The 288358-nt window shown below is 44.3% G+C and overlaps 3 protein-coding genes and 1 pseudogene across 10 annotated transcripts in view; 3 read left to right on the top strand and 1 right to left on the bottom strand.

The window, feature by feature from the left end:
- Positions 1-1548: 1548 nt before the first annotated feature.
- MAP4 (microtubule associated protein 4) lies at positions 1549-192087 on the top strand. Its single transcript, XM_080829190.1, has 20 exons — positions 1549-1660; positions 66286-66527; positions 83686-83751; positions 127919-128041; positions 135321-135434; positions 137426-137560; positions 138121-139236; positions 139907-140029; positions 142251-145619; positions 172136-172242; positions 173023-173238; positions 176133-176319; positions 176915-176974; positions 177096-177388; positions 178842-178955; positions 180913-181005; positions 186745-186826; positions 188307-188419; positions 190249-190438; positions 190565-192087. The coding sequence occupies exons 2-20, from the start codon at positions 66305-66307 to the stop codon at positions 190570-190572; spliced, it is 6732 nt and encodes a 2243-aa protein (XP_080685316.1). The 5' UTR covers positions 1549-1660; positions 66286-66304; the 3' UTR covers positions 190573-192087.
- Positions 192088-193210: 1123 nt separating this feature from the next.
- DHX30 (DExH-box helicase 30) lies at positions 193211-222683 on the bottom strand. Of its 4 annotated transcripts, XM_080829206.1 has the most exons (22): positions 222570-222683; positions 220611-220705; positions 218876-218930; positions 213288-213383; positions 205974-206104; positions 205244-205354; positions 201118-201419; positions 200513-200633; positions 199641-199790; positions 197611-197763; positions 196461-197297; positions 196120-196195; positions 195930-196034; positions 195489-195664; positions 195037-195243; positions 194860-194941; positions 194595-194788; positions 194341-194500; positions 194081-194238; positions 193867-193970; positions 193648-193787; positions 193211-193535 (listed from the first exon to the last, which is right to left on the bottom strand). In XM_080829206.1, exons 3-22 carry the CDS (start codon positions 218901-218903, stop codon positions 193282-193284), a joined length of 3585 nt encoding a protein of 1194 aa, XP_080685332.1. In that variant the 5' UTR covers positions 218904-218930; positions 220611-220705; positions 222570-222683; the 3' UTR covers positions 193211-193281. The 4 variants fall into 4 exon arrangements, with proteins under 4 accessions (XP_080685332.1, XP_080685333.1, XP_080685334.1 ...); XM_080829207.1 differs by lacking the exons at positions 218876-218930; positions 220611-220705; positions 222570-222683 and adding an exon at positions 216845-216872; XM_080829208.1 differs by lacking the exons at positions 218876-218930; positions 220611-220705; positions 222570-222683 and adding an exon at positions 212138-212166 and having other exon boundaries at positions 213288-213351.
- Positions 222684-226532: 3849 nt separating this feature from the next.
- Positions 226533-242269, top strand: LOC308349708 (large ribosomal subunit protein eL13-like; annotated as a pseudogene). Its single transcript has 2 exons — positions 226533-226664; positions 241586-242269. The product of its transcript is annotated as a large ribosomal subunit protein eL13-like (transcript).
- Positions 242270-277246: 34977 nt separating this feature from the next.
- Positions 277247-288358, top strand: part of SMARCC1 (SWI/SNF related BAF chromatin remodeling complex subunit C1) — a gene marked incomplete at its 5' end in the record, with an annotated part of 173183 nt that continues 162071 nt past the window's right edge. For all 4 annotated transcript variants that reach the window (XM_080801830.1, XM_080801831.1, XM_080801832.1 and 1 more), the window contains 2 exons: positions 277247-277441; positions 286031-286150. In XM_080801830.1, coding sequence (XP_080657956.1) covers positions 277247-277441; positions 286031-286150 — 315 coding nt within the window. The remainder of the gene's footprint in view (positions 277442-286030; positions 286151-288358) is intronic.

The raw sequence follows: 288358 nt of genomic DNA on the forward strand, positions 1-288358 counted from the left end.
AGCATGTACATAGCCTGTATTCCTTCATGAGCAGTACTCTAAATGCTAGGCACCAATCTAAGCACTTTAGATATATCAACACATATGACCCACCTAACAACCCTAATAAACTAGGTGCCACTACTATCTACAGTTGAGGAAAATGAGGAGCAGAGAGATGAAATATTTCCCGCAAGCTCACATAACTTGTAAGTAGCAGTCCCTAGATTTGTACACAGGGACTCAGGGTCCAGAGTCCAAGTTTAACCACCTCACTCTGCTACTTCCAGGTCACCCTAATGGGGACTATGACAGAGGCCAGTGACTGCATTATCTCACTTTTACTAAGGCAGCTGAAGCTGAACTTCCCCACGGTGACACACAAAGTAGCAGCGCTGACCTCCAACCAGGGCTTTCGAACAAGTCCAGTGTTCTTTCTAGAAAAGGTAACCAGCCAGCTCTAGGGGTTGACCACATGGCCCCAAGGCCTGGTTGCCTGAGTTAAAGTACCACTCTGCTGATTGCTGGCTTGCCGGTCATTAGGTAAATTACCAAACTTCTGTGTTTGTTTCTCATCTGTAAAATGAGAATGGGAACATTAACACCAATTGTAGAGCATCCTTGTGACAGCGAAAGGAGTTATTAGGTGTCACACACTTAAACGACAGTGCCTGGAATATAATAAGTACTCAGTAGGCGTGAGCCATCACTTTTCCTTCTGGACCACTGCTAGCTAGCAGATGTATAACGTGACCCAAACAGTAATTTTAAGTTTCCTAGTGACTACATTTTAAAAAGCAAACAACAAAACAAAACAAACAAAAAAACACCATGAAACTATTTTAAATGTGTTTTCTTTAATCAAATAGATCTAAAACGGTAATAACCAATTTTGTTAACAACTGTCCAGTTTATAATCAATATAAAATTGTGAATGAGATCTATTTTTTGGTGCAAAGTCTCGGAAATCCGATGTGTATTCTACACCTACAGCACATTTCAACTTGAAACAGCCACGTCACTTGTGACTAGTGGCAGCGCAGCCCTGGAGTGGCCCCACACCCGTGTCCCCGTCCCCGTCCCCCCACAACTCCTTCCCGCGACCAGCTGGCCCGCGCCCTAGGCCCCGCCCCGCGCCCCGCCCAGGTTACATCACAGAGCCCGCAGGCCCCACGGGCGGGGAGACTCGGGCCCCGGCCGCGTGTACCCGGCCGCTCGCATCCTCCCGGCTCCAGGCACCCAAGTTCTGAAAGGAAGCAACGTCCACTACAAAGCCCCGGCGGCGGTCGCTCTACCCGCCGGCCGCCCGGGCGCTAGCCGGCGGGAGGCGGGAGTCTGAAGCCCCCATCCGTACCTCGCCCCCAACGGCCCTCCGCTCGCGCCGCTACCACAGCGAGGTCGAGGCGGCGGGGCCGACGCCCATTGGCTTGCCTCAGCCCTCCGCCCGCCCCCTCGCCGCGTTTATTGGTCGGAGCAGCGGCGCCCGCGGGATAGGCGGTGGCGGCGCCCCTCCCTCGCGCCTGCCCTCAAGAGGGCGACGAGGAAGCGGCCGCCTCCCTGCGCCCCGCCCCACGGGCTTGCTCGGTGGCTCCGGCTCCTCCCGACTTCTCCCGGCTCCTCCCGGCTCCTCCCGGCCGTCTCCCGGCTCCCTCCGGCTTCGGCTCCGGCGCAGCGGCGGCGGGTAGGTGCGGCGACAGGCGGGGCTCGATCTGAGGGGCGGCCTCCCCACTGTCCCGGGGGCTGCCCGAGCCGCGCCCCGGGGCCGCCCGGGACCCCGCAGGGCCCGCCCGAGGCTGGGAAGGGCGGTGGCCGCGGGCCTGCGGGACGCGGGGGCGGTCGGGCTGGGGGCCTGCGGGCGTGATCTTCCGAGGCTTTGAGGAGCGATCCGGGGGCGCCTCGGGGCGGACCGGGCTGAGAGGACCGGGTTTCGGGCGTCTGGAGCGTGGGGCCGAGCAGCACGCTTTGGGCTCAGGATGGGGTTGCGCTCGCGGAGCGAGGGTCGGCTGCGGTCTGGGGCCCTGGGTGGGGTTCGGGGGCGTAGAAAAACTCAAAAGGTCCGTGATACTTCGGGGGTCAGTTGAGGTGGGGTTGATGTGAGCTAGAGAGAGTGGCCAGTCTGGGGTTACGGGCGGGGCTGAGGGGCGGTCTGGAGAACCGGGCCCCAGCCTGGACTCTATGCGCGCGTCCCCTCCCGCACTGTTGGGGGACTAGCGTGTGTCTGGCTGCGGGAGGGCAAAGCCGTCGCAGCAAGGGTGAGAATGGGAGGATTGGGACTGGGACCGGGAGGGGGCAGTTGGAAACGTTACCCAGAACCGAGATTGTGATTTAGCACTTGGACCAGGTTCTCCGCTGGTGTTGCCTGAGCCCTTTTTTGGTGAAATTACCCCGTGGGGGGGGACGTTGGTTTTTGTTTTTTGTTTTTGTTTTTGTTTTTTTTTTGGTTCCACCCAGGAACGTGTAAATTAAATGCTTTTGCTACTTTAGGGAGGAGGCAGTCATTACGCTTAGGTTTGTGTTTTAGCACCCAGACCCGGTGTGAAAGGTGCTTCTCGGGAAGGTTAGTGTTACCCAGCTCTCTCCTGGAAACTCCCTTTCTCCTTTCCCTCCTCTGGTTCGGTTACACTATTGCTCCCCAGGGCCTCTCGATTCGCTCTCCCGGGCTGCATAGCATTGCAGTGTTTCTTGCTCTGTGTGTGTGTGTGTGTGTGTGTGTGTGTGTGTCTCCCGCCCGTTTCCCTGCTGCTGCACTTTTGGCAACTGCCTCTGCTCTTTCCCAGGGATGGTTGTGGCATTGCATCAGGGGATATTTGTGCTTGTAATTTGCTCACTCAGCCCAGGAAGAGGGAGAATAGTATGCTGCAGAGATGGGAGGGGGGTATCGTCAGCTCCGCTGGGTAGGCAGAGAAATGGGTGTGGTGAGGGAATACAGCTGCTCTAGGCCTATAGGGTAACACTGCCCAGTCATCAGCTCAAAGAGATTCAAAGAGCAGCAGCAACAGCTATTTTTATAAATCAGTCCTGAATCCAAGCTGAGCACATGGATTTAGAGTGAACAGTTGTCATGCTCTAACTATTACCGGCTGGGTGTTTGGTAGACAACATTGGAGTTGCTAAGGGAGAGCTGTGCAGTGCAGCAGGTACTTACTTTACTTGCAACTTTTAAATTTTGCTCCTCTCACCTCTCTGAGACTGGATCTCTCTCTTCAGGGGGTGTCTTTCCAGTGCAGTGGTTTGATGGTCTAGACTACTCCTTTTCAAGTGAGATGTTCCTGTATCAGTGGTAGTCTTCCTCTCCAGTTTGGTTAAAAATAATAAAACTATCACCTTGTGAACATTTGCCATCTTCTAGGCACTAGCCGTAGGTATTTGTTTACAGATGGGGAAATTGAGACTGATAGGAATAAGGGGTCACACAGATAGTTATGTGGCAGAACTGGCATCCATGTCAAGGTCTCTCTGGCTTTCCCCCCAACCTCCCACTAGTTAGATACGTGAAATTTTTGGTTTATGCAAGGGTGACTCAAGCGCTTGAGAATTTATTCATGCAAAGTAATCTCACCAGAGACTGATAAACCAGGTACGAGTTTATTTACACCGAAAGTGTAAAGTGCCATGTACACAATTGGAATTAATTATCCACTGGCTAGGACACCTCCTTTGTTTCTGGGCAGCCAAATCAGTAATAAAAAGGCAATTGATTATAGAATGGGAACTAAGGACCCTGGATGTTCTTAGGGGATGTTTTAATCAAGTTACTGAATCCTAGTGAGTTTCCCTTCTTTTCCCATTGTATGAATAAATACATTAATGTGTGACAGTGCTGGGAAGCTTCTAAAAACATTTTCCCACCCTGTCTCAGTGTCTTTGTTGTTTTTTTAAGTCATCTCTTCCAATACTTATCATTTCAGCCTATTTAACCTGTGTTAAATTTCTCAAATTTACAAATAAGTTTACGTTACATATTAAAAAGTCATTTTCCATTGTTTGCTGACAATGAAGGAAGCACCTGGATTCTTAGGTCTAGGTGGCTTAGCTCTATTTTTTATTTTTCTTGAGGATATGAAAACTTTTTAGTAATTGCTTACTCTGGCGTTCAGCGGAAAGTAGGACAGGTTTCCCAAGCTTGCTTGAAATGGATTGAGATCTGGGAAAGATACTGCCTTGTGGTTTTAATTTTGGTTATAGGGTGGGGGTGTTTGTGGAAGCGAGTGTCCCCTCGTGCAAAGGGGAGTGTTTGTGTGATTTGAACCTCTCATCCCCGTCAAGATAGGTGACTTAGCTTTAGTCAGTTTGTTCTTCCTGATTTCAATGTCTTGTTCGTTTTCCCGATTGATCCATCTTTGTCTCTTGAAATTTTTGCTGTTGACCCTTTGAATTTAGGCCATCTTCCTCCTCTTTCTTTTCCTTCTTTTCCTCCTCTTCCTTTTTTTTCTTCTTTTTAAAATTACGGTTACTACTGTTTTTAAGTAATCTGTACCCCCAACATGGGGCTCAAACTCAGGACCCTGAGATCAAGATTTGCTGTTCGGTCCACCAAATGAACCAGCCATGTGGCCCCTTTTTCTTTTTTTAAATATTAAGCATGGTTAGTTGATGTGTAGATTTTATTTTTCCTTAAAAAGCAAGAAAATCTGAGGAACATTTTGACCTAATGGAAGTCATCTGGTGGTTCATTTGATTTGGTCAATTTGAAAAGGAAACTGAGTAAATATCACTGATTTCACTTTGTTCTTTTAAATGGCACTTTTAGAACCAGGTTTCTGTAGACTTACTGCTAGGAATGTGTTGAGGACAATTATGGTCAAGAAAGGGGTTAAAGCAAACTGATATATATGAGGGATCATATTCACTACCTTTTTAGAGCTTGCTGGGCTAATCTCTCGACACAGACCTAATGGGAATTGCTTTGTATGTCATTATATTTTTGATTAATTAATTTATTTTTGAGAGAGAGAGCACGTGCAAGTGCGGTCATTGCGGGGGAGGTGCAGAGCGAGAGGGAGAGAGAGTTTAAGCAGACTCCAAGCTGAGTGCCAAGGGATCCAGGTCTCAGCCTCACCACCCTGAGGTCACAGCCTGAGCCGAAACTAAGAGTCCGAGGCTTAACTGAGGGGACCACCCAGGCGCCCCTGTATGTCATTAAATTTTTGAGTTTGAAAGTCAATCCAGTTTACTTTGGTGTTTGTTTGTACAGTAGAAAAGTTAGTCTTCCTTTTCTTTTTAATATATGTATATATTTTTAAGATTTTATCCATTTATTTGGCGGAGAGTGATGCAGTGAGAGGGAACACAAGCAGGGGGAGTGGGAAAGGGAGAAGCAGGTTTCCTGCCAAGCAGGGATCCTGACTGTGGGCTCGATCCCAGGACCCCAGGATCATGACCGGAGCAGAAGGCAGACACCCAATAACTGAGCCAGCCACCCAGGTGCCCCTGGGGGAAACAATTAATTAATTAATTAATTATTTGAGAGAGAGAGCATGTGCCTGTAGGGGTGAGGGCGGGAGGGGGAGCAAGAGAGAGAATCCCAAGTGGGACTCTGTGCAGCTCCGTCTCACCACCCTGAGATCACAACCTGAGCCGAAACCAGGAGTCTTGACACTTAACAAACCTATTATACCTCCCAGGCACTTGAAAATGTTAATCTTCTCACCATAAAACCTATCTTACTGGTTTGCATGTATTTAAATTTCTTTTAAAATGTATTACTTTCCCTCTTTCTGACTTTACAATAAGGCAGTTTAAAAAATAATTTATTTTGAAATAATTTTAGATTTACAGAAGACTGTCAAGATAGTACAGAACGTCCATGTAATCTTTATCTAGCTTTCCTTAAATTTAACATCTTCTGTAGTGAGACATTTATTAAAATTAAGACATCAATATTAGTTTAATATTATTTTAACTAAAATATAGGCTCTCCTCTCATTTCCCTAGTTTTTCCCCAGTGATACCCTTTTTCTATTACAGGATCTGATCCAGGATACCACATTACATTTAGGTGTCCTGTTTCCCTAGTTTCTGACAATCTGTGACAGTTTCTGAGTCTCTCCTTGCCTTTCTCTCCTTGACACCTTTGAAAAGTATCAGTCAGTTATTTGTAGAATGTTCCTGAATTGGGTTTTCTGGTATTTTGTCTTGATTAGCCTGAAGTAAGGCATTTCGGGGAGGAGTACCACAGAGATGGTATATCCTTCTTGTCACGTCATACTGCATTTCAGGGGATACCTGATAGCAGTGTGACTTATTACTGATGTTAACTTTGATAACTTGATTAAGGTAGTATCTGCCTGGTTTCACTAAAGTGACTGTTTTTCCATTTCCTTACTTCATTTGTTAGAAGCTAGAAATGAGTCGCCAGGTCAAGCCCATTTCTGGAGGAAGGGAAGTAAGCTCTACCTCCTGAAGGGATGAGTATCAGAGAATTTGTGAACCTGTGTTAGAATCACCCACAGTAATGAATAAATATTTTGGGGAGGTTCTGTGAGGCTACCCAAAGATCTGAGTTTCATCCACAAATTTTAGCATTCGTTGGTGAAATTTGCCTCCAGTGGCATTTACCGTGTAATTGTAGTGGCGATTTTCTGTTTCCCTCATTCCTTCTACATTGTTTGGAATTCTTCTGAAGGGAAGATTTGTACACGGCCCTCCCCCCCGCGGTTTATTTACTTATTCATTTGTATCAGTATGGATTCATGAATACATATTTTTTCTTTCGGGATGTAATCCAGATACCATGCTTTGTTGCTTACATTCTTCTGGCTTTGGCCATTTGGTACTTAAGTTCTTTTTTTTTTTTTTTTTAAGATTTTATTTATTTATTTGACAGAGATAGAGATCACAAGTAGGCAGAGAGGCAGGCAGAGAGAGAGGGGGGAAGCAGGCTCCCTGCAGAGCAGAGAGCCTGATGCGGGGCTCGATCCCAGGACCCTGAGACCATGACCTGAGCTGAAGGCAGAGGCTTTAACCCACTGAGCCACACAGGCGCCCCTGGTACTTAAGTTCTTTCTGTATGTCCTCCTTTTCTTTGTTTTTGGTGCTGCATGACGCTCCAGTCTCATCTTGGATTTTCCCTGCCCCAGCCTGCACAAAAATCAGCCATTTTCCCAAGGAGCCCTGGTTTCTTTTATTGGAGAAAAATATTTAGAAACTCAGATCTGGTTTCTAAATGAACTGGATGTACTCACTGCTGCTGGGCTATCACTGCTTCTAGATGTCTTAGAGGGCAGACCTAGGAACTACATATATGTATACTGCTTACAGTATCCACATACATACATGTATACTGACCCAGGTACACACACATATGTTTATTTCCGTATCTATCAGTATATAAATATGATGCGGTCGTACTGGTCTCTCTGACTCTAGTCCAGTACCACAAGTTCATTCTAGGGTTCCTCTCCTTGCTTATTTGTAAACCCCCCCCCCCCCACAGAAACTTGGCTCTAGTTATTTATAATAGATTTATTTAACTGTTCAACCTCAGTGTATGTGTAAGGTAGGAAAATGGAGTTTTCATTATCAAAATAAAGTCCATTTCCAAAGCAGTTTGCAGTTGTTACCTAATTTAAATTATACTCCTATAATATTGGTATTTTAAATGACTGTTTTTCAGCCTCAGTGGAGAGGTGATATCATTTGCCCTTGGCCAAACAGGAAGTGAGTGACTGCAGCTGGAATCGATGACCTGTTCTCACTCCCAGGGCTAGCTTGATCCCAAGCAAAGCAGTCTCTCTGAAGTATCTTGACTAATAAGTCAGCCTTTGTCCCTTCTTGGTGGGTTTGCTCCTTTTATTTAAAGAAGTTCCTGGATTTTAGAATTTTTTTTTTTAAACTTTGACAGTGTTGACAGCAGGAGTAATTTCTTTTCTGGAATTATTTTGTCCCACATAAGTTTTTTCCAGACTAAACAGTTTTTTCCCCCAACCATCTCTTAGGAAATGTGCTTTCTAAACCTTTTACTATGTTGGGCATCGCTTGTGGACATGCTACAGTTTGTCATTCTGTCAGATGTGGTCTGATCCAGATATGTATTACACCCTGGAAAGGAAGTGATTAAGGAATTCAGAATGACCCCTTTCCACTTAGTTTCCACCCCTGCTGCTTTGAAATAATTTTTTTTCTTTCTTTCCATATCCACTTTTCAGTGTTGGTTTATACTTGTCTGGTAGTAAGCTCCCTTCTAGGTATTTTTCCTTAGAGTTGCTGTTAACCCACGTCTTTATTCTTGATTGGTTGATTTTCTGATTCTATGTGTTGAACTGGTTTACGCTCCTGTTTTCTTTCTGTAAGTCCAGTTTCTGTCCATTGTTCCAAAGGAGGCTTTTTGAATCCTGATTCTGTTATCCCGTGCCTTTGGTACCCTTCCTGTGTCTATAATTTAGATATGTTCTTCCTCTATTTTGACTTGAGTTGATTAAGAAAACATTTGCCGAGAGAGTGCCAAGATCAGATCTTATATGTAATTAGAGATAAATTAGAGGTAAAACTTAATACTTTATTTTCTCCTTACTTTTGACTTTTATTACCTTAGTATTTCCAAAGATTTTGGTTCTGGTTTTCTGCTATAGTTTATGTACAAAATTATAATTAAATATTTTACATCATTTTTAAAAAAGATTTTGTTTTAATCTCTATGCCCAACATGGGACCGGAACTCACCACCCCAAGATCAAGAATCGCATGCTCTCGGGTGCCTACATTGCTCAGTCATTTAAGCATTGGATTCTTGATTTCAGCTCAGGTCATGATCTCAGGGTGGTGAGAATGACCCCAGCATTGGGCTGAGCTCAGCAGGGAGTCTGCTTGGGATTCTCTCCCTCTCCCTCTGCCCTTTCCCTGCACTCGAGAGAGCTCATGCACCCTCTCTCTCAAATAAATAAATGAAATCTTGAAAAAGTCGCATGCTCTACTGACTGAGCCAGCTAGGTGCCCCTAAAATATTTTACATCTCGAACTCTGAAGGCACAGCTAGTTTTTTTTTTTTTTTAAGATTTATTTGTTAATTTATAGAATGAAAAATTTAGGGGAGATTGTGGATAGTGCTGAGTGGGAATAGAAGTTAGAGACCCTTAAGAAAAATGTTGCTTCCTAAAGTAACTCCTCTCTGAGCTCTTTTTTTGTTAAACTGCCTCAGATTCTTTTTTTTTTTTTTAGACTGTCTGAAATTCTTGATCAGATGTTCATTTGGGTTAATCCATGTTCTGTGTGAGGAATAGAAATACACTGGGAAGATTCAAGAGAGCTCTTACTCATCTTCTTATAGGTAGATCATATTTTCATCTGAATAGTTTGTACTGGGGTATAAATGTTTCTTTGGGTGACAGGTGATTATTTCTTCTTCCCTTCTTTCCTCCCTCTCTCCCTTTTCCATCCTTCCCTCTCTCTCTGTTTTTGACAGGTAAGTGATTTCTGAGTTTAGGGAGGAGTGGGAAAAGGGAGAGGGTGGGCAATAAAACAGACTTAGATATTTTCCCGTTAGTATCAGCTTTAGAAAGCCTTTCTGATCATTTTCTTAGCCTGGTCATGTATTCCTCTGGTGTTTTCACCAGTACATATCTTTGGGTGTATGTTATTCCATATTTAAAAAAAAAATAAACGTATAATTCACATACAATAAAATTTGCCATTTTAGAGTATACAATTCATTCTGGGTTTTGGTGTATTCACAGTGTTGTGTATCTATCACCACTATAAAATTCCAGAACATTTGCATCATCCCCCAAAGAAATCTCAAACCTATTAGCAGTCACTCCCATCCCCCACCCCTCCAATCTCTGGCAATGAGGAATCTAATTTCTGTTGATGGATTTGCCCATTCTGGACTATCCCATAAATGCAATCATATAATATATAGCCTTTTGTAGCTGGCTTTTTTCATTAGCATATTTTTATTATTTATTTATTATTATTTTTAAAAGATTTTATTTATTTGATAGAGAGGAGAGAGACAGTAGGAGAGGGAACACAAGCAGGGGAAGTGGGGAGGGAGAGGCGGGCCTCCCGCTGAGCAGAGAGGCGGATGCGGGGCTGGATCCCAGGATCCTGGGATCATGACCTGAGGCGAAGGCAGATGCTTAATGACCTCTCCCTCTAATGGGGCCACCCAGGTGCCCAATTAACATATTTTAAAAGTTTGTCCGTGTGGTAGTGTATATCAGTACTTCATTCCTTTTTCTTTTTTTGTTTTTTTTAAAGATTTATTTGAGAGAGAGTGCGTGTATGAGTGTGCAGGTGGGGAGGAGCAGAGGGAGAGAATCTTAAGCAGATTCCCTGGTGAACACAGAGCTCGACATGGGACTTGATCTTACAATCCTGAGATTATAACCTGAGCCAAAATCAAGAATCAGATGCTTAACCAACTGAGCCACCCAGGCGCCTCTTCCTTTGGATTTCTTTTCCTTTTTTTTTTTTTTTTTAAGATTTTATTTATTTATTTGACAGAGAGAGAGAGATCACAAGTAGGCAGAGAGGCAGGCAGAGAGAGAGGGGGAAGCAGGCTCCCCGGTGAACAGAGAGCCTGATGTGTGCTCTAATGAGCAGAGAGCCAGGGTCGATCCCAGGACCCTGAGATTATGACCTGAGCCAAAGGCACACACTTAACCCACTGAGCCACCCAGGTGCCTCTTTTTAGTCTCCTTTAATAGTATCTTCATATCTGTTTTTCTCTTTGTAATTTTTATATAGAAAAAACTGAGTCATTTGTCCTGTAGAACTTTTCATATGCTGAATTTTACTACTTGCATGTTGGTGATGGTATTTAACGTTTTTCAGTTGCCCATGTATTTCTTGTAAACTTTAAATCTCCAAGAGGTCTGATTTGTTCCTGCAGGATACCTTTCTTATTCTTAATTTCCATTCTAAGAAAAATCATTAAATGTGGTTTAGTTGGTTAGGCATCTGCCTTCAGCTGGGGTCGTGATCCCAGAGTACCAGGATCAAGACCCACGTCTGGCTCCCTGCTTAGTGGAGAGCCTACTTCTCCCTCTGCCCCTCACCTTGCTTGTTGATCTCTCTTACTCTCTCTCAAATAAATAAATAATTTAAAAAAATATATTACAGCATTTTGGTTCTGAAGGAGACTGGGTTCTACCAGTTTCAGGTTTTTCTTGACAAGATAAGGATGAAGAACATTGCTGAACCCTCCTATTTAGCAGTTTGTGTTACTCAGATTGAGGGCTGGGGGGAGCAGGTGAACTAGTTCAGCTCATCAGAGAATGCTGATCTGTATAAAGCGATCCCTAGACATACTAAAAGTCTGAAAAAAGTAATAGTGAACATGAGATTAGAAGTTTTTCATGTGTTTTCTTAAAGACCACACATTGGTCTTTTTCTAAATGATCTTTTTTTTTTTTTTTTAAAGATTTTATTTATTTATTTGACAGACAGAAATCACAAGTAGGCAGAGAGGCAGGCAGAGAGAGAGAGGAGGAAGCAGGCTCCCTGCTGAGCAGAGAGCCCGATGCGGGGCTCGATCCCAGGACCCTGGGATCATGACCTGAACCGAAGGCAGAGGCTTTAACCCACTGAGCCATCCAGGCGCCCCTCTAAATGATCTTTTATTGTTAATTGTTCTCTGAGGAAAATGGGAAATTTGGAAAATACAGAAAAATATCAAGGCAAAAGTAATCATTTGAACACTGTCTCCCAGAGATAACCACTTTAACAACTGGGCATATTGCCTTGCAGTCTTTTTTTCTAGGTGTACACATTTTTTACTTAGATATTTCTGCTAATAAATAATTATCTCTGTTACTTTTTAAAAACTTTAGGTCATGTGATTTCCTGTGTTAGTAAAAGCTGTTTACTCTTTTTTAAAAAGATTTACTTATTTTTGAGAGAGAGCAAGAGAGCGAGCACATTTGAGTGAACAAGCGCTTGGGGAGGAGCAGAGAGAGGGAGAGAGAATCCCAAGTAGACTCCCCGCTTTGCGCAGAGTCCAGTGCAGGTCTAGATCTCACAACCCTGAGATCATGACCTGAGCCGAAATCAAGAGTTGGAGGCTTAGCTGCCTTAAAAGCTGTTTAATCTTTAATGACTGCATAATGTTGCATCATAAGGATGGGGTTTGATTTACTTAGTTTTCCTTTGTTATTTCATATAGACATTTTTTTCATTTTGGGTTATTTTTATACATAAGAATCTTGTTTATATTTCAGGTATTTATTATGATAGATTCTTTTTTTTTAAGATTTTATTTATTTATTTGACATACAGAGATAAGTAGGCAGAGAGGCAGGCAGGGGCTCCATCCCAGGACCCTGGGATCATGACCTGAGCCAAAGGCAGAGGCTTTAACCCACTGAGCCACCCCGGCGCCCCCCGATAGGTTCTTTTTTATTTTTATTTTTTATTTTTTAAAGATTTTAGTTATTTATTTGACAGAGAGAGATTACAAGTAGGCAGAGAGGCAGGCAGAGAGAGGAAGGGAAACAGGCTCCCTGCTGAGCAGAGAGCCCAATGCAGGGCTCGATCCCAGGACCCTGGGACCCTGGGATCATGACCTGAGCCGAAGGCGGAGGCTTTAACCCACTGAGCCACCCAGGTGCCCTGATAGATTCTTTTAAAAAAAATTTTTTTTTTAATTTATTTATTTGTTAGAGAGAGAGAGAGCGAGCACAGGCAGACAGAGTGGCAGGCAGAGGCAGAGGGAGAAGCAGGCTCCCCGCGGAGCAAGGAGCCCAATGTGGGACTCGATCCCAGGACGCTGGGATCATGACCCGAGCCGAAGGCCGCCGCTTAACCAACTGAGCCACCCGGGCGTCCTGCGATAGATTCTTTTTTAAAAAGCAGATGTATTGAGATATACTTTACACAATGTAAATTCACAATTTCATTGGTTTTTAGTATATTTACTAAGTCATCACATCATCACTGCTACCTGATTTTTTAAAAAAAGATTGATTTATTTATTTTGGGGCAAAGGAGGAGAGGGAGAGGGAGAAACTCAAGCAGACTCTGTGCTGAGTGTGGAGCCTGACACAGGGCTCTATCTCACAACCCTTAAATCACAATCTGTGCCAAAACCAAGAGTCTTGACACTTAATTGCAACACCCAGGCGCCCCTTGGATTTGAACTTTAATTTCAAGTATTCTTTTTACTATATTCAGTTTAATACCACAGATATTTATGTATCTTCTAGGTGTATAGCGGATAAGTGCTGCGGATTTTTTTTTTTTTTTTAAGATTTTATTTATTTATTTGTCAGAGAGAGAGAGGGAGAGAGCGAGAGCGAGCACAGGCAGAGGCAGAGGGAGAAGCAGACTCCCCGCCAAGCAAGGAGCCCGATGTGGGACTCGACCCCAGGATGCTGGGATCATGACCTGAGCGGAAGGCAGCTGCTTAACCAACTGAGCCACCCAGGTGTCCCGCGGGTGATTTTTTTTAAAGTTGTAAAATGGAAGAGAGGAAACACACTGACTATTTTAATAGTGTTATCATGATACAGACTGTAAATGCTCTACAAATTTGACTCTACCTTTTACATAGTTTAAAGGTGCTTTGTTAGATTGACTCATACCCAAGGATTCAGGTCTTTTTATTAATTTTAATTAGAGCTGGATAGTTACCATTTATTCTTTTTTTAAAAATATTTTATTTGTTTGAGAGAGAGCAGGGGGAGTGGTGGGTGGGGTGGGGTGGAAGGTGGGGAGCAGCAGTTGGAGAGAGGAAGCCGACTGCCTGCTGTGCAGGGAGTCTGATGCAGGGCACCATCTGGGACTTTGGGATCGTGACCCAAGCCGAAGGCAGCTGCTTAACTGACTGAGAGCCACTCAGGAGCCCTTAACTATTCTTTAAAACAGTTCTCTGCATGCTTCTTTATGCCTTTGAGACAGTAATGGGGAGATGGTGTTATCAGTCAGAAGCGTAAAGATGATAGATTCTTAGGATTGAAAATAGAAGCACTCTTAGAGTGGAACATAATAACTTTGTATTTTCAGTATTGTGTTGTGTTTTCAAAACTGCATTTTCAGAGACATGCACAATTGAGAGCCTTTCCAGAGGAAAACAGTCTAGACTGTGATGAAAGTAGAAATTAGATGAGTTGAGGGACACCTGGGTGACTCAGTCATTAACCATCTGCCTTTGGCTCAGGTCATGATCCCAGAGTCCAGGGATCCCATGTTGGGCTCCCTGCACTGCAAGAAGCCTGCTTCTCCCTCTCTCTGTCCCCCTGCTTGTGTTCCCTTTCTTCCTGTCTCTCTCTCTCTGTCAAATAAGTAACTAAAATATTTTAAAAAAAAATTAGGTGACTTAAGTCACTGTTTAAGGAATTAGAGATGTTTCACTTGGTGAAGAAACAGGTGGGGCCAACTTTTGTCAAATACATCAAGATCTGGCAAGTGAAAGAGAGATTAGTTTTAGTATTTTGTTGCTTTGGCATAGCTAGTAACATCAAGTGGAAGTTAAAGAGAAAAATGGAGTGGAACTTTCTTAGATGACAGTGAGTTTCCTATGACATTCATGTTAAAGTAGAGCCTGAGCGGTGTTCTAGAGATACTGAGAAGGTGGTTAGGTTGAGTGATCCTCAAGATTTTGATAAGTTGTTCTTGGTATTGGGTAGAGATCCCTTTAAAGAATTTAGCCCACAGGGATGCCTGGCTGGCTCAGAGGATAGAACATGTGACTCTTGATCTTGGGGTTGTGAGTTGGAATCCCCACATTGAGTGTGGAGATTACTTGAAAAAAATAAAGAATCTAACTGACAGCAAAGACCCTGTCCCTAGAAAAAGCTTCTGGGCTTGTGTATGTGTATTTTGCTCTCATCCTTGAAGAACACTTTTTCTGGGTATAGAATCGTATGTTTTCTTTCAGCACATTGACGTTATCATTCCACTATCTTCTGGCTTACATTGTTGCTGTTGTGCCCTTAGCCTCGGTGTTCATTTCCCTCACGTATTCTGTAGCATTACTAGTTGTTGATTATCCCAAACTATGTTTATAATTTGAGGGTCCTTGGTTTATCCAGATTAGGAGAACTTTGGGTGCCAGTGCACAGGAGGGGTATTCCGTGGCCATAATTTCTTAGGAATTTTTGGTCCTTTTGCCACTAAGGCAGGCTTTTGTATCCTCTCCTGTGGTTGCGGGAAATTTGGGCTTTGGTTTAGAGCTGGTTCACCTTGAGAGGTATAGTGGGGTGTCTCCATATAAGAAAGACAACCTTGGGAGGGCCCTGATTTCTGTCCTGCTTGTCCTGTGTGGCCCTTGAACTGAAGCTCTAGATTAGGGGTTCTCAGATTTTAGTGTATGTATAAATCATGGGGATGGAGATTCATAATGGAGATTCTGAAGGTTCAGAGTGCATTAGTTCGTTTTCCACTCCTTTGGGTAAATACCGAGGAGCACAGTTGCTGGACTGGATGATAATGGTATGTTTGGTTTTGTAAGAAGCTGCCAGGCTGTCTTCCAGCTGTGCCATTTAGCATTCTCACCAGCCCTGAGCGAGAGTTCTTGGTGTGTCACATCCTTGTCTGCATTTGGTGTTGTCAGTATTCTGGATTTTGGCCATTCTAGTAGATGAATAGTGGTATCTCATTTTAATTTGCAGTTCCCCAATGACATGTGATGTGGAGCATCTTTTCATACTCTTATTTGCCACTATATATCTTCTTAGGTGAGGTGTTTTGTTCACATCTTTTGCCAGTCTCCTTTTTTATTTTTTTTTAAGATTTTATTCATTTATTTGAGAGAGAGAGAGAAACAAATACAGAGCAAGAGCAGGGAGCGATGAGGGGCTTGATCCCAGGACTCTGGGAACAGGACCTGAGCCAAAGGCAGATGTTTAACCCACTGAACCACCCAGGTGCCCCCAGTCTCTTTTTCTTACTGTTGACTTTTAAGAGTTCTTTGTACATTTTGGATACCAGTCCTTTATCAGACATGGGTTTTGCAAATACTTTTTTCCAGTCTGTGGCTTGTCCTTTCATTCTCTTAACAAGTATATTCTGCATCTGTGGCTTGTCTTTTCATTCTCTTAACAAGTATATTCTGCAAATCAGTAGTTTTAATTTTAGTAAAGTCCCAACTTACAAATTTTTTTTTTAAAATGTATCATGTTGGGACGCCTGGGTGGCTCAGTTGGTTAAGCGGCTGCCTTCGGCTCGGGTCATGATCCCAGGGTCCTGGGATCGAGTCCCACATTGGGCTCCTTGCTCAGCAGGGAGCCTGCTTCTCCCTCTGCCTCTGCCTGCCTCTCTGTCTGCCTGTGCTCACTCTCTCTGACAAATAAATAAATAAAATCTTTAAAAAAAAAAAAAAGGATAAAGAACCAAGAGGTTCAAAACTTAAAAAAAAAAATGTGTCATGTTTTTGGTGTTCTTCCTTAAGAAGTCATTGTCAAGGGGCACCTGGGTGGCTCAGCGGGTTAAGCCTCTGCCTTCAGCTCAGGTCATGATCCCAGGGTTCTGGGATGGAGCCCCACATCGGGCTCTCTGCTCCGCAGGGAGCCTGCTTCCTCCTCTTTCTCTCTGCCTGCCTGCTTCTCTGCCTACTTGTGATCTCTGTCTGTCAAGTAAATAAATAAAATCTTTAAAAAAAAAAAAAGAAGTCATTGTCAAACTCAAGGTCACCTACCTTTTCTCCTAAGTTATCTTTCAGGAGTATTATTAATTTTGTGTTTTGTATTTAGTTCTATGGTCCATTATTCTTATAATCTTTTAATTTCTGTAGTTTCTTTTAATCTTCTGTAGTTTGGTTGGTTCTCTGGGTTTTATTCTGTAGCAGTTTTATCACTCATGACCACAAATGATAAGACTTTTTAGTAGGCAAGAAAGGTCAGCATAATACATTGCCTTCTGTTATAGTGGTCCAAAGGAAATGTATTGGTAAATGTATGAGTGACTGATCCACGTACTTTTTGATGATGGCACTATGTATTGTTTGCAGAGTTCGACTGCAGACTGACAATTGCTGAACCTGTGTATATTAAAAGCTATATGATTGGAATTTTTTTTAAGATTTTTATATTTAGGTAATCTCTACACCTCATGTGGGTCTTGAACTTACGACCCCGAGATCAAGAGTTGCATGCTCCTCCAGTTGAGCCGGTGTCCCTTTATTATTGGAATTTTAAAGACCAGAGATTTAAGAGAAGAGTATTTTGATTTTGAAGTAATTAACACTTCATATGTCCATAGACTTTATGGACTATAAAGGATCAAAATAAGCATGGCTTGCTGTTATACTAAAGTTGATATCCTGTGGGGTTTTTATCATTATCTAGTTAGTTCATGTAGTTTTGGCTCATAGCTCTGTACTTTTACTTTTATAATTCAGTCATGAAGTCTGTTGATTGGCTGTTAAGTTAACTTTCACTTCCATTACTAATCATGAAGGCTGCTTAAAATAAGCTCCTAGATTTTCAGATCAGGTTCCATGCAGGGGAACTTAAGTAAAAAAACACAGCTGTTTTGTTGGTTTTAAATAGAGTGAACACAGGTCCTTGTATACATTTTTTTCTTTTTCTTTTTTTTTTAAGATTTTATTTTATTTTGCAATATTTATTTATTTCTTAGAGAGAGAGAGAGAGAGAGATGGGTGAGGGGCAGAGGGAGAGGGAAAGAATCTTGAGCAGACTCCCTGCTGAGTGGGATCCTGATGCAGGGCTCGATCTTAGGATCCAGAGATCATGACCTGAGCCAAAGTCAAGAGGCAGATGCTCAATAAGCTGAGCCACTCAGGCACCTCTAAAGATTTTATTTTTTTAGGTAATCTCTGCACCCAATGTGGGAATTGAACCTACAACTCTGAGATCAAGAGTTGCATGTACTGACTGAGCCAGCAGGTACCCCCATTTTTTTCTTTTTTTCTCGTAAAATAAGAGACTGGTTATTGAATGACAGTTTTGTCAGATAAAAGGGTTATATGGTGGAGATGGTAACCAATTGTGACAGTTAATTATTTAAAAAATTTTTTTAAAAGATTTTATTTATTCATTTGACAGAGCATAAGCAGGCAGAGTGGCAGGGAGAGGGAAAAGTAGACTCCCCTCTGAGCAGAGGCAGGACCCTGGGATCATGACCTGAGATGAAGACAGACCCTTAACCAGCTGAGCCACCCAGGTGCCCTGTGACAGCTAGTCTTTAGGAAATTCTGTTGAAGACACATCATCCCATTCAGCCAGACTCTTAAAATCAGATATACTGATCAAAGTTAGGCAAGTTGAATAAGATTTTTGGCCTAAAAAACATTTGGAAGTGGGTGGGTATACATTTTATTTATGTGTGCTTCTTGGTTTCTAAAGAATCTGTTTTATGCAGATTTTCACATTATATACGTAGCACTTGTACCTCTACAAGCTTGCTTGCTTGCATGTTTGCTTGCTTGCTTTTTAACAAGACAGCAATAAACTAGCTGAAATGATGAGATAATACCTTTCTAGCTCATTATAGTCTAAGAATGAGTCATTGTTCTCTTTGTGAAAAAACTCCAGGATACCTTATTTTCTTGAAGGCAACTTTTTTGTACTTGAGTTTTAAGATGTTGCTTGGTTTAAAGCCAGTGAAATTGAACTGCTAGGTTTTTGGTTTTGTTTTTAAGATTTATTTAATTATTTGTGTGTGAGAGAGAGGAAGCTGGTGGGATTGGAGTAGGAGAGAGGGAAAGTCCCAAGCAGATGCTGCGCTGAGCATGGAGTGCGATACAGGGCTTGATCTTACGACCTTGAGATCATGACCTTAGCCAGAATCAAGAGTCCAGTGCTTAACAGACTATGCCACTCAGGTGCCCTGGAACTGCTGGGTTTTTAAGCACCTTAAAATTTTGAAATGCTGATTATATTATTTAATCTAATTTATTAAGTATTCATTGACTTTTTAATATGTCCTAGGTTTTGGCTAAGATACTAAGTATATAAGGATAAGTAATTTATAGTCCTGCTTTAAGTTCAAATATTTAATATATTGATCAGTTTTTAATATAATTTCTCTATTCTGGCTTTTTAAGATTTTATTTTTAAGTAATCTCTATACCCAATGCGGGACTTGAACTCATAACCTTGAGATCAAGAGTCACATGCTCTACTGAGCCAGCCAGATGCCCCTCAATTCTGTTTTTTTATTCTTTTTTTTTTTACATTAAGAAATAATTACAGATTCACATGCAGTTGTAAGAAAACAATACAGAGAGATCTTTTGTACCCTTTACCCAGCCCCGCCCCTTGTAATAGTTTGCAAAACAGTATTATAACCAGGGTATTGACTTTGAAACCATTAATAGTAAATGGTACAGTCATTCTGGAAAAGTTTGGCACTTTGCCTAGAAGTGCAGTTGCTGGCTCATATGGCAGTTGTATGTTTAGTTTTTAAAGAGATGCCATTTATATTGACACAATATGGTAGAAATCCATGCTCTTTACTGACAACGCAGTTGCCTTATTTTATAGGTCTGCAGGGATTAAAGTCCTGGCTCCCTCCTTGGCCATCTCTGACTCCATTCTGAAGGGGATGTTAAGTGCCTTATTCTAGCCTGGAGAGAGTGAATGCCTGGTTTTGAGCTATAATATTTTCTATGATGTTTGGCTGCTGTAGAGTGGCTATTGTCTAAAAGTTTTGTCTGCTAGGCTGGCCGTTTACTGGTTCTTTGGTTAAAAGAGAACAGGATTTTATTGGAGTTTATCTTGCCTGCATTCTGTTTTCTGGGTTGCCAGCTTCGTCAGTCCTAATTCCGAGATATATAAGGAAAAAGAAAACCCAAAAAAGAAAACTTGTCACTGTATTATTCCTTGGTTCCTGAGTTCCCTAGCTGTTTTGCTTTCTTCTCTCCACCTTTCAGAATCTATTTGTTTTATATATAATGTTAGGTATACCTAATGGGAGGAATAGGGAAAATTAAATCTTTTCTATCTTCACAAAAGCAGAAGAGTTTTTATGTAGTTGGTTTTTTTCTTTTCTTTTTCTTTTTTTTAAATATTTTATTTTTAAGTAATCTCTGTGCCCAATGTAGGGCTCAAACTCAAATCCTGAGATGAAGAGTTGTACCCTCCACGGACTGAGCCTGCCAGGTACCCCATATTTGTTTTAAAGTGACATTTATTTTTCTATTTATAAGTTAATATTCAATGTAGAATATACAAAAAGTACAGAAGAGAATAGCACTTTGATAAACATTTTTTCCTAGCTATTTTCTGTGGATATGTATACATACACATTTTTCTTATTAAAAGAAGAACTGTAGGGATGCCTGGGTGGCTCAGTTGGTTATGTGTCTGCCTTCCATTCAGGTCATGTTCCCCGGGTCCTGGTATTAAGTTCCTCATCAGGCTCCTTGCTTGGCAATCTCTCTCTGACAAATAAATAAAATCTTTAAAATAAGAACTGTTTATACTATTTAAGAAATTTCCCAAAAAAAGAAAGAAATTTCCACTTAAGTATATTACAAGCATCATTTCTTGTTAATAAATACTTTTGTATAATGCCAGTTTTTGTGGTATAAATTAGGTTGTAATGTGTATATTCACGAGATAATTAGCGTCTATTACTTTCCTAAGGTAAGTGCTTGAGAGTTCCTGTACAAATAAAGGATGTACTGTTTCATGTGAATCTCAGTGTTGAGGCATTGCTTTTTTACTGAAGAAGTCTGAAGTAGACCAGATTTAGCCATTACTTTCAGAAATTCTGGGTGTTTGGGTAGGTGTTTAGATTTTAAAGTTTAAAATTAAAAGTATCCACATGTCTTTACAAATGCTATTTTCATGAAAATTCTTGTTCATGTTTTCCATAATATCATGAAGGATCATTATACTTTGTAGGAGAAAATCAGAGATAATAATGGCTTTCTTGTTTGTTCTTGGAGGAAATAGGAGATACTGGCAGTGTTTGTTTCAGTGAACCCTAGCATTAGTTTTTTGCTGGAACTGCAAAACATAAGCCAGGATGACTTAAATCTTTTTCCGTAGTACAGCTTATTCTAATTGCTGTGCAGTATATTTCCACATGTTCAGATTTATTGGGGAGCTTAGATTTCATAGATTGGGATTTTAGTATTAGCTATCCAGATTCATGTAACAGGTCTACTAAAAAATTATTACCCAATTTCATTTTTTTCTTACTTTGTATAATTTTTTCTTAGCGCGATGTCAGTACCTTTGGTTGTAAGTCAAATCAAAACTAATAGTTATTAAATCACTTTACCGATGAACATAGATCAGGAGCGCCTAGGTGGCTCAGATAGTTAAGGGTCTGCCTTCAGCTCAGGTCATGATCCCGGGGTCCTGGGATTGAGCCCCAAGTTGGGCTTTGTGCTCAGCAGATAGTCTGCTTCTCCCTCTGCTTCTGTCCCCTCCCCCTGCATGTACTGTCTCCCTCTCAAATGAATAAATAAAATCTTAAAAAAAAATTAACATAGATCTAAAAGTTCTGTGTATAGTATTTAGAGTTATTTTTAGTTTGTATTTCTTGAAACAGGAATGTACGTGTGTCATTTGCTTAGGTAGCTATTCTTTCAACTTAACATGGAATGATTAATTAAACATGAATTATGTTATTGATTATATTTTTAAAACTTAATTATAACTATATTTACTATTTTCTTTGCAAAAGTGATAAGTAATGCTATAAAAAATTTATTGTGGTGAACATAGCAGAATATATAAACTTGTCAAATCATTAAGTTGTACATCCGAAGCTAATGTAACTTTGTATATCAATTGTACTAAAAAAAAAATTAATTTAGAAAAAGCAGAGAAAAATAACAAATTTCTAGTTTTCATATTCTTTTACTAGAGTTAACAATTGAGGGGTGCCTGGCTGGCCCAGTAGGAAGAGCATGAGACTCTTGATCTTGGGGTTATTATGAATTTAAGCCCCACGTTGGGTATAGGGATTACTTAAAAATAAATTAATTAAGGAAAAAAAGTTAGCCATTGAGACGTGCTGAGCAAGCCTTCTTTCTTTCCTCTGCCGGTCTCTGCAGCTTGTGGTTTGGGATGTTCATCACTGTCTGGCAATGGACCCTGAGTGTCCCAGACCAGCTTCATTGGGATAACCTGGAGGGTCTTTTTATTTATTTTTTATTTTTTTAAAGATTTTACTTATTTATTTGACAGACAGAGATCACAAGTAGAGAGACAGGCAGAGGGGGGGGGGGGGAAGCAGGCTCTCCGCTAAGCAGAGAGCCCAATGCAGGGCTCAATCCCAGGACCCTGGGATCATGACCTGAGCTGAAGGCAGAGGCTTTAACCCACTGAGCCACCCAGGCGCCCCTGGAGGGTCTTTTTAAATAATTTTGGCATTCTAAAAAAAACTGTAAAGAAAAAAGAGGGACACCTGGCTAGCTCAGTTGGAAGAGCATGTGATTCTTGGTCTCAGGGTGATGAGTTTGAGTCCCACATTGGGTATAGAGATTACTTTTAAATAAACTTAAAAAAAATTTTTTTTTTTTTACTTTCTTCCTTTGATTCTGACTCATTATATCTGAAGGGGAGTCCAGAATCTGAGTTTTTAAAAACAGATTTATTGAAATATAATTCACATACTGTACAATTAATTCACCCATTTAAAAAATATATTCTAGGGGCACCTGGCTGGCTCAGTTGGTAGAGCATGTGACTCTTTATCTTGGGGTTGTGAGTTCAAGCCCACATTGAGGGCAGAGTTTGCTTTAAAAAAATTTTTTTTCAGGGTACCTGGGTGGTGCAGTTGGTGAAGCATCTGACTCTTGGTTTCTCAAGAAAGGTTGTGATTTCAGGGTTGTGAGATTGAGACTGTGTTAAGTTTTGAGGAGTCCACTTAGAATTTCTCTCTCGCTGCCCCTCTCCCTCTGCTCCTCCTCCCCACTTTCTCTTGCTCTCCCGCGCGGATAAAACAATCTTAAAAAGTTTTTTTTTTTTTTTAAGAGTATACATTTTATTGGGGTTTAGTATTTTCACAGGATAAAGCATCCATCACCACAATTTAAGAGCTAAACTAGGACCTCCCCTCCCCCAAAACTCTGCCCTCTTGCTAGTCCTTTTCTCCCCCCCCCCCCTTAGCCCTAAGGAACTTTATATCTCTATAGATTTGCCTGTTCCTGGACATTTCATATAAATGAAATCATACAATATGTGGTCTTTGTGACTGGCTTCTTTCACTTAGCATGTTTTCACATTTCATCTGTGTTGTAGGATGTATCAGTACTTCATTACTTTTATGGATACATCATATTCTGTTGTATAGATAGATCTGTATTTGTTTATCCATTTGTAGGTTGATGGACATTTGGGTTGTTTCCACTTTTTGGCTGTTATGAATAATGTTGTTATGAACATTCTAGTATATGTTTTTATGTGGACATTTGTTTTCATTTATCTTGGATAGAATTTCTGGATCATATGATAACTATGTAATTTTTTGAGGAACTGCCATATTATTTTTTGAAGTAGCTGTACCATTTTTCAGTCCCCTTTGGCTGTTTTTTAGGGTTCCAGTTTCTCTACATTTTGCCAACACTTGTTATCTGTTTTTTTGACTGTATTCATCCTAGCAGGTGTGAAGTGCAGAATCAGAATAAAAAAAAGTTTGTCAAATGATGGTTTATAGTAGTAGTTCTCAGTGGGGCTTGGGTAGAGATATGATCTTGCCCTCCTAGGGGACTTTTGACATTGTCTGGAGATATTTTTCATTTTCCCAGCTGGGAGAGTGCTCTTGGCATCTATGGATAGAGTCCAGGGATGCTGCTAAACATCTTACGATGCACAGGACAGGCCCTACCTCAAAGAGTTACCTGGCTTAGCATGTCAATAATACAGGAATTGAGAAACTCTGGTTTGGAAGAGAGTTCGATTTAACAATTGCAAGATCAGATTTTTAGCCCTCACATTGGCAGTAGGATATTATTTCACATGACAGATTTAAATTTATATCTAATCTTTGAATTTATTGAGCATTCACAGATAAATAGAGAAGTGAACCTTAGGCACCTAAGAGACTTAGTTTAGTGTAGTATAATTCAGTGAGAGAAGTGGATACTGGCCCAGAGTCTCATTTGGTACATATTTGTTCAATGAGCAAGATGTGTGGTGATGGTTTGAACTACAATGATTTATTCTTTTTTTTTTGTTTTGTTTTATTTATTTTTTTGACAGAGAGAGACACAGTGAGAGAGGGAACACAAGCAGGGGAGTGGGAGAGGGAGAACCAGGCTTCCCACTGAGCAGGGAGCCCAATGTGGGGCGTGATCCCAAAGGCAGACGGTTAATAACTGAGCGCCCCAGGCGCCCCAGTTTAGTTATTCATGATTGATGAATGTCTGACTCCACAGACTCCACATAACTATGTTGACTCCACATAACTATGTTGGTAGACTCCACATAACTATGTTGACTGTTCTTCTTCCCTTAATTCCTCTACCTCACCAAAATTAATGATCACATAAAAGAATGTGCATGAGAATCTGATTTTATTATTTATTATTTATTTATTATTTCAGAGAAATTGTTTTAATGGAAATCACTTTAAAAGTCTTAACAGGGATGCCTGGGTGGCTCATTCGTTAAGTGTCTGCCTTCGGCCCAGGTCATGTTCCCAAGGTCCTGGGATTGAGTCCTGCATCAGGCTCCCTGCTCAGCGGGAAGCCTGCTTCCCCTCTCCCACTCCCCTACTTGTGCACTCTCTCTCTCGCTCTCTCTGACTAAATAAATAAAATCTTAAAAAAAAAAAGTCTTAACAGCCCTTTAAGTGAAATTGGAGACTGGCTGTGGTATGGTTCACTGGCAGAGGATATGTGCATGTGTTTGAAATCTTGTGGTTTTCAGAGGTGATGCTATTCAGTAAGACTAACTGTGGCTCCAGTATCTGTTTTTTTTCCCCTTCCCTCATTCCTCCATTCTTTTCTCCATGTTTGTCAACTTTTGTATTGTATTATATTTGGCAATATGAGGGATTAAAGAAAATGTAAAAGTTACCTCTTTTAAATTTTATAGCATTATTGAGAAAAATTAGATGTGTAATTGGTGAATACTGTAACTTTTTTCTTACAGGGAAAAGAGTGATTTATTGAAGTGAATTTTGCAGTTAAGCCCACATTTATATATGTATGTATGAAAGCTGTATGCCTAATGTGGGGCTTGAGCTCATGACTTTGAGATCAATACTCACATGAGTGCCAGTCAGGCACCCCTAAACCTATGTTTTTTTAAGATTTTATTAATTTATTTATTTGAGAGAGAGGAAGAGAGAGCATGATAGGGGAGATGGTCCAAGGGAGAAACAGACTCCCTGCTGAGCAGGGAGCCTGATGCGGAACTCGATCCCAGGACTCCAGGATCATGACCTGACCTGAAAGCAGTTGCCCAACCAACTGAGGCACCCAGGCACCCCACCGCTAAACCTGTTTTTAAAAACAGTTATAGGGGCACCTGGATGGTGCAGTTGGTTAAGCATTGGATTTTTAATTTCTGCTCAGGTGGTGATCTCAGGGTCATGGGATCGAGGGATCAAGCAATGTCCAGTTCAGTGCTCAGCAGGGAGTGTTCTTAAGATTCCGCCCCCCCCCCCCCGCCCAAAAAAAAATTATCTCTCCCTCTCTTGCCCCTCCCTCGCTAAAATAATAAATCTTTAACAAAAACAAAACACAGGTTACAAATGTGGGGTGCCTGGGTGGCTCAGTTGGTTAAGTGTCTGACTCTTGATTTTGGCTCAGGTCATGATCTCAGGGTTGTGGGATTGAGCCTGTATATCAGGCTCCGTGCTGGGCATGGAGCCTGCTTGAGATTCTTTCCTTTCCTCTCTGCATCACCCGCAAAAAAGTTACACATGTGGAGTTTTCTAACTTTCAAAAATTTTTCTAGAATTTGACATGTGTGACTATTTTTTTAAAAGTTTGTGGTAAATTAAGACAGTAAAACGGTGGGCAGCCTGACGTGGGGCTTGCCCAGGACCCTGAGATCATGACCTGAGCTGAAGTCAGATGCTTAGCCAGCACCCCTGTTTTTTTCCTTTATTCTTATTTGTTATTTGTGAGAGCTCTTAGTATATTATACAAATTAGCCCTTTGAGGGTTTTTTTTTTTTTTTTTGGACAGATCACAAGTAGGCAGAGAGGCAGGCAGAGAGAGAAGAAGGGAATCAGGCTCTCCACCAAGCAGAAAGCCCAATGCAGGACTCAGTCCCAGGACCCTGGGATCATGACCTGAGCTGAAGGCAGAGGCTTTAACCCACTGAGCTACCCAGGCGCCCCTTTGAGTCTTATTTGTAATAAAACTATTTTCCTCTCCGCCCCCCGTCCCCCCCAGCCTGCCTCTCTGCCTACTTGTGATCTCTGTCAAATAAGTAAATAAAATCTTTTTAAAAATTTTTATTTTTTTTAAAGGTAGGCTCCACACCCAGTGTGGGGCACAAACTCATGACCCCAAGATCAAGAGTTGCATGCTTTACTGACTTCGCCAACCAGGCACCCCTCACCTCTTTCAAAGCTTGTTGATGACTGGTCAGTGCACATCTGTTATTCACTGTGTGCACAGACAGCCAAGTGTGTGGTTGTGGTGTCTCCTCATCTCTCAGTGATAAACCCACGTTAGCATTTTACAAAAATGGAGAGTTGAAGAAGGGACTGGCCAACAAAGATGAAAGTGCAAAAAACAACTAAAAAGTAATAACACTGGAAGTCCAAATTGATCATAAACGGAGTTATAGAAAAAATAGCTCACTGTGGGAATGATGCTGCTGCTGTTCAAAGATTCTGGATAGGCAGCTGGGGGAAGTGAAGGTGAACTTCTCAGAGTAAATGAAGAAGTGATTTGACGAAACAGATGAAGATGTCCCAGAGGAAGTGATGCTGGCATTTCACCTTAAAAGAACTCTGAAGATACTTTGTGGCATTAAAAGCACAAAGGATAAAATGCTGGAAGCTGATCTAAATTTAGAAAGGAGTAGGACAATTTGCCAAGGTGTAGAAAAGATGCCCATTCTGTATCTTAGTTATATGATGAGAAAAAGGCATCTAACACTGTAGAAATCAGTGGTTTTTATTTTTTATTTATTTTCAAAAACGTTATATTTATTTATTTATTTAAATTAAAAATTTTTTTCCTTTTTTCTTCGACAACATGTGTGAATGGGGTTGACTGATGGCAGAGGGAGAGGGAGAATATTAAGCAGGTTCCATGCCCACCGTGGATCCCTGTAGATCTCACGACCTGAGCTGAAATCAAGAGTTGGTTGCTTAACCAGCTGAGCCATCCAGGAGCCTCAAGATTTTATTTTATTTTTCTTGAGTAATTTCTGCATCCAACGTGGGGCTCGAACTCACAACCTCAAGATCAAGAGTCACATTAAGTGTAGAATTAAGTGTTTTTTTGGATATTCAAATATATGTGTAACCATTACAACAGTCAAATTTAGAACATTTTCATCACTCCCAAAAGCGAACCTCACACCCATCATCCCCTAATTCTTTCACAAACTCTCCCACCCCCCAAACCTTTGGCAACAACCAGTCTTTCTTTCACTATAGATTTACCTATTCTGGACATTTCATATAAATGGAATGGTAGTGTATGTGGTGTTTTGTGACTCACTTAACACTGTTTCTAAGTAAACCTTGTAGTTTATATTAGTATTCCATTTCTTTTTATGTATACTTAATATTCTGTTGTATAGATATACCACATTTTGCTTTTTCATTTATCCGTTGACGGACGTTTGGGTCGTTTCCGCATTTTGTTTTAAGCTTTTTAAGTAATCTAAGTAATTTCACCTAGTGTGGGGCTGGAATTCGTAATTCTGAGTTCAAGAGCATGCTCTACTGACAGGTGAGCCCTCCATGTGCCTCATGGTGACTTTCGAATTTTTAGCTATTGTGAATAGTTGTGCTGTGAAAATTTGTGTTCAAGTTTTTGTGTGGACCTATGTTTTTTTTTTTCTCTTGGGTTTATACTTTGGAGTGGAATTCCTGGGGCATATGGTAACTCTGTAACCATAGAGTTGTTGTTTTTTTTATCCTCATTTTTACTGTCATTCTGGTACCCCCTTCCGCGACTTTGCTTATATATGTCTCTCCCCCCATGTTTTATTTCCTGTTTTTTTCTGCTTTGCTTTTTCCCCTGCCAGCCACTCTTCTCCCCCTCAGCCCACCATTCCTGTCGTTTGTGTCCACTTAGCTGCCGAGCTGCTCCTTGAGCTTTTTCTAAGCTGCTTTCCATATCTTTAAAACCTACAGATGCGGGGATAGCCATCAATCTAGAAGTGACAGGCAGCCATGTGATGCCTGATTCTCCAGATGGGGTTTCAGGGTGACCCTGTCTGATCACCAGGATCGACTTATGAAATACAGCCACTGATGAAATTCATGGCAGGCAAACTCCCCACACGATGTGGGGCAACAGCATGATGGATGGGCCTGTGATGATGGATAGCTCCTCTTTTACCCTCAGTCCATGAATTTTGGTTCATGAATTTCCTCCAGCAGGGACTGAGTTGTCCCAGAGATAAGATAACACTCAGCCCGGAGCTGGGCTCTGGGCTTATTACTTGCTTAGGGATATCACCTTCATTACTCAGTAAAGCAAATTATTACTGATAACAAAAGGTTTCAGTCCCTTTTAGTGGGATATTGGTGTCCATACTGTTTTCCAGAATGGCTGCACCATTTTACATTTCCATTAGCAGTATATGAGGGTTCCAATTTCTCCAAATCCTTGTAAATATCATTATTAGTGTCTGTCCTTTTGATTATAATCATTCTAAGATATGAAGTAGCAACTCACTGTGGTTTTGAGTTTCATTTTCCTGATGACTAATGTGCTTATTGGCTATTTGTGTGATATTCAGATCATTTGCCCATTTTATTTATTTTTATTTTTATTTGTTTATTTATGGGAGGGGGAGCATGAACTGGGGGGCAGGTAAGGAGTAGAGGGAGAGGAAGAAGCAGATTCCCTGCTGAGCAGGGAGCCTGAGCTGCATCCCAGCACCCTGGGATCATGACCTGAGCCGAAGGCAGACGCTTAACCAACTGAGCCATCCAGGTGCCCCCATTTCCCCATTTTAAAGTTAGATTATTTTGTCTTTTTATTATTGAATTGTAAGAGGTTTTTACATATTCTGTGTACAAGTGCCTTATCAGATATATGACTTATAAATACAATTGACCCTTGAACAGTGCAGGGGTCAAAGGTGCTGAGGAAGATTCACATATAACTTTTTACTCCCCTAACTTTTAACTATTAATAGCCTACTGCTGACTGGAAGCCTTACTGATAACATAAACAAGATAAACACATATTTTGTATGCTACATGTGTCATTGTATTCTTAAAGTAAGCTAGAGTAAAGAATATATTAAAATCATAAGAGAAAAGATATTACAGTACTGTATAGTATAAAAAAATTCATGTATAGTGGACCTATACAGCTCAGACTTCTGTTTTTAAGTGTCGACTATATTTTCTCCCATTCTGTATGTTGTCTTTTCATTTTCTTGATGGTGTCCTTTGACACAAAGGCTTAAAATTTTTTATTTTTATTTAAGATTTTATTTATTTGACAGAGCTGAGCTCAAGCAAGGGGAGCAGCAGGTAGAGGGAAGGGAGAAGCAGGCTCCCCACTGAGCAAGGAGCTGGATGCAGGATTCGATTCCAGGACCCCGGGATCATGACCTGACCTGAAGGCAGATGCTTAACCAACTGAGCCACCCTGGCACCCCAGAGAAGTTTTAAATTTTGATGAAGTTTAATTTATCTGCATTTGTTGCATGCATTCTTGGTGTCATATTTAAGAAACCATAGTCAAAGGTACCTGGGTGGCTCAGTGGGTTAGGCCTCTGCCTTCGGCTCAGGTCATGATCTCAGGGTCCTAGAATTGAGTCCTGCATCGGGCTCTCTGCTTGGCGGGGAGCCTGCTTCCTCCTCTCTCTGCCTGCCTGCCTCTCTGCCTACTTGTGATCTCTCTCTCTCTGTCAAATAAATAAATAAATAAAAACTTAAAAAAATTTTTTTTTCAAATCCAAGATCATGAAGATTTGTATCTATATTTTTCTCTAAGTTTTAGCTTGTAGCATTCCTTGTTTTGAGTTAATTTTTGTATATGAAGTGAGTTAGGAGGTCCAACTTTACTTTTTTGCATGTGAATATCCAGCTGTCCCAGCAGTTTGTTGAAAAGATTGTTCTTTCCCTATTGAGTTATATTGGCATTTGTTAGAAATTAATTGGCTGTAAAAGTGAAGATTTACTTTTGAACTTTCTATTCTCTTCTGTTGATCTTTATGTCGGTGCTTACACTAGTACCACATTGTCTTGATCATTGCAACTTTGTAGTAAATTTCAAAATGAGACCTGTGAGTCCTCCAGATGTATCCTTCTGATTTCAAGATTGTTTTGGCTATCCTGAGTCCTTTGAATTTCAGTATAAATTTTAGCATTAGCTTGTCAGTTTTTATAAAGAAGCCAGCTGGGATTTTGAAAGGGATTGAGTTGAATCTGTAGATGAGTTTGGGTAATATTTGCCATAAGTCTTCTTACCCATGAACTTGGGATGTCTTTCCATTTGTTTAGATCTTTAATTTCTTTCACCAGTGTTTTTTTTTTTTTTTCAGAGTATAAGCTTTACACTTCTCTTGTTAAATTATTTGTAAGTTATTTTTGATGCTGTTGTAAGTGGAGTTGTTTTCTTAATTTTGTGTTTGGATTGTTGATTCCAAGTGTTTTGTGCTCTTCGAATACTGACTTTGTTGAATTTAAAACTTTTAGGAATCAAAGGTCTTCTTACTGGCTTGTAGTTACAAGAAGTGGAGGCTTGTATAGTAGGGTGCTCTTACGAAAGCTTTATTTCATCCTTGGCTTTCAAACAGTTTGTGGTCAGACTTTGAGCTATTAGTTGATCGCCTTTGAGCTATAGGCCAATTGTACTTAGGAGTTCCAAACTGATGACTACATATGCCAGTTGTATGGCAAATGTGACTGATTTTCAAAAGCCCTTTCAGTTAAAAGCAAATGACTTGGCAACAAAAATGCCTTTCATTCATATCATTCTTTTGTTTCCATGGTGTCAAGAGCTGTAGTTAAGAGAAACAGTTTTAGATTTTAGTGGTTTACCAAGTTGTATTAGAGGAAGTCTATAAAAGCATTGTTGAGCCAGACAGCTTTCAGATTAAAAACCTACCTATTAGCAAAGTAGGAGCCCCATACTCATACCCTGGTTAACCTGTAGTTTAGTGTAGGCGTGTTTCTGATAAGTTACAGTTTTATGATCTTCATCAGAACCATTGAGGGTCATTTGAAATGCAGATTCTGGGGCTTCTACCCAGACCTAACAAATCAGATTCTGGGAATAGGATTCTAATTTATTGTAAACCAGCTTCCCATGATAACCCCACTACAGTTTGAAAACTGCTTTTAATTGTCTGCCTCCACATTTTTTTTTTTTTTTTGCCAGAGTTGAAATTCTCAAATTGTGGATCATAGGCAGCTCTTAAAAAAGCAAACAAACAAGATATCAGTACATTTTACATAGTAAAGATTAATATTGATTCATGAAACTTGTTTCATTTGTATGTATATGTGTATGAATATGGGTCATCATAGAAAGTGAATTTTTTACCTAGGGGTATTGATCAAAACAGAAAAATTGAAGACCTCAGAATGTGAAAAATGTACAACGTAGGGGCATGTGGGTGGCTCAGTTGGTTGAGCCTCTGACTCTTGGTTTCAGCTCAGGTTGTGATCTCAGGGTCAGGGGCTACATCCGGTACCAAGCTCAACGTGGAGTCTGCTGGAGAGTCTCTCTCCTTCTCCCTCTGTCTCTCCTGCTCATGCTTGCTCTCTCTCTGTCTCTCAAATAAATAAATCTTTTTTAAAAAAATGTACAAGCTATTTTACTTTACATTGTTTGATATCTACCATGCTCCTGGAACTGATGCTGGTGTCCAGAGATCATTGAAAACCCTTGCTCTTGAGTCACAGTTTATAAAGGGTAGTAGGCATATAAGCAATAGTTTTTCAGTGGTGTGCTGGAAGCAGGTAACAGATGGAGGGCTCTGGAAGTCAGGAGGTTTTCACAGAGGTGGAGGTAGTGAGGTTGGTCTTGAAAAGGTAAAAAAATTGATGTTTTAGTTTTATGCAAGAGAGCATTACTTTAGAATTGAAGAGGAAGATTCGATGTAAATACGTGATTTGGTGTACGGATATACTTACCCATTTTTACTCATATGTTACTCACACTCATCCTGGTGGAGCTCCTGCACCAGGAGTTGAAAAGGAGGTTCTATAACTCTTTTAACAGCCTTTCCTCTTCCTGAAGGCAGTCTTTCTTTCCTTTCCTCAGAACTTTGTTTAGTGAACTTTACCTATTTCCTTTTCAGATTTTTTTTTTTAATTTAAAGAATGTGGTTTAAGTTATTTGGCCATTGCATTTTTTTCTTTTTCTTTTTCTTTTCTTTCTTTCTCTTTCTTTCTTTTTTTTTTTTAAGTAGGCTCCTTGTCCAAAGTGGGGCCTAAACTCAGAACGCTGAGATCAAGAGTTGTACACTCTACCAACTGAGCCAGCCAGGTGCCCCTCCTTTTCAGATATTTTATTTCATGTTGGTGGTTGTATTACTATCTTCACTGAATGTATTTGGAACCACTAAGAGTCCAAGACAGGGTGGGAGGTATACTTGAGAAGGGGGCAGGCAGGGAAGGCTTTATGCAAACTCCACATCTACTTTTGTTTTCAGAATACTTTTCAGGCTACAGGCCAGTAATCTCATTTAGTCTTTACCTCTGTAGGCGGTAGAGTCATCTTTCTGTTTTATCTTACTGCAGGACAAGCATTCACCTTTAGATGTCAGATAGCTGGTGCACGAACTAGAAGAGATTACCTTAGTGTTTGTTCTTTATCATCCTCTGCTCTAGTTTCCTTTGTTTACATCAGCCATCTTTAGTCTTTGGGTTCTCCCGGTTAGACCAACACAAGCAAGTTTAGGAAGCTCTCACTCTAAACAGTGCTCTTGATCAATTTTGTGTTTCCTGTGTGTTTTAGAGCAGAGACTGATTATTGACCACCTAAGCAGAAGGCACTGCTTGGGCAGGGGTCTGAGGTGTGAACCCTGTTGTTAAAGCATTCAGCCATAGCTCCATACGGGGCGGGATGCTTGCTTGGAGCCAAGCAGAGAGGAGGCACATCTGTATTTTTTAGAGCACCAGTAATACAGGAAATGATCAATGACAACTGGTTTTAAGAATTTAAAAAATAGGGAGAATTGGGGTGCCTGGCTGGCTCAGTCAGTTAAGTGTCCGATTCTTGATTTTGGCTCAGGTCTTGATCTCAGGGTCATGGGATTGGGCCCTGCTGTAGGGCACTGTGTAGGGCTTCCAACTCAGCAGGGAGTCTGCTGGGGAGTCCCTCTCTCTCCCTCTACTCCTCCCCCTGCTCACATGCTCTCTCTCTCTCTCTCTGAAATAAGTAAATCTTAAAAAAATAGGAATAAAATTAATAGGCAGTGAATGCTAATGCAAAAAGCAGTTGTAATTTTTTGGTAGACATCGAAAGAAATTACATTTTGGGGATCAGGTCAGTAGCAGTCTTGGTGGGAGAAGCTGACTGGTTACCAGCCTTCAGGATCTAGGTTGCAGTTTTTAACTTTAGGTACTGACTTTTCAAATGAGACTGACTTTGAGTGATTAGAATGCTACATTTTCCTGTTGCTTTTCTCCTCCTTCCCCAGCCCCCATCTTGAGTTTTTTTTTTTTTTAAGATTTTATTTATTTATTTGACAGAGATCACAAGCAGGCAGAGAAGCCGGCAGAGAGAGAGGTGGAAGCAGGTTCCCCACTGAGCAGAGAGCCCCATGTGGGGCTCGATCCCAGGACCCTGAGATCAGGACCTGAGCCAGAAGCAGAGGCTTAACCCACTGAACCACCCAGGTGCCCCTTGGCTTGTTTTATTTTATTTTATTTTTTTTTAAAGGATATCTTTTTTTTTTTTTTTTTTTTTAAGATTTTATTTATTTATTTGACAGACAGATCACAAGTAGGCAGAGAGGCAGGCAGAGAGAGAAGGGAGGAAGCAGGCTCCCTGCTGAGCAGAGAGCCGACGCGGGGCTCGATCCCAGGACGCTGGGATCATGACTTGAGCCGAAGGCAGCGGCTTTAACCCACTGAGCCACCCAGGCGCCCCACCCCTTGGCTTGTTTTAAATGAGGAGGATGCTGGGTGAGCATGGATTTAGAGCAAGGGTAATTTGGACTCTTTGAACTAAACTCTAGGAGAGTTTAGTTTCCCCCCAGCAGAGAATACTGTAAGTGACTAGATAGCTTATGCTCTCCAGATCCTTGGAAAACAGTACAGCAGTAGTAAGATTTTGCTTTTCTAAGTACCTCCTTTCCCCCATATCTTTTTTTGTGCCAACATTCCCTATCTAGAACATCTAGATAGGCCTTGTCAAAGGCCAAGAAGTCCTTATATTTGCCTATATACTAGCCTGCTCATTTTCCCATTCCTACTCTCTGATTATACTTCTCAGTTTGGGAGATGTCTTTTTATCTGTTGTAGGGACTGGGAGTGGGGGTGGGTGCTGGCAAGTGGAGGTGGTGGGAGACAGTACTTAAATTGCCTCTGCATTTTCAGGATCTTTTAGCTCTGCCTACAGCTTATTATGAAAATTACTGTGAGGGGTGCCTGGGTGGCTCAGTTGGTTAAGCAGGCTGCCTTCAACTCAGGTCATGATCCCGTGGTTCTGGGATGGAGCCCTACATCGGGCTCCCTACCCTGCAGGGAGCCTGCTTCTCCTTCTCCCACTGCCTGCCTCTGCCCTTGCTTGTGTTCACACACTCACTCTCTCTGTCAAATAAATAAATAAAATCTTAAAAAATAATAATAAAAATTGCTGTGAGAGGCACTAATTAAGAGTTGGGGTCTACCACTTTACTGAGTAACCTCAGGCAGGTTACTTACCATTTAAGTTTCTTGGTGTCCTCATTTTTTATTTATTATTTTATTTATTTTTATTTAATTACTGTTTTTTTAGGTGGGAGAGAAAGCATGCACCATGCAAGTGCAGGGAGGGGCAGAGGGAAAGGGACAGAGAATCTTTAGCAGTCTTCATGCCCAGAGCAGAGCCGAGCCTGGGGCTTGATCCCACAACCCTGTAATCATGACCTGAACCCAAACCAAGATTTGGATGCTTAACTGACTGAGCCACCCAGGTGCATCATTTTAAATAGAGATAATAATGTACTTATGTACTAGGAACATTTGACATAGTAATTGAATTAATATAAATGAAGTGATTAGAATAGTATCTAGAATATAAGTGGAGAAAGAAACTTTATTTTTTATATAAATTGGACCCAAGGTAGGTTCATTATTTGGAGCAGAATATGAAGTTTACTTTTTGATTGCCATAATAATGACTTTTTCCCTGGCATTAAACAATTCTGAAAGTCTTTCTCTTTGTTCACTTGTGGTCAGACACCAAAGAAAGGGGAAAATTCTGTAGAATAAGTGATTTTTTTTTAATGGTCAGTATGTGAGCTGTTTTTTCCCTATGATTTCTTTCCCTTTTCCTTGCTCTAACAAAAATAGATCTGGTTTCCTGGGTTATCACAGCTTGTAACAAAAAGCTTTTTGATAAAGTTGGCTGTTGGGTCAGTAGGATGAGATCATTCCTTCCTAAGTAGTTTGCAATGTTTGAAGTATTTGTTGGAACAAAAGCTGGCTGGGTAGGCTAAGCTCACAATAGGCCTGACTTTGTGGTTATGTTCAGGACAGGAGCGTGGGTTTTCTGATAGAATACTACTGATAGGTAGAAGGTGAAAGGTACTTGGCAGAATACCTACTCACTCTGGCTTGCCACGTGTAGAAAGAGATAAGAATGATAAAGAGGCTCAGGATACACTTAGGTTTGGAACGTGAGTTTAGGCCTTTCTTGAGATGTGATGAATTAATTGAAAACACAGTGGCTCTTCTACGTTTGGTGTAGTGCATCTCTAATTAAAAATATGAAAGACATTTTGAAACTAGAGAGAGGTGGATGCCCCAGAATGGCACACTTTAAAATGGTTAATTGTGGGACACCTGGGTGGCTCAGTTGGTTAAGCAGCTGCCTTCGGCTCAGGTCATGATCCCAGGGTCCTGGGATCGAGTCCCACATCGGGCTCCTTGCTCAGCAGGGAGCCTGCTTCTCCCTCTGCCTCTGCCTGCCTCTCTGTCTGCCTGTGCTCACTCTCTCTGACAAATAAATAAATAAAATCTTTAAAAAAAAATGGTTAATTGTGTGTTCTGTAGATTTTACCTTGATAAAGAAAAAGAGGGGCACCTGAGTGGCTTAGTTGAGTGGTTGAGCCTTTGGCTTAGGTCATGATCCTGGCTTTGGCTCAGATTGAGCCCTGTGTCTGTGTCAGGCTCCCTGCTCAGCAGGGAGTCTGCTTCTCCCTCTCCCTCTGCCCATCCCCAGCTGGTGCTGGCTCTGTCTTGCTCCCACTCTGTCTCAGATAAATAAATAAAATCTTAAAAAAGAAAGAAATTGGGGCACCTGGGTGGCTCAATGGTTTAAAGCCTCTGCCTTTGGCTTAGGTCATGATCTTAGGGTCCTGGGATCAAGCCCTGCATCAGGCTCTCTGCTCAGCAGGGAGTCTGCTTCCCTTCCTCTCTGTCTGCCTGCCTCTCTGCCTACTTGGTGACCTCTGTCTGTCAAGTAAATAAATTTAAAAAATCTTTAAAAAAATTATTAAGGGCAACTGGGAGGAGAAAGCTAATAGAGTTGACCCTTGAACAACACAGGTCTGAACTGTCCTGGTCCACTTAACCGCAATTTTTATTGGATAAATACAGGACAATACTGTGAATGTATTTTCTCTTCCTTATGATTTTTCTTAACGTTTTCTTTTCTCTAGTTTATTGTAAGAATATATAATATATATAGCATACAAAATATGAGTTAATCAACTATGTTAAAGTAAGGTTTCTGGGCAACAGTAGGTAATTAATAAGTAATTTTGGGGGAGTCGGGAGTTATATATGGATTTTTTACTATGTGTGGGTTGGTCCCCCTAACCACCAAGTTATTTAAGGGGCAACTGTGGTAGTAAATCTTAAAATATCATGTAAAGTGGCATTATACTAGTGGTTTATAGCTGTAATATATAGGATTTTAAACCATTGAAATGACTGTTTTAGGAAATAGGAGTATGGATTTTAAAAAAAATATTTATTTATTTGAGAGAGCAGAGCTTAGAGAGAGAGCACAAGTGGAGGGGAGGGCCAGCGGGGAAATGAAGAGGGAGAAGCAGGCTTCCCGCTGAGCAGGGTCCTGGGATCATGACCCAAACCAAAGGCAGATGCTTCACCAACTGAGCCACCCAGGCACCCATGAGTATGCATTCTTGCTCTTTCCTTAAAGCAGACGTGTCAGAATGGAGCTTTTCATATCATTGACTACAACTTGAAAGAGGAGTTAGTGGTTATTTTTTCTTAGGAAAGTAAGACCTTTTAGGTATATGAATAGAGTTCTGCTTGTGCTCATAGTGTGGGTTTGTTTGTTGTTGTTGTGTTTTTTTTTTTTTCAGTTTTCTCTCCCTCTCCCATCTCCTATCTAGTGACTTTGTGATTTAGTTACACCCAGCCACTGAAACGTAGCAAAAATCCTACCACCATTAGGAACTGTTTAGAATTGATGATGACTTAAATAGCTCTAGTTCAGGAGTCTCTGACTTAAACTCCTACAGCATCCTGGCAGTGAAGGTGAATGAAACTGGCGTGGAAGAAGATCATGCTGAACACACTGAGTAGCGGATGTTTACAGAAGGCATTTTATTTCTCAGCTCCAGTATATTATTGCTGAGTGCGAACGCATGTTGGTTGTCTAATCGTATGATTTTTTTTTTTTTAGAAGCTGTAAGTGTGTACTTCATGCAAAAATTCCTGATTTTTGGGATGTTGGCACAGATTTTCCAAAGCAATCTGTAGGCCAACACATGGAAGGCCTTGTTAGACCTCCTGTTGCTACTTTATGAACTCTGAGTGCCTCTCGCAGGCTTAGCGAGTACTCACCCTGGGGAGGGAACTTTGGGATGGGTGGGAGTTGGAAGACTTTGTTTCTGACCTTAGCTTTGCCACTAATTAGCCGGATGCCTTTAGGCAGGGGAGACCTCTTTGGATCTCACTTTCCTAGTTGTAAAAGTCTGAGAGTAAACTGGATAGTTTAAGGTTCCCTCCCTTACTCTTTATTGTTTTATATATTATGCATGTATTTCACTTGAACTGTGAAACTGACCATTCATAATTCCAGGATATCAGGAAATTTTATTAGACTAAGTGCCTTAGTAATAGAGGAGATATTACACTTTCTCCAAAGGTAGCCTCCTGTAGGCAACAGAGGAGTCTTCCCTGCTTACCTGAATTTTTGGCATACTTGCTGCCTCCAATCTGTATTTGCTGGATTCGTACATATTAATTGATGGTGCATTTTTATATTTCAGTTTTTTCCAAGTAAATGGTAAATTGATTATAATACAGTGAAAGCTATATTGATTAGTGGGGCTTTGGGTTAGTCGTGATGAGAGGAAACAGTAAAGCTGACAGTGGACAGTATTTTCATAGTTATGGTAGACATATAATTTTTATAGTTTGATTCATTTCCTTTTTAGTTAAAGCTAATTAATCAGTGGCACTAGTGTATGGAAATAATGATGTATGTATTTGCATAAGATCGCAGGATGACTAACACCACTTACTCTAACAGCAGAACTGAAATCTGAAAAACTGTGTTTTAGCATTTAGTCTACAGAGATAAGACGGTTATCTCCTACTTTGACTTCAGACTGCATTTTACCCAGAAGGTGGTTTTATTTGGAAGATTTAAGATTCTTCTAGAAAAATAAGACAGGGAATTAATTTTTGCATACTGTTCTAAGTTTTGTGTGTTTTTTTTTTAAAGATTTTATTTATTTATGGGGCGCCTGGGTGGCTCAGTGAGTGAAGCCTCTGCCTTTGGCTGGAGCCTCAGGGTTTTGGGATCGAGCCCTGCATGGGGCTCTCTGCCTACTTGTGATCTCTCTCTGTCAAATAAATAAAATCTTTTTTTAAAAGATTTTATTTATTTATTTGTGTGTGAGAGAGAGAAAGCACAAGCAGGGGGAGGGGCAGGCAGAGGGAGAAGCAGACTCCCAGCTGAGCAAGGAGACCAATGTGGGACTCGATCCCAGGACTCTGGGATCATGACCTGAGCCAAGGGCAGATGCTTAACTAACTGAGCCACCCAGGTGCCCGCCCCCCTGCTTTTAAATTCCAGTGAGTTAACATACAGTGTTAAATTAGTTTCAGGTATACGGTATAGTAGTAATTCAGCACTTTCATATATCACCCTAATTTTTCATATACTCTTAAGAATACAAGTTAATGGTATTCATTAGATATACTTAGATGAACTTAAGTGATTGTATAAAAGTATGTTGGTTGGGTTCTGGGCATTGTCTTTGGAATAGTGTGTTAGTGTAAGGGATTTAGTAAGAAACAGACCTATATCTTGAGGTCTGATCTAAATTCTTGTTTTGTATGCATGGTGAAAATTTTTACTTGATTTTAGCCAAAAGGCCAAGAAGCGATGGTGAAAATTTTTACTTGATTTTAGCCAAAAGGCCAAGAAGCGATGGTGAAAATTTTTAGAGAAAACTTTGTGTTTGGGACATTCTAAGAGGGTTCACAGTTAGGCTTTCATGGGAATGGCTGACTATAAGTAATGTAATGAATGCTCTGGAAGCCAAGTAAACTTAATCCTAAATCTTTTTATTTTATTTATTTATTTATTTGACAGAGAGAGACATAGCGAGAGAGGGAACACAAGCAGGGGGAGTGGGGGTGAGGGAGAAACAGTCTTCCCGTGGAGCAGGTAGCCCGATGCGGGGCCCAGTCCCAGGACCCTAGGATCACGACCTGAGCCAAAGGTAGATGCTTAACGACTGAGCCACCCAGGTGCCCCCTTAATCCTAAATATTTTTTTTTTTCAATTTTATTTATTTATTTGACAGACAGAGATCACTAGTAGGCAGAGAAGCAGGCAGAGAGAGAGGAGGAAGCAGGCTCCCTGCTGAGCAGAGAGCCCGATGTGGGGCTCGATCCCAGGACCCTGGGATCATGACCTGAGCCAAAGGCAGAGGCTTTAACCCACTGAGCCACCCAGGCACCCCTTAATCCTAAATCTTTAAGCAGAAGTCAAAACTGATAGAATAAGTAGGATTTATGTTTACACAGTAACTGCAGCAATTTTGGCCAAAACATCTGAATTAGTATTCTGATCCAATATATTAATTAACTGAATTTGTGTAGTTTCTTTGTAAATAGCACAGAGCTGCAAGTACTCAGGAGAAGAGAATGTGTAAAATGTGTAAAATGTCTCTCTAATGACAGCAGTTTAGGAACCCCTAAATCAGCATACAAGTTTTTCTTCTAAAAAAGTGTCTACCTAAAAAAAACTAGTACTTTTTAAAATGACAGCATGTGGCACTTAGATTAGTATTAGTATTAGATCGAGTATTAGATTAGTACTTCGTATTAGATTAAGCTACACGAAAATGTGGATTTTATTGGTGGAGTCAAATGCCAACAATTTTTTTTGGTTCCACCTAATAAATATTCAGTACATTTTGTTTACCTGACCAGAGTCAAATCATAATGAAAATGAAAGGCTTCAAAGGACTTCCTGGATAATTCTTTTTATAAATAAAGTGAGGTGACTTGCCAGAGACCTTAAAATATTTAGGTCATGGCTGAGATAGAGAGAGGTCAGGTGATCTCTCAGTGATGAATTTAAATCTGACTTGAGTTTTTTGTTTTGTTTTGTTTTTGAAGATTTTACTTATTTATGTGACACAGAGAGAGCGAGCATAAGCAGAGGGAGTGGGAGAGGGAGAAGCAGGCTCCCCGCTGGGCAGGGAACCCAATATGGGGATCCCAGGATCCTGGGATCATGACCGGAGCCGAAGGCAGACCCTTTACCAACTGAGCCATCCAGGTGCCCCATTGACTTGAGTTGTTAAAAGCTTGGTGGGTTTTTTTTTTTTCTTCTTCTTCTCCTGTATTAGTAAAGGCATAGTCAGAAGCTATGTATTTGACCATGGGGCCTAATGCCCAGTGCTTTCCATAGAAATGGCAACAGATACAATTTTCACATGATATGCTTAGATAGATAGTATAATACTTTTCAAATAAATACTCCTTACAAAATGAGGGTAGTAGGATAACAAATTATTTATATCTAGTTTTATATAATTTATTACTCTTTTGTGCTATATAAAGTTTTAAATAACCTCAGCCAAATTTTGCTGATACAAGTCAGAATGTGAGAGAATGTCAATCACAGTATTTGGGATGGATACCTCTGAGATTTTCATAAGCATTTTTGTAGAAATTTAAGGTCCCTCATCTTTATATGAGAAACTGTCTGTTTTGCTGCCTTTTTGTAGTCTTGTAGCAAATATTTGTATAATAATATTCAGAATTTAGCATGGAAATCTTTTACTGGGTAAAAGTTCCTGATGGAATGTCAGGAGGCATTGTATTCTACCAACCAGTATAATTTTTAGAAAGTTACTTTGTTCATCAGTTTGCTTATTTGTAAAATGAGGAGGTTAGATGTATTGGGGTAATTAATGCTATCTACTTTAACCTATGTAGCATTTTAGTGGCTTAATACAGTAAAGGTTTATTTCTTGCTTCATTTGATGATTGAAGAATTCCTTCTTTTTCCATTTGGTGTCTTGGAATCTTCCGATGGACCCTCTGTATTCGTCTGGTTGATAACAAAGAGCACCAGCAAGGGGGATCTCCTTAATGTTTTGGGGGTAGCATATTACTTAAGGTGTCATTTCATTGACTAGAACCCAGTCTTTGGTCTCAACTTGGAACTGTAAGCGTGGTAGGAAATGTCTTTGTGAGTAGCCAGGAAGAAGGAACAGTACCCAGGAAGAAGAAACAGGACTGATGAACACTGAACATATCTCTGCCACACTTAACTTAGCTTGTACTGTCTTTAATTCTGTCTTCTGTATTCCCTATTGCATGTCACTTTTTTTTTTTTTTTAAAGCAAGGGGGGTGGCGGGCTGGCAGAGAGAGAGAATCTGCTTAAGATTCTCTTGCTCCATCCATGCCCAGCACGGAGTCTGACCCGAGACTCAATCTCACAACCCTGAGATCAAGACCTGAGCTGAAATCAAGAGCAGGACACTTAACTGACTGAGCCACGAAGGTGCCCCTAACATGTTACTTTTTGTACCTTTGATTACTCAGAATTTACTTCCAGATTTCTTAGAAGTATAGTTTGAAAGTCTTTGCAATTTTTTTCATTTATTTTTTATTATTTTTAAAAGTTTTAAAAGATTTTTGTTTATTTATTTGACAGAGAGATAAATCACAAGTAGGCAGAGAGGCAGGCAGAGAGAGAGGGGGAAGCATGCTCCCTGGCTGAGCAGAGAGCCCCATTCGGGGCTCGATCCTAGGACCCTGGGATCATGACCTGAGCCAAAGGCAGAGGCTCAACGCACTGAGCCACGCAGGTGCCCCAGTCTTTGCAATTTTGGTTTGTAAACTCTTTGGTGGTTGTTATGTTTAAAAGAGCTCCCCCTGCCCCAAGATGGTACTATCATGTTGTTTCTTTTTTAATTTCATTTTTGGTTTAAACTCTCTTATCTCATTATGCCTTTTTTTTTAAGGATTAAAAATGCATTTATGGCAAAAATCTCCCAGTGTACAAGAAACACAGTAGAATATTGAATACAGCCAACATCAGAGCAACCAAGTCATTGTCCTCCCATTTTCAGTCTATCAACCCACTAGCAGGAGGGAGAACAGACAAACCTTACACTGTCTTTTAAAGGTCAGCACATGCAGACTTGCAGGCCAATAGAGAAGCACATTCCAGTGAGGAGGCAAAGTTCTTTTTCTCTTCTGCCCACTTAAGGTTAAATTTGGAGAGTCAGCAAAAGTCTTTCAGTTGATTTCAGCTGCTGCTTGAGAGTTATCCCTGTCTACTCTCCCTCCCTTTTTCTTTCTCTGATAGTATTATATATACCTTTTGTACCTAAGTATAAAACATATCATTCTTCATAGATCCATCCTGTGTCAGCAAATCTGATGAGAATATTCTAAACCTAAATAATAAATTCATTCTTTTCTTAAAATAATTAGCTCAAAATAATGCCACAGGTCTGTTTGCATTATATTTGACTCAGTACTTTTTGTGTAGTCCCCCTGCAGTAATAGCCCCCGCCTAATTTTTAAACACATGGTGGTTTTAGTTTTTTTATTATTTTTAAAAGATATTATTTATTTATTTGAGAGAGAGAGAGCGCATGAGCAAGGGGGTGAGAGAAGCAGACTCCCCACTAAGCAGGGGTCCCGAAGCAGGGCTTGATCCCAGGACTGTGGGATCATGACCCGAGCTGAAGGCAGATGCTTAAAGACTAAGCCACCCAGGTGCGCCCCACCCCCTCACCTACTTTTTTAAAAAAAGATTTTATTTTATTTTAAAAAAATTTTTATTAACATATAACGTATTATTAGCCCCAGGGGTACAGGTCTGTGAATCGTCAGGCTTACACACTTCACAGCACTCACCATAGCACACACCCTCCCCAATGTCCATAACCCAGCCACCCTCTCCCTATTCCCCCTCCCCTGGCAGCCCTCAGTTTGTTTTGTGAGATTAAGAGTCTCTTGTGATTTGTCTCCCTCCCAATCCCATCTTGTTTCATTCCCCTGCCCCCACAAACCCACCACATTGCCTCTCAAATTCCTCATATCAGGGAGATCATATGATAATTGTCTTTCTCTGATTGACTTATTTCGCTAAGCATAATACCCTCTAGTTCCATCCATGTCATTGCAAATGGCAAGATTTCATTTCTTTTGATGGCTGCATAGTATTCCATTGTATGTTTATACCACATCTTCTTTATCCATTCATCTGTTGATGGACATCTAGGTTCTTTCCATAGTTTGGCTATTGTGGACATTGCTGCTGTAAAATTCCGGTGTATGTGCCCCTTCAGATCACACATTTGTATCTTTAGGGTAAATACCCAGTAGTACGATTGCTGGATCGTAGGGTAGCTCTATTTTCAACTTTTTTGAGGAACCTCCATGCTGTTTTCCAGACTGGCTGCACCAGCTTGCATTCCTACCAATGGTGTAGGAGGGTTCCCCCTTCTCCGCATCCTTGCCAGCATCTGTTGTTTCCTGACTTGTTAATTTTAGCCATTTTGACTGATGTGAGGTGGTATCTCATTGTGGTTTTGATTTGTATTTCCCTGATACTGAGTGATGTGGAGCACTTTTTCATGTGTCTATTGGCCATCTGGATGTCTTCTTTGCAGAAATATCTGTTCATGTCCTCTGCCCATTTCTTGATTGGATTATTTGTTTGGGTGTTGAGTTTGATAAGTTCTTTATAGATTTTGGATACTAGCCCTTTATCTGATGTGTCGTTTGCAAATACCTTCTCCCATTCTGTCAGTTGTCTTTTGATTTTGTTCATTGTTTCTTTTGCTGTGCAAAAGCTTTTGATCCTGATGAAGTCCCATTTTTGCCCTTGCTTCCCTTGCCTTTGGTGATGTTTCTAGGAAGAGGTTGCTGCAGCTGAGGTTGAAGAGGTTGCTGCCTGTGTTCTCCTCAAGGATTTTGATGGATTCCTTTCTCACATTGAGGTCTTTCATCCATTTGGAGTCTATTTTTGTGTGTGGTGTAAGGAAATGGTCCAGTTTCAGTTTTCTGCATGTGGCTGTCCAGTTTTCCCAATACCATTTGTTGAAGAGACTATCTTTTTTCCATTGGACATTCTTTCCTGCTTTGTCAAAGATTAGTTGACCATAGAGTTGAGGGTCTATTTCTGGGCTCTCTGTTCTGTGCCATTGATCTATATGTTTGTTTTTGTGTCAGTACAATACTGTCTTGATGATGACAGCTTTGTAATAGAGCTTGAAGTCTGGAATTGTGATGCCACCAACTTTGGCTTTCTTTTTCAACATTCTTCTGGCTATTGGAGGTCTTTTCTGGCTCCATATAAATTTTGGGATTATTTGTTTCATTTCTTTGAAAAAAATTGATGGTATTTTGACAGGGATTTCATTAAACATGTAGATTGCTTTAGGTAGCATAGACATTTTCACAATATTTGTTCTTCCAATCCATGAGCATGGAATGTTTTTCCATTTCTTTGTGTCTTCCTCAATTCCTTTCATGAGTGCTTTATAGTTTTCTGCCTACAGATTCTTTGCGTCTTTGGTTAGGTTTATTCCTAGGTATCTTATGGTTTTGGGTACAGTTGTAAATGGGATTGACTCCTTAACTTCTCTTTCTTCTGTCTTGTCGTTGGGGTATAGAAATGCAACTGATTTTCTGTGCATTGATTTTATATCCTGACACTTTACTGAATTCCTGTACAAGTTCTAGCAGATTTGGAGTAGACTTTTGGGTTTTCCACATAAAGTATCATATCATTTGCAAAGAGTGATAGTTTGACTTCTTTGCCGATTTGGATGCCTTTAATTTCATTTTGTTGTCTGATTGCTGAGGCTGGGACTTCTAGTACTATGTTGAATAGCAGTGATGATAATGGACACCCCTTCTGTCTTCCTGACCTTAGTGGAAAAGCTCTCTGTTTTTCTCCATTGAGAATGATATTCACTGTGGGTTTTTCATAGATGGCTTTGATGATATTGAGGTATGTACCTTCTGTCCCTACACTTTGAAGAGTTTTGATCAAGAATGGATCCTATACTTTGTCAAATGCTTTTTCAGCAACTATTGAGAGTATCATATGGTTCTTGTTCTTTCTTTTATTAATGTATTGTATCACATTGATTGATTTGCAGATGTTGAACCAAATTTGCAGCCCTGGAATAAATCCCACTTGGTCATGGTGAATAATCCTTTTAATGTACTGTTGGATCCTATTGGCTAGTATTTTGGTGAGAATTTTCACTTCTGTGTTCATCAAGGATATTGGTCTGTAATTCTCTTTTTTGATGGGGTCTTTGGTTTTGGGATCAAGGTAATGCTGGCCTCATAAAATGAGTTTGGAAGTTTTCCTTCCATTTCTATTTTTTGGAACAGTTTCAGGAGAATAGGTATTAATTCTTCTTTAAATGTTTGGTAGAATTCCCCTGGGAAGCCATCTGGCCCTGGGCTCGTGTTTGTTGGGAGATTTTTGATGACTGCTTTAATCTCCTTACTGGTTATGGGTCTGTTCGGATTTTGTTTCTTCCTGGTTCAGTTTTGGTTGTTTATACATCTCTAGGAATGCATCCATTTCTTCCAGATTGTCAAATTTACTGGTGTATAGTTGCTCATAATATGTTCTTATAATTGCTTGTATTTTTTTGGTGTTTGTTGTGATCTCTCCTCTTTGATTCATGATTCTATTTATTTGGGTCTTTTCTCTTTTCTTTTTGCCTGGCCAGGGGTTCATCGATCTTAACTAATTCTTTCAAAGAACCAGCTCCTAGTTTCATTGATTTGTTCTACTGTTTTTTTGGTTTCTATTTCATTGATGTCTGCTCTGATCTTTATTATTTCTCTTCTCCTGCTGGGTTTAGGCTTTCTTTGCTGTTCTTTCTCCAGCTCCTTTAGGTGTAGGGTTAGATTGTGTACTTGAGACCTTTCTTGTTTCTTGAGAAAGGCTTATATCGCTATATATTTTCGTCTGAGGACTGCCTTTGCTGTGTCCCACAGATTTTGAACAGTTGTGTTTAAAAGATTTCATCTTTATGTAATCTCTGTGTGCAGTGTGGGGCTTGAACCACAACCCTGAGATCAAGGGCCGAATGCTCTTCTGACTGAGCCAGCCAGGTGCCTCATCCCTGCCTTTTTATTGCCTTTTTTTTCCTTGATGGCAGAAAAATATATGCCAAAACACATATTTAAGGTTGTTCAGCTTTTAGAATTATACTATTTGTGTAAAGATTAATTTTGTACAGAGTTGTCTCTAGATATAGTGTGTTAACCATCATCCTGGAATTTCTTTTCATTTCTCTTACAGGTTAATTGTACTATTACTTGGATACTGTGGTCTTCCTGTGATGATGTGTTCATTTATCATTTTCTTGCTGTCTGCATTGGAATTTAATTTTCAGCAAGAGTATTTAAAAAATAAACTTTTTAGATTTATTGCATGTTTGAATTTCCCATTTTGGTCCTCACTTGATAAATGGGTTGGGTATAAAACTAGGTTCAAAGTAATTTCTCTCCATTTTAGAGGCATCTTTCCATTTCTTTCCAGTGTCTAGTGTTACTATTAGAAATCATAAGCCAATCTATTTCTTATGATTTGATAGGTACTGTTTGGGGAATTTTCTTTATGTTTTTCTCTTTTTTCCCCTCCTATCCTTGTCTCCCTGCTCTTTCCATTATCCCTGTCTCCCCCATCCTCACCCTTTTTTTGTTCCGATACTTTTTATGTATCTTTATGTATGTAAAACAATGTATATGTGAAATTTAAAGAGTAAAAAGAATAAAAAATAAAGAATAAAAAGATAAATATCCATGAATCTACCAGCCACCTTACAAAATTGGACTTTCCTAAGCCCCTATTTGTCCCTTCCCTATTGAGTTTTTCTTCCCCGCAGAGTATCACTGACCTTACGTTTGTGCCTTTTCTTGTGTTTTTTTTTTTTTAAGATTTATTTATTTATTTTGGAGGGAGAGAGCGTATGAGCGGGAGGGCAGAGGGAGAGGGAGAGGGCATCTTAAGCAGACTCCACGCTAAGCATGGAGGCCCATGTAGGGCTCAGTTTCACAACCCTGAGATCATGACCTGAGCTGAAATTAAGAGTCTTGATGCTTAACCAGTTGCGCCACCCAGGCAACCCTTGTGTTATTTTTAATAGTTTGAGTATAAATGTATGATTTTTTAAGCCCTGTGTTATTGAAATTCATCCATGTCTGTGTGTATATCTATAGTAAATTCATTTTCAATGCTGTATTTATTTCATTAGTATAAAATCTAATCCATTCTCTGTTGATGTATCTTTGGGTTGTTATAGATCCTTCTTATGAATAATGCTGCTCTGATGTTTTTATAAAGGGATGTAAGGATTTATCAGAGATAACTAGAAGTGGAAGGCCTGGGTCTGAGGATTTGTATAAATTCTACCTTATAAACAACATACTGTTGTCTGCAGTGAGTATATCAATTTATACCAGTATATGAGAGGTCCAGTTGCTGCTCATCCTTCCTAACATTTGATATTGTCTTTTTTATTTTAGCAGTTCTGTTATTGAAATATCTATTTATTGGATCTCAGTGTAGTTTTAATATACCTTTCCTTGTGATTAAAGTAAGCACTTTTCCATATGTTTATTGGTTATTTGGATAGTCTCCTGTAAGAGGTGACTTTTTTTTTCTCTTTTAAGATTTTATCTGTTAGAGAGAGAGGGTGAAAGCAGGGGGAAGGGCAAAGGGAGATGGTGAGAGAATCTCAAGTGGACTCCACGCTGATCCCAGAGTCCTATATGGGGCTTGATCTCATGACCCCTAGATCATGACCTGAGCTGAAATCAAGAGTTGGATGCTCAACTGACTGAGCATCTAGGCACCCCTGCCTTTTCTTTTTTTTTTTATTTGTAGGATTTCTTTATATAATCTTTATATATGAGTTCTTTTTATGTATTGCAAGTATCTTCTTCAACCCATGGGTTGCCTTTCATTCTTTTAATGGGATATTTGGTTGAACACAAATTTTCTTACCTTTAATGTAGTCTAATTAATAATTTTAATTAATAATTTTTAATACCTTATGGTTAGTGATTTGTGTGACCTGTTTAGGAAATCTTGACTTACTCCCACGGTCACGAAGATATTTTCCCTATTATCTTCTAGAAGCTTCATTGTTTTATTTTTCACATTTAGGCCTATTATCTACCTGGAATTGATATTTGTGCATTGTGTGTGTTAGAACTCAAGAATATATCTTCTCCTATAATTAGATATCCAGTTGACCCAGCACCATTTATTGAAAAAAACGGTTCTTTACCTACTGCCCTGCAAGTGTCACATTTGTGATAAATTAACGATGTATAGTGGTTCTGCTTTGAAACTGTTCACTTGTATTGGCTTCTTTCTTGGTGGTTGTGCCAGTACCTTAATGTCTTCAATTTTATATTTATAAATATTAGTTGAGACATATGAAGTTTTCATATTTGTAGGTTATCACTTTTTGGCAATCTCATATGGTTTAATCCAGCAGTGCGTTTTGATATCTGGTAGCTTAGGTCTTCTAAGTTCTCTAAGACTGTCTTAGGTGTTTGCATTTTTGTACAGAATTTAGAATCAATTTTTCAGTTTGAATTAAAAAGAGAAAACCCATTGAGATTTTACTTGTAAAGGTTCAATCTGTAGATCAGTTTGGGGATAATTGACATCTTTGAAATATTGAGTCTTCCAGTCCATAGTACATGATCATGATATATCCTCCATTTATTTAAATGTTTATTTTTCTCTATTTGTTGTTTTCTGTGTAGTAGTCAGGATATCTTTTTTAATTTTAATTTTTTAGTTTTAAAAAGATTTTATTCATTTGAGAGAGAAAGAGAGATCAGAAGCAGGTGGAAAAGATAGAAGGAGAAGCAGACTCCCCACTAAGCAGGGAGCCCAATGTGGGGCTCAGATGATCTCAGCCTGAGGCAGCTGCTTAACTAACTGAGCCACCCAGGCACCCTCAGGATATCTTTTATTAAAGTTATTCTTAGAAGTTTTGAAGAAAATGCCACTGTATGTGATATTTAAAAAAAAAAATCTTCCAACTGTTTTTGCTAGCATGTGGAAATACAGTTGTGTTTTAATAATTTGCCTGGAGTTCAACAATCTTGCTAATTAAATTCATTTAATAATTTTTTAAAAAGATTTATTTATTTGACAGAGAAAGAGAGAGAGATATCAGAAGTAGGCTGAGTGGCAGACAGAGAGAGGGGGAAGCAGGCTCCTTGCTGAGCAGTGAGCCTGATGAGGGGCTCAATCCTAAGACCCTGAGATCATGACCTGAGTGGAAGGCAAAGGCTTAACCTACTGAGCCACCCAGGAGCCCCTCATTTACTAATTTTAATAGTTTATTTCCTCTGTGTATAGTTGTTTCCTGCAATGACTGTTATTATTATTTCTTTATAATCCTTATGCTCTCAATTTTTTTTTTCTTGACTCATTGTACAATACTGGCTAGTAGTAGCAATAGCAGGCATTCTTATTTCTGCCCTATCTCAAGAGAGTTATGTTTGTGGCAGGTTTGGTTTTGTTTTGTAGATAACCTTTGTGGATAAAGGATCCTCCCATCCTATTTTGTTAGGATGTCACCCCCTCCACCCAGGCCTTTTTGATTCTATTGAGAGATGAGCTTTTAGTTTCCCTACTTAATCTGTTGATGTAGTGAATATATTGATAGATTGTTCTAAGGTGTTATTAGCCAGCCAGGTTCAAGATGTATCTTTTCTGCATTGCTTGATTTGATTTGCTAATGTTTATTTTAGGATTTTTTTCATCTAAGTTAGGAGTCAGGAAATTATGGCTCAAGGTCAAATTCAGCCTACCGTCTATTTTTGTATAATTTATGAGCCAGGGGGGCGCCTGGGTGGCTCAGTCGATTAAGCCTGTGTCTTCGGCTCAAGTTGTGATGTCAGGATCCTTGAGGTCAAGCTCCGAATTGGGCTCCTCCTCAGCCGGGAGTCTCCTTGTCCCTGTCCCTTTGCTCCTCCCCCCTGCTTGTGTTCTCTCTGTCTCTCTCTCTAATGGATAAATAAATCTTTTAAAAAAATTTATGAACTAAGAATGTTTTCCACATTTTAAAATAATTGACAAAATCAAAAGGAGAAAAACATTTCATGACAGGTGATGCACACTATTGAAATTTCAGTGTCTATAAATAAAGTTTATTGTAACCCAGACACACTCATTCATTTTTGTGTTGTCTGTGGGAACTTTCATACTATAATGGCAGGGTTGAGTCCAGGCAGTTTTTGCTTTGCACAGTAGTTCAGGACCGTAAAAATGGCCATGCAGGCAAAGCAAAGTTAATAATCAGTTGGAAAAATTATGATTGTTTTGTGATCTTTAAAAACTTTAAAAGATCTCTTAGGGTAAAGTTAATATTTAGTACACTGTTATTCAAAACATTAAAAACATGGAGAATTGAAATGTTTTATTTCTTTGGAAAAAACCTACCAGGAATAATTTGAACAGTATCAGCCTTCTTCTTACCATATAACTTGTGATGTGGAGTGGGCATCTTTTCTGTGTCTTTTCTAGTCCTTTCTAAGTTTAGATCAGCTTCCAACATTTTATCCTTTGTGTTTTCATTGCCACAGAGTATCGTCAGAGTTCTTCTTCTTCTTTTTTTAAGATTTTATTTATTTATTTGACAGAGAGAGATCACAAGTAGGCAGAGAGGCAGGCAGAGAGAGAGAGAGGAGGAAGCAGGCCCCCTGCCGAGGGGAGAGCCTGATGTGGGACTCAATTCCAGGATCCTGAGATCATCACCTGAGCCAAAGGCAGAGGCTTAACCCACTGAGCCACCCGGGTGCCCCGTCAGAGTTCTTCCAATGTGCGACTTCTTGCCAGCATCACCTCCTCTAAGGCATTTTCATTTTTTTCACCAAACCATTGTCCTCATTTGTGGAGATAAGCTTACCCTCACAGTTCCTCTGGCAGCATATCCAGACACTCTTTTGAATGGTGGTAGTGTCAGCATTCCCCCAGTGAGCTGTTTTTTCTGTGACTACATTTATGTTTGATTTGAATTTCACTTTGAATTACTACTTTTTGATTCTTTGCTGCACATTCATTTTTGTAGGCCAGTTCCCTCTTTCAATTACTCATTTTTGTTTTTTGTAAAATACCACATGGGTTTATCATTGGGAGATGAGGAGGCAACACCACCATTTATGTAGGAACTGAATAACAGATGCCCAGTGACCAGTCACCAACAGGCTTTGAAGAAGTGATGTGAAGGGCACCTGGGTTAAGCCTCTGACTCTTGATCTTGGTCATGATCTCAGGGTTGTGAGATTGAGCCCTGCCTAGGGGGCTCCTCGCTCAGCGGGGAGTCTGCTTGGAATTGTCTCTCTCCCTCTCCCACTTCCCCTCCTTCCCCTCTAAAATAAATAAACAAAATCTTAAAAAAGAAAAAAAAAGAAGTGATGTGATAGGTAATTGATCTCCATGTGCACCTGTTATTTATATAGTGATTTGTAGACTGAAGAGCTAACAGCAGATTTTGTACTTTATGCGATTACTCGTGGTTAATATACCATGGTGACTGAAACTTGAACCATGTTATTGGGGAGTGGTGTTATTTAACTAAATCATGGTAACTGAAATTTGTGCATGTTAGAACCATGCAAAGCAAGGACTGCCTGTATTTGTGACAAAGTGTATGGACCACAGAATTTAAATAGTTTACTCTCTGTCTCTGTACAGAAAATGTTTGCTGACCCCTGAAATAAGTTTGTAAGTTTATTTTGGCTTATAATTTTCCATTATTGGGTTCTTCTTGTCTGGTTTTGTAGCAGGTACATATTGTCAATAATCATATAAACAATACCAAATATGTAAAACACATACAATGTTCCACGCCCTATTTTCTATATTAACAGATCCAGAAAGTAGTTAACACTGTTACCCCAACTAACATTTGAGGAAACTGAAGTAAAAAGGTGAAGAAACTTGCTCAGGGTCACATAGATACTAAGTGGTAGGAACCAACTTTGAAACTCTGGCAAGTCTGGCTGGAATGTGGGCCTCTAATCAGTGCATTATATTTCTGTTAACCTCATAAAATGATTTGGTGAGAATTCTTCTATTTTCTAGAGTTTGTGTTAGATTGGAGTTACCTGCACCTTGAATATCGGTAAGAACTCCTATAAAACCTGGGGTGTGTGTGTGTGTGTGTAAGACTTAAAAATAATTGTTTCAATTCTTTAATTGATTGGGACTATTTAGGTTTTCTGTTTATTATAAAATTTTGCATCAGTTATCATAATATATTCTCTTTTAGAAATTGGTCATTTTTTTTAAGCTTTTTTTTTTTTTTTTTAAGTAATCTTTCACCCACGGTGGGGGGCTCAAACTCACAATCCCAAGATCAAGAGTTCTAAGCTCCACCAACTGAGGCAGCCAGGCGCCCTGGAACTGGTCTTTTTCATCTGATTTTTCGTATTTGTTGGCATAGTTGTTGATAATCTCTTTTTCCTCTGCCACATTTGTAGCATTATTCTTTTCCTTCCTAAAATTGTTCATTTATGCCCTCTCTTCTTTTTTGGTCAGTCTTACAAAGGTTTGTTAACTTTATTACTCCTCAAAGAGGACTTTTACTTTGTTGATCTTCTCTTTTCTTTCTTTGTGCCTTTTTTTGGTTCAGGATTTTATTTCCTTCCTTTGGTTTTCTTCAGGTTTATTTTTACCTAACTCTTTAAGATGGATCTTAACTAACTTACTTATATCCTTCTTTTTCTAATAAAGGCACTTAAGGCTGGAGACTTCCTCAAATTCTCTCTTTAAGTATATTCCACAAGCTTGGTATGTAGTATTTTTGCTATTATTCAGTTCTAAGTGTTTTTTCATTTCTATTTTGATGAGTTATTTGCCATGTGTTTTAAAAATTCCCAATAAATTTTTGAAAAATTCAGGTTTTTATCTCTAACTTATTTATGATGTTTCCTAAATGTATATTGTACAATAATGATTTTTTAAATAAAGTTTTTTTTTAAAAGATTTTATTTATTTATTTGTCAGAGAGAGAGAGAGAGTGAGCACAGGCAGACAGAGTGTCAGAGGGAGAAGCAGGCTCCCTGCGGAGCAAGGAGCCCGATGTGGGACTCCATCCCAGGACGCCGGGATCATGACCCGAGCCGAAGGCAGCCGCCCAACCACCTGAGCCACCCAGGCGTCCCTTTTAAATAAAGTTTTTATTTAAATCCCAGTTAGTTGACCCAGTGTGATATTAGTTTCAAGTGTGCAGTAGAGTGATTTAACACTTACACGCAACACCTGGTGCTCATCACAACAGGTGTACTCCTTCATCCCCATCACCTATCTCACCCATCCCTCCACTCAGCTCCTCTCTGGTAACCACCAGTTTGTTCTCTACAATAATGATTTTTAAAATTTGAGACTTGTCTTATGTTCTAGCATACATTTATTTTACAAATGAACTGTCCTGTGTGCCAGAAAAGTGTCTTTTCCAGTGTACTCTCTAGTCCCAATAGCTGAAACTTGTATATTGAGTTGTTCAGACATTATATGTCTTTACTGATTTTTTTCCTACACGATGTGTCAGTTACTGAGGGAGGTGTATTGCAGTATCCCCCTATGAAGGAAGACCCATCTGTTTATCCTCATTAACGGCAGTTTTATGTTTGTGTTTAATTTTTAGTGAAGTATAGTTAATACACAATGTCACATTAGTTTTGGCTGTACAACTAGTGATTGGAGCAGTTTTTACGTTACGCTGTGCTCACCACAAGTGTAGTTACCATCTGGCCCCATACGGTGCTGTTACAACATTATTGACTATGTTCCCTGTGCTGTGCCTTTTACTCCCATGACTTACTCGTATCATATCTGGAAGCCTGTATTCCAGCCTGGAAGCATGGAAACCCGCTCCCCTTCACCCATTTTGCCCATTTACCAGTATTAAATATTAATCTTGTATGTTCCTGACAGAGTCTCTCTATCCCTTGTATCTCCCTCTCCACTGGCGAGCATGAGTTTGTTCTCTGAATTTATAGGTCTCTTTCTGCGTTTTTTTTTGTTGTTGTTGTTTTGTTTTGTTTTTGGATTCCACATAAAAGTGAAATCATATGGTATTTGTCTTTCTCTGTCTGGCTTATTTCATTTAACCTAATGCCCTGTAGGTCCATCCATGTTGTTGCAGATGGCAAGAGCTCATCCTTTTTTATGGCTGAGTAATAAGAAATTTTGTGTGTGTGCATGCATGTGTATATGTGTACGTGTCACATCTTCTTTATCAGTTCAGCTGTTGTTGGCCTCTTGGAATGCTTCCATATCTTGGCTGTTAGAAATAATGCTGCAGTAAACATAGGGATGTATATGCCTTTTTGAATTAGTATTTTTGTTTTGGTTGAAATGTTATGTTTTTAAAATAGCCATGTAGCTAGGTTCACACAAGGTTAGTATTTAATATTGGTCAATAAAAAAATACTGGTAAGTCATAGCAAATTGAACTTGTCACTTTATTTCTAGTAATGGATTTTTTGCTTAGAGTCTCTCTCTTTCTCTCTCTCTCTCTCACACACACACACTCACACACACACATACTAACCCCCAACTGCTATGAGTGTTAGCAAGGGAGTGTAGCATGTCGGAGCCACCTCTCCTAGGGATGTCTGGGATTACGTCCCCTTCCCTTCACGTGGCTCTCAGCCAGTGATTGCCTGGTGAGGGTTACAAAAACCTGGCTCCCTTACCTCATGGTGGGATTGGCTCTGTGGTGTGATTGTGCTTTATAGCTTCCCAGACAGGAGGTGTAGGCTAACCTTTAGCTGAAACCATAGTTTTGCTGCTCTTCCCTCCCTTACAGATTTCTCCTGAAGGCACTCCCTCCGTAAATCACTTGTATAGAATCCCTGTCAGGCTCTACTTCTAAAAAACTCTATCTAACAAACATCCACCTTCTCAAAAAGGGAGAATTTGATGTCTTTCTAGTGTTAAGTGTTACAAATTCTGTCTTATGTTTCATCTCAATGAACTTTGTCTTCAAGTAGGTTGTTGATTAATTCAGTAGCTCTCAATCGTGGGTGCCCTTCAGAATCAACACTTAAAAACTGAAATTGCCCCCCTCAGTCTCTGAATGATTCTGATCCAGTGGCATTTCACTTTGACTCAGATCTTTACTTCTGTTTCAGGTAAAATGTTAAAAGTGATGTTAATTATTAACATGGAAGATTCCTTCGATTTTTTACTTTGCTTGTTCAGTTTTCACTTAGTGTTATTATTTTTACTTCTAGGCCTTTTTTTTTTTTTTACACCCCCTTCCCCCATTTGAAAGCATCCATAAGGCACTTTTATGTTAAAGGCAAGTAATTTACTACCACCACTAAGGTCTTTCTACAAAATGCCTGCTAACTACCCCTGTAGAGTTTGTGCTTTCTTCTCTCTTGCTCAGAAGAGCAGGGCTGCTCTACCCCAAAGCTGATTCTGTGCCCAGGACCCACAGTGGAAGAGCCAGAAGGGTCGTTCAGCTAGGCAGGTGTCAAGTCCAGCAAGAGAAAGCTGTGTCATGATATGGAACAGAGCACACTCAGCAGGATAAATGTGCAGCTGAGATCCGACCAGGTGTCACTACTGTACTAGATGCCCAGGATAAAAGGTGAAAAAGATGTGTCCCTGCCATCTAGGAGCCCCCGAGTCCAGTGGGACTCTGGAGGAGACACAACGTTGTGTGTGTCTGTGATAAATAATCACAGAATTATCAGCACAGATCCTCATTCTCCTCTTAATTCAGTTTTTCATTTTCCTTTATGTTCACTGACATCTTACACAATAAAATAGAGCACGCTCTGGCTCTGAGCTTAAGAGAGACACTTCACTTGGCTCGATGGAGAGATTGTTTTTCTTAAACAGTTCTCAAGAGCTGGGTGCTGATGAAGTGTGAATACTTTTTCCCTTCACCCAATTTCCCCGACACCAGGTAATCTTAAAATTACACAGTATATTTACTACTTGACAGACATATGTGAGCTGGTACGATGGAGATTTCACATTTTAATAACTACAAAATATGTTTTATACACTGATGCTAACATGATAGTGGTAGCTTATCTCTTCAACAAAATGCTATTTGTTTCGGCCATATTGCATCATGTTGTTGTGCTTTTCTAAAAGCAGAGGGCTATTTTTACTGCCTGCCTAATAATGATAAGATGACCAGCATGGAGAGCTGGCATGTATGGTTACTCCTTGTTGGCTTTCTTTTCATGATTGTGGACAACTTGATTGCTCCGGCATAAAGCTATGTTTGGAAAGAAGAAAGGAGGTGAATATGCTAGTTAATGGTGACCCTTCAGCCTTGAATATATTTATTCTTTTTCCAGTTCTGAAGAATTTTTTGTAGTTTTAGCACCTCTGATTAATTTCAAATTGGACCTACTTGTTTTTTGTTGATTGGTTGGTTTGTTTTTAAAGCAGGCTTCATGCCCAGTGTGGAGCCCACTGTGGGGCTTGAACTCATGACCCTGGGATGTAGACCTGAGCTGAGATCAAGAGTCGACACTTAACCCACTGGGCCACTCAGGCGCCCCAGACCTACTTTTTTTTTTAAGATTTTAAAAAATTTATTGGTGAGAAAGAGAGAGCTAGAGCGTGTGCATAAGCAGGGGAAGTGGCAAGCAGAGGGAGAATCAGGCTCCCCTCTGAGCAAGGAGCCCAACTTGGGACTTGATCCTCGGACTCTGGTATCACAACCTGAGGTTAAGGCAGATAACCTACGGAGCCACAAAGGTGTTCCTACTTTCTATTAACTTTGGTCATACCATCTTAGAATTCTGTTCAGCTAGCCCCTTTGTTTTGTTGGTTTTTGTTGTTTTAGCCATCTTCTGTGTAAAGTAATTGACTAAGAGAAGATACACACATTGCTTAGACATGGTCCTTCCCCTTAGGGATCTAGCAGTTATGGGAGCCACTGGTACCTACAACTTACTACAGTTACAGATCAGACTGTACTGTTACTATAGAAATACAGGTGAGCTGTTAGTTCTCAATGGTGCCGGGAGCACAGATCTCAGAATGGAATCACAGAAAAGCTGATGGTTGATGATAGTTGATTTCAAGACTCTGACAAGTGAGGAAGGAGTGAAGAGGATGTGTAGTGTGGAGAGCAATATGAGCAAGGCCGTGTGGTGATAATGTCAGTGATGGGCTCCTAAGATGGCAGCTGGTCCTGTGTTCACTAAAGTACAGGGAGAGCCTCCAGGGCAAACTGCTGATGGCTGTGGTAGGTCCTAGGTCTGGGTCCTATAGGGTTATGTGACCTGGATATCACACAAAAGGGTTTGGAGTGTTTTTTCCTAACAGGGATTGGGGTCCTTTTAAATCAGCTGAGATTTTCTTTCCCCCTGATCTTCAGGACTCCTTCCAATTGCTGTTATACTTTAAGAAGAAAAGGTAAGGCAAAAAAATAGATTTGGAAGTATAGTGATGTCATTGTGTCAGATAAAACAGAAACTATAAAATTGCAAGATTTTGTCAATTCTTTTACACCCTGCTTGTGTTTCTGGTGTTTGCTGGGTCTCCCCTTAGCCTAATCCTCAGTCTAGCTTTATATATAAATGACTTGTTTCTTCTGGTTCCTTTTTTTGGTCAGCTGTTAAAGTGAGGGAATTGGAATCTAGATTATTTGAACTGGTGTTTTTAGAAAAGCCTTTAGAGATCTTAAGTGTTTAGAAATAATTTTTGGGTAGATGTAGGGAAACTGAATGTGTTTGGTTCTTAATTAGACTGAGGAAGAATAACTGGGATGAATAGTAACTTTTTTTTTTTTTCTTAAAGATTTATTTATTTGTTGGGAGAGAGGGGAGAGAGCGAGAGTGAGCAGGAACATGGGGGGTGGCAGGCAGAGGGAGAAACAGGCTCCATGCTGGGCAAGGAGCCTGATGTGGGACTCGATCCCAGGACCCTGGGATCATGATCTGAGCTGAAGGCAGATGCTTAATTGAGCCACCCAGGTGTCCCTGAATAGTAACATTTAAAAAAAAACTATTTTTTCCCCTACATTTCGGGGGCAATAGGTATTGAGAATCATCCTAAGATTAACTCATGTTTTTTGTTTGTTTGTTTTTTAATTGAAATAAAATTGAAGAGTCGCTCTTAAGGATGGTTAGAGCAGAAACTTAAGTGCTGTGTCATTGTCGCCTCTTGTTTGGCGCACATTACCAGACTTCAGCAGACATCATGCTGAGTGGATCACATGGCTAACAGTGGGAGGTATCTGGTGTAGATGATTCTTCTTGGAGAAATAGGTTTAAATTCACTGGGACAGAAATGTGGCAGGCAGGTGCCTGTTTAGAGGTCCAAAATGCATTCGGTCAGGACTGAACACAGATTGCCTGCATAGTTCCTGTAAGTATGCAAGCTAGGCATTGAGGCTTGGGCTGCAAGGTTTTATGTATGTGAATATGTGTGTGCATGTGTGTGCAGTGTTTGTATGTTTCGAGGACAGAGTTCCCTAAAATCGCATAGGGAAAAGGAACTCTTTGTTCTGGGGACTACATGGAAGTAAAATCCACGCGCTCTTCCATACAGGAATGTCACTGGGCAATGGCCTCAGCTATTCTAGTAATCAAGAGCTTTCTCCTGTTGCAGTCCTGTGATGAACAGGACAAGTGGTGGTTCTGAACGGAACCCTGTGGAGCCTGCAAATACCATCCGTTCATAATAGTACAGCTGTTGTCCTTGAAGTGTGTAGGGAGGTACCTGGTGGAAACTTAATATATTCTGCAGGGGCTTGGGGCTTATTGCTAGGATAGTCAAGACATTGCTGAGCTGTGCCTTTGCCATTCAGGTTCTGGGGAGGAGCAGGAGAAATTCCGATTAGCCTCAGGGATCACATGTGCCTGTGAGCTCTGTAAGATGGTAGCTGATTCCCATATAGAAATCAGCTGTATGGGAATAAAAATTGGTTTTTTACAAGTAGAAATTGGTTTTACTTTGAATGAAATACCTTTCTGATTGAAAGTATAAATCAAACTAGTTTTCTAGTTAAATAAATTGAAAGCAGAACACAGACACTAGACAAATAAGGGCCAGCTTGCTATGTAATAGACCTCTGAAAGGACTCCATTAAAACCAATCTGAGGGGGCGCCTGGGTGGCTCAGTTGGTTAAGCATCTGCCTTCACCTCGGGTCATGATCCCAGGATCCTGGGATCGAGTCCCGAGTCCGCCTCCCTGCTCAGCAGGGAGCCTGGCTTCTCCCTCTGACTTCTCCCCTCTCATGCTCTCTCCCATTCTCGATCTCTTTCTCAAATAAATAAATAAAATCTTAAAAAGAACAACAACAACAAAAACCCAAAAAACAGATCTGAGGAATAGAATCCCCATTTGCAATCTTTATGATGCAGGCTATACCACCAACATGTCAGATTATAAATGGTCTCTGGAACTGGCTGGGATGCTGGGTTTCTTCCAAGCCTGAGGAACAAGCACTTCATTTTGGTCCCAGCACTTTCACTAATGTCCTGGGATAGCAGCTTAGTGTTGGCCTTAGAATTCTCTGCCTTTTACATCAGTCATGCCCCCCCCCCCAAAAAGGAAGAAAATATGAGCCCCGTGGATCTTTTTAGTTCTATATCTTGTCCATAATTCCCCCCTACCCCCGCTCCCCACCAAAACTGATAGAATATTAATCATGGAGAAAATTTAAGTGAACATTATGAGCAGTCTTCTGCCCTTTTTTTTTTTTAATTTTATTTATTTATTTGACAGAGAGAGAGAGAGATCACAAGTAGACAGAGAGGCAGGCAGAGAGAGGGGGGAAGCAGGCTCCCTGCTGAGCAGAGAGCCCAACGCGGGGCTCCATCCTAGTCATGAGATCATGACAAGCCGAAGGCAGAGGCTTCACCCACTGAGCCACCCAGGCGCCCCAGTTTTCTGCCATTTTCAGAATTATTATTAAATGTTTATTTACTAAGTTGTTTATTTGGAATTCAGAAGCATTTCCCTTAGATACAATGTTATAAACAATAATTTTGTTTCTCAACTAGTTAGGTGACTGTGAAGAAAATTTTTTTCTTCTAAAACTAACAGGAGGTAGTATTTTAAAAGAGGTTGCCTTTGACATTGTATTACTTTCCTTTCTTTGACATCCTAGGACCTCTGGGACCACATATCCTCTCGCTACTTTGATACCTTATCCAGATCTGCTTTGTTCCCTGAAATGTTCCGTGTTGCTAAATTAGTATTCTCCCTTTTCACACTAAAACCAAAAACTAAGATACTTTCCATGGAATTGATCTCTGGGATTAAGAGGAAAGTTAACTTGATAAGAACTGAACTCACACTAAGGTGGAATGATGGGCCTTCTGGGATGTAAGTCCCTTTAGCCCTTTGAAATTGTGAAACAGGATTCTACACTTCTAAAGAGAATGCTGACCACCACAAATAATCTTGATACAGATTTGGCGAATGTGACAGAGTGAAATGAAAATGTGATAGTGGCTGTGAAAAGTGTCTCACTATGTTGGTGGGAATTAGGCTTCCATTTCTTTTTCATCATGAGTTTTCTTGCTCCACTTTAGCTTCAAAGGAGCACCTTTGGGAGAGCAGAGGGGCCAGGGCAAAGGAAGTAGATTCCGGAGGACAAAGGCAGCAACAGGCCATTTGCAGACTATATTGCTAATGGTAATTTCTCATCAGACACAATGAACACAGATCTGGAGTGAGTGACTGACTGACTGTAGGTAAGATTGACCTAACATTTTCTTTTCTTTCTTTTTTTTTTTTTTAAAAGATTTTATTTATTTATTTGACAGAGGGAGACACAGCAAGAGAGGGAACACAAGCAAGGGAAGTGGGAGAGGGAGAAACAGGCTTCCCATGGAGCAGGGAGCCCGATGCGGGGCTTGATCCTAGTACCCCAGGATCATGACCTGAGCCAAAGGCAGATGCCTAACGGCTGAGCCATCGAGGCGCCCCTGACTTAATATTTTCAAGAGGAATTTTGGGACCTTGAGAAGTTGCCCATACTTCTGTGTATTTAAATTAATTGCGAACACCAGTCTCTATAGACGTAGAAAATCGTTCAGTAACTAATTCCAGAGTGTGTAATCTAAAGTAAACCATACAACAGAGGAGATGCTTTGTGAGCTCATCATATCTTATTTACTCCGCGTGAGTACATGGCTATTAATAGTCAGAGGCTAGTCAAGAGCCCAAAATTCTGTTCTGTGCTTCATCATCTTGTCATGTCATTTCTTCTTGTCTTCGTTTACATATTTTTAAAAACTCTTCTCAACAGATAGTTTCACTTCAGGCATGTAGTCAGAATGAAAGATCAGATGTCCAAAGCGATACGCTTGAAAACTGTGTGTTCTCTTGGTGCCTGGTTAAATAATATGGGGCTTATTTTTTGGCAGAGTGGTGTCAAGTCTCCTTTGATGTTAGCCAGAACTGGGTGGAGTTTCTTAAGCTCCAGTCAGATTTGCTCAAGCAGGGCACTGTGCAGTGATGAGTTTGTTTTTAGTCTTTCCCTTTGCCAAAAAGCTTTTGCCTTTTAATAAATCTGCACCCAGTTATAATTGGGAGTACTTGACATATAAAAGTCAGGCATGCACATTGAGGATCTGTGTGCAATTTATTTCTAATTTAAGTGATGAATCTAAATTATAAGCAGCTTATAGAATAATCAGCCTCAGGAATCATTTAACATACTCTCATTTTACAGATTAGGGAACTCAGCCCCTGAACGTGACTCACTGGAGGCTTTAGATTAAACTGGTGCCTCAGTGAGGCATAGAAACTTCTGTACCTAGCTCTTTTTTTTTTTTTCCTCCCAGAAACAAAGCCTTTTAAAGGTAAAACTTTATACAGATAAGAAAGGTACACTATATGCGGCGACGTGGATGGAACTAGAGGGTATTATGCTTAGCGAAATAAGTCAATCAGAGAAAGACAACTATCATATGTTCTCCCTGATATGAGGAAGTGGAGATAGCAACGTGGGGGGTTTGAGGGGTAGGAAAAGAATAAATGAAACAAGATAGGGTGGGGAGGGAGACAAACCAGAAGAGACTCTTAGTCTCACAAAACAAACTGAGGGTTGCAGGGGGGAGGGGGGAGGGAAAGGGTTGTGCGGTTATGGCCATTGGGGAGGGTAAGTGCTATGGTGAGTGCTGTGAAGTGTGTAAACCTGGCAATTCACAGACCTGTACCCCTGGGGCTAATAATACATTATATGTTAATAAAAAATTTAAAAATTAAAAAAAATAAAAAAGAAGAAGATGAAAAGAACCTGGGTCCTTGAAAGTCATTGAGTTACTGAATTGATCAGCCATGATACTGCCTTCTTCTGGGACTCCTGTAATGGAGGATAATAAATGCTTATTTTTATTGGGAAAAAAAAAAAAGAAAGATGGTGTATAAATAGTCAAGAAGAGATCATTTCTTTTTAGTAGGTAGTCCTTATTCACAAGGGTACATTTTTGGATCTTCCTGAATATCCAAATTTGAGAGTAACATTGTGCCATTCCCTTCTGTCCATAAGTTACGTAACTCAACCTTTTAAGGCATAACTGAATATTAAGTGACCTTAAATGGTTCCGTAAGTGTGGGATGAAATTCACCCATGAATTCATTAAAATCAATTCCCAAACACTGGCAAAACCGGTTTAACAAACCTGTGGAACACTTACTTAATTTATTATACTTGTATATATTTTAGAATAGAATAACTATAAAATTGAATTATCTGTTTAATTTATTGAAAACTGGGGCTTCCTGGATAAAAGCCAGTACTTTCATTTTCCATAAGTAAATTGTGTGTGTTTGTGTGTGTGTGTGTGTGTGTGTGTGTGTGTATAAATCATATTTCTATTTATATGTAGTGACAAGAAAGGAATATCTAAGCTGTGTTGAGATACAGTTGCTGGGTCATTGGCTAGATGCACTCAGAGCCAAATGACCTTCCTGCTTTCCAGCTGTCTAATTTTCTATCAGTTTTACCTTCTTAGGCTGAATTTAATTAAGCCACTATTCATAGTCCATGAACCGCATGTTGGCAGAGGAAGTGGTTTGGGAAGTTGGGGTGGGGGTGAAGAGGGAAAGATTACAGTGGATAAAGAGCTGCCCTTTGAGAATATGCACTCAGGTAAATGAGATTGGAAAGATATTGTTGGTTCTGTCTGTATTTTTACCTGTGTCCTAAATTAGGGAGTTTGAGTGGATTACATGGAAAAGGTGTCCTGGGTATGTATTATGGAAAAAAGTAGAGCTACTGTTAGGGATGGTACAAATGTACAAAAATGTTCTTTGACCTTGAAACTGTTTAATTATAGACATCCTTTATTATTTTTGGTTCATAATAGGTTTCAAATGCTAACTGGTAATAATAGTTATCATAAAAAAGGGAAAAGCAGTTACTTTTTATGGAACTTACTGACATTAAATTTGTCAGGCTTTTAAAAAGTTCTTTAATGAGTCATTTTCAGCATTTTTCCTGGCAGGATCTGGAGAGACAATCATACTTTACATGTAAAGTAGCCTGGGTGGCATATAGAGTAGGAGTGCCCATCCATATTCATGTGTTGTAAATGGGTTGTATGTGTGCTGCTCCGTACTGATGACTATGATAGGAACTCGTGTGTGGAGACAAAGTTGAAGATAGAATCGCTGTACTCCTTGGTGTGTATTTCTTTTTCCTTAATAAATTTAGCTGGAGAGAGGTAGACAGTGGAGGACAGTTTTAAAGGAGAGCCTTTAAACATGGCTCGAATCATAGTAGATTCTGGCTTTTAAAAATTTGGGTTGAGGAAAGACTGTGTATTAGTTGAGATTCTTTGCTTGCAAGCAGTAGATTGACTAAATTAGGAGAAAGAAAGATGGAAGGTTGCTCACTTAGACTCGAGAAAGAAGACAACCAGGGCAACTGAACAGTTGCCGCTTGGTGGGTCTTCCATTATGAGATACTCCTTTTCCAACCATCTTCTTCCCGGTCATGTGTCCATCACCACTGGGGTGGCTGTTAGTGAATATCGGGGGAGATAAGGAAGAATACAATTCTAGGCAGACAGAAGCAGTAGCTGTCATACTATGCATACTTTCGTTCTTTTTAGGTTAGTTTTTTTTTTTTTTAGATTGATTTAGGGGCGCCTGGGTGGCTCAGTGGGTTAAGCCTCTGCCTTCGGCTCAGGTCATGTTCTCAGGGTCCTGGAATCGAGCCCCACATCGGGCTCCCTGCTCAGCAGGGTGCCTGCTTCACCTCCTCTTCCCCCTCACCTCCTTTTCCCCCTCGCCTGCCTCTCTGCTTACATGTGATCTCTGTCAAATAAATAAATAAAAATAAATCAAATCTTTTTTTTTGAAGATCGATTTATTCATGAGAGAGAGAGAGCGTCCATGTGCCCGCTGCTGTACATGCGGGGTGGGGGGGAGCAGCAGAGAGAGTGAGAGAACCCCCAAGCCGACCCAACTCGGGGCTCCATCCCAGGACCCCAAGATCACAAGCTGAAGCAAAATCAAGAGTGGGACGGAGACTCACTGATTGAGCCACGCATGTGCCCCTATGCAGCTAAGGATTTCTGTTTGATTTACCTTTGCCTGCTTAAGAAAGCTCCTATGTTCATTTATCTTTCTGAGTCTCTTGGAGTCTCTATTAAGTTAGACCTTTTGAAAGCAGACACAGTACCCGGAATACTTTTTTTTATTGCCCACTGTGCTATATATGTATCGGGAGCTCAATTTATTGCAGGCCCTTTGGCATTTTTACTATACTATTTCTGTATTTCTGGGCTAGTCACCTGCAGTTTTGCCTCTAGTAGGCTATACTTCTTTTTTTTTTTTTTTTAATTTGTTTATTTGATAGAGAGAGATCACAAGGAGGCAGAGAGGCAGGCGGGGGTGCAGAAGCAGGCTCCCTGCTGAGCAGAGAACCCGATATGGGGCTCGATCCCAGGACCCTGAGACCATGACCTGAGCTGAAGGCAGAGGCTTAACCCACTGAGCCACCCAGGCGCCCCGGCTATACTTCTTAACTTCAGGTTGTGTTTAAAATTTGAGAGCCTCATGTTCTGAAAAGATGGTGATGTACATGACCACACAGAGGGCCTGCCACCCCTAGCTAATCAGGGAACATGTCTGTATTTTTCATGCCAACAAGGCTAGGTATAGTTTGGTTAACGGAGCTATCCACAAGAAATTCATGAAGAAGCATTATTTAACCTCAACAAAATAAGTCTTTTGTCGAGAAAGTTGACTTCGTTCTCCTGATAGTAATGTAACCTTTTTTTAAATGGGAATATAATGTAATCTGACCTCCTTTTGTATATTCTTTTAAGAAATATTCTGGTATGTGATTTGGAAATGAAGATGGATGAGATAGTTGCTAAGTTTATAAGACCTGAAATCAAAAGACCTGATTTGAGTCTTACTGGCTGTAACTTTGGATAAATTGATTTTTTTTCTTTATAATTTTTTTTATTAATGGGAAGGACAAAATGGCTCTTGCTCTGTTTTCTTCTGAGAGATGTGAGATAGTGTTTACTTCGGGTAAGACTGTCAATTGAGCTTTACTTTTCTAATCTGTGAAATGAGGGAGCCTCTTCTAGATTTAGATTTTATTTCCTTTTTTGTTTAGAACAACTGAAAAGCGTTTTTAGGAATGTGTTTCCCTTTGCACAGTGCTCATCTTATGAAATATTTCTTTCCCCCTTAACCAGGCAGTTGCAGTGGTGCAAGATGGCTGACCTCAGTCTTGCAGATGCATTAACAGAGCCACCTCCAGAAATTGAGGAAGAGATAAAACGGGACTTTATTGCCACGCTGGAGGCAGAGGCCTTTGATGATGTTGTGGGAGAAACTGTTGGAAAAACCGACTATATTCCTCTCCTGGATGTTGATGAGAAAACCGGGAATTCAGAGTCAAAGAAGAAACCATGCTCAGATACTAGCCAGGTTGAAGGTAAGTAGTTAAACCAGGCTGGTGAGGAAGCAGATTAGGGATTATGCTTTGGGTCATAATCTTAAAAACTTTGAGTAAACTGAATTGAGTTCTTTAGCATAAGCTAGTCACTTTCTCTTTGGTTTCTAATAGAAATTCAAAAAAAGATGTAGGTTCATTACCCTTTAGTTGAGTGTGTGTTCATGAAACTGTAGATAACTTTTAATCTAAAGGTTCTTCTATAAAGTCTCAACTATTATATAATCTGCCTAATTTCCTAAATTAAACTATCTGCTCTGCGTTTACTTTGACAGTGGCTTTGTAACAAGTCAGATACGTAAAATTCTATGTTTACATCAAGACTGAATTTGGAATGGAATCAGGTATCACTTTTTGTCTTTGGGAGTAATTCTAGGTCAGGATTAAACCGTGGATTAAATCTTTTAAAAGAGGTTTGCTGCTTTTATATGTTGCTGGACCAGATTTGCTACTATTTGGTTGAGGATTTTTGCATTTATGTTTATGTGGGATATTGGTCTGTAGTTTTCTTGTGATGCCTTTGATTTTAGAATTGAGGTCATGTAGCATCATAAAATGAATTGGGAAATGTTCCCTCCTGTTCTGTTTTCTGGCATAGTTTGTGTAGAATTGATGTTTCTGTCTTTAATGTTGGATAGACTTGGTCCCTGAACCCATCTGGGCCTGGAGTTTTCTTGGTCAGGTTTTTTATTAGGAATTCAATTTCTTTAAGAGATGTAGAACTATTCAGGTTATCTATTTCGTCTTAAGTAAGCTTTGGTAGTTTGTATCTTTTAGGAATTGGCACATTTCCTCTAAGTTGTCAAATGGATGGAGATAAAATTTTACTCTTACCTGATACTTTTAATGTCAGTAGGATCTGTTTTATGCCCCCTCTTTCATTATTATATTGGTAATTTGTGTCTCTCTCTTCTTGATAAGTCTGGATAGAGGTTTATTGATTACTGATGTTTTTAAAGATCCAGCTTTTGGTTTCATAGATTTTTTTCCCCCTATTTTTCTGTTTTCAATTTCTGCTCATATTTAATATTTCCTTCCTGCTGCCTGCTTTGAGTTGGTTTGCTTTTTCTGGTTTTTATAAGGTGGCAGCTTAGATCATTGATTTGAAACATTTCTTCTTTTCATAATTGACACAAAATATTATATTAGTTTAAGGCATACAACATAATGACTTCCTATTTTGTGTCTTGTTAGATAACCACCACAACATGTCTATTTAACATTTTCATCACAGATAATTACAAATTTTTTTATTTTTTTATTTATTTGACAGAGAGATCACAAGTAGGCAGAGAGGCAGGCAGAGAGAGGGGGGAAGCAGACTCCCTGCCAAGCAGAGAGCCTAATGCGGGGCTCGATCCCAGGACCCTGAGATCATGACCTGAGCTGAAAGCAGAAGCCTAACCCACTGAGCCACCCAGGTGCTCCATAATTACAAATTTTTGTTCCTTGTGATGAGAATTTTTAAGATCTACTCTCCAACAACTTTCAAGTATATAATGCAGTGTTATTAACTGTAGTTGCCATGCCGTACATTTCATCCCCAGGACTGACTTATTTTACAACTGGAAATTTGTACCTTTTGTCTGCCTTCATGCATTTTGCCCACCCTCTGTCTCCTACCTCTGGCAACCACTTAAAATGTTAACAAATTTCCCTCTAATCGTGGTTTTATATGTGCCCCACAGATTTTGGAGTGTTACAATTCTTACTCAGTTCAAAAATATTTTCTAGTTTCCCTTCTGAATTCCTTTTGAGCTATGGTTATTTTATTTTATTTTATTTTTTAAGATTTTTATTTATTTATTTGACAGAGAGATCACAAGTAGGCAGAGAGAGAGGGGGAAGCAGGCTCCCTGCTGAGCAGAGAGCTTGATGTGGGGCTCGATTCCAGGACCCTGAGATCATGACCTGAGCTGAAGGCAGAGGCTTAACCCACTGAGCCACCCAAGCACCCCTGAGCCATGGTTGTTGTTGTTGTTGTTTTTTAAAGATTTTATTTATTTATTCGACAGAGAGAGAGATCACGAGTAGGCAGAGAGGCAGGCAGAGAGAGAAGAGAGAGAGGAGGAAGCAGGCTCCCTGCGGAGCAGAGAGCCCAATGTAGGGCTCGACCCCAGGACCCCGAGATCACGACCCGAGCTGAAGGCAGAGGCTTTAACCCACTGAGCCACCCAGGCGCTCCATGAGCCATGGTTATTGAGAAATATGTTAGTTTTTCAATATTTGGAGATTTTCCAGGTATCTTTCTATAATTGATTTTTAGTTGAATTCTTTTGTGGTCAGAAGACATCCTTTGAAATTTCAGTTCATTTTAGCTTGTCATGTTTTGTTTTATGGTCTAGAATATGGCCTGTCATGGGCAGTGTTCTTTTTTTTTTTTTTTTAAGATTTTATTTTATTTATTTGACAGAGATCACAAGTAGGCAGAGAGGCTGGCAGAGAGAGAGGGGGAAGCAGACTTCCCGCTGAGCAGAGAGCCCGATGCGGGGCTCCATCTCAGGACGCAGAGATCATGACCTGAACCGAAGGCAGAGGCTTCACCCTCTGAGCCACCTAGGCGCCCCCATGGGCAGTGTTCTGTGCGTACTGGAAGTAACATGACGCTGTTACTGTATGGAGTGCTCCTTCTGTGTCAATTGAGTCTAGTTGGCTGATAGTGGTGTTTAGATTTTCTTTATCCTTACTGACTTTATATCTACTTGTAATGATTTCTCAGAGGGAGAGACATTGAGGTCTCCATAGAATTTTGTGGATTTGTTTCTTTCTCCTTTCTATTCTGCCAATTATAATTTCCTGTATTTTGAAGATCTGTTCTCAGGTGCACAGAACAGTGTAGTTGACATAGAGGGTCATATTAGTTTCAGGTGTACGATACAGTGATTCAGCACTTCCATGTATTACTCAGTGCCCATCAGGGTAAGTGTACTCTTAATCCCCTTCACCTATGATTGTTACGTCTTCTTCATGAATCAGCCCTGTTACTGTTATGTAGTAGCTCATAATTTTTGGTAATATTGTTTGTTCTGAAGTCTCGTTTTCATCCTATTAATACAGGGGCCGGAGCTTCCTTTTGTTTAGTGTTGACATGGTGTATCTGTCCATATCCTTTTACTTTCAGTGCATTTCTTTATTAATATTTAATAAAGTGGGTTTCTTATAGACACAATATAGATGGGTCTTGCTTTTCTGACCAGTCTGAAGACCTGTCTTTTCACTGATATTTTAGACTATAATTAATATGATTATTCATATGATTGGATTTAAATCTGTCATTTTGCTAGTTGCTTTCTATTTGTTCCCTCTGTTCTTTATTGTCTTTCTCTATCTGCTTTTGATTAATTCAGTTTTTTTATGTTTTTGTTTTTAACTTCAGTATTGGCTTATTATGTATATTTCTTTTAAAATTTGTTTTATATTTGGGACACCTGGGTGGCTCAGTCAATTGGGCATCTGACTCTTGGTTTCCACTTGGGTCTTGATCTCAGGGTCATGGGATCAGGCCCTCATGGGGCTCCACACTTTGCATGGAGTTTGCTTGGGATTCTCTCCCTCCCCAACTGCCTCCCTCTTTGCCCATTCTCTTGCTCCCCTTGCTCTCTCTCTCTAAATAAATGAATAAAATCTTTAAATTAAAAAATTATTTTATATTTGACTTTTTGTTTACAGTGTGTATCATTTATTTTTTCCACTTTGCCTTCCAGTAATATTTTACAACTTCATGTATAGTGTAAGAGCCCATGCAAAACAGTAAATGTCCAATTCCTCTCATTTCTTGTCTTACTGTTATATACCTAATTTTATATATGTTAATAACCTACATTTTTATCTTTTCACTTTAGATTATCAGTTACCTTTTAGTTTAAAAATTTGGGAAATAATGTTTTACAGTCACTCTAATTTTTACCATCTCGGGCATTATTTCTTTGTGTAGACTGAGATTTCTGTCTAGTACCATACTCCTAATGTCTGAAAGAATTCTTTTAACATTTCTTTTTTCTTTTTTTAAGATTTAATTTATTTGTGAGAGAGAGAGTGAGTGAGAGAGCAAGCACAGGCAGGCAGAATGGCAGGCAGAGGCAGAGGGAGAAGCAGGCTTCCCCACCAAGCGAGGAGCCAAACGTCGGACTCTATCCCAAGATGCTGGGATCATAACCTGAGCCAAAGGCAGCCGCTAGCCGAAGGCAGCCGCTTAACCAACTGAGCCACCCAGGCGTCCCTCTTCTAACATTTCTTATAGCACAGGTGTTTTAGCAGTGAATTATTTCAGCTTTGGTTTATGAAAAACTAGTATTCAGGTTTGAAAGATACCTTTCCAAGGTGTATATTCTTTGTGACTTTTTTCTTTCATTTAGGAAAGTTAGTCTTCCCATGTGGATAGTTTGTGATGAGAAGTCTGTTATAATCTTTTTTTTTTTTTAAGATTTTATTTAATAATTTGAGAGAGGGAGAGAGCATGAGAAGGATGAGGGGCAAAAGGAGAAGCAGACTCTCCCCTGAGCAGGGAGTCCAACATGGGGCTTGGTCCCAGGACCCCGAGATCATGAACTGAGCCGAAGGCAGACGCTCAACTGACTGAGCCACCCAAGTGCCCCGAGTCTGTTGTAATCTTGATCTTTGTTCCTCTTCCCCACTCTGGCCGCCTTCAGAATTTTATCCTTATCTTAGTTTTTTGGCAGTTGGAATATGGAATATGGTATGTTTAGGTAGAATCTTGGTATTTGTCCTGCTTGGGGCTCTCTGAGCTTGATCTGTGCTTTGATGTGGTTTGTGAAGTTTGGAAATTTTTGGATTGTTATCTTTAAAAGTATTTCTTTGCCTTATTCTTTCTCTTTCCTCTTGGGATTCCATGACAGTTTCATTAGATTTTTGGGTATTGCCTCATAGCTCTTGGATGCTCTTTTTTTTTTCCCCCTCCTCCTTTGTTCTCTCTGTTTCATTTGGGTTCTTTCTTTTGACCTGTTTTCAAGTTCTCTGATTTTTCTTCCCCCCTGTTTCTGTTGAATCTAATGTGGAGCCCTCAGTGGCACTCTTGAGTATCTTTTCTGGTTTTAATCTCTAGCATTTCTGTTTGACTCTTTCTTACAGTCTCTTCCGTTTCTCTGCTAAAGTTCCCCATCTGTTCATGCATATTTTGATCTTTTCCACTATAGACTTTAACAGTATTCATAATTACTTTAAAACTCTTGTCTGCTAAATTTGAGTATCTGGGTTATTTTCTCACTTTGATCGTTTTGTCTCTTGATGGTGGGTTTTTTTGTTTTTGTTTTTTGGCACTTTTTATGTGTCTCTTAATTTTTGAGTGAATGCTGGAATTAACATGTAAAACAATAGTGACTGAGATAAAATATGCCTGGAAGTGGGCATGTCTTTTTTTTTTTTTTTTTCACTAGATAGTTAATATCAAGGGTTGAGTCCATTTAGGCTAGGGCTGAGTTTGGTTTGAGTTTTGTTGTTACCGTGATTGTCCTCAGTGCAGTACTGGCTTCGGATTCCTCTCTTCCTTGTGCTTAGAGTGGGGAATGTGGTGCTGAAAGGTTTCTCTGAATGTTCTTGTGCCACTCTTAGCTTTTGGTCTCCCTGTGCACCTGTGCCCTTGAAGGGTGTTTCTCCACGTGCTAGCCCCTCCCTTATCAGGAAGTGCTAGCCTGGAAGTATACAGGAGTTTTGTTATCTGTGGTTTTTGGTCCTGGTTTAGGCTTAATCCTGTGCATGGTTGGAGTCTGTCTCAGTAATACCCCTCTTACAATGGGAGGGTCTTCTAATGGTATCCTGCAGGATCCTGGGTTGGATTTACCGCTCCTCCCCTAGGGTAAGAGGATATTTTCTTAACTCTTTCCCCAGCTGCAGTGGGTGTTTCCCCATGCCCTGGGGCTGATGGTTTGACACCCCTTCCCCTGGCAGCTCAGCTTATATTTGTGTAGGGTAGAAGGGCTGCACACCTTTCCTCTAGTGGTGGCTCTCTCCCAAGTCTGTAACTCTGCTTGTGGTCTTGTGAGCGTCTGGTAAATCTATGCAGTGGGTATGAATTCCCCTTACATCTGTGGATGCCAGGGACCCTATACTGTCATGCAACCCTTCACTTAGCCTTTAGCCTATCATTAAACTTTTTAGTTGAATTCTTCTTACCTGCTGGTGTTACACCCCGTGTCTCTCCCTCACATGCTCTGACACAGGACAGCCGGTGCTTACCTCCCTGTCTCCTGGAGGGTGTGTCTTGCTTTGGATTTCAGTTTTCTGTTTTCCTTTAGCAATGCTTCTACCACCTGGGACTCAGCTTAAGTGGGTGAGGATAATGATGTGGCAGCAGATTTTCTTATGCTTCATCTTGGGTGACTTGACCTGTGTACCATTAACTTAACCCCAGAGGAGGGAAGTGTTTTTAGAAACTATTTTGCTTACAAGAAATACTAAATTTCTCCTAATATTTTTAATATGTGAACAACATATAATTAAATACTATAATTAAAAGTTCATTAACTTAGGGAGATTACTCTTGAATTGCTAACAGTGGTTACTCCAGGAAGTAGCAGCTGGCTGGAGTGTAGGGGTGAGAGGGAGCCTTATTTTTACCGTATTTCCTTTTGGATCAGTTGGGTTTTGTACACATGCATTTACTAATTGACCTGTTCAAAAAGAACAATATAAAATTTATAATTAGATTAGAACTAAATTATAAGTTTCTGATTTTGTTCATACAACCTTGTTTGTAGGTTTGTTTAAGAATAAATGGGGGAAGGAGAGGCGTCTGGAGACATTGAAGAAGAAAGGAAAAAGATTTCTTTGGTCTTGCAGAGATCTGGGGCAGTGAGTGAGCTCTCAGTGAATGGGGGCTTCGCTACTGTGAGTCTGATTTTTATAGATTATCAGAATGATGGGTTTTGCCCAAATGATAGGTTTCATGTTTGTGTTTTGCTTGGAGAATATTCTAAATAAGATGTTTTTTCTTCTGAATACTTCTTCGGAAGTGATGGAAGGGCCCTAGACTTCATTATTTTCATGTTTTACTGTATGTCCAGCTTTAAGTTTGATTTTGTTATTGGATGAGATTCAGTAAATTATTAGTGAATGTGATTAGTGGATGTGATTTTGCAGCAGACTCACGTAGGCCGGCCAGTGGAAATGGATCAACCACTTCCCTGCATCTAGCATATAAAGGGCAGTTGTATGGGTTACATGTAACAGAACTCTTAGGATAGTGGTATTTCTCTTTGAATTCTCACATGCCCACCCTAATTGCCCTCAACTTAAAAATGAGGGGTAAGCAAGCAGGCTGCCTTTAAGGACACTTAACACAGAGTTGAAAAAGTTGCTCCCTACTTTTCCTGTACAATTCCTGCTCCAGACCTGGAAATAGTGATTTCTCAAAGCCTTGTTGCTACTGGGTTTGTCATTGTTTTTAGGCCTTTTTGGTGGGGTATGCTATACTCTTTTCCATTTTACCCCTTTTTGTTTCCATGAATATTTTTATCTTATTGTCCCCATAAAACATCTAAATAGCCAAATACCTGGAAATAAAACTGGTTTCATACTACAGAAATGCCTGTCACCTTGGGAAACAGTTCTCAAAATACTTTTTCGTATGTATGTATTGATTTTTTTTTTCTTCTTCGGAAATGTTATCTACCTAATCATTTTTCATGGTTAGCTCTATATGACTTTATTTTCTAGTCCAGGGAGACAAAAGACAGCTTTTTTTTATATGTAAATAACAAAACAATAATACTTTTGTGACTTCTGTTCATTCAAAACATCGTCATAGATGTTTGAATGAGCATCTAGCATTTTGTTGATGCTTAGACGTAAATAGTTGGCAAATCTGTGAACAAGTCACTTAATTTTTCTGAACCCCTTGCTTAGATAGTTCTCCTTGTGGGAGTGGGAGAATACCCTCTCCCCAGCATTCCAGGAGGTTCACGGCTAACAACTTGTTTCTGTAAAATGTATTAATATAGGACAGTGGTTCTCTCAGTGTGGTCCTTGGACCAGCAGTATCCTTTTACTTGGGCCCACATGGACTCAGAAATTCTGGGTATGGAGCTCAGCAGTCTCTGTTTTAACAAGCTCTTGCAGGTGACTTTGATGCACCCAAGATGAGAAACATTGATCCAGGAGAAAGGGCTGAAATAAGTGCTAGAAAGGTTGATAACTAGATACTGCAGTTTCCTCTTGCTCCGCTGCTGCGCCTTCTATCACAGATCATCGCAGCCAACTTTATTGGCCACCAGAGGGCAGTGTTGGAACAGGCCTGACTTCCGCACTGGAAGGTGCCCTTGCGCTGAGATCATGCTGAATTCCCCCCCATTTTGCCCAAAGTGACTCACTGTGGCTGTTTTCCTCACAGCATACATGCCCTCTCAGCTTCTTGCTACTAACCTCTGCCAGACTGGTTTGCTAGCTGTGGGACTCGGAAATCACCTGTGAAAGAAGAGATTAAACAAAACAGTGAATTCTAATATCTTTATCTCTCAGAGCATGATTAATTGTGGTTTTTTCCAGTGCTATAGGTGTTTAGCTGAGAAAGTTTTCATTTCATGAAATGGGTGTCCCTCTAGGGGAATTAGAGAAAGAAGGGAGGGAGTGTAGTATCCTTTGAATTAGGACTTACCCAGTAATGTACCATAAGCCTCTTTCCTACTTTACAGCCCAATTATTGGGGCCCCTGGGTGGTGCAGTCGGTTGAGCATTTGAGTTTTGGTTTCAGCTCAGGTCGTGATGTCAGGGTGGTGAGCCTGGGCTCCGTGCTCAGCACAGTCTGCTCGAGATTGTCTCTCCCTCTGCCTGTCCTGCTCTTTTTTCTCTCCCCCTCTCTAAAATAAATAAATGTTTAAAAAAAAAAAAAAAGAACTTAAAAATAAAACTTGTTGTTTTTATGTTATAATGTTTTATTTGTTTTGGATTTTTTGTTTGTTTTAATTCTCTCCTGGGCTTGGATTTTTTTTTTTTTTTTTTTTTTAAAGATTGTTAGGTGTCATATGTATGGTAGAATCTCAGTCTCTCTTTTATTTTTATTCTGACCTCCTTGTTTGGCTTTTATTTTATTCTGGTGAGTTGCTTATTTCTTAGACTCATAATTATTACTTAGTCTAGTAATGTCACTTAAGCTAGATTTTTTTATAGAAGGCAAAAGTAAATCAATTTCATTATTCTCCCGAGTTTACTTTAAAGATTTTTTTTTTTTTTTTGGACAGACAGTGATCACAAGTAGGCAGAGAGGCAGGCAGGCAGAGAGAGAGAGAGAGAGAGGAGAATGCAGGCTCCCCGCTGAGCAGAGAGCCTGATGCGGGGCTTGATCCCAGAACCCTGGGATCATGACCTGAGCTGAAGACAAAGGCTTTAACCCACTGAGCCACCCAGGCGCCCCCCAAGTTTACTTTAAAGTCTAGTGATCAGTCTCCTGTTAATCTATAGTTGGTCTGCAGATTGATCAGGCTCGAGCTGATGTATCTGTAGTTAATAACAACAAGAGTAAGAATAATTGTTAACAAACATAACACTACGATTGGCACGGTACTGCCTGCAGTATTATTAGTCCTCATGATAACCATGGGAGATAGATATTATCCCATTTTCCAGGGGAGGCTGTTAAGGATTAGAAAGCACAAGGGAGTTGCATTTGATCATTTGGTCAATAGTGACAGACCACAACTGTACCCAGGTCTCTCGATTTTATTATTTATTTATTTTTAAAGATTTTATTTATTTATTTGACAGAGACAGAGATCACAAGTAGGCAGACAGAGCGAGAGAGGGGAGGAAGCAGGCTCCCTGCTGAGCAGAGAGCCTGATGCAGGACTCTATCCCAGGACCCTGGGATCATGACCTGAGCTGAACGAAGGCAGAGGCTTTAACCCACTGAGCCACCCAGGCACCCCAAGATTTTTATTTATTTGACAGAGAAAGAAATTACAAGTAGGCAGAGAGGGAGGCAGAGAGAGAGGAGGAAGCAGGCTCCCCGCTGAGCAGAGAGCCCGATGCAGGACTCTATCCCAGGACCCTGAGATCATGACCTGAGCCGAAGGCAGAGGCTTAACCCACTGGGCCACCCAGGCGCCCCTTTTTTTTATTTTAAAGATTTTATTTATTTATTTATTTGACAGAGAGAGAGAGAGAGAGAGAGATCACAAGTAGGCAGAGAGGCAGGCAGAGAGGGAGGGGGAAGCAGGCCCCCTGCTCAGCAGGGAGCCCAATGTGGGGCTGGATCCCAGGACCCTGAGATCATGGCCTGAGCCGAAGCAGAGGCTTAACCCACTGAGCCACCCAGGGGCCCCATTGTCTCCTGATTTTAAACCCGGAGTTCTTTTGTGAAACTATCTTCGTGGATGCATACTTTCTGCTTAATTTAATGTCTTACAGATTCTATTTTTCAGAACTAAAGATTCACTTACTTAACTCAAGGCAAAATTATTAGACATGCAAGTACTATCTTTAGGAAATGGAAATGAGAGCATTATTTCATTCGTATAAAGAACTTGAACTTTGAACCTGAGCACTCTGCTACAAATTCATACGAATTTGTAGTTTTCCACTTTCCTAGACAACTCTCACATCTTCTTTCTGTTCCAACCTCCAGCACTTGCTCTCCTGTTTATATTCTCAGCCAATGACTTTTACAACAGAGAATCAATAGACTCAGAAGAGAACTTCTGCATCCCCCCCCCCCCCCCCCCCCGCTGCGTGTCCTCTGCTGCATCTCCTCCTAACCCGCAGTCCCCTTGCCCTTTACTCTGCTCTTGCTCTTGTTCGGGTGAGCTGTGCTCTCACTCCAGGAGCTGCTACAGTTGTCTCTTCTGTCTCCTGCATCAGCAGTTCCTCTGTTTCATCTGGATCATTCAGCAGCATCAAACATACCGTAATTTTTCCCTTCAGTAAGAAAATCAGATCTCAACTGGCTGCCCATCTCATTTACTTCTTTTTTTCCTTGCTCCTTTGAAAAAGATGGATTTAGTACATGTCTAGTTCTGCCTGGAGCCCCCTCCTGTCCTGCAGTAGCCCATGCCATACCACCCTGACTGCTGCCTCGCATGGCTACGGATGAGTCCTGGATGGCTGCAGGGGTTTTAGCATGAGCAGCTGAAAGGAAGGAATGGCCATCATTTGAGATTGGGAAGGCTCCAGAAGGAGTAGATTTTGAGGGTAATGTAAGAAATTCAGGGAATTTTGGGAATTATCAAGTGTGAGTTACTTGACAGCAGAGAAGATACTGGAGTGGAGAAGAGCAGTAGGCAGCTAGATAAAGAGTCTGGAGTTCAGAGGAGAGTTCTGGGCTGGAGATACCAATCTGGAGGTTGATGGTATTTAAAGCTTTGGCTAGAGGTGGTAGTTGTAAAGCTGTCATTTTCAGAATGTTTTACTTTTGCCACATAAAAATAAGCTACACCACTCTGTTCAGTGTATCCAAATGCTTCTAAATATATAGCATTTTGATTCTCCTCATCATCTATTTAAAAAAAATGCATGAGCAAGCTGTTCTTTATCATTGGAAATGTAAATCCTTCTTTTGATTCCTTGAACTCTTACTTCTCTTCTGTGTCTATCGTAGACTTTTATCTTAGTATAATACATTTTTATACTTGAAAGGTCTTTCCTGATTGTTACTGTTTTTTTTAATTAAGATTTTTATTTATTTACTTATTTGTTTGTTTGACAGAGAGAGAGAGAGAGAGAGAGAGAGAGACGCGCACACACACAGCGAGAGAGGGAACACAGGCAGGGAGAGTGGAAGAGGGAGAAACAGGCTTCCGAGCGGGGAGCCTGATGTGGGGCTAGATCCCAGGACCTTGGGATCATGACTGACCCAAAGGCAGACGCTTAACAACTGAGCCACCCAGGTGCCCCTGTTACTGTGTTTTTGTAACAAAATATGTATATAAGCTTAAATTTTAATTTTAAAAACTTGCTATAACCATAAGGCTTTAGGTATTTACTTGTTCTGGAAGATGACTTATGATCACAGTTACTAGTAGCACCCAGTTGGTCACATATATTATAATTTTTGGTAAATCATAACTAACCATAAAAGTTGAATTTGATTGGAAATGTTTTTCTTAATGATGGGAACTAATATTTTTCTCAGCTCATGAATCTGTAGAACATTATTTTTTGCTAGGGTGAGAGAGAATTTAACAATTTCTATTCCTATTTTTTTTTCAAGATTGATTGATTGATTGATTGATTTTAGAAAGTGTGCATGCAGACAGGGAAGGGGGCAGAAGGTGACAGAGAATCTCAAGCAGACTCTCTCTGAGCACGGAGCCTGACATGGGGTTCAAACCCGTGACCCTGAGATCATGACCTAAGCTGAAATCAAGAGTCAGATGCTCAACCAGCTGAGCCACCCAGGCACTCCTCTTGCTATTATTTTGTTTTTGTTTTTGTTTTTTTTTAAAGATTTTATTTATTTGACAGAGACACAGCGAGAGAGGGAACAGAAGCAGGGGGGCAGTGGGAGAGGGAGAAGCAGGCTTCCCACTGAGCAGGGTGCCGGATATGGGGCTAGAAGCCAGGACCTTGGGATCATGACCTGAGCCGAAGGCAGACACTTAACCACTGAGCCACCCAGGCGCCCTCCTCTTCCTATTGTTTTAATAGGCGTAATAGCCAGAAAATTTTATTCACATAGCTAAGTATGTGGGAATGGAAGTCTTCTAATGGCAATAACTTCCATTCTTTGAGTTATATGTTAAGAATTCCATAAGTCAGGGGCGCCTAGGTGGCTCAGTTGTTAAATGTCTGCCTTCAGCTCAGGTCCTGATTGCAGGGTCCTGGGATTGAGCCCTGCATCAGGCTCTCTGCTCAGCAGGAGGCCTGCTGCTGCTTCTCCCACTCCCCCTGTTTGTGTTCCCTCTCTCGCTGTGTCTCTCTCTGTCAAATAAATAAAATCTTAAAAAAAAAAAAAAGAATTCTATAAGTCAATATTATTAGAATTTATTTTCAATTAGAGGGGCGCCTGGGTGGCTCAGTGGGTTAAAGCCTCTGCTTTAACCAGGGTCCTGGGATCGAACCCTGCATTGGGCTCTCTGCTCAGCAGGGAGCCTGCTTCCCCCTCTCTCTCTGCCTGCATGGGATCTCTTCTGTCAAATAATAAAATAAAAAGTCTTTAGAAAAAAATTATTTTCAGTGTCCTATCAGAAGGCACCTACATTATGACCTCTTTCAGTTTTGATGAAAGCAAAGAATTGGAAACTGTTTAACTTGGAAGAGGACTTGTTAGTCAGTAGGCAATTCACTTTGTTCGGGGGCTTGCTTTCGTTTCATGAATCTGTTTCTTTTATCCTTCTGAGGGAAATCAGGTAGCTTTTTTAAAAAAAGTCTCCTACTTGCTGTATCAACATTGTTTCCCCGAGTCATATTTATTTTCTTTGAATGTGATGTCTTACTTTTTTGGTAATAGTTTCCCTCTGTTACTTGGCAATACTGTCTGTTTGGGATCTCCCACCTGCCTCTGACAGGGATATAACTGTGCTGCCAGGTGGGGTGTGAGGGCTCACCATTCCATCTGGGGTCGGCACGAGGCAGGCTTGAGGGTTGAGAGAAGGAAAGTGGGGGGGATGGGGGCTGATAGCTTTTAATGGAGCCCCCATCATCCCTGCTGTCTATAAGCATAGAGCACCTTGCCGTCCTGCTTTCCTGTACCTTCTTTGGGCTGTGGTTTCTTCTTCGTTATGATCCCATTCACTTCATTTTCTAGGATATTCCTTGTAATTTCTGGTGCATTGGATTTCTAGGTCTTTTATTACTTTATTCTTTTAAGCCATCTTTCCTGCTTTTTTTTTTTTTAAGATTTTATTTATTTACTTATTTGAGAGAGAGAGAGAAGGAGCCGCAAGTGCATGAGCTGGGGAGAAGCAGAGGGAGAGGGACAAGCTGACTCCACACTGAGCATGGAGCCCGACTTGGGGCTCAGTCCCACCACCCATGAGATCATGACCTGAGCAAAACCCAAGAGTTGGACACCTAACTGACTGAGCCACCCAGACACCCTTACTATTTTTATTAAGTAAGCTCTACACCCATTGTGGGGCTTAAACTCAGACCGAGTCACATGCTTTACTGACTGAGCCAGTCAGGCATCCCTGCTCTTAAGGAATTCTTTAAGGTGCTCAATTAAAATAGGACCTTATGTCTGTGAAAGTTTTCCTTGTTATCCCTATCTCTGGTTCTCCATCAGTGGCATTTGGTACATATTCTTTCCCCCTTTTTTTTTAATTTTTCCTGATTATTTGTGTGTGCATGTGCATGTGTTGTGTTTGTGTGTTTTATAATGCTGTTATGCCATGTTTGCTTTTCTTTTTTCTTTTTCTTTTTTTTTTTTAAGATTTTATTTATTTATTTGACAGACAGAGATCACAAGTAGGCAGAGAGGCGGGCAGAGAGAGAGGAAGGGAAGCAGGCTCCCCAATGAGCAGAGAGCCCGAAGCAGGGCTTGATCCCAGGACTCTGGGATCATGACATGAGCCGAAGGCAGAGGCTTTAACCCACTGAGCCACCCAGGTGCCCCATGCTTTTATTTTTTTCTTAATCTTCCCGTTTCAGCACATGAAAAGCTACCTTTTTCTTTTAAAATTACATATTATTTCACAATTTAGCGAATCTGTCAATGGGCATTTAAACAGTGCTATAATAAACATCTCATTAACTTTCATTTTTGTGTACTTTTATGTCTTTCTCTGAACTACACACCTAAAATGGATTGTCAAGTTAAGTATTTCAGAATTTGATAGACTGCCAAATTGTCTCATAAAATGGATGTTCTGGTTTATATTCCTCCAGTGGTATAATGAGATTACCTGTTTTCTTACACGGTTGCCAACAGTGGCTATTATTAAATTTTGAAAAGATTTTTTCACTCTCATGATTAGAAGATGGTATTTTTTATGATTTGCATTTTCCTGTAATCTGCATTTTATTTTTTTACAATCTGCATTTTAAAATGAGGCAGATTTTTAAAATACGTATTCTTTCTTGAGCTAGGAGGAAAAAATTTTATAAGCTTACTTTGTGGGAGTAAAAGCAAATTTATGCCAAACATGTTCTGTCCCATATTTGGCATAAATATGGGATAGAACTGTTGGCATCTCTCTGGGGAAGTAAAACACAATATGTGAAGCCCTAGCATGGTGCCTTGTGCATAGTGGGTATTTAATAAAAGTCTATTCTCTTTCAGTCCTTTATTCCTTTTTCTTGGAGGTAATTCATATTCTCCTTTAAGTCTGCCTTGTTCTGTAGGTTGCTCTCTGTAGCCGTTCCTTTGTTATCTGAGATAACGGAATCAAAGATCTTTTGTGAGTTTAAATGAAATATTTCTGCCTTGGATTTGTAGGAGTCAGTAGGTTGGACAGTGTAGTTTCTTGTCTTCCAAAGTAAAATCTTGCATTTTATATTTTTGTAGCATACATTTATCTCTGTTAGGTTCTTAACAGTGACTATTGGGAAACTTGGGTTGGCAAGCTGATGGCAGGGCTAGACCAGTTGCTGAAATGTTATAGCCAGAGCCTTTAAGAAAAGGTTGTATATCCTAGAACCAAAGGTTGTATATCCTAGAACAACCAAAGCAATTTTGGAAAACACCCGATTAAGAGGACTGTCAAGACCTCTGTTAAAGACTATACAAATTCAGTAATCAAGGTGGTATAGTACTGGAAAAATGAAGAGACTTACAGGCTGGTGGAATAGAAGAGAGAGAGTCCAGGGACGCCTGGGTGGCTCAGTTAGTTAAGCAGCTGCCTTCGGCTCAGGTCATGATCCCAGCGTCCTAGGATCGAGTCCCACATCGGGCTCCTTGCTCCGCGGGGAGCCTGCTTCTCCCTCTGCCTCTGCCTACCACTCTGTCTGCCTGTGCTCGCTCGCTCTCTCTATAACAAATAAATAAATTAAAAAAAAAAAAAAACAGAAGAGAGAGAGTCCAGAAATAGATCCACACATGGTATGGTAAATTGATTTTTCAGCAAAGGTACAAAGGCAGTTAGGTGGAATAAGGATAGTCTTTTCAACAAATGATACAGGAATGACTAGATGTCCATATGCAGAAATACAAATCATATTTTCTGTCATATACGAAATTTATCATGTATCATAGGCCTCAATAGGAAACCTAAATTTGAAAACTTATAGAGTTCTAGAGGAAAACATAGGAGAAAATCCTGTGACCTTGGGTTAGACAAAGATTTTTTTTAAAGTTTTTAAATTTCTAAGTAGGCTCCACTCTCAGCACAGAGCCAGTGTGGGGCTTGAACTTAAAACCCTGAGATCAAGACCTGAGCTGAAATCAAGAGTCAGTCACACAACTGATTGGGCCACCCAGGTGGCCCTAGACAGGAATTTCTTAGATACTTCACTGAAAACATAAAAAAAGCATGAGGGGAAAAGTGAAAAATTAGTGTTCATCAGAATTTAAACTTTTGCTCTGCAAAGACACAGCTAAGAGAATGAAAATGTAAGTCATGGGCTGGGAGGAAATATTTGCAGAATTCATCTGATGAAGGGTTGGTATTCAGAATATGTAAGGAGTCTTCAGAACTAAATAATAAGAAAAAACCCAACCCAAATAAAAATGATGAAAAAATTTGACCAATTCGCTAGAGAAGGGGATGGTAAATAAACATGCAAAGATGCTCAACATCTTTAGTCATTAGGGAATGAGACACAACTGTATTAGAACAACTAAGATTAAAAGAAAACCAAAAACAATTCTCTGCTTCCAGAGGTGATTCTGGTGACCAGGTAATTCTCACCCTCAGGAGGAGTGAGGATGAAGCTCTGGACTTTTGATGTGGGAATTGTTTTAATGGCCCTGTGCCCTTGTAGCTTTGGATTTGACTCACAGATACAAAACCTATGGTGCTTTGAAATGGTTTTGGGTGGAATATAATGGTGATCTTTGACAATTTACGTAACAGAAAAGATTTCAGCTTGCTTATTAAGAAGGGTTCTTCTGTAGTGTTTGGGTATCGCAAAATTGAATGACTCAGTTCTGTTCTGTTTCTTGATTTCCTTTTATTGACTCTTTACATTTCGGACAGATTTTTACCTACTTTAAGCTCATGCCGTGAAGAGGGACAAATTCCACCTGGTTACAGAGCGTTGAAGCTGTTTCTCCTGTTGCTGTCACCGTGGTAATTACTCTTTGTGGTTGTTGCAGGTACTCCCTCCAAGCCAACAGGGCTAGCCAATGGTGACCATGGAATAGAAGGGAATGAAACTACGGGTAAGTGGTTCCCAGGATTCCCCAGATACGGTTCTGAAACAGTCACAGGAAACACCTTGATGAGGTCCTTTAAGGAACATGGCAGTGAATCACTTGAACTATTTCTAAGGGTATTGTTGTTCTTGTTGAATGTGTTCAAGTCCAGGGCCCTCTGCCACGTAACATCTCCAACAACAGAAAGAATGAATGAATTTCCTTTGCTGTTTCTTGAGTATTTGTTGTAATTATACCACACAAGAGCTGGATCAAACTTAAAAATATGCTTATAGATGCAGACTAATCATCATCAGACTATGTTACATTGGAGGCCTTTGGCCACTATGGCTCTTTATACGGGCTCTTCTCTCCTGCACTTATCTTGCTTTCCATGCATGGCTCATTGTTAGGGACCCTACAAATTAAAAGTTCTTCCCGTTTGATTTTGCCCTCAGTCTTTTATTCTTTTCCCCCATTAACTGTTACTTCTGAAATCTGTCTCTAACTTCAATGCCTAGCCCATTAACTAGGGCTTTGATACTCCCATCAGCTAGCCCTGAGCCCCTGTGGCTTCCCACCTCATAACTGGCACCTCATTACCCCTGACCCCCAGTGTATTTGTCTTGAGCAGAGTTCTTGAAGCAGTAGTGAGGTCCACAGGAATGTTGTACTATGCAAATCTTCTGTTAGGTAGCAGGGGAGTCAGCATGTATTTCTGTAAATAACTGCACTTATTTTGCAGTTGTGATTAGGCTGACACTGTTGACCCAAATGAACAGACATCTAACAGCCAAGTAAATTGTTCTCTGCTGCAGAGCGTGCTCTTAACTGGGGCATTACATTGATTCACACTACTGCACAGGAGGCAAGCACTAGATACGATTGTGTCTGTGTTTCTCGTGTAAGCGTGCCTCAGCCTGGAGAAGACTTTCTTTGAGCCACCGTATGATTGCTCAGTTTTTAAGGCTCCCAGAAAGCCTTCTGTTAGCAACAGCAATTACTCCAGGATTTATTCTTTATTCTGTGACCTTTGGAAATGTTTTATATATCTTTGGACCTCTGATTGACTGATGGCTGGTTTCCATTTGTTGTGAATGTTAGTTTTGCCCAGTGACATTAACTCCTTGTTAGCAGCTCATAACTCAGAGACTCTTTAAGGTAAAAGCAGCCAGAAGTGCCACCTCATCTTCCAGTTTTGTGAACTGAATTTTTTGTATTTCTTTGATAATCTTTGTTGTATTATTGACTGTTACTGTGCCTGCTTTGAAAGCAAAGTCATCTATATAGTATAGTTTTAAGGATACATTTATGGAAATATCCCTGTGATTAAAGGAGAAGCTTGAACATAAACTTTTAAAAAATGAGTAAGTTCAGCTTTCTTTAACAAGGAGGCAGTGCCAGGGAAAGGAAAGGCTTGGAGGGGACTGACTTGATTAGCCAGTTGGAAGAGGAGATGCCATTTTCATCCAGAAAGGAAATAGCTATCAAAACTAGGGTAGATTTCTCCAGCAAGATGTCAGGTATGACCAGAAGAGACTTTGTGTAGTATTTGCTTCCCACCGCCAACTCTTAGAGCACAGGAAAAAAAAAAGAACTGAAAAACATATAGCCTGGCCCTTACTGTTTCAAGACTATTAGTTCCTGGTGGCAAAAAAGAACCCAGATATTTATGAACTACCCAATGACATTATGGCAACAGGTAGAATATAGTTTGCATATGGCAAGATGTTCACATTCTGAATTTGACCACTTGAAAATATGCATGTTTCACTGGGGATGGGAAGGAGTGGGGAGGGGACAGAGAATGCATGTTTCTGGAGCATGTTGTGACCTCATTCTAATTTGGCCATTACTAAACTAGAGCACGTAGCTCATTGCCATTTTGAAAATTCCCATTTCTGTTTCGTTCAGGATGTCTCTAGTCCTAATCGCAGACCAGCTCCACTGATAGCTTATAAAGGGTTTATGAGCATCTTGCTATGTTGAACTTGCTGTTTACTAATGACCTGTGCCTTTCCTTCCCCTTCCTACTTCTTCCTCCCTTTCTATTTTTCTCCTCCTAGAAGCCTAACGTGTCTCTCCACACTGGGGCTGCTGCAACACCAGACCAGTGATCTTTCCTAAGCACCGTTACACTTCTAAAACCTTCAGCATTTTGCAGAGCTTTGCTTTTCCTTCCTGGACACGGTGTAGAAGAGGCGGAGGGTAGTTCTTCGGGGCCTTTCTGCTGATGCCTGAGCAAACCACCTGCTTCCTTTTGTGCTCTGCAGGGCTTGATGGAACCTCCTTTCCCTTTGTGAGCACAAAGTACAAGATGAATTATTTTTAATTTTTAGTATTTTATAAAGGTCATCCAAGGTCTTTTATTTCTTGTTCTCTTTTAAAACCCATTTTATCATTTAATTCAATCTCGCGTTTTTTCTTTTCTTTAAACATTTTGAGTTGGCCTTTTCCATTTGGTTTTCAGATCTTCATAATGAATCAGGATCTCGTAACACCAAATGAAAATGTGTGCTTTCATAAAGGGATAGAGTCCACCAGTACTGCAGTCGACCCTCCCTTTTCCTCCCCCTCCTCTCTTCCTCTCTGAGCTTGCTTTTAGGGAAGGGTAATCTTTCAGGCTACCTATGTATCTCTCCAGCTTACTAAAATCTGAATGACGATAGAAGTTTTAATTTAAAGTTTTCTCATTTAGAGTAGCTCTGATTAAACTTTGAAAAGCATTTCCTCAAATTAAACCATGTTTTGTTTTTTGCAAGTTGGGCTGAAATGGTTTCTTTGACGAAATTGTGGTTTATTTGTCTAGAGTCTTAGATTCTCTTGAAAATCTGACAAGCTTTTATTGTCTATGAAATTTTATAAGCAAAGTTACTTTCATAACATGATCACGACCTATCAAAACAAGAACTGAGAAGTTAAAATGCAACCCTGTATTGTCAGACTACTGGGATATTGATACAGATAGAAAACAACCTCTTGTATAAAAACATGAGAATGAAAGTACATTGCAGTGCACTGAAGAACCACAACCAGCTTATCTGTTTTCTAATGAAATGGTTATCAGATTGGACTCACACTCAGTTCAGGTAGTGTCCAGGATCCCTTTGATCTCTGGAGCAGCATACCAGTGGGATTGGTGGACCACATGTGAAGACCTTTACCATGAACATTAGCATTTATACTCCGTGTATTCTGAGGGTTGTCCCATTGGAACTTTTTCATTCTCACTCCTCATTTTCCCACACTAAGAGCTAAAAAACCTGGAGGAACCATTTGGAAGAAGTACTGCAGAAATTTTCAGATAATAAGCTTTGATTGGATTTTGAGAATTAGAATATAAAACCTGGACCATGTTTTGAAATCTTAAAGGAGTTCTGGTTTAAGATCCAGAATGTGAAGTACTCTTTAATTTTCTATCCTCTTACTGATTGTGGAAGTTATCACAATCACCAAGTTAGTGATTGTTTCAAATTAAATAATTGGCAGTATATTCTGAGGGAGATTTTGAGATGTACATTATTTTGGATTCTCTGACATAAGACTGCTTTTGAGATGGAAAAATCAAAATATTATGGAAGTTTAAACTGAGTCCCTGTGAATTTAGGAAGCATTCATTCCCTCTACTGATCATAAACAGGGGTCATGCTGCCAAGAATTCCTCCTGTGAGTTCTTGGAGAGAAGATTCCCAGAGGAGGCACATTTTAGAGGGAAATGCTGATGTTTCCCTTCTAAGCAGTTGATAAAATATGAAAACTCTTACCACGGGAGAGCACCCATCAAATAGAACATAGCATTTTCCCTTTGGTGTGCAGTTGTTCGGTATGTTTCTTGGTTCTTTGTGTGTGGTTGGTTGGTTTGGCTTTAGTTTTTTGGCTAGGAAAATTTTCAAACTGGTAGTGCTAACTTTTTAAGGATCACGGTTGACATTTTTTCTATCACCTCTAATCGGTCTCTACAGCTTGTCTAAGTGACAGGTGTTTGGAGAAGCCTGGGTGCAGCTCTGCTCTGGCAGTGGTCAAAGGGACACACACTCCATTATTACATTGAATTATTTCACTTTTATTTCCATTTTGCTGTGTTTTTGCTTGACTTTTGTTTAATTTTTTTAATGGAATTGAAATTTTCTACTACTACCTAGCTAAAATGTGGTATATATTGTTAGCTCTGTCTGTTTCACTAGGATGTTTCATTTTATTTTGCATATAGCTTTGTATAATAAAGCAGCCAGGGCTGTAAGGAAATGCTGTGTTGCCATCATGGTCACACCCAAGTGTGAGGTTACCAGACTGGTCAGGGTTGCTCTGTTGAAATATGATATTTATTATATATAATCTTTCTCTCTCTCTCTCTCTCTCTCTTTTTTTCCTTTTTCGGCCCAATGTTGAAGATGTAGAATATTGTTTACAAATAATATTTTATATAACTTCGTTCATGCACCTGAGTTTATATTTTTTGTGACTTTAGACTTTAACAGTTTGTATATTGGGACATTTTAATGTGATCATTGTGCTGAATAAATTACACTAATAAACATCTTACATTAACACCTTATAGACTGGATTTTGGTTGGAGTCTTAATTATTGAAGTATAATGTGACTAAGACATAAGTTTGGCAAATAAAGACTCTTGAGGAATGAGTTCTTGGTCTAACTAAACTTCCGATCCTACCCATAATAATTTCATAATTGTGTGGACTTTTTAGTTTTTGCCAGGCATTTTCGTTATCACTTACAGTGTCGTTTTTTATTCTCAGAGTAACTCCTTTTTATCCACAAGCCCAAATGACTGATATTTTATAGCATCCGGTGAGAAAAACAGTTGGCAGAGTGGCAATATGCAGTTAACCCAAAAGAGTTTCATGGCGTATCAATTATTGTTAGATGCCTTCTAATATTACATGTATGTTTAGTTCAAATTCATGTTCAGGATCTTCCTAAAGTACTTCCTGAATTATCAATTGAAACTGTTAACATTCAATGACATTTTATTTTGTAACTTTGTTATGCTGCAGCTGGGAAGAATTCAACCAAATGCCCAATTCCCTACCCACTCTGGTTTAGTGTTTCTTTACAGTACGTAGATTTGAAATGCAATATATTGACCGAATTGAGACATTGAAAAGGTTCTATGCCTAAGGTAATTTGCATGGCATAAATAACTTTTTTAGCTTGGCAAGACATTTCTTTTTATTAAGAAAACTCACTTTAATGTTCTGAGGTTTCTTTTTAAAAATTTTGTTTGTAAGTAATCTCTACACCCAATGTGGGACTTGAGCTCACAACCCCACCATCAAGTCACAGGCTCTACCAGCTGAGCCAGCCAAGGCACCCTCTTAGGTTTTCTTTTATTAAGAGGGCTTAACACAATCTCTTCTTAGGTTTAAAGCACCAAAATTTCAAAATATAAATAATAATTCAGAAACCTCACTAACTTTCTTATAAGTACACTAGTATTAAGGCTTTTGGTGAGATGGAGACAATTCTCAGATTTTAGTATATTCATTTTGATGAAAGTGAGATGAGGGGTGCCTGGCTGGCTCAGTTGGTTAATAACATGTCTGAGTCTTGGTTGCAGCTTAGGTCATGGTCTCATGGGTTGTGAGACAGAGCTCCGCATCTGACTCTGGGCTCAGTTGGGAATCTGCTTGAGGTTTCTCTCCCTCTGTCCTTCCTCCTGCTTGCCCCGCCCCCCACCCTTTCTCAAAATAAATAAATGAAATCTTAAGAAAAAAAAGAGGGGGGGAGAAAGAGATGAAACCTGGGTACCATTGGATTCTTACCCCTTGTCGACCTGATAATAAGGTAAATGGAGACGGGAGGCTAGAGAGGGATTTGAACAAAGACACAGGCACAGAATATCAACTTCATTTCTAAGTAATGTGTAAGAGTGCATTATCCTCAATTTGATATTGATGCTGTTTCCATTACAGTGAAGGCTTAACAAGACTTAACCACAAATTATTGGTGGTATAAACATCTGTGCTACCATGGAGGCTAAGCTGGATGCAGTATACTAAGTGCCTCAAGTGTTACTGGTGGTTTCCATTATGAACAGACAAGGTGGCTTTTTATTGTGACAACAGTTCTGAATGTGATGTGCTATCAATCCCTCAGGTCATACCTGCAGGGAAACGGTAAAACTGCCTTGTCACAATGTCATGACACAGATGAGATCCTATGTGTTTGATCACTGTCTCCTGTAGCATCAGATAGGGTACAAGGAATTTAGCATTAGAAAAATTCCAAGAGACATACCTGGGTGCCTCAGTTGGTTAAGTGTCTGCCTTTAGCTCAGGTCAGGATCCCAGGGTCCTGGGATTGAGCCCTGCATCAGGCTCCTTACTCAAAGGGGAGCCTACTTCTCCCTTTTCTACTCCCCCTGCTTGTGCTCTCTCTGTCAAATAAACAAAATCTCAAAAAAAAAATCTGAGAAACAAAAAATGTGAAATCTTAGCAGGAAAATAATAGAGTTTCTGAGCAGCTGTTATAACCAACGTCTAAGTTGGCATTTAACTTATAAATGAAGCCTGAACATAAAGCTGCACACCGTGTTCCTAGGTGTGGACACAGCAAGACATCCTTTCCTCTGTTCTCCCCCCCTCCAAATCCTGAAAACAAAGGTTTGGTTTCTTTCTTTCTTTCTCCAGATAGGAGTTGCATATTGGAGACACATGAATAAAATATGAACACCTTATGTTTCTTGAAGTTTTTTGTTGTTGTTTTTCATGGTTTTCTGGTAAAAATGTAGAAGTAATCAGAAAATTTCACATATACCCATTAACACAACATGTTACATTCCCTTCTAGAATATATAGGACTCCCTTGAAAACCTGCTCACGCACTGAGCATTTAATTGTACAGTGAGACATTTGATTCCAGTTTATACTGGAGCTTGGTATTGAATAAGATAAGACAGCTTCTTCTGAGCTTTGAGTGAATCCATTATTCTGATAACGCTTTTTATTTTTACTTATTTTTAAATTTAAGAAATATTTTATTTATTCATTTAAGACAGAGAGAGAACATGAGCAGGGATGAGAGAGGGAGAGGGAGAGGGAGAAGCAGACTCCCTGCTGAGCAGAGAGCCCAATGCAAGACTCGATCCCAGGACCCTGGGATCACAACCTGAGCTGAAGGTGGATGCTTAACTGACTGAGTACCCCCAGGTGCTTAAACCCTAAGATTTTAAATCATAACTTAGTATGATTTGCTTTTTTTTTATGGAATGAAACTCCACCTATGCCAAAAGGCGTATGTAGATACAGAATATTTTTCCTTTTTATTTGTGATTTCTTAAGTAATATATGAATTCATTCTCCTTTCTAAAAGAAATTAAGCATTATAGATATAGCCATCTCTGTCAGAAACCAGAGGAATTTTACCGAAAGAACTAATATTCACACACAGCTTCTGTAACTCCATCTTGTATTTTCACTTGAATGCAGAGTTGAACAGGTTTTTCTGATACATCTTAAGAATAATAAGGATAACTGTTATTTGTATAACACATTAGAGTTTGTAAACTCTTTTGGAATGTGTAATAGTATATCCATTTTTCATTTGAAGAATTTGAAGTTAGGTTAATAATAGAGCTCAAAACTGAACCTAGGCTTTTGAGCCTTGTGCCCTCTCTATCACAGTATGTCATATCACAGTGGGTCTTCTGAGTGCTAACCACGTGTCACAAAGGCAGTTGGAAGGACCAGACCTTTAAAGGCCTGTTCCTGTTTTCAAGCCTTTTTTAGGCACTAACTCTCTGGGAGAAAATCCAGGCCGAGGCAAGAGCTTTGTATGTAGGTAGGTAGTTCAGTTTGAGAAGTGATCCCATGAAATAAAGAGCAGGGGACCAGGAAGAGTGAAATTGGAAAAGAGGAAAAGCCAGTACGATGAGGTATTACTTAGTCACTTCTGTGGACAAAGTGGCCTTAATCCTGTGCAATCTCTTGGTTGATGGTTGTGCTTCTGGGTTTGCACTTTGGCCATGCCAGACTGCAGATGCCTCATCTCTAGGACCAGGGATGACATGAGGCAGCCAACAGTCAGATCATACTGACATACAGCTTAATGCCGCTGTTGCAGGTGGAGTGAAAGGTGGACTTTTACGGAGGATTGGGCACAAGAGGTGTCCAACTAACCGAGAGGTTAATTCAACCAAAAATTCATCTGCTTTTGCCTTATTGTATTCTATAGAAAGAAATTTGAAAGAATTCCACCTATCATGGAACTAATTTCCCAAAGCCTAATTGTTAGAAACTATAGAACTAATCACAAAAGTTAGTTCTGGAATTTCCCATTCCTAATGTTTTCCTTTTTGAATGAGTTTTAGTAGTTCCTGCCTTTTTAGGAATTTGCCCATTTTATCTTTTAATTTGTTGACATACCATTGTTTGTAATTCTCTCTCATAAACCCTTGTATTTCTGTAAGGTTTGGTGTTGACATCTCCTCTTGCATTTTTTAGTTTATTTGTAATTTGAGTCCTAGCTCTTTTTCCTGATAAGTCCAATTAAATATTTATCAATTTTGTTGGTATTTGGTTTTATTGAGTTTACTCTATTTTTCTCTTTTCTACTTCATTTATTTTCACTCTCATTATTCCCTTTCTTCTGCTTGCTTTGGGTTTAGTTTGCTCTTCTTCTGGTTTCTTAAAGTGGAAAGTTATTTTATTGACTTGTGATTTTTTTTTTTACCCCTCCTTTAATGTAGGGATTTACAGATACAAATTTCCTTCTAAGCACGGTGTTAGCAGCATCTCCTAAGTTTGGGTGGGTTATGTTTTCATTTTCATTCTTTTTTTTTTTTTAAGATTTTATTTATTTATTTGACAGAGAGAGTGATCACAAGTAGGCGGAGAGGCAGGCGGCGGGGGTGGGGGGGGCGGGCTCCATGCTGAGCAGAGAGCCTGATGCGGGGCTTGATCCCGGCACCCTGAGATCATGACCTGAGCCGAAGGCAGAGGCTTAACCCACTGAGCCACCCAGGCGCCCCCATTTTCATTCATCTTAAAGTATTTTCTAATTTCTTTGTAATTTTTTTTGATCTATTGATAATTTAAGTGTGTTGTTAATTTCCACGTTTATGAATTTTACAAACTGTCTTCTGTTGCCATTTCCTAATTTCATTCCATTGTTGTTGTAGAACATACTTCATATGATTTCAGTCCTTTTAAATATATTCAGGCTTGTTTTATGGCCTAACATATGGTCTGTCCTAGAAAATGTTCTGTGTGTACTTGAGAAGAATGTATATTCTGCTGTTGTTGCATGGAATGTGCTATAAAATGTCTTTTAGGTCTGGTTGGTTGATAATGTCGTTCAGGCCCTCTATTCCTTATTGGTATTCTGTCTAGTCCTATTAATTATTGAAAGTGGGGTATTGAAGCCTCTAATAATCATTGTTGAACTGTCTTATTTCTCAGTTTGATTAGTTTTTTTTTATTCATGTATTTTAGGGCTCTAATGTTTTAAAGGAGAAATTTGAATAATATAATTAACTCTTACATGGTTTTTATATTGCTCACAGATGCACTCCTTTTGAAAAATTCCAGGGTTTGGATAAAAGGATGTAAACAAATGATTACTACAACTATGAGCTTCTAGAAGCTTCCAAAGCAGTAGCAAAATGTCAATCACTGGCAGGAAGATTAAAATGCTTTTTCAAAAGGTGATTTTTTTCTTTCAAAATCCAACCACCTTCTTTGTGTTTTTTTTTTTTCATAGAAATAGGAAAAATCTATCCTAAAATTCATATGGAATCTCAAAGGACCCTAAGTAGCCAGAACAATCTTAAAAAAGAATAAAGTTGGAGGTTTCACACTTCCTGATTTCAGAACTTAATTACAGTGCTACTACAGAAATCAAAATGGTGTGGTTCTAGGATAAAGATAGACCTATAGACCAAGGAATAGAATAGAGAGCCCAGAAATTAATCCTTGCAAATATGGTCAAATGATTTTAGACCCTTGCAAATTTGGTCAAATGATTATAGACAAAGAGTGCTAAGACCAGTCAGTGGGGGAAAAGATAGTCTTTTCAACAAATGGTGTTAGGACAGCTGCATATCCACACACAAAAGAATGACATTGGATCCTTCCTTTACACCATATGCAAAAAATAACTCAAAAGGGATCAAAGACCTAAACATAAGAGCCAAAATTATAAAACTCTTAGAAGAAAACATAGGGCAAAAGCTTCATGACATTGGATTTGGCAGTAATTTCTTGGATATGACCCCAAAACACAGGCCACAAGTTAAAATAGATAAACTCAACCACATAAAAATCAGAAACTTGTGTGTATCAGAGGACACTAGTAGAAGGCAACCCATAGAATGGGAGAAAATATTCACAAAACATGTCTGAATAAGGGATTAATTTCCAGAATAAATAAAACATTCCTACAGCTCAACAACATAAAAACAAATAACTAGATTAAAAATATGCCAGGGACTTGAATCGACAGTTCCCCACAGAAGATCTGCAAATAGCAATAGGCACGTGAGAAGATGCTCAGCATCAGTGCTCATTAGGGAAATGTCAATCAGAACTGTAGTGAGATACCACTGCACGTCCACGAGGATGGCTGTTCTCCAAACACTGCAAACGAACAGAAAATAACAAGTGTTGGTAGGGATGTGGAGAAACTGGAATCATTGTGCATGATTGGTGGGAATGTAAAATAGTGCAACCACCATAGGATGTGGATTGGTAGTTTTACACGAAATTAGGAACAGAATTACTGAATGATCCAGCAATCCCACTTCTGAGTATATACCCCAAAGAATTGAAAGCGGAGACTTGAACTTGTTTATACACCTGTGTTCACAGTAGTATTCCTCACAGTAGCCAGAAGGTAGAAGCAACCCATATGCCTACTCATGGATGGATGGATAAATAAGATGTGGTATATACATACAGAGGAGTGATGTTCAGCCTTTAAAAAGGAAGAAAATTCTAATACATGCTCCATCGTGGATGCACCTTGAAGACATTATACTAAAAGAAAGAAGCCAGTTTCAAAAGAACAAATACTGATTCACTTACATGATTACCCTTAGATGAGGTTCCATATATAGTCAGATTCATAGACACAGAAAGCTGGGACAGAGTTTTAAGTTTTGCAAGACAAGAAAAGTTCTGGAGATGGATGGCAGTGCCATTTGCACAACGTTGTGAATGTCCTTAATGCTACTGAACTGTATACCTAAAAATGGTAAAAATTCTTAAAAATGGTAAAAATAAGCTAGCTCAATAAAAAGGTGATTTTCAAATTAACCGTCGTGTACACGACAGACCTATTTAAAGTAATGCTTTATATATTAGCTGTCTTGTGGATTTGTTCTAGTTTGTCCAGTTGTAGAGAGAAGTACGCAGATATGTAAACAGTTAAATGCCGAAGAGTTATAGGGAACATTTGGTAAGAACAGATGTGTAGTAATAGTTAAATTCCATGAGGAGGTTTGGATGAGAACTAGGGAAATTTGAAATTAGAATTTGAAATCTCCGGGGCGCCTGGTTGGCTCAGTGGGTTAAGCCGCTGCCTTCGGCTCAGGTCATGATCTCAGGGTCCTGGGATCGAGTCCCGCATCGGGCTCTCTGCTCAGCGGGGAGCCTGCTTCCCTCTCTCTCTCTCTGCCTGCCTCTCTGCCTACTTGTGATCTCTCTCTGTCAAATAAATAAATAAAATCTTTAAAAAAAAAAAAAAAAAAAGAATTTGAAATCTCCATTTGGATATAAAGTTGACATCTCAAGCTGAGGTGTCCTAAACTGAACTGGTTCCGCCCCCCTCCCTGCCCCAGATCAAAACAACAAACAAAAACCAAAACCTGCTTCTCCATTCATTAAATGGAAAAAGAATGTTCTTCCAGTTGCTCAGCCTAAACATTTGGCTTCCCTTAACTCTTTATTTTGGGCCCCACACGTAATTTGTCAGAAAAATCGACCTGGAACCTGACCACTTCTCACCACCCCCCACTGCTCTTTCCCTGATTGGACCCACCTCCTCTCACCTGACTATTGTAATAACCTACCATTAGTCTCCCACCTGCATTTGTTTGCTCCTTCCAATATGTTCTCAACAGCATCCAGAGGGGTCCTGTACATAGATCATGTTATTCTTTTGCTTAAAACCTTGCCAGTGAGTTCCCATCTTAAAGTAAAAGCCAAAGTCCTTACCAGTGGCCACAAGGCTGTGTAATACTCCTGTCAGCCCTCCCCTTTGCTAGCTTTGTTTCCTTGGTATTCTTGCTGCTGTTACTGAACAAGCCAGGTGGGCCCTTATCTTTGAGCTCTCAGCCCTGGCTGTTTTTTCTGGATTGTTCTTCCCTCAGATAGACTCATAGTTCACTCTCTAGCAGCGAGGCCTTCTCTAGTCTGTCTAAAATTACACCCCTTCTATTTTTCTCTCTCAACTTCTCTGCTTTCTGTTTCCCCACGGTACTTGTCACTTTATAATTTATACAGTTTAATGATTTGTCTTGCTTATTGTCTGACTTTCCCCACTAGAGGATAAATATTATGACAGGGATAGGGTTTCTGTTTTGGTCACTGCCATGGCCCAGCACCTAGAACAGCGTTTGGCACCATAGTATGTGCTCAGTAGCTATTGAATGAATCATCTTGTTGAATGTGTAATTAAAAAAAAAAAAAAAAGTCCTGAAGGAAAGAAATGTGGTGCTGAGAAAGTCTGTACCAAGTTGTCAATGATATTTCTACTAAGATGGAGGGGTTGGAAGGATGTAAAGTAGGTGACGGGGACACGGGGAAGGTGTACCCACCGAGGCACTGACTAAAGCAGAGAGCAGAGCTCTCTCTGGAGCAGAGGGGTATTTCTGTCATTGCATATTTCCTGCTCATTCTAAAGGATATCAGGCCTCCCCTCTGTAGCATCCCTTGCTGTGTTTCTGTAGCATGTAAGAGATGTAGTAGGCAATTTTTTAATTTATCCAGGATACAGATGTAGCCTCTCCTGTCTTTTGCATATGTGTTACTTAGCCCATTTGCTCTGGCATTACTCCCATATCCCTAACAATGTTAGTTTTACAATGACTTTCCACCTTCCTCTTTACCTAATTCATTTTCATGGCTAAAACACTGTCACCAACGTTGAGAAAAATACTTGTAATAATAAAGCCTTGTGCTGTGATCTCTCTCTCTCTGCTGTTGAAAAAAATCACAAGCTTCTGTCTAGACTGTAATGGCTGTTGTGTTTAATGTTGAGAAGAGCAGTGGGCCACCTTGCTCTTTTGTGTATAAAGAGAACGAGGACCCGACTTAAATTTTGTATATTGTGATGTGCCGCCAGCATTTTGATCATGCTTCCTTCTTTTCTCTTAACCAGTGTCTTTCTCTGAGCAGGTGGTTCTTTCTGTTTGATTCAGGTTTCACGTGGGAAAAGACATCGAAGAGCAAGGGCACATACAATTATAGTAATTTTTGTCAGGTATCAGTACATGTCTTTCTGGGGACAAGTCCCTCTTCGTGATTTGTTTAGATTTGAGGAGGCTGTGGGAAGAGCAGGCATAGATCTACCCCCATAAGCTTGGGTCTCTTGGGCAAGTTATTTGCCCTCCTCGAGCTGAAGTTTCCTCCTCTGTAAAAGGCGAACTAGTAATAAAAGAATTGTTTGGGTTAACAAAGAGAAAATAATTTCGGTACTTTGTAACACGGTCGAAGGGGTTAATAAATGTAAGAGGATATGAGGATGATGATCACCACATCAAAAGCCCTTACAGGTCCAACCCAGGAAGTGGTTCGGCCAGTAAATCACTCTCTGGCCATCAGCGCCCTTTCCTATTTAAATGATTATATAACAATATTTTAATTGGTTGTAACTAGAACATGTCTGGTGTCCATTGTGTCTTTGGAGATGCTCTTTTTCTAGAGAACAAAACTGAAGGTGACTCTTTAAACCAATTCCAGGCAAACTGAAGGAAGGGCTTTTGTTTTGTTTCTTGTGAGAAAATTAACTTAGGACTTAGTCACTGCAAAAACCTGGCATGACTGGATCTCTGGTAGGTTTTTAGAAATTTGAAATCAGATGAGAAGACACAAAGCTGTGCAAATTGGAAATGTAAGTATTGATGTCCGATCCCTTACAGGTCTTCATGAAAGAGTTCTGCTTTCTGGTTAATAACAGTTAATATTTCTAGTCTTCAGTTTTTCTGTGGAAAATAAAGAGGTGTTCTGTTGTTGAAACAGCTGCTGCTGTTAGTAGTGCTGAACAGAAAGATACAGTATGTTCTTTCATGCACACGATAGTGTTTTAATTAGAAGTTAACATGTGCCTTCTGATTTATTTTCTTTGGTTTAAATATCGTTCGTTTCCCCATTTTTTTCCTAGGCATCTCACAGTTTTTAACTCCTTCAATATCTGTGATCAGTGTGGGTCTAATCAGGAGACAGACCACACAGTAATTTAAACAGGGAATTAACTTCTAAAGGGTAATAAGAATACATGAATAGCAGATAACAGGGAACAGTTACTACCTCCAGGACCCAGGCAGAGTACACAAGGAAAGATTTGGAATAGTGATCTTCTCCCCTAAAGCTAGTTTCCTACCTTAGATGTCTTCGGTGGATGGTAAAGATGTTTTGTCGAGTTGATGTAAGCCAAGGTTGGGAAACTATACATGGAGGTGAATTCATGCTGAATCACCAGATGGCCAGCTTTGGGTCATGGGTGAAACTTGCTTGCGAAGATGCCCACGTGAGTGCCCACTAAAACACCAGGAGAGCACCATAGGAGTAAGAGATGGAAAAGCAACAGGAAACAGGAAGAGAAGCCACTTCCTCTAGGACCCTCTGCTAAGCTAATATGCCAACTGATAGAGGAGAAGCATTTACAGGGTCCAGCTCCATTATCACAAGCAAGGCAGTAAAGGGAAGACTGAGTCTAAGAGGCAGTAGGTTGGTTAACTGGGACAGTATACCCCTTTGGCCACTTAGCTTCCACATGTACTTTCCTACAAACATTTGAGCTCTCGTATATTAACAGGACAACTCTTACATTTCCACATAACAAGATAGAACTCTCTCTCATATGATGGAGAAGCTCTCATCCTTTTCCCAAGTAAGAGTATGCTTAGTTGCTGGGGCGCCTGGGTGGCTCAGTGGGTTAAAGCCTCTGCCTTCAGCTCAGGTCATGATCCCAGGGTCCTGGGATCGAGCCCCGCGTCGGGCTCTCTGCTCGGCAGGGAGCCTGCTTCTCTCTCTCTCTTTCTCTGCCTGCCTCTCTGCCTACTTGTGATCTCTCTCTCTGTGTCAAATAAATAAATAATTAAAAAAAAAAAGAGTATGCTTAGTTGCTATAGTCACTGTCTCCATTGCTGGACATATTATTCACCCCTCAAATCACGGTTCACTGAATATTTCTGTTGTCAGGAGACTGATTGCAAAGTTAACCTTTGGCAGCTTATCATGGGAAGAAGGAAGAAGAGTAGAAGAAAAATGGTTAGGCTATACAAATAAACACAAAATAGAACAAAGAGAAAATATGCAAAGCCATCACAGTTCTCATTTCTGTAATTAGTCATGAGAACCATAATTGATATCTGTGTCTTTTAAATTTTTTTTTAAAGATTTTAATTATTTATTTGTCAGAGAGAGACAGAGAGTGAGCACAGGCAGACAGAGTGGCAGAGGGAGAAGCAGGCTCCCTGCGGAGCAAGGAGCCTGATGTGGGACTCGATCCCAGGACGCTGGGATCATGACCTGAGCTGAAGGCAGCTGCTTAACCAACTGAGCCACCCAGGCGTCCCTATCTGTGTCTTTTAAAAAAAATTTTCAGTTATTTGAGTGGGAGAGAGAGTGTGGCGGGGAGAGGTAGAGAGAGAATCGCAAAGAGTCCCCTCGGAGCTTGGGAGTCCGACACGGGGCTCTATCCCACAACTCTGAGATCATGACCTGAGCTGAAACCAAAAGTCGGACACTTAACTGACCACCCAGGCACCTGATATCTATGTCTTCTGTTCTGTTTCCTTTGCAGCAACCTTGAATCTCAGCTGGTTGAAGTTCTTTACCTTATGAAATGAACCAGACTTTGATTTTCTTAGTAGTTCGGCCTTTTTTTGGAGGAGCTCTAGTTTTCTGTTAATTTCATTATGAGCATAGAAGTATTAGAGGTACCTCAGTGAATCCTCTGGGTTCCAGACATAGTCTTCCTTCCTTTCATTGTGTAGCAGCAATCCAATTTCCCTTGGATAATCAGGCTCAGTTTTCCCAGCCAATAGAGTAACCCCCCTTTTCTGCCTTTGGTTCAGTGGAATAAGGAGTCCCAAATGGCCAGGTGGGAATCTTAATTTTCTAATTCAATTGAACTGTTAGTGTGTATGCTGGTAGCTACATTTCCTTCTATGGGATTAAGAACTTCAGGTTAGGACATCTCAAAGTTGTCAGGAGTGGAAGCAAAAATTTTATGAGTGGGTTATTGGATATAATAGTGATTCCCCTTGATTCCCAGACCCACATATTACCTGGCCTATAACGGTCTTCGATCCAAAGCATTCAAAGTAATACCCCATTTTTTTAAAGGATGTCTTTGATCTAAAAGTGTAACTGAGTCTTCAGTAAGCAATTCCATCTTGTAATTAGGCCAGCCATTCTAGGTGATGGAGTGTAATAATACCAGTTAATTCCACGGGCATGAACCCATTTTTTTATTTTGCTATGAAATGGGATTCTTTTTTTTTTTTTTAAAGATTTTATTTATTTATTTGACAGACAGAGATCACAATAGGCAGAGAGGCAGGTAGAAAGAGAGGGGGAAGCAGGCTCCCCGCTGAGCAGAGAGCCCGATGCGGGGCTCAATCCCAGGACCCTGGGATCATGACCTGAGCTGAAGGCAGAGGCTTTAACCCACTGAGCCACCCAGGCGCCCCTGAAAAGCATTCTTGACCAGAGGCAATCTTTATGGAATGTCATGTTAGTGGATCAGGCATATTGTGAGTCCACAGGTGGTGGTGCTGGCAGAAGCATTGTAGGCAGAGAAGGCAAATCTTTATCCAGAATACATGTTTATTCCGGTAAGGACAAATCTCTTCCCCTTCTCCATGATGGAAGGTGTTTGGTATAATCAGCTTGGCTACAGGTAGCAAGTCTCCCCGGGAATGGTGCCATATTGGGAGGCTTAGTGTTGGCTATACCACTGCCAGATTACACACTTGGCAGTAGTTTTAACCAGGTCAGCCTTGTTTAAGGGAAGTCCATGGTGTTAAGCCCATGCATAACTTCTATCCCTGCCACCATGGCCCGTTTTTCATGGGTCCAGTGAGGAAGTACTTCCATGGCTGGGGAAAGAGGTTGACTGATAGACAAAGGTATGTCATTTTGTTGACTGGGGTTATGAACAGCTTCCTCCACAGTGCCTGCTTTTTATTAATTTAATAATTCACATGGGGCACAAATATTTTAGTCTGTGCTCATTGTGAGAGTTTTGTCCACATGTATTTTCCCCAGATTTCCTTGTCACCATGTCCCTCTTAAGTCATTACACAATCAACAAAAGCCTTAATAAGTGTTTATAATCAGTGTAAATCTGTGCTCTGATCGTCTTGCTCCAGGCAGAGGGGACAGTCAATGTACTGCTCAGAGTTCTGCCGCTGTCTTTAAGGGTTACCTTTAATGAGTCTGTGTGCTCTACCTGCACCAGCATATTTTGTAGACCCATGTATCAACCAGATTTTGGTTTCTCTTTATTTAGCGAATCTGAATGAAACTCTTAGGAGGCTGTTGGCTTAGGTTTGGGGAGAAGAGGCAATGTGACCGGAGTCAGTGTTGCATCGGGTCTCTGAGCTACCTGCTCATGTAGCTTACTCATATCTTCAGACCTGCTTGAATTTAGTCTCTGACATATCATTTCCTCTTGATGATAGATTGGTAGTGCATATGCCCAGCTTTATGGCTAGGTGGGTTAGACAACATCTGGTTCATGGTGAGAAGCTTGGTTACTTGGTTACATGCCCATGCTTAGGCATGTATTCTATACCAACACCCAGTAGCAAGCCGGAAGCCATTTCTGAAAAGGTGACTAGTTGTCTGCAAAAGAGAGTATAGCTTTTCTCAAAAATTCTAGAAGTTTGGGCTGTGAGTCAGCAACCCCGTTGGCCGTGGACACTTCAAATATCTTTGGGTCTCCCGGCTCATAAGGCGCAAATGGCAAACCAGCTTTGCAGCCCAGACTTGCTGCAGAGCCTTCTCTTGTTCTGGCCCTCACCTGGACTGTTAGCCTTTTAGGTACTTTGTAGGTGGATTAAGGAAGGACACTCAGATGTGGTTATTTGTTGACTATAAAATCCAAAAAGGCCTCCTGCAGAGTGTATCTCTTTTTTTCATTGTTGGTGAATATGAGTTTTTGTAACTCATCGTTTACTTTGGAAGGGAAATCTTATGAAGGGCCCTTGAATTTTTGTGGTTTATCTCGTGTCCTCTTAGTTTGCATATGTCTTACTAAAGCACCTGTATTTGCTTCTTCCTACACATCAGACCCATTTAGCATAATGTCAGTATGGTGGGCTAGCGTGATATTTTTGGAATGCCTTGAGGTTCAGCGTCTCTGGGCTGTTTTAAGGTAGAATTGGTGTAGCTCTATGGCAAAGCTCACAGGCATGTAAAAGGCAGGTAAAAGCCAAGTGCTTCTGGTGGTCCTTGCAAGTTGGTATTGGGAAAAAGACATTAGCCAGGTCAGTAGCCATGTACCAAGTACCAGGCCCATGTTGATTTGCTCCACTAAAGATGCTACATCAGGGGCATCAGCTGCCAGATGGAATAACCTCCTAATTAAGTTTAGGATAGAGTTCAGTCATTTTCCAAGGTCCTTCTGACCTCTGTCCAGGCTGGACTGGTGAGTTAACCGTGGATGTGATAGATATCACTGCCTTTGTTTTTTCCAAGTCTTTGATTGTGGCATTATTGTCTTTAATTTTCTTGGTGGGTGGGGGTGTTGCTTCTGTTTTAGTATCGTGTTAGGGAAGGGAAGTTCTAGGGGATTCCCACTTAGCCGTCCTCCCTGTTATGACTTTTGTCATTTAAGTTAGCCAGTTGGTACTGTGTGTGTGAAGGAAGCCAGTGTGGGAGTTCTGCCAGTTGCCAAGTATGTCTGTTCCCAGTTACTTTTCCAGGAGCTAAGGAAATAGCCACAAAATGGGCCCATGGAACAACTGGGTCCATTGTGAGTTGGACTTGAGCTAAGCGCTCCACTGTAGCCTGACTACCAGAAGCTCTCCCTTTGACTGGTAAGTGGCATTTTGGGTCCCCAGGAATTAGTAATCCCTGAAAAGTCTGGTATTTCCTTTTCTCTTATCCATTCACTCTAGTAAATGGCTTTTGAGGAAGCTTGGAGAAAGATTCACAATTTGAACTTGTGGGAACTGCAGGATTCGCCCTTAAGGGTTTCTGAGAGGTTATGACTTTTCAGAAGTGGTTTTTTACCACCTGAGGTAGAGTTTTTTTCCAATTATATAGATCAATCCATGTTTTAGTAGGCTGCCTGTGGAACGCTGTGATCAGTTTAGTACCACTAAAGATCCTGGTGGGCCGAGGCATTCTGATTGCCAGTATAACCCGACTGCTTTTTATGGTAGGTGTAGCCACTTTGACTCTGACTGGTAAGTACTGCTAGTTGGCTTCTGCTAGTCTAAGATCTCATGCTCCTTATTGGAATCAGGAAATCCTCTTCAGTGAGACGTCCTTCATGGTCATACCTAGGGGTTGTGACAGAGAGTGTATGGCTTGCAAAGCATAGAATATTTACACCTGGCCCTTTACAGATAAAGTTTGCCAACACAGGTCTAGGGGGACAGGTACATACTACAAAGGAGAATAACCACAGAGCTTCTCAAGGATGCGGGTGCTCCTTCACTAGTGTTTTGGGTTTTTCTTGTTTGACAGAGTGCATGCACATGAGCGGGGAGGAGGAGAATCTTCTTTTTTAAAATTTTATTTGAGAGAGTGAGCGAGCGAGCATGGAGGAAGAGGGGCAGAGGGAGAGGAAGAAGGAGATTTCCTGCTGAGCAGGGAGCCCCATGTGGGGCTCGATCCCAGGACAGCCTCCCAACCCACATTTTGACCTGACCTGAAGGCAGACATTTAACTGACTGATCCACCAAGGCACCCCCACTAGTACATATATATATTTTAACACTTTTTAAAAAAAGATTTTATTTATTTATTTGACAGATCACAAGTAAGCAGAGAGGCAGGTCGGGGGGGGAGGGGAGCAGGCTCCCTGCTGAGCAGAGAGCCCGATGTTAGGTCTCAATCCCAGGACCCTGAGATCATGACCTGAGCCGAAGGCAGAGACTTTAATCCACTGAGCCACCCAGGCGCCCCAATATATTTCTTAATTCCCTTAGTTAAAGGAGTTTCTTCTGGGCCTTCTTGTGTGGCTTAGGTCATGCATGAAAAATCTGTTCTAACACTTTTATCTCCCTAAGCGTTTGGATTCTCTCTTTTACATCTTGATGGGGAAGCTTTGGCATCTCTACCTCATTAAATGTAGTTCACTTTTGAGTCCACATTTCAGTCAGCCAACTGAATGAGCTGCTTAGAGCTACTTTGAGCTGCATAAGCTAACACATTAAATTTGGAATCTCTAGTGAGTGAACCCATAGCAATATATTAGGCCCAACATAGAACTATATCCTACTTCTGTGGTCAGACATCCTTAGAATCTATTCTTATACATGTTCCCCTGGTTTTATTACCAGAATCTTACTTTTTTTTTTCTTTTTTGGTACACAGACTGTTTTCTTCAGGATCATAGTGTATACCTGTCCTCCTCGATCTGGGTTGGTGCACACTTATCTGCAAAGATCCATATTTAAATATTTTAGGTTTTGCAATCCATACAGTCTCTGTCACAGATACTGAGCTCTGCCACTATAGCACAAAAACAGCCATAGATAATACATAAACAAGTGAACAGGCTATGTTCCAGTAAAACTTTATTTATGGACATTGAAATGTGAATTTCAAATAATTTTCACATGTCAGAAAATTTTCCTTTTATATTTTTAAACCATTTAAAAAATGTAAAAGCCCTGTGGACTTTGGGTGATAATGATGTGTCAATGTAGGTACATGGATTGTAACAAATGTACCCAGGTTCTGGGGGATGTTGATGGTGGTAGGGGGTGCTATATATGGGAGGGGTTTATAGGAAATCTCAGTGTTTTCTGTTCAGTTTTGCTTGGAGCCTAAAACTACTCTTAAAAATGAGGTTTTGTTTTTTAAAAATGTAAAAATTATTCACAGGCCATGTATGAAAACAGATGGTAGGGCAGATTTGGCCCATGGACTATAGCTTGCCAAGCCCTATCTGAGAGCATGTTGAGATTTGACCATAGTTACGGGCCCAGAGGCAACAGAGGGTAGTTATGGTAGGCCGTGAGGAAGATGAGCATCCCTTTTCAAGGCCTCTGCCCCAGCTCAACTTTTCTTGGAGTTTTGAATCAGGAAGAGCAGCACCCTCAAACACCAGAGGGCAGGCTCCTTCACTGGAAGGCTAGGCTCCAAGTGACATGGGTTTCAGGATGGTCACTCTTACCTGGATATAACCAGATGTCTCCATTCCAAGTGTCATTATTCTCTTCTTTTCCAGTCTGTGTCCTGACTGCACACGAGACACTAGGTGAGACTGTGAGTTCCACAGTTTTTGTATTGAACTTTTTTGTTTGATTTTCCTTAACAATAGTAGCCTTGGCTAATAGGAAATAAGAGATTCTTTGAGTCTGTGATGTAAACTCGCTGGTTCTCAAGAGTGACTCTCAGAGCTTGAGAGACCTGAGTTTGTCACCATGTTTCAGTAAGCACTGCGTGTGTTCTGTGGAGAGAATTCACTTGTACTGCAGCTGTTGTAGGCCGCATCATTCCCTGAACGTGCTTGGGCTCCCCGGCTACGTGCTTCACTTTGTACTTCAGCTGTCACAGAGAGCTCAGTTAGTTGTGTCGCTGCAGCAGGCCCTGGGTCCCTAGCGTGCTGTTCCCCCTCTCCATACTGTTCCCCATCGACAAGGTTCTTACTAGCGCTGCACGTAAAACTCAAAGGCCTGACTAAACCAGCTACCGTATTCCATGTTTGGAAGTGTATGTTCTGGGATTGCCTGACTCTTGGTACCAGTTCGGTGTCAGGGTCCAGTCAAGAAACAGAAACATAGTAGTTTGGAAAAGGGAAAGTTAAAATAAAGAATTAGTAACTAGTAAGAAATTTAAGGGGCAGAAAGAGCTCTGAAGAATATAGAAATAGCAGATACAGGGTAATAGTTAAACTACGTCTTGTGCCTGACAGAGAGTATGTAAGAAAGGGATGAGTTTGGAAGAGAGCCTACCCAAGCTTGAGATTCGGACCTCTTTGAAGAAGGTACAGCTGTCTGTACTCCACTGGAGTGTGGAGAAGGTCCTGAGATGCCACAGGCTGAGGCTGGCAAGGAGGAATGCCACTTTCTGGGCAACCAACAGAACTCTCTAGAAAGCTGCCCTGGCTGGATGTACTAGGAAGCTACCTGGGGTGACAGTGGAACTCACATAAAGCCATGTGTGGGGTGCCACTGAAACGTGTGGGGGTGAGCACCATCGAGTGTCTCACATACCACTTGAGCACCACAGGATCAAGAAGAGAGAAAATAACTGGAATTTGGCACATAGTATAGGTATTTAACTTTTTATTTTAAGGAATGAGAAAGTCCAGCTCAAGAGAGCGTAAAATTATCGGTATCTTTGTTATATTTGAATCATTCATCTTAGTTAAAAAAAAAAAAAAATACCTGCAGTTTGACTTGGTCAGCCAACTGAAATGGATAAACACGAAATTCTGAATGATTGAGTTAAAAGGATACCTTACTTCATTTGGTTTAAAGAAAATTGATCACCTTTTAGGGCACCAGTGGACCCCTCTTCTGAAGACTTGGTGTGTGTTCACGTGCACTGTTAACACACTTTTCTAAATAGTGGGCCATGGTTATGCCCAGTGACTGCAAAGAACAACACTTGTGTTTTTATTGCATTTGTGGAGTAAAGAGAAGGCTATGGCAATAGGTGCTTGCAGTGATACCCTTTAATTAACCGTTAGTAAACCAAGGAATTAAGAGATTTGTCAGTTCTGGGAGGATCCTGGAAGATCATCTCATCTGGTATCCCTTGTTGTTTGGTAATAGGATGTGAGGCAGTGTAGGAAGGAAAGTTGCCTGTGGTTGTATTTTGAGTGAGAGGACCAGGGTTTGAAACCTAAACTTCTGCCTGAGTGAATGCCTTTCTGTGCTGCCTCAGGGTGAAGGATCTCACCACATGTCCAGCTGTGTGCCAGGAGAAGGAAGGGGTGTGAAAGCAATGGGAGACCAGACCCTCCCACAGACCTTTTCTCCTGACAAAGTTCATCAGAGTGAAAAAATCCTTCAGTATCTGAGGGAACGAGAAACAGGAAGAGAATATGTTTGGACATTGACTTCCTCTTTGATTCGTGTTTCAGTGTTCCAAATAATATTCTGTAATGAGAAGAGTAAGTACCCATGAATAATTTGCCCTACTTGGGAAAGTGGTTTTTCATCTTCAGTTTAGAACTGGAATGTCAGTTATCCATAGTCGTCTGGAAGAAATTGGCCAAATGAGTAGAAGTCATTTAAATATGGGTGTGGATATGAATGCAGTTTAATGTTCACATGTGATGTCTCTCACAGTCGAATTTTGAATACGGATACTTGTAAATCTTTTTTTTTTCCTTTAAACCAAAATCTTTTTAACATCTGCCATAATTTAAATACAGAAATATAACTGGTTTAAGAGAATGTAAAATAGAGATGGAATTCATTGTGAGTTATTGACATTTTTTTTAAAGATTTTATTTATTTATGACAGAGAGAGCTCACAAGTAGAGAGAGAGAGAGAGAGAGGAGGGAAGCAGGCCCCCTGCCGAGCAGAGAGCCCGATGTGGGGCTCGATCCCAGGACCCTGGGATCATGACCCAAGCCGAAAGCAGAGGCTTCAACCCACTGAGCCACCCAGGCACCCCAGTTATTGACATTTTAAGCAAATATTTTAATTCTTGTTCTGTCTGAAGAGCCTCGTTTTTATATTCCTTTAATTAGGGTTGCTATATATCATGTCCTAGGTATATGACAGTCATGGTTAATTATGCCTGTTGGCTGTGACCTAATTATTACTATTTGCTCCTTTTACTCTCAAGTGTCTTGGCCTACTCTGACCAGGCAGATTTAAGTCTTTGAATGAGCCAATTTAGTTTAATGTTATTTCTGTTGTTTAGTGGCCTGAACATTTAGAAAAAGAAAATTATCCACTGATTATAATGTTTTAACATTCAGCAAAAATATAATAAAGTGGAACAAAGTGGTGCAAAAAGTAGAATATTAATTTGTAGGTTGTATCTTTAAGAAAAAACCCAGCAGAGTACCAGTATTTTTATCTCCAGATAAATTTTTTCCCCCTGCAAATTGCTGTCATTTGTTCATTCAACAAAACCATTTTTGTGCACGGTCTTGCCGTCAAAGCATAGTATATGGTGCTGGGAATACTGAGTGGGGAGACACAGTTCTTATCCTCCTGTGGCTAACCGTGGACCAAGTTTGTATTGGTGCTTAAGTGTACACACAGGTTGCCATGGGAGAGGTCCTTGAGTTTATAAGAGGGGTGGTACATGGGGTTACTTCCTAGACCGTGACCCTGAAAGAATGGATGAGTAAGCCCTGGGCAGGCAGACTGGGGTGGGGGGGAGCTAAGGAAAGTGTTCTAGATGAGTGGAGTAGCTTACATAAAATGGTAGAAGGATGTGAGGAAGGACTAGTATGGTTAGCTGGGAGGTGGGCTGCGTGAGGTGGACTGGACGATTAATGATATTGAAACATTATTTGAGACTGGCTTGTGCAGAATCTTGTGTAAGACAGATCTCTAGGCTACAAGGAAACATTGAAGAGTTTTCAACCAGAGAATAATAGAAACAAGTTTCATGTTAAGAGAGAAACTAGAGGGGCGCCTGGGTGGCTCAGTCTCTTAAGTGCCTGCCTTCGGCCTAGGTCATGATCCCAGGGTCCTGGGATAGAGCTCTGTAATCAGTCTCCTTGCTCAGGAGGGAGCCTGCTTCTCCCTCTTCCCTCTGACTGCTATTCCTCCTGCTTGTTCTCTCTCTGTCAAATAAATAAATAAATCTGGGGGGTGGGGAAGAGGAAGAAGAAGAGAGCCTTTTCATTGGATTTTTCCCTCAGCAGTCTTATTTCATCTGTTCTGTACTCATTCCCTCCACCAACCCTAGACATTTTTTGAAGCAAATCTCTGACACCGTATCATTCTATCTTTAAATCAGTCTTTCTCTCTAAATAATGATTCCTTTTTTTTTTTCTTTTAAGATTGTATTTGCTTAAGAGAGGGAAAGAGAGACAGAGAGAGCACAAGCAGGGGGAGAGGCAGAGGGAGAGGGAGAAGCAGACTCCATGCTGAGCAGAGAGCCTGACACAGGGCGTGATCCCAGGAGATCATGACCCGAGCCAAAGGCAGACACTTAACTAGCTGAGCCACCCAAAATTGATTCCTTTTAAAAACATAATTGTAGTACCATTCACACACACACCAGTTGCTGATATCAGATGTCCATTCACCACTATATCCCCCACTTGTCTCATTTGTTTTTTAATAACTGGTTGTTGGTTTTTTTTTTTTTTAAGATTTTATTTATTTGAGAGAGAGAGAGAAAGAATGAGACAGATCACAGAGGGAGGAGGAGAAGAAGATTTGATACAGAGCGGAGAGCCTGATGAGGGGCTTGATTCCCAGGACCCTGGGGTCATGATCTGAGCCAAGGTTGGCAGACACTAAATTAACTGAGCCACCCAGGCGCCCTGTAATAACTGGTTTTTTGAAATTAGAATGTAAATTTCTTTTAATGCATAGATTCATCTATGGGAGATTTTTTTTTCTTTAATACAATTTGGGTTTTGTTTGTCATTTAAAGATGCTAGAGATTTAGGGCCTCCTGGGTGGCTCAGTCAGTTAAGCCTCCAACTCGATCTCAACTCAGGTCTTGATCGTGGGTCATGAGTTCAAATCCCACATTGGGCTCTGTGCTGGGCATGGAGCTAGAGATTTAATTGTGCTTAAAACCAGAGGAGAAGAAATAAAGAGGGAAGGGATAAGCAAGTCATGGTGGTTGGAGGACTTGATGATAAGGGAGATGGGAAAGGACATATTGCATAAGTGGTATCCTTGGAAAAGAGAGTGGCCTGTACTTCTCATATTCTCTCTCTGGTTTAGAATTTTTTTTTCCAAATTAAAGAAAGAAAGGTAGAGGATTATACTTCCCATTAATAGGAAGGAAAGAGGTAATGATGGACTCATGTAGGTAAGTTTACAGTAGAGGAAAGGGCAGTTGAAGAATATTATTTTCCATAAGTAAGAGCTTATGTGGTGGGATGGAGGATGCTAGAGAGGAAAGTATATGTGTAATAAACTCTTTGAAGAATGAGAAATCAAGTGTAGAGACACATGTTTTTATAGGAACAATGTACATTCAGTATGATAGTAAACTGAGTGTGACAGGAGGTAAAAGGAACAACTGAAAACAGTGTAGCATTTATAGCTAAATCACTCCTCCCCTAGGATGTGCTCTGGCCTCACAGCGGAGTCCTTCACTTCTGCCCCCTCCGGGAAGCATCCTGCAGGATTTATGGTTGAAGCAAAACAAGCATATTGTGTGGTCCCTTAGGACATTTCTAAGACAAGTGTGCTGGTTTGTTTTACAGTGAACCGAAAAGAAACACATTAACACATCATCTCCTTCCCACTCAAGACCTTCAATACTTCAGTGTTTTCAAATATTATTAGAACTGTGAACTCTTAAAAAAAAAAAGTCTGTCAGCCATCTTAGGATGTCAAAGATTGTTTAATTTTCAGATCAGGAAGGTTTGTGGGTTTTATTGTTGTTGTTTGCCTATTTAGTACAGAAAAAGACATCCTCATATAGTTGGATATGAATATTTAAATCTATTTTATTATAAAAATTGGAGTTGGCTGAAAATATGAGGAGTTAGATTTTTCATCACTTTCTATTTGGAGAAAATAGAAATACTGAAAAATTTTAAAATTTTTAAATTTAAATTCTGTTTAGTTAGCACATAGTATATTAGTTTCAGGGTAGAATTTGGTGATTCATCAGTTGCATATCACACCCAGTGCTCATTTCACCAGGTGCCCTCCTTAATGCCTGTCACCCCGTTAACCCATCCTCCTAAACTCTCCCCCTTCCAGCAGTCCTCAGTTTGTTTCCTATAGTTAAGAATCTTTTACGGTTCGCCTCCCTCTCTGTTTTTATCTTATTTTGGTTTTCCTTCCCTTCCGCTACGTTTATCTGTTTTGTTTCTTAATTTCCAGGTATGAGTGAAGTCGTATGGTATTTGTCTTTCTCTGACTAACTTCTGTCACTTAACATAATAATACCCTCTAGTTCCATCCATGTCATTGCAACTGGCAAGATTTCATTCTTTTTGATGGCTGAGTCATATTCCACTGTCTGTATATATCACATTTTCTTTATGCATTCATTTGTCGATGAACATCTGGGTTATTTCCATATTTTGGCTATTGCAGACATTGCTGCTATAAACATTGGGGCGCATGTGCTCCTTCAAATTAAAAAACTGGGATTTTATTTTGAATTTCAAAGATAGAAAAATGTTGAGAGAAGAGAACAAATAAAACAAAGAACTTTTGTCTATGTTTTTCCTGATTCACCAACAATTAATGTTTTGCCACAGTTGCTTTATCATTCTGAGACATATATATGGGTATATACATGCTATTTGCAGTTTTATCTTTGTAATAATAATCTTAGTCTCAAATGTGTTATTTACATTGTTGATGGTAATTGAAAATACCGTATTCAGAGATTGCCCCCTGTCTTTTCTGTGAAACCCTCTTGCCAGCATTAATTTTCTTACTTAGCTTTTCATGTAATTTAAACACCTTCATCATACAGTTTAGCCCTTAGTGAGATATTGTATTATGTGTTTCCTCATTTCTCAGATGACTAAGTTTGTATCACAGAAGCATAAACTTAAAAGTACCAACTAATCAAGCAGTAATATCTGTATATATATCAAAGCCAGAACAGTTCTGTCAAATAAGATCCATTCTAAATGTAAGAGAGATCAACAGATTTTAATATAACAGCATACAAAATGTTCACTGATAAGGTTTCAGATTCTACATTGTGAAAACCTTTAAGAAACTGCCACTTGTTGGGACACCTGGTGGCTCAGATGGTTAAGGCTCTGCCTTCAGCTTAGGTCATGATCTCAGGGTCCTGGGATTGAGTCCCACATGGGGTCCCGTGCTCGGCGGGGAGCCTGCTTGTCCCTTTGCCTGCTGCTCCCCCTACTTGTGGTCTGTCTCTTTCTCTGACAAATAAATAATCTTAAAGAAAGAAAAGGAAGGAAGAAAGAGAGGAAAGGAGGAAGGAAGGAAGGAAGAGACGAAGGGAGGGAAGGAGGAAAGGATGGAGGAAGGGAAAGAAAGAAAAGGAAGGGAAAAAGAAAGGAAAGAAGGGAGAGTGAAAGAGGGAAGGAAGAGGGGGAGAGGGAGAAAGAAAAGATAAGCAAAGGAAAGGAGAAAGGAAAGGAACCGCCACTTGTCAAGTTTTAATGTTAAGTTAAAGCCTGAATTTGTGTTGGATTTCTTGGTGATTGGTGGTGGGGGTGTTGGGAAAGGAGCTAGAAGGGCGATCCTTACTCATGAGTCTACAGTATGTATGTAGAGATGTGGACTAATATAATTTTAGAACTGGAAGGAAGCTAAAAGACCAGATACTGGTATAATCCTTTCATGATATAGGTGAGATATTGAGGTTCATGGGCATTAAATGAGCTAACAACTAAGGTCTCACCAAAGCTGAGTCTTTCTGCCCAGTGTTCTTGTTTCTCCTTCTTTATCCTTTTAGTTTTCTCTCCAAATAAATAGCAATATTCTCAGGATGCCTGGGTGGCTCAGTCAGTTAAGCATCTGTCTCTTGGTTTCAGCTCAGGTCATGGTCCTGGGGTCCTTGGATCAAGCCCTATGTGGGGCTCCACGTTCAGTGTGGAGTCTGCTTGTCCTCACTCTGCCCCTCCCCAACTCTTGCATGCATGCGCGTGCTCTCTCTTTTTCTCAAATAAGTAAATAAAATCTTTTTTTAAAAATAGTAATATTCTCTAGAGGGAGACTGTCTCTAAGTACTCTGAAGTCATCAGTCCTCAAACCTATTGATATCAAGACGACCTAATGCATAAATATTAGGAAACTTTTCAGGGTGGTGGATGTGTTCACTCTCTTGTGATGGCATGCATACCTCGAAATTTATCAGACTATACACTTTAAATATGTGCAGCTCATGGTTTGTCAGTTGTACCTCAGTAAAGCTGGTTACAAAATTATTAAGGACCCCAAAGAGCTTTTGCTTATATGGGTTACATCTCCCAGTATTTATCAAATTGGATATTAAAGCTGATTTTTAAAAAATATTTATTAGTTTAAAATATAATCATCAACTTTTTAATAAGTACAGTTTCAAAAAAAGGTTGGTAGGAAGGACTGTGTATTACATTTTTCTAAATGTCTTGACTATCGGGTTGAATAGAAGGTGGCTGGATACTCAGATCTGCCTCTGCATTCAGTCTGTCACAACATGTTGGAGTTGAAGATGAAGAAAATCTGTCTCCCATATATGTAGTTAAGAAGAGGAGTATTTTGACAGCTCCTTTTCAGGTAACTGGATATTCTTTGATTTGACATTAAAACTTGACAAGTGGTAGTTTCTTGGTTTTCACAATGTAGAATTTAAAGCCTTATCAGTAAACGTTTTATATTCTGTTATATTAAAATCTGTTGGTCTGTCTTCACAGTTGGAATGGGTCTTATTTGATAGAGTTGTTCTGGCTTTGATATATAGATATACAGATAGTACTGCTTGATTAGTTGGTACTTTTAATATTTAACCAGTTGCCTTCACTGTTAAGTGCTCCAATTTCACAGTAGAAACTGGCCCCTATTTTTTCCCATTCTAAAATCTTTTAGGAGAACCGAGGTATCTAGGGTTGTTGCCATTGCATTATGTAAATTGCTTCTTGTTTAGAATTTCATTTCTTTCTTTTTTTTTTTTTAACTGAAATAGATTCTCTGAGTAGATTGTAGTTATGCTGGAAAAAAAAAAAATTGTTCTGAAGGCTGTTGTTCCTGCAAGGGAGTTTGCCTGCTTTTGCTGTGGAGTTTTAAGGAGGAAATCTAGGTCAGTAGCATTGAATGAAGATGTGGGAGTGAGCCTCTGTCAGATTTGTTCATTAATAATACTGTTGGCTGGGCTGGCTCTTCTCAGCATTGCTCCTGAGAGAGCTGCTCTGGGCGATGCTGCAGCACTACTGTGGAGGGAAGATAACCAGTACCTTCTGCATCTAAACCAGAGATGCAGGTTTCTTCCCCAGAATGTATAAGGAAAATGCATTCACTTCTCTGATTAAAAACTGGATTTGGGGGCACCTGGCTGGCCCAGTCAGGAGAGCATGCAGCTCTTGATCTCAGGGTTGTAGGTTTAGGCCCCATGTTGGGTGTAGAAATTACTTAAAACTAAATCTTTAAAAAAAAAAAAGGTAGGTTTTTTGTTCTTGTTTTTGTTTCTCTACCACAATGAAGTATCACTTCACCCCAGTTAGAATGACTAGTATCAGAAATGTGGGATGCTCCGATCGTATGGGAAGGGCACCAAATGTGGGGCATACCAGTTGGGTGGGGGCCGGCAGCCTGGGTGGTGAAAGAGTTCATCCAATGCAGACCAAAAGAGATAGAAGTTTATTGACCACACCCCAAGGGAGCCAGGGGGCCTGTCAGCAAAGGAGAGACTGTCTGTCTTGAGGCAGTGGTGAGGGTGGAGTGAGGGAGTAGGGAGGAGGATAGGATTTTCCATTTTTTAGGAATCTTGGGAATCTTGTGCCTGGTTGTAATTGGTCCGTTAGGGCCTATGGCTGTTTTAAGGTGGGTTCCTTCATGAGTCTGTTTGCATTCTGCTCCGTGGTCCTTGTGTCCCTTTTTGCCTTACTCAAGTTTCCTTTGCTCAGGCCTGTTGCCTAAAAGTGGCCTCTACAGAAAAGACAAGAAATAACAAATGCTGGCTAGGATGTGGGGGAAAAAAGGAACCCTTCCTCGTACGACCACTGTGGAACATAGTATGAAGTTTCCTCAGAAGATTAAAAAGTAGAAATAACATACAATCCAGTTATTCCACTACTGAGTATTTATCTAAAGAAAACAAAAACACTAATTTGAAAAGATACATGCATCCCTGTGGGGGTCAGCCCTAAACAAAATCTTACACTTTTTCATACTAAATGTAAATCACTTTCCAATCTTATGTATGGTGTGAATTTATTAGCACAGTAGCATCATTTACAATAGCCAAGATACGTAAGTAACCCAAGTGTCCATTGATAGATGAATGGGTAAAGAAGACGTGGGCCGTGCGCATGTGTATGTAAGAGTTTTACTCAACCATAAAAAGAACGAAATCTTGCCATTTGTGACAACATTGGTGGACCTAGAGGGTATTATGCTAAATGAAATAAATCAGACAGAGAAAGAGAAATTACCATATGATTCCACTTACATGTAGAATCTAAAAAGCAAAACAAAGGAACAAGCAGACTCTAAAATGCAGAGAACAGACTAGTTGTCAGAGGGGAGCTGGGAGGGGGGATGGGCAAAACAGGTGAATGGGATTAAGGGGTTCAGTCTTCCAGTTATAAATAAGTCACAGAGATGAAAAGTAGAGCATAGGGAATATAGTCAGTAATAATTATAATAACGGGGGTGCCTGGGTGGCGCAGTTGGTTACCCTTCTGACTCTTGGATTTGGCTCAGGTCATGATCTCAGCAGGGTCCTGAGACTGAGCCTCAAGTTGGGCTTCATGCTCAGCTCCGAGTCCGCTTGACATGCTGTCTCCTTCTCCCTCTGCCCTCCGGTTTGTGCTCACTCTCTCAAATAAATGAATCTTCAAAAAAAATAGTAATTAGAATAACATTGTATGGTGATAGATGGTAACTATACTTTTTTTTTTTAAGATTTTATTCATTTATTTGACAGACAGAGATCACGGGTAGGCAGAGAGGCAGGTGGGGGTGGGGGTGGGGGGAAGCAGGCTTCCTGCTGAGCGGAGAGCCTGATGAGGGGCTCGATCCCAGGACTCTGGGATTGTGACCTGAGCCAAAGGCAGAGGCTTTAACCCACTGAGCCACCCAGGTACCCCAGATGGTAACTATACTTAACTGTGGTGAGCAGAGAGTAGTGGATGTAATTGTCAGATCAGTATGTTACCTGAAACTGATAAACATTGCATATCAACTTTACCTCAATGATTTTTTTTCTTGTTCTTTTTGCTTTTATTTGGGAATTTTCTTGGCTTGTTTCTTACAGTTAGTTTTTTAATAGGTGACGTTAGTTTAAATGATCAGGTTCCAATAAAGGATTTGTTGTTTTTTATTTGATAGCATGAAATTTACACAGTTAATTAGGGGGCTATTCTCTATATGGTTAAAGATGCCTTCCTTTTTGGTTTCCCTCTTCTTCTTCTTCTTCTTCTTTTTTATTAACGTATGATGTATTATTTGCTTCAGGGGTACAAGTCTGTGAATCATCTGTCTTAAACAATTCATAGCACTCACCATAGCACATACCCTCCCCGTTGTCGATAACCCAGCCACCCTATCCCTCCCACCCTCTCCCCCCTCCAGCAACCTTCAGCTTGCTTCCTGAGTATACCTTAATAATTTTTAAAAAGTCGAGTCTTTTTTTTTTTCACCAAAGGGTAAGCAGACTCACTAGCCTTTTAAAATTTATTTTAAACATGATAGGCTATTTAAAATCACCTGATGTTTCTTATGCTTTTTCATACTAAATGTAAATCACTTTCCAATCTTATGTATGGTGTGAATTTATTAACTTAAATAATCCAGTCCAAAAAAAAAAAATGACCTTGTGGTAATTTCAATGGCAGCTTATGTATTGAATGCCATTCTGTGCCATGCAGTGAGCTAGGATTTTTGAAGAAATAAAGTAGTAGCACAGTCTTTACTTTTTAAAGAAACATAATGAACTGGAGAAACAAGATTAATACATATTAAATAATGTATTTGTTTAAAATGATGAACATAGAATACTTAAAGATTTAAGTATTTATGGGACGCCTGGGTGGCTCAGTTGGTTAAGTGTCTGCCTTCAGCTCAGGTCATGATCCTGGAGTCCTCCAATGGAGTCCCACATTGAGCTCCTTGCTCAGCAGGGAGCCTGCTTCTCCTTCTGTCTGCCACTCCCTCTGCTTGTGCTCCACCTCTCTTTCTGAGAAGTAAATAGATAAAACCTTAAAAAAAAAGATTTAAGTATTTAAAAAATAAAAAACATTTTGCCAGACTAATAAGGAAATTAGTGTTCAGTGACTAAATGGTTTTCTAGTAACAAACAATGAATGTTGAAAGGGCTAAGAGGAGAAGGACGGGCACTAAAAGTCATGAGAGAGGCTGTGTAAAGCCTGAGACTTGAGTCACGGCTGTGGGATGTGGGGCCAACAGCGGGGAGAGGTTGATCTCGTGAGCAAAGGCACTGGGGTAGCAGAAGCGTGGACTTCAGCAGTTGCAATGAGGAGACTGGCCTGCCCAGAGGAGTGGGGAATAATCCTGCTATGGGTTCGTTTCAGTGGATAAAGAAGAGTATTAGATTCGTATCCAACATTTGCATTAATTATTCTGTGAGAAACATCTGTCATATTGGAGCCCTAAACAAGTTGCCTTTATTAGCTATGCAGTAGTAGGTGGTAGGTACACCTCCTCTAAACAGAAAGCAATTCAAAGATGGAAGTTCTAGGGGCACCTGGGTGGCTCAGTGGGTTAAAGCCTCTGCCTTCGGCTCAGGTCATGATCCCAGGGTCCTGGGAGCCCTGCATCAGGCTCTCTGCTCAGCAGCGAGCCTGCTTCCTCTCTCTCTCTCTGCCTGCCTCTCTGCCTACTTGTGATCTCTGCCTGTCAAATAAATATATAAAATCTTTAAAAAAAAAAAAAAAGATTGAAGTTCTAGTACTTTTCTGTGGAATATTAAATTATTGATAACATTTTTTTTTTATTACTCTAATTCTAGAACTGAACAAGTATCCTTAGAGGTCATTCCTTAAACCAAGAGAGACATACATTTGTTTTTGGGGTTTTTTTTAAGATTTTATTTTTTTAAAGATTTTTAAAAGATTTTATTATTTATTATTATTTATTTGAGAGAGAGACAGATCACAAGTAGGCAGAGAGGCAGGCAGAGGGGGAGGAGGAAACAGGCTCCCTGCTGAGCCCGATGTGGGGCTCCATCCAAGGACCCTGAGATCATGACCTGAGCCGAAGGCAGAGGCTTTAACCCACTGAGCCACCCAGGCGCCCCGAGAGACATACATTTAAGCTTTCGGTCAGAGTGGGCAGGAATTCAAATATTCCTGGTTGGTGCCAGGTTGGTGCCCAGCCCTTGTTTGCTTGCTTACTTGTTTGTTCTGTCTCCCTCTCTCTGTCCTTCCCTTTCTGTGGTTTAATCACTGCTATAGATTGATTAAAATATTTAATAATAAGGGGGGAAGAAAAGTGATTCCGGAATGTAGCCAAGGACCAGGTTTTGAGACTGCTGCTATAGTACTGTTGAGTCAGTTACAGATCGATTCTCAGCATCAACCTCAGAACATCAGAAAACTGTTTTCTCCTACCATTCTCTGGTTAATTTCTCTTTAATAATCCAGAATGTGTTGTTACATTTGTGTTTTATGACTTGGGAAGTAAGATAAGTCAATCCATAAAAATTTATTATTTATATTTTTATTAATTTTAAGAAGTGTTTATCCAAATGTTTTCCACCTTTTCCCCTTCCCTCCTTCGTATGCCACTTGTGAACCTTCCCGAGGACACTTGGTGTGTTTTTTGATTTATATAATAATTTATAATAGGGTCACCTGGGTGGCTCAGTGGGTTAAAGCCTCTGCCTTCAGCTCAGGTCATGATTCCAGGGTCCTGGGATCGGGCCCCGCATCGGGCTCTCTGCTCAGTGGGGAGCCTGCTTCCTCCTCTCTCTCTGCCTACTTGTGATCTCTGTCTGTCAAATAAATAAATAAAATCTTTAAAAAAAATAATTTATAATAATCTTTCTGGCCTAACAAGTATCCCAGTACTTCCATTTATTCAATAGCATCTGAGTACTTATACGTAAGTTATATTTTACTAGGTTTTTTTTGAGAGATATAGAGATGATTGGGTAAGTCAGAGGTCTCAGAATTTATTTTAGAATTAAAATGTATTTAAAATGTATTTAAAAAATTGTGTATCACACCTCACAACTTTTTTTTTTTTTTTTTTTGAACTCGAGGTTAGTGGTCTGTGGCTCTAAAAGTCTTGAGGTCACACCCAGAGTTAAGTGGCAGAGACAAGGTTAGAACTCTTTAAAACCTAGGGACTCTACATTTATATATTTGTTGGCTGCCCCCCCCCTTTAACATATAAGGCTTTTAGAATCATACTTGGCTCATAAGTCTCTTGCTTTTCTCTCCTCTCCTTGTTTCTTTCTTCCTCTGCTTAACTCACTCACTCACTCACCCTCTGCCTTTCTCCCTCTCTGCTACTTTTTCTTGTCTCCCCTCTGTTCTCCCCTGCCCTTTCTTTGGCTTTGTTCTCAGGCAGACTCTTTCAAGATGGGAAAGAGGGCCACCAGCAGCCTGGGTGTATCATTATGGCTTAAGATCCAAAATGTCAGAATGTTTGTATATCAGACTTCTCCAAAGGACTTTTGGCCTGGTTGAATCCCAGGTATACTCCTTTGGTCAGAAAAGCAAAAACACCATGATTGACCTCTGCACTCGGACTGCCTGGAAGGGAATAGGGCAGTTCCCCTTTGGAAGGGATGCAGGCAGATAGATAAATCTTGTTGTTTATTAAAATTTACTTTTATTTATATTTATTTTATATTTATTATATTTATTTAATCATAATATATAACTTATAAATATAATTTATATTATATTTATAATATATTTATATTTTAGAAATAGAAATATATATAATTATAAATAAATAAATTTATATATGTTTATATACATAATATATTGTATTATTTATCTTAGATAAAATCTGCTTTTTTTGGTCTTTGACATCCTAGCTAGTCTCTAGCGGTCCTCTGTGAAGACCTGCTGTCCTCCCTAAGCTTTTCCCACTCAGATTGGTGTGCTCCTTTTTTCCCCATTCTTAACCACGGCTTCAACTCATATTAGGCTCTGCTGAATATTTTCCCCAGTTCTCCAGCAGGGTGTAAAAACAAATATGTGGTTTGTATAAAATGGGCTCTATATGTCTGCTGAAATAGGTACAAATACATACTAGGTATTAGAGAAAATTAAACCACATGGATAACCCAATTTGACTGCACTCAGTTTTGCAGAACTTCCATGTGTTGAAATGCTGTTTAAAGTTGGCTCTCGGGGCTCCTGGGTGGCTTAGTCATTAAGTGCCTACCATCAGCTTGGGTTGTGATCCCGGGGTCCTGGGATCAAATCCCACATCGGGCTCCCTGCTGAGAGGGAAGCCTGCTCCTCCCTATCCCACCCCCTCCCCGCCCCCGCTTATGTTCCCTGTCTCATTGTGTCTCTCTCTGTAAAATAAATAAATAAAATCTTTAAAAAAAAATAAATAAAGTTGGCTCTCTTGGGGTGCCTGGCTGGCTCAGTTGGTTAAATGTCCCAACTCTTAATTTTGGCTCAGGTCATGACCTTACCATCATGAGATTGAGCCCTGCGTGGGGCTCCACTATGGGCAGGGAGCCTGCATAAGTTTCTTTCTCTGCAGGGCACCTGGGTGGCACATTTGGTTAAGTGTCAGACTCTTGGTTTCAGCTGGGGTTTTGATCCCAGGGTCATGAGATCAAGCCCCGCATAGGGCTCTGCACTCCATACAGAGTCTGCTTAAGACTTCTCTCGCTCTCCCTCTGCTCCTCCCCTCTGCATATGAGCTCTAAAATAAATTTTTTGAAAAGATTTCATTTATTTATTTGAGAAAGAGAGAGAGCAAGCAGGCAGGAGGAACAGAGGGAGAGGAAGAAGCAGGTTCTTAAGCTGAGCAGGGAGCCCGACGTGGGGCTCAATCCCAGGACTCTGGGATCATGACCTATACTGAGCGGATGCTTAACTGACTGAGCCACCCAGGTGCCCCTAAAATAAGTCTTAAAAAAAAAAAAGATTCTCCTTCTCCCTTTTCCCCACCCACCCCCTGCATGTGTGCGTGCTCTCTCTCAAAAATTAAAAAAAAATTTAAAAGTTAAAAAAATAAAGTTGGCTCTCTCAAAGCTAAAGGAGGGACAGAAAGGAGAAAGCATACTGGGGGAGAGACCAAAAGGAGGAGGAGGTGCTTTGAGGAGACGGAGGTGATCATTCAAACCTTTGGAGGTGCTTGGACATGAATTTACAGGACCCCATTACAGGGTGTTGACATCCCTGCTGGTGGGTTGCCGCCATACCTGAATTGTATTGCTAAGTTTTTCTCTTCTCTCCTGCCCCAGGTTGTACCATAACAAGAGGGGTTTACTTTTGTACTTCCGTCATTTAGTAAGAGTTGACCTAGGGACCAGCTTTGTGTGGACTTTTTGTATCATCCATTGTAAGCTGTCACTGATGAAAGACGATTATGATGATCAGTTTCCATCTTAAAAAGACAGTGGTGACAAAGGTTGCTTAAAGTTTGGAAAAAGTCTATCTTCTTTTGAAGAACTGATGTTTCTTTTTCTTAAAACTTATAGCAGAAGTTTCTTAGTTGTGTTGCAGATCAATGTCCATAGTAACCTCCAGAGAGAAGCCACTCTCCCTGGAGGCTCTGGTCAACACACAGAACCTGGGAGGGTTTGCCATTTGTGATGTTAACTGTCCTTCCAGCAGATGAGTTTCTTAGGGATCTGGTGTTTTACTTATGTAAGAAGAGTTTTATTTTTTCCAAAGATTTTATTTATTTATTTGACAAACAGAGATTACAAGTAAGCAGAGAGACAAGCAGAGAGAGGGGGGGAAGCAGGCTCCCTACCGAGCAGAAAGCCTGATGCAGAGCTAGATCCCAGGACCCCGAGATCACGACCCAAGCCAAAGGCAGAGGCCTAACCCACTGAGCCACCCAGGTGCCCCTTATTTTTATTTTTTTTTTAAAGATTTTATTTATTTATTTGACAGAGAGAGATCACAAGTAGGCAGAGAGGGAGGGGGAAGCAGGCTCCCTGCTGAGCAGAGAGCCCTATGCGGGGCTCGATCCCAGGACCCTGAGATCATGACCTGAGCTGAAGGCAGAGGCTTAACCCACTGAGCCACCCAGGCGCCCCATAAGAAGAGTTTTAGTTACAGAATGGAAATTAAATATCTTAATTAAAATTAGAATATATTATCCAACTTCCATTCTTGTAGGCATGGAAGATAAATCCACAGATTTACAATGTTTAAGTGAAAATGTTTATTAAAAAAAAACCTTCGGGTATCCAAGATTCTCTCAGGAGATGTTCCTGAAGGAGCATTTTGGAAAATGCAAATCAAGGATAAGTGATTTTTGTTTTATTCTTCTCTCCTTTTCCCCCAAACCACTTCAGGTAGGTGAAATCAGATTTAAATGATTCTATGAGACATGAAAATAAGGGCAACTTTGAAGGGGGGTAGCATTTGCACGTAGAAGCAGCCGGATGTGGGCTACTAACTAGGGGAGTCCTGTTACTTCCACACCCACTTTGCTTTGAGGTTAGCAGTGGATATATTAGTGGTAGAACTGTTTGCAAGTACCCTGTGGCAGAGCCTTCTGCTTTTCCCAGCCACATCTTCCTTGGGTCTTGTGTTTTCCAAAAGGAAGACAGTAGGGAAACTTTAAATTTTTGTACTGTGGCCTTTCAGAACTTCTTTCTCATTTACTTTTATGCCCTTCACAACAGAAGTTCATACCCCTAACAAGGAAGTGTGTACTAAAGTCACCCTAATCCATTTTTAGAATATCTTTATCACCCTTGGAGTTCCCTTGGGCCCAATGATGCTCAATTCCCATTCCTACTTTCAGCCTAGGCAGGCACTATTCTGCTTCCTGTCTTTATAGTTTTGTCTTTTCTAGAAAATTGATGTACATAGAATTATACAATATATAATCTTTTCTACCTTGCTTTTCTCACATATAATGCTTTTTTTTTTTAAAGATTTTATTTATTTATTTGACAGAGGGAGAGAGATCACAAGTAGTCAGAGAGGTAGGCAGACCGAGAGGGGGGAAGCAGGCTCCCTGCTGAGCAGAGAGCCCGATGTAGGGCTCGATCCCAGGACCCTGAGATCATGACCTGAGCTGAAAGCAGAGGCTTTAACCCACTGAGCCACCCAGGCGCCCCCATATAATGCTTTTTAAGGCTCACCCATATTGTAGTGTTTCTCAGTAGTTCATTCCCATTTATAGCTGCTTAATATTCCACTATATTTTTTGCACCATATTTTGTTGATCCATTCACCAGTTGATGAACATTTGGGTTTCTAATTTTTAGCTGTTATGAATAATGCAGCTGTGAACATTATACATTAGTTTTTATATAGATACGTGTTTTCATTTCTCTTGGGTAGATACCTAGGATTCAAATTGCTGGGTCAGACATGTTTAACATTGTAAGAAGCTGTCACGGTCTAGAAATAAATTCTTACATCTTTCAGCAAGAGTGCCAAGGTAAATCAGTGGGGGAAGAATACAGTAGTATCCCCTCATTGCAGTTTTGCTTTCCATGGTTTCAGTTATTTGTGATTAACTGTGGTATGGAAGCAGATAGTCCTCTTTCTGATGTACCAGGTCAGTAGTAGCCTAACACCGTGTCACAGTGCGTATGTCGTTCACCTCGCTGCATCTCATCCAGACATCTTATCATCTCACAACATCACAAGAGGGGTGACTGTAATACAGTAAGATAGTTTGGTAGACCACATTCACATAACTTCTGTTTACAGTATATTCTAATTGTTCTGTTTCACTACTAGTTATTGTTGTAATCTCTTGCTGTGCCTAATTTAGAAATTAAATTCTATCATAGATGTGTATGAATAGGAAAAAACATAGTATATAATATATCTAGGGTTCAGTAGTATCTGTAGTTTCAGGTGTCCACTGGAGGGAGGATCTTGGAACATATCCTCCACCAGTAAGGGGGAACTACTATAGTCTTTTCAACAAATGCAGCTGCGAAAACTGGATTATCTGTATGTAAAAGAATAAAGTTGGGACCCCTACCTAATACCACATAAAAAAATAAAATGGATTACAGACCTAAATATAAGAGGTAAAATGATAAATCTCCTAGAAGAAGATGTGGGCATAGATTGTTATGAACTTGGATTAGTGAGTGGTTTCTCAGGACTCCAAAGCACAAGCAGCAGAAGAAAAGCAGGTGAAGTGGACTTTAACCGAGTGCCTGGCTGGCTCAGTGAGAGGAGCATATGACTCTTGATCTTGGAGTTGTAAGTTTGAGCCCTACATTGGGTATAGAGATGCCTGAAAAATAAAATCTTCAAAAAAATTGGACTTTATCAATATTAAAAATGTTTTGTGTTCCAAGGATATCATCAAGAAAATGACTCTTGGATGGATCTAGAGGGCATAATGCTAACTGCAATAAATCAGTCAGAGAAAGACAAATACGATATGATTTTACTCATATGTAGAATCTAGGAAACAAACGAACAAAGATAAAAAGAAACAACTCCTTAAATATGGAGAACAAACTGCTGCTTGCCAGAGGAAAGGTGAGCTGGGGGGTTGGGTGAAATGAGTACACTTCCTGTAATGAGCACTGAGTAATGTATGGAACTGTTGAGTCATCGTATTGTACTCCTGAAACTAATAAAATTGTATGTTAACTATGCTTGAATCAAAAAAAAGAAAGTGAATCTTACATCTCAATAACTAAAAAAAAAACCCAAATAGCGCAATTAAAAAATATGCAAAATGCTTTGGATAGACATTTCTTTTTTTTTCCCCTAAGATTTGTTTGTTTATTTGAGAGAGAGAGAGAGAGCACACATGAACAGGAGAGGCAGAGGGAGAGGGAGAGAATCCCAAGCAGACTCTGCAGGGCTCTATCTCACAACCCTGAGATCACGACCCAAGCCATACCAAGAATTGGATACTTAACCAACTACACCAGCGAGGCACCCCCACCTTTTTTTTAAAGACTTTATTTATTTATTTGACACAGAGAGAGAGAGATCACAAGTGAGCAGAGAGGCAGGCAGAGAGAGAGGGGGAAGCAGGCTCCCCTCTGAGCAGAGGGCCTGATGCAGGGCTCGATCCCAGGACCCTGAGATCATGACCTGAGCCAAAGGCAGAGGCTTAACCCACTGAGCCACCCAGGCGGCGAGGTGCCTCTTGAATAGACATTTCTTTAAAAAAAAAAAAAAAAAAAAGGCAAATGACTGATAAGCAATGAAAATATGCAGAACATCACTAGTTATTAGGGAAATGCAAATCAGAATCACAGTGGGATACATTTCACACCCACATCTGGTGTAGCTAAGATAAAAAAGATCAGCAAGTTTGGTGACGATGTGCAGAAATTGAAACTCATACATTCTTGGTTGGGATTTTAAAATGGGGTAAGCTCTTTGCAAAAATGGTTTGGCAGTTCCTCAAAACGTTAGATATAAGAGTCGCTATATGACCTAGAAATTTGGTTAGGCATATACCCAGTAGAATTAGAAACATATGCCCACACAAAAACATACATTTAATGTTCATAGCAGCATTATGTAAATAGCCAAAAATGGAAACAATCAGACATCAGTAGATGAACATATAAACTATGGTATATCCATGCAATGGTATGTTATTTGGCCACGCACAGGTATGAAATTCTGACAAATGCCACAACATGGATGAACCTTGGAAATACTGTAATAAGTGAAATAAGCCAGTCATAAAAGGCCACATATTGTCTCATGACATTTATATGATACATCTAGAATAGGCAAATCCACAGAAACAGAAAGTTGGTTAGTAATTGTTAGGGGGTGGTGGGAAAAGGGAATGGGTATAGGATTTTTGGAGTAATAAAAATACTTTGAAGTTAGATGGTGGTGATTGTGTAACTCAGCGAATGTACTGAAACTCACGGGATTCTGCACATACTTTAAAGGATAAATTTATATCTCAATTAAGCTGTTCATAAAAAAAGAAAAGGAAACCATCAAATTCATTTCTAAAGTAGTGCCATTTAACATTCCCTCTAGGAATGAAAGAAATTTCCTTTTTCTCTGCATCCTCACAAATTCCTGGTATTGTCAGTCTTTTTGATTTAGTGGTTCTGTAGTGCAGTGGCATCTCACAGTGATTTCAATTTGCATTTCCACTAATGAAGATGAGCTTCTTTTCATGTGCATATTACCCATTTGTGTATTTTCTTTGATGAAAAGGTCTATTGAAATCTTTTGCCCATTTAAAATTGAGTTGCTTGTCTTACAATTGTGTTGTTAGAGATTTCTTTCCAAGTCTTAATTTATTATTATTAGATTCAACAAAGAATAACATTTTAATAAGTATGATCAGAACAAGTAAGATGTAAGGGAAATAAGATTAAAACCTTACACGTTGTTCATTGCAAGTATAAACAAAAATAAACAAAAAAACTGAAGTAGCTGTTTCCCCCATATTAAATGTTTAAACACAGTTTTGAACACGCAGTATGTACCAATAATTTAAGTTAGCTATAAATATTGTTTTTAATGTGATAAATGAACTTGTTCTTGCGAAACTTACCTAATGTCGATCATAAGTATAATTATGTTGTAAGAGATTTTGATCTCTTCTGCATATAGGTCCTTTATTAGATTTGTCATTGGCAAATATTTTCTCCCAGTCTTGGGCTTCTCTTCATTTTCTTAATGGTATCTTTGAAAAGCAAAAGTTAAAAATTTTTTTTTTAAGTTTTAAATTTCATCAGTTCATCAGTTTTTTTCTTACATGGATACTGCCTTTGATGGCATTTCTAAGAAGTCTTTGTCTAGTCCAGGGTCACAGAGATTTTTTTCTCCTGTTTTCTTCTACAAGTTCTTTTAGTTTTAGTTTTTAGTTTTAGGTTCTTAATCTATTTGGAGTTAGATTTTAACATACGGTGAAAGGTAAGTGACCAGTTGTTTCTCTATCATTGGTTGAAAAAATGATCCTTTCCCCCATTGAATTACCTTGGCACCTCTGTTAAAAACCAGTTGTCCACAACTTACGTAATTTTCTTTCTGAACTCTGTTCTGCTCCACTTATCTAATGTGTTGTCCATACCACACTGACTTGGTTATTATACATGTGTAATAACTTTTGAAATCAAGTAATTTAAGTCCTCCAATGTGCTTTTCTCCAAAATTGTTTTGGCTGTTCTTTGGTTTGGGGGTTTTTGTTTTTGTTTTCTTCATTTCCACATAAATTATGGAATGAGCTTGTTGACACCTTCAGAAAATTCTCCTGGGACTTTTTTCTTTTTCTTAAGATTTTGTTTATTTGTTTGACAGAGATCACGAGGCAGAGAGGCAGGCGGTGGGAGGGGTGTGGGGGGGGGTATGGGAAGCAGGCTCCCCGGTGAGCAGAGAGCCTGATGCGAGGCTCGATTCAGGACCGAGGCTCCATCCAGGACCCTGAGATCATAACCCCGAGCTGAAGGCAGAGGCTTAACCCACTGAGCCACCCAGGCGCCCCTTCTCCTGGGACTTTGAATTGTAATTGCCTTGAATCTCTTGTCAGTTTGAGAATTGCCATCTTAACGATATTGAGTTTTCTGTTCATGAACATAGTATAGCTCCCTGTTTATTTAGCTCTGACGTTTTTAAAAATTTTGGTGACTTGAAATGATTGCTGTTGACAGTTTTATAAAATTTTATACTTGTTCTTTGTGGGTAAAGATCACTAACCTTTTCACATACTGTAACCAGAAGATATCCTGCAGTGTTTTTAACCTTGTAACAGGCTATGCTTCCAGTGTTTTGATTATGTTTTTCTGTCTTAAAATTTGAAAAAAAATAAAGTCTTGAAAGGCACTAGGTGGGTATGATTTTGTCATATTGTGCTAACTGTCATACTAGTAGAAACTCAATTCTAGTGGAGAAGAAGACATTAATACCATGTAACTTTGGTTTCGTGTTTCTATTCGAAGGTTCCCCAACTCCATTTCTTGAAGAGAAAATGGCCTACCAGGGATATCAGAACATCCAGAGCTGGCCAGAAAATACAAACTTTTGCTTTGAACCAGAACAGTTGGTGAATCCTACCCAGACTGGTAAGTGCAGGCTTGCCTGTGACTGCTCAATGTGAGTGATGATGTAATCATGAAAAATTTGTAGCCACCACTCAGATAAAACTTTTTAGTCTATATATAGCTTGCAAAGCACAACCAGAGTATAACCCTTTACCCTGAACATTTAGTTGACCCTTTCTCCTCTCGACCCCTTTTTCTGAGGCACATGCTTGTCCAGGTCCCTCCCTTTTGAAGACTGTTTTGAGTAGGTTAACTGAAATTCATATTCTTTGAAGATTTAATGGTCAGTAGTACTTTAGAACCTTAGTTCTTCCAGGGATGCCTGGGTGGCTCAGTTGGTAAAGTGACTGCCTTCAGCTCAGGTCATGATCCCAGGGTCCTGGGATCGAGCCCCACACAGGCTCCCTGCTCAGTGGGGAGCCTGCTTCTCCTGCTCCCCCTTCCCTTCTTGTGTGCTCTCTGTCAAATAAATAAATAAAGTCTTTAAAAAAAAAAAAGGAACCTTAATTCTTCCAAAAGGAATTATTACTGTAATAGTAGCACCATTTGTTGAATGTGTGTCAGGCACAGGGGCTAGAGCCTTTTTACACATATTTTCTGTGTTTCTTACCTAGCTCTGCAAGTGTATATTATCCTCATTTGACAGAAGGGAGAACTAGGACTCAAACCTAATTTCTATAAAGCCAAATTAATCTGTAGAGACAAAAAGCATAATATGTAGTTGCTTCGAGCTGGAAATGGTGGCAGAACTGGATTGCAGTAGGACCTCAGAGGAGTAACATCAGTGCCTGCATGCCAGGTTGAGAACTCAGTTTTCTGGTTTGCACTCATATGTGACTTCTTTTTTACCATCTAACTTACCAGGTGTTCATAGCTGGTTCCAAAAAATCTAGTACTTGATATTCTATAATTTTCCAGTTATTGGCTATTCTCGATATATGGTAATTTTTAAAAACAGCTTTATTGAGATATAATTCACACACCATACAGTTCACACTAAAATGTACAATTCAGGGGCACCTGGATGGCTTCACCAACCGGTTAAGCATCCGCCTTCAGCTCAAGATCATGATCTTGGGGTTCTGGGATGGAGCCCCCAGTCAGTCTCTCTGCTCAGCAGGAATCTACTTCTCCCTCTCCTCCGCTCCTTCCCCCTCACTCATGCGCTCTCTCTCTCTCTCAAATAAATAAAATGTTTTTAAAAAATGAAATGTACAATTCAGTGGATTTTTAGTATATTCATGTATATATACAGCAATCACCAGAATCAATTTTTATTACCTCAGAAACAAACCCTGTAGTCTTTAGATACCACTCCCTATCCCCTTATCCACCCCAGCCCTAAGCACTAATCTACTTTCTGTCTCTCTCAATTTACCTATTCTGAACATTTTATGTAAATGAAATCATATGTGGTCTTTTGTGACAGGCTTTTTCATTCAGCAAGTTTTCAAGGGTCATGCGTTTTGTGGCACAGATCAGTATTTCATTCTTTCAGAGGAACTCATAATATTCTCTGTATGGATATACTACATCTGTTCATCAGTTGATAAATGTATAGGTTGTTTGAGTGGTGGGGGGGGGTTTGTTTGTTTGTTGTTGTTTTTTACTGTTGTCAGTAATGCTGTTTTAAACCTTCATGTACAGGTTTTTTCCCCTTGGGTTTATACCTAGATGGGTATTGCTGATCATTTGATAACTCAGTGTTTAATCATTTGAGGAATTGCCCAAGTATTTTCCAAAGCAACTCTACCATTTTATAGTTCCACTAGTAGTGGTTTAGGTTTGTAATTCCTCCACATCCTTGAAAATCCTTGTTTTCCCTTTAGAAAAATTACACCTAACCTAGTTGAAGTAGTATCTTGTTATGATTTTCATTTGCATTTTCCTGTTGGCTAATAAGGTTGATTATCTTTTCATTTTTTCATATGTTTATTGGCTATTTGTATATCTTCCTTAGAGAACTGTGTATTCAGATCCTTTGTCCCAATTTTAATTGGTCTTTTTTGTTGTCCTGTAAGAGTTTTTATATACTGGACCCTTATCAGATTTATGATTTACAAATATTTTCTCCCATTTTGTGGATTGTCTTCTAATTTTCTTGGTAGTGTCCTTTAATGCATAAAAGTTTCTGATTTTGAGGAAGTCCAATTTATCTCGTTTTTCTTTGGTTGCTCATGCTTTGGTGTCATGCTTAGACTCCACTGCCAAATCTGAGGTCATGAACATTTATCCTCATGTTTTTTTTTCCTTTCTCTCTTTCTTCTTCTTCTTCTTCTTCTTTTTTTTTTTTTTAAGATTTTATTTATTTGTTAGAGAAAGAGAGAAGAAGCAGGGCGAGTGGCAGGCGGAGGGAGAAGCAGGCTGCCCCTGAGGAAGGAGCCTGATGCAGGACTTGATCTCAGGACCCCAGGATCATGACTTGAGTCGAAGGCAGATGCTTAACCGTCTGAGCCACCCATCTGAGTCCTATCCTTAAGTTTTCTTCTAAAAATTTTGTAATTTTAGCTCTTGTATTGAGGTCTTTGATCCATTGTAAGTTGATTTTTGTATATGGTTAAGAGATAGAGAGATTCAAATTCATTATTTTGCATGTTGATATCCAGTTGTCCCAGGTGCATTTTTTTGAAGACTATTCTTTCCCCATTTCATGGTCTTGGCATCCTTGCTGAAATCTGTTGACCATAGATACATAGTTTGATTTTTTTTTAATCAACTCTTAATTATTTTCCATTGGATCTGTATGTCTGTTCTAATGCCAGTACTATACTGTCATGATTACTGTAGCTTTGTGGTAAGTTTTGCAGTTAGGAAATATGAGTGTTCCTGCTTTGTGGGTTGTTTTTTGTTTATTTATTTAATGATTGTTTTAGCTATTCTGGCTGGGTCTTTTGTGATTCCATATGAATTTTAGAATCTTCTTCTCAGTTTCTCTAAAGAAGTCAGCTGGGATTCTGATAGGAACTTTGTTGAATCTGTAGATCAGATTGAGGAGTTTTGCCATCTTTACAATATTAAGTCTTTCAATCCGTAGACATAGAATGTTTTTCCATTTATTTATATCTTATTTCTTTCAACAATATTTTTGTAGTTTTCAGAGTATAAATTTTTATGCTCCCATTTGTAAAATTTACTCCTAATATTTTATTCTTTTTCATGCTGTAAATGGAACTGTTTTCTTAATTTCATTTGTAGGTTGTTCATTGGGAGGGTATAGATATACAGTTGATTTTCATATATTGATCTTGTGTCTTCCAACTTTGCTGAATTCATTAGTTCTTGTAGTTGTTTAGTATATTTCTTAGGAGTTTCACATGTAAGATGTGTCATTTACAGTTGTAGCTTTAGTTCCTCATTTCCAATCTTGATCCCTTTTATTTCTTTTTCTTGCCTAATTGTCCTGGCTAGAACCTTCCATACAACGATTAACTGGAAGTGGTGAGAGCAGACATCCTTCTTTGTTACTTTCAGTAGAGGGGAAGGATTCAGTCTGTGGCTGTTAAGTGTGGCGTCAGTAGAGGGTATTTGGTAGATGCCGTTTGTCAGATGAAGGAAAGTGCCTCCTGTTCCTAATTTGTCAACTACTTGATTTATCATGAAAGGGTGTTGGGTTTTGTCAAGTGTTTTTTCTGCATCTGTTGCAATGATCATGTGGTTTTGTTTTTTTTTTTTTATTCTGCTGATATGTATGTATTACATTGGTTACCAATCTTGTGTTCATGGGATAAATCCTATTTGGTCATGGTGTATAATTTGTGTGATTTTCTGGCCCATTCATAAACATATTTGTTGAAGATTTTGGCATCCATATTTAGAAGAGATGCTGTTCTGTAGTTTCCTTATGATGTCTTTGTCTAGTTTTGGTATCAGAGTAATATCAGGGTCATACCATTCTAGGATAATACCAACCAGAGAATGAATGACTTTGGAAGTGTTCTCCCTGCTTCAGGTTTTTCTGGAAGACTTAATGAAGAATTAGTTTTAATTCTTCTTTAAATGTTTGGTAGAATTCATCAGCAAAGCCATCTTAGCCAGACATTTTCTTTGTGAGTAGTTTTAAATTACTAAACTAATTTAAGTCAGGAAGAAGAGGAACCAGCAAGGGTAACGTCAAAGGAATGGCCAGTTTTGAGGTTGGAGAAAACTCAGAAGAGTATGATGTCTTGAAAGCCAGTGTGGTAGTCAACCCCCAAGATGGTTCCAGTGATCCCCAACTCCTGATATTCACACCTGTATGTAGTAACCTCCCACATCGTACCAGGTTGGTCTGTGTGACCAGTAGAATAGATGGCAGAAATAATGGTATGTCATTTCTAAGATTAGGTTATAAAAGACACTGTGGCTTCCATCTTGGTTATTCTTGGTTTACTCAGTTTGGGGATAACCAGCTGCTATGGAGAGGCCCATGTAGGGGAGAAACAGAGGCCTCTAATCAATAGCCATGTAAGGAAGCCATTGTGTAGGCAGGTTCTCCAGCCTGTGTCAAGTCTTCTGATGATCACAACTTTGGCCGGTGTCTTGACTACAACCTTGCAAGACACCTTAGTCAGTGGAGGTATGGAAAATAGATTCTGGGGGACATTTTAAAGGTCATATCAGCTGGATTTTCTTATGAATTGGGAATGGCTTATGAAAGAGATAAATCAAGAACAACTCCAATGTTTTTGACCAAAAAATAGAATCCCATTAGAGATGGGAAGATTGTATGAGGGGTGGTTTGGGAAACATGTTACATTTCAGCTTTATTTTATACATTAAGAATTGGCAATTTGATATGAAAGTCAAATCAAATTCCGTCTCATTCCCAGTGCCACGGTGAGGTCTAGATGGCTGGAAGTACAAATTTGAGTGTTATTAACTTATAGACAGAATTTTAAACTATGAGATTAGATGAGATCACTAAGTGGGGATGTGGATAGAGAAGAGGTCTTCATCCCTTTAACCACTCAGTCCTTCAGTTCTCAGCTTAAATATTTATCAGGTGAAGATCTTATTTGGCTTGAACTAAAATATCCCTCTGCTAAATGTATTCAGCCTTGACCTTATGCATCTCTGGGTTTTAGAGCACACAAACTCTGCCATATTAGAGGCACCCAGAAAGTAATAAGTAAATGAGAGAACTTGGTAGAAACCATTCATTTTTACATGCAAGTTGGCAAGTCTCCCATTCTAGTGTGCAAGCCCGTATAACAGTTAATCTCCTTGATGCTTTAGGCATTCTGTTTTCCTTCAGTGGAAGTGTGATAAGCAGAGCAAGCAGCAGCCACCCCAGACCAAGCGATACCAGGGAGAATGAATGGTTCTCATCTCTCTCATGGCCCAGCTCCTCTGCTGTTCCGGAGAAGCAGCACTGGGACCTCTTCCACCCCCAACAGTTTCTCAGTTTGCCTTGCACTTGTTCATACTTCCCAGTGCCACGGTCTCCCTTGATCATGACATCCTTATTAGAAGAGGGTGATACAGCTACTTCAGAGTCAAAGGAATGAACATTCTCCCAGGGCTTAGGTTTTTATGCATTGGCCTCTGACATATGAAGCATCTTAAGGGAATGAGTCACTAGTATCTATCAAGGAACTACTGAGAAATGCAGATTCTTAGGATCAAGCAATCAGTGTTTCTTTAAGGCTGCAGGGTAATTCAGATGAGTGCTAATTTTGAGAAGGCCTTCTTAGAAGCAGAATTCTTTTTTTTTTTTCCTCTGATGAAGAATTCATTATAGGACTGGCATGTTTTCTGTTACGGGCGGGGAATAAACATACTATTGTACCCCTTCCTAGTACCTAGAATAAAACCAATGCGGATCACAAATTTCCCAGTCTAGAATATCAGGAAGATTAAATCACAAATCATTTATTCCATTTCTCAAAGTCTTATTGACTATGGTATTCTTTTTTTTTTAAATTTAAAGATTTTATTTATTTATTTGACAGAGAGAGATAGTAAGAGAGGGAATACCCTGACCCTGACCATGGCATTCCTAATATTTCATTTCTGCATTAGGGTGAGAAATGTCTTGTCAGCATCTCATAACTGAAGATCAAAAAGAAAGGAAGCAACTTTAAATAAATTAGGAAACAGTATCCATAGTTAAAGACCGATTATCCTTTACTTGTATTAGATTACATTCTGATCCATCTGCTCAAGGATGGAAGTAGACTTGCTACTAGTAGTGAGGACACAGCACAGTTTTTATTTAAATTCTAATTAGTAAAGGGTGCCTGGGTGGCTCAGTTAGTTCAGTGTCTGCCTTCAGCTCAGGTCGTGATCCCAGGGTCCTGGGTTCAAGCCCTGAGTTGGGCTCCCTGCTCAGGGGGAGCTTGCTTCTTCTCCCTCTGCCCCTCCACACCCACTTAAACTCTCTCATTCTGCTCTCTCTCTCAAATAAAATCTTTTTAAAAAAATTCTAGTTGGTTAACATAATAGTGTAATATTGGTTTCAGAAGTAGAATTTAGTGATTGATCACTTACATAAAACACCCAGAGCCCATCATTAACACGTGTCCCTTAGTAGCAGAATTCTTGCTTGGCCTGACTGGCTCTGCTCTTTCTCTTATGTAAGAAGGCACAGAGTTTCCCTGATGTTTTGAGTGCCTTTACTAATGGCAGCTCATGATTCTGGACTTTTAGTTCTCTTCTTAAGATGCCAGCTGTTCACCTTGGCTCACTCAGCAACTTTTTTTTTTTTTTAAGATTTTATTTATTTATTTGACAGAGAGAGATCACAAGTAGGCAGAGAGGCAGGCAGAGAGAGAGGGGGGAGGAAGCAGGCTCTCCGCTGAGCAGAGAGCGTGATGCGGGGCTCAATCCCAGGACCCCAAGATCATGACCTGAGCCAAAGGCAGAGATCTAATACACTGAGCCACCCAGGTGCCCCACACTCAGCAACTTTTTAAAAGTAGTTTTCTTCATGATGTCAGTGGGGTGGAAATGTCTTTTTTACTTGTCTGGCTGTCTTTTTTTTTTTTTTCTTAATAACCTAAAATGAATGTCTAAATATATATTGGAGTTTAATTATATCTGTAATTTTACCTCTTAGCATATTATAGAATTGAGCATTAGTTGTACCCTTAAGTTTATTTGTTGGCTGATTCAGATAATCGAATCTTAGAGAATATGAGATGACATATTTTAACTTATAACAAAGGAAGTAGTTCTTCTCTACTATGTTCTGCTACATATCTCAACTTATTTAACTTAGGTTACAATATTCATCATTGGATAAGGAGTTGCTAGGCTTTTTAGTTGTATTCACTAAGAATTTAGTTGTATTCACTAAAAAAAGAATTCTTCTTTTTTTCAGATCCCTTTAAGATGCACCATGATGATGGCCTGGAGGATTTTCTCTTTCTCCCCAGTGGAACAGCCAATACTTCAGGATTTGCAGAACGAAATGATCCCCTGCAAGACAGTTATGGTATGATGTCGTCAACTGGATTTATTGCTTAACTCCAACAATTAATGTGGCCTTTTACCCATTACCTTTGAAGTTAACTACTAGGCAAAGTCGTGTTTTTTGGCTTTACCTGTATCAAGGCTCTATTCCTGGTTTTGTGTAACTTTTAACATGAATGTGACCAGGATACTGTGGGGGAGGTGAAATTACTTCTTCCCATCTTAGGTTTTCAGCTGGGCCTCCAAAAATAGACGGATTAATAGGAGACAGACCGATTGTTAACAACTGCAGCATCTATTGTATAGGTGAAAAGTGACTCAAAGTGGTAGCTTGGAATTTTGGTTTATATAGCATCTTCAACAAAGAGCAGTAGAGGTGTAAAGAAAAGACAGGACAAAGGAAAGCAGTTTTAGGCTTCCATGACTGGCAGACAGTGGGAAGAAAATGCATGGGAGGGCACTAATGGAGTAAGGTTTTTTTGCAGATTTCCTCCGGTGCCCTCTCTGGGCTTGTAAGAATCTGTCTCCAGGAAGAGGAGAATTTATATCCTGACTTTAAGCAGAATGTGAGGAGCTTTTTCTAGGTTTATTGCTCCCTAATTGCCTTCAGTTCAAAATAATTTTTTATGTCAAAGAGGCGTATTTTGAGGGTGACATTCAGGTTTCCTTCAGTACCTATCATCAATAAGTCCCACTTCACAATGCTTATACTTTTGTATCTGTAAAGATCATGGCTAATCATATGTTGCATTTATGCTTCTCAACCCATTTAACAGCCTTCCCCCTAGAGATCTGCCATCCAAAGAGAAGCATTGAGCATTGTAGTCTCCTAATGCTTTTCAGCTCATTAGCTAGTGAGTCATTTAGTCCCATTGACTTCTTTACAGCATCTTCTCTTCTTTTATGCTCTCTCTGCCTTCCCCCGTATAAAGCCTCTGTCACTTCATTCCAAATATACCTGCTGTGTTGGTCACCAGGTCCCTGTTCTGTATTCATCATCTCATTTTCATTAAGATCTTACGACACTCCATTTTTTGGCTCTTCAAGTCTACATTTCTCTGGCTTTCCAGATCCTTTTTCCATTGTTTGTCCTCATCCTATTTTCCCTCACTGGTATGCAGCATCTGCTTGACAATTTCACAGTCGCAGAAACATTCTTGTCCTATTGGCATTTTTATACCTTTCTTTGTGCAGTGTTCTCCGTCCTTGAAATTGACTACTCTCTCCTCTCTTCCTGCTCTTGCTTCTCTGAAGCCTTCTGTGACTATTCTGGTCCTCATGGTTGTTTTTAAACTCTTGTTGGAGTACTTAGTCCATACTATACAGTATTTGATACATGCCTCTCTAGCTAAATTGTAATACTCTTGATGGCAGGGACCATGTGACATTAAATCCCCTATTATGTCTGACAGAATAGAGCATAATAATAATCCTTTAACATTTGTCTAGTTCTTAATAATTTATAAAGCATTTTCACGAAACTGTTGTAATGTTGCAGAGGGAGACATTGATCTCATTTTACAGATGAGATCAAGACTCCTAGTTCCTTACTCTATGTTACGTTGTATCAGTTGTAATATTTCTTGGTGCTGGCATTCAGTCTTTGGTATTTGGACTCTTCACAGTACACTGTAGAAGGTAGCCAATCCATGCTGACTAACAGCTCAACAGCCGGTTAACAGTTTGCCAAAACCTGAAGAATGGCAACAGTTTCTACTTTAAAACTTTCTTGCCTTGTTTTTCATTGGTCCTTAGGTCTGTGTCATTATGACAATATATAAAGCTGATTTTTTTTAAAAGATTTTATTTATTAGAGAAAAAGAGAGAGAGAACACGTGGGCATGAGCAGGGGGAGCGGCAGGGAGCCTGATGCTGGGGCTCAATCCCGGAATCCTGGGATCATGACCTGAGCCAAAGGCAGATGTATAAAGCTGATTGTCAATATCAAATACTTTTTTTCTCCCTATTACTGACACAGTTTCAAGAATCTGTTTGTTTGTGTTTTAATATCAGGTCTGTTTCCCTGTGACACCTTTGCTCCTGCAGCTGTCGTACCTCAGGGGTGGCCTGTGGAAGCCCCAAACTCTCCGTACTCGGAATCCTTCATTTTACCAGAGGCTGTACCACAACCTCTGCAGCCCACAGCAGGTAAGTTACTAGAACCCCTCTTTATCACTTACTGGTTCCAGTATCTTAGTCCAAATCATCAGACTTAATTTTTAGCCGTGTGGAGCAGTACAGATAAAAATTCCAGAACTATCACAAATACTTGTATCCCTTTAATTATTGATTCCACATCTGAAGGAATGAAGGTGTGGTTGAAATACAACACTTGGAATTCACGGGCAGAGAAAATCCCTTTTCAATTCAGTGCAGACTTAGGACTCAGAGGTTTTTTTCTGATGTCCCGCAGGTTCCCATTCTTAAAATAATTTTGTGCCTGTGTTGTTGCTGTTTTTAAACCTGTGCTTTTTTCTTTCCTTCTCCTTTCTTCCTCCACTCTTTACTCTCTCAATACCCTGTTTTTCTCAGTACTGGGGCTACTGAAGAGTAGGCACAAGTACATTAATTAGATAGCTTTTTAATTTATGTTTAGGGTTTTATGGTCACAAAATCTAGATAATCCTGTGCTCTCCGAAAGTAAGTTTTGCATGTGGAGCTATGAGCGCATCATGATGGGTCCTGAGTTTCCTACTTATTTCCCATAGAGCTAGCCAAAGAGGTAGAAGTGACATCAGCAGAAGAGAGGGCACCAACAGAAGCATTGGAAATCATGATGGGACTGAAGGCTGCTGACATGGCACCATCTAGAGAAACAGAGACGTCTCCAGCCAAGGACATGGCGCCAGCCACAGAAACAGAGGTGGCATTGGCTAAAGACATGGAACCATCTACCAAATCAGATGTGACACTGGCCGAGGACGTGGAATCATCTATCAAATCAGATATAGTCAAGGACATGGTACTACCCAGAGAAACAGAAGAAGTCCCAGTTAAGGGTGCTGTATTATCTGCAGAAGCCAATGTATCTTTAGCCAAGGACATGGTACTGCCCACAGAAACAGAGGTAGCCCCAGCCAAGGATGTATTACCATTCAAAGAAACAGAGAGGGCCCCACCTGTAAGCCCTATAAAAATGGATGTGTCCCCAGATGAGGGCATGTTATCACCTACAGACAGAGAGATGGCTCCAGCCAAGGGTGTGGTATCTCTCTCAGAAATAGAAGTGGCACTGGCTAAGGATGCTGTATCATCTACAGAAATATCCCCAGCCAAGGAGGTAGCCTTGTCCCCAGACACAGATGTGGTCCTGCCCTCGGACATGGTGCTGCCTCCAGAAACCAAGGTGATCTTGACCGAGGATGTGGCACTGCTCCCAGAAACAGAGGTGGCCCCGGTCAAGGATATGGCTCCACACCCAGCTACAGAAAAGGCTCCAGTGAAGGATGTGGCTCCATCCCCAGAACCAGAGTTGGCCCTGGGCAAGGATGTGCTTTCACCTGCAGAAACAGAGATGGCCCTGGGCAAGAATGTGGCTGTGCCCCCAGAAGCAGAAGTAACCCCGGTCAAGGATATGCCTCTGCCTCCAGAAACAGAGTTAGCCCTGGCTTCGGATGTGGCTCCACCCCCTGGGACAGAGGTGACTCTGGCCAACAGTGTGAGTCCAGCCCAGGCTGCTGCATTGCTCTCAGAAACAGAGGTGGCACCAGCTCCAGTTAAGGATGTGCATGCTGCAGGGACATGGGAAGAAACAGAGGAGTCCCAGTTAAAATCTCTCAAGGATGAGGGGCAGTCAGCTGCATCTACCTTGATCATGTCTCCAGGTACGGATTTATGTTTACTCAGTATTTTTGTCTCCCAATGTGTATTCTCCAGGAAGGTGAGGGACAAACCTCGTACCTGATAAAATAAAGACAACGACACTGTACTTTACAAGTCTACACACCTTGCTGCTCTTCTAGATCATCTTTCTCACCTTCGTCGTCCTCCAGTTTCCAGCATCTTCCTCCTTACTTCTCTGCTGATATGTTTTCCTTATGATAATTCCAACAGTAAAAGGGATCGTTCACAGACTTTGGCCACCTCACCTGCCTACTTGTCTGCTGTATCCCTAGTCTCTGCCTCACTCCCACTACTGGAAGTAAACCGTCCCTGCTCCTAATTAAGGCCAATCTCCCATTTTGCTCCTAGATCGCACCTTTGCTTCCTTACTTAAGGATGCGCTGGCCATTTTTTCCTTTCTTGCCACTCACCAGTTTTTCCCCCTGCCCTTCGAATCATTCTCACCAACCTACAAATACTATTTTTCCCTTTCAAAACAAAACAAAAAGTTTCCCAACTTCACCTTCCAGCTGCCACTCTATTTCTCTGCTGCCCTTGGAGGAATGTCCCTCATTCCTCCAAAACTGTTCCTGCCTCCAGCTTTTGAAAGGTGGAAAAAGAGCTGAAACAGCACTGCTCTAAAACCTGTGTGGTTTTTACTGTTGCGTTTAGAACCAGTCACAGCCGTGGGGCAAAAGTCCACCTTGCCAGCAGATGAGGATTCTGTGTTAGAGAAACAAGAGCAAAAGAAACCATTCGGTAGTCAACCTTCTGAACTTCCTTCTGAGACCTCAGGTAAGTGAGGGAAGCACAGCAGACACTTTGAAACCACTTGAACTAGGAGCAATGGGGTGGTGGTGGTGGATGTAGTCCCTGGTTTTGTGGTGGTAATTAGTATTGCTCATGAAGTCCATTCTCTTTCTTAGGCAGATTTTGTCTTGTTTAGGTGGAGAGTCAGCTGTTTACATATTTTTAAATTAGCGCTACATCAGCTCAAGACATCTAAATTTTAACCCACTTCCACTGTTCACTGTTCTATGCTGTGTGGTCTTGGGCAGGTTACTTAACTTCCCTGTAGCTCTGTTTATTCAGCTATAAGAGGAATGTGTTGTTCAAATGTACTGTAAACCTTTGCTAGTAAACTCTTACTACATACAGTGTGTTTCGTGGCCCAGCAGCATCTGCATTGCTTGGGGTCCTGTTAGAAAGGCATCATCCTGGATTCTACCTCAGACCTTCATATGCATTTTAACAGGTTCTCCGGATAATTGATAATACACTGAGCTTGGAGAGGCACCGCTCCAAGTTACTTTCTAACTAGTTCAGTCATTCAGTGAACTTTAAGATGAAATGTTTTTGATGTAAGCCCAGAGCTTATCAACTTAATGATTCTCTGCTTGCTTTTCTGTGACTGATTAGAATGTGAACTTGAGGGCAAGGACCCTGACTTATGGCACTGAGATTCTCTAGTGCTTACATACTGCCTAGCCCCAGGTAGGAGCTAAATAAAGTTTAGTCTTTTTTTTTTTTTAAGATTTTTATTCATTTATTTGACAGACAGAGATCACAGATAGGCAGAGAGGCAGGCAGAGAGAGAGGAAAGGAAGCAGGCTCTCTGCTGAGCAGAGAGCCCGATGCAGGGCTCGATCCCAGGACCCTGGGATCATGACCCGAGCTGAAGGCAGAGGCTTTAACCCACTGAGCCACCCAGGCACCCCGAAGTTTAGTCTTTTTAAACGTCGTTTTAGTGACACAACATATCAATAAATATTTATCAAGTCCTTACTGTGTACAAAGTTCACCATGCTAAGGCACATAGATATTTAAGTCTGGTCCTTGCCCTTGTGTTGTTGTATCATAGCCTGGATAGCAAGGAAAGTTGCCAGGCAGAAACTCTGAAACCAAAGATTTATATAATAATTCAGTAAATAGTATAAAAGATGGCACCAGATAGCTACTGGTTAATTGCCAAATTAAATGTTACAAATGTTGCAGGGTACTAAAGCCTAGCACTTTTTTGAGAGAAGCAGTAACTGACCCGAGATGTTAAATCAAGAGTAGGGTTTGCAGGACACTGGAGAGTAAAAACAATAACAAACGGTACTGTATGTGTTCTAATGTTCTCTGAAGTCATTTCATTGGGTCAGACGTAACAAGAGCTGTCCTAGACCTGGTCTTAGTGGGACTTTTCCCAGGATCTTGAATCCGTGCTGCATTGACTTGAAGATAGGAGGTTGGTGCAGTTGGTTTCCTGAAACTTTTCTAAGGGTGGTTATCCTAATTGTTCTAATTCATTACCCTCCTGGGCATTATGTATATTTTTTTGTCTTTCAGGAAGTACATTTAGGAACAGAACATTAAAATCTAACACATTTGTCTTTTTGAAGTAGGAGGCTTTGATTCTGGAATGATGAGGGTTTTTCTTTGGCCAAAATACTAATTCAGTATCTTTTTTTTCTTTTCTTCTTCCTTCCCTCCCGCTCCCCAGTAGCATAAGTCTGGCCTCCTGGTCTGTTTCCCAGAATTGATCTGGTTAGCCTGACAAGTAATTAGTATAATATTGGTGACAGACTCTTAGAATTATAAATTTTGTCCAAAATCCTATATATTCAGTTAATTAACAAATGTCACCAAAAAGAGATAGGAGTTCATCATCTTGTTGCAGAATTGGGAATTATGTACCTATTAAAAATAATGACACGCTGAAAATAAATTTAAAAAAATGACAAATAAGTATCAGATGAGATTGATAGGCATTACTTATTATAGAAAGTTAGAAGAATGCTGTTATAATTTTTTTCTTTACCTGAGATGATGATCTTTGTTAATTTGCTAATCCCAGTTAAGGATGAGAAATATTTTGGAAAAAACTATTTTCCTAAATGAATTAGTGTGTGGGTTGGTGAAAACAGACTTAACTGAGTCAGTAAATGGACTTTTTTTTTCTTAAAGAAACAATAACAAGGAGTTTTGGTTTTTTTTTTTTTGGAATTTTGGCCGACTTCATGTATTACAGGTACCCCTCCCATACAAGGCAAACAAGTGTACAGACCCAGTGACCGCAGGTCTACTCGGCCCAGGCCTGCCAGGGTCCCTCCTGAGCTGCTGGGAGGCTCTTCTCCATGGAAGACTCTCGATACGGGGCTGGGTCCCTGCTCTTTGTCTGAATTGGGTTGGGTCTCTGGTCCGTCTACCTATGGTGAGCCTGGGAACCAAAGGAAAACTACTCATCTTGACTTCCTTGAACCCAAGCAAGATCTTGGCAGGGAGGCCTGGGATATAGAGAGCCCACCAATGATGATGAAGAAAAAAAAGAAGAAACCAAAGCAAAAAAGATATTCTCAACCCCGGGCTGGGGGACCTTGGGATGACGACAGTGCAGACAACCGTAAAGGTCATCCCTTTGTAGCAGACCCACAGAAATCAGGGGTTCTCCCCAGCTTGCCTACCACTGTGGGCATGGAATATGGACTGGCATCCAGAGAAAACTTAAAAAAGGAATGTGAAGTGGAATCCAGAGCCACCAAACTGGTAGCAGAAAACTTTGTCTCAGAAAGTCTCAGCGTGCCTTTGTGTCCTTTGGAAGAATCCCTGAAAACTGCAGGAAGTTCTCAGCCCAAGACGGGAATAGAAGTGGAAGTCGGTGGTAACAAGACAGTACCACTGGGCCAGGACCAGGAATGGCTACAGCCAGGTGAAGACAAACCAGAGCCTGCACCCCACCTAAAGAGTCCCATGGATGAAAACCGGACAGTGGGTTCGTCTGTTCTGAAAGGACCCCAGACAGAAGTTTCTGCACACAAAATAGAAATTCCTTTGGAGATCAGGCCCAAAGAGGGTTGCTCTCCTGTCTTGTACCAAGAGGCCGTGGGTGGGGTTTCAAAACCCACAGCCGCAAAAGAACTGCCTAGTCCAGTGCCCACTTTGCCAGCAGGTACCTCATTAGGAATTAGTCCAATAGAAGCAAATGATGAAAGTAAAGTGACTAAATTGCAGAAAGACAGGCAGACAGGAACTGAAGGAACTAAAGAGGTTAAAGGAACTGAAGAGATTAAAGAACTAACAAAGGAAGCTCCTCACAAGCCAGGTCAGGAGGCGAGCATCTTGGCTTCCAAGCAGTCGCAGGATGAGGTGTTAGTTCAGAGGCCTGGGCTGGAGAATCCGCCATCTCAGAGAACGGCGGGGGATGGCAGAAATAGGAAGGCAAGGGCAGGTTCTGGGAAAGTGAGAACCAGTTCTGGGAAGGGAAGAGCAAGATCTGAGCCCCCATTTCTTACGGACAGCTGGAAGGATGGCCCAGCTGTTCTCGGGCCAAGTGAGGCGGCCCCTAAAACCGAAAGAATGCCTGCTGGGGAGAAGGGTGAGGAACTGGGTTCTTCAAAGCAACCAGGGACCACAGTGGGTCTCACGGAGGCAGTGGTAAGCGGGGAGGCTGTGGAGACAGGTGATGCGAGAGGGCCCAGCACCTCTCACATGTTGATTCCTTTGGGAAGTGAGTCAGGCACGACTCAGACTTCCAGCACTAGAACAGAAAGGGGGGCCGCAGCTGTAGATAGGGGTGTCAGTAACCAGAGCAAGGAAGGAATGTGTCCTTGGATGGGTAGTGAGGCAGCTCCCTGGATTTCTGAAAAGCCTAAAAAAAGGGGTAGTGAGGGCAAAAACAAAAAGTTCAAAAATAATTATTCCACACAGCCTGCCAGAATGGAGAACAAGGAAGAAACCCCCAACCCACCTTCTGTAGGGAAGGATAGAGATGCTGGGGGTACTCCTCATCCAAACAAGGACTTAGGACTCTCTTCCCCCTTAAATCATGATCCCTTGTCCTCACGTACATCAGCTCTTCCCACAGTGGAAGTGGGTGAACAGAAGGGGAGGAATGATGAGGCTAATTCTTTTGAGCTTGGGGCTCTTGGTAGGAACAAGACAGACATAGTCAAGGACGCCGCTGTTACTGAACCAGCTACCACGGTGACAGATGTGAGCTGCCAAGACCAAATCCAGGGGGCAGGATTTGTCCCTGCAGTACTGTCTGCAGAGAATAAGACAGATGCAGCCAAGGGACACACTGCAGTGGCTGACAAACCAAATGAAAGGAGCAATGATGGAAAAAGTAAAAAGGTTAAAAATAGTTTTCCCGAGAAGCATCTTCTGGAGAATACGATAGATGCATCAGAAGTACACGTTCCCATGGAAACCACAGGGGACCACAGAACTGAAGGAATGGGCTATGTGGACGAAAATAGAAATATCACATTTACCTGCCCCAGAACACTCCCAGGGTTGATGAATAAGTCAGCCCCTCCAGAGGCTCTGGAGTCAGCAGCCCGTGAAGGACTGCCCGCTCCTGCTTCTCAAGTAGTAAAGGAGGGTGAGTCTTTTCCAAAGCCCTTGGCAGAAAGTGGGCAAGAGGCAACTCCAACCCAGTTGTCCAAATTATTAGTGGTAGATAATTGCAGCAGAGATGGAGTCCCAGCTCAGGAAAGACCCAAGGCCCCCTCTACTGTCACACCTTCTGCAAGCACAGGAGAGGTTGCCCTCACTCTCACAGCAGCTGTAGAAACCCTTAACAGCCAGGGAGGTAACTGTCTTAAGAATAAAGGTGAGCTGGCTGGTCCCCTGAGGACTGAAGCAGGGATAGATGGAGGATCTGTGAAGGGAGGATCTGAGTCAGTGCCCAGTGTTGCATCTAAGCATTCGATAGAAAAAATCCCAGAGGTCGCAGAGAGACACCTTTCTGGAATGCCAGTAGAAGACCAGAGCCTGCAAGGTGAGGGCAGAGTCCTGGAAACAAGTGCAGAAAGGAATAATTTTCCAACACACCCAGTTAACAAAAAGAAAGAGTCTGAGGAAGGTTCTGCTCCAGTTCCGATTCCTGACTTACTGGGAGACAAAGCACAAAAGTCCAGTTTCTCTGAGGACCAAAATGCTGATGGTCGAGTTTCCAAGGACCCAGACAGTTTGAATAAGGAGGTAGATAGAGCCCTTTTGCCTCCAACAAGTGAAAAAAAGAAAGTGGAAGAAGTTAGCCCAGCTTCTGAAATCACTGAATCCGGACATATTTCTGCGGCCGCACCAGAATTCCAGTCAGATTTCTTAGATGGCAGGGCTGCGGCTACTCTGTCGAGGGCGGTAGATAAGTTAGTAGCATCTCCTCCCAAGGATCCTGAACTCCCAGAACCCAAGGATAAGATCTCGGAGGCCCCTGACAAAATGACTGAAAAGTCTGAGCAGAAGGCACCAGGAGAAAGGAACAAGGAAGATAAAAGCAGAGTGGCAGAGCCACTGAAAGGCTACATGAGACCTACCAAGTCCCGAGGCCTTACTCCACTTTTGCCGAAGTCTACCGTCCAGGAACGAGAGAGAGCCAGGCAACTGAAGTCCGGCGGTATGACCCTGCCGTGGGGACGTGTGTGTGCTTGGGGCTTTTGAGTCAGCATCCGGAAGGCAAAGAGCTTGTGCTTTGGTTCCATCCAGACTCTAATCATCCTTCTTAATCATTGGTTTGTCGGCATGAAAATGTGTGACTGCTAATTACGTGTTTTCTGCAGCCAAGGGCATGCCTTGTGCCCAGCTTGAGGAGGCTGGTGGCTGGGTTGCATGCCTTTTTACCCAGCACTGAACCTTGAGTTTTAGGGGAAGCTGAATTTCAAACAATGAATTGTTCAACAGAAGGCCCCTCACCATCCACTATTCTTAATTGGGGGAAAAAAAAAAGTGCCTCCTGTGTGTAAAGCTTACGACCAGATTTAATCTTTATTTTGTGTCAGGATTCACAGGAGGAAAGAAAACATTTCAGGTCTAGCTGTATGCGTGGGATTTATTTTCTTGTCAGTATATATTTGTAGCTTGTGCTGGTGGGACTGAATATCCAAATTGCTTTCAGAGTCAGTGAAAATGGTCTTCCCCGCATGAGGACATGGTAACCAGTTCCCAGCCGGCAATGCTAGGCACAGACTCTGTGTTTCTAGAAGTGGGAAATGATCTCTCCGTAATGCAGCCACATCTTCTACCAGTTTGTTCACTGCCATTAGCCACAGTTGCATGTCAGGCGGAGTTCAGGGCATGGTCTTTGTCCGTGAGACATAGTGTGCATCCTCGGACAAGTCTGACGCTGGCCAATGTGGGATTCCTCCTGTTTTTGCCCTTTTGGGATCTCCTCAGTCAAGTACTTGGAATGAGATTGAGAAAAATGATTCCTTCGAGGTTTAGAAATGTTTTCTTTCTTTTTTTCCTGAAAAGTATACACCTAATCACGGCTTCCCTGAGCCTAACCTTCAGAAACCATTTCCTAGCCTTTGGGGTTTTACCACCTACAGATGATGCTGTTTCTCACTTTGCATGATGCAGCTACTAACTCCAGACATTTAAAAAAAAAAAAAAACAAAACAAAACAAGAACACCAGTTGGCCTTAGGGTTTTGGGCAGGCTTCGTCAGGGAATGGTGGATGTGCTGCATGATGGGGACTTTCTGTTTTGGGTGAAGCTTGTCTTTGCATGAATTTTGTGCCCAGTGAGGATTACTGTGCTGTGTGAGTAGAGGATACTCTAGGTCGTTATCTGCAGAAGACATTCTCATCTTTTCTGTTTTTATCTTTCTTCTATTAGCTACGCTCTTGCCAAGGCAGAAAATGAAGTCACATAGAGAGGGCTTTCCAGCCTTCATTAGGATTTCTAGCGTTCTAGCCAGTTCTTTACTTTTACTTTTTAGACTGGTTCCTCAGTTTGAACAGTGACACAGAGGTTGACATGCAAATTTTCTGAACGCTAGCCATTTCTTTTTTCTCCATATTTCCCAAAAAATCTAGCAAGAGGATTTGTTTTGACTCTTGATTAAGCAGAGCAGAAGTTTGAGAACTTTCAGGGCCCTACCTAGGCCAAGCCAAGCTCAGAGACTGTGTTGTTAGGGCTGCTCTTGCAGAGTGGCTGAGGAGAGAATGGTGGATTTCAAGCAGAAGTTGCTATTTTCTCTGTAATTATATCACACCTTTCCCCTAAGGACAGTCTATACTTTTTTTAATAGTTAAATTTTTTTTTTAATAATTTTGAATCAGGGGGCGCCTGGGTGGCTCAGTGGGTTAAAGCCTCTGCCTTCGGCTCAGGTCGTGATCCCAGGGTCCTGGGATCGAGCCCCACATCGGGCTCTCTGCTCAGCAGGAAGCCTGCTTCCTCTCTCTCTCTGCCTGCCTCTCTGCCTACTTGTGATCTCTCTCTGTCAAATAAATAAATAAAATCTTTAAAAAAAAAAATAATAATTTTGAATCAGTACATTCCCATGGTGACAGGGTATACACTTAAACGTAAGTCTGCCTTCCTCCATCAATCCCCATCCACATTTCCCTCTCCACAGGCACCCAGTGTTAACAGTGTCTTTATATATCCTTCCAGAGAATTTATGCATAAAGAAGGAATGACACACACATTTGTGGATTTTATACAGAGGAGACCTACCATACGTACTGGTGTGTGCCTTGCTTTGTAAACTCAACAATTATTTTAAAGGTCTTCACAAATCAGTACAAAGAAGGGGGGGGCCTCATTCTTAATTAATTGCTGTATAGTATTTTCATTACGTGGATATATCCTAATGTATTTTACCACTTCTTTATCAGTGGGCATTTAGGTGTTTCCTAGTTTTTCTTTTATTAGAACAAAGTCCATAGACTGTCCTTATTTAGACAGAATGTCATACTTTAGCTAGTACATCTGTGTAATAAAAAGGGACTCTGGAGTAGACTCTCTGGTTTGAAGGCTGTGGATTGGTAATTTTGACAGGTATTGCCACACTGTCAAAAGAGATGTACTCACACTTGGCAAATACCCGTACTGGCTCTTCTGTACTTTCTCCACTAGTGCGTTTTTTGTTGTTGTTGTTATGTTTGCTGGTCCTATAGGTGAACATTTATTTCTTGGCATAGATATATTCTGTGTTTTACTTACTTGGTGACTTCCTTGTGTTTCGCCAAGTTTGTAAAGGAGCATCTATTTAGCAGTATATTTACTTCCCTATTTCCAAAGAGGAGAAGACTGACAAAAGAGAATTCATTTAGGGGCACGTGGGTGGCTCAGTCAGTTAAGCGTCCGTCCATCCCTACTGTGAGTTTATAAAAATAACTTCTGTTTTTAACTTTTCACAGTTTGGATCTCTGATCGATGTAGAATTGGCTGATGTGTATGTTTATGTGGTTTATGAGATGTGACATAGGATTACTTGGTCATCTCCCAACATGTGTCTAATCTGTCTCCTGCTAAAGTGTCAGGCTCTACAGTCCTGTATGTATTTGCTGTTCTCTTTCCTTTTTTTTTTTTTTTTTAGGATTTTATTTATTTATTTGACAGAGAGACACAGCTAGAGAGGGAACACAAGCAGGGGGAGTAGGAGAGGGAGAAGCAGACTTCCTGGCAAGCAGGGAGCCTGATGCGAGGCTCGATCCCAGGACCCTGGGCTCATGCATGACCCGAGCAGAAGGCAGATGCTTAACAACTGAGCCACTTGGGCGTTTGTTTGCTGTTTTCTGACTCATTGGTCTTTCCCTAAGGCTTCAGAGGCACCATGTGACTTTAATAGTATATTGTCATATCTAAGAGGTCTAGTCCCACTCCTCACCCTATGACTACTTTTTAGAGTTATCCTGACTCTTCTGACTATTTATTACTACATATAAAATTGAGAATTAACTTGTATAGTCTTATAAAAAGATAAATAAAAATCCAGTCAGCATTTTCCTTTGTATCACATTAAATGTGTCAGTTATCCTAGGGAGGGGTGATGTCTTATATAGTGAGGTTTTCTATCCAGCCACACAGTCCTGTGCCACGTTCAGTAACGTAACCTCCCATGGTCAGGTTTGTATGCCCTCCTCCCTCACTGGTGTTTTGATGTTTTCTTCATGCAGATCTTCCAGTAAGAAGATCTTCCATGCAGATTTCTAGTAAGGCTTCTTCCAAGATGTATAGGAAGCAAGTGAATGTGCAGATACAGAGCTTTAGGCAAGCCTGGGGCTCTGAGGCATGGAGCTTAGTTGAATGGGGAGTATAGTGATTTGTGATAGGGAACTAGGTTGTGTGGCCCCTCATACTCAAGCACCTTTGGTCATGTAGGCCCTGAGGTTTCATCCATGACTGGTTCTAGACCTGGCCTTGTTCAGCGTTTCCTTTGTTCTTCACTTCAGGTCGTTTGTGTTAACTGCCCTCCCCCTGATTGCCAGTGATTAGTAGCAAGTGCCATCTATTATAGAGTGGATACCATGTGCCTAGTTATGTCGGTGGTAGGTAGGTAGATAGTCATACACACACAGACACACACACACACACACACACTTAACTATGCTATGAAGTCTTCTCTCCATTTTACAGATGAGAAAATGGCGACCCTCGCCATAAAGGTCATGCAGATAGTATCGTATCAGAGGTAGAATTTGAACCCAAGTCTTTCTGACACTAAGGCTTGTGCTTTTCTCATTCTTGCCTCAGAGGAATGTTCCAGAAGTTTTAGCTTCTTGAAACAGATGAAGGCTGACAGTCATATTTTTTTATTTTAATATCTAAGCACTAAGTACTTTTTTAGGTAGAGAAATGGAAACACATCATGAAGACATAAATTTTGAATCAGAAGCTAATTTGGGTTTGGGATCTAGGTCTTTTGGCTCGTCTAGCATTTTATTCTCCAGGCAGAGGCTGTGTTTGATTTATTCATGTGTTTTCCCTAGCAGCTACTTTTGAGCTTCACATATATATGCCATCTAATGACATTTTTAAAATTATAAATGAATTAATTTTCATTTTATTTTTGAGGGAGGGGGGAAGGAGCAGAGGGAGAGGGACAAGCTGACTCTGAACAGAGCGTGGAGCCCGATGCAGAGCTTGATCCCACGACCCAGAGATTATGACCTGAGCCAACATCAAGAATTGGCCACTTGGGACGCCTGGGTGCCTCAGTCGGTTAAGCGTCTACAGTCAGCTCGGGTCATGATACACTGTTTTGGGATCAAGTGCAGCATTGGGTTCCTTGCTCAGTGGGGAGTCTGCTTCTCCCCCAGCTTGTGCTCTCTCTGTCTGACAAATGAATAAAATCTTTTAAAAAAAAAAAAAAGAGTCACCGCTCAACTGACTGAGTCACCCAGGTGCCCCTAAATGAATTCTCTTTTCCCAGTCTTATCCTCTTTGGAAATATGAAAAGTAAATATATTGCTAACTATGTGCTCTCTTACTGTTTTCTCTCCTGTTTTGTTTTCATGCCACTCTCAAGTTTACAGAAACTTTAGCAGAAGATTTTGTCACATATTCTGAAGTATATTCTAGGCAGGGAGGATTGTGATACTTTGGGAAATCTAAGCTCACTTTATCAGAAAAGGACTTCCCGTGGGACTGTTTTTTGTGAATGAAAGAGCAGGTGTGAAAGGACAACCCTCTACTGGACTCAGGTCTGTGCTAACGCTTCACGCCAGTTGCTTCCCTGGCAGCCAGGTAGAGCTGTGAGTGACAGTGCACTTGGCATGTTGTCCTGGGACAATGTGACAGTCACCATGGATCCCTGTAGACAGGCCCTTCCATTTGCCATAGTTAGAAACTGGCCTCTTTTTTTTTTTTTTTCCTGGCTTCATTTCCTTTTCTTTAGTTTGCTTGAGCCCTTCTTCCAGCAGCTGGGAATGTCAGTTTATGGTAGGAAGTTCTCTTGGCATGAAACTCGAAGTAATTTATAAACCTCAGATCCTAACAGTTTTATAAATAAAATATGCTCAGCAGATGAAAAAACCATTTGTAATCTTAAAACTTGCTACAATTTTACAACTGGAGAAGTATCTATTTGGTAATATCTTTTTTCTGCTGCTTTCTTCCCACCTACCTGCTCATTCTCTGGCTTTTTAAAAAAAATAGCTATATATAAAAAAAATAGCTATATATTAGAGAAATTTAATGGGAAATTCTATATGTCATACAACTAAAAATTGCTACCATTTTTTGATGCTCAGCACTGTCTTAAACTCTTTCAAACCTCAAAGAATCCGGGGCTACCATTTGCCTTATTGGAACCAGTGCATGTAAATATTCTTTGAAATGAGTCCAGCAAATATTAATTTTTCTACTTTAAGGTGAGGTTCCTCCCCTTAACACTCCTTCACCAGTCATTTTTATCCCCGGGTGACAATAGCATTGGGAGATTCAGAAACCAGATGATAAACAGTGTAGCTTCTGAATTTTGATGTTGCAGAAATATTTTCTTCTTTAAAATATGAAGCGGACAGGTGTGCCTGGATAGCTCAGTTTGGTAGGTCATGCAACTCTTGATCTGGGGGTTCTAAGTTTGAGCCCCATGTTGGGTGTAGAGATTACTGAAAAATAAATCTTAAAAAATAGGTTCGCCCGGGTGGCTCAGTTGGTTAAGTGTCTGACTTTGGCTCAGTTCATGATCCTGGAGTCTCAGGATCAAACCCCGCATCTGTCTCTCCCTGCTCTGCAGGGAGTCTGTATGCTTCTCCCTCTTCCCTTCACCCCAGTTGTGCTCTATCTAGCTCGCTCGCTCGCTCTCAAATAAAATTTTAAGAAAATCTTAAAAAGTAATAAGATAAAATAAAATATGAAGTAGACAATAAAGAGGTCTTCCCTTTATCGTATTTCTCTTTATTTCCCTTACCTCCCCCCCGCCCCCGCTTTTTAAAAAGATTTTATTTATTTGACACTGAGAGACCACAAGCAGGGAGAGCAGCAGGCAAGGGAAAAGGAGAAGCAGACTCCCTGCTGAGCAAGACGACCTGTGAGGGGCTCCATCCCAGGACCCCGGGATCATGACCAGAGCTGAAGGCAGACAATTAACCGACTGAGCCACCCAGGGGCCCCCCGCCCTTGCCTCTTACTTTAACCTAAGATGTTGAAGCAGGTTATCTCAGCTATAAGCAGATTGGAATTGTTAGTTTTTAAACTGATTAGCAGTGATGGCAATTTGTTTAAGTTTAGACAGAAATATAATTGTCATACAGACATTGCCTATTGCTCTGTAAATAGTGGACACTCAACATGATTTGGACTTTTTAGTATTTAGTTCATTCATTCATTCAACATAGACCGGTAACATTATTCCCACATTCTAAAGGTAGGTTAATGACACATTCTCTACTCCTCAAGGATTCTAGAGTGGGGAGATAAGCACACAAACAGATAATTTACTCTAGTGAGAGAAGTTCTTTAATACGAGCTACAAGTTTTTAGAGCAAAGGCGAGTAAAGCGTTTAGGGCATAGACTGTGTAAAGGCATAGCGAAGTACAAGTGCATGGAATGTTTGAGAAGTAGCAAACATTTTGGAGTGGCTGGTATATAAGTCAAGTAGGGAAGCGGGGAGATCTGTGAAATAGTTTGAGATGAGATTGAGAGGAGGAATATAAGCTCTTGACAGGTCTGGGAGCCCATGTGTTGCCTCCATAAGTGGAGGAGATGGTGGGGGGAGCGGGTGGGTTTGCCTGTTGTAGTTGGATGATTCTCTTTTCTTTTTCATGGAGATCACCAGAGGGTCAGTATGATGCTAAAAGAACAAAGGGTTAGAATTTCCAAGTCCTACTTCTTGGGGGACTTTTCATCTATAAACATTTTAATGCTTTACTGTGTCAAATGACAAAAAGAATACATTTTAGTAAGGAGTTTGATGTCCTTTATTTAAAGGAAAACAGTCCATGGATTGGGGAAGTACAGTGCCTAAGAAGCAGAGGTACACTCTGCCCAAGGGATTTGGGGCTAGAGCACGTTTTCTAGAGCATTACAAGTGGCGCTGCATAGTAGCGTGACTAGGAGGGTGGAGACCTCCTTACAAGGCCAGCGGTAGGTTCTATTCTCTAAAGCTGAGTTGGAGGGATGTGATTGGTATATGTTGGGTTTCATTGGCAGGGAGGCATTTCCCAAAAGTGCAGACTTAGATTTTTAGACTTCAGATTTTTGATGTGAGTCAGGCCTCCATTTTGTGGGTCCCCAGTCTGTGTGATTTATCTTTATCAGTAGTAATGTAAGTAGATGGCTCACTTCAGTTGGTTGTGTTTTTTTTTTTTAAATTTTATTTATTTATTTGAGAGAGGGAGAATGAGAGAGAGCACAAGAAGTGGAGGGTCAGAGGGAGAAGCAGACTCCCCGCTGAACAGGGAGCCTGATGCCGGACTCGACTCCCAGACCCTGAGATCATGACCTGAGCCAAAAGCAGTCACTTAACCAACTGAGCCACCCAGGTGCCCCTCACTTCAGTTTTTTGCTTGTTTACTTCCCAGTCTTTGAAACTTAATTAGGGAGAATCACAGTTTCCTTGAGTTAAACATGTACTAAAAAATGTATCTGAAATTCAGTAGAATATGGCTTTGAAATGTTACTGCATATAATTATGTGCATATAAACACAAACATCATTTCCTCCCAGGTAAGAAACTTAGATTGCAACTTCATACTCTTCAGGTTCTATTAGTAAAGAATGTCATCAGTCATTGTAATCAGTAGCATCATCGACTGTCGTTGTAATGATAATTTATTAGAAATTGTTTCATGGAGACAATAACAGGGAACATTTGGTCAGTCTGGAAAGTAGCTTCGTTGCCTTGGTAACGGATAGGAAAGATGCAGAGAAACCAGTTGTGGAACATATCAAAACCAAGGCCCTGAACAGGTTGAGTACTAGCTCAAGGCACAGGCAAAAACCAAAACATCTGCCAGTGCATCTGCTGGGGTCAGAGACCTGCCAATTGTGCCAACATGCTTGGAGCCTAGACATGTCGTTATACGGCCTGATGAACGAGCCTCAGAAGCCACCAGCTGACCAGACACATGGGAATCTCTGCACTTTGCTTAGACTCAGAATGGAATGTAAAAGTCTTTAACCCAAAGGACCTTCCAAAATGGAACGTCTCCAGATGAGTTTAATGATGGGAAGGGTGAGGTCAAATGATAAAGTCCGTATAAAAGGAATCTTACAGGAAACTTAATGTGTATCCAACTTCTGGGCCACCCCCATTTGCTTTCTAGTAGCTCCCAGGAAAGGCACATAAATAAAAGATTATGGTGTAGTTGCCAAATCCTAAGATGGTGTAGAGCAAGTATGATGTAAAAACATCAATGAGTCAGTTTGGGGGTGAAGGTCTGGGAGACTTCACAGAGGTGACATTGAAGTGAGTTCTGTAAGAATAGGAGTAGAACCTAGTGAAAAGGAATTCCAGTGGCAGCTGAGTCTAGAATTGAAGCCTTCTGGTTCCTAAGTACATTTATTTTTGCCTGGACATGCTCAGCCTTTTTAAGACTTCACGTAAGTTCCTCATCTGCCAACTTGATAGAATATCACTGTGGCTGGGGAGGTTTGAGATCTTGCTACAGCTATACCCTGTGGGTGAACGTGAACTCCGGAGTGAAACTATGTCTATAATTCTGAACTGGACCAGAGCACTGACAGAGCTATCCTCAGATTTTTTTTTTTTTCATCCTCAGATTTTACTGATTTTTCTTTACCAGGTTTTCCCCCATCTTTGTGATTCAGGTAGCATTCACCTCGTTTGAGAATTTTAAAACCCATTAATTCTTGTTCTTTGTGATTTCTTCCTTGGTATGTGTTGGTATAAGCCACTCTGTCCGCTTCCGCATCTCTGGATCTCTCCTTGTTCTTACTGAAGCAGGACCCACCTGCCTATTCAGAAGCCCCATGAAGGGAAGCTCACAGTATTGAGGCACTATACAAAAACATAACATAAAATTAAGTGTTCTTGAGAATGGAAACTCATAACCCAAGATTGCTAAGGAAGAAGTTACTCACACCTTCCTCATCCTTTGCAGAATTAAAGCAAGACCATGATGAAGGTATAGACACTAAAACTAAATGCAGTGCTGCTTTTTCTCCTTTATTTCAAGCTCGCTTTGCCCCCAAAACACATACGTGTATACACACAGATATTAATTTGGAAGTTTTTAAATTGATCACAGAAAAGTAAATTACAAGTATTGTAAATTAAAGCCTGTAGTACTTGTCTTCACTGAACAAAACAGAAGCAATGAAAAGGGGATACATCCAGTGTGACAAAGATGAAGTTCTGCTTAGCAGTGTGGAAGACTGGTGGTCCAAAACCAGGCATCTTCCATATGCCTTTTCCATTAACTCACCATGTGATCTCAGACAAACCACTCTTGTTTCCCTCTCTAGCTCCTGTTCGCTGTTCTGTAAAATGAGCAGGTGAGGTTAGGGGAGTTGGAGCATTCTGATCCTGTCCTGTAGCACATGGTTCATTTTCCTTCCACTACTGTTTTTATGAAATGATCCTTATCCATTTAAGAAACAAAACAAAGGAGCAAACAGAAGAAAAAGAGAGACAAACCAAGAAACAGACTCTTAACTACAGAGAGCAAGCGACCAGATGGGAGGACAGGTTGGGGGGATGGGGGAAGCAGGTGACCGGCATTAAGGAGGGCACTTGCGATGAGCATTGGGCAATTCAAATAAAACCTTAAAAAATAATAATAAAAATGTAAAAATAGAATAAAATGATCCTTGTCCTCAGAGATTGGGAGAATAGAATATTATTTTCTTTAGGCAGTTCATACGAATTTGAGAGCTAACTAGCTTTTCTTTTTCTCCTATTTGTTAATTATTGAAATTGGGGGTTTGTATGGTGTTTCTTGGTGGTGGTGGTTTATTTTTGCCTACCTTTGTCAGAGGGGACCTCATGCAGTAATTCTTCAGTGTAAGGGTTTACGCTTTATCATTTCACATCAAATTCCCGGCTGGAAATGGTAAAACTACTTCGTACCTCAATACATTTTCTTAGTGTTTTGTTGTGTTTTTGTTTTGTTTTGTTTTGTTTTTTAAGCTAGCATCAGTGGGTACATTCTCTGTGTTAAATGTTTTTTATGTTACATTACTTCACCCCTGCACAAGGGGTGGATTCTGTGGGCATCGCCATACCATGCCTCATGTTCTCCTGTTGTACTCAGACCCTGTGGTGACACCAGGCTTGTTGTGTGTAGGCTGGAGCATCTAGCTGACGTGGTGTCTTGGGCACTCCCCTGTACTCTGGGCTTCCTGTCTGGGCTTACACCACTTGGGCACTGGATCCCTTAGATTGCCCCTTCAGCTCTCTGACTCTCGAGCCTTATAAACTCTGAGGCCTCTGCTTGGTGCCGATAGCCAGATGCCACGTCATTGTCTTCTTTCAGGCTGCCACATTTCTGATAAGCAGTAAGAACTACGGTCCAGAGTATGTGCTCCCTTGTGACCGGCCAGCTTGATTCTCCAGGTTCCTGCTCCTGGTCTTTGGCTGACTTGCAGTTTGCTATTTATAGATAGAGTCACCGAGACAAGATATGTGGGATTTGACAGTACTAGGGACTGGCAACTCTCATTATTATTGCCTGAGCTTTGTTTGTTTGTTTTGTTTGTTGTTGGTGCCAGTGGGAGGGTTTGGATAGTCTGCCTGGAATTAAAAATGACTGGACTCTAAGGAACAAGTGTCCATGCTTGTTCTTCATCTGGGTTCTCTCTGCCCCTTCAGAATATGGCAGCCAACTCAGACTGCTGAGTTGCCTTGTCAGACATGCTGCTACGGCCCCCATCATACCTCTTCCAACAGGCAGCACCCTTGCATGGGGAGGGGCGGGGTCTACTGAACATACTGGCCACTGGAGCCCCAAGTTAAATCCCTCTGAGTTGAACATAGCAACAGACCTACAATTCCTCGATGCACATTTCAGCCATCTCATGAGATGTAAGAGTGTTAAAACGGAGAGACCTGAAGCCACCTTCAAGATTCCCCGCATTTTATGGATAAAGAAACTGAACCTAGGAACAGTTAAGTGCAGTGCTCAGAATCCTAACGGTTAGTGGCACAGAGAGATTTTAAAACCTGGTCTTCTGACTCCAAGCCAGATTAATATTTTTCTCCCATAAACCAAAGATAGAAGATGTCAGTGAATTGAGGCTGTGCATGTGTGTTGGGGGCAGGGAGTAACTAGTTTCTGAGTGGATGAGGTTGTTGAGGCATACCTGTTGTCTAAGGTATTTTCTAAAATTTGCCTCTGGCTTGTTTGGACAGCATTGCAACAAAAGCCTCCCGCCAAACTTTCTTAACTTTCATCATATATGTACTTAATTATATCATATGTATATGTATATAAGAAAGCTAGGATTCAGCTGTGTTTCATTCCAAGCCTTTCTGTACCTAAGGCTCTCATCTTTCTTTTTCCCCAGTTACTTAGTAGAATCATAATCTTTCGGCACCCCCTTCATTTCATTATGCATCCTCACTTCCCTTTCCTTGGTGGGAGCTTTGCGGCAGAGTAAAATGACCTTGGTTCCTTGCCAGTGAACCTTTGTTCACTGGCTTTCACATGTATTGCTACTAAACTGCTTAAGGTCAAGAAGAACGAGAGGCTCAGTTTATGTTCAGGGCAGAGGTTAAATGGAAATGCACTTTTTTTTTTTTTTTTTTTTGGAGGATTTCAGTGCCACCACTCCTGATCATGAACGTAGCCCAGTGTTAGATACCGTAGGAGGCATATGCAGTTGGTTCCTGCACTGCAGGTGGGGACTTGAGAGAAGCTGTGTGAGTGGTATGAGTAGTAGAGAATGGGTGCTTGGAGACAGGGGTTCCAGTTAAGGAAACTTTCTTGGGCTGTGCTTTGGTTATCTTGTCACATTTTATAGATCAAAGAGAACAATCTTAACTTGCCCCCTTTTTTTTCTGAAAGCACTATTATAAAACGATAACCAGATCAGTGCAGTTGATGGCAGATATAACCAGATCAGTGCAGTTGATGGCAGATGGCTTTAAAACAATCCAGCCTGACTTTTCTTTGTCTTGGAACAAAGCATCTCATGTATTCTTGATAGAATATTTCATAGTATCCTATGTTAGCCCATGATGGTGACTTACAGGGGAAGCAACAAAAATCAGCTATGTTCAGGGCAGAATATGGCCTGTCCTTTAAGTGTAACTTTCTTTTCCAGGCATTTTCTTTTATGGATTCTTCAGTCCTGAATGTACAGTTTATAAACTCAAAGGCCAGTGTAGCAAAGGACCGTGCTAGATTAAATCGGGACCCTGGACCCTGTCACAGATTGCCAGAGTCCCTGTGCTGCAGAGGTCAGAGAAAAATGCACTGGCCCTGTGTTTTCACATAGCAACTGAGCAGTCAACTAGCTGGAAAAAGCAGGGCTGGTGTAGGAGGGAGGGACCCCGCTTTTCCAAGGAACCGGGGGGAGCAGGGTCAGGAGTCAAAGTGCAAGGAGTGGGGGGGTATGTTTCACACAAGTGTCTTTTACTGGGATATACATCTCCAAAGCCCTGATTGCTGAAATCCGGGAAGGAGCCCTTTATTAAACTCTGCCACAGTGCAGAGCTACAGATGAAGCTCTCCCTGGTCTTTGGGGACTCCACTTGTCAATTTTCAAGTGAATTTGATAAGTTGCTATGACAGCAAACCCACTCGTGCTCCGAGAAATGAACACCTCCAATTTTGATACTACATTAAGGTCTTTTTTAAGTGAAATTCTGAGCCATTTTCTGAAATCATTGTTCTCGAGGTTATGACTGGGGACTGGCAAATGAGTCTTGCCTATTTTTAAAACGTTTTTTTGAGTGGGTGAATGGGAAAGTGTGGGCATAGTGTCAAATAAGTGAACGTGTGGGTATGCATGTATCTGTATCAGTGAAAGCCGGAGTAATTACTACCCTCAGTACCCAGATTGGCACCATACCGTGTTGTAAATTGCAGATCTAAACAGAGTGCTAGCTAACAGGAAATTACACTTTCAGTTTGGCAGTGGCATTTGTGCAGAAAGTAGCAGGTTCTTTCCTTTCTCTTTCTTTCTCGTTCTTTCTTTCACACTAGTAAATACATTTAGCACCCAGCTGCTGGAGGAGAGGGGAGCATTGGGGGAAAGATAGGTTTTGTGATGAATACTGGGGACTTGGTGTGATGTCACTGCCAGCTCTGTGTGATCGTAGGTGGTGTTAGAGCTCCAGGAGCGAGGGGGGAGAGCAGTCGAAGAGACGATGTCGCTCTCAGACAAGCAGCCTGCCTCTCGCACTGCTGCTTACGGCCAGCTCTGTAAGGGCAAGCCTGCAGAGTGCCGAATGGACCCCCCAAAAGAAATCAGCCAAGCTGGATTTGAATGGCAGAGGACAGAGGGCAAACTGAATGAAATCGGACTGAATGTCAGCATGGACGGGCAGCTGAAAGACGGGCTTGTGAAGAATGCCAGCTTCCTGGAGCAGAATAAGCTCTGCTTCTTTGAGGGGAAGCTAGACAAAGAGCTCAGCATTGAAGTGCCGGACAAGGAGTATCAGGCAGCCTCGGGTCACCTTGAGAGCAGGTATGTGATTTCAGAAACCTGCCATTCCTCGGAGGGGAACTCGGTCCACCAGAAGACAGCTGAGTTCCATGTGGGACCCGGAGAGGGTCCAGACAAGAACAAAGCCTATACAGTTCAGGGAACGGTGGCAGGGAAGAATGGGCCAGAGATCAAGAGCCAGCCAGATGTGGGCTTCCCTGGGGCTGCTGACATCCCCACCCAGTATGTTAAGGAGCAAGAAACCAGTGTTTGGAACCCCAACTTCCATGCAGTAGCTCAGGGCTCGAGGGAAGCAACTCTAGGAAAGAATGGCATCACCACCGGCTGCCGGGCGACAGGGGTGGCGAAGGATAAGTCTGGGCCACCTGAATGTGAGTCCTCCCCATCTGTGGCTATAGCGTGCCCAGCCCCCACAGCTGAGCCTTTGGCCACTGCCATTCCACCGATCACTATGGTGGAGTTCCCCCAGGAGTGTGTAAATGTCAGCTCTCATGACCGAGACCATGAGAAGGAGCTGGAGCAATTGAGTTCTCCTGAGGAGGGGGCTTTGCTGGACCAAGTGCCCCAGCAGAAGAAAGCAATGCGTCGGGCCCTGTCGGAATGTTCTCACCTCTCAGTTCCCCCAGCTGTCAACCTTGCAGAGAAGTATCCTGAACTCCCTGGCAGAGAAGAGCTTTCTTCTGGCCTGCCGCCTCTTACCAGTAGCCTCGTGCCAAGTCCTGCGCCCAGGAGAGTGGGGGCTCCTGCCGTCAGGCGCTCCATGACGGTGGCTGAGGAACAGACAGCTAGCTACGGATTGATCCCCGGGGAACTGCCCATCCCGTCTCCTGAAGAGATGCCTCCTCTCATCTGTGAGGAGCCTGTGGCCAAGAAGAGAGAACTGACCCCCTTCTGCAACAGCAGCGGCAGCAGCTCTGGGAAGAAGGAACTGGGCCCCGCTGGGTTGTGTCTGCATGGAAAGCTGGAGCAGATTCCTGAAGTAAGCAGCAAGGAGAAAGGACCAGAAGATGTCAGTGAAACAAGAACAGATTTGTGCCCCCAGGTCTGCCAAGGAGGTGAGAAACAGCCAGGACAGACGGCTCTGGCGGGGAAGAAAGAAATCGAGGTCACTGCAACCCAGAGCACTCCATCATTCCTGTGTGAAGAGACCCCACGTGATGGTATGTTTCTAAATTTTGCCTCCATGGGGAGCAAGCAGACAGCAAGGAAGAAACCAAAGTGACAGATTACCGGCAGGAGCGTTAGGCAGCTTGTTACCGCTGGAGTCTGTGTGCCTGGGGAAGCTGAATTCCTCGCGTTGGAAGGTTGCAGGGAGTGAGGCGAGAAAGTAAACGAAGTGAATCTAGCTAGGTCAGCCTGAGTGTCCGCTGGTGTAACGGATCATGGGGCTGGGGGTGGGGGCCGGCGGGGCCGGAGGGTGGCAGACAGAAGAAATAGAGCCCCTTGCTCGACCTCAGTGTCACCCTGCCCACCCCATCCCCGATCCTCCCACCCTTCAGCTCCCTGTTGGTTTGAACCAGATGATTCCTGAGCCCTAAATCATCCAGTCACAACTGATTGATTTCCTTGCTTGAAAATCTGCCACTGTGTGGATTCACAATGGGCGTATCAGCTCTAGCCTCCTCTCATTAAGTAGCACAGCCTGGGTGCAAGCTCTGTTTTCCATTTCGCTTGTGAGGACATTTTACTTTTGTTCAAGTGGAAAAAGAGCCTTTTAAAGCTGGCTATTTAATATTCTTTTCCGGTTCTTCATGTTTGCCCCAGTCTTGCTTCTGGTCTTCTCTTTCTGTATGTGTGTGGGGAGAATTTGTGGGGAGAAGGGAAAGAAAGGGAAAGGAGAGAGAAGGAGAGACTTGCACTTAATAAACAACTAACGGTCCCGGTCTTTGTGGCCGCCTTCTGTGTCTTTCCCTGGCTCTGCTCTTCCCCGTCCACCACCTCCCCGCCACCCGCCACCTCCCCCGCCCCCCCCCACCAGCTTATTGTTGGTGGTCTACAAAAGCTTGTTTTCCTCTGAGTCTAGTTTGAGCACAAAGGGCTGTGATTCACAAGCTGCTTAGTGGGGATTTAAACCCTGTGTGTTGTCTGTCAAAAATAGCTTCTTCGCCTAATATTTATTTTTCTTAGTACATTTTCATGAAGTTTTTTTTACTCATTTTCTCTTAAAATTAGAAGTGGTGTTTTCTAGGGGAAGGGAAAGTGGAAAAGCTTTTTTTTTTTTTTAATGGAGATGGGCAAAGAAGCTGCATATCTCCTCTGTGACTTATGACTCCAAGATGACAAGAACTCAGATACTCTGTGCTGTTGCTTACTTCTAGCTGGGGCGGAACTGCAAGCCCCTTGTGGATAGGATTGTGTCATCTTCTTGTTGATCTGCTGCAGTTGATCCGGTTCCATGCCATAGACCTTCTAGGCGGTAATGAGTGCAGAGTTTCATTTATTTCCAAACAAGTTCATCCTGGTTCACGCTAACAGAAGTTCATGGTGGTAGAAAAAAAATTCAACTAACTTGAAAACCTCACTGACTTACCCACCTAATAAAATATTTAAGTGCCGACTCTTTTTTTTTTTTTTAAGATTTTATTTATTTATTTGACAGAGAGAGATCACAAGTAGGCAGAGAGGCAGGCGAAGAGGGAAAGAGGAGGAAGCAGGCTCCCCGCTGAGCAGAGAGCCCAATGCGGGCTCGATCGATCCCAGGACTCTGAGATCATGACCCGAGCTGAAGGCAGAGGCTTAACTCACTGAGCCCCCCAGGTGCCCCTTTAAGTGCCAACTCTTAAGTGCAAAACACCATGTAGGTAAAAATAGATAAAGATTCATTTACTTCCTGTGCTTCCAATCTGCCAGTTACTATCTAGGCACTGGATATTGTCGTTAGATTGTCAGGCAAGTTATGATCTAATTGGAGTGGGGAAAGGGACCGTGAGACAGGGATGAATCATGACAATTACCTGGAGGAGGTGGTTTGGAAGCCTTGAATGTCTGATGTTGCAAGGGAAAGCCTTCCAGGCAAAGGAACTCATGTAAACAAAGGTGTGAAGCCTAGACAGCTCACATTAGGTAAAAGAACAATGACCAGTATTCATGGGGCACCCTTGTAAGGATTATTTAATTTCAAAGAACGGAAACACACTCAGAGGAACTCAAATTTATAAAAAGGTGGTCATTGATAGGGAGTCTCAGGGAAGCCAATTGCAGGAAGTGTGGCCGGGCTGCAGCCATTGTGTGCCTCTCGGGACATCTGCTTCACCTTAAACATGTGTTCCATTCTCTTCCCTTCTGGGAACTGTTTTTTATTCTGCCATCTCTTCCATTTTGCTGCTTTGGTGACTGGTCCGCACAGGGCATTGGGTTGCCATGGTTTGGGCTCTGTGCCCCACTTCATGCTACCTTACATCCCTTCTGTTTACCTCATTCATCTGGGGGCTTCTTGGGAGAAGAGTGTGGGTTGAACAGACATGTCCCAGTCATCTGTACGTACGTAGTCGGAAATAATGGGAGGTCAAATCTAGGAAGTTGGTTGGAACCCAAGCTTCAGATGCCCCCCTAAGATGCTTTTTAAAAAGGGTAGCTGCCTATAACAATAAAGTGGCCCAGAGTCGGCTTTAGGATGACTCACCTGTTCTCAGTGGATAAGATGAACTGGAGGACAGATGATTGAAGGCAGAAATTCTTGTGACAGCAGCTTGATTGATGTAGGAGTAGCCGGTGAAATAAGCTAATCAACTCAACTTGAAAACTGGATGTGGAGGGTGACAGAGAGGAGTCAAAGTGGTGCTCTGACACTGAGCCTGGGTTTCCCAGCAGACACACATACTGGAAAAATCCAGCTGAAGGGAGAAGTTCTGTGGATCAGTTATGACTTCTGTTTTGAGCATTCTTTTTTGAAACTACAGGGACATTGATGGGGGGGTCGTGGTGAGAAGCACCGTCTGGGTGGGACATAGCAGTTTCTGCTTACATGTATGTCACATGTTCTTCACTGGGTGACGAGTACTTACGATACAGGTTGAGATGTTAACATGCTTGTATCATAGTGCAACTTTGTGTTCGCATTGTTTACCGAAAAATCCTGTGCCTCTTGAAAAATGTTCATAGTGGTCTGAGGCTAATGACAGTAAGTCCCGCATTTGGTAAGATATTCTTTTGGCTTGCTCTAGGGGAAAAAAAGACATTAGCAACCTTGTGTGGTTTTAAAACTTTTTTTCTTCTTCATATTTTTTTAAAAGATTTTATTTATTTGAGAGAAGGAGCGTGAGCTGGGGTGGAGGGAAAGGGACAGGCAGACTCCCTACTGAGCGGGGAGCCCAGTGTGGGGCTGGATCCCAGGACCCTGAGATCATGACCTGAGCCAAAGTTAGACACTTAACTGACTGAGCCACCCAGGTGCCCCATATTTTTAAAACAAAGCAAATTCAGTTTTGACTAAAAATACGTAGGGTTTCAAACATTAAAAAGTACAGAATGCTATACATTAGGAAAACTCCTACCAAGAGGAGACCACTTGATTCACTTTTTTTTGCTCCTCTCCTCTAAGTACAGCTAAATACTCTGAAAAGAATTCAGCAGACAATTATAAAAGGAATCTGAAAGGCGCAAATGAGAGGGCAGACTGAGGAACGACAGTGTGCAGTGAGTTCCCTGGGTTTTGTTTCTAATCTCCCATGTACCCAGGTCTGGGCCCTGGGGAGTACCCGCAACCTAGAAGTGCCAACAAGCATAGGTGCCTCCCCCCTCAAAAAAAAAAAAAAAAAGAAGAAGAAGAAAGAGAAGGAAAAAAAGAAAACTAAAAGCCTACTTTTTCTTGCCAAAAGACCAGGAAAGAGGAAGCCCTGTTCCTAACCATAACCAGCAATAGCAGTGGGCTCAGTCCTGCTGAACAGTGCTCACGAGGGCCTGCCTGTTGCCCATTCCATACCTGACAGCATTACAGTATGACCTATGCCTAGTCCTCCACCAGGTGACAGTGCCAGTGACACCCACAGGCCTGGTATCTTCTAGCTTTCTGTCCAGGAGCAGAAGGGGGAGGAGATTATCTCCTACAACCTTATCTCCAGCAGCAAAAGGCCAGGTAAGTGCTTCTTGCTTCCAGCAGTTCCTGCAGAGATCAAACAGAAAGTCTGCCAGCACCAGGGAGCCAGAGAAAAGTCAAGAGAAACTGTATTCTATGGGTCCAGCATCACTCAGCCCCCACCTAGTGAAACCACCTGGCCCAGGGAAGTGCCTTCAGCCCTTGTTAGAAGTACCATCAGGGACTGAGTGACAGTCTCTTGCAGCCAGAAGAACACAGCAGACCAGAATTGCATTACAAGGGCTCTGGAAACTAAATTGTCATTGAAACTACAGCCAGAACATGCACCCTAAATTTAAACAATGATTAACTGCTAACATACGAAATTAGGACTTTTAAAGCAGCCATTATAAAATTGCTTCAGTAAGCAATGATGAATTATCTTGAAACAAATGGAGAACTTTTAGAAGGTATCAGCAAAGAAATAGAAGTTACAAAAAAACACAAAATGGAAATTATGGATAGGAAAAATACAATAATCAAATTATAGGGGTGGCTGGGTGGATCAGTGTGTCAAGCCTCTGCCTTCGGCTCAGGTCATGATCTCAGGGTCCTGGGATCAAGCCCCACGTTGGGCTTTATGCTCGGCGGGGAGCCTGCTTCCTCCTCTCACTCTCTCCGCCTGCCTCTCTGTCTACTTGTGATCTCTGTCAAATAAATAAATAAATAAATAATCTTTTTACAAAAATTATAAAGCGTGTCTGATGGGCTCAGTAGTACATTGGAAATGTCAGAGAACAGAATCAGTGAACTTGAACACAAATCAATAGAATTTATTCCGGCTAAACAACAGAGAGAAAATAGGCTGAAAAAAATACTACAGCTCCTCAGAGACTTTGGGGACAATAACACAAAATCTAACATTCATATCATTAGAATCCCAGGAGATGAGAAAGAATGTGAGGCTGAACAGCTAGTGGAAGAACTAATGACTGAAAACTTCCCAAATTTGTCAGAACACCTAAAGCTGCAGATTCAAGAAACTGAATGAACCTCAAAGAGAAAAACTCAAGGAAGACATATGATAATTAAATTCTGCAAACTAAAGACAAAGAAAAAAATCTTAAAAACAACCAGAGAGAAATTACGCATTAGCTGCTGGAAATAGCAGTTCAGATGACAGCGTGATTCTTACCAGAAACCTTGGCGGCCAAGAGGAAGTGGCACATTTTTCAAGTGCTAAAGGCAAAGAACAGTCAACTGCAAGTTTTCTATCTGGGAAAACTATCCTTCAGGAATGAAGGGAAAGTAACTACACTCTTAGAGGAAAACTAAGAGCATTGTTGCTAGCAGATCTGCCCTTAGAGAAAGCCTAAAGGAAGCTCTCCAAAAAAATAAGATACCATAAGATACCATAACAGGAGGAGGCTTGGAATTTCAGAAATGAAGGAACAGTGAGAACAACAGAATGGGTAAAAATAGAGGTAAATATAAATGGACTATCCTCGTGAATTCTAAAAATCGTGTTTGATGAACGAAACAAAAATTACAGTACCATCTGATGTGCTCAGTGTATGAAAAGGAAATACCTAAGACATGTTTAAAAGCAGGGAGAACAAAAGATCCTAAATGGAAGTAAGCAAAACCATACACTCAAACGCAAATAGTTAGAACGGGATTTTACAAAAATGTTCAAGTATCATTTTTTTCCTCAAGTAGCCCACAGGAAGGCAAGAGAAGTAGAGAGAACAAATGAAAAACAGACCCATCCTCCATGCCCACCGTGCTCCAGTTTCTGCTTGGATTTAGCCATGGTGAGAACGTACCTGGCTCAGAACCGTGGCATACCGGACCTGGCTACAAAACTTGAAGAAACTAAAAAGGACTTGGATGCCAGGAAGAAGCCCCCCAGTTGATGGAGTGGACTCTAGTGCTACTTCTGGGTCTTCCTATTCTGCTGTTGTTGAGGGCCTCCTTACCATTTGAACCACTATTTTGTTTGACATTCCAGCCTCTGAGCTTTTCCTTTCCTCTAGATCCTCCCTTGCCTAAGAACACAAATGGGGCCACAAGATAAGAAGTACGCTTTTCTAACATCCTCACGTCTTCCCTGCCTCCTTCCAGCCCCTTGAGATGCCGAAGAATTATAGATCTGTGAATGTGACCTTTGATTAGTAGTCTCTTCCTTCATTCTTTGGGATTTTTACTACCTTTTTCCTAAAGAAAAATTGATGAGTTTTATGTAGCTGCTGAGATTTAAACAAGGCTGGTTACACAGTGTAGCAATTATAATGGATGTTTAAACATTTGGTACTAAGTTCTGCTATTTTGAAGTAATTAAAATTAAAGCCCAGAGGGGGGAAAAAAACAAATAATAAAATGTCAGTGTAAGCCTTAGCCTGTCCGTAATTACTTTAAATGCAAATAGCCTAAATACTACAATTAAAAGACAGAGATTAGAAGAACAGATTATTTAAAAATGACCCGAGTACATCCTCTCTACAAGAAATGCATGTTGATCATAGAGACCATAGGTAGGTTGAAAGTAAAAGGTGGAAAAAGATATTTCCTGTTAATGTTAATTTTTTTAAGTGGCTATATTAATATCAGACAAAATAGACTTCAGAGCAAGGAATAAAGAATCAGTGCATCAAGAAGACAGAGCAATTCTGAATGTATATGCACCAAAAGCAGAGCTGCAAAATATGGGAAACAAAATGGTAAAACTGAAAGGAGAAACAGGTCATAATTATGGTTCAGGAGTTCTCCATCCCACTCTAAGCGATTGATCGAGCTATTGGACAGAATATTGGCAAAGATAAAGAATAACTTAACAATAATAGCATCCAGTTGACATTTACAGAAATTCCACCCAAAAACAGCAGAGTGAAAGCTCCCATGGAACATTTGCCAAGTCATAACATTTGCTGAGTCAAAAATGAATTTCAGTACACCTAAAAGATTAAAATCAGGGGCACCTGGGTGGCTCAGTCAGTTAAGGATCTATCTTCGGCTCAGGTCATGATCCTGGGGTCCTGGGCAAGGAGTCTGCTTCTCCCTCGCTCTCCATCCCTCTCCCAGTTTGTGCTCTCTCTCGCTCTATCTCAAATAAATAAAATCTTCAAAAATTAATTAATTAGTTAATTTTAAAAGATTAAAATCATACACAGCATGTTACCTGACCATATGGAATCAAATTAGAAACCAGTAGTAGAAAGACCACAGGAAAATCTCTGATCATTTGGAAATTAAGAGTATACTTGTAAGATTTATTTATTTATTTGTCAGGGAGAGAGAGCGTGCACACAAGCAGGCAGAGAGGCAGGCAGAGGCAGAGAGAGAAGCGGCTCCCTGCCAAGCAAGGAGCCCGATGCGGGACTTGATCCCAGGACTCTGGGATCTTGACCTGAGCCGAAAGGCAGTGGCTTAACCCACTGAGCCACCCAGGCGTCCCAAGAGTACACTTCTTAATAATCCATGAGTCAGAGAGGAAATTATCACAGGAAAATTTAAAAACAAAATGAGAGGGTCTGGCTGGCTCAGTCAGTGGAGTGTAACTTTTGATTTCAGGGTTGTAAATTCAAGCATCACGTTGGGTGTGGAGATTACTTAATTATTTTAAAATCTTTTAAAAAAATGAACTTCATGATCACAGGGAGCTAATGGAAGTGTTGAATTACTGTATTGTACACCTACAAGTAGTATTACACTGTATGTTAACTAACTGGAATTAAAATCAAAACTTAAAGTAAATTAAAAATAAAATGAACTGAATAAAAACGAAAATACAACATCAAAATTTATAGAATGCAGCCATAGCAGTGCTGAGAGGGGACCTTATGGCCCCAGGTGCTTAGAAAAGAGAAAAGATCTCACATTAGTAGTCTAAGTTGCTACATCAAGAAACTAGAAAAAGAACAAAATAAATCTGAAGCAAGCAGCAATCAGTGCAATTGTAGACAAGAAAATAACAAAGGAAATGTATTAAGTCAAAAGCTGGTTCTTAAAAAATACCGATACAGCTGGTAAACCTGGAACAAAATTGACAAAGCTAAAAAGAGAGAAGACACAAACCACTAACAACAGGAATAGATAGGGGATATTACTACAGCTATTCAAAGGATAAAAGTGAACACTAGGAGCACCTTTACACCCCCAGATTCAATAACTTAGAAGAAATTTCTTGAAAAGCACAGATTATGAAAACTCAACCAAGGTAAAATAGATAAACCTGAATAATCATTAATAAAATTAGATTTTTTATTTAAAAATTTCCTGAGGGATACACTGTAGGGGTTTACCTTATATTTAAAGAGTAATTAACACCAGCTTTACACATTCTTTTCCAGAAAATAAAAGAGGCAGGAATATTTCTGAGTCATATTATGAGGTCTGTATAAAACCAGACAAAGACAGTACAGACTATTGTCTCCCATGAACTTAGATACCAAATATTAACATCATACCCAGCAATATATAAAAATTGCAAACAACAGCCTAGTGGAGTTTATTCCAGATATGTATGGCTGGCTCAGTCATCAAAAACCAAATCAATGTAAATCCATATCAGCAGTCTAAAATTTCATAAGCATAGAAATGCATTCAACAAAACCCCAACACCCATTTATGATAAAACACTCATCAAAGATAAGAGGGAGAATGTTCTTAACTTGATCAACTTCCTTATCTACCAAAAAAACCTCTGTACCATCACGCTTAACAATGAAATACTGAGTGCTTATCCCATGACAGTGGGAAAGAGGCAGGGGTGCCTGCTCTAACCATTCCTGCTTACTGGAATTCTGGAAGTTCTGATTAGTGCAACAAAGTAAAAGGGAATAAAAGGGCCTTTAGATTAGAAAGGAAGAAATAAATCTGACTCTCTTTGCAGATGACACGATTGTCTGTATAGAAAATTCCAAGGAATCTACGAAAAAAACTCCTAGAACTACTAAGTGTTTCAGCAGGGTCACAGGCTGGAATTAACTGCATTTCCACCTACTGACAGTGACACCGTCTTCATAGAAATCCTGTGCCTCAGTGTTTGGAGCTGCGCTAGGTGGACAGTGAGTGAAACTGTGGTGGAGATGTACCACGCAGTATGGTCAGTAATAAAGGGAAACGAACCGCTGATCCATGGAGCAACACCGATGCATCTCAGAAGCATTACGCTGGGGGAAAAGAAGCCAGACACAAAAGGGAACATACTGTGTGATTCCATTTATGTAATATTCTTGAGATAATGTTCTAGAGATGGAGAGCAGATTGGTGGTTGCCAGAGATTTAAGGATTAGAAAAGGAGGGGAGGGGATGGCTCTAAAAGGGTGACATGAGGGAGCCCTGTGGTAATGGCACACTTATCTGTCCTGGTTGTTAGGAGTGGTTATGTAAAACTACACGTGCTGAAATTGCATGGCACTGTGTGTGTGCGTGTGCACATCTCACGAACGAGTGCACGTGGAACTGAACACATGCGAGTAAGCTCTGCGGATTGTACCAATATCCACGTCCTGGTTTTAATAGCGTGCTGTCCTTCTGCAGGAGGTGGTGGGGCGGGGAGGCGAGGTCAAGTGTACACACATTATGTTCCTTCCAAAGGCCTTTTTAAAATGCACGCAGAAGTGTATTTGCATTAGGAATGTACCTTGCCCCCTGCATCCCTTCTCTAGATAAACGTATTTCTTACTAGTTTCATATTATCTTACTATTCTGCGCCTTACTTTTTTTCTTCACTTAATAGAAATGGTTCCATATTGGCCATGCTTTATTTTTTCAGATGCAGAGATTGCATTGGTATTTCTGCCACGGTGCTGAAGTTGTGTTTCTTTTCTTTCTTTTTTTTTTTTTAAGATTTTATTTATTTATTTGACAGAGTGAGATCACAAGTAGGTAGAGAGGCAGGAAGAGGAGGGGGGAAAGCAGGGTCCCTGCTGAGCAGAGAGCCCAACGTGGGGACCCATCCCAGGACCGTGGGATCATGACCTGAGCTGAAGGCAGAGGCTTAACCCACCAAGCCACCCAGGCACCCCTGAAATTACGTTTCTGTGAACAGACTTCCAGGATGTTTTTGTTCTGTCCTATTAGGAATGTGTTCTGATGAAGACCTTGACACATTTGCAGTTTTGCTGGTATGTGAATACACCTCTGAAATAAATTTCTGGGGGCATCTGGGTGGTTCAGTCATTAAAGCGTCTGCCTTCTGCTCAGGTCATAATCCCAGGGTCGAGCCCTGCATAGGGCTCCCTGCTCAGCAGGAAGCCTGCTTCTCCCTCTCCCACTCACCCTGCTTGTGCTCCCTCTCTCGCTGTGTCTCTCTCTGGTCGAGCCCTGCATAGGGCTCCCTGCTCAGCAGGAAGCCTGCTTCTCCCTCTCCCACTCACCCTGCTTGTGCTCCCTCTCTCGCTGTGTCTCTCTCTGTCAGATAAATAAATAAAATCTTAACAAGTAAGTATTTGAAATACATTTCTGGAAATTGGATATCTGGATTAGAATTTAGCTACACTTAGGTTGCCCTGCACAATTAGCCGCGCGACGATCTGATTTATCCCCACAGGCTGTTTTCATGTTGTAGGACTTCTGACAATATGTTAGGTTGAAAATGACATCTCAGTGTGGTTTTAATTATCATTTCTCTGAAAAATTGGGCACCTTTTCTTACTTTCGATTTTTATTTCTTCTGGAAGCTGTGTTCATAATCATTGGGCCATTATTCCAGTGGGTTGTCGGCTTTTATGGGAATTAGTGATTTGTAGGTGTAATTTATATAATAAGCTGTTTGTCTTTGATATGGTGTTCAATTTTTTTCCTATTTATTGTCTGTTTTCTGACTTATTATTTTTTTTCCTACATTACTTTTTAAAAATTTTTCCTTAGACTGATCTTCTGTGCCTTTGGGATTTTGTGCCACTCAGAAAGGTCTTCCCCACACCCAGGTTATAAATTTCATGGTATTTCAGTGCATTCGGGTGTAGCCCTATTGAAATCTGGAGTTACCTCCCCACAGTGGTGCTGCTGGGCCCAGCCTCAGGCATAGACTTTATTTCTGGCCTTGGGTCTGATTTCATGGGTCTGCTCTGGCTTGTTGGAAATCTGGGTCACTGCTAGAACCAGATCAAGTTAATCTCACATCCTCCATAAAGTGGTGCTTTACAGAGAAAGGAAGTAAGGGGAGGACATTGGATGATCTTCTGGCTCATATCCCATCTTCAGCAACCTTTATTCCAAGAGATAAACTCTTGTAGAAGAGGTTTTTGTCCCATGTGCTCTGGGAGTTAGTGCTTAGGTGACAGAACCTCTTTGCTGGTCTCCAGGGAAGGGAAACCAAACCTTAAGGGCTGTTGCCTCCCATTGGTCATTTGTGCAAATCCCACTTAGGTTGCTTCTCCACAGGGACCGGCTGCCTGAATCTCTGGAATCTAAAACGGCCCTGTCACAGTGAGAGGAACTTGGGAGTCTTGTCCACATTTCAGAGCACAGCCCTGTGGATTTTCTTCAGAATGCAGTGCTAGTCAGTGGTCTCTCTCTCCTAAGACTTGCTTTTTCTAAATGGGTATGAAAAACATCTGCTTAGCATGACTTTACCCCCACTTAGGAATAAGTAAGCCAGAAGAAGGCCGGCCTGCTGGGAGTGTGACCGGAAATGACATCACCGCCCCTCCAACCAAGGAGCTCCCACCAAGCCCAGAGAAGAAAACAAAGGTAGGCACCAGAGTGGTGGGTTATCTTCTCTGGCTACCATTTTTGAAGACCCTATCTTCTGCTATTATTGCTTGAATCATGAAAGAAATTTCTTTTTTCTGAGCTATTAGTAGGCCTTCTCCAATTTTGGACATTCTTAGAAAATATTTTATATTCCTATTTTGCCATAGTAGCCTAACTCAACCCTTACAGTCTCGCTTTTGACCCCATGATCTTGACTACCTGTAGAAATATTCTGTAGGACTTACTTCTGCTCCCCTTTACAGCAGCATGGGATCTTGCAGAACTATTCAGAAATAGAATCTGCAATCTTTGCTTGTAAAAAGGGAACTCAGATTTTTAAGGTGGATCAAAGCTTCAGGCACTTTCACTGGTGCTCATTGGCGAGCACAAGTGCCATACTTCATCAAGGCACAAATAATGACCATTTAATTACCTGCTAATGACTTTTCTTCATAGAATTTTTGCAGCCACCAAAAGTTAGTTAATTGTTTAAAGCGCCACTGAATTTAAATCTTCAGGCACCGAACTGCTGGAATTTGTGATGTTGTCAGTAAGAGTGAATTCCCAGTTTTCTTTATCTTTCTCGTGGCTTCTTTTTACCCCTTACTGAGCTCAGAAGAACAGAATGCTGCTTTTCAGTTGCATATATCCTCATTACTTATAATTTTACTTTGAATTGTGCAATTTATACTTTTTTTTAATTTGTTTTTATTTTTGTCTGTGTGTTTGATGTTGACTTTTTAAAAAAACAAAACAAAACAACACATCAACTTAAAGCCTTTGGCCACCACTCAACCAGCAAAGACTTCAACATCGAAAGCCAAAACTCAGCCCACTCCTCTCCCTAAGCAGTCGGCTCCCACCACCTTTGGTGGGTCGAATAAAAAACCTATGAGCCTCGCTGCAGGCTTAGTGCCGGCTGCCCCACCCAAACGCCCTGCTGCCGCCACTGCCAGGCCTTCCACCTTACCTGCAAAAGACGCAAAACCCAAGGTAAGTAGCCACCTAAGCTCTGTGCCAGGGAGACGTTCTCCCAAGGGTCTCATCGCTCTCATTGCTACCTGGCAGTGCAGTCAAGCTGGTGGAACTGGGGGAAGGGGAGAAAGGTCACTTGCAAATCTTGGGGGCTCACGATGCAGCCATAACATCTGAAGGCCTTTTAGAGTTTGTACCTTTCCTTTCCCTGCTGGGAGGCGATACTGCATCTGCCTTGTTTTCTTTTCCTTTCTCCAGCTCCTCCATAGTACTCTTCCCCGGTTTGAGCACTTACTAGCCAGTTCGCCCTCCTCCACAGACTGTCACATACTTTTTTTGGGTAGAGTTCCCACATCAGATACCTCAAATTTGCTTCCTTGTCTTTCTCTTTAATCGTCTGGCAGAAGTGAGTTTTGCCCGTTACTTTTTTGAATAAGGTCTTCTAGCTGACCTCTGTAGATTGCAACAACGTGGGACAACTTCCTTTGCTTTTGACACTGGGCCTCTCTCAGTAGGCGTCCCATGCAGGGTTTCAGTTTCCCAGGTCACCCACACATAGCTGCCTAGAAGCTGGTCAATTTGGAGCAGAAGTAGCTCCAACAGGATCGTTCTAGAAGGGCCACTGGAGTCTGCGGCTGCCTTCCTTAACGTCTTGTTTCATTTGAGAAGGGCCTTTCAGTCAGCTCAATGTTACTGGTTAAATTCCTGGTGGGCAGTAGTTGCCAGTGTTAAAATGTTAGTGTATCATGTTAGTGTATCATGTAATCTTGTAAAGAAAATCGGTGGAACCTAGGAATTGTAGTCTGGGTTGGAACCTGGCCAAGAAACTGAGAAATCCTGTCACAGACTAAGAATGGCAAAATATATAACTTTCTGACCCTCCTCATTTACCCAGTTGACTGCTTTCTTGATCGTGAGAAGACAGTATATTAGTGTGAGAGGGCAGAGGAAGGGCGACTGGAGCCCTGGCACCCAAAGTCCTAGAGCTGATGGAAGCTGGTGTGGGAGGGGGGTGTCTAGTGAAATTTCACTCTGCAGTAATAATCATCATGAGAGTGTCCTCTACTGGTTCCTTTATATAAGCTAATTCCTTTGATTGTCTCTCTGAACAACCCATGATGTGGGTATTAGTATTCTCATTTTATAGCTCAGTGAAGTAACCTTCCTAGGGTCCAGTGCTAGTAAGTGGCAGAGCCAGTATTTGAACTTGGGACTGACTCTAACACTGATGCTCAGGGCCTCTGTCAACATTGTTCTTTCATGGCTTCTGCCGTTCAGCTTTCAGATGGCATTTTGAGAACAGCTGACCTTTTTGAAAAGCTGATCTGCCTTCCAGTTATTACCGCTGTTTGTTTTTTAGATAAGAAACAGATGAAAATATTTTGGGAGCTTGATTAAAAACTAAAGTCTGATGAAATTTATTTTTATCCTTATTTTGGTAGAAAGATTGAAGAAGCAGACAAAGGGAAAAAAAACTTACTTAGAAAAAATAAGTAGATCCAGGATTCTGGTAGAGAAGAAAACTGAGATTGAATTGAATTCTCAATTCATTTCTCAGTTGAATTAAATTGAGAAGGAGCAGCCTAACTGCAGTTACGAAAGCGGGCTGGTTCTGTCGCTTGCCAAAGCCAGGAGCCTAAGTCTGAATCAAGGGTGTCACATTTTTTTAGAGCTTTCTTTCCCTTACACCTTTTTTCCAACTCATCACTATTACTAGCAAAATAAGACCCTACTAGATTATTCTGAATCATAGCCCGAATGTTGAGAATTTGAAGGAGACCTCGGAGAATGTCTGGTTTATACCCAGATCTTAGAGCCGATGGGAGGGATCCCTCTGCATAAAATCCTGTGATCTGTTCTGAACAGAGCTGGCAGCTGAACCCAGTTCCTGCCATACTCAGGGACTTCATCTGCAGAAATGGTCATGAGCCTGCACTTTCAGGACTTGACTTTAATTGGATGCCAGCCCTTACATTTCTGAGCACCCTCCTGGCCGATTTTCCATTTAAGCTGTATCGTGCTTGTCCCCACCAGCAGACAGCCCTCTGTGGCCATTTCTTGTGGAGTAAAAGAGCTGGGTCCGCTGTGTCTATGATTTGGTTTATTCTCTTGAGTAACTTGGTACTTCTGTTCCTGTAGAAACCGGGCTAGATTGATTCCTTCCCTTCCTTACTAGTGAGGATGTACCCAGCTTCCCTGGAAGAGGAATTAGAGTGACTCAGATGCACTTGCGAGACTCTTCCCTTTTGCTCTCAGTCGCAGCTGGGACATCAGTGCTTCTCCTCCCGTCTGGTGGTCAGGCCTGCCTCCTCCAGTCCCTAACACTGCATAGCATCAAAGCCGGTCCCTAGAGATCCTCCATTTGATCTCCTTTATCCAGCTGAGGAAGTAAAGCCCAGAGAGGCTCTGTGATTTGCCCAGGAACACACTGTGAGCTGGGGGCCTGACCGGGGTTAGAGCTCAGGCTTTTGATCTAACTGACGAGGGCCAGTGTTCTCGCCATTTGCAGCCCTAACCCCACATTCACAGGGTGCATCTTAGCCAAAGGAATGCCTGAATTCGATTGAACTTAATCTTTAATTTTTTGTGTTATGTATTTATTTATCTTTGGTCAAGTGATTAAATACTGATGTATTTAATGTATTTAAATACATTAGATCCTGAGACAAGCTGTATCCGTGATGTAGTATCCTTTTCCGGTTTGTTCATTCTCACTGGTTCAGGCTGGATTGAGATAGTTAGGCTCCCTGTTTGCTGACTCCAGCTGACACAGAGCCCTGCACAGCCCATTCCTTACGTTGTCTGAAGGACTTAGATCTTAGAGCAGCATAAACTGTTGCCGGTTGTCTGGTGTCTGCCAACTTCCCAGGGCTCTTGCTGACCTGCAGTTCTTATCCCGGCTTCCCTGTTAGCAGCCTGCTGCAGAGGCAAAGGTTCCTGAGAAACGAACCTCACCATCCAAGCTGGCCTCTGCTCCAGCCCTCAAGCCTGGCTCCAAGAGCACCCAGACTCTTCCAAAAGCCTCAGCCGCTGCCATTCCTGCCTCAGCTGGGCCAAGCAGTCGAAGCCCCCCAACACCTGTGCCCAGGAGGCCCACCGGTGAGTCCTGTCACCCCTCATGCTTGCGGGAACCAGTGGGGAGAAGGGTGGGGCCTTGGCTTTGCCCCCATCAGTAGCTCCAGCCAACATCTCAGAAAGCCATGCACCCCTGTTTGTGCACTCATCCTTCATGGGGTACATTGAAAAGTGGATCCTTGGTCTCCATATGAGGTTAGCAAGTATGTATATTCAGAAAATTCCTGAGTGAAAGGAATTCTTAGAGATTCCCAGGTAGGATTTACTGTTCCTTTCTTAGTAACTTCACAGCGCTCAGCACATCATGGTCCTGAGCAGACATGACAGGAAATAGATGGTTCAGTTCCACTGGCGTGTACTGATGACCCATTTCCGAGGCCATGCAGAAGGCACTGGCAAGCCTGTAGAACAGGACAAGACAGAGTGGGTGGCCGTGAATGCTCCAGAGGGCACAGTCTGGCTGATTTCCTCCTCGTTTAGTCCCAGTGACTAGCACAGTCCATGGCCTGAAAGGGACATTCAGTCATTGTTGAATGAATGAATGAATCTCAAGACTGGATGAGCCAGTCACTAGGTCACTTTGTAAGCACTCAGTGTTAAAACATGCATGTCTGTGCAGCCATCAAGACCGAGGGAAAACCTGCAGACATGAAGAAGACAGCTACACAATCTGCACCAGGTAACATCCTGTGCCCTACTTCGCGAAACCCTAAAATAAACCCCTGCCTCTCTGCGGCTCTGAGGCTCCCTTTTGTTCTTTCCCCCTGACCCCGTGTCCTCGCTTACTCCTACCTTTGCAGCTGACTTGAGTCGCTCCAAGAGTACGTCCACCAGCTCCGTGAAGAAAAGCACCACTGTCCCTGGGGCCGCCCCCATGGCAGGGGTGGCTCCCAGCCGAGCCAAGCCCACATCCACCCCGCCCCGGCCCTCCGGGACACCTTCCTCAGACAAGAAGCCCATATCAGCCAAGCCCAGCTCCTCTGCCCCCAGGCTGAGCCGCCCATCTACCAACACTTCTGCCCCTGATCTGAAGAATGTCCGCTCCAAGGTTGGCTCCACAGAAAACATCAAGCATCAGCCTGGAGGAGGCCGGGTGAGTCCAGGGAGCTGGGGGTCCTCGGCATGCCGGCCCTTGCTTCTTCCGCTGCCACACACACACTCGCACCCACCCACCCACCCCACACACCCCCCCCCCCTGCTGTCCCCCAGCGTGTCCTCACATCAGCCCCAGGCACCCACCAAAGAAGAAGGGCAGTCGGGACATTAGATTCAGGGACTTTCAGCCTGGGCTCCAGGTCCCAGCAGCAGGCTCTCTCTTCCCGTCCCCATCCGAGGGGCTCCTATTCTGTGTTGTGTGCTTTAGGCTTACATTTTTGTTTGGAGGCAAAAGGGTTTTTCCCCTTAACAAGACAAGCAGAGGAGGACTGTGAGACCCTGTGAAGGTGAGAGACCAGACGTGCTTCCCACCCTACCCTGTCTGAGCGGCAGGACCTGTAGGAGGTGGAAGCTTTGATGTGGGGAGAGGAGGCTTCTTCCTGGAAGAGGAAGGGGTGTCCTCTTGTGGCCGTGGCCGTGAGTGTGCTGTGACCGGGGGGACTCGCTGCTGCAGGCCTCCTGCTTTCCTAATCAGAAGGGCTGCCACAGGGGGTTGTGACGGAGGATGGCAGGGCAGGCCCTGGCGCTTCACGCTTCAGGATTTTCTGGTGGCATCCACCCCAGAACTAGCAACGGTCAGCTCTTCACAATGGCGGGACTTTGGTGTATGGAAAGGTGGTGGCGAAAATCCCAGTCCAAGTCCTTGGACCAGGAACCTTCTCATTTCCTATGTCATTCTCTAGCAATAAACCACCCTCCCCTCCCACTCAGGGTAGGATAGTTTAATTTGCTTCAACCCCGAGCCTTTAAATAATTGAAAACAGGGTCCAAAATGAGGCAGAATCCTGGTACTTTTGGAAGACAGTGATGGCAAACTGAGGTTAGTCTGGAAAAAGGGCCTGAGAGTTGCTTTGGCTAAGAGGCTGCGGCTCTGGTGCACCCAGACTGTGACCCATCTCCCCCTTCTGGACTCTTTTTAGCTTTTCCTTGGGCAAACAGTTGCAGGTGGTCTTGGTGGAGAGTTGAGTGACTCAACTGAGTGATCAGATTATTTTCTGTTCCAACATAGCTGAGTGGTGTGACACTCCCATCCTCAGTAGTAGCTCCCTGTGGACTACGGCAGCATGCTTGGGGTGAAGACATTTGAGTGGGAGAGCATCCTGATTGGAAAACACACACTCCAAAGAGAATCACTAACATAGCCCTCCTTCCTGCCTTCTCTCTGTGAACGCTATCTTGAGCTCATCCTTGGGTCTCGGGACTGGACTGCAGCTCCTCCCCCTGGCTGGTCTACCCTGGAAACTGGTGGTTTTTTCTTAGGAGCACAGGGTGACCTGCTTCTGCCTGGTGGCCTGGCCTGGATTCGAGTCCCCTACATCTTTCTTCCCTTCTTGGCATTTGGGCTCTTACCCTCTTGGTTTGAAATGTGCCCTCCCTTTATCTCCATCCAGGCCAAAGTAGAGAAAAAAACAGAGGCATCTGCTCCGGCTCGAAAGCCTGAACCTAACGCAGTCGCTAAAACAGCCGGTCCCATTGCGAGTGCGCAGAAACCACCTGCTGGGAAAGTGAGTTTTATTTAGACTTTTACCTCTTGAAGGTGAAAGATGATAAACTGTTTCTTCCAGCCTGAGTCACTTTCCCTTCTACTGCACTTTTTTCCTGTCCTGAACTAGTTTCTACTTTACCCCTGCATTCCCTCCTCTTTGTTTGATGACTCAGCCATCAGAAAAATTTCTGTATTAACCCTGACAGTTAACAGAGTTGGGAGCCCATTACCCTCTGGGGAATATTTATTCAACCGGCTAACATGGATCCAAAGACCTTCAGCCACTTCCTTCCCACTGACCTTGATGTGAAACCCCACCCATTTTGCCCACGAAACATGCACACCGAGCACCTAGGTCCTGCCTCAGGGAGACATGGCATTGGTTACTTTCCATTACCTGGAGCCCTGGTGCTTTAAATTAACCCAGAAGGCCCCTCTCATAACATGCTGACTACAGAGATAGCTTCATTTGCTCCGGTTCCCCATGTCCCCTCCTCACTGAAGGTTCGGATAGTCATTCCCTCTGGAAACCCACTCAGCCTAAGGCTTGCACAGGTAAACAGAAACTCTAGGTTCTTTCCTCTTTGCCTCCACATCCTGGAACCAGGCCCCTCCTGCTTGCTGTGGGAACCTTCTTCCCTTAGCTGTGGCATGTCGGTGGTCACTCCAGCCAAGGGCCGCTGCAGGGGCCTAACCTCCAGCTCTCAGGGCCCAAGGTGAGCAGTGTCAGCCCAAGGAATCTGTACAATCGGTGAGGCTTCTAGGTGACTCCTGGAGGTCCTGTGGGCCTCTGGTTCAGAGCAGGGTTTCATTAGGAAACAGTTTGCTAACCAGGTACTCATCACTGACATTGTAAAGGAGGCACAAAACTGTGAGGTATTTGGGTCGGAATTTCTCGGGGTGGATTTCTCCACTGTGTGGAAAACCCTTCAGCTTGGGGCCTGCTTCATTTGTGAAGGGCTCTGAAGCAAAGGAAGGAAGGAAGCTGGCAACTGTTTCTTTTTCAGAAGGCTCAAAGAGAATTCTTTGTTCCAGCCCTTAGAGCCTGGGCCTTTGTGTGGCTGAATTCCAAGGGGAGCCATTCAGAAGCACTACAGTGTGCTGTGTCCAGTCCCCGTACCCCCCCCCCGCCCACCCCATAATGCATCACTGCAGCCCTGCTTGGAGCCACTTCTCTTTGCGCACGAAACTCACAGAGCACAGGATCGGGCATGTGGAGGATTGAAGGAAGTGTTTTTACCCTCTAGTTGCAAAAAATCTAGACCAGAAGTTCACCCGTCCTGTGCTTTCTCGAGCCCGAGACTAACAGGCTGCTTGAGTGTGGAGCTGCCGAGAATGTGGCGTGTGCTCCCCCTGGCGTCCGGATTCCGCATGGCAGGCCCAGTGGCCTCTGGTCCATTTGCATTCATAACTGAGCTATGATGTCCCTTCCTTCCTGTATCAGATCTGTGCCCTGTGAGCCAGATGCCCGGTGCTTCTCGGAGCAGCCTTTGCCTCCCAGAGTGGGTCTGGCTGCCGCAGTTCCCAGCCCCAGCTTTAAGGGAAGGGCCAAGCTTCGGTGAGGACCAGTCCGATGAGCAGGACCCTTGCAGAGAGGAGTCCCCGGACACTGCGTCAGCTTTTGGGAAGAGAGCAGGTGGGAGGAGGAGCGGGGCTGTGCCGGGGTGGGCATCCGGGGCCTGCTGCTGCCTGGGCCTCGCGAACCACAGCCCGGCCCCAAGGACCAGCAAGGAGGACCATTAGCCCTTCTGCAACCTCTGCTTCTGTCCTCGTGTTGTCTGTTCTTGTCTTCACTCCCTCTCCCGCTTCCCTCAGATTCCTTCCCCCGTGCTTCTCCACAGCTGTTCTGCTGCAGGTGGGCCGGAGCTGTAACCCCACTCTGTTGGCTGCTGTGATCACGTGTGGACTCCCCGTGTCGGTTCTAACCAGCCCTCTCCCTTTGTGTTGTTTTTTTTTTCTGTTCTCTAACACTCCAGGTCCAGATAGTCTCCAAAAAAGTGAGCTACAGCCATATTCAGTCCAAGTGTGGTTCCAAGGACAATATTAAGCATGTCCCTGGAGGTGGTAATGTAAGTATGAGCTCTGGACAGCTGGCGTCTGAGGCACAGCCCCCGTGGGCACCCTGGGGAGAGGGCCACCTGCCCACGCTGACAGGGCCACGGCAGCCTGACCCGGGGGCTTCCTTCCAGACGCAGACTAGGGGAGTGAGGGGAGGCCTCAGTGTCACGGTGTGTTTAGACTGGCTGTGTCGGGGAACCCCTCAATAAAACAACCCAGTAACGCCCAGTTGGCATCCTCTCACCCCTCTTTCCTGTCTGCTCTCTTTCCCCAACTTGTCGCCTTTCTGAATCCTTCCTCTCGTGTTCCCTCAGCCGTTCCTTTTCTTTGTCCCCTTCCTCCTTCCATCCACACACTCCTTTATCATGCTGCCCTTCTGTGCCAGCCCTGAGCTCTGTGTGGGGGACACAGGTGGCTCCAGCTGACAGGGGGGCCCTGGTCTAGCGTGAAGAACACCTGTTCGCTCTGCAACGTGTCCCTGTGACACTGCAGAGGCAGGTGTGAGTCCGGCACGCGATGGAGGGGGTGGGGGTATGTGTGGAGCGGCGAGCGGCGAAGGCGAAGGCCGCTCCTCACCCGCTTCTCTCCCGATCCAAGAGGGAGCCAGCCCGTCCTGCTCCGTCCTGCCCACTCTGCTCCTTCTCCTTCCTGCCCGGAACTGGGCTGAGTGCTGCTCTGCTCGCCCTGTTCGTTTTCAGGCTCGGTCCCTCCTGCCCCTTCAGTGGCCGTGCCATCCTGCGCTTGGCTTACCAGCACTCCCCGACCCCACCCCCAGTGGCTCTGCTGTGAGGCCTCCGTCTCAGGGCATCCCTTTCTCGCTTCACAAGCTCCCTGACTGCATCTCCTTCAAGTCACTTCCCCACCGGTGGCTCTTCTGGCTTGGGCAGGAATGGCAGCCTGGACACCCGGGGTGGGGAGGCAGCCGGATGGCTTGGGAGCTGGCCCGACAGGAGCCACTGGTGTGGGTGAAGCGTTTAAAGACAGTATCTGCTTCAGGTGATAAAGATCCCGCTTATGAGGGCCCCGGGTGGGCACCGACTTTAGCTTTCCTTCAGGCTTTGGCCTAGATGAAGACCGGTGGGCAGGAGAGTCTGAAGGAATCTGTCATTGTGTGTTTGACAGAAATGCAGTCGGTATGGCGTGCAGTCTGTGCACGAGCTCAGGACATAGACATCGTTCGTCACCTCCTGTGCTCTTCCCACACTGCTTATGCATGATTTCAAAGGTTTTTTAAAAGCATTTTAAAAAAGATTTTACTGATTTATTAGCGTGAGCTAGGGGGAGACACATGATGACAGAGCAGGGGGGACAAGGATAAGCAAACCCTGTGCCCAATCTCACTGAACCACAGTTCAGAGTCGGCCGCTGAAACGACTGAGCCCCCGGCGCCCCATAAATGTTTTATTGTTGGGGGGAGGCCTCCTTAGACAACAAGGCATCCGGAAGCCGCCTGAGAGCAATGTTCGGGGGCGGCAAGAGGAGGGTAGATGGCCTGGACGGAGGCACTGTCCGTCCTTCCCTCAGCCCCTCCATGAAGCCAGCACAGACACACGTGCAGTGGAGAAAGTGTGGGCCCACCATGCAGGCCGAGCAGTGTCCCATGTCACAAACCTCGTCCCCTCCTGGATAGAGATTCTGAGGCGGACACCTGAGGAGAGGCCTGGAGCAGCACCCCAGTCAGTGCTCTAGAGCCCCCTGCCACCTGTACACACGTCCCCCTTGTTGGGAGCCAGGGACACGTGAGGGCAGGGAGCAGAGCAGATTTTCCCCCAATTGAAGATTTTGGGACTGTTTTTCTGCCATTTCACCCCCATGAGGAGAGACATGTGTGATGGGTTCTTACAGACCCGGTGGCTGTGTCATCTCAGCCTCTACCACTTCCTGCGGTGGGCTTCAGGGTGTCATAGGCCGGGGTGGTGGGGGGCACAGATGGCGCGAACAGCTAGAGTGAGGTGCAGGGCGTCCGCGGGTGGCGGGGCAGCAAGAGGACTGCAGAGGCGGCGTGGCTTCCGCTGGGGCAGCATGTCTGAGAGACACATGTCCTAGGTCAGGGAGGCGGCACGTGCCTCCCTAAAGCATCAAGTGGTGGCGAGGGGGCAGGGGGAAGTCGGGGAGGATTATCTGGAAGGGACTGTGCCTTCTCTCCGTGCCAGCCGCCACGTCTCAGATGCAGTGGGCCTCATTAAGTGAGGGGGACACAGTTACACTTTTTAAAACTTGAAGTTGTAGAGAATTTTCAAATACATACAAAAATAGGAAAAAACACTACGTGAACTGGATGAAACTTTTACCCAGCTTCCTTTATTATCCTTGTGGCCAGCCTTTTTTTTAAGTGATCTCTACACCCAGTGGGGGTCTCAGACCTGTGACCTGAGATCAAGAGTCGCATGCTCCACCAAGCCAGCCAGGTGTCCCTCCTTGTGCCCAGTCCTAGATACATCATTTGTCTGCAGATTCTCGGTTTATAACTTTAAGAGATAAGAACTCTTCACGTGTGTACATATGTGTGTGTATGTACATGTGTGTGGGACTCCCACTGACATGTTAAACAAGTTTGCTTATTTGAATCAAGATCCAAGTAAGGCTCATAAACTGTGATTGGTTGATGTGTCTCTTGTCTTAAGTTTCTTTTTACTCTGCAGGCCGCCTTCAGGTATTTTTCATGTGTTAACCAAGTGGCTTGTCCTTGAATCTGGATTCTGCTGATGACAGCCCCATGGTTTCATTTAGTGTACTCCTGTGTCCCTTGATAGTCTTTACATTGATTCAGGTTTGATCTCCCCCACCCCCAGAATTTTGCAAGACTTTCATAGGTCGTGGTGGTGTTTCACGTCGTGTTTCACTCTCTGGTTCTCTCTCTCTCGGGTGGCCAGTACCGAGAGCCATGTGTTCAGTAGGGGTGCACTGTGCTCCTTCCTCCTTCGTCCGCTGGCTGGAGCGTGTCTGTAAAGCAGAACTGCCCCCTCACCAGCTGTTGTTTACTTGAGGACCAGACAAGAAGTAAACAAATGGTGGCCTCAGTAGCAGAACGCTGGCTGAGGAAATGCGTGGGCTCTAGCCCTGGGCCAGTGAGCTCTGTCACTGCGTGCGGCTGTCTCAGGGTTGGCACGAGATGAGTTGCCACCGGTGCTGCGGGACACATCTGTCTTGGTTCGGTGGCTGCCAGACGTTTGGCTCAGAAAAGCACTTCCCTGTGTTCTCATTTCGAGAGAACTGCAGCCTTGTTGGAAATAGGAGACAACGTGGAGGCTGTCGTTTTGAGGGTAATAAGTCCTTTGTAAATGATGACTGAATGCGTGAACCACTTAGAGTCCTGGTGATGCTCACGTGCCTTCGTGATGATGTGAAGAAGAGGTGGAGTGAAGCTAGAGCCCGGGAGGCTTTGAAGAAGGTGGCCCTTGAGCTGGGCTTCGAGGGACGGGGAGGAGAATACGGTGGGCTTGCCAGGCGAGGGGCCAGTAGAGCAGCGAGGGACGATGGCTGACGCAAGCTGAGGATTATGGGAAATGACTCCGCGGCCGGCCCTGGGCTGCAGGTGGGCACAGGAAAATGCAGTAGGCATCGCACGTGTGCTCTTGGAGTACAGTCAAAACCGTATTTCCTCACGCTGACAAGAGGGAGAGGGTCCTAGAAGGTGATGTGACCCCACCAGCAGGTGTGGCACCTGCTGGCAGACCTCCCTGGGCCCCTGCCTGGGGGGCTTGACCCCAGTGGAAAGCTGGGCTCTTCCACAGAACCAGGGAGCAGCTGGGCCACTCACAGGACCCTGGAATCTTCATCCCAGAACCCGGGGCCCACCTGCAGATGAAACACAAGCCCTCAGTCCCAGTAGCGAAATGCTCACCCCAGCGGGATTCCTGTCAGATAGAAGGCTAGTTGTCCTTTGATGACTCCCCAGTGGTGAGCAGAAAGTCAGGTTAGCCAAAGCGTCGTGGAGCCTGGAGGCTGCGCCTCGTCGCTGCAGCTGTGGGCCTGGGGCCGCTGGCATGGGCTCTGCACCCGGACACAGCTGCGCAGGGCTCGGCGCTGCGAGAGGGTGAGGGGCCCGTCGTGCAGGGGGGCCTGAGTTCCCTGAACAACGAGCAGAGCAGCGGAACTGAGCAGCAGAACTGAGCAGTGTTCACGTATAAATCAGCAAAGTTTTGGTGGTGGTGGTGGCTTTTTGTTTTAACTTTTTTCTGCACATATTCTATGCAGAACGTCCTCCAGGGCCTCAGGTTCTGGTTCTTCAGGTTCTCCTGGGATCCCGTTTTCTCCTGAGCAGCTGCCTCTTCTGGTTTAGGAACAGCCTGCTCCCTCCAGTCAGGAGCAGCTCGTGGCGGCAGGGAGAGCGCGGTGTGGGCTCACCCGGCCCCGAGCCCTGGAAGCTCCATGCCACGTCTTAGTGGCTTTGTTCTCCTGTTCAGCTCCGTGACCAGGGAATCTGACTCCCACGCTTTCAGTTCAGCATGACTCTGCCTCTGCCTCTCTAAGCATGGGCAGTAAAGATTCGGCACTGTCTTGGGGCCGCCTACCCTGTGTCTGGCCCTGCTGTTCGGCCTGGGCCTGTGTCCCACCTCCACCCCTCCTCCATCGTGGCGACGGTGTGCCTCCAGTCGCTTCTGCAAAGGGACACCTTTCAGATACTTGGCACCGTTTCGATTATGCCTCCCTTGGATGGCCTGGGCCGTTTCACATGTGTTCTTAAAGTGAACGCAAAGGTTTGAGCCTCTTGATTTGCCTGATTTTGTAGGGTTTTCTGGGTCAAGTGAATAGTGAGACATTTTCAAAGATCACTTCAAACTGCTTACAGGAAGAGCATTGTTATTGTTTTTAATGGAAATATCCAGTGCTGGGAGGAGGATGTGGTCAGACAAACACTTGAGCTCGGTGGTGGATGTCCGTTGTCACATTTCTAGAAAGCAGTTAGGTCCCGTGGCTTAAGAACCTTAATACATACAGTCTAAACCTTTGGCCAGGTAACTGAAGTTCTGGGCATCCTGCTTACAGGGTCATCAGAATTGTCATGACTTCTGTTCACAAAGATACTTATTGCTGCCATGGTGGGGTTTTGTTTTTTTTTTTTAAGATTTTTTTGTGGGGAGAGAGAGTGAGGGGTGGGGGTGCAGAGGGAGAGAGAAAGTCCTAAGCAGACTCCACTGAGCGTGGAGCCCAACACGGGGCTCGATCCCACATCCCCACGATCATGACCCAAGCTGAAAACAAGTTAGATAAATGCCCATCCAACCAACTGCGCCCCCTAGGCACCCATGTTGCTGCCGTGGTTTTAATGGTGAAAAATTAGAAAAAATCCTAATGTTCAGTATCAGACATGGGTTAGGTTTATATAAGATCTTAGAGGATAGATTATTATATGTGGCCCCTCTTTACAATTCTCAACTTTTGTGGGGAAATGTTTGTAACATGAATGAAGCAGGAGTACGCATCCTAGACAGATGCCTGTGTGGTCACCCAGGAGGGAAACACGCACTGAGAAGACCTGGCAGGAGAACATGAAAACATTACTCCAGATTTTCTCTGAGCAAGGGGTTAATGGGTAAGATTTCAGGTGGAACAAAATGACATTTTAGATTTGGATCCAGACAAATGGGAGAAGAGCTGCCCAGCAGGTGCACCGTTGCAGCGGGGAGGGAGCGGCCCAGTATGCATGGGAACACCGCTTCGGTCGGCCTGGGGTGGGCGCGGAGGCTGCAGGCCCTGGGATACAGCCTCTCTCTGAGGCAATGCTCTTCTTGCGTTTGGTTTCTCAGGTTCAGATTCAGAATAAGAAGGTTGACATCTCTAAGGTCTCCTCCAAGTGCGGGTCCAAGGCCAACATCAAGCACAAACCTGGTGAGTGCTGCCTCCTACATCCCAATCCCAGCATGCCTGGGGTCTGTGGTCCTGCCAAGGCCGGCTGCATTGGTCATTCGCTCAGGATTCCTGGAGCTGCCCCCACCCAGGAGGCAGCTGCCAACTGCGCAGTGCAGTGACTGTCAGGGAGGGGGCTCTGGGCGCTCACCACCTCGGGGCTTCTGAGGAGGAGCAGGTCATGAAGGCTGCCGTTGGCCTGGGCATCACTGTCTCCAGCACCTGCCGCGGGCCTGGACCTCCCGGGTCACGGGCCAGGACCCGGTGCCCAAGGAGTTATCGGATTAGGCTCTTCTGAGGCAGTGGAACCTCGGCAGCCAGCCACGGCTGGGGGTCTCTCTGCTGCAGCGGGGGTGCAGTCAGCCCCAACCCTGGGTCCGGCTTCCCGGAGGCCAGGCACCAGGGCCAGTTCCCTCTCAGGAGAAAGTGTCATCATCCACTAGAGAACATGTCCTGTTTAAACGGATCAGAACAGTTTGGCCCTTAACTCAACGTCACCTTCCCCTTTTTATCTGGAAAATCTGCTCTTGTGTGATACCTCCCTCCTGAGTGCTGCTGACTGACTGGAGGCCCAGATTTTGCCTGGGGGGGTGGGATGGGAAGTGGACTTCAGGGTGGGGGCGAGTTGGCGAATGTGTCGAGAAGCTGCGACGTGAGCGGAGGAGACAGCTGCGTGAGGGAAGCCCAGCTGCGGGGCCTGGAGCAGGGTGACCCACCAGAGCAGTCTGGGCCCGGATCCTGTGGCTACACCGTGGCTGTGAGCTCTGAACCTTGTCCTGGTGTGCAGGCCACCTCCATGCCCCAGCCAGGCAAGGGCACTCGGCCCCGGGACCCTGTGCCTGTCCTTTCTAAACTCAGTGCCAAGACCACTCCCACCGCTCCTCCTTTTCCTGCACTGCAGAGAAGCCGCTTTCCACTTTCCGCCTTGTCACTACAGTGCAGCTCAGTTCAGCGGCTCAGACAGACCACAGTTCCATCCTGTCTGCCCATCACCAGCTTGACGGTGACTTTGGGCAAGCCATTCAGCTTTTCCAGCATCAGCGCTAGCAGCTGTGAAACCCAGATCCCGACCCTGACGGACAGAGCGTTCATAGGATGAAAGGAAGCTGGGGCACCCCGTACCCCCCAGTCGGAGGGAGTTACTGCACTGCCAAGAGAACCTAAAAGCACACGCCCTCGAGCCACCTTTAGATGTTTGGCTGGAGGCCGTGCCTCAGGCCTCTGGCAGAGGTGAGGGTGACTTTGCTTCTCTGTGGAGGCATTCCCGCTGGCCAGGTGCAGATTGTCAGCCCCACTTTGAGAAGATGAGTCCTCTGTGACAGGCACGTTCACTGTCCCCAGAGCCGCTGGGAGCAGGTCACATTGTTTTCTGTACTGGGCACGCAGCAGGTCTTCGGCCAAGCTAGGATTCCTGTTCCAGCCTCCTGATTTTGCCTGTGTGACCGGTGGTTTTTGGTTCCAGGTGGAGGAGATGTCAAGATTGAAAGTCAGAAGTTGAACTTCAAGGAGAAGGCCCAGGCGAAGGTGGGATCCCTCGATAATGTGGGCCACCTGCCCGCAGGAGGTGCCGTGAAGGTAGCGAGTGGGGCAGCGAGGGCCACAGCAGGGGACGCCGCCTGGCCGGGGTGGGCGGGGTGCAGCTGGATTTGGGGTCCCAGCAGCTGGGTGCCTGTCACCGCCTCTCACTACCGTCAGGAGTCCTGTTCCCCCACGCCGTTGTGTGTTCCCCGTGTTCATCATCAGTCCCGAGTGAGGCAGGAGAGGTAAAGAGGCCCCGGCCCAGCGGCCTCTGCCCTGTCCACCTGGGGAGAGACCCTCTCCTGAGAGCCGGGCCTGCCTTTCTGAGCCCATCTCAGCCATTTCCAAAGGGCCTGTGAGCTGGGACGCTACTCCCCCACAAGGTGGGTGGTCCGCGTGGCCTGTCCCTGTCTGCCTCATGAGAGGGCACGTGGGGACGTGCTGCATGCAAGGTTCTGCTGGGCCCGTGAGCAGGGTAGCACGGCTTCGGCCGCCAGGCCCACCCCAGGCTGGGGCTCTGGGAGAGCGCTCAGGTGGGCAGGGCTTCCCATTCTCGAGCCTGGCTGGGCCTCTCCTGCCTTCCTTCCCTCTCTCCCTCCCGCCTTCCCTTCCTCCCTCCTTCCACAGCACCACGAGACCCTTTGTGCCAAGATGCTGTTGTCCTCTGTTCCGTGTTGTTGCGGGGGTGGAGGGACCCCGGGGGTAGCAGCTTGCTGAGGAGAGGTGCAGCTGCTCAGGGGAAGGGGAGCAGGGGTGAGGGCAAAGAGCAGCTTTGCCCTCACCCCTCCAGCCTGGCCCTGTCACAGACTGTCAGTCATGCCTCCAGACCTTGTGAGGATCCACTCCCTAATCCGTCCTCGTGGGGCACTAGCTCAGATGTCGTCCCTTGTCCAAGGTCACATGGCAGGTACTCTGGACCAGGGTTTGCACCTGGGCCTTCTGACCCCCCAAGTCTGGTGTTCTTTATTCACATCATCTCCTTTTATTATTTCTGGAATTGTTTTCCAATACAGAGGCCTGTCTCCTTCACTGTTGTGATTAGAAACCACTGTGGAGTCCTCATTGTCCTCTTTTGGGCATTCTGGGGCCCAGGGGTTCCAGCTCCCCACTGGCCTTCCCTTTTCTGCTTTACTCATACTGGGTGTTCAGCGCCTACGCCATCCTCCTCCTGGGAAGCCCTTGGGGCCCCAAAGTTTCCCCGGGTCACACCTCTCTGGCCACCCCTCCCGTATCCCCAGGCTCCAGGAGGGTGCCCAGCACAGCAGAGGCCTCCGTGTCTGGAGACGGCTAGGTCAACAGGCAGGGGTGCCCCCAAGTTTCCAAGAGAGCCTCTCTGTGCAGCCCCTCTGCGGTGGGAGTGGTCTGGAGTTCACTGGGTCAGAGGTGGCAGGCTGCACCCCTCCGACCTGACTTCAGGCTCCTAGAGCTCCCTAGCTGGCCTGTAGCACCCCTGCTTCCCAGCCAGTTGCAGACCCATACACTAGCGATCGTCCCCCGGGTTTTTGCTGATGATCTGCTGTCACAGCTAGCTGTTTGGTGCCATCAGTGAGAAGCCTGCCCCTCTCACCTTTCACTCCAGAAAGACTTCAGGAAACCTTGCCCTTCTCGGAGGAGTCTCCCGAAGTGTGTCACTAGCTAGGCTGCACGCTGGGCCTAGGGCTGTGCTCTCCTGCCCCTGGGCCTGTGCTCCTGCTCTGCGCTGGGCCAGGCCTTGGGGTCAGGAGTTGCCTCATGGTGGGGGATCGGGGTGGGGAGTACCTGGCCTAGATTCTTCGGCCAACTGGGGGCAGGGGTGGGCGGGGGCTGTGTGTAAAACCCACCACCATCACCCATCCCACCTCCTCCCCGACTGACCCTGCACTGTCTCCCCCACTGTTTCATTGTAGACTGAGGGCGGTGGCAGCGAGGCCCCTCCGTGTCCGGGCCCCCCCGCTGGGGAGGAGCTGGCCATCCCTGAGCCGGCGCCTGAAGCTGGCGCCCCCACTTCAGCCAGTGGCCTCAGTGGCCACACCACCCTGGCAGGGGGTGGTGACCAAAGGGAGGCCCAGACCTTGGACAGCCAGATCCAGGAGACAAGTAAGTGGCTGGGCTTGGCCTGAGGGCCAGCCGGGGGCCCTGCCACTGGCTGCAAATTGAAACTTTTTTTTTTTTTTTGAGTAGAGTGTGGCCTAAATTTTAACCAAGCAACCTTTTATTTTCCAGGCATCTAATGATGACATTCTGGTCTCGTCTTCCGTTCCCTGTGTTCCCCCTCTTGTGTCCCTTGTTCCCCTCTCCCTTCCCTCCTCCCGTGTCACTGCAGATTGAGACCTACAGGCTGACGTTCCGGGCAAACGCCAGGGCCCGCACCGACCACGGGGCTGACATTGTCTCCCGCCCCCCCTACTTCCCTGGCGGCCCCAGCTCAGGCACCCGGCCCCTTGGCTCCCTCTCCCGGGCTGCGATCTAGACCCCACACGGCTTGGATGCTGGGCAGTCCTCCAGGCCCTACCCCCTTCCCCCGCCCTGCTTGCCCCGGGCAGCAGCAGACCCGCCCCCAAACCTCCACTGCTCCCTGCCCTGGGCCCCGCTACTTGCTTTGTTCCTGTCCCATCATTGCGCACCGCTCTGCAGACGAGCTTGGGAGGTGAATGGGTTGGGGAGGCCAACTTGGGATCTTACGGGATCTAGGAGTGGGGGAACCGGATTCCAGCCTCTTCTTTGGGTTTTTTGGACCAAACCCAAGAGAAACTGACATACCCACCCTCCTCGCTGGGCCTACCTGGAGAGAAGAGTGGAGCTGGACAGCCGCATGGTGGCAGGATGCTGACTGCACCCCCCGGAGCCCGCTAAGCCACTGCCTCTCCCTGTGACCCTCTGTGGTGCCCACTGTTCAGGTGGGGCCAGGCACCTCTTGCTGCCCTGCCCCAAGTTAGTTAGGGGTCAGCTCTGACTGTCCTCACTGCTTCCCATACCCGCCAAGCTGCTGTCACACACTCTTTTCTTTTTTCTTTTTTTTTTTTTTAATAACCTAAAAACTGGTAGAGGAGATTTGCAGGTTGAAGCCATGTCTAAATGAAAGTCCTCAGTAGGTGTTAAAGGAAATAGGGAGGGGAGATCCTTAAGCCTCCAGCCAGGAGGTCAGGCATCAGGGGCTGCCCTGGCTTGGGCAGCTTGGGGCCCCAGAGAAGGTGTGGGCACGGCAGGTGAGGTGCAGGGCTGTGGCCTGGTGAGCAGGGAGGGCATACTAGGGACTGGTCAGAGTGTGGTCTGGTGGTTCTGGTGTTTGGTGTGTATGCTGCTTTTCTTTTCTAACCAAGAGGCTGGTTTTGGCATCTCTATCTGTCTCATTCCCTGGGATCTAGTAGGAGGTACAAGTTTGGGGCTGGAGAAACAGGGAAGGACTCTGGAGGTCATAATCCTCCAGACTCGCAGGCCTAGGACACCAGAGTCCTCAGGTACCAGGTAGCCCAAGATGTCCAGATTCATGTGGGGGATGGGGAATCAGGTGTGGAAATTTCAAAAAGGCATGAGACAGGCCATCTCCCCCACCCCTAACAGCCTGACTGGGGAGGGGGAGAGGTGAGGCCAGCCTGTGCAGGGGTGTCCCAGCTAGGCCCGGTCTTGGGACGGCTGCAATGATGAGAAATCCCGGGAATTGTATTGACACGAAGATTCTTATTGCACTTGTATTTTTTTTTTTGTATTAAAGTTTGCATGGTTTCTAATAAAGGATTAAAATGTAACACTTTGTAGTGAAATGGCCGGGAGTCTCCCAGGGCGTCTCCTCTGGAGGAGCATCTCCTGCAACACAGACTTGCCCCTTGAGGCCACCAGACTTGGCCCCTCACCGCCCCACCCCGCCACTGCGCCTGCTGTCCCCCTTCCTGGAGCCCAGGAGGAAGGGTTCTTGACGTTGGTTCCAATCGGACCTCCATGTAGAAGGCGGGCATCTGGGCTGGCAGGTTCTTCCACTTCGGAGGTAGCATTTCCCTTGGGGAGGTGGGACACCACATCCGCAGCTCCCGGAGCACGTGCTGCAGGGGGCTGGTGGAGAAAGCCTTCCCCTGCACCAGACACTAGAGTGCCGTGTGCCAAGGACATCGGGGCATCCACGTTTTGTCAGCAGGAGAAAGGGACGGAAGGCAGCTGGGGAGGAAGCAGTAGGCCCTGCAGGGCCGGAAAGTACCTGTGCCCTCCTCTTTAGCCCCGGGGCCACAGATGCTGAGGCAGGTGACTGGTTCTCAGTCCGAGGGAAGGGCTGGGAGAGGTGAGCCCCGTGGGGAACAGTCTGTGTGGGCTGGCATGGTCCCAGCTCCCCTGAAGCATCCCCCAAGGCCAAGAAGGTGCCCTGACAGCATGTGGGTGCATTTCTGCACCTCCAGTTTGCTTCTGGCTCAGCCATTGCCTGTGTCAATCTGTGATACTGTTGTACTGATCTCAAGAGTCAATAAAGCTCATGATATCCTACCGCACAGGCCCCGTCTCTTCTGTCCGTCCTGGTTTGTCTCCAGCCCCAGCATCACTGGCCTTGTCCCCTAGTGCATCCGCTGGCCTCAACAGGCTGCTGGGTACCATGCTGTCTTGATGACCTTAGCAAAGTCGCAGCTCACAGAAGGGCCACTGTACCACCTAAGGCCCCTGGAAGGTTATGGTTCAGGTGGCCTTCGCTGCCTGTGGAACTTCTCCCTGGTTCTGCTCAGGGGGCCAAGAGGTAAAGATTCGCAAAGAGCCCACAGTGAACCACTGGCCCCGAGAGGGAGGCCAGGGTCCTGACCCAGAAAAGGCGGCAGCCCTGGGCCCTGCAAGAAGCAGGAGCATGGGTGCCGGGCCCCTGAGAGAGGAGCCCCCCGCGGAGAGCAATGCTCACAAGGGATAAATAGAACTTTATTTTAAATAAACATTTGCACTCTGTACACAGCCCCAGCAGACAATGGGGCTCAGTCATCCGCCGTCTTGCGCACGTCGAAGCTGCCGCAGGGCCCACGCAGCAGCTCCGCCAGCAGCGCCAGCAGCTGCCCGTGCTCCTGCTGCACGCCCGGCGGCAGAGCAGCCAGCTCACTGCGCAGGCTCCGCTCCACCATGCGGCCCAGCGCCCGGCGCAGCTCCCGCAGCAGCCGCACGGTGCGCGAGTCCCCTTCTAGCCGCAGCAGATCACTGTCGCTCAGGGAGATGGTGGCCCGGCGCCCATCGTCTGTAGGGGGTGGGGGAAGAGAGCGCAGAGGTGAAGCCAGGCCGGGGGCTCCCCACAATGGGACGCAGACCAGCCCAAGCCGCGGTGGGGCAGAAGGCAGGTAAGTACCCACCACGGATGTGGACATCCCCATCGGTCAGCAGCAGCACAGCTAGCGGGTGCACCTGGGAGGAGTCCCGGACGAAGACACTGCCATTGGACTTGACAGCCATGAAATACGTCAGCCACCGGCTCCGCAGCCGCGTGGCCTCTCTACAGAATAGAATGCAGGGGTGAGCCCACCCTTCTCGACCAGGCCAGCCGCCCTTCCCCGGCCCTGCCTGCTTCCCACCTGTTAATGGTCGACTTGTGTAGCAAGATGTTTCCTGATTTGGTCCTGTAAGTGACGCTGTTGGGCTTGAATTTGCCCTGCCGGGTCACCTTGCCCTGTCTCACCTGCAAGGATCAAAGGAGACGGGTGGGCTGAGCGAGGAGCAGGGTGGTAGGGGGTGGGGTTGATGGGGGAAGGAGACTGGGGCCCGCTGGCCCCTTCCCCAAGGCAGCACCTGGATGAGGTTGGGGTAGAGGCCCGCCATCAGCACACCCTTCACCAGCTCCTCCTCTTCACTGTACTCGTTGCACTGGGCAGAGGCCAGGGTGCAGTCTGAGGGCTTCCCCACCAGGAAAGCCTCGTAAATGTTCTCCGAGAACTGCTTGATGAGTCCTGGGGAGGTGAAGGCTGGCTAAGCCTGCGACCCCTAAGCCACAAGGCTGGGGAACCACAGGCCTGGGCCTCAGGTGGGGGTGGGGGGGAAGGGCCACTGACCGTGGATGAACCGCAGGCTGGGGGCGTACAGCAGGTTTTCCTCCAGATAGTTTTCACGGGAGCTGCGGTCCTGCCAGCGCAGCACCTCCTCCCAGCCGGCGACGGCCCGCACAAAGGCCAGGTGGTCACTGCCGCTGTCATGGCTTAATAGTGCCTTCACCTGGAAGGGAGCAGGAGGGGGCACCAAGGCCACAGGGTGAGGGCCGGCGGCGATGGCAGCTTCGGGACAGGGTGGGGGAGGGACTGGGTCTGACCTTGTCCACCTCCGCCCTGTTCTGCAGGCTACTGCTGAAGGGGTCCCGGGTGAGGCAGGAAACGACCACCAGCAGCGGGTGCAGGCAACGGAAGATGGCGGCCAGCACTATGGCCTTGGCCAGCCGGGGGTCAGTGGAGATGTGGGCCAGGCGCTGCCCCAGGGTGGTCAGGTACTCCCGCTGGTCCAGCACCCCTGCAACAGCTCCGCAGTCAGACTCGCCCTCAGAGCCACCCTGCAGCCCTGCCCGGCCCGGCCCCACTCACCGATCTCCTGGAGCAAGATCACAGCCTCATCCACCGCCTTGATGTTCGGACTGTCCACGGCCTTGGAAAGGAACTCCACTGCCTACAGCAAGCAGCAGCCAGATGTAGGCCTTGAGCCTCACAGCCCACCTGCCCCACACCAAGTCCAGCCCCAGCCCAGCTCCCGCTCTGGCGCACCGTCTTCTCAGGCATGTGGATTTTGGCTTGTAGCACCAGGTTCTCGAGGGGCGTGCGCAGAATCTCCGGCACTTGGAAAGGGACCATTTTCTCCAGCCGGCTCCGCGGGAACAGGTGGTAGGCAAAGCCTGACTGGCAGCGGCCCGCCCGGCCCCGGCGCTGGATCACGTTGGCTCGTGACACCCACACAGTCTCCAGGCAGGACACCTGGGGGAGGGGGCAGGTGAGCAGCGACGCAGAGGCCAACAGGCCTTCCTCAGCGCTGCCCCTCGTCTGGCCTTCACCTCACTTAATCCCTCAACGGCCCCCCCACAACAGGGACACCGAGAGCCCACGAGTGCGGCCTTCTCCGGACACACACGGCAGGTCCAAGGCTGATCTGGGCTGGGGGCCACCTCGGAACTTGTAGTTCTTCCCCCAGGGGCTGGCTGGGCCCAGGAGATGGGTGCCACCTTGGTCTTCAGGTCATAGCGCTCCTCCTTGTGCAGACCGCTGTCCACCACATGCACAATATCATTGACTGTGATCGACGTCTCCGCGATATTGGTGGCCAACACAATCTTGCGCACCCCAACCGGCGGCTGCTGGAATATGGCCTTCTGGTCCATCATGGGGATGTTGGAGTGCACTGGTGGACAGCAAGAACATGCTGGTTATGGGCACAGCTCCTGCTCCCTGTGATGAGGCCACAGGGCAAGGATTTTGATCCCATTTTGATGGAACTGAGGCCCAGATCAAAACGATATATGCCCACCCAAAGTGGAAAAGACAGCAAAAGCAGGGCAAGCTGATCAGAAACCCAGGCCCCTGGAGTCCCCGCTGGGTTAGAGTCCCCAGGCCAGAGGGCAAGACTGGTGTGTGGGGGCCATCGCACCTCACTCGCCCACTCTCACCTGGCAGGATGAGGTACTTGCTTTCGTGCATGCCCAGGGCCTCCTGGAGGCGTTGCTGTACTCCTTTGATCTCCTGCCAACCGGGCAGGAAGCAGAGGATTCCACCTGAAAAGGGGCCCTGCAGGCATGAGCCGTCACTCTTGGCAGCTGGCGGTCAGGGTGGGCACAAGGCAGAAGGGAGAGCACCCACCTGGCTCCCCTCGGGCATCGATGTGCAGAACCAGATCCGTCACGAGGTCCAAATCGAGTGCGCACTCATCCTCAGACTGGGGGGTTGGGGGGAGAGGCCACAGTCACAGGCCCAGGGCAAGGACGCAGCTGGTCTGTGACTCAGCGAGGCCAAGGCACTCAACAGGTCACCCCTGCCCAACCCTCACTACCCCCCTGCCCAGGAACCCTGACCGTTCTGTTTCTGTCAAGGACACAGACTTGGGAGCACAGCCTCGCCAAAAGCCATGGCACCACAGGGGCAGGGAGGCGGGGAAGCCAGAGGAAAGGCTGGGGCGGGCGGGGGCAGGTGGGTCCCCTCACCTCGTGGTGCCGGTGCCGGTGCGGGTACTGGTGCTTGCCCAGCTTGGCCAGGATGTCCTCCAAGTAGTGCTCCTTGACCGGGTACATGAAGCCCGGCACCTTGATGACAGGGCAGCCACCAAAGTAGCGGGAGAAGCGCTCGTTATCGCCTGTGGCGCTCATGAGCACGAGTCGCAGGGCTGGGTTGAGCCGCTGCAGGCCCTTGAGCAGAATCAGCAGGAAGTCCGTGTTCACGTCCCGCTCGTGGACCTCGTCCACAATGACGTGGCTCACGCCCTCCAGGCTGGGGTTGCTCTGCAGCTTCCGCAGCAGGATGCCCACGGTGCAGAAGAGCAGGGCTCCGCCGCGGGCTGGGGGCTTGCTTTCCAACCGCACCTGGAAGCCCACATTCCGGCGCAAGGAGGGGCCCAGTTCATGGCTGACCCTCTGTGCCACGGACACAGCGGAGATGCGACGCGGCTGCGTGATGATCACGTTGCAGCGGGCGCCGCGGCCCTCGGTCACGTAGCGCTCCAGCAGCAGCTGGGGGATACGCGTGGTCTTGCCGCAGCCCGTGTCCCCAGAGATGACCACCACTGGGTGCTGCTCGATGGCGTTGAGGATGGTGTCCCGATGCGGGTCCACAGGGAGCTGGGGGGCCTCCTGCCAGACTGGCCCTCGCCGCCGCCACAGCTCCAGCAAGTTCTGGCTCAGGCGTACCTCCTCTGCTTCTGACAGGGGCACGTAGGGCTTGCCTGTGATAGGGTCACTCAGGGGCCCTGAGTCCTTGCCCAGGGGCAAGACGTCTTCACTCTGCAGCCGGAGCTCCGGGGAGATCCAGGAACTGTCCACAGGGTACTGAGGGATGGGAGAAGCAAGCACAGCAGTGAAGGACAGATACTTTCTTCCTCATTCACTCAAGAGCCCCTCCACACGGTTCACCTGGGCCAGACGCCGTGGCCCAGCCCGCTGGTGGGGGACTCCATGCACAACTGCCCGAGGCCTCTCACGGGCGAGACCGGGCTGCTTGGGGCCAGGGTGCTCCCGGGCTCCAGCCTCAGTGGGGACAAGGGGTGGGTGGCAATGCCCACTGCACCCGGAGGCGTTCAGTCAGGAGAAACTGGACGGAGCCAGGGGTGGGGGTGGAGAGGGATTCTCTGGGCTCTCTTACATGGTTCAGGAAGGTCTCTATCTTTCGGAGGATAGGCTCAGGCACCTGGATGGTGCACGGCCGGCGCTGCGTCTCACCCAGTTCACGCAGAGAGGCCAGGTTATACATGGCATGGGTAAGCGGCTCGTTGTTGCGGTCCACCAGGCCCAGGCTCTGCAGAGGGGACACGCGTGGCTCACTCTGGGCCCCTGCCGCCCCAGAACCAGCCCACACAGGCTCAGAAGCTTGAGCGAAATCACGCAGAGCAAATGTTTCTCTAAGAGATTTTGAGTTTTAGTAGACATTGTACAGAGAAGAGCAATTAGGAACCTGGAAAACATAATCTCCACCCTGTCCCAAAACATAACTAGTTAAAAATCATCACAAGAACAAGACCCGACATGTCCAGGAGGAATGCCCCTCAGAAACCTCTCCTGGAGCAGTGGGGACCCCACAGCAGCCCAACCTCACCTCTATGAATTCCCAGCATGGACCTCTAAGCCAGGAGGGCCGGGCCCTTACTGACCCCATCAGAGCCTCACAGCACCCTGTTTTCACTACCTCCAAAGCACACCCCACCCCCTGCAACCTTTCTGGTCCAGCTGCCATCCCACCCTGTCTCCACATGGCACCCATTCCTCCTGTGACCCCCTCATACCAACGTAGACAGAATTTCTTACAAATGTCTATTAATACAACTTGATAAACACATGCTCCAAGTCACCTCGCCAAACCTAAGCCAAGGTGTCCCAACACCTCGGGCAGGTGTGCAAAACCGGTCTTTCCTCCCTACTCCCGTGCTCCTGTCCCCTGTGCTATCAGGACTGCTTGCCCCCCAAGACTCCCTCCTTCAGGAAGACTACCCCCACAGGGGCTCACCAACTCCCTCTGGGCTCCTGGCCGACCCCAAGGGCAAGCATCTAGTCCCCTGGGGCACGGAGGTGCTCACATAGCCACCTCGCTCCTGGGTTTCCACCTTTCCCAGGCCTGCAGGTTTGCCCGCGGCCTCTGACCAGCGGCCAGCCAGCTGCATGCTCCACACTGCTGCCACCTGGGAGCTGGCTCCTTCCTGTGACACACCCACACTTGTGACGCTCCCTGTCCTCAGTGTCTATCCAGCTAAGACTCAAGACTTCCACAAAGTTCCATCCGTCAATAGAGCCACAGGTACCATACCTCTCCCTCTTTTTTTTTTTTTGAGATTTCATTCATTCACCTCTTTGAGAGCGCACACACACAAGTCAGGGGAAGGGCAGAGGGAGAGACTCTCAAGCAGACCCCCTGCTGAGCCCTGAGCCCAACATCCCAGGCTTGATCCCAGGACCCCGAGAACATGACCCGAGCTGAAACCAAGAGTCAGATGCTTAACGGACTGCACCCCCAGGTGCCCCGATCCCTCCTCCATTCTCCTGGCTCTCACTACCTCTCACCAGCAGCTGTGGCTAAAATGGGGTTCCCAGAGCCCAACATGCACCAAAGGTCTATCTGACCAGAGCAAAGAGCAGGGCCTCCTCGCCCTCTTCCCCTGCACACAAAACCTGTGCTGATGTGCGTTCAGATCACCCACTTCTGGGGCAGTCACGGCAGTGCTGGCTCCCACCACTGCGCACAGCTGGACTCCGAAGCCTCTAACTGCCTCACCTTGGGGCTCACAGAGATAACGCTTTATGATCCATTTTGCCCACAAAGCCCAGGTAATCTAGATCTTTCTAGACACCAAGTCTGCCTCTCAGCAAGGGCACCATTCCCCCAGCTCTGTGCCATTCAAAACAACACCCATGTCCCCTCCCTGCTTCACCTGGGTTCTGGCAACACGACCAATAAGGCTGAGTTCCAAGCAAAGCACCTTCGGAGTGAGTAGGATATTCTTGGGAACAGCAGCCACATGGCCTGACAAGCAAGGCTTGGACATCAGATGCTTTTGTGCTCAGGCCAAAGGCCTGGTGTGGTAGATTCCATTTCCTGGAGAACTGGACCAATTCGCCAAGGGTAGGGGAGCTCCAAGACCTCGCACATAACGTGCCAGGGAGCATCCCCCCGCCCCGACTCACCTTCAGTTTCTTGCAGGCCAGGGCCGCTGCCTTATTCTCAGCCTCTGCTTTGCGGCGCCCTTTGGCGACAAAGGTCATGGGACAGGGCCAGAGCAGAGTGAGGGTGGACAGCTTGGTCTTGGTGCCCACAGTATGGAACTGCATGAGGTTCTACATAGAAGGCAAGAGAGATGGCTATAGAAAGGCAGAGAATGCAGTTCTCAGAATCCCAAGGAACCCAGCAATGGAAAATGAACCCCCATCTCAACAGGTGCCAAATATCGGCCACACGAGATGGGCCACCGGGCAGCAGAAGCCAGCCCCAATAGGGCTGTGGCTCCCTAGGTCAGGGCTGGTGTCTCCAGCCATCCCATGGTTTCGAAGCAGAAGACAGTGTCTGGCCAGGGTCGCCACCTACCCTCCAAGCCCACTGTGCTCTCAGCACCTTTGAAGCAAACAGGGATGTTGGCAGCTGTGGGTCGAACCTGTCAGCATGAGCCAGAACCAGGCACATTCTGGGGGTGCATAAAGCCCTTAGCCCTAGGGAGAAGCTGTGCTGACTGAAGCCCGGAGCCCAGCCACGGAGATGAAACTCAACCTCAGCCAGACAGCGCCACCCCTATGCCACTCCTGCCAGCCACCCCGGACCGAACTCGGGTCTCCCGTTCCCACGGAGCCAGCCCACCCCGAGTTCCCACACCAACTGCCACTCAGTCCCAGCTGCATCACCTTCTTTATAGTCCAAGGACCCCGAGCCCCCTGCCTGGCCTATGTGCAGGCTGAGGGCACAGCTCACACATACCTGTAGACCCCCTCCTACCTGGTCCCAGGGACAAGCAGACACAACCAAGCCAGCTCCCCACCCACACGCACTTCGGGGAGACCCAACTCACCTTAGCTGTGGAGGACGATGTTGCTATCTGAATCACTTTGGCCAGAAGGTTCTTGGGAAGCGGAAACTGGGTCAGAGCCCTAATAGCACTGTCGTCGTCTGTCATTTCAAAGGAACCCCCCCTGGGAGGACCAAAATTTCAGGTGAAAAATCTCTCTCTTCCTGGGCCCGTTCACCTCAGGCTCCGAGGCCCAGCGGGCTGGGACAGCGCAGGGGCAGGGCAGGCAGCAAGAGGCACGGAAGAGACGGCAGGCCCAGCATCGTCGCGTGGCCTGTGATCCTCTCAGACACACAGCATGACTGGCGCTCCCTCCGCTCCCCCGGACAGGTAATTTCGGGCAGGGGGTAGGGGCCCAGGGGCAGGCGGAGTAGTGGCTGGGCCTCAGTGGGACCCAAGTATGCCCGGAGGAAGGGTCCCTGCTGCCATTCTGTGGAAGCCCAGCCACACAGCACAATGGCAGACATACCGATATGAACAATGGCACACAGAGGCTGAGACACAGGGCAGGGACTCTCCCATCTTAGACAAGGTTCCCAGGGAACACCCCCCCCATCCCTATGTCAAGGTGCAGCCAGCTTCCCTGCATCCCCCACGTCCAGCTGTACCTCGAGTCCCTGAGTGGGGTGTGAGAGTCCTGCTGCGTCATGGACAGGAAGTCAGTGACATCAATGGTCCCCTCTTCCAGCTCTTCCTCCTCATCCTCCTCTTCCTCCCGGCCCAAGGAGCGGGACAGGCCCCCAGGGCCCCCTGGCCGAATGCTCTCGGGGTTCAGCTGCCGCCAGGACGTAGGTGGCATGGTGGGTTCCGGGCGCCACCAGCTGTCAGCCGGAGAGCCAAAGCGATCGGCTAGCACGCGGTATTTGGCTGCATCAAACAGCTCGTTTCGGGGACCCAGCAGTCCCCAGCCCTGGGGGGGGGGGGAGTGTTGTGAGGGGGCATCCTCACGCCTCAGTCTGTCCAGAACCTGCCCCCTTACACTGTAAGTCCCCTATGCAGGAGCCATACCTTTGCACCCATCCACCTGCCTCAGCCCCCAGGCCAGAACTGGGTATCAAGAGCGCACATAAAATGTCTAGCTCTGACACACGAAAATGACAAGGTAAACGCTTACATCTATTAGACAAAAAACTGAAAAAAAACAAAACAAAACCAAACCCACGGGCAAAGGGAAAGCTGATACATTCACAAAGTGATCTAGAAAGCTTCGGTGAATATAGCAGTTAGGAGAAATGGAGCCCACCCTACAAAACAGATATATCTCTGGTCTGACCAAAGAACCCTATGCTGAGAGCATATTCTAAAAATAACCTGGAATGCTTGTAAAGCCGTTCATACAGAATATCTTATTTTAAAACGTATTATAGCTTCATTCTCTTCTAGAGAGAATACCGCATAAAACGTGCTGAGTCTCCAGCACGCACAAAGCAACGTGTTGGCTCCCCTGCACGTCACCAGGAGAGACGAGACCCGGTCCCTACCCACAGGAAACTCCAAATCCATGAGGCAGAACAGAAATGCAGGCGACCAGGGTCTAAGGAACCACAAACGGAGAAGCCAGATGAACGTAAGGAACGTAATTCCAATCCAAGTCTAGCTAAGCTGCTCGGGCATTTGCTCCCAGTGACCTCTGTGCCGCGGCAAGGGGCACCAAGCAGGAGGCCAACGCCCGTACACACACTCTCTGGCGGGGGCAGGGGGAGGAAGGAGCTGCGGAACCGAGTGCAGGCGCTGGGGAACAGAAAGGCTGTGAACTGCAGAATACCGAAAGGACTCCCGCTTAACATCCACCCGCTTCAACAACAGGCCAAGAACATCACACGTTTCTCCAAAGAGACACAAATGGAATAAACACAAGACGCCGACGCGGCCTCCGAAACTGTAGCTCCTCCCGGCACGTCGCGAGATGACACATTCGGGCGCAAATCCCCAACACCTCCTCCCACCTGCATTAGGTACATTTGGGGGAGAAACTTTTTTCCCCCAAAAAACCAATTACTGTATGTGACTATGGAACTTCATTTTCCACAAATCCATCGCCGGTTTGGTTTAACGCTGCCCTTTAGAACTTCTGCCTCATTTTCAACTCCATCAGGGCAAGAAGACTTGATGAAAGCAGGCCCCTCCCCCAACACGTCTCAGAAGGAGACTCCATTCGGCTCTAAAGCAGCTCCCTGTGCTCTGTGTGTTTCCCAAGGGGAAGGCAGTGGAAGGACAGTGAGCGAAGATGCTTCCTGGAGTTGTGAAGACCGACAGAGCTACCTCCTTCCGACGGGCAAGGACCAGGCCTGGGGATGTGAAAAGCAAACACTCTCTTCAGCTCATTCTGTCCTTTCCAGCCAATCTGTACAAGATCTACCCATTAGGATGTAATCTCTTACCTACAGAGAAAGCTCTGTGCAGTTAACACAAAACTTAAAAATTTACCTTAAAAAAGAGACAGAAAAGAAAAGATGCCCAACGTCAGTACGAATTAGGGAAATGCCAGTCAAAATTAAGAGATCCCACCTGACGCGCATGAGGACAGCTGCCAAAACCCACATCCTGAAGCGCCGGTACAGACGGAGCGAGCCTGTGCCCTGTGGGTGGGAACGTGAAACGCTACAGCCACTGTGGGAAAAGCACGGCAATTCCTTACAAGAATTAAGAACAGAACTACCATATGATCCAACAATTCCATTTCTGGGCATTGAAAGCAGTGTCCTAAGGAGACTCACTGTACACTAGTGCTTGCAGCAGCATTATCCACAAGAGCTGAGAGCTGGAAACAACTGAAGTGGCCATCAGCGCGTGAGTGCACAAACCGAATGCAGCACAGCCAGATCAGGGAGTGCGCCTCAGTTCTGACACAAGCTCCATGAACGGACCTTGAGGAAACCATGCAAGTTCAATAAGCCAGAGACAAAGAGACAAATACTGCAGGATTCCACTTATATGAGGCTATGAAGTCCCAGAGGAGTCGAATTCATAGACACAGGCAGCAGGTTGGTGGCTGCCAGGGGCTAAGGGGAAAGGGATTCGCTGTTTAATGGCTCTGGAAGTTCAGTTTTGTCAGGTGAGAAAGTTCTGGAGACTGGGTGCACAATGCTTACCACTACTCAACTGTTTGCTGAAAAATGGTTAAGATGGTAAATTTTATATTTTGTGTAACTTACCGTAATTCAACAAACGAATCAACAAAAGAGGGGCTATGAGCACAGCAGAGATAGGGACAGAGAGAGGGCGGGGGAGGGACGTGACCATGACTTGCTGCACTGAGGCCACCTTCAAACGTCAGAGAAGAATCTCTCACCCACAGCACTACTGGCATTGGGGCCAGCTAATTCTTTGCTGGGGGTGGGAGGGCGTTGCCCTGTGCACCGTGGGGCCTTTAGAAGCATCCCCGGCCTCTCGCCAGGAGCACTCCTCCAGTTGTGGCCCCCAAAATGTCTCCAGACGCTGCCAAATCCAAGTCCGGATCTGTCCCCCCAACCCCCTGTTGAGATTCCCCTCTCAACCCGCTGCTGAGACTCCCCAAGGTAGAGCTGTTCTGAAAGATGGGAGATTTCTGAGCAATTCAGCAGATGGTGGCTAAACCACTAAGAGATAAGATTTCCCCAGGGGAAAGGGGTAGAGAGAAAACAGATGTCAACAGAAGGTGGGAGAAGAGCCTGTAGTGACCCAGAGAGGGGAGGGAGGAGGCATCCAGGCCCAAAAACACTCAGGCAAGGCGAGGACCGAAAGGCTGGCCAGAAAAAGCGTTGTTCCAGTCATTCAACAGTCACCTGGTGACCACTGCTATCTGTCAGCCACTGCGGGGAGAAGGCAACTAGTGAGAAGGACAAGGGACACAAACACATAGCGGGGAGAATGCACACCACAAGCACCGGGCGCTGTCTGCTCTCTGGCAACTGTGGAACCAGGGCCAAGGGGAGGGAGTCAGGACACTGAAGTAAGTGTGTGCGAAGCCCACAGAAAAGAGTCAGAAGAGGAAGGATCCAAAAAGCAAAGGGTGGGAGAGGGGACGGAGTAGAGGGGCAGAAAGGGGACAAAGACAAGAGAGGGGAGGGCCCGGCGAGGAAGAGGCCCTTCCTCCTCAGATGCAGGAAGCAGGCGGGGACAGTGAGGGCCTGGGGATTCGGTGGGAGAGAATTGGAAGGAATACCCGCCCTAGAGCTCTGTCCCCACTGGAGCAGAAACAGACCGAGGAGCCCGAGCAAGACTCAAGGTTGGCGCAGCCACAAAGGGAGCCCATTAGGGATGGACGGAAAGGCTGGTGAGCAGCGCTGCAGGGCTAGTTAAATACTGGGTAACCAAGAACCTGAAAGCAGCCCATGCCCAACCACTGGGAAGTGAGAGAAGCAACAACCGTCCTTCTGTTCCAAGGAGCAGAAAACCGTGTGGGTGCAGAAACACCCACATGAAATCATGGGAAAAGAAAAACAAAACTTCCAAAATGGAAGTACATCCACGGTGCTGTGCGACGGGAGCATTTATCAAGCGCTCTCCTCTGTGTTTTCTGAAACCACAGAAAGCAGGTAACTACAGTGGCAAAAACCAAACCAAACCAAAACACCCAAGTATTCCCTTGTTGGCTGAACAGCAAGAAAAGAACGAGGTGGAGAGAACAGGTGAGTGAGTGAACACCCGTGAGCCTCCACCAAGAGGCACTTGGTACCAGAAAGCCCATCAGAGCCCAGGGCAAGGGCCTTCCCAGGACGGAGGTCGGCCTGGCTCTCGCCAGGGAAGGGTCACCTTGAATAGCTGGCAGGCCGCTGCTGCAGCCTGCCGCTCGGCGTCGATCTTCTTGCTGCCATAGCCTTCTACCTCCACACTCTTGGGCCATTTTATGTGGAGGGTGACTTTCTGGGGAAGAGAAGAGAGAATCAGGCCCCTGGCCCCTGGAGACCACAGAGCTGCCACAGATCACACGGAATTGCTGGGGGCCTGATGGCAGCTGAGCCGAGTGCAGGCTGCACCCCACGCCCATGGCTAACCCCTGTGAGGCTCAACCTTCCCATCCTCAAGCCGTTCATCCCACCTCAAGTTGTTTTGCTTCTTCAAAATGCCATGTTCTAGTCAGAGGGCAAGGTGGGACCCATCTTTATTGTTAAAAATCTTCATTCAGAATGGTTTGCCTGCATGCTTCTGTGGGTCCCAGGACCTACGAGACTCTAGGAACAGGAATTTTTATCAACTCTGACCCTCTGCAGTCCCACTTCTTCAACAGGGACCAGAACCAGGGGTCAGTGCAGAGGCCTGGCATACCGAAGAGAGGAACTCCTCACCTCATCTCCCATGTTCCCTTTCTCCAAACGAGGCTCTTTTTCAGACCTCGCTCTGCTTTGAGAGTCTCTGCTGACCATTTTCAATTCACAAAACCCACTCTATGGCCTGCCTGACCAAGAAACCCAGGGGAGAAAAGGGCAGCGAACCTCTTTCCTGATAGTCACACCAACACCTCCCCCAGCCACCAGTGACTTACCTTTTTCTTCGGTCCATTTGTGTGCACGTAGACCAGTTTGTCCTTTGCATGTGAGATGCCGAGGGCTCTTCCAATTACACTGTTGAGAAGGTTTTTGGGCTGTGGGAACTCTTTTAATAGGTCCCTAGAAGCTAAGAAAATAAGAACAGAAGCATTATAACTGCTCCTTTTCTTTTAAAAACTCCATGGGGTGTGTATCAGGACAACCCTGGGCTGGATACTGAGGACGTTGGCTCATGACCCCAAACCACCCAGGAGCATCTTGGTAAAGGAGGGAGGAATGGCTTCAGGTTTACAGGGGTCAGTAAACGTGCACAACCAGACCCACTTGCACAATCATTTCCTGAAGGAGAAGGACCAGGGACCCACACACCACAGAGGAGAACCAGCCTCCATCCTCTACCCCGTAAGCTCCTGATTTAATACATCAGCTACAGAAGCCTAGGCGGCAACCCCCCTCGTCTGAAAGAAGGTACTGAACAAAAAAACAAAACAAAACTCCACCACACACACAAACTGGAGATCAAGACAATGCAAGGCCCCTCCTAAAACAAACAATACACAAAAGGGAGGGTTAGTCCCGAAGTCTGAATACCAGGCCCTAGCTCTCTTTTTGCACTTTAGCATCCTTCAAAGGGCCACTTAGAGCCAGATTATATGAAGGGACATCGATCAGGGATCTCCACAGTTGAGACATGCATAAGCTATTTCTCCCCCAAGTTTGCTGGAGTCAAGTGGAGACAGGATGCATCAGATACGCTGAGAAGTACCTCACTTTTTTTCACTTGTACTTTGGATCAATCCCAGAGTACAAATGGGTGAGATATCCAACCAGAGGCAGCTTGTGCCAGACACAAGGCTCAGCCAGGCCGTGAAGAAGCCTGGTGGGAGCAGCTAAAAACAGAAGTAAGGTCCCCAGAGCACCAAAGTGACCCTTCAAGAGATGCAGGGTCAGAGGCTGGCAGAGAAGATGGGGAAACCTTTTCATTCACCACCTGCAGTCTTTGCTGTTATATTCGCCTTTAAACCAGCTCCAAAAAGAGAAACTTTGTACATATGCCCCTGCCCGCATCAGTCATACATCAACCAGGGAGATTTTTCACCACAATGGCCACCCTGACCCTCATCAGACACTTGAGAATGGTGGTGATGTTGGGGAAGCCTCTGTATTTTGACCAAGCTCCCCCCAGGAGTTCTGATGTAACCCTAATCCTGGGTTGAGACTGTTTCCCTGAAGCAGATGACTGTGTCAACTGGCCAAGAAGGAGGATTCTGCCTGACTCTGTTTCCCTCTAAAGAATTTATAAAGCGGGGCGCCTGGGTGGCTCAGTGCGTTAAGCCTCTGCCTTCGGCTCAGGTCATGATCTCAGGGTCCAGGATTGAGCCCCACATCAGGCTCTCTGCTCAGCGGAAAGCCTGGCTCCCCGCCCCCCCGTCTGCCTCTCTGTGTATCTGTGATCTCTCTTTGTCAAATAAATAAACAGAATCTTAAATAACAGAAAAAAAGAATTTATAAAGCAACTTAGATTCAAGCAGTTAAGAGTGGTATTTAAGTAGGCTCAGAGGGCTTCCCACTGAGGGACCCAAAGTTAAGGAGCCCACTAGACCCCCAGGCACAACAACAGATGTGTACTGGTCCCCTCTCCAGCTCTACAGGGCAGGAGGTTGGCTCTCTACCCACCGCTGATAGTCAGGGATGCTCTGACCAGTCTCATTCCCTGCACTATTCTGGAAGACACAACGCTGGGAATCACTCTGTCTCTACCTCAAATCCTGAAGTACCAAGTGTATTTGGGGCTCTTTACCACACTGCTGAGGATGCGCTTACCCTTGATGCTCCAACCCCTGACCACCCGTTCGAGCGGTAGGTAGATGTTTTCCTGTTTTCCCCCACGCTCTCGAGGTCCCGCGCCTCTCACCTATTCTTGCCTGGTGCAGGCGCTCCTGTTCCCGAACCTCCGCGCCCGGGGTCCATTTGGGCCTGGGCCACACTGAGCTTTACAACAGCAGCGCTGCGGCCCGCCGGCGGCCGGCGGTCTTGGCCACTAGCGGAGAGGAGCCCCGGCCCGCCAGGCCCGACCCCGGCCCGTGCTCCCAGCTCTGCCAGCCCCGGCAGCCAAGGGCGTCGCGGCCCGGCCCTCACCGTTCACCATGCTTCCGTCGCCTTCCCCGGGGCCGCTAGGGGCCACCCCTGCCTCGGCCTCGGCGGCCTCCTTCGTGTGATCGGGGTGGGCGCAGCCTGACGAGAGGCCGCGCGAGCGTCCCTGTCGCCCGGTGGCGCGGTGGCCCGGGAGTCGCAGGCGTGGGGAGACGCCGGCAGCCAGCGCCATGAGCCTCCTGGCGGCCGCCATCGCGCTCCCGCCAGCCCCCGCGGGCCCGGAGCCGGGCAGGGACGCGGCGGGAGGGGGAGAGGGCGGGAGCAGCAACCCGCGCGCCGCCTGGCGGCTGGGAGGACCAGGGACCGGAGCCAGCCGACATGGTCCACGCGCCCAGTTACCCTCTCAGCCGGGGCCTCCCACGTCCCGTGCTTGTCACCTGGTGGGCAGCCTGGGATGGCTGGGCCCCAGCTGAATTCACTGCCCCGTCAAGGCCAAACCCACAGACTCGTCATCTGAATCGGGGGCAGGAAGACGGAAGGGGACTTTTTGGGAAAAGTTCAGGCCTTAGCTCCATCAACTTACGTCCATGGAGATGAACTCCAGGTTCCCTCTAGGTCCCACCCATTGCTCATAAATACCTCTCACGTGCCCTGGCAAACTGGCTTGCACTCCAGACCAAAGAGGGAGGATAACCACTAACCCAGGGCACCCCCATCTCATTTAAAGGCTTACAAAAGAAACCTGAAGAAGAATCCAGCTTTGGGACAGGTAAGACCTCCTGAACATAAGCAAACCACTTTTAATTCCAGGGCTGGAGTCAAAGGTGAAAAATACCAGACTTGGATAACGTGCCCAAGAACTGAGCTGGTCCAGCAGTGTAAGTCTGAAGCTGCTGTTCCTTACTTGCTTGAAAGCCAAATGGGATGCTATTTCCAAACTACTATGTCTGGGTTCTAGCCAGGCTCGTTCCCCTTCTGCCTGGTATATGGCACTAAGGAACAGAAACTTGGCTCAGCTGGGAATCACACTGAGTCTGCATGTTGGGGCAGTGACAAGGGGCTTGGTTAGAGGTTGGCAGTGCAGCTGGGGATATGCTGGGAGGGAGGGTTTTGTTTGTGTGTTTGTTTTATAATTCTAGACCTGACTCTGAAGACTCCTGGAGAGCTTGTTCAAATGCTCAGAGTCACCCCCAAAGTTTCTTATTCATTAGGTCTGGAGTGGAGCCCAGGAATCTGCATTTTTAACAAGTTTCCAGATGATAATGAGACTGCTGGTCTGGGACCTCGCTCTGAGAACTGCTGGCTTATGGCAAGAACATAGGCTATGAGTCCTAATACTTGGGCTTAGTCCAAGCTCTGTCACTTGCCAGCTGTGAACCTTGGGCAATTTCATCAGTGGGGAAAATGACATATTTGATCTACTCATTTGGTATGGCTGTGCTCAGGATAAAATGGGAATGTCTGGAAGGCAGCAGAGTGCTGTACAGTGCATTCTAGAGAATTCTCTAGAATTCTCCACTGAGGTCAGGAACAACAGACCGGGGGCAGGATGGGGCAGCTTCAACTCCCACTCCTCTATTCCCTCCTCAGTGGGCTTTTAGCACGGAAGGGGCAAAAGGGAAGGTGACCTTCGCAGCAGTGATCTGACCTCACAAGGGGACACCACCGTCTGTATCAAACGCCCCTATCCAGATCATCCACATTGGGATGGCGAGACCCTTGGGGAAGAATATGATTCCACAATGGCTTTGACTTTGGCCAAGTGTCACTCTAATTAGCCAAAAGCCGAGGCATCCACCCAGCTTCAGGGTAGTTTTCAAGGACTGTTAGCAGTCCAAATTCCCTCAAAAGAATCTAGAAACTTACCAAGCCTGATAATGGCATTAGGGGCTGAGGCCAGATTTTGAAAATGGTGGTGTCTAAAAGCTGACACAAAAGCCTAGACAGAAAGACACCCTCCCACCCCCCAGAAAGCAGGGCCTGGGCCCATCATGGTACTGCAGTAAGCTCTCAGTACAGCACTCTGTTCTGACAGCCACTTAGGCTAAGGTCAGAATGCTCTGATTTCTTGGATCTGCTCCCAAAGGGGCGAAAGTAGAGGGAAGGATACAAATCAAGACTGGCCATGAGTTGTTCACTGGTCAAACAGGGGGTTAAGTACTCGGGGTTCACTATACTATTGTCTCTATTTTAGAAAACGTTATTTCGAGCAGAAGTTTAAAATTCTATGTTTAAAAAAAAGCATCATGTGATGCCAACCAACTAGCTGGTTCTCAGGGAGCTCCTTGACCCCCTTTCCTATTTCATTTATTGCATCTGGGCTCTAACAGCTGGTATCACCTTGAGCAAATATTTCACTTCCAGAAACCTCACTGCCTCTTATGACATGAGGGAAACTCTTACACCGGGTCTTAAAAACCTTCTGGTTTTGTGATCTTCTGCCCATTGGTCCAGAGCAGGGGTTGCCAAACTGCAACCTGCAGACCAAATCCACCCACTGCTTGTTTTTATAAATAAAGTTTTATTGGAACATAGCCATTCTCACTGTTGGTGTATTATCTATCACTGCTTTCACACCACAATGGCAGAGCAAAGCAGCTGCAAAAGAAACTGTATGGCCCAGAAAGCCTAGAATATGTATTCTGTGACCCTTAAAGAAAGTTTGCCAACTCCTGCCTTAGAGAATGTTGAAGAAAGTTAGAAGGGCTCAGAGATGCCCTCTTCCTTTCCACCAACATTAAAGACTTCTCCACTATCCATTCTTTAGGGAGAGAAAGTTGACTCCTTTGCCTATGAAAAGGAAGAAACTTTGGGGGAAAAAAAAAAAAGAAATGTTTTACTGCCTCAGGGATATCTCTGTTCATTTCTGAATCAAGCATGACATCTGGTATTAAATGCGCTGAACGACAACATCTGGGAGTGTGGAATGAACGTGTGAGGGATCCACTAAATACACAGGAGGCTGTTTTAGGACCCTAAACTTTAGAGGCCCCAGGAAAAAGCAACAAGAGGAAGCCCAAGATAGCCCAGACGTGGGGCAGACGGGAAAACTTCCAGGGGGCAAGTGAGAGGGAGCATCTCAGTCAACCATTCTGTCAGTGCCTTCGACCACAGTTAGATTTTGTGGGTGGTTAGAATGACTAGACATGGTCCCCTTGGCTGGCGACAAGAAAGGCAAAGGGAGCCCCAGGAGCCGGACGGCCACTCTGACTGCCCTACCCATCCTCAGGGCTCTTCCATCCACATATGTAAAGCCACAGGGTCTCTTGAGGTAAGCCACCGTACCGAGAAGACGGGACATGTGTATGAGGGAATGGACAGGAGGGACTAGTCCTACGAAGGATCCTGCCAGAAGTTCTGTTATCCCACGCTGCCTCCTGGTGCTCTGTGTCTCAGATCAGGGCAGGTGGGAAAGATCGACAGAAGAGGCTTTGAATTTCCTCACCCTTTACCTAGGAGGTAAAGAGCTTGGCGGCAGAGTGGGAGGAGACTGGCAAAGGAGGTTTTTTCCAATTTCCAATTTTTCCAAACGCTTCCAAAGGAGCGTTTTTTCCAATTCCAATCTGAGTCTGATGGGCACTGTAACCTATTCGAGTGGCCCCCATTTTGTGAGCGCTGTTTTCCTATCTGAACACCAGAGACACTGTTTCTGCCACACAAATTTCCTTCTAAAGGCAGTGAAGTCATGAGGGAGTCAGAAAGCATGACAGAAAGGCCCAACAGTCATGTGTGGACTAAAAAGTCTGTTGCTTTTGGGAAGAAGTGGAGGCAAGAACCCTTTTTAGGTTGAGAGAGAGAGAGAAAGAGGAGGCAAAGACGCATACACCCATGGGTGCCTTCTGGAGGCGCAGCTATGAGGAGACAATCAGGCTCAGGGGGTCTGTGCTCCTCCAGGGAAGACAGCGCAGGGACTGTCCCCCACCAGAAGCCGCTGTCCCCCAAGTGCAGCAGCCTTCTCCCCTGCATGTGCTCAAGGAGGCACTGCCTAACCGTGCTGCCTGGTTCATCCCACCTAACCGTCTTTAAGCTTAGCCAAAGCACATCTGACACTCTCAGAGCCACTCACCTGCCATGTTGGAAATGTTAACGTTCAGCCTTTTCGAGTTACAGGGCATTTTAAGAAAGAAAAAAAAAAGGGCAATCAACTCTTGTTTTGGCAACGGTAGGGGGGGTGGCATTTCTTTAACACCTAAGTCAAATGGTCAGAGGGGCTGCAAGTATTTCTTTCTACGCTGCTGTCTGGAGTCGGGGCCGCTGCCGTGGAAAGGCATCGCGGGTGGAAACTGAGCGGGAACAGGGTAGCAGCGTGGGCGGCAGAAACTGAGCTGCTCTGTGCTCCCTGACCCTTCCTGAGCTCTTGACCTTCAAAGCACTTTACAGACAGAACCTAAAGTGGACATGCTGTCTCCGCAGGAGGCAAAGACTCTATGACCTAAAATAGTGTTCTTCGCTAGACAGCTGGCATCGGGGCATGAACGGACAGCCAACGGGGCAGAGGGGGCAGCTGTCAGAGGACGAACAAGAAGCCACCAGGAGTACTGGTCTTAGCAGACCCGGAAAAGATCGAAGTCTGAGGGAGGGGCAGAGATACTCACAGGCGGGGATGCTTCCTTGGGTCCCCTTACAGGCCCCACCCCTGGGGTACCAGTGGGACCTGAGGGGAGCTATCACCTGTCCGGGTGCTCGGACATCCTCCCCAGTCAAAAGGTGAGCCTACCCTGCCAAATGGACTGAGAGACAGATTTTAGTGTCAGTAAAGTGCTTTGAGGAGCTGGGGGGAGGTAGGGAGGGGATCTGCCAGGTATCCCAGGGCCTCCAAGATGGAGGACCCAGGGCCTGGCAAGGGTGCTCTGTTCTGGCCCTGCTACAGGTGCCCTGTGCTTCCTGAACCACCTAAGCCAGGGACCACCTAGAAGATCCAAGCCCTGCAGATTCTCCACACTGATGCTGAACACCCAGACTGAGCCTAGGCTGTATGCCTGGTCACACGAGGAAGCCTGAGGAGACCACGGGGTCTAAGCCAGGGGCCAAGGATCATAAAAAAACCCAGACCTTTCCAGATGATTTCTCCTTGAGGGTTCCAACAGCTCCACTAGCCCCACTCCTCCTCACTTGCTTTCCAGAGGACCGTGACCCTGGCACCCGGGCTCCCATGCCACCCGCCTCCCCACAGACCCTGCACCAAGCTGATGCTGGAGGCAAGGCTCCTCCCTTACCTCGAGAGATGGTCCCTCCAGGGGCAGGGTTGACACACATGGGTGGAAGGCGGGGTGGGGGAAGTTTGCACTGACGCTGCCTGTGCTGGGCCCGATCTGGGGAAAGAGAGAGGGCATCAGGGTGACGTGTTCTTACCCCTCACAGTTACAGACCCCTGGACAGACTCATCCCAGAGCATCTGAGAGGAGCTCTGGGTGGCAGGGCAGCGGGATGCATGCAGCCAGTCACAGGCTCTGACAAACAGTGTCATCAATCCCACACAGAAAGAAGGCAATAGTCTACTATAGATGGGATACACGATAAATTTGTAGAGATCCCTTCCTGACTCTCAAAACAGCCCCCAAACTCTCCCTGTTCCCTGAGCCACCCTGTGTGAGTCAAACAACCATCCCACTTCCTTCTCTAGAGTCCTGAGTAGTGAGGATGAAACAAGAAAATAATTGAAAACTGAAAAACCACGGTACTGTGTAAATCCCCTTATCTGTCTTCTGCGTATCTTAGCTTTTCCTGTGTCTGCTGTTGGTTCCCAGATGGCCACGTCTCAAACTTTCTTTCCATCTAAGAAATGGCCAAGAAAAGGACCAACTGGCTGTTGGGGTCCTCCCTAAGCCAAGACCAGACCCACACTTACCAGCCTTCTCTCTCTTTATAAAAGTCAATGATTTGCTATTCCAAATACTTCCATTCATTTGGAGACTAAATACTACTTTTCAGTGACGTATAAAGTATGTTTTTAAGACGTTCCAAAACATTGATATGCATGAACATCACTGTTGCATGGGAAGGTGGGAACATACAGGGAAGTCAGGTTTCACATGTTGACCGCCACCTACGTGGTGACGATGTCATCAAATAACTGGGTCTGGGGGAAAAGGTACACGAGCCCTCTGCTCTTTGCCTTGCTGGTTTCAATATGATAAACAGGGCAGGAGAGGAGCAGGGCGAGGCAGCCACAGACACACTACACCCAACAGTCTGCTCGGCTGCCATCATGTCCATTTCCATAATGCAAACCGGCTCATACACAATCAGTACAGGAGGAAATATCAGTAAAACATGTGAATCCTCAGTTCAAATGTGATTTTCCTAAGGCAAGGGAACTGAAATAGCAAAGGTAGAATTGTAATTTTCAACAAGAAAACAAAAGACCCTATCAAATATACATATCTATATATGTATACAAACATGGGTGTGTATATATATATACATGTATGTATGTACATATATATACACATATACTTTTTTTTTTTTTTTTTTAGTTCAAGCGCACACATGCAACAGGGGTGGGAGGGGCAAAGGGAGAGGGAGAGAGAGAGAATCTTAAGCAGGTTCCATGTCCGGCACGGAGCCCAACATGGGGCTCGATCCCACGACCCTGAGATCATGACCTGAGCTGAAATCAAGAGTCGGACGCTTAACCCACTGAGCCACCCAAGCACCCCTCAACTATATTTTTTTTAAAACTTGAACCTGAGTGCCTGTAGGGAATCGAGGTGATAGATACATGTGGATTCACTCTACAGTTTTTTCAACATTTCAGTAGTTTTGAGACTTTCCATACTAATGTGCTGGGGGGAAGGCATGTACCTGCAGCGAGGTCCTCCTCCCCCACACTGCCAGCTGCAAGCGCCCTACTGGCTGCCCCACGGGCTCAGAGCCCCGCTGTCCCCCACGTGGCCTTGGCACTGCCAGCCCTGTACACTGTTGGCACTGCACTGCGCTGCGGGCCTCGGCTGTCCACAGCATCCTCCCAGCCCCCAGCGACCGCTATTCGCACACTCGGGCCACCAGGTTACGATGTACCCCAAAGGCCCTCTGATGACTTGAGAGGTGTGTGATTCTGCAGAAAACACATCCAGTGATACAGGAGAAATGCCTGTAGGGTCTTCTGGAACAAAGTGCCTAGGATCAAGGTTTATCTTGAAACTAAGGTGGAAAATGATCAGCTCAACCTTTCCAGTTCTGTTTGAGAAGGGTTCTCATTCATTTCCAGGGATGCTGGATTGAGAAAAAAGAAGTAAGTGATTTGATGATTATCTGTTTCATAAAGCATTTTCAGTAAGGGGGAGCGGGGGAGTTGTTAAAATTCCACATCACAGAGCCCTCTTCTGAACATGGAGCTGGAGGAGGAAAATGGCACATTCTTGCTGTTGATCTAGTGTTTTCCAAAGTTTTGTGCTGACTGTAAAGGACTCAGCTTGCCCTCTGTGGCCTGATTCTGATGGCATTGCCTCCAAGAGACAAGAAACTTGTGCTAAGAAGCCAGCAAAGGCAGTAACAGGCCACTTACCACTCATGAACACGCTAGTGGGGCGGTACTGGCAGCTCCGCTGAATTACATTAGAGAAAAGATGGCAGCCGCAGACCCAGTGGGCCACTGTCCACCAAGCTGCAGGGCACTGCTCCAACTCTCACCTTCAGAAGCGGCCAGCGGCCCAACCCGCTGAGACGCTAAGCCCCGGAGTGCGAGAAAGCATCTCTGACACCAAGCTGTCTTCTCCTATCGTGCAGCCGCACAGCACGCTGCATGCTGGGGCCAGGCTGTCCCTCTCTGGCAAAACACCAGCTACAGGGCTGCACCCCAGAGAGATCCAACTACTCACATTTATCAAGGGCCTGCCAACTCAAGACTGAGGGCTGCAGACAGACCACAGCCAGGTGCTCTTCCCGTACTCTCTCTCATCTTCATCATACCTCTGAAGACAGGGGCTGGGAAACAGGATCGGGTAAGTTAACACCTTGCTAGCGCTAATGGGAACCAGATATGAACCCCAGAGAGTCTGACTCAAGCTTGACACCATGTGACATTCCCTCTCGGGAGTCATGACACCTTAGGGAGCTCATAATCCCATCATGAGGAGCAAAGAAACCTAAAAACTAGAAAAGAGATAAAGAACAGTCCTATAGGGATGCCTGGGTGGCTCAGTTGGTTGAGCGGCTGCCTTCGGCTCAGGTCATGATCCCAGCCTACTGGGATCGAGTCCCACATCGGGCTCCTTGCTCGGCAGGGAGCCTGCTTCTCCCTCTGCCTCTGCCTACCACTCTGTCTGCCTGTGCTCGCTCACTCTCTCTCTCTAACAAATAAATAAATAATTAAAATTTAAAAAAAAAAAAAAAAAAAAAAAAAAAAGAACAGTCCTATACAACAATGAAAATGTCACAAAGCCACACATGACCAATTGCCAAGGTCATGGTGCAAACCGCAAGTGATACTAGCATTCAGAAGACAGGAAAGGGCACTCAGCCTAATGGTCAGAAAAGAAAGGGCAGGTTTGCCTGAAGGAAAACATTCAAGGCAATAAACTCTTTCTGATTAATGGTTTTTCCTGAGACTTTCAAGCAAAAGTGGTTGTTGGTAAGAATGTAACACTTACCTGTGTGGAAAGCAAGGCCCCAAATCAGACTATGTCTGATTATTAGGTCCTAAAGCTATTTAATACCACAGACCCGTGAATTTACCAGGTGTCAGGCCCTCTTCTAAGCTCTTTATCTGTACTAACTCCTCTGATCCCTAGAACAACTGTGTGAGGCAGGTCCTAGGATCTGGCTCACTTACATCAGGAGGAAATGAAGGCACAGAGGCCCAATCACCTGCCCCCGGCCTTGGCCAGCATGGGTGCCGAAGTGTGATGGGAATCAAGCCTCTGGCTCCAGAACTTCTGCACAGAGAGGCTCTGCTGACTCCCATGGAACTGAATGCTAACGTCACCCCCGGCGAAAAGTCTCTCGAACAAATCAATCCCAAGCCTAGAAAGAAAAATTACAAACACTCTAAAGGAATTTTGCCACAACCCTCTCACCTGGTACCATCTCCCTATCACATGGAAGTGAAATAACACAGAAAAAAGGAGGATCATGATTTTTACTGGGCCCTCCGTCTCTTTACAAAATCAGCGCTGTTCCTTCAGACACTCCCACCACGGGAGAATCTATTTTCATCCAGCTTTCACAAGTGGGCGGACAACAAAGCCCACTGATTAATAAGTAAACACAAAGTGTACTAAATTTTCAGCTCAAAATGTGCTGTCCACACTAATCTCAAACCCAATTATTTTCAGTCAGTTAACCAACGAAACCAGGACGATAGATTAATTTTTTCATGCAATACGAAAATACACAGAGTGACTAAAAACAAACAAGGAGGGGGCGCCTGGGTGGCTCAGTTGGTTAAGTGTCTGCCTTCAGCTCAGGTTATGACTCCAGGGTCCTGGGATCAAGCCCCGCATCAGACTCCCTGCTCAGTGGGGAACCGGCTTCTCCCTCTCTCTCTGCAGCTCTCCCCTGCTTCTGCTCTCTCCTCTCTGTCAAATAAATAAAATTAAAACAAAGCAACAAAACAAGGAGGCAGGAAGAGGCTGTTCTGAGCCCTGGTATAGCCAGCCCTCCTTCTGACCCCATTCAACAGGACACCACTCAGCCAAGGTTTTCCAGGCCTCTAGGAACACAAGTGGTAGAGGAGACACAATGGGAGTAAGACTTTTTTTTTTTTCCAGTAGGCTCCACACCCACTGTGGAGCCCAACATTGGGTTCAAACTCACAACCCTGGGATCAAGAGTCGATCCTGAGTTTAAGAGTCACACGCTCTACTGACTGAGCCGTCCCGGGGCGGGGATGGGGGTGTTGGGAGGACAGGGGAGGACCTTTTTAACGCTCTACTGACTGAGCTCTACTAACTGAGCCACTGGGGGCTGGGGGTGGGAGGGTTGGGAGGACAAGGAGGAGCTTTTGAATCAGTGGTTATGGAAGGTCTATAACAGTTCTCACTGATTAGTAAATTATGCTCAGAGAGGAGTCTTACAGCCAGCATCAACAGAGATAATAGGCTTTTTACTCACTGTTCCCTCAGAGGAGGAAAGTCCTGCTCCTAAGATATGCAAAGCCCTCTGGACTGTGGTCCCTGAAGGCTTCTCCAACTATAGCTTACTTCCTGTAAGCAGGAATGAATGCTACCCTACAACCCAGCCTCGGCTCAATTCTGCCATTGCTTACACAGTCCTCTGACCCAGCCGCTGACAGCACGGGTTCCAAAACTTGCCACAGTTTCTATGACCACCAATATAGCAATGACTCAAGCCACTTTCCCCAGCGTTTGCTGAGGCCTACCCTGTGCAGAAGGCTGTGCCAGGTGCCGCAGATGATAAAGGAGCACAGCAGGCCCTGGGTGCAGTGAGCTTCTAGTCTAGAGATACGATGGTCAGAGCAGACTAAGCACAAGAAGATACAGACGTGGTACTGAGGAAAATCAGAGAGAGGTGAGAGACTGAATTTGGCTGATAGAACCAAGAACAGTTCACGGAGAAAATGGCGTAAAACACCAGCTTAGAAAAACAGATGGGAATTCAATGGGCAGTGAGTATGTGTGAGAGGATATTCATGGAGCGGGAAACAAATGAACACAGGGACTTGGCCAAGGACCCAGACTTGGGTTATAAGCACCATGCAAGGGGAAGGCAGAGAATGGACTTTGGTAAGTCATGCAAAGAAGGGGTCTAAGGGCTACACACTGGTACGGGACCTCCACGGCCCTCACAGCTGCCCATCACAGGGAGGGAGGGCATGAGGTCCCAAGCACATCCATGTTCTTACCTTTTCTGAATGAGTCCAGGCTGAACATTTCTGGCCAGGAGGGAAAGCTGGAATCCTAAGAAGGAGGGTCAAGAGGCAATGGTTACAATTCTTGGTCCAAGATCCCACAGAGAAGACTTCAATAACACAGACAGGGCTGTCCAGAAGGCGAGAAAAATGAAGCTCTTCACTACTGAGCCCCAACTGCTGCTCCCAGGCTTAAGGATGGAAGGGCCATCTCCACTCTAATTACATGGCTTTGTTTTTTTTCTCACTGAGAGCTTTCTTCTCTTCTCTGTCCTAAACTCCCCGAGCCCTGCTCAACAGAACGAGATGCATTTCATCCTGAGAGACATACTTCCACCTCATCGCAATACTTGCAATTTTCCTGGGACTTCTGGGAAAAAAGGAAATTCTATATGGACCCCTTTTCTCATGTGGCATCAGCGAGCGGGACTGATGACTACCCTACGGACAAACTAGTTTATGGGGCTTTCAGAGAACCCAGGCAAGCCCCTAGGGATGGGACTTGATGGTTTTATCAAGGAGTAACTTTCATAATTCAAAATAAAAAGCTTTTCATAGTGGAGTTTATTAAATAACAAATATTAAGTTAAAGTTCAACTGTTGAGCAAAAATGTTGGTACGTTTTGTTCATTTAACTGCGGAGTATACCTAGAACCTTAAAACACACATACACACACACACACACACACACACACACACACAGATAAATAACACTTCTGGTTTAACGATTTTGTTTTTAAAAAAACACTCAAACTCACTTATAGACATTTTTAAGAATATAGTACTCCTGGGTTGGTACAGTAACCTTTTGTGGCCTCAGTTTAAAAACATCTACACAATGTTTTAACAAACCAGGATAATGTCCAACATTACAAGGAGTCTAATAGGGCCTACATTCCTGCTCCTGACTGCTTTCCCATCTAATTCTCAAATGGCGGGGAGATGGGGGTGGAGGGCTGACCTGGGGCCGAATCTTTCAGGTCCATAGCAGGTCTGCCCTGATGGCCTCCTCTCCCCCAGGGATGCCGGAAATTTCAGCCGATAGCATATGGTAGCTCAGAGAGAAAACTTCAATACAATATCAACAATGATACAATTCACTTTAAGAAGTTACATCCTATAGACTCCTTCTTTCCAAATTAAAAGGGTGTAATTTGAGATTCTAATCTTAAAGAAAAACCTGAATACTATAAAATCTAAACCATCAAGTGATTATTACTTGAGAAACAATACTTTCTTGCTAAGAAAGAGTAAATTAATTTGCTTGTGAACAGACTGCTCTGCTTTTAAAAAGTCCCCAACCCTCTCCAATGCTCAGATAACACTATCTTTTCCTCTATCAGTCTAAAAACTACATATGATATTCAAGATAGGATGTTTTAAGACATTTCACTGAGCTCTCGAACATTTCATAGAGACTGAAAAGAAAGTTGCATTCCTTGAAATATAATTATGTTGGAAACTTTTATGATTCAGAGTTTCTCTTAAATAATTCAAAGGTAAGTAAAATAATATTATGTCAAGAGTTCTTGCATAATGAAACACCACTTAACTCCAAGTAGAGTCACTATGGGATGATTCAAGGACAGAGAGATTCCATAATGACTAATTTAAAATGATACCCTTCTTCCAAGACAGTCACAAATGGATTTAATACGTGCCTTTGCTTGACAGTGTGGCTGAGCATGAGGTGTGCCACTGTTCTGTGTGCATGGCTAAGTCAACTTACCTTACACGAGCAGTGACAGTCTCAGATTTTGTAGGTTTTTGAACTGGAGCTGAATTCTCTCCTTGCTATTCCTCATCACGAGGCTGGGCCTCCTCCTAAAAAATACAAGGTTGGGTGACTAAAGTGATGGGTCCCACGGGGAAAATAAAGTTGCTGCCAACCACTGAAATCCATTTACTAACTCTAACAGCAAGTTTTGTTAATGGCATGAAGCACACACTGGACACATTGGCCTCACTCCAGGACCCACCATGACAGACTCACGACCCATCAAATTGTGAGCTGTCCTACACCAGCACCTGTAAGATACCAAGAAAGAGATGTCATGGTAAAGAGGGGCTTATAGTCCTGAAAGCATTTTCTCCAAGCCCAGAGCAAGACCCGCTTCAGTTCTGAGTTCTAATCCCATAATGACCCTACTATGACCCTACTTAAGGTAGATAAAGAAGCTCTTACAGATTAGGAAAATGACAACTAAATGTTGAATGCCATTTTTATAGTTCACAAAGTATGGAAGCATAGACTTTATAGCACTTAATCTATGTAACTACCCAGAGAGGTTGAAACTCTCTTTCCCAGAGAAGGAAACTGAGGCAGATTTTCCCAGAGAGAGTTATACAACTTGCCCAAGATCCCTTAGCTGACTCAGGACAGAATGGAAATCCGCATTTAGGTACTGGACTCCAAAACTTTCCATGCTTATACGACACTATTTTTCTTATTTCCATGATACTATGCTGTTGCCTAGATGTCCCATGGTTCATTCCTGGAAATAATATTTTATAGTGATATAAAGGTTGAAAGGGGCAAGATGGGGTCCAACTGATAAGCTTTGGACCATGGCTTCGTAAGTTAAAACGCTTAGAGGATAAATGTCTTTTGGAGGTAAAGGGGTAACCTACACAGGTTTAAAAAAAAAAAAAATGCAGCAAAGGATGTATTTCCCGCATCTTAGAAAGCTCTGCAAATAAAGAGCACTATCATAAACTCTATCAGGAAAAGGGGCCTCCCTCCTGGAAACTCCAACACTCCAAGATTTAAGTGTAAATTCTAAGGTATAGTCAAGATCCACAATGACAGGGGTTTTATTGCTTTCAAAGAAACTGCAAGGGAAACCATCAGACAATGTCTCCTTTCCCTCCGGCCAGTAAGTTGCAACCAAAAACAGTTTGAGAGTCTGCACCTGGCCATCTGCAGTCCACCTGCTACAGTGTTTGGCAAGCCCCTGTAGATTGGGTTTGCAAAGTGGGACAATCTCTGTCTTGCAACATCACAATTAAGGTGACCAATGTTGCTACAAGAGGACAGCATGCTGACGCCATACTCTGGGCTTGGGGGTTCTGAGGACCCCTGGGACTCCAGTTCACTGCAAACAAAGGACCCAACATGCATTAGGTCTTCCCCTGCGAAATGGGGCAAGTCACCACCAGCAAACAAAGAACACCTCACCCCTTGGCCTCCCCCAGTGACAAGGTCGGTGCAAAAAGGGGCAAACCAGGGGGGCCAGAATGCACCAGGCCTCCCTTTGGACGAACGGTCCAGGCGGCACAGGAGACAGACAAAGGTCCCGGGGCACTCCAGGGGCTTCCTCCAGGCCCTGCCTCGGGGAACGGAGCATCCCCTGAGGCGGAGGCGTCGTTGCGCCAATGAAGCGGCCTCTCCCGCGGTCCCCGTGGAGCCCCTGGCTACCAGGCCCGCCCCGGCGGACCGGCCTGGCCCCCGCCCCCGCCCAGGCTCCATGGCAACGGCAGGCCGAGGCCTGGCTGCCCACGGCTCGGCCGGGCCGGCTTCGCGGGCAGGCCTAGGATGCCCGGCCTGCTCCTCGGGCCCGCTCGCTTCTCCGCCCCACTCTCCGCCAAGCCGGCGGTCGGCCCCGGGCCCCTCCTCGCGCCGACCACCCCCGGCCGCGGCAAGCTCCTCAAGGGGACACGAAAGGGGAGAATAAAAAGCCCAATTCACCTGTTGTTACAGATGTGAAACAAGCCTCGGTGCACCGCGCATGAGCCGCGGGCCCCCCCAACCACGGCCGGACTACAACTCCCACCAGCGGCGGCGCGGCCCCTTCCGGGTCCTGAGGCGGAAGTCCCGCCGGCCGCCCCGGCGCTCCCCGCCCCGCCTCCCGCGCCGACCCCGCGTCTGAGCGGGTCTCCAGCGGGTCCCCTACCCGGGGCTCGCAGTGGCCTCCCAGGGCTCACGCCGCTGGGCGGCCAACCCGCGGCGAGACCCCGGCGCCGGGCCCAATGGGGGGCGGCCGCGGCGGGCGCAGGCGGGACTTCCGGCAGAGGCGCCGAGGGGGTGGGCGCGCGGGCCCCTCTGGGGCCGCAGAGGGAACGGGTCTGGACTGCGGGGGCCAGGGCCTCACACGGCGCCCCCTCCCAGCGCCTCAGCATCCGGCAGTGTGAGAGGAGGAGGGCCCTCGCGAGCTCTGCGCCCCCGCCTCGCGGCCCCTGGCCAGTCAGGACTGAGCCAGGGACGAAATCCTGCTCGGGATTCGGACCTCCACCCGCTTTCCCCGCCACAGCCCGTTGCCACGCCTCTTCTCCTACTCTACCCTACCTTACCCTCTCCGTTCTCCTACCCTCTCCTACCCGCTCTCCTCCGATCTTCTGTTTAGGGAGGTGAGAATTTCTGCCTCACGACATGGTTAGGAGGAGACCAACGCGATGGCACGTTGTAAACTATACAACACTGGGGAAAGACAAGGTGGCACTTGCTGGTCGGAGTGCCGCTGGGATGCTCTGGAGGTCTCGTCCCCGCCCCCTTGCCTCCGAAGGTCGTCTGGATGAGGCTCTCGTGGGAGTTTGGTGGAATCCAACTTCTAAAGGGGAGAACTCAGCTGGGGTTCCTCTGAGGCTAGGTCAAGTAGGAACGACCTAGGATATGCTTTTAAGACGTGGCCTTTCAGGATATATGAAGAATTAGTACCATATCCCGTCATTTTTGTGCAAACAATTAATGCAACAAGTTTTTTTTTTTTTCTCTCTCTCTCTCGCTCTACATTGGACCAGAAGGGTGGGGGAGGTGAGCGTGGAGCATCATCCACTCATTCAAATAATTACTACCTTTTCTGAGCAGGGCATGGTACCGTGCTATGGCGTGTGGGAAATGATCCCTGTACAGATATTTGAGTGAACTGTATAGCAATTGTTATAAGCAGGTTTTGAGGATACAACAACCTTCCCTGGAGGGGCTTCGGGCATGGTAGGCAAGATGAAAACATTGTGTGAGACAAAGAAAGTGATAAATGCCGGAGAGGAGGGATCAAGTGTTAGAGCGTTGAGAGAAAGGAATAGTTAATCAGTGGCAAAATCACGGAGAAGGAACCACAGAAGGGAAGACAGCCAGTGGAACAAAAGGCAAATTCTAAGAATATGCAGTAGCTTCGTGTGACCAGAGGGTTGGGTATGCATGCGGGCTTTAAAGGCAATAGAACAAGAAAGTGTAGCTGGGAACACTGTACCGGGGGACGTTGACTTTATTTGTACACAATTACTCTAAGACATTATTTTTACAGTTCTAAATAGGAAAGTAACATAAGCATCGGATTTCAAGAAGGTTATTCTAAAAGTGTGAGGGTAGAATTGGCTGAAAAAATAGAAGCAAGGGAACTAATGAGATGAGAGGTATCCAGGAATTTAACCGTGCTCAGGAGCGGAAAAGGCAAGAAAAAGGTATGACAGGGTGATGGTAAAGCATCAGGCTGATCCCTGGCCACAGGTGTGTGGAGAGGTGCCCGAGATCTGTGCCAGGGGACTGGGAGGATTGTGCACTGTTAGCATAGTGAAGGGACAGGGCCGTCAGAGAAGGTGAAGGATTCTGCTTCATACAGATTACGTTTGAAATGCTGTTGGTAACATTAAGCGATGAACATGTGAGTGATGAACATGTGGTCCCTACTGCAAAAGATGTTCTGATAGAATGAGAAAAGCAGGTCAACAAGTCTTAAGGCCTAGGAAAGCCCTGCAAAAGAAGCACAAGTGGACCATTCATGGTGCTTTTTCCTTGTTGCAGATTTCCGTTTTCAGATTTCTTTCTGAAGGACCTTTCCTTGAACTATTCTTTTTTTTTTTTTAAGATTTTATTTATTTATTTGACAGAGAGAGATCACAAGTAGGCAGAGAGGCAGGCAGAGAGAGAGAGGAGGAAGCAGGCTCCCTGCTGAGCAGAGAGCCAGATGCGGGGCTTGATCCCAGGACCCTGAGATCATGACCTGAGCCGAAGGCAGAGGCTTTAACCCATTGAGCCACCCAGGCGCCCCTCCTTGAACTATTCTTAATGAATGGTTGTATCTGGTGAAGTTGATAAAGTGATCCACTTTATAATAAGGTGAGTGCCAATGAGTGTCTTTTTCCCTCTCTTGCATATATTTCCCCTCTTGTTTTCTGCTCATTTTCTTATAACTACCTTATTTTCCTGGGTCCAGTCCCTAGATTTCATTTTTTTGCTAACATCTCTCTCTAGAACTCCTCCACTTCCTCTAGCAGTAAGGCCCTCTAGCAGTTTCTTCCCCACGTGGTAGCCCCCAAGATGAGAGGGGAGAACGTCAGAGAGAGAAGCAGACTCCCCGTGGAGCTGGGAGCCCAATGTGGGACTCGATCCTGGGACTCCGGGACCATGACCTGAACCGGAGGCAGTTGCTTAACCAACTGAACCACCCAGGCACCCCCCAAGATACATTTTTTAAGAAGATTTTATTTATTTATTTGACAGACAGAGATCACAAGTAGGCAGAGAGGCAGGCAGAGGGGGGGGGGAAGCAGGCTCCCCACTGAGCAGAAACCTGGATGTGGGGCTTGATCCCAGGACCCTGGGATCATGACTTGAGCCGAAGGCAGAGGCTTTAACCCACTGAGCCACCCAGGCACCCCAATAAATAAAATCTTAAGGAAAAAAAAAAACCATTAGCAGTTAACTGGTGCTTGTTCAGATCTCTATGTAAATATGGAAAATTCCATAAACTCTGGTTTTTATTAAGGTGGGGAATTAATTTACTTCATATGCAAAGAGAGCTTACAAATTAATTTTTTTAACATCCATAATGCAATAGAAAATGGGTATTGGGCATGAAAGGAAGTGACCAAAAAATGCGTTGCGTATGGCCCTAAGGTTTAGGAAGGGAAAGTTCAGCCTTGCTTTTTTTTTTTTTTTAATGTATTACCTTTTATTGTGGCAAATACCACCTAACATAAAATTTGACATTTTAACAATTTTAAAGTGTACATTTCAGTGACATTTGGTACATGTACATGTTGTACAACCATCAGTACTATCTCTCAGTACTGTCGAGTTCCAGAACATTTTCATTACCCCAAAAGGAAGCCCCATGTGTACCCATTAAGCAGTCATTCCCCATCCTCCTCCCACCCTCCCCAGCAACAGGCCCTGGCAACCACTAATCTGCTTTCTGTTTCCATGGATTTTCTTCTTCCAGATATTTCATGTAAGTGAAATCATATAACGTGGCCTTCTATATCTGGCTTTCTTTCAGTTAGCATCACGTTTTCAAGGTTTATCTGTTTTGTGGCATATGTCAGTCCTTCATTTCTTTTTTCTTTTTAATTTTTAAGTAATCTCTATACCCAGCATGGGGCTCAAACTCACAACTCTGAGATCGAGAGCTGCATGCTATACCAGCTGGGCCAGCCAGGCCCCCTGGACTTCATTTCTTTTCGTGGTTGAATAATATTCCATTTTGTTTGTCTATCCATATGTTGCTGGGCATTTGGGTAGTTTCCACCTTTTGGCTATTGGCTATCAGGAATAGCACTGCTGTGAACATGGGTGTGCATGTTTTTGTTGGAACACCTGTTTTTACTTTGGGGGTACATACCTAGGAGTAGAATTGCAACTTGGCTTTTTTTTTTTTTAAGATTTATTAATTTTATTTATTTTAGAGAGAGAGCACAAGCGGGAGGAGGAACAGAGGAAGAGAAAGAATCTCAAGCAAGGTCTGCACTGAGCAAGGAGTCCGACACCAGGCTCAATCTCACAGCCCTGAGCTCCTGACCTGAGCCGAAATCAAGAGTCAGACACCCAACCGACTGAGCCACCCAGGTGCCCCACAACTTTGCTTATTTTTTAAAGATAGTTAAAACTATGGAACCCACTTAGCATTCTTCCTTCACATGATTTGTAAGGTTTGTTTTCTCTCTTCCTCTGGGTCTCTGCTCAGATATTATCTCAGAGACAGTTTCCTAGACCGCCTCGTGTATTTATTTGTGTTATACTTACTTTTCACTTGTTTCTCCCCTAGAGTAAAGGCCTCAAGGGCAGGGACTTAATTCTGTATCACCACTGTCTCCTAGCACCTTGCACAAGATCTGGCACTGTTGAGAAGTAGGTGCTGAGTAAATTCTGGATGGGCACTTCCACTTGGGAGACTAGCACTCATACACTGTTGCAGGAACTGTATATTGGTAGTACTTATTCAGAGGGTAGTTTGGCAGTATCAGATTTAAAATGTTCATTCCCTTTGACTCATTTCAGTTCTAGGAGTTTATTTAACCATACCCCCATATACATGTAAGAAAATTCGTTGCTGGGGCACCTGGGTGGCTCATTTGGTTAAGCATCTGTCTTTGGCTCAGGTCATGATCTCAGGGTCCTGGGGTTGAGGAGCCCCACATCGGGCTCTCTGCTCGGTGGGGAGTCTGCTTCTCCTCCCCCTCCCCCTCCCCCAGGTTGTGTGCACACATGCATGCTCTCTCAAATAAAATCTTTAAAAAAAAAAGAAAATTCAGTGCTGCGTTATTTATAATATTTATTTTTTTAAAAACCTACCTATCCCTTATTAAGAGGTTGATTGCATTAAATAGAATGTATCTGTATTAGTTTCCAGCTATCATAATAAAATAACCCAGTCTGGGCAGCTTAAACAATAGAAATTTACCTTCTCATAGTTCTGGAGGCTAGAAGGCCAGAGTCAAGGTGCCATCAGAGTTCCTTTCTGCTGAGGCCTTTATTCCCGGCTTGCAGGTGGTTGCCTTCTTGCTGTCCCCTCGCATCACCTTTCCTCTGGGCTGGTGGAGAGAGGTCTCTGGTGTCTGTTCCTTTCTTAAGGACATTAGTCCTATCAGATTAGAGTCCCACTCTTACGACCTAATTTAAGCTTAATTACCTCCCTAAAGGCCCTGTCTAAACACAGTCACATTGGGGATTAGGGTTTCAGCATATGAATTTGGAGGGGACACAAATCAGTCCATAATATCAATTAAGTGAAGTAGTATGCAGCAATTTAAAAGAATGAGTTAGGTCTAGTGTGCAAATGCTGAAAACTATCCAGGAAATGTTGAATTTAGAAAGTCATGTTTTATGATTGTTTATAATTCCAACTGTGTTTTTAAAAAGACCATGTGTTGCGCGCCTGGGTGGCTCAGTGGGTTAAAAAGGCCATGTGTTTATACATATGCTTATATAAGCATAGAACATTTCTGCAAAAATATATCAGAACTGTTTGTTTGTTTGTTTGTTTACGTAAGCGCTACACCCAATATGGGGCTTGAACTCTCAACCCCGAGATCAAGAGTCACACGCTCTGCTGACCAAGCCAGCCAGGCGCCCCTATATTAGAACTGTCAACTGTGCAGCTACATCAGAGTCTCTTAGTTTTCACTTTATACTCTTCTACACTGTGGACTTTGGGTGCCCAAAAGTATGTATTCTTTTTATGGTAATAAAAAAATAAAAATAAAGCATTTGGAATATATAGGGCTCCTGAAAAAGACATTTGGTTTTAATGATAGCCATTAACACACCTGTGCTAGCTAGCCATGCATGCATTTTCAAATATATTAAACTCAGATGTACATTTCTTTTTAAAATGCATATTTACTCTATATTATAATTAGATAATAATTCCATAATAATTTCAAACATGCACAGAGTAATGAGACAGTATATGGTATGCCGTGTCCCTGAGTGTCCCTGCAGTTTCTTGTTGGTTATACCAAGAATTCAACGCCCTACCTGCTCTACACCTGGGCTTTTGCTCAGAGTTGTGTTTTCAGTAAGAAACCTTGAGGGATGAAGTATTGTCTCCCCTCAGACAAAAGGCAAACTTAACTTGCACTTGCCATAAAAATGGAATCTCCCAAGCTCAGTGTTCCCCTCTGATAGTGAACACTATGTGAGCAGACAACTATGGTCAACACTTTCATATCACACCCAGGAAACTTGGGGGCATAGGGAACTGTTACAAAACAACATAAAGATCTGGCTACTACTTTTGATGTAGTTAAAGTCCTTTGTGTCTGACCCAGGAGTCTTGTGTCTTCTGTCAGCACCTATGAAATGGTAACAGGATAGCTACTAGTTCAGCTTGTAAATTGGGTGAAATTTCAGACCTGCACCTGTGTAGTTCCTGACCGTGACCCAATGTCCACCACCCCAGATTTTTAAATCATACTGTTTAATTTGTAATTAAACCAGAGTGCATCTCTCTAAGATTTTATTCAGCACAACCACAAAACCAATTTTATACCTTGGAAGGCCAGTAAATCCTTAATATCATTTGCATTATACTTAAAATATAGATAAATTCCTTTGAGTAAATGGAGACTTATCCCTGTCCTTTGTGTCAGTATTTTAAGTTTGGTATCACTACAACACTGAAACATGAATGTATTTCATTTATATGTGGACTTCTTCCAAAGCCTTGGGCTAATTTTTTGGCCCCAAACTTCAGAAATAGGGAGAGTTGGGTAATGGAGTATCACATTTTTCGATATGCAGTGAATTGTACAAATCAGTTATTCTCAATCTTAGAAAATATTTACTGCTTAATGAAGGAGAATGCATAGCTCCTAGGCTGCCTTTTTTTTTATGATTTTATTTTTTTTTCCAAGTAGGCTCTGTGCCCAATGTGGGACTCAAACTCACACCCCCAAGATCAAGAGTAGCATACTGTACCCACTGAGCCAGCTGGGCACCCCCCAGGCTGCTTTTTAGCCATTATTGTTAACCATGGTACTGCCAAAGGACCAACAGATGGGCTTCTTAATTATTTTTTTCAAGATTTTATTTATTCATGTGAGGCAGAGAGAGAGAGAGAGAGGCAGAGGCAGAGGGAGAAGCAGAATACCCACTGAGCGGGGAGCCTGATGTAAGGCTCAATCCCAGGACCCTGGGACCATGACCCAAGCTGAAGGCAGACTCTGAACTAACTGAGCCACCCAGGTGCCCCAATATGGGCTTTTTAAAAAACATGAATGGGGGCGCCTGGGTGGCTCAGTGGGTTAAAGCCTCTGCCTTCGGCTCGGGTCATGATCGCTGGGATCGAGCCCCGCATCGGGCTCTCTGCTTAGTGGGGAGCCTGCTTCCTCCTCTCTCTGCTTGCCTCTCTGCCTACTTGTGATCTCTCTCTCTCTCTCTCTCTCTGCCAAATAAATAAATAAATAAATCTTTAAAAAAAAAAAGAAAAAACATGAATGAAACTGACTTCTTGTCAAGGTAGCTTTGTACACACTTTGATGACACTCCTTTGTTTCAAACACATGGTGAAATTAATAAGAGCTTAAAATTACATGTCCATATTCAAAAACAAGATAAACATTTATGTTGACCAGAAACAGAGCTGTAATCTTGCTGGGCTATGGATCCAGAAATAGAGGCAGTCTGAAGTTTATAACCTATAAAATAATATGATTGAGTGGGTGGGGACGTGTGCCACATGTAATGTGGATGACTGGGCCCTGATTAGTGCATGCATTTATGAATTTAGGTGGGGCTCCCTAAAGTTAACAGAGACTGGAAAAATCTATAACCCATCCATGCCTGAAGACTTAGCTTATAGGAAGTTATATACTTAGGAAGTAGACATGACATTGAATGCAGACCTAAATCCAGTTACCCCCTCATTTGATGCATGGATTCCCCTGTCACCCAAAATTTATAGTGGGGACAGAGTCTCAAGTTACTAATGTAAGACTTATTTCTAGCTGGATTTCCTGGATGATTGAGTAGAGATTATCACAAAACCATTAGGGAAGGAGATAAATGTATGGGGGAAAAGATCCCCATTCATGAGATGTTTATAAATCAAGCTTTCAAAACATACAAGCAAACCTAGCCAAAGAAAGAGCCAACAAAAATCAGCATCAAGAGATGAATTCACTGCAATTAAAATTAAAAAAAAAACCTGATAATAACTTTAAAGTATGTATTTTAGAATATCCAGACATAAAGGAAGGATACCTATTTTAAAAGAATAAGAAATTATGAAATAAAAGTCATCAGAAATGAAAAGGTGACAGATAAATATGTAAAGAACCAGCTAGAAATCCTAGAAATTAAAAATGCAATTGTTGAATAAACATAGATTTCATGAACTCTTTGTAGGTCTTAGTGGAGAGAGATTTAATGAATCAGAAAGTTATGTTGTATTCTGAATAAGCAGCTCATTCTAAGAGAAAAATTAAAAAGAACAACTAAAAAACGTGAAGACTAGATTGAAGGGCTTCCTTGTAAGTGCATAATATAAGTTGAGGGGTGCCTGGGTGGCTCAGTGGGTTAAAGCCTCTGCCTTCGGCTCAGGTCATGATCCCGGGGTCCTGGCATGGAGACCTGCATCTGGCTCTCTGCTCAGCAGGGAGCCTGCTTCCCCCTCTCTCTCTGCCTGCCTCTCTGCCTACTTGTGACCTCTCTCTGTCAAATAAATAAATAAAATCCTAAAAAAAAAAAAAAAAAGAATTCTATATCTGGCTAAACTTGTGCTAGAATGAGGAAAAGGCAAATACGTTTTCTGTTCCCTAACGAGTAAGAGATGGTCTTAGCCAGTGACCCTCACTGAAAGAACTAGAAAATGTACTTCTCAGAAGAAAAAACCCAAAGGAAAGGAGTGGGATAAAATAAACAATGACATGAACTAATATAAGAAAAATGTATTGGTAAGATTTAATATACTACTGACTATTAAAATTGTTTTTTTGTGTGCGTGCATGTAAAAATAAAACTAAAAGTTTCGGTAAAAATAGAATACAAAGGTATGTGTCATTTGGGATGTTTGGAGCAAGCAGAAAGAGAAACCTTGACTGCAGCCTGGCTTAGCGTGTAGAGACGTGCATTGTCTCGCATACCAGGAAATCCTCAAGTACAGCAAAGCCTCGTTGACTGATTCAGGGTTTCAGTAATGTCGTCAGGGACCCAGGTTCTTAGCATTTATCTGTTTTCCAGCTCCAGAGTAGGCCCTGTCCTCAGGTTTCTAGCAAGCGGGTTTAGCCATTCTTTCACCTTCCACTGACCACAATGGAACATCATTTTGTGACTTTATCCCTGCCTGTGGGGAAAGAGTCAGCCCTTAGGGCAAACAGGCCCAACCCTGATTCCAGAGGAGTCAGTTCTTCTGCAGAAGGAAGATAAAGACAACAATTAACTTAGGATTTTGTTAGAAAATTTTATTTATAGGGATGTCTGGGTGGCTCAGTCAGTTAAGTGCCTGCCTTCGTCATGATCCCAGGGTCCTGAAATGGAGTCCCACACTAGGCTCCTTGCTCAGCGGGGAGCCTGCTTCTCTTTCTGCTGCCACTCCCCCTGCTTGTGCTCACTGGCTCTTTCTCTCTCTCCCTCTGACAAATAAATAATTAAAATATTTTTTTAAAAAGAAATTTTATTTATCCAGCCAGTCAGGCTTTTTTTCTTGGTTTTTCTTTGTTTTTGTTTTGTTCTTTTTTTTTGGTACCAGTGCTGTTTGGGTCTTTTGAGTGGGAAATGTAATTCTTCTATTAAGCACTAGAGGTCAGCAACATTTGTTACCGAATCTGTTTCCCTGTATGACTTGGCTATAGTCTCTGGGATCAGGAATGCGTTTCTTTTAGAGCTGACATACAATCTTTCATCTAAGGATCATTTCCAAATTAAAAAAAAATTTTTTTTTGGAGCCCCTGGGTGGCTCAGTCAGTGGAGCATGGGACTGTTCATTCGGCTCAGGTCATGCAGGGTCATGAGATCAGGTCGCACATTGGACTCCCACACTCAATGGGGAGTCTGCTTGGGATTCTCTCTCCCTCCGGGTTTGCATGTGCTCTCTCTCTCTCTGAAATAATTTTTAAAATTTTATAGCAGTTAGAATTTCAGCTACTCAAAATAGTTGCCAAGAATGTATTTTGTTGTTGTTGTTTATCTAAAGATTTTATTTTATTTATTTGACACAGAAAGAGAGTACAAGCAGGGGGAGCAGCAGGCAGAGGGAGAGCAAGAAGCAGCCTCCCTGCTGAGCAGGGAGCCCGATGTGGGACTCGATCCCTGGGATCATGCCCTGAGCCAAAGACTTAACCGACTGAGCCACCCAGGCGTCCCTCAAGAATGTATTTAAGTGCCTGGTAGATCCACAGGTGCGGAGGCCAGCCTCTTTATGGATTGCACCTCTTAACTGATGGGAATTCGTTAGATGTTCTTGTGAATGCAGCTTCTTTAGCTATGATTCAGGCAGGACATACGCACCTGGAGAGCTTTCATAGGATCTAAGGACAACCAGATTTATGCAAGTTAATGTCTTTACCATTGTTGGAAGGCTGTTCTCTTTCCAGCTAACAGTTACCATGGAAAATCATGTGGGCTTGGTCACTGTCTGGGAGGTGTGTTACCAGATAGGATTCTTTTCCTCACTCTCATCTCTTTTATTTTATCACAAGCTTACTGGACTTTGTTTTAAGTCCTTCTAGAAGAAGCAGAAGGTGAAGGGCACCTGGGTGGCTTTGTCGGATAAGTGTCTGCCTTCAGCTTGGGTCATGATCCTAGGGTCCTGGGATGGAGTCCCACATGGGCTGCCTGCTCAGTGGGGAGCCTGCTTCTCCCTCTGTTCCTCCCTGCTGCTCATGTTCTCTCTCAAATAAATAAAATCTTTTTAAAAAAATAAAATAAGTTTGGGGGCACCGAGGTGGCTCAGTCAGTTAAGCAGCTGCCTTTGGCTCAGGTCATGATCTCAGGGTCCTGGGATCAAGCCCTACATGGGGCTCCCTGCTCAGTGGAGAGCCTGCTTCTCCCTCTCCTTGCCACTCTGCCTACTTGCACACTCTCTCTCTCTACTCTCTGTCAAATAAATAAGTAAAATCTTAATAAAAAAAAAATAAATAAAATTTTAAAAAAGAAATAGGAGATGAACAGGAATTTATAAAGGGACACACCCTTCAGCTCTGACCAGTTGCCCAGTTTTGCCAATCTCATCTTTACTTTTATCTTTACTACGTTAATTCTAGTGGCAGTGGCTATTAGTCAACAGTCATGGACTGCAATGAATATCTGGTTACTTGGACTGAGTTTAAAACCAGCAATTGTGTTTAACTTGTGTTTAAACAGACAATGGCCCATTTGAACTTCATTTATCTGATGCTGTCATCTGGGAATATAATTTCGTTGTGTTGCTAAGACCTATTATTATAGCCCATCATAGATGTCTGATAACTTTGTGGAATTAGGATGAATTGGCTAATGGAATCTTTTCTTTCAGGTTTGACCTACCAGTGGATAGAACTTTTTTTTTTTTTTTTTTTTTTTTTTTGGTCCGAGAGAGAGGGAGAGAGAGCACAAGCAAGGGGAGCAGCAGGCAGAGGGAGAAGCAGGCTCCCTGCTGAGCAGGGAGTCTGATGCGGGACTCAATCCCAGAACCCTGATATCATGACCTGAGCTGAAGGCAGACACCTAATTGACTGAGCCACCCAGGTGTCCCAATGTATACAACATTGTATATGCTGAGCTGCAAAATTCACCATTTGTTAAATGCCCTTTCCAGAAATGAACTGTGCCTTTTCTTAAGGTTAATTTAATTAAATTAATTAATTTTTTTAGAGAGAATGCACACACGTGAGTTGGGGGGAGGGCGAGAGGGTAGAGAGAGAGAATCTCAAGCAGCCTCCATGCTCAGTGTGGAACTGATGCAGGGCTCGATCTCATGGCTCTGAGATCATGACCTGAGGTGAAATAGTCAGTCACTCAGCCCAGAGTGACTCAGGCACCCCAATTTGTTAAAATTTTAAAGCCAGTAGTGAAAATAAAATGAGAATAGAATGAAATGGAATAGAATAATAAAATACCAGTAGTGAACTCAGAATTTCTACGTTGGGTATGGAGTATTTGTATGCAAAAAAAAACAAAAGCCTAATTTTCTAAGTAAGATTCAGTTTAAAATTCCTGAGCAGAAAGGGCACCTGGGTGGCTCAGTGGGTTAAAGCCTCTGCCTTCGGCTCAGGTCATGATCTCAGGGTCCTGGGATTGAGCCCCACATCAGGCTCTCTGCTCAGTAGGGAACCTGCTTCCCCCTCTCTCTCTGCCTGCCTCTCTGCCTACTTGTGATCTCTCTCTCTCTCTCTCTCTCTCTCTCTGTCAAATAAATAAATAAAATAAAATTTAAAAATCCCTGAACAAGGCGCCTGGGTATCTCAGGTGGTTAGCACCTGTGTTTGGTTCAGGTCATGATCCTGGGATCCTGGGATAGAGTCCTGCATCATGCTCCCTACTCACCAGGGAGTCTGCTTCTCCCTCTGCCCCTCATCCCACCCTCGTGCTCTTTCTCTCTCAAATAAATAAATGAAATCTTTTTTAAAATGAGCAATTTAAAGTACTATGGAAGTGGTCAAACATATCTGGTGCAGAAAGTCAAGAGAATGGTAATCTCAGATTAAGAAGCAGTTGTGATGGGGGAAGGCATGGAGCACACTTCTGGGCTGATTCCCAGGTTCCAGTTCATGAGTTAGGCGGTGGTTACACAGGCGTGTCCACTTTGTCATAATCTGTCAAGCCCTGCAGTTAAGATTTATAGGCATTTCTGTAAGTGCATCATACTCCAGCACAATTTTTTAAAAATTGTTCTTTACTGAACTTCACTTTCATCCAAACTGTCTCCTAAATTTCCATCAGGTAAAGGAAACCTTTCCAGGGTAGTTTTTACCCTGCCTTTGAAAGACTTTAGTTCCTTTGTGTTTTGGGAGCCCTGCTGAGAATGACTCTTCCCCACTTTATTCCAGCCAAGACTCAGGGGACCTAGAAGTGATGTCACCACTATCCATGAGGATTGTGTACATTATGTTTTATGTTGGAATGTTCATGTCTTCTGGGCTTTTATTTGATTCCCAGGCCATGTAGGCTCTGAGAAGGAGACTGGGAATGCCCTGGGAGCCATTACCACACTCAGCACCTGAACAAATTTTTTTTTTTTTTTAAGATTTATTTATTTGACAGACAAAGATCACAAGTAGGCAGAAAGTCAGGCAGAGAGAGAGGGGGAAGCAGGCTCCCCGCTGAGCTGAGAGCCCGACGCAGGGCTTGATCTCAGGACCCCAAGATCATGACCCCAGCCGAAGGCAGAGGCTCAATCCATTGAGCCACCCAGGCGCCCCAGCACCTGAACAAATTAATAAACCTGGTTTGATCCTTATAAAATTATTGTCCTTACTGTGATATCAAACACTTGTCATAGGCTTGGAGTGTAGTTTCAGCTGTATCTAAGTACATATTTTTTAAGTTTGAAGTAATTTCATCAGTAGAAGTGAATAAAGAATAATGCAAAGACCTCCTGTATACCGTTTACCAATGTCCCTATTGTCTTTATCGCATTTCCTTTACATTCTTTCTCTTTTGAATGTAAGTTGCAGATTCGATGCCCCGTGACCCTTAAATTCTATGTATTTCCTACAAATCAGGGCAATCTTTTACATGTATCCATCAAAATCAAGAATTTAGGGGTGCCTAGGTGGCTCAGTGGGTTAAAGCCTCTGCCTTTGGCTCAGGTCATGATCTCAGGGTTCTGGGATCAAGCCCCACATCGGGCTCTCTGCTCTGCGGGGAGGCTGCTTCCTCTTCTCTCTCTGCCTGCCTCTCTGCCTACTTGTGATCTCTGTCAAATAAATAAATAAATAAATTTTTTAAAAAAATCAAGAATTTAACATTGATACCATGAAATCCATAAACCATATTCACAGTTTTGCTAGTTCTCCCAATAACGTGCAGGATCACAGGATCACCTTTGCGTATGTATGTTAGGTCCCTTTGTCCCCATCAATCTAGAACAGTTCCTAGGACTTTCCTTGTCTGTCACAAGCCGGACAGTTTTTAAAAGCACAGGCCAGTTACTTTTCCAACTGCTTCTCGGTTTGGATTTGTCTGGTGTTTCCTCATGAGTAGATGTAAGTCAAGCATTTTGGCAGGAATGTCACAGAAGTGAACTGTGTTCTTACCATGTGACATGCAATGTTGATTTGCCCCAACACTGGCCTTGTTGATTTTGATTACCTGGTTAAGGTGTTGTCTCCTGTTTCCTTCACTATGACATAATTTGTAATTAGTAACTATCTAATGGGAAGATACTTTGAAACCAGCTAAGTATCTCAATCCTCCAAAAAGATTCCACCACTCCTTCAGAATTTATTGGTGATTCTTGTCTGAACCAATTTTTACCATGATGGTTGCCAAATGGTTTCTAATTTTCTAATCCATCATTCTTTCTGCATTTATAGTTGTCATTCTCCCATAGGGAAGCACTATGTTGTCTCTCCATTTATCCATTGATTCATTTATTTATATCATCATTGTGTCCATGGATTCCTATTTTATTCGGTGGGTAATCGATCCATAACCATCACTCTTTATTTGATACTCACATTGTCTCAGATTTGTCCAGTGGGACGCCCTTCACATTGTCCTTTCAACATGTTCCCATCATTCTTTGAGTACCTGTTGACTCTGTAACATAAGATGAACCATACTGATCTTGTAGTTTCCATGTCCTAGCCCTAGAACCAGCCACTTCCCCAAGGAGCTCTGTTTCCCTTTAGTGGAGTAAGGGTGTATAGAAACCAAGATCTGGATACTAGCTGTGTTCATTGCTAATGAGCTGTCACTGTATACGCGCACACACACACACACACACACTCATATAAGTGCATACACTTAGAACTTAAACTTACAACTCTATTTCTCTGTGTACTCACACCAATACTTCCAATTCCTGTCAATCTCCACAAACCTCATTCTAGCCTTCCCCAGGCCATATTGTGGGAAATCTGGCTCTCAGTTCCCTAATATATTTTCTTATTTGCTCAATCCCCCTTTAAGTAACCAATCTTTGGGTACACTGACAGCCTTGAGCTTAATTGCACTGGCTACCTCCTCACTTGTCCCTGGTGCTATTGGCTGCCTCCCATAAATATTGGGGAAAGAGAAATTCATCTATGGTTTATTGATTTTTGTTTTCATGAGGTCAGTAATTAGAGAACTATTGAAGTCATTTTTGAGGGATCACATGACAAAAATGTAGTTAGATTGTGGTTAATCACAGATAATTCATCTCAATAATAATTTCTTAGCTAAGTAGAGTTCCAGGTAGATATAAAGAAAAAATATGTTAAATTGGAGAAGAAATTTGAATAATAATAAAAACTTACATTTGTATGAAAATAATAGAGTTCACCTTTTGGAGCTCTTACTATGGGTCCATCACCATGTACTGTACATATGCTATGTCATTTATCTTCCAAGTAATTCGAGGTATGCCCACTATTAGTGTCTCTGTTTTACAAATGAGGAAACTGAGGCTCAGAGCAGGGTTAAGTAACTTGCTGAAGGCTGCTGAGATTTTTAGTGGTGAAACCTTTGAGTCTGTTCATCCCAAGTTTGTACTGTTAACAATAGATGGTTCAACTTTAGACCTGAGTTGGTTTTGTGTGTTTCTTTGAAATTAAGAATCGAGCTGACTTAGACCACTTTATGAATCTTAAAATCCTGGAAGAGAGGTATATGTTTCTTTTACTTCCTTTGTAGCACTTTTTTTTTCTTCTTTCAATTTTTTAAAGATTTTAGTTATTTGAGAGAGAGAGATCGATCAAGAGCAGGGTTGGATGGAGGACAGAGGGAGCGGGAAAAGCAGACTCCCCTCTGAGCAAGGTGCCCCACACAGGGCCCGATCCCAGGACCCCAAGATCATGACCTGAGCTGAAGGCAGACACTTAACTGACTGGGCCACCCAGGTGCCCCTTTCTTTTTTTTAAAAAAAGCATAGTACTGGGGTGCCTGGGTGGTTCAGTGGGTTAAGCCTCTGCCTTTGACTCAGGTCATGATCTCAGGGTCCTGGGATCGAGCCCCACATTGGGCTTTCTGCTCGGCGGGGAGCCTGCTTCCCCCCTCTCTCTCTGCCTGCCCCTCTGCCTACTTGTGATCTCTTTCTCTCTCTTGTCAAATAAGTAAATAAAATCTTTTAAAAAAAAATAAGCATAGTACTTAGAGGGGTGCCTGGCTGGCTTGGTCAATAGAGCTTACCACTCTTGACCTTAGGGTCCTGAGTTCAAGTCCCACATTGGGCATGGAGCCTACTTAAAATTAAAAAAAAAAAAAACTACATTAAAAAGAAACAACATAGGGGCGCCTGGATGGCTCAGTGGGTTAAGCCTCTGCCTTCAGCTCAGGTCATGATCCCAGGATCCTGGGATTGAGCCCCGCATCAGGCTCTGTGCTCCGCAAGAGCCTGCTCTCCCCCACTTCTCTGCCTGCCTCTCTGCCTACTTGTGATCTCTGTCTGTCAAATAAATAAATAAATCTTTAAATAAATAAATAAAATAAAAAGAAACAACATAGTACTTATATACATAGAGTTTAAAATTCTTACATAAAATGAGGGGCACCTGGGTGGCTCAGTGGGTTAAAGCCTCTGCCTTTAGCTCAGGTCATGATTCCAGGGTCCTGGGATCGAGCCCCGCATCGGGCTCTCTGCTTGGTGGGGAGCCTGCTTCCTCCTCTCTCTCTACCTGCCTCTCTGCCTAGTTGTGATCTCTGTCTGTCAAATAAATAAATAAAATCTTAAAAAAAAATTCTTATATAAAATGAGGAAGGTACTGAAATGAAGAATAAGAAATTATGCACAAGTACAAATAAGTTTTTATTGGATGTACTAGTATATTATACTTCAATTACCCAAAGTTGTATGAATTACTTCAAGTTCATGAATATGTACACCCAAATGGAATAAAGGAAAACAGCTGCAATGGAACAAAAGTTGGTCTATAAATTGTGCTTTTCTCGCTTTCCTGTTTTTAAATCTTCCCTTCTACTCTTTGCTGAGGGCAGAACCCTTTCTAACACAGAGATACTGTTGGCAGTCTGAGACTCGGCTGGATAGCATTCACCAATTTAACAACTATGTCTTCATGTGGGGTAAATGTCAGGACTGTGTTTTATATTTTGAGGATATAAGACGCGTACACCATCCTCAAGAAGTGTTCAGTTAGTGGGACATACTGATATGTTTGTTCATCCATTCCATCATTCCTTCAGTTTTTCTCATTCTTTTTTCTTTTTTTTAAAAGATTTTATTTATTCATTTTAGAGACAGAGACAGAGACAGAGAGAGCACAAGCAGGGGGAAGGGCAGAGGGAGAGGGAGAAGCTGGCCACCCACTGAGCTGGGAGCCCGATGTGGGGTTTGATCCCAGGACCTGGAGATCACGACCTGAGCTAAAGGCAGATGCTCAACCATCTGAGCCACCCAGGTGCCCCCATTTCTTCAGTTTTTCATTTATTCAACAGACTCAAACTGTGCCAGATGGGATGCTTGGTGCTGGAATACAAGGGTGAACAAGACAGGAAAGTCCCATATTCAAGGAACTTATATGCCTTAAGAAAGAAACAAAAGAATGACATATATATGAGATATATATATATATCATATATATGTATATGTACATGTTTATGTATATGTACATGTTTATGTATATGTACATATATACACATCCATATCCAGTTGTGGGGTATGTGTCATTAAAAAAAGAAAAAGATAACAGGCAGAGAAAGTACCAGCTGTAGGCAGGGGTGGAGACATAATTTTAAGTAGTTAGGAAGAGTAGATATAGATCAGTAGGGCCTTTGGCTGGAAGTAATCAAACACCAACCACAGATGGCATAACTGGGAGGACATTAACTCACCTAAGAGGTAGGGATGTAGGTGGGAGTATGGTTAGATCAATTTCCCCTCTTGGTTCCTAGATGGCTGCCATAACTCCAGGCATCCTAAACTAACTCATCCACGTGGAGGTCTTCTCCCTGCTGCTCCTTTTTTTTTTCTTTTTAAAGATTTTATTTATTATTTTGATGGAGAGAGCGAGTACAAGCAGGGGAACAGCAGGCAGAGGGAGGAGCAGGCTCCCCGACAAACAAGAATCCCAATGTGGGACTTGATCCCAGGACCCTGGGATGATGACCTGAGCTGAAGGCAGAGGCTTTAACCCATTGACCCACCCAGGTGCCCCCATATCTTCTTTATCCATTTATCAGTCAATGGACATTTTGGGCTTTCTCCTTAGTTTGGCTATTGTTGACAATGCTGCTATGAATATCAGGGTGCATGTATCCCTTTGAATCTGTATTTTTGTATACTTTGGGTAAATACCTAGTAGTGCAATTGCTGGATCCTAGGATAATTCTATTTTTAACACTTTGAGGAACTTCCATACCTTTCTCCAGAGTGACTACACCAGTTTGCATTTCCATTACAAAAGGGTTCCCCTTTCTCCACATCCTCGCCAACACCTCTTGTTTCTTGTATTATTAATTTTAGCCCACCTGACAGGCGTGAGATGGTATCTCATTGTAGTTTTGGTTTATATTTCCCTGATGATGAGTGATGTTGAACTTCTTTTCATGTGTCTGTTAGCCATCTGGATGTCTTCTTTGGAAAAGTGTCTATTCATGTCTTCTTCCCATTACTTAACTGGGTTATTTGTTTTTTGAGTGTTGACTTTGATAAGTTCTTTGTAGATTTTGGATACTAACCTGCTGGTCCTTTTTATCAGGGAAAATTACGGGATAATGTCATGGGATTGCCATGATAGTCTTAAAACAGTGAAGGCTGAGAGTATGTTGGATCCAGGCACCATTAGCAGCCAGCAGCATTCCAGGGCTGCTCCAGGTGGGCTGCGGAGAGGACGGGGTCATGGCCTGGGCTCTGGGGATGCCCAGCTAGAGCCCAGGACCTGAAAAGTTTCCCTCTCCCATGCCCCTAGGCCCACAGGCAGCAGCCATGGCACTAAGCCAGAATGGCATGATCCTGAAGGCTGGCTTCCACAAGGACTGACAGCTGCACATGGCCACATGGTTCAACCAGCCAGAGCAGAAGATCCGCAGAGGCAATGCTGGGCAAGCACGGGCACACCCCGGCGCCCCACATCCCACGTCCTATCCACCAATCCGGCCCATTGTGAGGTGCCCTGTGGTGAGCTATCACACCAAACTGCAAGCAGGCAAGGGCTTCAGCTTGGAAGAGTTACAAGGAGGCTGGCATTCACAAGAAGGTGGCCTGGACCATTGGGATCTCAGTGGATCCAAGAAGATGGAAGAAGGGCGTGGAGTCCCTGCAGGCCAATAGGCAGCGACTGAGGGAGTGACACTCAAGGCTCATCCTCTTCCCCAGGAAGCTCTTGCCCCCCAAAGAAGGAGACCGCTCTGTTGAAGAACTCAAATTGGCTGCCCGCATGACGAGATCGATCATACCCATATGGAATGTCTATGAGAAGGAGAACGTGAGAGTCATTACAAAGAACTTCAGGGGGTTGACCTGTCTTCCCATGGCTCATGCCAATGCCTGTCTCTTTGGCTTCCAGGCAAAAGGGGTCAAGAAAGCTCCAGAACAGGATGTCGAAAAGAAAAAACTAAGTGCCATTGGCAGCTTGGGATTAAAACAACCATAACCACGACCATCACCACCACCACCAATGACAGCAACCACCCAGTGCAGGCTCATCCCCTGGGACTGGGAAAAGGGAAGCTGTCCACCCAACAAAATGTGTTGTGCTAGCAGGCAAGAAGCAGAGAATGGCTGGTGGGAGGGTGGACAACAGTGTCTGACCGGGAAACCTCTATAATTGGTGACCCTCGAACTGAAACCTAAAGGACAGGAGTTAGTATGCAATGCGAGGGTGGAGTGGAGAAACAGTCCCAGCAGAGAGAGAAAAAACAAAAACAAAAACCCATGCAAAGATCCTGAGGCACTGAAGAGTGCTGTGTGATGCAGAGGACATAATACAAGCTCTCAGTGCCTTTGTTCTTGCTCCATGGTTGGCATGGAACGGTCTTCCCAAAGCAATGGCTGGCTTCCCCACCTTCTCCAAGGTTTTCTTCACAAGCCTCATGTAAAGTTTGTACCCCCAATGACTCATATCCCTAGCCCGTGCCTTATATTCTCCCCCTTAAACGTATTGCTATTTAACATACTGTGTGTAGTTCTTTTCTTACTAGCAAGAAGCGCCCTGAACAGCAGGCATGACTGTGGCCCGAATCGCTGCACAACGCCGGCAAATTCTCATGAGCTTTCTGCCCAAATCGACATTGATTTGGGCAGGAAGCTCGTGAGAACTGGCCAGAAACCCCTGGCAAACTCCCTTTGGCTGCACAGGCCTTCAGGGGAGCCGCCTGGGCCTGACCCGAGGTCCAGAGTGGTCTCGGCCCAAACCCTGTGAGAAAGCGCTCTAAAAGCCAGGCGCACACGTGGCCAAACCCTCCCCCTAATCAGCCGCCTGGGGTGCCAGTCTCAGCACTGGCAGATCGGGCCTGCCATGCCCCTAGACCCTAACCCGAATCCTAGGTTGGCAGGCCTGATCTGCCGGCGTTGTGTGGCGATTCAGGTCACACTCATGCCCGCTGTTTAGAGTGCATTCTCCCTAGGTGTGTGTGGCGGCCATCCGGGAACTTGGACCGGGGACACGCGGCTCCTGTGAGGGGCCCAGCTGAGGGGAGCTTTCGGGGGGCAGAGTTGAGGGAGGGGCTCAGGCTGACTATCAGGCTGCATGTCAGTGGACTGGTGGGGCACCGAAGGTGGGGGTGGCCTTGGGGAAGCATGCAGGATTCTCCCGCTCTGAGGGTTTTGCGCAGCTCCAAATGGCACAGTTTCCTCCTGGGTGGCAGGCGGGGTCCTGGGGTGTGGCTCTGGGTTCCCCAAACTGGGCCTGGGGGGCAGGCCCCTGAAAACCCAACCTATGATTGCGGTGAGGGCCTAGGGGCATGGCAGGCCCGATCTGCCAGTGCTGAGACCAGCACCCCAGGGGGCTGATTAAGAGGGAGGGTTTGGTCATGTGTGCGCCTGGCTTTTAGAGCCCTTTCTTGCAGGGTTCAGGCCACGACCACTCGGGACCTCGGGTCAGGCCCAGGCGGCTCCCTTGAAGTCCCGCACAGTCGGAAGGGAGTTTGCTAGGGGTTTCTGGCCAATTCTCAGGAGCTTTCTGCCCACATAGACATCAATTTGGGCAGAAAGCTTGTGAGAATTGGCCGGCATCGAGCAGCAATTCGGGTCACACTCCCGCCTGCTGTTTAGAGCTCTTTCTTGCTAGGTGTGTGTGGTGGCCATCCGGGAACTCTGGCTGGAGACAAGTAGCACCTGTGAGGGCCCCAGCTGAGGGGAGCTTTCTAGGGGCAGAGCTGAGGGAGGAGCTCAGGCTGAGCGTCAGGCTGTGTGTCAGTGGCCTGGTGGGGCACCTAAGGTGGGGGTGGCACTGGGGGGGCATGCAGGTTTCTCCCCCACTGAGGGTTTTATGCAGCCCCAAACGGCACGGTTTCCTCCTGGGTGGCAGGTGGAGTCCTGGGGTGTGGTTCAGGGGTCCCCAATCTGGAGGGCTTGGGGCCAGACCTCTTGGGACACAAGCCTAGAAACCCAACCTAGAGTTCATGTTAGGGCCTAGGGGCATGGCAGGCCCGATCTGGGAGCGCTGAGGTGGGATCCTCAGGGATCTGAGTTGAGGACAGGAGTCACATGGTACATCAGGCTCTGGGTTGATGGCCAAGGGGGACTGCCAAATTTGGGGGTTGCCTCAGGGAGTCATGCAGTTTTCTCCCGGTCTGAGGGTTCTAAGTAGCTCCAACCAGCACAGTTTCCATCTGGGTGGAAGGCAGACTCCTGGGGTGTGGCTCTGGGGTCCCCAAACTGGAGGGCTTGGGGGACAGGCCCTTGGGGACGGAAACCTGAAAACCCAACCTAGGGTTGAGGTTAGGGCCTAGGGGCATGGCAGGCCCGATCTGCCAGCGCTGAGATTGGCACCCCAGGGGGGTGATTACAGGGAGTGTTTGGCCACGTGTGAGCCTGGATTTTAGAGCACATTCTTGAAGGGTTTGAGCCATGAGCACTCAGGACCTCAGGCCAGGCCCAGGTGGCTCCCCTGAAGGTCGGTGTAGTCAGAAGGGAGTTCTCTGGGGGATTCCCACCAATTCTCATGAGGTTTCTGCCAAAATTGACATTGATTTGGACAGAAAGCTCATGAGAATTGGCCGGCATTATGCAGCAATTTGGGCCATACTCGCACCCGCTGTTTAGAGCACTTTCTCCCTAGGTGCGTGTGGCAGCCATCTGTGAACTCAGGCCAGGGACACATGGCTCCCATGAGGGCCCCAGCTGAGGGGAACTTTTTGGGGGCAGGTTTTCTCCTGGGTGGCAGGCGGAGTCTAAGGGTGTGGCTCAGGGGTCCCCATTCTGGAGGACTTGGGGGCCAGGTCACTAGGGACAGAAGCCTGAAAAGCCATCCTTAAGGATAGGATTAGGGCCTACGGGCATGGCAGGCCCGAAATGCTAGAGCTGAGGCAGGATCCCTTGGTGGCTGAGTCAAGGACGGGGGTCAGGAAGCGCGGCAGGCTGTGAGTTTGTGGCCAGGGGTGGCTGTCGAAGGGGGAGGGGTATCTTCAATGAGGCATGCGGGTTTGTTCTGGTCTGAGGGTTCTGCGCAGTTCCAAATGTCAGGGTTTCCTCCTGGGTGGCAGGTGGAGTCCTAGAGTGTGGCTCAGAGGTCCCCAATCTGGAGGAACAGTGCCAGTGTGGCTTTAGTCCTGTGGAGGCGTTGTGAGCTGCATTAGGAGTCTTTGGAAGGTCCGGCAGTGCCGGTTCACGCCACTGGAGGGAGTGGTGAGCTGTGGTGCCAGAGTCCCTGGAAGGCGTGGTAATGCTGCTTGCCACCACTGGAGGCAGTGGCGAGCTGCAGTGGGAAACAGGCAGCCTGTTGGCTCTGAGGGCTGTGGTGAGGTGCTGGGTGAGAGACGCTGAAAGGTGAGGCACTGCCGCCTGTTTTTACAGGAGGGAGTGGTGAGCTGTATAGTCTCTGGTTCTCCAGGCTCAAGAGTGCTGGTAACAACCCCTGGAGCCGGGCCCCCACTCAGCATTGGAACCCGTTGCCCCAGGTTTGCTGGTAATGTGCTGTCAGGATGGTTCAGGAGGGTCCTCCCGGCGGGGGTCTGGAGCCGGGGGGGTACCTAACCCGACTCATGGTGCATTTGGAACTGAGGAGTTGAGTGTTCGTTTGGGAGAGTATATTTGCTTCTCCAAAAAAGGACAAGGGCATGGGTCAGCATCAGACAGAAGTTACTTACCAGTTAAGAAACAAGCATGTGTCTCTCCTTCTCCCAGGAATTGGAGCAGGTGTGCAGGCTTCAGGTGGGAGGTGCCTGCTTATCCCCACCTGGCAACCCTTCTTCACTCTGGCTCCACGAGACCTGAAGTTTGGGAATCAGCGTCTGAGTCAGTCACGCAGCTTGTCCCAGGACATCAGTGTTCAGAGAGAACAGCAGGTCCATTGGGCGCAATGTCACATCCATGCCAGGATGGCAGGTAAAGCTTCTCTTCCACCCCAAACCTCCCGGGCTCTTCTCTTGTCTCCAGTGGAGCCACAAAGTCCCACTGAAGCAGCTGTCAGCCATCTAGAGTGGGTGCCAGAGTTCCTGAGTTTCCCTGCAGGGAGCCCGTGGCGGGGGATTCCATCTTCTCTGTTTATTTCTGGCTTACAAAGGTATTTGGAACATCTCTTTCCTAGGCAATCCCTTGGATTCGAAAGGGAAGATGAGACTGACTCAGTGTGCATTTTGAACATAGAAGGTGTTCCTTCATCTAACGGTGTTTATTCCATTGAGCCTAGGCTGTGGTGGAATGGCCAGCATCTGGAGTTAAGCGGCTCTTTGTGGTCAGATAGAGACGTGGATGATGTCTTCTCCTTTGTCCAAGGTGATGTATCCTAATGGATTTGTTTTTTCATCCAGAGAGTTCCAGTGGGGGCAGAGGGAAAATTCAGAAAAATTCAAAGTGATTCCAAGGAGCCTTGGACAATTGAGAAGGGAAGCTTGACTTTCTAGTTTCATTCAGTGGACCATCTAGATAGTTGGACATGCCGTATTTTCTCTGCAGTTTCATGGGTGGTGAAGTCTGAAGGAGAGTCTTTGGGAATTCCCCTGGATAGAGGCATTCTGGTGGCTTCAAGGGGCTTGGTGTCAGGAAACCTGGGGTGAATTTCTTTGGCTGCTTGCCTGACGCTGGGTGAGTCAGGTTATCCCACAGGTTTTCCGTTTGCTCCTTAGGAAACTGCTGGCGGGGAATGTTCTGCTTACAGCGGAACCCTCCTGCACTGTCGGTGGGCATGCGGGTGGTTGCAGCCACTCTGGAAGGAGTCTGGTGGTTCCTCCAAAAGCTAAAAACTGAACAACCCTAGGATCCAGCCATTGCCCTCCTAGGTATTTCCCCAAAGGGCACAAAAATGCTCATTCACTGGGGTACAAGCACTGTGATATTTACAGCAGGATTATCAACCATAGCGAAACTCTGGAGGGAGTCCCAATGTCCATTCACTGAGGAGTGATTTCATATATACATATACATATATATATATATATATATATATATATATAATCTCCCACATCTTCTGAATGGAATAGGCACCAGCTTCAAGAAGAATGAAATCTTACCATGTGCCAGGATGTGCATGCATCTAGAGTGGATTTAGCTAAGCAAAATCAGTAAGAAAAGACCAATAGCCTATGACTTGACTCCTGTGGAATTTCAGAAAGAAAACAGATTAACATAGTGAGGGGAGAAAGATAGGCCAATGAGGAAACAGACCCAACCTCAGAGCACAAACCGAGGGTTGATAGAGGGCAGGGGTGTGGGGGGAAGGGTGGAAATGGGTGACGGCTGAGGGAGGGCACTTGCTGTGATGAGCTCTGGGTGTTCTGTGCAGGTGAGAATTGTGAAATCCTACCCCTGAAGCAAAGGGATTACCACTGCACGGAAACGAATTGGAATTGACGTCAATGAAGGAAAGAAGACCGTGTTCCACTTCATGAAGAAGGAGGTAAAAATGGAGTGATTTTCGCTCTCCTGTTCTGTAGATGATCATTTTCCAACACACTGTGGTAGGATTCACTAGTTTCCGATTGCATAAGGAGCCCTCAGAAAGCTGCCAGGAACGATTCCGATCTCAGAGCTTGTACACGTTCCACTGATATGTTCCTTCCAGTTTGCCCAGGCACAAGGGTACGTGGAGAGCAATAGGGCGGAAGGGGAAAGGAGGTGTTAAGCATCCAGGAGGTAGCCTTCTCCCTTTCTCAGGAAAGCCTTGGGCCAGTGTAAATCTAGACGAAGGAGGGGCATCCCAGAGCTTTGTGGCAGACAGGGGAGTTCCAGGTCTGCCTAGAGCTGACAGGGGTCCCTGAGGAGAGCTGAGCTAGGGGGATGGCAGGCTGAACTGCTGGTGCTGAGGTGGGTTCCCCGAGGGGCTGAGATGAGGACTGGGGTCAGGCGGTGCAGGCTCCAGGTTTGTAGCTGGGGAGCTGCAGAATGTAGGGGCGTCCTCAGCAGGCATGCAGGTTTCTCCAGCTCTGAGGGTTCTGCGCAGCTCCAAAGGGACTGGTTTCCTGCTGGGTGGCAGGCGGACTCCTATGGTGTGGCTCCAGGCTTCCCAATCTAGAGGGCTTGGGGGACAGACCCCCGGGGAAGGCAGCCTGAAAACCAACTTAGAGTTAGGGTTATGGTCTAGGGGGATGGCAGGCCCGATCTGCCGGCACTGAGGTGGGCTCCCCTCGGGGCTGAGTTGAGGGAATGTGACCGGCGGTGCAGCATAATTGGGGTTTGTGGCCAGGGGGGCCGCTGATGGGGGGGTGGCTTTAGGGGGACATGCACGTTTCTCCCTCTGAGGGATCTGTGGAGCTCCAAACGGCACGGTTTCCTCCCATGTGGTGGTCGGATTCCTGGGGTGTCGCTCAGGGGTCCTTAATCTGGGGAGTTTAGGGGCCAGGCCTCTGGGGATGGAAGACTGAAAACAGAAACTGGAGTTAACGGTTAGGGCCTAGGGGCATGGCAGGCCTGATGGGCCAGTGCCAAGTCAGACACCCCTGGGAGCTGAGTAGCGGGAGGCCTTGGCCTCGTGTGTGCCTGGCTTGTAGAGGGCTTTCTCACAGGGTTTGCACCTCGACCCCTCAAGACCCCAGGCCAGGTCCAGGTGGTGGCCCAGTGGGCCAGCGCTGCCAGAATCCAGTTCGCCATGTGTTTTCTGGCCCATTTTCACGAGCTTTCTGCCCAAATCGATATTGATTTGGGCAGAAAGCTCGTGAGAATTGGTCTGCCTTGGGCAGCGATTTGGGCCGTGCTGGCTCCCATGGTCTAGAGTGCTTTCTCCCTAGGTGTGTGTCGCTGCCATCCAGGAGCACAGGCTGGGACCACGCAACTCTCCCAAGGACCCCCTCACAGAAGAGTTTTCCAAGGGCAGAGTTGAGGGAGCGGGTCCAGCTGGGGATTAGCTTCTGTGTTTGCAGCCCAGTGGAGGGCCGAAGGTGTGGGTGGCCTCTGTGGGGGGCATGCAGTTTTCTCTTGCTTTGAGGGTTTTTCGCAGCTCTGAAGGGCACAATTTCCTCCTGGGTGGCAGGCAGAGTCCTGGGGTGTGGCTCTGCGGTCCCCAATCTGGAGTGCTTGGGGTCACATCTCTGGGGACAGAAGCCTGAAAAGCCAACCTCGGGTTAGGGCCTAGAGGCATGGCAGGCCCGATCTATGGGCACTGAAGCGGGATCCCTGGCGGGTTGAGTTGAGAACGGGGGTCGGGCGGCCCGTCAGGCCCCAGGTTATGTGCCTGGGGGGGCCGCCTGTGGTGGGGGTGTTCTCAGGGAGGCATGAGGGTTTCTTCTGGTCTGAGGGTTCTGCGCAGCCTCTAATGGCACAGTTTCCTCCTGGGTGGCAGGCGGATTCTTAGAGTTTGGCTCTGGGGACAGCTCCTGGGCACAGAAACCTGAAAATCCAACGAAGGGTTACAGTGAGGGCCTAGAGGCATGGTAGGCCTGATCTGGCAGCAGTGGGGCGGGCACCCCAGTGGTTGAGTAGGGGGGCCTTCATGTGCCTGGCTTCTAGAGGGCTTTCTCGAAGGATTTGGGCTGAGACCACTGGGGACCCTGGGCCAAGCCCAGGTGGTGGCCCTGCGGGACTGCACCGCTGGATGCGAACTCCCTGGGGGTTTTCCAGCCAATTTCCGTGAGCTTTCTGCCCAAATCAATATTGATCTGTCCATAGGGCCTCTCCCTGGGCCTGGCTCGGAGTCCCAAGTGGTCATGGCCCGAATCCTGCGAGAAACCCCTCTAGAAGCCAGGCGCACGTGAGGCCAATGCCTCCCTCTACTCATTCTCCTGGGGTGACTGCTCCGGTGCTGCCAGATCAGGCCGGCCTTTCCCCAAGCCCTGGCCCTAACCATTGGTTGGGTCTTCAGGCTTCCATCCTCAGCAGCCTGTACCTGGATCCCTCCAAATTGGGGACCCCTGAGCCACACTCCAGGACTCCGCCCTTCACCCAGGAGGAAACCGTGCCATGCAGAGCTGCGCGAAACCCTCAGAGTGGGAGAAACCTGTATGCCCCCCTTGAGTCCACCCCCACTTCAGCGCCTAATGGGCCACAAACACAGGGACTGACACTCAGCCGGACCACCTCCCTTAACTCTGTCCCCAGAAAGCTCCCCTGCATATGGGCCCTCAAGAAAGCCGCGTGGTCCCTGCCTGTGTTACCCAATGGCCATGACACGCACCTAGCGAAAAAGCACTCTAGACTGCAGATGCTAGCGGGGCCCGAATCGCCCTCCAGCACCAGCCAAATCAATATTGATTTGGGCAGAAAGCTCGTGAGAACTGGCTGGAAAACCCCGCCAAACACGATTCCCGCAGAGCGGGTCTGTAGGGCCTCAGGCTGTGCATGGTTCTCGGTCTCACATGGTCGCGGCCCGAACCCTGCAAGAAAGCCCTAATCGAGCCAGGTGCACGCAAGCACAATGACACCCGCTACTGAGCTCCCTGGGGTGCCCACTCTATCACTGGTGGATTGGGTTTGCCATGCCACTAGGCTCTAGCCCTAACCCTCAGTTGGATTTTCAGGCTTCCATCTCCAGGAGCTTGTCCCTGGAGCCCTCCAGATTGGCGACCCCTGAGCCACACCCCAAGCCCAGCATGTGGTAGGAAACCATGCCGTTTGGAGCTGTGCTGAACCCTCAGAGGGGGAGAAACCTGCATGCCACCCTAAATGCACTCCCACCATTGGCAGCCCCCCGGCCATAAAGCCGGATTCTGCCACACCGCTGGACACATGCCCACAACTCAGCCCTAAGGGGAGACCACCTTAGTGCCAGTAGATTGGGCCTGCCATGCCCCTAGGCCCTAACCCTAACCCTAGGTGCGTTGTACAGGCTTCTGTGTCCAGAGGCCTGGCCCACAAGCCCGCCAGATTGGGGATGCCTGAGACTAACGCCGGCACTCTGCTGGTCACCTATGGCGATATGTTGCCATTTGGAGCTCACTGACCCCTCAGAGGGGGAGAAACTTGCATGCCCCCCTAAAGCCACCCACACCATTGGTGGACCCCTAGCCATAAAGCCAGATTCCACCGTGTTGCTGGACGCATGCCCTCAACTCAGCCCTGTTGGGAGCTCGCCTCAGTGCCGCCAGAATGGACGTGCCATGCCCCTAGGCCCTAACCCTAACCCTAGTTTGGGTTTTCAGGCTTCCATTCCGAGGGGCCCGGCTCCCAAGCCCCCCAGATTAAGGACTCCTGAGTGACACCCTAGGACTCTACTCTCCACGTGGGAGGAAACCATGCCACTTGGAGCTGCGCAGAACTCTCAGAGGAAGAGAAACCTGCATGCCCCCCTAAAGCCACCCCCACAATTGGCTGCCCCCTTGGCCATAAAACCGGATTCCGCCATGCCACCAGACACATGTTTGCAACTTAGCCCTGAGGGGAGCCCATCTCAGCGCCGGCAGATCAGGTGTGCTATGCCCCTAGGATCTAACCCTAACCCTAGTTTGGGGTTTCAAGCTTTCATTCCAAGAGGCCTGACCCCCAAGTCCCCCCGGATCAAGGACCCCTGAGCTACTCCCCAGGACTCTGCCCACCACATGGTAGGAAGCCGTGCCATTTGGAGCTGCACTGAACCCTCAGAGAGGGAGAAACCTGCATGCCACCCTAAAGCCACCTCCACCATCGGCCGCCCCCCGGCCATAAAGCCTGATTCTTCTGGGCCACCGGAGGCAAGCTCTCAACTCAGCCTGATGGGAGGCCACCTCAGCACCGGCAGATCGGGCCTCCCATGCCCTAGGTCCTAACCTTAACCCTAGGTGGGGTGTACAGGCTTCTGTGCCCATAGGCCTGGCCCCCAAGCCCACCAGACTGGGGACCCCTGAGACTCACCCCAGGACTCCACCTACTGCCCAGAGTAACATGGTGCTGTTTGGAGTTGGGCAGAACCCTCAGACAGGGAGAAACCTGCATGTCTCCTGAGGTACCCCAGCTTCTGCGGCTCCCCTCTACACAAACCCAGAGCATATCATGTTGCCTGATGCCCGCCCTCAATTCAGCCCACCATGGAGCCTGCCACAGTGCTGGCAGATCAGGCCTGCCATGCCCCTAGACCCTAACCCTAACCCTAGATTGGGTGTTCAGGCTTCAATCCCAAGAGGCCTGGCCCGAATGCCCCTCAGATTAAGGACCCCTGAGTGAAACCCAAGGACTCTACCTGCCACTCAGGAGGAAACCATGCCATTTGGAGCTGCTCTGAACCCTCAGAGAAGGAGAAACCTGCATGCCCTCCTAAAGCCACCACCACAATCGGCAGCACCCCTGGCCAGAAACCCAGATTCTGGTGCGCTACTGGACGCATGCCCTCAACTCTGCCCCAAGGGGAGCCCGCCTCAGCACCAGCAGATCGGGCCTGTCATGCCCCTAGGCCCTAATCCTAACCATAGTTTGGGTTTTCTGACTTCCACCCCAAAAGGCCTGGCCCCCAAGCCCCACAGATTAAGGATGCCTCAGTGACACCCCAGGACTTCACCTGCCACACAGGAGGAAACCATGCTGTTTGGAGCTGTGCAGAACCCTCACAGAAGGAGAAAACTACATGCCACCCTGAGGCCACCCTGAGCTTCTGTGGCCTCCCTGGACATAAACACAGAGTCTGACAGGCTGCCTGATGCCCACCCTCAAGTCAGCCCACTGGGGACCCTCCTCAGCGCCAGCAGATCGAGGTTTCCATGCCCCTAAGGCCCTAACTGTAACTCTAGTTTCTGTTTTCAGGCTTCCATCCCAAGAGGCCTGGCCCCTAAACTCCCCAGATTAAGGACCCCTGAGCGACACCCCAGGAATCCGACCACCACATGGGAGGAAACCGTGCCGTTTGGAGCTCCACAGATCCCTCAGAGGGAGAAACGTGCATGTCCCCCTAAAGCCACCCCCCCATCAGCGGCCCCCCTGGCCACAAACCCCAATTATGCTGCACCGCCGGTCACATTCCCTCAACTCAGCCCCGAGGGGAGCCCACCTCAGTGCCGGCAGATCGGGCCTGCCATCCCCCTAGACCATAACCCTAACTCTAAGTTGGTTTTCAGGCTGCCTTCCCCGGGGGTCTGTCCCCCAAGCCCTCTAGATTGGGAAGCCTGGAGCCACACCATAGGAGTCCGCCTGCCACCCAGCAGGAAACCAGTCCCTTTGGAGCTGCGCAGAACCCTCAGAGCTGGAGAAACCTGCATGCCTGCTGAGGACGCCCCTACATTCTGCAGCTCCCCAGCTACAAACCTGGAGCCTGCACCGCCTGACCCCAGTCCTCATCTCAGCCCCTCGGGGAACCCACCTCAGCACCAGCAGTTCAGCCTGCCATCCCCCTAGCTCAGCTCTCCTCAGGGACCCCTGTCAGCTCTAGGCAGACCTGGAACTCCCCTGTCTGCCACAAAGCTCTGGGATGCCCCTCCTTCGTCTAGATTTACACTGGCCCAAGGCTTTCCTGAGAAAGGGAGAAGGCTACCTCCTGGATGCTTAACACCTCCTTTCCCCTTCCGCCCTATTGCTCTCCACGTACCCTTGTGCCTGGGCAAACTGGAAGGAACATATCAGTGGAACGTGTACAAGCTCTGAGATCGGAATCGTTCCTGGCAGCTTTCTGAGGGCTCCTTATGCAATCGGAAACTAGTGAATCCTACCACAGTGTGTTGGAAAATGATCATCTACAGAACAGGAGAGCGAAAATCACTCCATTTTTACCTCCTTCTTCATGAAGTGGAACACGGTCTTCTTTCCTTCATTGACGTCAATTCCAATTCGTTTCCGTGCAGTGGTAATCCCTTTGCTTCAGGGGTAGGATTTCACAATTCTCACCTGCACAGAACACCCAGAGCTCATCACAGCAAGTGCCCTCCCTCAGCCGTCACCCATTTCCACCCTTCCCCCCACACCCCTGCCCTCTATCAACCCTCGGTTTGTGCTCTGAGGTTGGGTCTGTTTCCTCATTGGCCTATCTTTCTCCCCTCACTATGTTAATCTGTTTTCTTTCTGAAATTCCACAGGAGTCAAGTCATAGGCTATTGGTCTTTTCTTACTGATTTTGCTTAGCTAAATCCACTCTAGATGCATGCACATCCTGGCACATGGTAAGATTTCATTCTTCTTGAAGCTGGTGCCTATTCCATTCAGAAGATGTGGGAGATTATATATATATATATATATATATATATATATGTATATGTATATATGAAATCACTCCTCAGTGAATGGACATTGGGACTCCCTCCAGAGTTTCGCTATGGTTGATAATCCTGCTGTAAATATCACAGTGCTTGTACCCCAGTGAATGAGCATTTTTGTGCCCTTTGGGGAAATACCTAGGAGGGCAATGGCTGGATCCTAGGGTTGTTCAGTTTTTAGCTTTTGGAGGAACCACCAGACTCCTTCCAGAGTGGCTGCAACCACCCGCATGCCCACCGACAGTGCAGGAGGGTTCCGCTGTAAGCAGAACATTCCCCGCCAGCAGTTTCCTAAGGAGCAAACGGAAAACCTGTGGGATAACCTGACTCACCCAGCGTCAGGCAAGCAGCCAAAGAAATTCACCCCAGGTTTCCTGACACCAAGCCCCTTGAAGCCACCAGAATGCCTCTATCCAGGGGAATTCCCAAAGACTCTCCTTCAGACTTCACCACCCATGAAACTGCAGAGAAAATACGGCATGTCCAACTATCTAGATGGTCCACTGAATGAAACTAGAAAGTCAAGCTTCCCTTCTCAATTGTCCAAGGCTCCTTGGAATCACTTTGAATTTTTCTGAATTTTCCCTCTGCCCCCACTGGAACTCTCTGGATGAAAAAACAAATCCATTAGGATACATCACCTTGGACAAAGGAGAAGACATCATCCACGTCTCTATCTGACCACAAAGAGCCGCTTAACTCCAGATGCTGGCCATTCCACCACAGCCTAGGCTCAATGGAATAAACACCGTTAGATGAAGGAACACCTTCTATGTTCAAAATGCACACTGAGTCAGTCTCATCTTCCCTTTCGAATCCAAGGGATTGCCTAGGAAAGAGATGTTCCAAATACCTTTGTAAGCCAGAAATAAACAGAGAAGATGGAATCCCCCGCCACGGGCTCCCTGCAGGGAAACTCAGGAACTCTGGCACCCACTCTAGATGGCTGACAGCTGCTTCAGTGGGACTTTGTGGCTCCACTGGAGACAAGAGAAGAGCCCGGGAGGTTTGGGGTGGAAGAGAAGCTTTACCTGCCATCCTGGCATGGATGTGACATTGCGCCCAATGGACCTGCTGTTCTCTCTGAACACTGATGTCCTGGGACAAGCTGCGTGACTGACTCAGACGCTGATTCCCAAACTTCAGGTCTCGTGGAGCCAGAGTGAAGAAGGGTTGCCAGGTGGGGATAAGCAGGCACCTCCCACCTGAAGCCTGCACACCTGCTCCAATTCCTGGGAGAAGGAGAGACACATGCTTGTTTCTTAACTGGTAATTAACTTCTGTCTGATGCTGACCCATGCCCTTGTCCTTTTTTGGAGAAGCAAATATACTCTCCCAAACGAACACTCAACTCCTCAGTTCCAAATGCACCATGAGTCGGGTTAGGTACCCCCCCCGGCTCCAGACCCCCGCCGGGAGGACCCTCCTGAACCATCCTGACAGCACATTACCAGCAAACCTGGGGCAACGGGTTCCAATGCTGAGTGGGGGCCCGGCTCCAGGGGTTGTTACCAGCACTCTTGAGCCTGGAGAACCAGAGACTATACAGCTCACCACTCCCTCCTGTAAAAACAGGCGGCAGTGCCTCACCTTTCAGCGTCTCTCACCCAGCACCTCACCACAGCCCTCAGAGCCAACAGGCTGCCTGTTTCCCACTGCAGCTCGCCACTGCCTCCAGTGGTGGCAAGCAGCATTACCACGCCTTCCAGGGACTCTGGCACCACAGCTCACCACTCCCTCCAGTGGCGTGAACCGGCACTGCCGGACCTTCCAAAGACTCCTAATGCAGCTCACAACGCCTCCACAGGACTAAGGCCACACTGGCACTGTTCCTCCAGATTGGGGACCTCTGAGCCACACTCTAGGACTCCACCTGCCACCCAGGAGGAAACCGTGCCGTTCAGAGCTGCGCAGAACCCTCAGACCAGGAGAAAGTCTCATGCATCCCCGAGACCACCCCCACCTTCGACAGCAGCCCCTGACCACAAACTCATAACCTGACGCGCTTCCTGACCACCGTCCTCGACTCAGCCAGCTGGGGGGATCCCATCTCAGCACTGGCAGATGAGGCCTGCCATGCTCCGAAGCCCTAACCCTAACCCTATGTTGGGTTTTCAGGCTTCTGTCCCTAGTGACCTGGCCCCCAAGTCCTCCAGATTGGGGATCATTGAGCTACACTCCAGGAGTCCGCCTGCCACCCAGGATGAAACTGTGCCATTTGAGGCTGCGCAGAACCCTTAGACCAGCAGGAGCAACCTACATGACCAACCCAAGGCCATCCCCACGTTTGGAGCCAAACTGGGCTACAAACACATTGGCTGATGTTCAGCTGGAACCCCTCCCTTAACTGCCCCTGAAAATCTCCCCTGTGCGTGGGCCCTCGGGAGGGCTGCCTCGGCCCTCTGCGTCTTCCAGATGGTCGAGAAATGCACCAATAGAGAAAGCGTTTTAGACCACAGGCGCCAGCGTGGCCCGAATCGCCACCCAATGCTGGCCAATTCTGATGAGCTTCCTGCCCAAATCTATATCAATTTGGGCAGAAAGCTCATGGAAATTAGCCAGAAAACCTCTGGTGAACTTGCATCTGGCGGTGTGGTCCCGCAGGGCCACCGCCTGGTCCTGGCCTGGGGTCCCGAGTGGTCGAGGCTAGAAACCTGCAAGAAAGCCCTCTACAAGCCAGGCCCACGCAAGGCCAGGGCCTCCCCCTAGTCAACCACTAAGGTGGCCACCCCGGCGCTACTGGGTCAGGCCTGCCATGCCTCTAGGCCCTCGCTGTAACCCTTGGTTGGATTTTCAGGCTTCCATCCCCAGGGGCTGTCCCCTGAGCCTTCCAGAATGGGGACCCCAGAGCCAAACCCCAAGAGTCTGCCTGCCACCCAGGAGGAAACCGTGCTGTTATAGGCTGCACAGAACCCTAAGACCAGAAGAAACCATCATGCCTCCCTGAGGGTGCCCCCCAGTCTCATAACTCACACCTGAAGGGCCGCCCAACCCCCATCCTCGACTCAGCACCCCAGGGAATCTGCTTCAGCGCCAGCAGATCAGGCCTGACATGCCCCTAGGTCCTAACCCTAATCCTAGGTTGGGTATTCAGGCTTCTGTCCCCAGAGACCTGACCCCAAGCACTCCAGATTGGGGTCCCCAGAGCCTACCCCAGGACTCTGCCTGCCACCCAGGAGGAAATTGTGCCCTTCAGAGCTGATAGAAACCCTCAGAGAAAGCGAAAACTTCATGCCCCCCCCCCCCCCCAGAGGCCACCCACGCCTTCGGTGCTCCACTAGGCCGCAAACATGGAGGCTGATGCCTAGCCAGACCCCTTCCCTCAACTCTGCCCCTGGAAAGCTCTCCTATGCGCGGGCCCTTGGGGGAGCCACGTGGGCCCGGCCTGTGTTTCTGGGCCCTAGCAAGAAAGCGCTGTAGACTGCGGGAGCAAGCACAGCCCAAATCGCTGCTCAATGCTGACCAATTCTCATGAGCTTTCTGCCCAAATTGATATAGACTTGGGCAGAAAGCTCATGAGAATTGGCTGGAAAACCCCCGGCGAACCGAATTCCGGCAGTGCTGGCCCACTTCACCGCCGTCTGGGGCAGCAAACCTGGCCCGGGGTCCCATGTGGTCACGGCATGAACCCTGTATGAAATCCCTCTATGAGCCAGGCGTACCTGAGGCAACGCCTCTTGCTATGCAGCCCCCTGTAGTGCCTGCCCAGCCACTAGCCGATCAGTCCTGCCAAGCTCTTAGACCCTGACCCTAACCCGCAGCTGGGTTTTCAGGCTTCCATCCCGAGGGGTCTGTCCCTCCAGATCCTCCAGATCGGGGACCCCTGAGCCATAGCCCAAGACTCCACCTGCCACCCAGGAGGAAATCGTGCCATTTGTTGCCTCAGGGATCTGTCAGCGCCGGGGACTACGTGGCTAAGTGGCAGAATGCGTTGGCCTCGTGTGCGCCTGACTTGTAGAAGGCCACGACCACTCAGGACCCAGGGCCAGGCCCATGTGGCAGACCTGTGGGTCCAAGTCGCAGGAAGCAAGTTCGGTGGGGGTCTTCCAGCCAATTCTCACGAGCTTTCTGCCTAAATCGATATTGATTTGGGCAGAAAGCTTGTGAGAATTGGCTGGCATTGGGTGGCGATTTGGGCCTGGCGCCCCTGGTCTAGAATGGTTTCTCACTAGATGCGTGTAACGGCCATCCAGGAACATGGGCCGTGACCTCTCAGCTCCCCGGAGTTCCCACGCCCAGGGGAGCTTTCCAGGGGCTGAGTTGGTGGAGGGGGTCCAGCTGAGCATCAGCTTCCGTGTTTGTGGCCCATTGAGGCGTGAATGTTCTGGTGGCCTCAAGGAGGGGGGCGCATGCAGATTTCTCCTGCTCTGAGGGTTTCAGGCAGCTCCAAAAGGCACAGTTTCCTCCTGGCAGGAGGAGTCCTGGGGTGTGGCTCAGGGGTCCCCAGTTTTGGGAGCTCCAGGGACAGGCCACTGGGGATGGTAGCCTGAAAACCCAACCAAGGATTAGGGTCAGGGCCCAGGGGCTTGGCAGGGGCTTGGCAGGACCAATCCACCAGCGGCGGGGCAGGCACCACAGGGAGCTGCATAGGGAGAGGCGTTGCCTCGGTTATGCCTGGCTTGTAGAGGGCTTTCTCGCAGGGTTTGGGCCGCGACCACTCGGGACCCCGGGTCAGGCCCAGGCAGCACCCCTGCGGGCCCTCACCGCTGGAAGCAATTGCGCCGGGGGTTTTCCGGCCAATTCTCATGAGCTTTCGTCTCAAATCGTTATCAATTTCAGCAGAAAGCTCGTGAGAATTGGCCAGCATTGGGTGGTGATACGGGCTGCGCTGTCCTCTGTGGTCTTAAGCAGTTTCTCGCTAGGTGCGTGTCACGGCCATCCAGGAACACGGACTGCGCCCATGGCCCCACCAATGGCCCCCACACAGGGGAGCTTTCCAGGGGTAGAGGTGAGGGAGCAGGTCAGGCTGAGTGTCAGCCTCTGCGATTGTGCCCTGGTGGGCGCCGAAGGTGGGAGTGGCCTCATAGGGTCATGCAGGTTTGTCCCGCTCTGAGGGTTTTGCGTAGCTCCAAATGGCACGGTTTCCTCCTGGGTGACAGATGGAGTCCTGGGGTGTGGCTCAGGGGTTCCCAATCTGGAGGGCTGGGGGGAGAGACCCATGGGGACAGAAGCCCGCAAACCCACCCAAGGGTTAGGGCTAGGGCCTAGAGGCATGGCAGGCCTGATCCGCCAGCACCAAGGTGGTCACCTCAGGGGACTGAGTAGCGCCGACAACCGCAGTCTAGAGTGCTTTCTCGCCAGGAGCGTGTGGTGGTCATCCAGGATCACGGGCTGGGCCCATGCGCTCCCCCATGGGCCCCCCCAAAGGGGAGCGTTCCATGGGCAGAGTTGAGGGAGGGGTCCAACATAGGGTTAGCCTCAGTGTTTTTGCAGCCTGGTGGGGCGCCAAAAGTGGGGGTGGCCTCAGGGGGGACATGCAGATTTCTTCCGCTCTGATGGTTTTATGCAGCTCCAAATGGCACGGATTCTTCCTGGGTGGCAGGCGGAGTCCTGGGGTATGGCTCAGGGTTCCCCAATCTGGAGGGCTCCGGGGACAGGCCCCTGGGGACAGAAGCCTAAAAACCCAACCAAGGGTTAAGGCCAGGGCCTAGGGTCATGGCAGGCCCAACCTGCCAGCACCGGGGTGGGCACCCCAGGGGTCTGAGTAGCAGGAGTCATTGTCGTCGAGGGAGCCTGGCTCATAGAGGGATTTCTCGCAGGGTTTGGACCATAGTTTCTATCTGGGCGGCAGGCAGACTCCTGGGGTGTGGCTCCGGGGCCCCCAAACTGGAGGGCTTGGGGGACTAGCCCTTGGAGACGGAAGCCTGAAAACCCAACCTAGGATTGGGGTTAGGGCCTAGGACCATGGCAGGCCCGATCTGCCAGCACTGAGATCGTCACCCCAGGGCGCTGGCCAACCCTTCACTGGCTTGCTCCATAAGGGCAGGGATTCTCATCCATTTTGCTCACTGCTTTATTCCAATGACCTAGAACAGTGTCTAACACATATGAAGGCCTCTGTGGATTTTAAACATTCTCTGCTAGTAATTTAGCACAGGAGAAGAATGTCCAGCTTACTATGGCTCAGTCATAAAGTAGACAGTGAAAACTGTAGCCGAGAGTGTTGAGCGGCGTTGAACTCAGTGCCTTCAACACCTGTGCGATCAGGGGGCATTAGTTCCTCTTCGTCAGCGTCCATGCTGAGCAGCGCACTTTTCTTTCCTTTTTTGAAGATTTTATGTATTTATTTGACAGAGAGAGATAGCAAGAGAGGGAACACAAGCAGGGGGCGGGGGGGGGCAGAGGGAGAGGGGGAAGCAGGCTCCCCGCTGAGCAGGGATCCTGATGCTGGTCTTGATCCCAAGACCTTGGGATCATGACCTGAGCTGAAGGCAGATGCTTAACGGACTGAGCCACACAGGCGCCCTAAGCAGTGCACTTTTCACAAAGAAGGAACATCATGGCCCATCACCCCAGAGGAAATGGAGTCAACCAAAGGTTTCACTATGATGTGTTTAGGTGTGGCTTTCTTCTTCTTCTTCTTTCCCTTCTTGGGGCTCTTGGTCTTTTTTTTTTTTTTTTAAGATTTTATTTATTTATTTGAGAGAGAAAGAGAATGAGAGAGAGCATAAGTGGAGAAAGCTCAGCAGGAGGAGACTCCCTGCCAAGCAGGGAGCCAGATGTGGGACTCGATCCCGGGACTCCAGGATCATGACCTGAGTTGAAGGCAGTCACTTAACCAACTGAACCACCCAGGTGCCCGGCTTTTGGTCTTCTTAACTCTTAGGATCATTGTTGGAAATAAAATAAATTTTTTGTATTTCTTTTTTAACATTTACTATTAATTAATTAATTAATTAATTACTTTCAGTGTTTAATTTCAGTGAGTTACCATGAAGTAGTATATTAGTTTCGGGGTACAACATAGTGGAAATGACGCATTGGAGTATTATCAGCCATTATTATCAGTCATCAAATTTTACCTCTGTTATATGGTCTTTCTTTTCTTTCTTTTTTTTTTTTTAGATTTTATGTATTTATTTGACAGACAGAGGTCACAAGTAGGCAGAGCAGCAGGCAGAGAGAGAGGAGGAAGCAGGCTCCCCGCTGAGCAGAGAGCCCGATGCGGGGCTCCATCCCAGGACCCTGGGATCATGACCCGAGCCGAAGGCAGAGGCTTAACCCACTGAGCCACCCAGGTGCCCCATGTTATATGGTCTTTCTGTTCTTCTGGGAATCTAGTTAATCAAATATATGTTAGGACCTGTCTATCCTCTATGTGTCTTATTCTATTTTTTATCTTTCTTTTTCTTTTTATTTCTCTGTGCTCCTTTGTGGATATTTCTTCTGATTTTCCAGTTCACTCAGCCGTGTCTAATTTACTCTTAAAAACACCCACCGAGTTACCAACGTCAATTATTTTGTTTTTCAGTTTTAGCATTTCTATCTGCTTCCTTTTGAATCTGTCACGCTTGTTTTTTTCTTTCCCGAAATTTTTTAAAGATTTAACTTATTTGTTTGACAGAAAGAGAGATCACAAGTAGGCAGAGAGCCAGGCAGAGAGAGGGGGAAGCAGACTCCCCGCTGAGCAGAGAGCCCAATGCAGGGCTCAACCCCAGGACCCTGAGATCATGACCCAAGCTGAAGGCAGAAGCTTAACCCACTGAACCACCAAGGTGCCCCTCTTTCCTGAATTGTTAAGTCTTTTCTTCTCTCTTTAAACTAGTTAGATATTGGGGCACCTGGGTGGCTCAATCAGTTATGCATCTTAGGATCTTAGGATCCTGGGATCGAGTCCTGCATTAGGTTCCTTGCTCAGCAGGATCCTGCTTTTCCCTCCACCTGCTGCTCCCCCTGCTTGTGCTCTCTCTGTCTCTCTTTCTCTCTCTCTGGCAAATACATTAAAAAAAAAACTAGTTAGATCTTTCATTTTAGTCTACCTTATCAAACATTATCTATAGCTTTTGGAGACCTGGTCAAAAGGCCCTGAGGTTCTGACCCTCCAACTCAGCCTGTTCTGTGTGGAGGCTTTCCTCTCCTGGCTCAGGCTCTGCTAAAACATGCCAGGTGGCTCTCCCATGTGAAAACCCTTCTCATTCCACCTAGGCTCTGATACCCCATGCCAGGTTGCCCCCTCTACTCCCTGAGCACCCTCCTCACCGCATTTGGGAAGTGACACCCTGTGGTGGGTTGCCCGCACATGGAAACCCTTCTAACTGTTCTCGCACTGTGACACCCCCCAAGGGACACCCTCTCAACCACCATGTGGATGACCTTCTCACCAGACTCAGACTGTGACACCTTACTCTGGACTATCATAGCCCCCCAATTCCCATGCAGCCAGACATCTCACCTCAGAGTTTCTGGAACAAATCGCTTAGGATAGGAAGGGAAGGGGAGGAAGAGAAAGAGGAAACAATTAGTTTAAAAAAAAAATCCAACCTGGGGGTACCTAGCTGGCTCAGTCTGTAGAACATGTAATTTTGATCTCAAGGTTGTGAGTTCAAGCCCCACATGGGGTGTGGAGCGTACTGGAAAAAATAATTAATTAATTAATTAAAAGTCCACTCTGAAGTATTTCTTTTAATTGAAGACTTTTGGTTCTAATAAATTTAGTGCAATTGCTTAAACATTACGGGCTGAAGCTACACTTTGGTCAGTTCCACTCTTCTATTGCCTATCATTTTTGTCACTTTACTACTCTGGGTGATATGTAAGGTCTCTACTCCTCTAGTGATGCATTGGAAATTAAACACACATCATGAATTTATCAAATATTAACCAATATATTTACCTTTTTAGAAGACTACCATTTCTTCACTCATAACTTACATATTATTTGTATTAAATGTTTGAATTCTGTATTTTAAAATCCCACAAGAGGAGTGCCTGGGTGGCTCAGCCAGTGAAGCATCTGTTTTTGGCTCGGGTCATGATCCTAGGGTCCTGGGATCAAGTCCCACATTGTTGTGGGGCTTCCTGCTTAGCCGGGAGACTGCTTCTCCTTCTCCCTTTGCTGGCCACTCCCACTGCTTATGCTCTCATTCTTTGTCAAATAAATTAATAAAATCTTTTTTTAAAAGGTTTTATTCATTTATTTGAGAGAGAGAGCATGAAAGGAGAGAGGTCAGCGGGAGAAGCAGACTCCCTGCCAAGCAGGGAGCCCAATGTGGGACTCGATCCTGGGAGTCCAGGATCATGACCTGAGCCAAAAGCAGTCGCTCAACCAACTGAGCCACCCAGGCATCCCGTAGAATTTCTGCAGTTTTATCAAAATGAGTCTAAATGAGAATTTCTACTTACTTGCCCCTCTTGGGATTTCTTTGGTTCTTGAATCTATGAATATATATGATCATGTTGGGTAATTCTCAATCATTTTTCAGTTACTGCTTCTACTCTCTCATCCTTTGAAATTCCAGCTTATTGCCTGTTTTCCCTCCTCCAGTCCCTGACGATCACCGTTCTACTGTCTAGCTTTATGACTTTTGACTACTCTAGGTACCTTGTAGAAATGGAATCAGACACTACTTGTATGTGATTTGTGTGTGTGTGATTGGCTTATTTCACTTAGTGTCATAGCCACTAGGTTCATCCTGCTGCAGCATATGTCCAACTGTCTAATTTTTTCCTTTGTTGCCTGTGCTTTCAGCGTCCTATCCAACAACTCATTGTCAAATCCAGGGTCATGAAGATTTTGCCCTGAGTCATCTTCTAAGAATTGTACAGTTTTCTCTCTTACATTGAGGTCTTTGATCCATTTTAAGTTAATGTTTGGATATAGTGGGAGATAAGGATCCAAGTTCATTCTTTTGCATGTAGCTACCTAGTTTAACCAACACCATTTGCTGAAAAAGCTGTCCTCTCTCCATTGAATAGCTCTGGTACCCTTGTCAAAACTCACTTCACCATATATGCAAGAGTTTATTTCTGGGTTCTCTATTCTTTCCCTGGATCTGTATGTTTGTCTTTATGCCAGTACCGCAGTTTTGAAGTTAGGAAATGTGAGTTCTTCAGCTATGTTATTGTCTTTCAACCCTGTTTTGGATATTTGGGAGTCTGAGAGTGTAAATGAATTTTGGGATGGGTTTTTCTACTTCCTCAAAAATCATTGTTGTGGCTTTACCTTATTTATTATTATTATTATTTTTAAAAGATTTTATTTATTTATTTGACAGAGAGAGATCACAAGTAGGCAGAGAGGCAGGCAGAGAGAGAGGAGGAAGCAGGCTTCTGCTGAGCAGAGAGCCCAACGCGGGGCTCAATTCCAGGACCCCGCGATCATGACCTGAGCCGAAGGCAGAGGCTTTAACCCACTGAGTCACCCAGGTGCCCATTATTTTATTATTTTTTAAGATTTATTTATTTAGGGGCACCTGGGTGGCTCAGTCATTAAGCATCTGCCTTCAGCTCAGGTCATGATCCCAGGGTCCTAATATCAAGCCCCGCATCGGGCTCCCTGTTCAGTGGGGAAACTTGGTTCTCCCTCTCCCATTCCCCCTGCTTGTGTCCCCTGTCTCTCTGTGTCTCTCTCTGTTAAGTAAATAAATAAAATCTTTAAAGAACAATAATAATAAAAAGATTTATTTATTTATTCCAGAGAGAAAGAGGCAGGGGAGAGGCACAGGAAGAGGGAGAGAATCCCTTGCAGACTCTGCACTGAGCGCAGAACCCAATGAGGGGCTTGATCCCACAAACCCGAGATCATGACCTGAGCCGAAATCAAGAAGTGGACACTTAGCCACCTGAGCCAAACTGGCGCCCCCAACATTGAAATTTTAGTAAGGATTGCACTGGATCTGTGGAATGCTTTCAGCAGTACTGACATTTTATTTTAATTAATTAATTAGTTAATTAATTAATTTTAAAGATTTTATTTATTTATTTGTCAGACAGGGAGAGACAGCGAGAGAGGGAACACAAGCAAGGAGAGTGGGAGAGGGAGAAGCAGGCTTCCTGTAGAACAGGGAGCCGGATGCCAGGATCTATCCTAGAATCCTGGGATCATAACCTGAGCTAAAGGCAGACACTTAATGACTGAGCTACCAGGTGCCCCAGTACTGACATTTTAACAATATTAAGTCTCCCAAACCATGAACAAGGGATGTGTTTCCGTTTATTTATGTTTTCTTTAATTTCTTTCAGCAATGTTTTTCATAGTTTTCATTGTAAAATTCTTTCACCTCCTTGGTTTAGCTAATTCCTAAGTTTTTTTTAAAAGATTTTTTTTTTTAAATTTTAGAGAGAGAGTGCACACACGAGCAGGGTGAGGGGCAGAGAGAGAGAGAGAGAGAAAGAAGGAGACAGCCCAATGCAGGACTCAGTCGCATGACCCTGAACTCATGAGGTGAACCGAAATCAAGAGTCTGAGCTTTAACTGTCTGAGCCACCCAGTAGTTTTTTTGATGCCATTGTAGTATATGTGCTGCCGAAGCGCGCACTTTTGATGCCATTGTAAATGGAATTATAATTTCCCTTTCAGATTGTTCATTGTTAGTATACAGAGATGCAACTGATTTTTTAAAAAGATTTTATTTATTTATTTCAGAGAGAGTGAGTAAGAGAGAACATGAGAGGGGAGAAGGTCAGAGGGAGAAGCAGACTCCCCGTGGAGCTGAGATCCTGATGTGGGACTCGATTGGGACTCCGGGCTCATGACCTGAGCTGAAGGCAGCTGCCTAACCAGCTGAACCACCCCGGTGCCCCGCAACAGATTTTTGTGTCTTGACTTTACACCCTGCCACTTTGCCAAAATCATTTATTAGTTATAACAGTTTTATTGTGGAATCTTTAGGTCTTTCTATGCATGAGATCACATCATTTGCAAACAGATAATTTACGTCTTCTTTCCCAATCTGGATGATTTTTGTTTTATTTCTATTTTTTTGCCTAATTGCTCTGGCTAGAACTTCTTGCACTGTGTTGAATAGAAGTGCTGAAAGCAGGCATCCCTGCACTGTTCTTGATCTTAGAGGAAAAGCTTTCAGTCATTTACCATTGAGTATGATGTTCACTGTGGGTTTTCCTTAAATGGCTTTTATAATGTTGAGGTGGTTTTCTTCTCTCCATACTTTATTGAATATTTCCATCATATGATATGTCATTTACGAATATCTTCTCCCATTCTGTCAGTTGTCTTTTGGTTTTGTTGACTGTTTCCTTTGCTGTGCAAAAACTTTTGATCTTGATGAAGTCCCAATAGTTCATTCTTGTGTGGCTTTATTTTCTTGTAGTGTCTCTGTCTGGTTTAGTATCAGGGTAATGCTAGACTCATGAGTTTGGAAGTGTTCCCTCCTGTCCAATTTTTTGAAAAAGTTTGAGAAGGTTTGATATTAGTTCTGCTTTAATGATTGCTAGAATTTACCATCAGTTCCAGGGCTTTTCTTTGTTGGGAGGTTTTTGATTACTGATTGATCAATCAGTATATTATCTTGTTTTTATAATTTATGAAAATGGTTTTAGAACTAAATCCTTTTAATACTGACCAGACTGCTTTTAACAATCACCCCATAGAATGTGTTACATAATTTGTTCCTCAGTAGCTTTTAGATTATTCCTTGACGTAAGTATTAATATATTTATTTAAATTAAAAAGGATGTCAGGGGGCGCCTGGGTGGCTCAGTGGGTTAAGCCTCTGCCTTTGGCTCAGGTCATGATCTCAGGGTCCTGGGATCGAGCATCGGGCTCTCTGCTCGGTGGTGAGCCTGCTTCCCCCCCTCTCTCGGCCTGCCTACTTGTGATCTTTCTTTCTCTGTCAAATAAATAAATAAAATCTTTTAAAAAAAGGATGTCAGGCTTTTTCTGACAAAAAAAAAGGTTTTACTAATTGGCTTGACAAGGACTGGTTTTGTCAATTTAGGTTATATGGCAAACATTTTCCATAACTTGAATGAGCTTAAATGTGTGGTTTTAAGGTCTAGATGAAAATCCATGTAAATTTTGTGATAAAAGTGTTTTACCAAAAATACTGTATAAGTTTGATGAAGTTAACAGTCGGTGTGATTTTCTCAAGCAGGTATGAGTAAATTAAATAAGACGCTTCTAAGTCAAAGGAACGGATGTAACAGTCTTTGTCAGGGATCAACACTATGGCCACAAGGCCCAGTTTGCCCTGCCTTCCATGTTTTGGTTTGTTTTGTTGGTGGTAAAATATAAGGCTATTTGCCCTTTTAATCATTTTTCAGTGCACAATTATGTGGCATTTATTAAGTGTATATTCATGGTGTTGTATAACCACCACCACTGTCCATTTCCTGAACTTTTTCAGTATCCGAAATAAAAACTCTGCCTACCACCTATTTTTGTAAATAATATGTCATTGGAACACAGCCATGTTCATTTATTTACATATTGTCTACAGTACAATGGCAGGGTTGAGTTGTTACTACAGGGAACTAAGGCCTGCAATCCTAAAATATTTGTTATCTGACCCTTTAGAAAAAACGTTTCCCCAACCCTAGTCTTTCATATATTGTAGAAAAGCCTTCTTGGTATCCTTCCAAGAAATTGATTGAGCTAATGACTTTAAGGACTGGTAAACAATCATGCAATTTCTGTTTCTTTTTTCCCTCAAAACTGAAGAAACTTAATTCAATTTTCACCTATAGAGCAATAAATTTTTTTTAAAAGATTGTATTTATTTATTTGACAGAGATCACAAGTAGGCAGAGAGGCAGGCAGAGAGAGGGGGAAGCAGGCTCCCTGCTGAGCAGAGAGCCCGATGCAGGTCTCGATCCCAGGACCCTGAGATCATGCCCTGAGCCAAAGGCAGAGGCTTTAACCCACTGAGCCCCCTAGGCACCTCTAGAGCAATAAATTTTTGATAGTTCACTATATGATGAATTTTGATAGATCACTATAATTTGGAAAGCTAGGTGAAAAGTATATTTCATTTCTAAATACTCCGGCCTGCATTTTTTTAAGATTTATTTATTTTGAAGAGAGAGAGAAAGAAAGAATGAGAGTGAGGGAGGGGGCAGAGAGAGAGAGGGAGACAAGCAGACTTCTCCCTGACAACATGGGGCTCGATCCCAGGACCCTGATATCATGACCTGAGCCGAAATTAAGAGTCAGATGCTCAACTGACTGAGTCACCCAGGTGCCTCTCCTGCATGCATATTTTTAACAGGAGATCAATATTTGTCCAGAGTTCTTTTCTTTTGAGGGAAAATTTACAGTGAAATGTACAAATGTTGTGTTCCATTCCATAAGTGGTATGCATACATCTGTGTAAACACAAATCAGTATCAAAATACAGCTTATTACTATCACCCCAGAAAACTCCTTCATGCCTCTCCACTCCCATGAGGCAACCAAACCTGTTGTATGACTTCATATATATTGAATCCTACTGTATATTCTCTTTTGGATAAGACTTATTTCACTCAACATGTTTTTGAAAGTCATCCCTAGTGTTACATGTACCAAGTTTATTCTATTTGGTTATTAGTTGATTAATCAACTGGATTATTGGTCCTTTCACATTTGAGTTGTAAGAGTTCTTTCTATTAGTCTAGATACAAGTCTCTTATCAGATATATGATTTACAAATATTTTCTTGTTTTGTGTGTTTTTTTTTTCATTTTCTTGTTGGTGTCCTTTGAGGCACAGATTTTTTTATTAGTTTCAGGCATATAACATAGTGATTTGACAATTTTTTAAAAGATTTTACTTAGGGGAACCTGGGTGGCTCAGTGGGTTAAGCCTCTGCTTTTCACTCAGGTCATGATCTCAGGGTCCTGGGATCGAGTCCCGCATCGGGCTCTCTGCTCAGCAGGGAGCCTGCTTCCCCCTCTCTGTCCACTTGTGATCTCTCTCTCTCTCTGTCAAATAAATAAATAAAATCTTTTTAAAAAAAAGATTTTATTTATTTGGGGCTCCTGGGTGGCTCAGTGGGTTAAGCCTCTGCCTTTGGCTCAGGTCATGATCCCAGGGTCCTGGGATCAAGTCCCGCATTGGGCTCTCTGCTCAGTGGGGAGCCTGCTTCCCCCCCTCTCTCTGCCTGCCTCTCTGCTTACTTCTGTCAAATAAATAAATAAAATCTTTTAAAAAAAGATCTCATTTATTTGACAGAGAAAGAGAGCACAAGCAGGGGTAGCAGCAGGCAGAGGGAGAGGGAGAAGGAGAAGCAGGCTTCCCAATGAGCAGGGAGCCCAACGTGGGGTTCGATCCCAGGACTCTGGCTGGGATCATGATCTGAGCCCAAGGCAGCTGTTTTAACCAACTGAGCCACCCAGGTGCTCCTGATTTGACAATTCTATACATTACACTATATTCCACAATAAGTGTAATTACCATCTATTACCATACAATGTTATTACAATATTATTGACTGTATTCCCTATGCTGTATTTTTCATCCCTTTGACTTATTTATTTTATAACTGGAAGTTTCTACCTCGTTATCCTCTTCACCTCAAAAGTTTTTTATTTTTTATTGTTATTTTTAATTGGGCTCCATGCCCAAAGCAGGGCTCAAACTCACAACCCCAAGATCAAGAGTTGTATCTACTGACTAAACCAGCCAGGCACCCCACCTCAAAAGTTTTTAATTTTGTTGAAGTCCAATTTATTTTTTCTTCTGTTGTTCATGCTTTTTTCTAAGAAATCTTTGCCAAATCAAGGTCATGAAGGTTTGCCCTCATATTATCTCCTAAGAGTTTTGTAGCTGTAGCTCTTACATTGAGTTCTTTGACTTATTATGAGTTAACTTTTGATATAGTGTGAGGTAAGGACCCAATTTCATTGTTTTGCATGTAGCTATCCAGTTTTCTCAGCACTATTTGTTGAAAAGACTATTCTTTTTTTTTTTTTTAAAGATTTTATTTATTTGAGAAAAAGAGAATGAGAGAGAGAGCATGAGAGGGGCAAGGGACAGAGAGAGGCAGACTCCTCACCAAGCAGGGAGCCTGATGCAGGACTAGATCCTGGGACTCCAGGATCATAATCTGAGCTGAAGACAGTTACTTAACCAACTCAGCCACCCAGGTGCCCTGAAAAGACTATTCTTTCCACATTGGATGATCTTGACAGCCTTGTCAAAAATTAGTTGACCATGGATGTGTGGGTTTATCTCTGGACTCATAGTTCTATCCCACTGACCTGTACATCTGTCCTTGTCAATAGCACAGATGTGCTGATTACCATTGCTTTGTAGTTCAGTTTTGAAATAAGAAGTGTGAGTCCTTCCACTTTGTTCTTTTGAGGATTTTTTTTTAAGCTATTCTGGGTTTTTTGCAATTCCATATATATTTTATTTATTTATTTAAAGATTTTATTTATATATTTGACAAAAAGAGAGATCACAAGTAGGCAGAGAGGCAGGCAGAGAGAGAGGGGGAAGCAGGCTCCCTGCTGAGTAGAGAGCCCGATGCGGGTCTCGGTCCCAAGACCCTGAGATCATGACCTGGGCCGAAGGCAGAGGCTTAACCCACTGGGCCACCCAGGTACCCCTATTTATTCATTTTTAAAGATTTTATTTATTTGAGTGAGAAAGAGAGTGCGCATGCAAGCTGGGAGGGGCAGAGGGAGAGGGAGAGAATCTTGAGCAGACTCTGCACTAAGCATGGAGCGCAACTCAGGGATGGATTTGGTGATCCTGAGATCATGACCTGAACTGAAATCAAGAGTAGGATGTCTAACTGACTGAGCCATCCAGGTGCTCCTCCATATACCTTTTAGAATCTGTGTGTCAATTTCTTTTTTAAATTTTTATTTTTTAAGTAGGCTCCACACCCAATGTGGGGACTGAGCTCTGAGAATAAGAGTCACATGTTGGAAAAAAAACCTGGACTGAGCCAGCCAGGTGCCCTTAATCTGCTTATCAGTATCTTAAAAGAAGTGGGTTGGGATTCTGACAGCAATTATATAAAATCTGTAGATGAGTTTGAGTTTTGCCATCTTAAAAATGTTAAGTCTTCTGATCCATAGACATGTTTTTCTATTTATTTCTATCTAATCTTTTTTAAAAAAGATTTTATTTGTTTGAGAGATAAAGAGAGAACATGAGTGAGCACCAGCAGGGAGGGGCAGAGGAAGAGGGTGAAGCAAACTCCCTACTGAGCAGGGGAGCCCAATGTGGGGCTCCATCCCAGTACCCTGAGATCAGGACTTGAGCTAAAGGCAGACACTTAACTGATTGAGCCACCCAGGCACCCCTTATCTAATTTCTTTCAACAATATATTGTATTTTTCAGAGTATAAGTTTTACACCTTTAAAATTACAGTCCAGGGGCGCCTGGGTGGCTCAGTGGGTTAAAGCCTCTGCCTTCAGCTCAGGTCATGATCCCAGGGTCCTGGGATCGAGCCCCGCATCGGGCTCTCTGCTCAGCGGGGAGCCTGCTTCCTCCCTTCTCTCTCTCTGCCTGCCTCTCTGCCTACTTGTGATCTGTCTGTCAAATAAATAAATAAAATCTTTAAAAAAAAATAAAATAAAATTACAGTCCAAAAATAATAAAAATAAAATTAAATGTATCCCGAATTTCCTTTTTGATATCATTGTGAACGTAATTCTTTTTCTTAATTTCATTTTATTTATTTCAAGTGATAGAAATACAATTGATTTTTGTATACTGATCTTATATCCAACCTTGCTGAACCAACCTTGCTGAACCAACCTTATATCCAACCTTGCTGAACTCATTAATTAGTTTTCATTTTCTAAATTTTTTAGTGGACTGCTTAGGAATTTTTCTATGTAAAGTTCATGTCATCTGCACATAGGGATAGCTTTACTTCTTACTTTCTAGTCTGCATGTTTTTTTTGTTTTTGTTTTTTGTTTTCCTATTTGTCCTGGTTAGAACTTTAATGTTGAATGAGAGCAGATATCTTCGTTGTCCTTGATGTTGGGAGAAAAGCACTCAGCCTTTCACCATTAAGTATGATGCTATTGTTAGCTTTTCACTGATACTCTTTAGAAGGTTGAGGAATTTCCTTCTACTTCAAATTTGTTGAGTGTTTTTATCAGGAGAGGGTACTGGACTTTGTCAAATGTTTGTTTCTGCTTCACTGAGTTGACTGTGTGATTTTCTTTTTATTCTATTGAATGACATGAAATTCAAATCAAATATAAATAGCATTACAGAAGAAAGAGCTGACCTTGGGAATATTGACCCTGAAGCTCTTCCAGAGACTCTTGAGGAACTTTTTTATGCCAAATTTATCCATACAAAGGAGGAAAGCGATTTGAAGAAAAAAATGAAGACATCTCAGAGGAGTTGATCCTTGGCAAAAGCTTCACATTAAAAGGGCAAAGTACAAAATGTTGGACGCTGATCCAAGCTTAGAGAGGGGTATGAGAATTTGACAAAACACTGAAAAAAAATGCTTGCTCATAACTTATATGAGAAGTTCAAACAGCTAGTGGTTAAGTTTTTCATCAAAAAGTAGAACACTTCTTTTTTTTATAATTTATTTTTTTAAAGATTCTATTTATTTATCTGAAAGAGAGTGAAAGAGAGAGAGAGTCACATAAGAAGGGGGCAGAGGGAGAGGGAGAAGCAGGCTCCCCGCCAAGCAGGGAGCCCGATGGGGGCCTCAATCCCAGGACCTCGTGACTTGAGCCGAAGGCAGACACTTAACCAACTGAGCCACCCAGGCTCCCCAAACACTTTAGATCTTAATATTTCTGGTTTATTGTTATTTTTTTGTTCATTTGTCTTTAGTAATCTCCACATCTGATGTGGGTCTTGAACTCTAGACCCTGAGATCAGGAGCTATGTCCTCTTCTTCTTCTTCTTTTTTTTTTTTTTTAACATTATTTATTTGTCAGAGAGATAGAGCACAGGCAGGCAGAGAGGCAGGCAGAGGCAGAGGGAGAAGCAGGCTCCCTGCGGAGCAAGGGGCCCCATGCAGGACTTGATCCCAGGACCCTGGGATCCTGACCTGAGCCGAAGGCAGCCGCCCAACCGACTGAGCCACCCAGGCGTCCCTCTATGTGCTCTTCTGACTGAGCCTACCAGGCACCCCAATATTTCCGATGTTTTAGATTGTACTAAATAAATTTAATTATATCTATTTCCTTATACATTTCTGATAGGGTTTTTCATGTTTTGATAAAAAAAAAGGTTAAAGGCGGGGCACCTGGGTGGCTCAGTTGTTGAGCCTCTGCCTTTGGCTCCGGTCGTGATCCCAGGGTTCTGGGATGGAGTGCAGCGTTGGGCTTCCTGCTCAACGGAGACCCTGCTTTTCCCTCTCCCACTTCCTGTGCTTGTGTTCCCTCTGTCAAATAAATAAAATCTTAAAAAAAAGTTTAAAGGCCATGGATTAATTGTGATTTTCCTCATTGATTATTAAGGTTGCTTTGCATGGTTTCTGCTTGCACAGTCATCTTCAGGGTATTACACTCCTGTGCAGAGAGGACTATCTTTATTATAATATGACCACCAAATTATCACATATTTAGACTTCATTAGGTTTAAGAGTGATTTTTTAAAAATTTATTTATTTATTTATTTGGAAGAAAGAGAGTGTGCAAGCAGAGGGAGAGGGAATGGAAGACGCAGACTCCATGCTGAGCCAGCAGCGTGATGTGAGGCTCGATCCCAGGACCCTGGGATTGTGACGTGAGCCAAAGGTAGACAGACGCTCAACCTCCTGAGCCACCTAGGCACTCCAAGAGTGACGTCTTCTTACTTTTCCTATTCCCTTTCCATCTCTTCTCAAATAATTCAGCTGTAAAGCCTTTAGGTGGTGTCAGCAAGGTAGATAAGAATATTAGGGTGGCTTGGCATGTGACTGTAGGAGCCAAGAAGGATAGGCGGTACCTACACGGGCGGGTAGCCCAGCATGGAAAATGGTTACAGGTACGTGAACTGATAAAGTAAGTAAATATAGTAAGGATAATGGTAGCCACATTTCTTATTGTTAGAGTTACAATCTGTATTTAGACAAATTTTCAACCATTTGACTTTGTCTGATAAAAGTGGGAAATTTGATGAAGAATGTGGTATTTACATACCTTCAAAATCTCTCTCCAGAAAATATTAATTAATTACAAAGGCAAAAAAGTAACTTCACAGTAGGTTGCCTGGGTGGCTTAGTCTGTTAAGGATCTGCCTTCGGTTCAGGTCATGGTCCTAGGGTTCTGGGATCCAGTCTGTCATCAGGCTCCCCACTCGGTGGGGAGTCTGTTCTCCCTCTGCCTTTCTCCCTCTCTCTCAAAAATAAATAAAATCCTTAAAAAAAATAATTTCACAGTAGAGAAGCCTGCCAGATTCTCTCTTAATCAACTCATCAAAGTTATAGAAGTCATGAAATCATGTGCATTTATACGCAGTGAAAAGAACACAGCATGAAAAACTCAAACTCAAATTGAGGGATATTCTACAAAATAACAGGCTTGGAATCTTCAGCATTTTCAATGTTGTGAAAGTTTTAGACCAAAGAACTGTTTCAGATTGAAAGAGACTTGAAACCTGATCTAATGGGATGCATGATTCTGAACTGGAAACTGCTGTAACAAAGTTCACAGGGGCAAAAAGAAAAACAAATAGAGTCTGAGGATGGTATGTTAATTTCCTGGTGTTGATGGTTGTATTGTGATTATGTAACAGAATATACTTGCCTGTGGGAAATATACATTAACATTTTTGATAATGATGGGGCATCATGTCAGCAACAAACTCTTATATGGTTCAGGAGAATATAAAGCTCTTTGTATTGTAACTTTTTTGTAAGTTTGAGATTATTTCAAAATAAAAATCTTTTTAAATTTTTATTTATTTTAAAAGATTTTATTTATTTCTTTGACACAGAGAGAGGTCACAAGTAGGCAGAGAGAGAGGGGGAAGCAGGCTCCCTGCTGAGCAGAGAGCCCAACGCAGGCCTCCATCCCAGGACCCGAGATCATGACCCCAGCAGAAGGCAGAGGCTTAACCCACTGAGCCACCATGCGCCCCCAATTAAAAACTTTTTAATTTTTAAAATATTTTATTTATTTGAGATAGTGAAAGAGAGAGACAATGAGCTGGGCGGGAGGGGGGAGAGGGAGAGGGAGAAGCAGGCTCTCTGCTGAGCAAGGAGCCGGATTTGGGGCTCAATTCCAGGACCCTTGGATCACAACTTGAGTAGAAGGTAGAAGCAAAAAAGTTGGAATACCACTGTCCTGGAAGAACTAACTTCCTTCTCTATGGCTCCAGGCAAATGAAATAGTTTGCTTAACTTCTCCAGAGCATTTTCTCTGCTCTATTCACAAGCTGTTAATAGAAAACACAGTTGGGGTGCCTAGTGGCACAGTTAGGTGTCAGACACTTGGTTTTGGCTCAGATTCTGATCTCAGGGTTATGAGATCTAGCCCTGCATCAGGCTCCGAGCTCCGCATGGATGCTGCTTAAGACTCTTTCCCTCTTCCTGAGCCCCTCCCCTGCCTTTTTCTCTCGAATAAATAAATAAATCTTTAAAGAAAGAAAGAAACAAAGAAGGAAAGAAAAAGAAAGAAAGAAAGAAAGAAAGAAAGAAAGAAAGAAAGAAAGGTGTACTTAGGAAGGTGGGGGGCCCATTAGTACTCCAGGGTCTAAGGCCTGGGTTCATAATTCCTGCTAGCCAGTTACTTAACTGCTCTCTGCCTTAATTCATTCTCTGTTCAAGCTGGTTTCCCAGTGCTTACAGGATGAAGTCAAAATTCACTGCCACAACCAAGTAATATCTCTGCTTCCACACCATAGGCTCAAAGGTTTCACCCAGCTTGCTTTCACACTTGAAAGCCTTTGATCCAGTTGTTTTTGTGTATTTGAGACGGCATTTCCTCCCCATCACATTCTATTCATCCTTAAAAGTTGGTCTCGAAACCTCACCAGACTTTCTCATAAGCAATTAGTCACCTGCTGTTCTGGTGTTACATAATATCATGTTTATAACGCCATATTGGCCAATCAAACTTTGTTAATAATTTAAAATCCTTCTGCTCCTCCGTAGGTCATTCATTCACTCATTCATCAAATATTTATGGAATATCTATTAGATAACAGGCTCTGTTCCCAGCACTGAGAGTACACCTGTAAACAAGTCACGGTTAGGTTCTCATGTAATGGATGAAGACAAATAAGAAAATAAGAAAAATACAAGGTCGTGGTGAGTGCTACATAGAGAATGTCCAGTGACTGTGATTAGCTGGTCAATATGTACGGTCAGAGATCGTTTTTTCTAAAGCACCCTTAAGCTATGAATTTGAAAGCCTGAGCCCCAGTCATAGGGTAAAAGCTGTCCAGGTCTCAGGAACCAGCCGGTGAAGGGCCCCGAGGTAGGAAAGAGCCGGCGTGGCTGCAGCCACGAAGGGGAGGAAGGTGTGTGCTGCCCAAGCAGCGCCGGGTGGTGGTGCCAGGTGGACGTTTACAAAGGCTACGCGGGCACTCCGTGCGCTAAGTCTGAGGCTGGGGGGGGAGAAAACGCAGATTCCCGCCCCGCCTGGGGGTTCCTTGGGCATCACTCGACACCGTAAACGGGCTTCCCCTCCGAACTTCTCACGCCAGGTCTTTCCTCTCCGGCGCTGCCAGGGGATGACACAGAACCTCTGTGCAGTGGTTCACGGGCTGCAGGAACTTGGCTACAGCACACCCCACAGGTCCAGGGTGAGTAGCGAAGAAGGTGCGCAGCGTTCCTCGGCGGGCGGAAGAGGCGGGAGCAAGTGTTCCTCCCCAGCCCGCCTGGCGCCGGTGCTGCGCATGCGTGCGCGCGTGCCCTCTTCGGTTAAGGACCGGGTCCCGAGAAGGGGCGGGGTCGACCCTCCGCGCCGGAAGGGGGTTGGCTGGGCGGGGCCGGGAGGCGGTGGCGGCGGCTGCGCGCGCGCGCGCGCGAGTGCGGACAGGGATCGCCGCGAGGGTCGGGGCGGGCCGGGCGGTGGGGACGACCGACGGCGACTATGGCCGCGGCGGCGGGCGGCGGCGGGCTGGGGGCTGCGGCGGGCGCCGCGGGCACGGGAGGCGCGGCGGCGGCCGCGGGCCTGGCCGTTTATCGGCGGAAGGACGGCGGCCCGGCCAGCAAGTTTTGGGAGAGCCCGGAGACGGTGTCCCAGCTGGATTCGGTGCGGGTCTGGCTTGGCAAGCACTACAAGAAGGTGGGTTCGCGCGCCCGTGGGGGCCGGGGAGGCCACGCGACGGGAGCCGGGCGCAGCTACTGGCCTCGCGGGCCTCGGGCCGCCCCTCCCCCCCGCGCGCCACGAGGGACAACAAAGGCAGGCGCCGGGCCCGCCACGCCCCCGCCGTCCGCTCTCGGCGCCCGCGCGCCGGGGGCTGCACCGGGCCCCCGGGGCCAGGCCTCTGGGAGTCCCCACACCGCGGGCCAGAGCCCCAGCTCGCCCCGGCGTGCTGGAGCATCTCGAGCTCAGCAACCCAGAGGGCGTGAATCTCTTTTGTTAGCGACACTGGGTGTGCGAACAATGATTCTTACAAACTGTCCGAGCCAGGGTTGTGAGGGCAGTTTCAAGTTTTGTTTCAAGTCAAGTGAGGTAGCTCAGGTTCTGCTGCCTCTTGTTGGTTTGGTAAAGAATGACTAGACATTGTACTCGGAAGTTAGTAACAGCAGGCCAATATAATGGGTGATTGTATTGATAAGCACTGATGTTTAAAAAAAAAATGACAGTGTTTATTGTACTTGTAGTTCCGTGCAATGTGGGTACAAGAGTTAGCGTACTTGCACCTACCGTGTTTCTCAGGGAGGCCTTCCCTGAGAACCCCATTTATACTTGACTGCCGCACTTCGTATCACCTTTATTTCTCTGGTACCATTTTGTGAGATTATTCTTTTCATTTAGCTGTTTCTCCTACTTTGGGGAGGTAAGTTCCGCTGAATCAGTGGTATTGAAAGTTGTGACTTAACCTTTTATTTATAACGAGTGTTTTTTAACTCCCCTTGTAGATACATAGGAATGACTCCCTTGGAAGGTGTAATGAAGCAGACTGCCCAAAATACCTCTTCTGCCCCAGATTTCCGAACACACCTTTCAAGTGCCATACTTCCCCCATTGAGAACCATAGCACTGGGGCAAGGACCTTGTCAGGCCTTTTCACTGCATTGTCCCCTCACCCCCAGCATGGTTGGTACTGGTAGCCTCGCCCTCAGTAGTTGCTTAGTAAATATTTGTTCAGTGAATGAAAAGACGAGGTAGTCTAGAAACCTAGTCATTTGAGTTCCGCAGCGCAATGGATTCTGTCAGGTTTTGGAGGTTGATAGGGACAGGATCTTGGGTGCCTTTGACATTACACTGTAGTACTTTCAGAAGTGACTTTCTTCCTGAAGTTTTAGGAAGTGAGAGACGATACATATTTTTATATGCTTTGACTTTTTTCGCCCTGAAATTTTGCAGTCACATTTGGGATTGCCAGTTTTTCTCATCTGCATTTAAGTAGACAAGAATATTGCTCTCCCTTATACAATGATAAATTGGTCACTTTTTTTCTTTTTCTTTTTTCTTTTTTTGGAGGCAGCAGAGCTTCTAGAAGTGGCTAAGGGAATTGAATATTTATATTATGAAAGTATTATTTTTATCATGTGCCCTTAAGCCAATGCTTTGGGTGTTAAATTCGTTGTACCTTAATGTAGCCTTCCTCCTCCCTCAGTCTGGATATCTTTATTCAGATATAATTGACATATAACATTAGTTTATCAATGTAGTTTTAGCAGAAATGAGAAATATTCCTTTGGATATCAAGGAAGAAGAAGGAGAAGGAGAAATAATAGTAATTTCTACCTCTCCAAACTCTGTGTGCATCTGTTTGGGCCCAGTTTTGTTGGAATGGGTTTGCTTGGTGAGTGAAGAAGTGGTTCTGGGGCAGACTGAGGAATTTGTCCCAGAGTGTTGAGGCCATTGGGCAGATGGTGTCTCAGTATTCTTCAGACCTTAAAGGTAAAGTAAGAGTTAGATATCAGGGTTTCATAAGGCCAGAGTGTATTTCTTGGGGCTCCTGAAATTGAGAATTGTATATTCCTTATGCCTGACAGTCAGAAACCTGTCAGCCTTAAAGAGTGGTGTTGGAATGGTGAAAGTATTATCCAGGACACAGTATGTTTCCACTCAGTGTACACATTGATGGGTTTTAATTAAACTTTTCTTTTGCATTTAATACTACATTTTCACACTGATAAATCTCAGCAACTGAATGAAACATGACATTGGTATTCCCATTTTTATTAATGGGTTTATCCATGCATTACCGGGCATCTAACTGTATCTGGGCACTTAAACCATTACTCAAGTCCTTACAACTGTCATGGTTAATACATATTTATTTCATTTTACACATGAGTGGAACCCGAGACTCCAGATGTAAGTGACTTAGAGCTCTAAGATTACAATTAGGAGTGGCAGATTTGGAATTCAGTGAAGGTCTGCCTGGCTCCAGAGCCCCAGTTCTTTTTGCTACACATAATCCCTCTCATCAAGGAATGTAGTGGAACGTAAAATGTATGGGTAAAGATAGACATAGACACTTGTAAAACTCATGTGGTTTCAAGTTAAAAGAGAACCTCCTTGTATTGCTTTTATTTTCTCTGTGTCCTTAGTAGGTGCTCAGTACATGTTTGTTTAGTGAATGAACAGATTAGTCTAGGAACCTAGTCATTTAAGCTTTGTTGCTAAATCTGGCTCAGGAACACAGAAGGAAGAGGGAGTACTTTTTGATTAGGATGAGCTTCAACTAGGCCAAAGAAGTCCAGAGGAGGTGACTCCTGGAGAGGGGAAAAAGTAGGTGAGTAGAAGCACAGGGCAGTTGACTTGAGGTTGCATTTTAAGTCCAGCCGCAGGGCAGAAGCTTGTTCATCTCCTGCCTGAGCTGCCTTTGTATTATTGGCTACATGTCTTTCATTCTAACTTAGGTGAAGATGAAAGCTGTATTTATGTCAATGGTTTCTGAGTGGTTTTCAAACGATAAAGCCTTACTGGTCTTAAATGGTTTCAACTCAGATACTTTGGAGGTGAAGAATATCTGTAAACCGTTAAGTTCCCAGGTAAATTTCTTCCTGGTTTGGTTTATTCTTGAAATAAGATTTAAGATGTCAGGATGATTTCAATCTAAGGGTGGTTACTAAAGTAGACTTGATTTCCAAAGGAGTGCATTTCAGTACACTTTACATAAAGTATTTAACAGTTAAAGACAGGTTTTTTTGTTTGTTTTACGGGGCATTTACTGCAGTAGGTTTGTTTAGGGACAAGTTGTTAAACTTGATATTTCATTCATGCCATAGATACCGTGAAGCAGATATATTGATAAAACTTTCTAAACTTATCTTCCTACCTTTCTTTTCTTTTACCTTTTTAAAATCTTTCTACCTTTCTTGAAATACTTGAGACTAAAAATTTTTGGTTGTCTTAAGTAAAACATGCTGTTGAATTTTTTTTTTATTTATTTGTTAGAGAGAGCGAGCGAGCGAGCGAGCACAGGCAGACAGAGTGGTAGGCAGAGGGAGAAGCAGGCTCCCCGCCGAGCAAGGAGCCCGATGTGGGACTCGATCCCAGGACACCAGGATCATGACCCGAGCCGAAGGCAGCCGCTCAACCAACTGAGCCACCCAGGCGTCCCGAATTTTTTTTTTTTTTTTTGATCAAGAGATAAAATGTTTATGACTGAAATAATCTATAGTCATTAATTTTTTTTTGTTAATCAGATTTCAGTATTCTGAAAGCTGTCAAGAATCTTTATGTTTTAGGTAGTGTTTTTTGAAGCCATTTGAAATGAGCTCTATTTTGTTCCTATAGGATAGCGAATGAGCATTACACTTTGGAACTTGTGCGTTCCATATTGTTGGCTGCTAATTGCTGATGTCCTTGAGCAGATAACTTGATTTCTGTTTTAATTTTCCGTATGCAAATTGAGAGTAAGATTGACTTCCATAAGACTGAATCAAATGCAATAGTTGTTGAAGATGGGGTTATGTTAAATTTGAGGTGGTAATGATACTTTTGCGTATATCCCATGGTCAGCTTGCTTTATTCTTATTGGTTAAATAGAATGTTAATATTTTGAGATGTTTAAAAGTTGATTTAAGAGGCACCACTCCCCCTGCTTGTGTTCCCTCTCTGTCTCTCTCTCTGTCAAATAAATAAAACCTTAAAAAAAAAAAAAGTTGATTTAAAGACCTTCTGGTCATACAGTGGCTGCCTTTTGAGTGGTTGTGAGGTATGGTTTAATATATTAATGTGACAGTTCATTTATGAATTCAAAATGTCACCTTTTTCATGTTTGATAACTTTTGTGGGTGATTTGGAGAAAGTATCTAACCAGGGTTAAATATTTTATAACTAAAAAATTGGGGGCACCTGGGTGGCTCAGTTGGTTAAGCATCTCAAGTCATGAATCCAGGGTCCTGGCCTCCAGCCCTGAGGCAGTCTGCTTCTCCCTCTGCCTCTCTCTCTGTGTGTCTCATGAATAAAATAAAAATAAAATCTAAAAAAAAATTGGGTTTAAAAATAGCTAAGGTAATATTTTGATTGAACTTTGAACCTGGCCATCTTTATTTTGAAACTATAAAGTTGTCTACATGAAAACTTTTACATGTTTTTGTATTCTGAATGATAATATATCAGATGAAACTTGCATAGTAGTGAAATCTAGAATATATATGAAGCTATGTGTATAGCAGTTGCTAAACTTAGTTTTTCCTAAAGGGTTGATTTGGTTTTTGCTCAACAGCCTTCCTGGTATGTTTTTCAGTTTTAGGATTTGGCATTGTTCAGTTATCTACAGGTATCTGAAAAATAAAAAGTTAGACTCATTGATTTTTCATGTCGCTTTGTACAGAAAATTGCAGTACATTATATGACCCCTTTGAGAAACCTATTCTTATAAAAATAAAGTTACCTTGCAGATATATACTCCATATTTTGTCAGTTCTGTAGGATACGTTTGAAGAGTTTATTAAAGATTCTATTATGTGGGTGCTATGAATTATTTACTAAACGAGTATTACTTATTAAAGATTTACTATGTTGAGTAAATTGGAAAAAAACAGATACTGAATTGTCACTTCAGAGTGTGTAGTCCTTAAAAAGTAAACGTGATAGTTTTTGTGGGAATTGGCAGTAGGCAGTATATTACAGGAAAGGGGAGTTTTAAGTAGTTTTCAACATTTAAAAATTGTTTAACTGGTTTTTAACTTCTATTTTTAAATTTTAAAAAAGATTTATTTATTTGAGAGAGAGAGAACATGGAGTCAGGGGGAGGTCAGAGGGAGAGGGAGAAGCATACTGCCTGGGGGCTGGATGCCAGGACCCTGAGATCATGACCTGAGCCTAAGTCAGAAGCTTAACTGATTGAGCCACGCAGGCTTCCCTTTAAGTTTTAAATTATAATAAAGTATATTCTTTAAGATGTATAGTAATACCTGAAACAGACTTTTTAAAAAAAGTTTAGTGCTTTTTTTTTTTTTTAATATTTTGTTTATTTGAAAGAGAGAATGTGAGAGAGCACAAGCAGGGTGAGGGGCAGAGGAGAAGCAGACTCCCTGCTAGCAGGGAGCCTTATGCGGGGCTTGATCCCAGGACTCGGGATCATGACCTGAGCCAAAGGCAGATGCTTAACCGACTGAGAACTAGTAGTCCAAGAACTAGTAGTTCTTGAAGTGGGTTCCCATGCCAGTTGTGTCACCAAGAACTTCTTAGAAATACAAATTCTTGGGCCTGACCTATGGAATTCGAAACTCCGAGTGGGTCTAACGTTTGGAAAACACTATTTCAGGCCAACAGAATTGATATCTTACATGCTTAATTGTATGAAGTTTGTTTCCATTTTTTGCCTGGTGGTGTGGCATAGGTGTTTAACTTTGTGACCTTATGAAAACATGATTTCATGGAACACTCATAATATAAAAGAAAACTTTATAAGGATGAAAAAGGAATGTCAAGGACAGGAATAGGCAGATTTTTTCTATAAAGGGTAGGAGAGTAAACATTTTAGGCTTTTCAGGTCATGCCATCTCAATTCTAACTGCTTGACTGCTCTTATATGAAAGCATTGTAGACAATGTGTAGTGAATAAGTGTGCTGTGTTTTGATTAAACTTCATTTATGGACACTGAAATTTGAATTTCATGTAATATGTGTCATGAAATATTACTCTTTTTTTTTTTAAAGATTTTTTTTTGCTTATTAGAGAGAGGGAGACAAAGCACAAGTCGGGGGTAGAGGGAGAGGGAGAAGCAGACTCCCCTCTGAGCGGAGAGCCCAACATGGGCTTGATCTGAGGACCTCGAGATCACAACCTGAGCCAAAGGCAGATCCTCAATCGACTGAGCCACCCAGGTGCCCCAAAATATTATTTAAAATTTCTTTCCAGGGGTGCCTGGGTGTTGCAGTTGGTCAAGTGTCTGACTCTTGGTTTCAGCTCAGGTCATATTTTCAGGGTGGTGAGATCCGACCCTGTGTTGGGCTTCCTGTTCAGCTCAAAGTCTGCTTGAGATTCTCTCTCTCCCTATGCCTCTTCTGTGCGTGCTCTCTCCCTCTCTCTGAAATAAATCTTTAAAAAAATGAAATAAAATAAAATTTCCTTCCAGTCATTTAAAAATCTAAAAACTGCTCTTAGCTTTTGGTCCACAGAGAAACAGGCAGTGGGCTGGATTTTACCAGCATTTGGTCTTGTAATATAAAGCATTCCAACAAGATACCAGTCTTTAGCAAAGTGAACTGCGTGCTGGCTGTTTCATTGAGAGTGGAAAGCTAATGCACCTGAATAAATAAAATTTGGGAGGATACTAAACTTTAAGAAGAATTGCCTTTTTATATCATGCTTTATCTTTGCTTGGCAGTAGTACAGATTGAGAGCCATTCAGTCTAGTAAGAGTAGAATGTGCAGCTGATAATCATTTTGTCATGTATAAATCACTTACAAATTATTTTTTGTAATAGAAACCTCTACCACATTAATCTTGAAATGTTGGATGATAAAGGGAATGAGGTTTGTCCCAGGAAGAAAAATTCATTTTGCTATCTTTTGTTATCTTTTGAATTTCAAAGAGGTCTTTAGATGTTTTTCCTGCTTAAAATTGGGGGCTTAAAAAAAATTTATTGACTGCGTTGGCTTCCCAAAGTGATGCTAAACATTTCTTTTTTTTTTTTTTAAATTTTTTTTTAATTTATTTATTTGTTAGAGAGAGAGAGCGAGCACAGGCAGACAGAGTGGTAGGCAGAGGCAGAGGGAGAAGCAGGCTCCCTGCCGAGCAAGGAGCCCGATGTGGGACTCGATCCCAGGACGCTGGGATCATGACCTGAGCTGAAGGCAGCCGCTTAACCAACTGAGCCACCCAGGCGTCCCAGATGCTAAACATTTCTTAATTAAACTTGGTCATTTAGTTTAAGTTGCTAGTTTATGCTTTCGTGTCGTGTTACCTGTTATCTTTCCTTGCTGTGGAACTAGCTTGTTCTCTGCCACTGGTTTGGCCTTTGGACATTGTCGACATTAGTGTGGATAACTTTTCAAATATATTTGTTTAAAAAAAATTTTTTTTTAGGGTTTTATTTATTTACTTGAGAGATAGCAACAGAGATTGTGACAGATAGTGAGAGAGAGCACAGCGAGGAGGTGAGGGAGAAGCAGGTTCTTCACGGAGCAGGGAGCCCAGCGTGGGGCTCAATCCCAGGGCTCTGGGATCATGACCTGAGCTGAAGGCAGATACTTAACTGACTGAGCTACCCAGGTGCCCCTAAAAATTTTTTTTTATTGTAGTAAAAAAAGTAACAGAATTTACTGTCCTAACCATTTTTAAGTGCACATTAAAACAACCATTTTATTATATTCAAAAATTCTTGGCATAAAACAACCATTTTATTATGCTCAGAGTTTCTGTGTGTCAGGAATTTGGAAGGGTACAATGGGGACAGTTGTCTCTGAGAACTGTGTCTAGGGTTTCAACTGGGAAGATTTGATAATTGGGGATAACTTGACAGCTGGAGGCGGAATCATCTGGAACCATTATTTCTCATGTGTCTGGTGGTTGTATTGTCATTCTTCTGGGACATCAGCTGGGGCTTCTGGCCATAGTATCTCCAAGAGGCTTCTCCCTGTAGTCTGGGGTTCCTCAAAGTATGGTGGCTTCCAGGTAGTTGGACTTCATGGTAGTTCAGGATTCTAGAGGTGACTCTTCCCAAGGGACTACTTGGAAGCTTTTGACTTACCCTCAGAGGTCCCACAGCATCATTCCTGATCCCCCCACTGCATTCTGATGGTTACAGGTTAATCATTAAGGATGGTCTTGATTCAGCAAAGGAAGAGCATACACCCCACTTCTTGATGAGAGGAGTATCAAAGAAATTTGTTGGCCTGTTTTAAAAACAGTAGTCTCTTCTCTGCCACAAGTTATCCTCCCACTTACAAAATACATTTGCTATAATAGGTCTCATCTGATGATAGTATCAGGCTCAAGTTTGAGGTTCAAGATCTCACCATCAATTTTAGGTCCAGGTGTACACGAGATGACTTGGGTTCATTACTTGGGCATGGTTTCTTTCCTTCAGACCTGTTAAGTAAAGAGATCAGTTATCTTTCCTTTTCCCACTGCTCCCAGTATTTATTTTTGTAAGCTCTTTTTACGCAGAGACCAAGGTTCAGACCTCTGCAAATCTGTCACCTGGCCAGTGCTTAGTAGGTAATAGGAAGTAAGCTACCGTTTTCTTTCAAACGACTATCCCAGTTTTTGAGTCCCCATCTTTATCTTGCAGTATGTTCATGCGGATGCTCCTACCAACAAAACGCTGGCTGGGCTGGTGGTACAGCTTCTTCAGTTCCAGGAAGATGCCTTTGGGAAGCATGTTACCAATCCGGCCTTCACCAAACTCCCGGTAAGTACATCAACTTGGAATAACACTGGGGAATCTGCAGTGTCTGTGCTCTCAAGTGCAGCCTACAGCTCTTTCCTTTACTGCTGCTATCCTGTAGAATAAACAAAGAGCCTTAGTGGAATTTTCACGATAGATTATTACTTTTTCAGTGTAGGAAGTGTCACTTTCAGGAGACATTTAACATTTGCATGAAACATCACAACTATTTATAGACTTAACTGTGAACATTTTACTATGTCGTAGTTTCCTTGTAGTCTCTTTTCTACCAGGTCTTCTCCATTCTTTCTCCTGGTTCAGTTCTTGTGGCTAGGATACTTTTTTGTGGAATTTTCATCTTCTGTTGGTAAGATTTTCTGAGCTTGTGTGAAAATACAATTCTGTTGTCCTTTGCAGTTGATACTTGGATAGTTTGTTGTAGAAAATACTGGGTTATGCCTTTCTTCCTTTTGAAATATGTAGGTTTTGTTCCTTTCCTTTTAAAGTTTGTTTATTTTTAGTAATCTCTACACCCAGCATGGGGCTTGAACTCACGACCTGGAGATCAAGAGTTGCGTGTCTACCAAAAGAGCCAGGCAGGTGCCCCTGGTTTTGTTCTTTCCTTTACATTTGATTTTGTAGAGAAAAATCTGATAACTTGATTTCCCCTTGTTTATACTGATCTTTGAAATACTGATCTTTGAAATTCAGAAATATGACTAGTTATAAGTCACGATCCGAAGACTCATTTATATTTCTTTAGTTCAGGGAATATTCAGTTTGTCTTCTCTCCCATCCCATATTCCTTCATTTATATTTTTGAACTCTGTATAAACATTAGATTTCTAGGAATAACTTGTAGCTTTTCTCATAATTTTTGTCTTCTAATTCTCTGATTTGGGTTTTTGTAGTTTCCAGTCTAATGTTTGCTGCCTCCACTGAATTTAGAGGCAGACCTTTTTTTTAAATCTTAGAAGTTGCTGACCTGGGTGTTCTTATTTCATCACTAAATTTTTTAACAACTCATTGCTCTCTCAGGTATGATTCAGAATAGAAGATTGTGTGTGTGTGTGTGTGTGTGTGTGTGTGTGTATTTTTTTTTTTAATTCAAGAGCTTACTTAGTTTTTTTTTTTTTTTTAAGATTTTATTTATTTATTTGACAGAGAGAGACAGGAGAGAGGGAACAGAAGCCTGGGGAGTGGGAGAAGCAGGCTTCCCGCTGAGAAGGGAGCCCATGGGTGGGGCTCAATCCCAGGACATTGGAATCATGACCTGAGCTGAAGGCTGATGCTGAAGGCTGATGCTTAACGACTGAGCCACCCATGCGCCCTGAAGACAATGTATATTTTTTACTGCTCTTGCAGTAAATGTGTTTAGTTTGCTTATGGCATTTTTGCTACCTAGACATTTTATTTTTATTTAGTCAGATAGAGGATTATATTTTTTTGTTTTCTTTTGTTTTTGTTTTGTAATCTCTACCCCCAGAGTGGGGCTGGAACTTATACCCTGAGATCAAGAGTCACACGCTGCACTGATGGAGCCAGCCAGGCGCCCATAGAATTGTGGTTTTTGAATTGGGAAGCTTTCTTCACTCGTAGGTGAGGAAGAAATTTAGTGAGGTGTTCTAGTACTTATGTGGCTTCATTTTTTATACTTAATTCCCATCTATTTAGAATTTATCTTGGTATTCAGTGTGAGCAATGGATCTGGTTTTATCTTTTTTCTTAGATTATCTGGTTATCCCTGAGGTTTGTTAAAAAGTGCTTCTTCCCCCCCACCCCCACACTGATATGAGCTCAGCTAGTATTAAGCGTTTGGTTGCTTATCAAAATCTGAGAATTTAAAGAGCAGTACAGTGTATTGCTTGTCCTGGGGGGGCACACACTCTAGTGAGCTGAAGGAATAGAGCCTTTGAGTTTGCTGATGATCTCAGGAAATGTCTTCCAGGGGAAAGGGCATTTGGATTCAAGACTTGAAAGTTGAGTCTGAGTTCTTCAGGGAAATGCTGAAGGATGGGATTTCCAGGCAGTGATAGCAACGTGTAAAAGCATTAAGGCCTGAGAAAATGTGGTACTCGAAGGTAGTTGTGACTCTTCAATAAGGTGATAGCTGAGGACAAGTAGGCAGAGAAATGGGCTAGAATCGGTCGTAATAGGCCAAGTTTACTGTCCTAGATGTGTGGCCTTTATCTCCTGAGTGTTGGGGAACCACAGTAAGGGAGAGAGTAGTGG

Source organism: Martes martes (genome assembly GCF_963455335.1).
Source record: "Martes martes genome assembly, chromosome: 1".
In the NCBI taxonomy this organism is placed as follows: Eukaryota; Metazoa; Chordata; class Mammalia; order Carnivora; family Mustelidae; genus Martes; species Martes martes.

Coding starts and splice junctions, on each gene's coding strand:
- MAP4 (XM_080829190.1), top strand. CDS start 66,305: ATGGCTGACCTCAGTCTTGCAGATGCATTAACAGAGCCACCTCCAGAA. Junction 83,752..127,918: donor AGAAGGGAATGAAACTACGG/GTAAGTGGTTCC, acceptor TTCTATTCGAAG/GTTCCCCAACTCCATTTCTT. Junction 172,243..173,022: donor GCCCAGAGAAGAAAACAAAG/GTAGGCACCAGA, acceptor ATCAACTTAAAG/CCTTTGGCCACCACTCAACC.
- DHX30 (XM_080829205.1), bottom strand. CDS start 208,324: ATGGCGGCCGCCAGGAGGCTCATGGCGCTGGCTGCCGGCGTCTCCCCA. Junction 206,105..208,116: donor CGACGGAAGCATGGTGAACG/GTGAGGGCCGGG, acceptor TTATTTTCTTAG/CTTCTAGGGACCTATTAAAA. Junction 195,244..195,488: donor GCTATGACCTGAAGACCAAG/GTGGCACCCATC, acceptor CCCCTCCCCCAG/GTGTCCTGCCTGGAGACTGT.